Source organism: Sorex fumeus, unplaced genomic scaffold (assembly GCF_029834395.1).
Source record: "Sorex fumeus unplaced genomic scaffold, SorFum_2.1 ptg000014l, whole genome shotgun sequence".
Taxonomy (NCBI): Eukaryota; Metazoa; Chordata; class Mammalia; order Eulipotyphla; family Soricidae; genus Sorex; species Sorex fumeus.
Genome location: NW_026606071.1, coordinates 8,366,647 through 8,610,439, shown reverse-complemented (window position 1 = coordinate 8,610,439; position 243,793 = coordinate 8,366,647). Strand labels below are relative to the sequence as shown.

Here is a 243,793-nt window from a genome sequence, read left to right as displayed (position 1 = left end):
TTCTTTCCCCATTTAAAAAATGTATGCTCGTACATGTATACATGCACAGTATCTGCAAAGCTGAAGATCCTGGGCAGTTTATGTTCTGGAAAACAATTTGTGCATGAGTGACACAATCATAGGTTTTAAAGAATAACAAATATGTAATTGTTTAAACATCAATATGTCAGTCAGAGTGCATGAAAATCCTCTGAACAGTACTAATAATCAAGAAAAGTCCCCTATTTAAATTTAAATGCAAATATGACTTTTCATATTGTAAATAAATGCCAGAAGAAGGAATGCTTCTCTACAGTTTCTATAGCATCTGAGCTCCCAAGGCTTTAAAGGAAAACAGTACTAAGCTATTCTCTACAAATCTTAGAAGAAGCATAAATTAAACTTTGCAGATGCAATTATTTTCCTTTAAAATCCAACGTGCCAATTTTGCAGGTTCAAGAGTCATTTGGTGCTCAGGCAGCTGAGTGCCAGCCTGCCTCTCTTCTAGCTGAAGGGCAAACTTAAGATGCTAAAACAATTGTTCTTATTCCATTCTTAGTAGCTGAGAAAATTTGCTTCAAAGCAGTAGTCATTTTTGTTGGTAGAAAATATATCTGTTTATATTGGAACTTTCTTCTGTAACATTTATTTTATTAGGGGGGTGAAAATATAAGAGTGGTAGAAAGATAATACAGTGGGTAAGATGCCTCCCTTGCACGCAGATGACTCAGCTAGATCCCAGCACTATATAACGTCGCCTGAGGACCACCAGGAGTGATGACTGAACCCAGTGCCAGGGCTGGACTTTGAGCATGGAGCAATATGGCACCCCAAACCTAAAAGTGAAAAGAAAAGAGGAAGCTAACAAAAACAGCCTGCTTCTTTGAAAATAGAACATATACTACTGTCATCAAGAACCCACCAAAAACAACAAATACTAAAATACTTCGAGGAGCCATTCCCAGTGGTACCTGGCATACATGTGGTGGTAACACTCAAACTCCTGGCTTCTACATGTAAAGCACGCATTTCATCTTTTTTACCCCACCACCCTGGTCCTAAAAAAAAAAAACCAACCTAATTCCAGACCAGGGCTGTATCTCAGCAGTAAAACACTTGCTTTATATGTGGGAGTCTTTAGGCTTGATCTCTGACACTGCAAAAAATAAAACTCTTGAAAATTTTCTTCAACAACTTTCCTCCTCCCTGGAAAATTTTGTTTAAAAATAATTTTTAAAATTTTCTCTATTAAGAAGGGATCACTAAGAAAATGATGGTTGGAGGAATCGTTCGGGATGGGAGATGTGTGCTAAAAGTAGATAAAGGACCAAACATGATCACCTCTCAGTATCTGTATTACAAACCATAATGCCCAAAAGTAGAGAGAGACTATGGGGGAAATTGTCTGCCATGGAAGTAGTGGGAGCGTGGGAAAGGGGGGGGTATACTGGGGATATTGTTGGTGGAGAATGGGCACTGGTGGAGGGATGGGTGTTTGATCATTGTGTGATTGTAACTCAAACATGAAAGCTTGTAACTATATCTCACGGTGATTCAATAAAATACAAAAGTTCTCCTATTGATCAGGAAAAATCTATTTCTACATGATACAGCTGTTAGAGATGTTAGACTATCTAATCTACATAATGAATCCACAAAACTCAACAACAAAAAGACAAAATACTCCATCAAAAATAAGAGCTTGGGACTGGAGCAATAGCACAGCGGATAGGGCATTTCCCTTGCACATGGCTGACTCAGGTTCAATTCCCAGCATCCCATATGGTCCCCCGAGCACTGCAGGAGTGATTCCTGAGTGTATGAACCAGGAGTAACTCCTGTGCATTGCCGGGTGTGACCCAAAAAAGAAAAAAAAGAGCTGCACAGATTAATTTATTGAACAAGAAATACAGAGATCCACTAGATTCATGAAAAAGTTCATTATCACTGATGATCAGGGAAATGTTAGTCAAATTGACAACACTACATTCCACCAGTTAGAATGGCCTACGTTTAAAAGTCCCGAAACAACAAGTGTTGGCAGGGATGTGGAGAGAAAAGCAGCCTACAGTCACTGGTGCTGGGAATGTAAACTGAACTTTCCTTGGAACTATGGCAGAAAATCTAAAACAGAATGTAGTAGCAAGATATTGGCACTTTGGTGAGATCTGTGGTATGGCAACATTGTACCCCTATAACGCATTAACATTCACTGCCTCATAAAGATAACTCAATAAAAATAAAAGCATATAGTGAAAACCAACCATGTGCTACACAACGTGAGCTCACTGATGACAAGATTTTCTTTGGAGGCAGGTTCTCAAAATCTTGGCACTTTTGTACATTTTTCATTACTTTTTGTCTTTTCTGTCATTTTCACTTTTTATTTTTATCAAACTGCAAGAGGCTGCTCCATCAAGTGGGCAGCATCAGGCTTTGTACTGGAAGCATCATGATTCCTTCCCGAGCAAGATTTTGGGGGACAAGGGACACCTTGTCTTTAGGACACCTCAGGCTGGGACCTGAAATGAAGGGCACTGAACCTCTTATGCCCTTCATTTCAGGTCTCAGCCTGAACTCTTATGCTCATATTCTGCTGTTTGAGTTTCTTCAGGAAAGAACAAAGCTGGAAGTTACATTTGCAGTTTTCTGAAGTAGCTCTCTAATAAAGACTTTTTAAAATTTTTGTCTGGAATGCGTTTTACCACGTATGACTTAAATCTGCATTGATGATCAACTTCTCACAACTCCTAACTGTTGTTTGGGGGCCACATTCAGCAGTACTTTGTTCAGGATCATTCTTAGAAACCTTCTGTGAACAATTCTTTTCAGATCGCTCAGGTTTGCTTCCAGGCCCAAATCAGTGCTGATGACTTGGGTGCCTTCTCTTGAGGCTGTGCTGAGTTGAGAGGCAGGAGGATTAGGGAGGTGGAGGCCAAGGAGGGGAAGGAGAAGAATTAGTGGAGGCTGACAAAGTGAGTCTTTTAACAAAGCAGATAGATCTGTGTGTGTGTGTGGGGGGGGGGGCAGGTGGGGGCCACAGAAGTTCTGAGCTGTGTGTGTGTGCGGGTGCGCGCGTGCGCGTGCGCGCATGTGCATGCGTGTGTATCAGGATCAAGGTTTACTGAAGCTAGCTGACTTCTGAAGAAACTTGGGATCTGTACTCAGCTGCTATTCTATATGACAGCAGTCATGGCTCCCAAGGGGAAGCCTTGCCACAGTGTTCAAATGCCATCATCGGTTGCTTTAGCAGAGGGAGCAGACAGAGGCTTACTTCAGCCTCATGAAACACAATTCCCAGATCCACCCTACGAAATAAACTGTAAATTGTAAGCTGCCACAATCATTCTTACAAAAACTAATGAAGTGCCATCGATTTGCTCGAGCGGGCCCAGTAACTTCTCCATTGGAGACTTTGTTGTTACTGTGTCTGGCATATCGAATACGTCACGGGGAGCTTGCCAGGCTCTGCCGTGCGGGCGAGATACTCTCGGTAGCTTGCCCGGCTCTCCGAGAGGGGCGGAGGAATTGAACTCGGGTCGGTTGCTGGAGCAATAGCACAGCGGTAGGGCGTTTGCCTTGCATGCAGCCAACATGGCCGACCCGAATTCGATTCCTCCACCCCTCTCGGAGAGCCCGGCAAGCTACCGAGAGTATCTCGCCCGCACAGCAGAGCCTGGCAAGCTCCCTGTGACGTATTCGATATGCCAGACACAGTAACAACAAAGTCTCCAATGGAGACGTTACTGGGCCCGCTCGAGCAAACCGACAATCAACGGGAGGGCCTTTACCTTTACCTTAATGAAGTGCCAAGTTCTTACACAGATTTAAATACTGTTATTTTACATAAGGTCTTTATCAAATAAATCTGAAGGAACTTATTTTTTTTTCCCAAGAGAGAAACTATTGGGAGAAGTCTCTTCATTCTCTAAAAGAACACCCATCCAGGAAAAACACCAACATCTAAAATGACTCCCAGCTCTGCCTGACACCTGACACTCTTCCTTTGGATGTTTCTATTTTGGCTTGTCCACAGAAAAGGGACTCCAGGGAGCCAGGAGAGAACACAGTGGTAGAGTGCCTGGCCTGCAGCCATGAGCCCAGTTTTCCCATTCCAGACATAAGCCTCCTGTGATCCCAGCCCCACTGCTGCTAGGGTCCTGGGTACCATGGGGCGCATAGAAATAAAAAAGTGTCATCTTTGGTCACTGAAGTAATGACAACAGAGGGATGGTGGGCAGGAAGTGAACCCAGAGGAACTCAAAAGTAACAAGTTCATGGGTATCCAAGCTATAGGACAGTTGATAAGAGCAAAGGCAATTTGATTAAGAATTGAGACCAGGGAAAAATGTAATGAATTTCCTTAGGACTGTAAGAAAGATGGTTACAGCTATGGAAGCTGTAAGCCATAAATAGCTTTTATGCAAAATTGTGGGTGGTAGCAAAAGCAGACAGGATGAGACTGAACTACTGCAGTATTTTGGGGGAAAAAGATCTGAACATTCCACTATGTAACTTAGGTTATAAGAACAATAAAGCCTTCCCATTTATTTTTATTTTTTTGCTTTTTGGGTCACACCTGGCGATGATGCACAGGGGTTACTCCTGGCTCTGCACTCAGGAATCACCCTGGCGGTGCTCAGGGGACCCTATGGGATGCTGGGAATTGAACCCAGGTTGGCCATGTGCAAGGCAAACGCCCTACCTGCTGTGCTATTGCTCCAGCCCCAGCCTTCCCATTTAGAGGGACTGGACTACCCAGGGAAAAAGCGAGGGCCGAATGTGGAAGCGAGGTTGTGTATCTTCACTATTAACTATTACCTCATACAGACAAAGTCCATTTGGGCTATTAGGGTCCTGTGTTACATTTTCTGGGTATATTATTTTGTACTCCATTAGTAACTACTGCTACTAATAAATGAAAATTCAGGCATTACCGTATCTTTTCCTGATCCTTCTCATAATTTCTGTAGTGGGAAATGGAAAATCCAGAAAAGATGGGTTAGTCTTTTTGCCAAGGAATATAAAATTTTGGACTAGTGATTGGCTTTCTCTAATCTTGATTTTCTATATTTACAAAGTAAAGGACTGGGTAATACAGATTGGTAACTCGAACAAAATATTTGAGTTTTGCATGGTTCACAAGTCTACAGAACCAAGTTCTACCTGCTAATGGTAAGACTTGCAAATACGTAATTCCATTTTTCAAATGTGTTGAGATGTGCTATGAAGAGAAAAGTAAAAGCTTACTTGGTATGAACTTAACAAATTATATGTTTGCCTAATCAAAAGAAGCAAACCACACAACTACACTTATGCAAGAATTCATGAACAAAGTTAAGGACTGGCCCTCACACTAGCCAACAGTGGAAACCACCTAACTCACAATTGCTTAATGTCTTGCCAATATTCCTGAAACTTCACTGTGTAAATTCTCTTCCTTTTGGATATGCTACGTTAAGTGTGTCTTTCTGTCAATAACACCCAATCCACAACAACCACAATCTAAATTAAGATGGCAACTTCTGAGACATTCTATTCCTCTGAATGACACTATGGGAATTCTAGGAAGACATCGAGAAATTTTACCTGTATCACTGTATCACCCCATTGTTCATCGATTTGCTCAAGCGGGCGCCAATAACGTCTCCATTCATCCTAGCCCAGAGATTTTAGCAGCCTCTCCTTACTCATCCTTCCCAATGGCACCGCATTGGAGGTTCTTTCAGGGTCAGGGGAATGAGAGCCACCATTGTTACTGTTTTGGCATATCGAATACACCATGGGGAGCTTGCCAGGCTCTGCTGTGTGGGCAGGATACTCTCAGAACCTTGCCGGGTTCTCCAAGAGGGAGAACTAGACTATAAGAGGTTGCGCGGCCTCAAATGTATTTGGCATAAGGCTAGCTGAGTTGAGTCTCAGAGATCAAAATGGTCCATACAGGTATTTCATTTTGGTTTAAAAGTATTTGATTAGCTTTCTGAAAAGAAAAAAATGTGGTGTACTTATTAGAGATATAACCCAATCACATCAGAATAGGGCTCAATGACAAAACTCTAAGAATTTAAAATGTCTATACTCAAGATTAAGCAGTACCCATTATTAGAATGCTCCATGTCTCAGCAGGAAATATAATGAAATCCTAAAGTGGCTGTTCCAAAGATGAAGTATTCTAAAACAGGGTTTGGAAGGCAAGTGGGAAACCCATGAGTAATGGTGGTTTCCGAGTGAGCCAGATGAGCAGGGCAGACCTGCACCAGTTTTTTTGACTTGCCACATGTGCCCACCACAAATGGCCTCTTTAGACCGAGAGATAAGCATTATGTCTGCATATATACATGATCAAATTACACTGGGAATCAATGCTTTAAACTCTATGGTGTCTGATGTGGTCTGGGGTAAGTTCAAGATGCCACCCGTGGCATCTTCCTCTGTGGGGTTTCTTCTAGTGGAAAGAACAAATTGGTGGGTGGATTTCTTTCCCCTTTTATTATGTTTCATGGAGAGCTCCCAAGTGCTTTTCATTTAATGTTAACAGACCCCATTTCTTCTTCAGATCCAAGTTCAATTTTTTAAGGAGTGAAGACAGCTGTTACCAAATAGCTTCTGAGATGAACAGAGGGGCTGGATTTAAAGTCCTGCTATTTCCTGATCCTTACCTCATCTCAAGTCTGTCCACACAATGCTTGGACACAGAATTATTAGTCCATTCATATTCAAGACTACAATAAAATAAAGATGCTTTTCAACAAAAATAAAAACCAAAATGCCTATAAACATCTTTTATTATTATTTATCACTCAAATTCTACAAAACAATGCTCTAGGGAGAATTCTTTTCTCCTGTATAAATGACCTGTTTGGCGGTTTTGAAAGTTTTAGTTCTTCCACTCATTTTTGAAAATGCAGGACTATCTGAACAGAAATTTACTGATTTCTTCCATTCTCAATAGTTTTTGCTTCAATAAAACAGTATAGAGGTTATCTAATTGTCTTTTCTGCTGAGTGATGACTATTATTTTTAGGTCATCAATGAGAATGAGTCTGCTCAAATGTGATACTATTTTCTTTTCAATATTATAAATTTAGAAGACTATTTGATCGTCGATTTGCTCGAGCGGGCCCAGTAACGTCTCCATTGGAGACTTTGTTGTTACTGTGTCTGGCATATCGAATACTCTCGGTAGCTTGCCGGGCTCTCCGATGTGGCAATATTATCTTGTACATTATATTACTGAATAAACAGACAGTAAATTATACTCTAGTTGAAGGGTAGCATTCTTATTTAATGCAATGTCTCAATTCAATCTGTCTGTGTCTCTCATGTATAAACCGAAAGCAAACATACATTTTCCCTCTTTGACTTAACAGACATGTGTACCTCTCCAAGCAATTGGTTATTTATTCCTGCATATAAAATGTTAAATATACTTTCCTATGCTTAGAATTTGTCCCTCAAGAAAAACAGAGAACTGAATGTTGAAAGTAGGTAAAGGGATACCTGATAACTTTTCAGTATCTGTATTGTAAATAATAATGCCTCAAAGTAAAGAAAGTGCACATGCATGAAAGCGAGAGACAGACAGAGACAGAGAGAAGAAAAGTGCCACCATAGAGGTGGGGGAAGGGGCAGGAGGGAAACTGGGGACATTGGTGATGGAAAATGTACACTGGTGAAGGGACAGGAGTTGGACTATTATATGACTGAAACCCAATCATGAACAACTTTGTAACTGTGTACAGTTACAAACGGTGGTTCAGTTAAAAAATATTTTCCCAATTTGGTCTTCTCTCATTTGTTTTTTAAATTTTTAAATTTAATCACCACAAGATATAATTTACAAAACTGTTCATGATTGTGTTTCAGTCATACAGTGCTCTAACACCCATCTCTCCACCAGTGTACCTTTCCCACCACCAATGTCCCCAGTTTTCCTCCTGCCCCTCTTTCCCCCTACCCAGACTGTCTCTATGGCAGGCACTTTTCTTCTCTCTCTCCTTTTGGGCATTATGGTTTGCAATGCAGATACCCAGAGGTTATCATGTTTGTTCCTTTATCTACTTGTAACATGCAGTTCTTATCCAGAGTGATCATTTCCAAATATCATTGCCATAGTGGTTCCTTCTCTATCCCAAATGCCTTTTCCTCCCAGCACCTGAGGAAAACTTCCAACCGTAGACCGATCCTCCTGGCTTATGTCTCTACTGTCCTTGGGTATTAATCTCATACTAATTTTTTTTAGCCCCACAAGTAAGCACAATCATTCTATGTCTGCCCCTCTCCTTCGGACTCATTTCACTCAGCATGATACTCTCCAAGTCCATCATATATAAGTGAATTTCATGACTTCATTTTTCCTAACAGCTGCATGGTATTCCATTGTGTAAATGTACCATAGTTTCTTTATCCAGTTGTCTGGATGAAGCCAATCTAAAAATAAACAAAGGATAAAAACAAAACAAAACAAAAAAATGCAGAAAGCTATGCTTGTAGCAATCATATTAGGAAAGGCAGTTTGAAGTAGCTGAGAACCACAAACAGGAAGAATAGGCTGTTTAACTAGAATAATTTAAAAAAAATGAAAAGTGTGGGAACATTAGAGAATCAAGCTATGGATTTTACCTTTAACATATTGGGCCTTGTTTATGAACTATTACTGTCACACAAGATCACGGGTTATAAAGGACAGTTCGATTAGAGGAACCCAGAGATGAATCTAAATTGAGAGGGAAATATTTATCACCTAAGAACCAAAGCATATGTTCACAAAAGCTGGTAATTTTGTGAAGATGTTATGAAAATTTTAAAACAGGGATTATTAGTAATATAGACAGGAACTACTGGGTCAGTGGAAAACCAAAATACTACATACAATCAATATAGTTCAAGGAAGTATCTAAATTTCCTATGTGACCCCCTTAGAAACTTCTAGGCATAATCCTTTCAACTAAAGAAAGAAAAGATGGGAACATTGGAAACTGATCAAATGAGCAAAATGATTTAAGAGTAATTCTAATACATCTCATCAGAATAAAAAACTTGTAACTGTTAGGTATTAGGATAGTAAATAAATTTTGCTAAGTATCTCACTATAAATGTTTATCAAATCAGTATGTTGTAAAACTAATGCAGTACCAGTTATTTTCAAAATTAAAAGGAACAAAAATCAGCAGAAGTGAGACAGTTTACATTTCTCTCAGTACTGAGATATGTTTGGGCAACTATGAAATTAAGTTCTGTCCCCAATTTTCTCCTTAAATTCTATAAAGTTGAGACTATTTTCTGTGGTTTTAAAGTTGGATTTCTGGTGAATTTCTGAAACTGAGCAGAGGGGGTCTGGCCACCATGCCAGCAGAAAACAGTGAATGAGGATGACTGTGGCTTCTGCTATGCTCTGATCAATTCCAGATTTTGAAAAAGGTCCTCAAATCAGAGAGAAGGAGGCAAAGAGTTCCAAGACTTGGGACATACCAACTCCAAACCATTCATTTTCTCCTTGAGACTAGCTGACACCAGCTCGTCACAGCCACCAAGCGAATCAGAACATGAATCAGCATACAACAGAATCTATAGAATCCCTACAACTGTTAGAATCAGATTCCAAAAAACAGTCATTCCAACAAGTCATTCCTCAACAACAGATTTGCAAATGGACAATGCAGGCACACTGCTGTTTGGTTCACTTGGAGGAAGGAAAAGCCTACTGTCCTCTGTTTTCTTTCTTCTTCCCCTCAGTGTCTGGTTGCAGTGAACTTGGATGGCTGCAATTATTTACAGAAAACAATACCCAGTATTTAAAAAAAGTCTCTTACTATAGCACATTCTGAAAAATATTAAATTTAATCGACGTATTAAGGGATTTGATCTCCAAATCTCTCACCCCTCAACAATACAGATTTTTTTTTAAGAGTGATTGCTATTTGAACATTTTAGGACAAAATACCTTACCTATCATGTGCTGTATATAAAAATTGTGCTGTTTATTAATTATATCTAGTCAAAGAAAAATTTAAGCCACACGCTAATTATCACAATTATATCTAATTATATCTATTTGAGAATCCTTATTCTGCATATTTATCAAAATGGCATGGCTATGACAGTTCGGTTTCTTCAGTTGCACTCAAATCCTCTACATTGAGGATGTGCCTATGGTTCTCATAACTCTTGACCCTGGTTCTTTGAACAATGCCATGACCCCTGAGGAATGAGCAAAGATATTCAACCTTGAATGGAGGGTCTTACATCCGAGTGTTGAGTGTTGTGTCCAAGTTACTGTTCCAAGAATGTGACAAACAAAACTAACAAGTATATTAGAGAGTAACTATTCTCAGGTTCCTTTCTTGCCCTATGGTAGTAGATGCAAGTCAGAGTCAAGATTAACTACATTCATCACACTGCAAACTTGGCAACTGCCACGATTAGATTTTGGACTCTCACAACCAGTTTATTTTTCAAACATGACTTCTATGAGTCCAGAAGACCCAAAATTCCCAATGTATTTGAATTACTGCCTGTTTTTTCAGAAAAAAAAATCAATAAGTACCCCCCTGGAAATCTACTTTCCTTAAGTGAAATGAAAAACACTCTCTAATTGCATCTGAGGCTCTTCCTGTCTTTTAAGCTCATTCCAGCACCTGCCTCCCATCTTGCTTGGCCCCTGTAGGAAATACTGGGACTTAAAAATTACTCCCGGAGTAAAGAAACTAAGTGATGATTTGGAACTAGCTACAAGAAGGACATTGTGCAATGCCACAATTCTACACAGTAGAGCAGCAACAGAAACTCAAAGTTAAAGGAAGAATCAGTCACTCACACTCTTAAAGTGGATCCAGTGTTAGAGGTAGGATGGACCTCGGCAGGTGCAGTTACAAAGCAGTTCTGGACAGGTGCAGTTATAAAGCAGTTCTAGACATTTCAGTGTGTATTAGAATCACTATCTGGAGGAACTGTTAGGACAGTCTGCTGTGTGCAACTACAAAGGAAGTCTTATACATTTCTAAGTGACTTTCCAATTATAATACGCTTGTCTGGTCACAGGGAGATTTTCCTAAAGTGTTGCTTTTAAAATCAAATCTGAATAGCCTAATTCTGTTGGCCCAAGATTGTGAAGCTTTGTTCTTGTTTTCTTAAAGCAAACGTTTCTAGGGCTGGAGCAATAGTATAGCGGGTAAGGGTGCTTGCCTTGCATGTGGTTCTATCCCCAGCACCCTGTATGGTCCCTTGAGTCTTGCCAGGAATGATTCCTGAGCCCAGAGCCAAGAGTAAGCCCTGATCACTGATGAGTGACACCCCCCACCCCCCAAACCAAACGAAACCAAATTTTCCTGGGCTAGAAACACAGTATAGTGGTATGGCTCTTGCCTTGCACATAGCCAACCCAGGTTCAATCCTGGCAGCTCATATGGTCCCCTGGGCCAGGCCAAAAAAAAAAAAGTAATAAAACATCACTTTATTTAAGGTAACAAAACTTTCCTTGGGTTTTGACCCAGGCTGACTGCAATGTTTTGCTCTATACTGTTACCTTGGATAAAGCAGCTCTCTTCATTTCTAGTGTGGGGAAGTCACACTGCTTTCCCCAACAGTGAATGCAAGACACCCCTGAGAGTCAGTCAACACATTAGCTATTATAACCCATGAAGAAAGGATTACTACATACATTTGAAGCACGCACTAAGAACTCTTGGTTGGGACTGTATTGTTCAAGGATGCTTGGCTCTCATGATTAATTTGACTCAGTGAACACTAGGCGAATTTTATCCTGGTTAGAGGATGTTTTCATGCTGAATTTCAAAAATCTATATATTCAAGTAGATTAATGGATTATTGGCCCTCTCTATCTTGAAGTTAAACCTCCAATCAGAGAACAACCTGCAGGTGATCTCTGAGGGGGAAATACAGTGCAGTATACCCATACAATTAAGCATTCTTCAAGGCATTATGCTGAGTGAAAAAGGCAAAGTACAGAAAAATGTAATAAATGTAGTAATTTTAGACCAGAGATATACAGTATGGTATGATGCTTGTTTTGCATGTGGAAAACCTTGATATTACAAATGGACTCTCATAACCAGTTTATTTTTCAAACATGACTTCTATGAATCCAGAAGACCCAACATTCCCAATGTATTTGAATTACTGCCTGTTTTTTCAGAAAAAAATCAATAAGTACCCCCCCCCCCCCCCCCCCGTAAATCTACCTTCCTTAAGTGAAATGAAAAACACTCTCTAATTGCGTTTGAGGCTCTTCCTGTCTTTCAAGCTCATTCCAGTACATGAACTCATCAGGAGTAATCTCTGAGCAGAGCCAGGAATAAGCCCTGAGCACCAACAGGTGTGGCCCCTAAGCCCCAAAGAAAAACAACAAAAATATTTTTACCTACTACTATAGTAGTAGAAATATTTTACCTACTACGATAGTAGTAGAGAGTATTTTATTTCCTTCAGTAAGCATATGTATAAAATACAAAAGAATCAAACATAGTGACTCACTTTGAGGAGAGCATAGGAACAGACTGGAGACTACAGAATGAAGAATGTGAATTGTTTTTTTTTGGGGGGGGGTGATGTTGGGGGAGGAGAGGAGAGTGATCCCTGAGTAATCCCAGCAATGCTCAGGGATTACTCTGTACTCAGGAATCACTCCTGGCAGGCCTGAGAGACGACATGGGATCTGGGGGATCGAAACCAGGTCAACCACATGCAAGCAAGGCAAGGCCTTACTCTATGTATTATTTCTCTGGCTCTAGTGAGCTATCTTTTTATACTAATTTGTCTGATAACAATGTGAATATATTACATATTTTAAAAAACATTTAAAAAAACCAAATCCTTTCCATTTCTACTCACCTATTTCAGAAGTTCATCAATCTACCTCTTTAGGTACATGTTGGAAAAGACCAAAGGAAAGGTCTTGAATCCTCTATTTGCTGCAATAAACACAAAAGCTTCCAGAATTTTATGACAGAAAAGTAAAGGCCCTCCCGTTGATCATCGATTTGCTAGAGCGGGCCCAGTAACGTCTCCATTGGAGACTTTGTTGTTACTGTGTCTGGCATATGGAATACTCTCGGTAGCTTGCCGGGCTCTCCGAGAGGGGCGGAGGAATCGAACTCGGGTCGGCCATGTTGGCTGCGTGCAAGGCAAGACGCCCTACCCGCTGTGCTATCGCTCCAGCACCAGAAAATTTTTTAAAGTACAGAGTCAAAGGAAAATCCGCAGAAAATATTTTCAATGAATGTTTCTGGTTTATAAAGGTAAGTGAACTTCAATTACATTGCAAACATAACACATTTGGACTGCAAAGCCTTCCTGTGTGACAATACACACATTGACACACAACATAAGAAAATAGCTTGAAATACAAAAATACAGTTGTGATTCAGAAAATGGCACCAAATTAGAAGAGCTTTATTATTTAATATATCAATGTATATACATTATCCTCCCAAATAAGAAATTATTTTATTCCAATGTTTAAAGTGTAAGCTTCCAAAATGAATCCTTAATTTGTAAATTTGAACAAAAGTCCTGCAAAGTAACACAATTTAATTTTGATCCTGACTAAAATACGCACCCTGTACCAATCACCTCTTTCACACAAAATGAACATTATAAATAAAACTTCCAAAAAAAAGATCACAGAGGTTTATTGCACATTGTATAGAATGCTTTGCCACTATGTGAAAGGCTTTCAGTCCTTGACTGTATTAACTTCTTGAATCTGGGTGAAAACAACATATTGCAGATATTAGCAGATCTAAGATCATGTATGATATCTTCCAGAAACAGGAAAAAATAATCTCATAAGCTGCTTGTGTTACTTTTTCTAAAATAAGAATGACTCCTTTTTTCTATTGTTTAAAAGCAAGAGATCTGAACAAATTCAAGGTCCTGTTCAAATGTTATTTTTTTCTTTTCAGACAGAAACCACATATACAGGCATTGTACCTGGCTATTTATTTCTACCTCGAGGACCAGTCCTTGTAGAATCCACCACTAAAGACCATTGTTAGGGTTCCTAATGATGCTGTCTATCATTAACAGTTACTCTTTTTGGTTTCAATATTTTCATTCTTTTTGCCTTAGTAAAGCTAGTAGAAACCAGCCAGAATGCAATTGCCCTAAAATCACAAAAGGGTTCTTAGTAAGATCATCTAGCACAGTGCCCATACAGCACACAGTAGGCATTTAATAAATACTTGATGCGTGAACGCATTATCTTTTAAGAACACTTCCTAGACCTAGATGTATTAATGATTTATGAGTAATATGCAGATGGAGGGTACACAGATCTAACTGGATGACTAAAAAAGAACATATAAAATGTGATATAGAGATGTTAGTTTTTACATTCTGTTCCAGGACAGAATGTGTACTTTAAGGGTTAAAACTATTCCAATAATAAAAAAATGGATTAGTCAAATGTTTTTATTTTGCCAAGAACTCTAACAGTATTAGTCTTTGGCAATTCTCAAACATAAAATGAGCCCAAATGAAACCAAACCAAATTGCACTATTACAAAGAAACAAGTCCATGGAAGCAGAGGAGAGGAGATTTAAGGAACTGCAACTTCAAGGAGACGGTTGTTTTTTCGTTTGCAAGTTGGCACACTCCCATTTTTCTGGTTGCCCTGAATAAACTTCACACATACTTTGTCCTGTCTGAACTGCACCAGGAACCTAGAAGAAGAGAATGAAACAGATTAAAGCACAAACACAACTGCTGAGATGATTATGCTAATACTAGCTATTGTTTTTTAATCAGTATTTGATATCAATAAGTATTGCCCCTAACATAAGCACTCCTATGCTTCGATTCACAACATCAGGTATTACACTGCAGGTACCACTGGCTGTCACAGCTTTGAAATACATTAACTCATCATAGTCCGTAAGGAAAGCAGCGATTAAATGAATTACTTCTGTCTTTCAAATGCAAAGACCAGCATACTACTTTTCCTTTCCCCTTCACCTGTATGTAATAAAACTAGAAATGGAGGAAGGGACTTTCATTAAAATTACATCAAACTGAGAGATTTGTATAAAGAAATTCAGAAGGGGAAGGGAAAGAAGAACCCTCCAGAACAGTTTCCAGGACTATTCAAGTGTTTCCTATGTGATTTGTGTTCCATACTCACTCTATGTGAATACTGACTTCTATCCTAAATAAACATATTTCAAAATAGCCGTGAGCTACAGAATAAACATAAAATTACAAGGTTGACTGCCACTTACATTTTCAATACCCATTCAATTATCTATACAGAAAATTATAAAATTAAAAACACGTAAACATATACATAAAGTCATCTCTTCTATACTGTACCATGTGGTATATGTGGCACATATGGGAAAACTTTCCAGTTCATATCTTTGTCTTCACAGTAGGCCTAGAAGAGCTTATCCACAAACCATTCCTTGGGCTTTTCTACAACAAACATCTACACTGCTGGCTGATACCCATGAGGGAGAGGAGCAGGGTGGCCTCCGATCCCAAGCTCTGACACCTCAAAGCCTTGTTCCTTCTTTCTACCACCAGAAACAGTGTAACGTTCCATGTTTCTACTGCATTCACCACATGAGTATTCAGAGGTTTGGGTATGTAATCGAGTCCCTCTAACAATTATGTGTGAGATTATAAGCCTACTGACAGCAAGAGCTAAAATCGAAGCACCTCTGCTCTGTACTTCTACTGAAGTGGAACATGACACATAAGCTTATGAATCACTGGATATAAAATGACTGTACATCTGATCTTTTAAAAGGGTTCTTTCTTTTCAACTTGAAAGCACTGGAGGGAAAATGCTATAGGACAGTTCTAAATTTGCCTACTTGATCTCTCTAAAATACTTGCATCTCAGGCCAAAAAGATAGTCCAGGGATTAATGCACATGCCTTGCACATGGCCAACCCTGGTAGGATCCTTGGTACTGCATACATTTCCCTGAGCCAGGAGTGATCCTTGAATCTGGAGCCAAAAGTAAGCCACAAGCTCCCCTCAAAAAGAAAATTTAAGTGAATAGTTAGACCACAGAACCAAACAAAACTGAAAACAATGAGACAGATCTAAACTACAATAACCAAACTTAAAAATGTGCCTGTCAACAAAAAAGTACAGTTGAAATGAACATCTGCACTTTTATGTTCATTGTTGCACTATTCACAATATCCAAAATCTGGAAAAAACTCAATTGCCCAAGAACAGATGACTGGTTAAAGAAACTTTGGTACATCCACACAATGGAGTACTATGCAGCTGTTAGAAAAGATGAAGTCATGAAATTTACATACAAGTGGTACTACATGGAAAGTATTATGCTAAGCAAAATGAGTCAGAATGTGAGGGACAGTCATAGAAAGACTGCATTCATCTGGGGAATATAAAGTAACAAATTGGGAGACTAACACCCAAAAATAGCCAAGATAAGTACCAGGAGGTTCACTCCATGGCTTGGATGCCAGACGCATATGCTGGGGGAGAAGGCAGCTCAGATAGAGAAGGGAGTACCAAATAAAGGGTGTTGGGAGGATCCTCCCAGGATGAGAGATGCATGCTGAAAGTAGACTATAGACTGAACATGATTGTCACTCAATGCCTCTTTTGCAAACCACAGCACCCAAAAGGAAAGAGAGAATAAAAGGGAATGCCCTGCCACAGGGGTGGGGTGGGGTGGTGGGAGGGATTCCGGGAGCATTGCAGGTGGGGAATGGGCACTGGTGGAGGGATGGGTACTCAATCATTGTATAACTGAAACCCAAGCACAAAAATCTTTGAGTCTACAACTGTACCTCATCGTGTTTCATTAATAAAAAATAATGTGCCTGTCAAGGAGACAGGTTGGAGAGTAGGAAGGTAAATGGGGACATGTGGAGGAGAGCTGGCACTAGTGATAGAGCAGATTTGGCAAATTGTATACCTGAAACTCAGCTATGAGTTAACTTTGTAAATTATGGCGTCTAACTAAAAAAATTAGATTAAAAACTCAACCAAGACAAACAAAACGCTTGCATCTAGACAACTCAAAAAAATCTTTAAGGTGTAACACAAATATGTATATTAAGGAATCAATTTTGTCTACAATTTAATTTTCAAAGAGCAGTTCTAATATAATGTATAGAGAACTCTTTCCTGAAAATGTTTCCCAAAAACATTAGCTTGCATTGGCTATCACCATTCTCAATGACTGTGTTTTACTCTAGAAATTTATAGTAGGCAAATTTTATTATTGACATTATGAGGTGGATAAACTGCTTTCTTAGAGAAAAAGAAATGGACCCACAGTAAGAGAATGGAGAATCATATAATCATTCTCCAGCAATTAATAATGTTAAACAATTTATTCTACAGCATCAATACCAGTTACAACCTCATAGCAAAAGAAACATAGCTTAGTTGCTTTAATTTTTGAAATATCATAAAATTACTGAAATAATTTAGACAATATATTTCCTATGTATATTTGCACAGAAGGAAGTAAATATATCTTCAGTGTTTCAGAGAATAAGTTTACTTTAGTTTTCACTACATGCAGAACTTCACTTTTAGAAATAATGTATACCTCACAGTTGATCCCTAAAATGGGATCTATTTACAGAGTACGTGGTTTGGAAGTTTATGGACTGGGATTTACAAGGCAACTGGGTTGTTTGAATTCAACTTTCATTTCTTTATGTGCAGGTTAAAACTTCGATAGGGAGTAAACAAGACTTTGAGTCTCCTATGTAAACTGATCCAGTTTACCCATGTTGACTATGGAGATTTTGCTAGAATAACTGCTTCTAATTATGAAAAGTTTCCATTGAGGATGGTACCAGTCACTGCACTACACACTGTTTACCACACAAAATCTGTACAGATGGCCATGAAATGAACTAAGCATACTTTGGCACAGAAATTCCATCCACCGCCCCCACCCCTCCGACCCCGTCCATGACTTTGTAAAATTTTGCTTAAATTTAAAATGCTCCCTAAGGAGATAGCTAAGCCCTGCATGAAAGCACACAGAGTTATTAAATAGGCTATACCAAAACCTTTCCCTCCAGGTTTCCTGAGCTGCCCACGCAGGGCCACAAGGCTAGGCAAGCATCCCTGGGCTGTTTTATTGTATGAGACTGACCAACGGTTAAGAGTTGGAAAGGAGGTGAAAGAAAGGAAGAGGAGCTGTCATGAACTGATTTATACTGCTAATAAATGTTTTCCTCACATGGCCACATTATAAATCTTCACTCAGACCAGCATGTTTACTGAAACCTGACATGCCTAGAACATTCTACGCCTCTCTGAGACAAGATAGGGTCTAGGTCACCCCAAAGCTAAATTAGCGCCCAGAACACATCCTTGGTTGTGTGAGTCAAACAAACTGTGAAGGCCACTGAGGCTTTCTGTGGTGGCTGACATTTGGAATACAAAGCACAAGAAGACAAGCTATCCATCCTCCAATGCCCCTTAGGTAGTTCCTAATGTGCAATGAGACTGCAGAGACTCTGGGACGTGCCACAGTAGAGAAGGGCTTTTATTTCCAGAGAACATGTTCTTCACTACACTTTGTTATTACATTCTCCCAAGGCAGGGTTTTAGAAATGCCAGTTGGGGTAATGCTTTGCTTAAAAGAAGCAATCCAGGGCTGGGGCGATAGCACAGTGGGTAGGGCATTTGCCTTGCACGTGGCCGACCCGGATTCGATTCCCAGCATCCCATATGGTCCCCTGAGCACTACCAGGGGGAATTCCTGAATGCAGAGCCAGGAGTAACCTCTGTGCATCGCTTGGTATGACCCAAAAGGAAAAAAAAAGAAGCAATCCTCTGCTGGGGTGTCCTTTCTCTTATTAATGCAGGCAGCAAGGACAAGGTTCCCTTGTCTATAGACCAATGAGTTTCTGCATCTGGAACATGTAGAACCTTCCTGTGATGACGAGGAAACAGCAGCTCTGAAATTATTAAAAAAAAAAAAAGAACCTAGAGGCAGTTTAAAGCTCAAATAGGCCTTAAAAGATTGAAATCATAAATGAATGGAATCTAATTATTCATTACTTTCCCCATCACCTCACTGTCAGTCACTGTCCTCTTGTTGTTCATCAATTTGCTCGCACGGGCCCAGTGACGTCTCCATTTTGAGACTTGTTGTTACTGTGTTTGGCATATTGAATACGTCACGAGTAGCTTGCCAGACTTTGCCGTGCGGGTGAGATACTCTGAGTAGCTTGCCAGGCTCTGTGAGAGGGGTGGAGAAATTGTACCCGGCTCGGGAGGGCTGGCTGCACGCAAGGCAAACACCCTAACACTGTGCTATTGCTCCAGCCCCCCCATCACCCCAGTATTTTTTTTATGACACTTGTTCAGTAATAAGTGATTCAGTCCAAGCTGCAATTGTCAGGGTGGGCCACTCTTCCTTGAAGTACAAACTCTCACTGCACACAGAGAACAGACCATAATAATCCTGAAGACATGCAAATTCCCACATACCAAATAAAGAATTTGCCTTATGAAGAGAGAGGAATGGGCATGGGTTTATTTTAGAAAGAATTATAAGAAAAGTTGAAAATAGAAAAGGCGGACTAAATCTTCATTAGAAAATAAAGTCATTTCCTGAGAAATCTGGCTTTGCAATTTTTTACTATGCATGTACAGTAAATAAGCACACAGAAAATCAATAGAGTAATTCAAATTCATTAAAATAATCTACCAACAGTTGAATAAGTGTATATGAATAGTCTCTACAATTAGAACCCCCCCAATAAAACCCAAAATTAAAATCCGTGGCGTATTAACATTCAAAAGCTATTATTCCATAATTATTTTGTTGTACATGAACAAAGTTATCTCAAATCTAACACATCCCAAAAGTACTCTTCACTTCACCATGCCAGATCACCCTTTTTCTTTGATGCCACTTACTAGATTTAGACCTTGGCCAAACCTACCACCTAAATCCATTTAGTTCATTTGTTTTCTTTCCAGTTCCATTTAGAATCTGACTAATTCTCACCTACCTGAAACATATACCCTAAACCTTTCCCAAGACAGCTTGGAGAAGCTCCTGTCTCTCTCTTCTACTCTTGCTTTCCTATTTTTTTCTATTGTTACTCAAAACAACCTTTGAAAATTCCCTCTCTCTGTTCTTCTGTGTTGGGGGTGGGGTGTTGGGGGGGGAGGGGTGGTGGAGGGAAACTGGGGTCACTGGTGGTGGGAAATGTACACTAGTGGAGGGAAGGATGTTGCAACACCGTATGACTGAAACCTAGGCACATAAGGCTTTGTAACTGTATCACATGGTGACTCACTTAAAAAAAAAAAAAGAAAAAAAATCCTAAATCAAATCATGCCTCACCCTATAATGGCTTTTCATTAGTGCCAGTAAAATCTCAGCTCTCCACTAAGCTACAGTTTTGCAGTCTGTCCCCTGCCTCTCCCTGGGTTTCCTCACCACTGTGTTCTGTCACAGAACTTACTCCGATCTCAGATCTCTGCATCTTCTGCCTCCCTGGCATAAAGCACCTTTCCAGACTTGGCCCATTCCAAGATCCTCACAAGTGTCTTTGCATGAGAGGTTTCCTGACTTCCCTATAGAAATATACCCTGTCACCCACTCTATGTTTTCTTTTAATCCACAAATATTTGTCAACAGTCAATGGCATTTCCTCTCTGCTTTTATTTGCGCACATCAGGCTCTTATGCTAGGATTTCAGGTACATTAGTGGGGGACCCGGTCACTGCCAGTCATTGCCCAACTACCACCTAGAACAAATACCAAACACATACTTGGTCCTTAGAAAGCAGATGTTATATAAATGAAGTCAGAATGCGCAATCAAAGTAACAACACTGAAAATACGTATGTGAACAATTGAGAAACATACTCATCAGAAATTTCAATATTGAGCTTCTGTTTGGTTTGGCTGAGAGTTGTTCGATACAGCTTGGTGGCCATTTCGATCAGGTGATCACTGCTGAAGAGAAAGTCTCCCTTACTAGCTGCTTCAGAGCCCTGAAACAACAAACTAAGAATCAGACTATGAAAATTAAATGTATCTTGCGAAGTAAAGACAGGGTTTTTACTTAGAGAAAATTTATAGCACTTTTAAAGCAATATAAGTCTGGCATCCACCCCCCATGCATAAACAGTAAAGACAAAAGCAGTATTTTCTTTCATCTTGGTCAGAACACTTGAGTAAGGTTACCTAACCCCCAGCTCCCTACAAGCTGCTTCTTGGACCAGAAGCACATCTGCATCGCTTGGGAGCTTGTTAGAAAAGCAGAACCTCAATCCTACTGCAGGGCGAATCCACAATGAGGTCCCTGGTTGGTTTATTTACAATCTGGTTCAAGAAGCACCGACCTAACCTATAACTCACTCTGAAAGTGCTGTTTAAAGCGTTCTTGGTGATTCAGTTTTTAAAAAGTAAGCATGACAATAATACTTGCAACAAAAACCCTAGGCAGCTGCTCTCAAAGTCACTGCACAAAGAACACATCTGGGAGTTTTCAAACACAGAACATCTGTGTCCCTACCCAGATAACTGATGAGATGGAACTGGAGGAGGGTCCGGGCATTAGGGCTGCTTTAAAGATCAATCAACACTATGAGAACCACTATGATAAAATCAGAGATGACCCCTTTAGGTAAAGATTTACCTGTGGGGAAAAGAGGTTAAATTAAACTTAAGGAATTATTCTAAGTTTAGAACCAGTCAGGGGAAAGGCTGATTATTTATATGTAATATTTAGATGTATGTTCCTAAATATAATTAGTATCTGCTAATATTTGTTTATTCAAGACTATATTTTCACAGGTTCTAGGTTAAGTATTTTCTTTTCTAGTGTTTATTTTATTGTATAGTGTTTCATTTAATTCTTACTATAATGCTGCGGTGTAGGTATTATTCTCATCCCTATTTCAAAAGAGAAAAGTAAGGTAGGTGCATAAGGTTAAATGACTTGGCCCATGACTACTGCGAAGTCAGTGAGATCAACTCAAGAGTCTATGCTCTTAATGACTCAAGTCAGAAAAGGGTCCTGGTTTAACTCAGAACATCAATAAACCTTTAGGTGAAAGTTATTTTGCAGTTTTTTTTAGTATAGTTGCATTCAAAAAAATAAAAACCATGCAAATTAAAGATCAGCAAGATATTAACAAAGCTGGTATACAGAAGCAGTAGGAGGAAGCATAATTCAAAATATCTCGATATCTGAGTGTTATTAGACTTAAAATAAAGCACACCATGGTGGGTGCAAATAAAAGCTGTCTTCAGTGAACTCAAAACTCAAGTGAGAGCCAGAGTGAGAGTAAACTTGGTAGGCATTTGCTTGCATGTGCCTGACCTGGGTTTGAGTCTCCATATGGTCCGCTGAGCCTTGCAAGGAGTGATCCCTGAACACAGAACCAGACTAAGCCCTGACCATCACCAGGAGTGCCCCCAAAACAAGAAATGTTAAGAAACTCAAGTGAACAAATCAATAAAAGTGATAAGCCTTACTCATTTCCTGAAAAAACATGCTAAAGATTTATACAAGTGAACACAGTCAAATGTTGCAACTCAGAAATAATAGATAAATTCAGGTAAAAGAAAGAATCAGATATAAAATATTTCTAATCAAAGGTAAGACAAGACAAATACACTTCTGTGAGTAGTGACATGTTTACCTCTTTGAGATGGATGGCGAAGAAACCATCATTTTGTGAGCTCATTGATACTTTGGTCACATCCACCAGAGGAACCTCTGACTTGATTTGACCGGACTTTTGATCAGCAAGGAGGAGATTATTATTTGTTAGAAGGAAAATCCGGGATGTACTCTAAGACAAAATTTAAAAAGGGATGTAAAATCAGTGATTCAAAAATACCACCGAAGGACAGTAAGTTTACAGCATTGGTTAGTTACAGAAACACATAACTTATTCCAATCTCTCTCTACAGGCCTACTGAGAATATAACAAAATCCACAAACAGTGCATTTTGGTTTATAAAAATGTCAAAGGCAAAGTAAAATCCCTAAGCCTTATGGTAAAGGAAAACAGTTCCCCATAGAGTAACTACAAAGAATAGGAAATTAGTATTTCATCACTCAGGTAGCCAAATCTAACCATTCCAACAGATAAACTCTTCTGACTGATCTGAACTATTAGCGCTTTTACCTTTCCATTAGCACGGTTAATTTTGTTCACAATTTCAGCAATGATAATCTTTTCTTCAATGGCATCTTTGAGTTTCTTATACTTGGGATTCTTGTTGATTTCCAAGTAAGATCCTTGAAACGGCTGTCCAACACTAAAGGAAAGAATTCCTTCACATCAGTTAGGGTGTCAAAAGGAAACACTATTGGAAAGAGGTAAAGTAAGCCTGTTGATTCTGAAGAGTGCCTGACCACTTCACAAAAAGCCCATTTGCTTGATCTATTTTATACATTACACTTGCATGAGTCTTAAATCGAAGTTGGAAATGAAGCTTGGAACCTATTTTAAATATATTTTTGATGTGGTCATAGCATTTGGTAGGCAGAACTTTGATAAAGCCTTATCATATGGAACAATCACAATAAAAATCATTCACAAGAACAGCCAGACACAAATGGATGGCCTCATATGAAAAAGGCCTTCTCTTTTAATCTACTAATACAGAATTAAAGATGCCCATGAAAGGATTTTATTAAAGCCTTTAAACATTATGTGGTAGTTGAAAAAAAAAGAGCACAAATCATTACAATCACATGCTACAATTTTTTTTTTCAGTTTCTTGCAGGGAGTAAGAAAATCAATAGGCCATCTGGGAAAACACTGGATCTAGAGCAACTACTTTAGGAGAAAACTATAAAGTCTTTAACACCGTCACATAACTCATACTGTGAAATAGGCAATAAATGAATAAAGAATCAAGTCTCTTCTCTGAGAATACGGCTCTACATGGCAGAAGTGGTCAAGGAAAACATTCAGAAATAGGGCAGTGTCCTTAGTACTGGACCTTCATGTACTAATACTACACTAAGATGCCCATTACCCAAAAGACCTGCACCCTGACCCTGTCACAGCAATTGCTTCAAAGGTGGTAAGAATAAAAACCTGCAGCCTTATTTTCAGTTATGAAGTTCTGACAATTTTGCAAATACAACTTTAAAATGCTCATGTGAAGGGTGGAAAACGGGTAAGAAAAAAAAACATGTAGGTAGTGTTTCATAGCTCAGAGGATATAAAAGGCCAACACCCATATGCGCTTGCTGCTGCAGTGTGGGAGGAAAATTATTCTACCTCTCACTGCAGGAGAGTAGGTGGGCACCATCTCTGAAAACTGATTAAAAAAAAGACCCCAAGAAGGCTTGGATTAGTGTGAACATTTCTTTTTGTTCATATTCAAATGTGCTTGTGATAAGTCTTTAAAAAGGGCTAAGTACTATTCACCATAGCCAGAATCTGGAAACAACCTGAGTGCCCAAGAACAGACGAATGGATAAAGAAACTATGGCACATCTACATAATGGAATACAGTTATCAGGAAAAATGAAGTCATGAAATTTGCCTATAAATGGATGGACATGGAGAGTATCATGCTGAGTGAAATGAGTGAGAGGAGACAGATACAGAATGATGCATTCATTTGTCTCACACACACACACACACACACACTAGAAGACTAATATCCATGGCCAGGGAAAACAGGGGTTAGGAGGACTGGTCAATGGCTGGGACTAACCACAAGTGTGTGTGGGTCTGAGAGTAGGTAAGATAGAGAAGAGACCAGTAAGAAAATAATAGTTGGGAATGCTCATGTTGGACAAGATCTGAGGGTTAGTTAAAAGTAGCTAAGGGATATTCTTGATAACCTTCCAGTATCAGTATTATAAACCAAAATACCCAATACCTAAAAAGGGGGAGAGGGAGGGAGAGGGAGAGGAAGAGGGAGAGCAAGAGTGTCTACCATAGGACTGAGGCCATGAGTTGCCCCCCACGAATGGCTCTCCGGCACAGCCATGGCTCCAGAGGCACAAGAACTTAATTTAGAGCCCGGCAGCTTGTGGCAGAAATGTGAATGGACTATTCGTTAAACTACAGTGCCATTCCCCCCTCACCCCCCCAGGGGAAAGGTGCATTTGTCTCTTCTGCCTTTTTCCCCTCAAACAGCATGGTGGCCGCTGCCTCAGAGCTTACTGGAAAGCAAGGTATGAGTTTGTAGTGACAGGGCAACTGCAGCCTCATGGGAAGGGGGACAAAACCAGCTCGTCACACCCGACTGAGGCCACGAGCTGCCCCCCACGAGTGGCTCTCTGGCACGACGGCCATGGCACCAGATGCACAGACACCAATCTCGTAATTATCCGGCTCTTGGCAGAAATTCCTCCAGACTTAATTAGTAAAATATCAGAAATCCAAAATCGCACAGCCGCTATAGCGGCCACACCACATCATATGGTTTTCATAACCAGCAGTAGAAAACAAATTATTTTACCATGCCTTTTCAGCAGTTCTGATTTCTGGGGGTAAATTCCAAACAATAATGGTTCATCTTTTGTCGAAGTAATGAATGTAATCGAAGTAGAGAGAGAGCTAAGTAGAAATTATCTGCCTCACAGGCATCGGGAGGGGTGGGAGGGGGATATATTGGGGTTCTTGGTGGTGAAAAATAATTACTGGTGAAGGGAGGGTGTTCGATCATTGTATGACCGAGACTAAAACTTCAAAGCTTTGTAACTTTTCTCACAGTGATTCAATAAATAAAGAAAAAAAAAGTGTCTACCATAGAGGCAGGCATGGGGTGAGGGGTGATGGGAGGGAACCTGGGTACACTGGTACTGGGAAATATAGACTGGTGGAGAGATGGGTATGGGAATACTGTATGACTGAAATCCAATCATGAACAGCTTTGTAAAGGTCTATCTCACAGAGATACAAGTAAAAAAAAAAAAGGGCCAAGAGACTGAATTTTTCTTGAAAACTGTGTTTTTCATGGCCAGAAACATGTAGATAGGTTGGGGCTCATGCCTGGCATGAGGCTTACTTGGGTTTCATCCCCAGCAGTGTCTGGCCTCCTGTTACTAGGGGTGGCCCTAGAGGTTTCCAAGCATCCAGGTGGATCCAGATAAACCCCAGCACTGAAGGGTGCAAGCTGCACCTCATCCTTGGGCACAACACCAAGCATGTCAGGAGTCAGGATGTCAACACCTGGATGTCAGGAGTGGTAGGGGCCCCAGAGTACTGCTTGGAACTGCCTCTTCCCGAAAGTGTTTTTCTCCCTCCAGTTCCTGAAAAATATCAACTCTATGGAATATTCATCAGGGTTATTCATAAAGAAAAGGTGGAACAAAACTACTGCCAAAGAAAGCAAGTCCAGAATATTCCGTGTGTAAATATGTGTTGTTGAGCTTGCAATCTGAACAACTTGGAATTAGATACTTACTATGTCTAACTTAGGGAGGAAGAATATTCTACCTGAACAGCCAGAGAGGCTGACCAAGGATATATATCAGTTAAATATTTAATCAAATGAGTTGGGAGACTTATGCTCGTGCCTTATGTTCATTTTACATTTAAAAGGGAAATGTTTGACCTGTATAAACATTTATAAAGGCAAGAGCATATAAACCTAGCATATGCATGCCATGTGAATATACCAAGCACATAATACTTGTGCTTGGTATATTCTTTAAGATGGACCATTACTTCAAGACCATTAAAAGGATTCTAGATTTGGCCCCAAACAGTATGATCTATACTCGTAAACATCTGAAAAAAGGAGAGATGGTTTCTTGGGAGGAAATGAACTTGAAAGATTTTTCAAACAGGCAATTTTTCCAAAAGTCCTCACTTGGCAAGCTGTCTCAGGGTTCCTTCTTTGCTTGAGTACTTGATGTCTACAATTAGGCATGGAACAGGCCACTGAAGTTCAGCAGACCAAGGGCCAGGGCAGTCTATTGTGAAAACAGCACTTCAAAAGTGCTCCCCTGGATCCCCCATTTTTATTTTTCTTACAAATGAGACTCTGAGTTGGCCTGTTAGTGGGTTAAGTGAGGGAAGTTGGAGTGGTTATTATAGTTTACAGCCAAAAGAAATCAGGCCAGTCTTTGAAAACTAACAATAATTTACCCTGTGCCATTATCTTTAGTGTCTACCCAATTTTTATTTTAAATGGTGACTTCTAAGTGTTTAGTAAACTATTTGAACTCATGCCCAAGGACTTAAACACATGCAATCTCAATAAAATGAGACTGAAGTATGCTAAGGAAGCAATTAATTGAATGTCTTCATGTAAATTCATATCCAGTTGATCATAATTTCTAAAATTAAAAATCTCATGTATTATTAAAATCAAATGAATAGAAAAGTCCTACACATGTATTTGAGAAGCTATTAAAACAAATTTTTATGCACAAAAGGAACCCATATTACCTTGATGGGTATAATGCCTTCTTGTCCTTGAAGAGTTCACTGGCTTCTAGCTTCTCCTCATAAATAAGTTTCCGCTGGTCTGTAAACTGGTCTCTGTATTTTTTACACTGTGAGATACAAAAAGAAAAGATAATTCATATAAACAAACCATTACTCGTTCTTAAGTATGCTCAGCTAATTTAAGAGCAGTAAGAGTGAGAGTGAATGTGCATGAAATGTACCATGAAAAAGTCAAAATTATTTTCGCTTTATGGGTTTTGTTTGTTTTTAGGTACCAGAGACTGACCCCAGAGTTTCATACATATAGCACATGTACTCAGCCACTAAACTCCATTCCCAACCTTTCCTTTGTGTTTTATTTTTTATTTTTTTTTTTAGAAGATGAGGCCTTAGAGAATGTTATAGGAACTATTTGCATTGCAAAACTTGGGATGCTTCCTTAAAACATACCAGGACCCTGCAGGGACAAGCCCTGCTGTGAGTGCTGTTTCTTCCATGAGGCCAGTCCCTGAGTATTCTGCAGGACAGAGGCAGTCCCACTCCTGCTGACTCCAGTGCAAAACACCACCATATCGCCAACCACAGCACACTTACACACATGCGTGCAGATGGGGAGATGCGAAAGAATCACAAAACACACTGAGCCTTTCTGCAGGTATGTTTCCTAAGTCTCTATTCCACTGTATTTTTCACTGACATATGTGATCTATTCAAGTGATGCTGACCCACAAAAATGCCGACCTCAGACTCTGCACGACACTGTTCCATTTGCCATTGTGAACAGAGGTTCTGAGAACTGACCCTGTACAGACCCAGTTCTGGGACTATACCCTAAGGAGTCAGATAGGTGGCAACAGGGCCAGGGTCACTCATAAACTCTCAGGGGTAGCTGAGAGTCAGCCAGGCGATTGCAGAAAGCAGTATCGGGACTGCTGCCAGCCGTTACAGGGACTGCTGCCAGGCACCCCCTGCTGAGTCTCTACCACCAACTCAGGAGAGACAAGAGATGCAGGAGCTAGATGATGCCCTCAGAGCAGGCATCTTACCTCAGCTCTCCCCCCCACCCCTGAACCCAGCACAATGAGCTCCCAGGGTTACTTGTGACAACTGTTTCTATGGCAGACTTCAAAAAGGGAAATGTACATTAAAATTGTTGATGAATCTCTACAAAATGACTAAGAGTACAGAACTCAGTTCTACTGGTAGTGCTGATACCTTCAATCAGTGATAATGTCACCCACTCACTACAGTTCTATATGACTCTGGTAAAGAACAAGCTACAGTGGTGGGTGGAAAAGAGGTTTAGAGGACAGATCCATGAATCATTCACTTATTAGAAACAAATGCTTCAGTCTAATTTTATAATATCTAAAACTGGTGAATATTTACCAAGCCATATAGCAACAGAGTTACTGAAATAAAGTTGATGTCTATATAACTACCATATGGCTCATACCAGATAACAGAAAAAGAATGCATTTTCTCTTATAAAACAAAATGATGGGCAGAGGGATGTCTCTTGATAGTACAGTGCTTTCCTAACATGTATGAGGCCACAAGTTCGACCCCCCCGCAACATTATGAGACATCACAGAGTAGGGCAGACACTACCATTCTGATCGTTGGTGCCACAAGTATGTGCCCCCAGTGAGTACAGCAAGCATGTGAGTGAACCCTGGACATTACAACAGCATCAACGCAGGAAAGGGATGGAGAGAGGGGGAGTCGAATGAGTTACAACGTAAGGTAACAGCAAATTGATTGCAACTTACCCTTTATTTCAGGCAGAGGAAAATTTATTCTTTTTAATGCCTTTTGGAGGCACTTTAAAGCATTTTATTTATAAAGGGTCTTCTCCAGTCATGCTCAGGGGCCTGGGGAACCATTCTTAATAATACTCAGCCTGATAATGTTTGTCTGAGAGTGCAATGCTTAGCCCAGTGGTGCTGGGGCCACAAGAGCCACACCCAGAAGTGCTTGGGGGACACCAGAGATAAATTCAAGTGCCTGGAGGGCGATGAGGTAGCAGAGACTGGACTCAGGCTTGACACATGCAAGGCATATGCTCCACACCTTTGGGCTATCTCCAACATCCACCTTAAAGATCCCCCATCCGCCCTGCTCCATCCACTTCATCAAAGTGTGTGTGTTCACATGTACATGTGGCTGTTTAATAAATGTTAGAAAGTTGTCTCATCTGCAGCATCTAGTTCATTATCTGAAGTTGTTTGAACTTTATTACTTCTCTCTCCTGCAGTGCTCCTTCAGATGACAATGAAAGAGAAGATGCTAACTTCTCTGGGCTCCTTCAAAGCCACTGGAACCCGAAAGGGGAGAATGTACAGCCATGTGCCTCATTTCCCAGCTGTGTTTGGGAGGAGACTCTCCGCAGCTGTATGATTTGGGCAAGGTTCAAACTAGAGCACTCAGATGACTCGGATACAGGCTTCTTCTGCAGCCCAGGGGAAGGTGGTGGCCAAAATCTGCTTTTGTGCAACACTTCTCAAATCTTCAAAAATGTACAATAAGGAATCTTGCGGTGGGACTGGGTGGGGGGTGGGAGAGAAAAATCAACAAAACTTTGTTTTTACCCTCCACAAGTGGAAAATCCTTTTCAGCTCCTTGTGAGTAGAGTCTAAGAACAGATAAGGTCTTGGTGGCCAATTCTTGTCTATTGGAGATAAGGAAGGCATCTTGTTTTTCATTTCCAAGAAATATTTTCGCACCTGTGTTGGGAGTGACATAATCCTAAATGAGTAAATTACCCAAGACAAGACATTATTTAATGTAAATCACATATGCAGATAAGTCTTTTGTGGCATTTTGACAATTTTAGTCCAAAAATCTTCTGTGACTCCTTTGGAGTTACACGTTACCTCTACTCACTTGGGTACTACTGGAGAAATCAAAGCTCCATACGATCATCACTAATATTAATACTAATACCAGCCAACTCGAGAGAATCACACTATTTAGCAGTCAGACACATGTGGTGATTTATATTTAAATACTAAACAAATTAAAAATCCATGTTTGTTACATTAATTACATTTCAAGAGCTCACTCACTACCTGTGAATTACTGCAATGCACAGGAAAAACAATACATTTTCCTCACTGCATAAAGTTTTTTTTTTTTTTTGCTTTTTGGGTCACACCCAGCGATGCATAGGGGTTACTCCTAGCTTTGCACTCAGGAATTACTCCTGGCGGCGCTCAGGGGGCCATATGGGATGCTGGGAATCGAACCTGGGTCGGCCGCATGCAAGGCAAACGCCCTACCCGCTGTGCTATCACTCCAGCCCCTGAATGCATAAAGTTTTATTGGCTCTGGAGTACTTAATATCGGCAAAGCACGCTAAGAGCTTCATGTTTCACTCCATCTTAATAAGAACTCCATGAGGTGAGTGATAGTACCCCTATCTTATAAATGACAAAATGAGGCACATGGAAGTGAAGTAACCTGCTCTCAAGTGACACATTAATATGTGGAAAGGCAAGAATCGAATTCTTCACTGCTACATATATAGCTCTGAAAGACAGAGGTGAATTTGGGACTCCACCATGTAGGAAGACAGTCTTCTGTCCCTTACCACTCTAGCTACTAGTTTGCCAATCTTGCCCTGCAGACTGCATGGCAGTTTATCAGGCTAAGTCCCTGGTAATTCCCTCCAAAGGCCTATCTTGAAGCCTGACTACTCACTGGCCTGGTATCAAGAGATGGACCTCTGGGAGATAATTAGATTTAGTTGAGGTCAGGAGGCTAGACCCTCCATGAGAGGATGAGGGTCCTGATAATGAGAAATAAAAGAGCAACTGCCTCTCTTGTGCTCTATTACCAAGTGAGGGAAACAGGAAAAGGCCCTCACAGGAACATTGTGAGAAAAAATGTTTAATGTCTTAGCCATATTCTCTGTAGAAACTCCATTACAGCAGGCAAAACTAAGACACTTGCGGTTCTTGGGTTTCACCTTCTCCAAAGGCCATTTTGGTCAATATTATGGCATTAATAACTTAAACAGTTTTACCATATTTGAGAGACAATCAACAATTATGATTTAACTGTGACAACAGAAGTAAAAATAATTTTGAATTGGTGTTATAATAAGTTAACCCCAAATTCGATTCCTCCACCTTTGATTCCTCTGCCCCTCTTGGAGAGCCCGGCAAGCTACTGTGAGTATCTTGCCCTCATGGCAAAGCCTGGCAAGCTACCTGTGATGTATTCAATAAGCCAAACACAGTAACAAGTCTCATAATGGTACTGGGCCCGCTTGAGCAAATCGATGAAAACAGGAGGACAGTGACAGTGACAGTGATGTATATGTGTGTGTGTGTGTGTATGTGTGTGTGTGTGTGTATATATATATACATATATACATATACACATACATATGTGTGTGTATATATATCTATATATATTAAACTTACAATTCTCTGAAGGGTGAATTCATAAATTTTCTTTCCAGCATTGGCTCTGAAGAATTTCCGATACTCTCTGCGTACCTTTAAAAATCATGGATATAACAGTTAGTGTTTGGCCATTAGATGCCCGTAAAGAGGATAAAACTCTACTAAAGAGGAAAATGGGCAGGACAAGTACATTTCTAAGTGCTTTTCTTGATACAGTAAAATAACTGAGGCATTTTTAGACACTGAATTTTAAGTCAGAGAAAAAAGAAACTGAGATACCAAATGATAATAAGAGAATGTTTTAAATCCTCCTAACTAGTTTTTAAAGAACGTTATGATTTGTTGAGAAGATTTCTACAGGCACAGCTGCAAATTCATCACAGAATACACTTCAAGGAGAATTATATGAAGTAATTTTTCCTTCAGATTATTCTTAAAAGATAAAAAATGTTTGGAGAACTACATCAGTTTCCTAAAGCTTGGGGTAGGAAGATAAGATTTTAGGATTGCATATAAAGGAGTGAACGTGTCCAAAATAAAGAACTGAAAAGACTTCTGAACTACCTTCTCTTTCATTGAATTACATTACTTTTCCCCATCTTTACTCCCACCAAACCTTCTAATCAATGCTAACACAGCACTTAGGACACCATATTATCAGTTTGGTTTTTACTATTTTCCCCCTTGCTATGCTGTTGCATTCACTTTATATACTAATGTCCAACAAGCAAAATTACTGAGGGGTCTGCTGAGTGAAATCAAGAAAAAAAAGTATTATTATCTAGCTACAAATGAGAGCTCATTTCAGTGAAATAATAACCTATTTAAATAATTCAGACATTACCATTATGTACTTTTATTTTGTACTCTGTTTTCTGAGTTTAACTGGATATGTCGAAAATATTTTAATATTACAGGTTGAAAGCTAGCAACCTACTAATCAAGTTAAGTTCATACGATTAATCAACACTAACTGAATCAATGTTTTATATTTATATTTTTCAATTAAGAAATTAATAGGATTTTGTTTCTTTTTTTTTTTTTTTGGTTTGCTTTTGGGTTATACTTGGCAATTGCTTCTGGCTCTGCACTCAGGAATTACTCCTGGCGGTGCTCGGGGGACCATATGGGATGCTGGGAATTGAACCCTGGTCAGCTGCGTGCAAGGCAAACACCCTGCCTGCTGTGCTATTGCTCCAGCCCCAAGAAATTCCTAGGATTCTGGTACAGGTTTCTTTCAAGTTTTTCTAGGATTGGGCAGAGGGACAGTAAAGCAGTAAGGCACTTGCCTTGGACATGGTCAACCCTGGTTCTATTCCAGGCACTGCAAATTGTCCTTTGAGCACTGCCAGGAATGACCCAAGTACAGAACCTGAGCCACCACTGGCTGTGGCCCGCAAACAAAAACCAAAGCAAAAATTTTCCTTTACTGGAATCCAGTGGTTAGTGGTCCCGTGTCCATAAGGAAAGGCCTGGCTAGAGCTGAGTAGCTGTGCAGGGTGCAAATGCGCAAACCCCTATGGCTGCTAATCCACCTTTCATCTGTGCATGTGATTAAACAGGCCCTTGAGGCATCTGAGTGACACAGGAATTCCCAATGGCCGTGAATTAGTAGTTTAAAAGTTATTCCATACACTAAAATAGGGATTTCTCTTTTGATACAGTTCATAGGTTACTGATGACCTTTTTAAATTGTAGTTATGGTTTTGTCAGATTTTCACAATCATTTCTGAATTTCAAACTTAAAAGGGTTAGAATGGACAAACACACACACACACACACATACATACACACACACACACACAGAGTGGTATCTATCAAATGCTTCTCCCAAGTAGAGTTACAGATAGTAAAATCTTGGCAACATTCTGGCATCTGAATGGGCACAGGGAGTTCTAAAGTTTTCTCTTAACTTTATAATCATTTCCAGAAGCAGCAGCAAATCATTTAAAGGGCAAAGCTACTGCTCATCCCAATAAAATTCCCCTTAAAAAAGTGCATAAAAGCATTATGTTCTAAAGCACTATGTTCTTGGACTTCAAAGAAATTTTTATCCTATTTTATAACAATGATCGTGAAACAGTAAAGTCTTTGTTTTGATGGAAATTAAAAAGTTATGTCTAGAATAAGCCCAGTTAATTTCTTTTAAAGTAACATCTCCCTATAGGCTTATCTTTTAAAATTAAAATTATTTAATATTGGTTTATGACACAGAACAAATTTTGTTTATAGGTTGCTAGCATACACCACTAATGTGAAAATATGCTTTAATCATATGCAGTTAAACCCAGAAAAATGAAAATAAATATGATATGGCTAGCAGAGGTAATTACAGAAAGCAAAACTCCTGATGCATTGCTTATATCTGCCCTTTATGAAAACCAGAATGCAAACTAGAACAAATAAAATGGGAATAAAATGGGAAATAAAATTCCTAGTTTTGTCTTTAAATAAAGCCATAGAACTTGCTCAGAGATCCTGAAATAGAGCATCTTAAATTCATCTTCAAGCTAATTTTTAATTCAAAAATTACTTGATTATTTAGTATAATAAAAAAGGTTTAATTACTAAAAAAAAATAAAATAGGCTAAACTTTCAGGAAAAAAAATGGGATTCTTCAAGAAAAGCTTAGAGATATCACAAATGCTATTTGTATTCACAGTTAACTGTTTCTGGGATAATTTTCAAATATTTAGAAAATGCATTTGTTATGGTATTAGACTGAAAATAATAAAGAGGGCCTAGAGCTAGCACAGGAATCAATGCACACGCCCTGCATGCAATGATGTCAGTTTGCTCCCTAGTACCAGGTGCAGCACCACTGGGGGCGGCCTTGGAGACCCTCAGCATTCCCAGGCTGGTCTGGGGAGCCCCAGGCACAGAGGGGCTGAGCAGCACCATAGTATCTGTGGGCCCTGAATAGTCTGGCCTGCTTTGCCAAGAACTGCCAACAGTTGCCCAAGGATCCCCTGAAAACCAGTTGGGAAACCAAGGGAGAAAATAAATTATGTCAAATGGAGTCTGATTATTGCTCAAAAGCCATTAAGAGTGGATCCCTGTGCTGATTAGTCATTAGGAAGACAAAAATTCTGTAACTGCCTAAAGTCTCTTCTCAGGGTTGTCCAGGGTCTAGATTTTCTTAACGTGCATTCTTAGCTCAATTAGAAATCAGCATCAAGCTGATACTCATCCTGCACTGCACCCTTAAAGATCTTTTTAATCTGGTTCAACATGGACACATGTTGATGCAAAACCCTTTGATTTCTATGCTAAATAATTAGAATGACTTTGAGGAAAACTCGGCTCCAGATGACATCATTGGAGCTAAACAGGTGGAAAAGTGGAAACAAACATTTGGCACCCCTGCCTGGGATGGGAACTGCAGATGATGAGTCTGTGTTTATCTCGACCAATGAACTGACTCATGAATTTAAAAAAAAAAGAAAGAAAAAAAAAACCAAACCGAAAAACTTCAGCCTCATGAAGATAACACAAAATAGGAATTGGGTAACAAGCGTCTTGAATGGAAAAAGCTGCATTGCTATTACATTCAACCTATTATTTAAAAAATAGCATGGTAAAATCAGGAAATACCAGTGTGTAGGTTTGTTCTGAAAAAGGAATAAAATTAGGCAAGATGACATTGGGAAAGACTTTGCAGATCATTAGCAAGCAAAATCAATCATTTTCTAAGGGTTAGTAGATGCTAGGCTTCATTGAGTTCACCCTGGACAGAGAGAAGAGGTTGAAGAAGTACCTTCAGTCCAAGCCAGTAAGCCCAAATGACAGCAACTGCATGCTTACGCCTAGCCTCCTCCTTCAAGCGTTTCAATTCCCTTCGAGCCTAGAATGTTTTAGATAGTAAATAAAAGAGACAGCCCAACGCAGACAGCACAAATGACCAGAAAAAGACACCCCCACCATCCAGAAGAGCCAATTTATGAATAGTGCATCAGAATGATAGGGAAATGGTGCATAAATCATTAAACACCCAAAGTCCAGGGTCAGATTGGTGCAATCCATTGTAATTTGCTCTGTGGAGATTGTTCCAGGAGGGTGAGCTCTGTGGTGATGAGGTGATAGGTCTTTTGCCCCGCCATTTCTATTTTCCCCTTCCTCCACCTCTACTCACTTCAGTAAGATGGTAATTCTTCTGCACTCCTACTCCCTTGCCTTAGAATGAGACATGCGTTTAGAACCTCATTCCCTCTGGGCCAACACAAGGCCCTAACGTGCCTGCACATTCCTGAGGGCTTGCTTTCAATTGGACACAGGGCAAAAGCCAGCTTGCCCATAGTCATTTAGAAATTTGAAAGGGATAAAGGTGGTTTCTCTGAAGTTCCAACAAAAAAACCAAACTCAAAACTCGTTCCAGTTAGAAAATTAGCATCAGCCTATGCAAAAATACATGACTAGGTTAGGTTCCCAAATTACATGAGTGGCAAATAGACTGAAGCAAGGCAAAAAAGTGACACAAGCGGTAAAAACCAGTTTTGGGCGACGTTATTCTGAGGCATGCTATTTTAATAGACAGGCATTGGTTTTTCTCTTCTTGGCGGCACTGAGACTGGGAAATGAGCTCACCCAGTGGGAAATCCCAGGAATAACCATGTCTGATTCCTGCCTATGCAGATACATTTTCCTTAGTTTGCGAAGGAACTGATTTGCTGTTCACAGGTTTTCATAGGAAAGCACCAATGAACAACTGGTTCATTTTTTTCTCAAATGAAGGTATTCTGCAGACAAATGTTGCTTTGTCTCATTTTCTCAAGATGGGCCCAGCATGTCAATAAGGTAGCCCTGAGAGCAGCAGACTAGATTATTTGTATTTCTGATGAAAATACACATTTTTGGCAGCGATGACCTTTGATTTTCTAAGTCCCCAAAACATCTAAAAATCTCATCCCTTGGGGAATGTGAAATGTTCACAGAGCCCACAACTCTGCCTGGGGATTAGTGCGAGTATTTCAGGAGGCCTTTGTTTCTGAAAACAAACAGCTGATGCTGAGATTCCTGGGATTCTTCAGTGGCAATTATAGCTAGCTTTGTATGAACAGAGCTTTCTGTTAAATCACAGAAGACAAAAAAAGTGTTCTTTTGTATGTAACGTTTTTCTCATCATAATCAATAGCTGCCTAAAAAAACAATTTCATTCAGGGATTAATATTTTGTAAGACATGCGTTAAAGGCATTTATATTGTCAGCACGTTGTAAAAGATCAACTGCAATCCTGTTCTTAATATTTCCCAACATGCCCCCCCCGCACCCACTTCCCCAACACACACACCTTTAGGAAACCACCAATACATGTAGAGAAAAAAATAAGAAATGAAACATGCATGTTACTTACGACTTTCAATTAAGGGCAATTCTACTACGGTCTCGTTAGTAAGCAATTAGTCTTTCTTTGCCTACACATGTTTAAGCCCCTTCCATGCACTACCGACACTAACATTTCCAGGCTTACTGCATGCACCAGTGTAAGCCACTGTTAATTGTAGATATTCATCCCCTGAAATGCTAGCGAGATGGACTAATTATTGCAGATTCCAGGGTGGAGGGTGGGATGTGCATTTCAAGTACCTTAGATCCAAGCCAGTAAGCCCAAATAACTGCAATAGCATGTTTATTCCTAGCCTCCTCCTTCAGCCGGCTCAGTTCCCTTCGCGCCTGTGATGCAGTTGAAAAGGAGTGACAGAAAAGTGTAAGGCAAGAAAGGTTACTGCTGATTCCCAATGGAGAAAGAAGATAGACACCAGTCACCACCATACGCTAAACGTGAAAGCGTGTGCCACCACCCACACCAAATGTTGGAAAGAGCAAGTGGCAAATGCGTGCTCAGTAGCTCAAGCCAGTGAGACATTTTCTGGCCCCAGATGAGAATGTGGTGTTCCCCTTATTACTCCCAACCTGCTGCCTTTCTTTGGAGTTTCTGGCCTACCTGAGTACCATGCCAGTAAGCTGCAATGGTGGTGGCGGCTTCCTTACAGCGCTTTTGATGCTTCAGTTCCCGCAGGATTTTTCGAGCCTATGGCACAGAATTACCCAGAAAAATGGAAAGTTAGCCCCCAAATGGAATTCACAGCGACCAAGGAAGTAGTTTTTATGGGCTTCTGCAAGTGAAAACTCAAGAGTATAAAGAAAGTAAAGAGGGAAGTGACTTCTTAGCTCCATACTGAATTTAAGAAGGGGCTAACTGGAGACACCTACCCCAGTGGTTAACCACAGGTTTACGGACTGCTGCTGGTCGGTAGGTATAGAGAGGGAGAAAACCACTGGTCTGCTGCCTTGGTTCTTACTGACAGTCTACAGACATGTGCAGGACAGGTGATGGTGAGCTGATCTAGCCTGAGAGGGAGGCCCCCACATGGACCAGGACAATAGTGTTCCAGGCACTATTATGTGCCTGGAAAGAATCTAACAACAAGCCAGTGCCAGAACGGTACAGTTCTTAGACTGTAACTGAAATATCTTCAGTGATCAATTTGTAGGCCTTCACATTTCTGTGCAGACTATAACTGTCGGTATCCAGAAAGGAGGCTCAAAGTCCACTAAAATAAAACTGGCTCACTGTTCCAAAACCAGTGGCTGGAAGCTGACTTTGTGGTGGCACCTGGTTGGGAGGTAGGTTTTGATTCCTGTCTCCAAAGTTCTGAATAAAGAGTGGGATGCAGGACTTCATAGTAAGCTCAAAGAAGAAACTGCAGGAAGTAATTTCACTAACTCTGCAAGCTCAGATTTGCATTCTGGCATCTAAAGGAGTACAATGCCAAGATCCTGGGTTGTCTTTGGACCCAGCAAATGGTCACAGAAGCAAAGGATTCCTGACTCAGGGTTCTATCCACTGAAGGGGTTCCCGCCTGGGAACTATCTTACAGTAGACCTTCTGGATCTGGTCAACTTCTCAAAAATCTCCCAGCAGAAAAATGGCCAGATGGTAAATATTTTTGGCTTTGCACATCATATGGTCTCTATCCTCTATCAACTCAGCTGCTGCAGTGTTAAATCAGTCACAGATAAGATGTAAAATAAATGAACATGTCCATGCACCAACAAAACACTTTTATGTATTTTTTAATTTCATGAGTAGTGTTCTTTGCCTCTTTTTTTTTTAAAAAAATAAAATAAAAAGAATGCTTAGCAAACCAAATAGAAAGATAGGAAGCTAGAGGCAGAGGGAAAGATGGGAGGGGGAATACTAGGGACACTGGTGGTAGAAAATGTGCACTGGTGGAGGGATGGGTGTTCGATCATTGTATGACTGAAACTCAAACATGAATGCTCTGCAACTGTACCTCACAGTGATTCAATAAAAAAAGATAAAAAGCAACCCCTTCCCCTCCCCCCCAAAGAAAACCCCAAACCAAAGAACAACCATCGTCAACTTCTAGGATACACAAAAACAGGCAATAGGCTAGATTTGATCTGTTTTCACTGACCTCTTCAAAGCAAATCTTGCCATGAAACAGATCCATGACCCTTACTAGAGTGGTCAGAGCTCAGAATCTTTCCCTCATTATGGGGAAGACCAAAAAAGGGTTCCCAGGAAGTTCTGGAAGGGAGTGCTGAGGCCTGGCAGACTGGCAAGTACAGAGGCAACAGTGTGAGACCACCCTCTGGACTTGAGGTTCTCTAGTAAACAGAAGGCAAGAGGATATTGAAATCGTGTACGGTATTATTTCAAGAACTTCCTGCTCAGAGAACAAAGCACTTAAAAAGAAAGCCAGTTAGAAGGAAGCAGCCAAGATGTGGTCGCCAGAGCCCTAGCTTGGTCCATAATATTTATTCTTTCCATCTGTTTACAGGATAGCAGGAGACAAGAGGCCTCCCTGAAGGACAAGCGTAAGGACTTGATTCTTTTGAAGAACCTGAAAACCCCAAGTTCAAAAGGCTCACTTCTTTCCTACTTACCTTCCAGCCCCGGATGTAAGACTGAATCAGCAAAGTTGAGCGCTTTATCTGCTGATATCGCTTCTGTTGCTGTAGGATGAAAGGGGAAGATGTTAGTGGTTCAATTTACAGATCTGTAACGCAGATGTGACAAGCCCTGAGAAAGATTATATACAGGCTTATGGAATTCACTCATCTCTCTGGATCGCTCATACTTATTCTGGGAACCAGTATGCATAGGAACCAAAATAGTAAACAACTTTAAATTATTATAGCTAATCCATAGTAGAACTCAAAGCATGCTAAATCAAATTAAGCAATTTGTAAATGGCTCAGGATCCACCATGACTAAATATTCTGTTATGCTGCTGTAAGTCAGAGCGTGAATCAGGCAGATACTCACTAACTACATTTTGACTGCATGTACGCTAAGTTCTATGTCTGCATTTGAGTCCTCTCTCTTTCTTCTTCTTTTTGCTTTTTTTGTGCTTTGAGGTGAGCGTTCCCTCTTCATGGTGTCATTTCTCACCTTATTCCTTACATGGCTAGTGTCTAATATGCATGGCTTCTTTGAGTTTTGGTGAATTAACTCTGCTGCAAACTGGGAACTCAGCTAACAAATGGATGTGAAGTATTATCAATAGAACAATGTATTAAGCTTCTGCCCTCTACAGAGTCCTTGACTAGTGAGACTATGAATGTGAATTCCACTTTATTCTACATTCAAGGACTGGAAGTAGATACAAGTCAAGGATGGGAAAGAGAAACAGCAACCTGGTTGAAATGACTTGTTTTCAGTGCACAATTATTACTGGCACTTCTCAGCACCATGAATTAATCAGACTCTTTTTCATATGGAGATACAAAAGCTCTAAACTGGGAAGGAGGGTGCAGAGCATTGGCTGTTCCTGTGTTCTTCGATTTGTCTGTTTCTTCTCAACTTTCTGATGAGTCAGCCTCTCCAAAGTGAATCCTTAGTCATCCTACCTAAAGTCACATCCTGATTCTCAGTTCTCTTTCCTTCTTAGCACCCAGCACAATATGCAATTGTTCCCACCATTTATTTGCTTAAATGCATATTGTTTTGCACTAGATGCATACAAAATGCATATTGTTTTGCATTATGAGGTCAAAATCAGATTTTTTTAAATCTAGCTATCCCTTACCCCACAGAGCAGTCACTTAAAAATATCTGTAGAATTAAGGATAAATTTAATAAATGTCTAAACATAGATCTGCTTCACTGTTTCAAGTGAGAAATGATAAAAGGATCAGTTGTTTGTTGGACTCTTCTTTCTCAGACAAACAGAAAATAAAGCAGCATTATAATCTACAGAGAAGCCAAGTGCTACTGCCACATGCAGTCAATTAGATGACAATGGTTCTCTGAGCTTTTGCAGACTTCAGAGAAATGACTTCATCAATAATGTAGCTGAACAGGCTCATATTTTGACACTTGTGCTATTGATTATACTTTTCTAATCAGAGGAGGCAATTTTTCTAAAACAAAAATAATGCACTAAGACATAGTAAATGAGAATAAGTCAGCATAAATTATCTACCGATTATACAAGTATTACATTAAAACCTCTCTATAGCTGAGAGAAGATAATAATCTAAAAGAGACCTGACTATAAATTTAATTGATTTCTAAACTCACTTTCTAGTGAAAAGCACAGAATAAAAATGTATTTTGGAAAATTGTTCTTAACACTGAAATTTATTTCTTGAGTCTTGCAAGCCTCTGTATTCCTTCAAAGAGATGCCCTATAGGCGTTCCTGCAGGATGGGCGCAGGCGTGCTGGCCGTGCGCGTCAGCTCAGCTACCGGCTCCCGACCCTGGGACCTCCATCTTTCCCTGCAGGACCCCAGGTGTCTCCCGAGATGCCTGGAGAGAAGCAGTTTTGAGCGTCTGCCCTGCCCTCTTCACTCCTGAGGGCGGGGCCCATCTCATCCCAAACCCAGGGTTCTGTAGAGGCGTGGACTCCTCAAAAGTGGGTGCGGCCTCAAAAGTGGGCGTGGCTTATTTTCCAGCGGGCGGCCGCTTACAGCGGCTGCAGGTTGTTTTCCCATACTAAGGAACCTAGTCCCCAAGGAATCGAGTTCCCAACCTACTCAGCAATTTGAAGAAACAAAGAAAATCCCCACCACAAGGGGAGAACAACGAAAACAATCTAGAACATTCTGTCGATACAGCTCACCTAAGGGACCTCTCTGACATAGAATTCAGATACGAAGTCATGAAGATGTTCAATCAACTCAATGAAACAGTCAGACAGACAGCCAGTAACACCACAGAAAAAATCGACAAATTACGAGAAGAAATGAGAGCAGAAATGTCTCGATTAAAAGATTCCGTAGATGAAATGAGAAACTCAGTTTCTTCTCTTAAAAATAGAATGACCACAGCTGAAGAGAGAATCAGTGACCTGGAAGATCAGCTACACCAAGCCAACACGAAACAACAAACAGTGGCAAGGGACCTCAAAATAGCTCTACAGAGAATCAGAGTCCTAGCAGATGATTCCAAGAGGAACAATATTAGAATCATGGGACTACCTGAAGCTCAGGGAAACAATCCCAACGAAAAAAACACCGTCAAACAAATCATTGCTGAAAACTTCCCAGAGCTGCACAATGCAGCCATTCAGGTTCAAGGAGTCCGAAGGGTGCCAGCTAAAAGAGACCCAAACAAAAACACTCCAAGACATATCATAGTTAGAATGATCGATACTGCCGATAGAGACACAGTACTGCAAGCAGCAAGAGCAAAGAACGAAATCACATACAAAGGAGCACCCCTTAGATTCACAGCAGACCTATCAGAGGAAACCCTACAAGCCCGAAGGCAGTGGCGAGATATAGTAAAAAAACTCACTGAAATGAATGCTTCACCAAGAATACTCTATCTGGCTAAACTCTCCCTCAAAATCGAAGGAACGGTACACTATTTTCTAGATAAACAACAGCTCAGGAACTTCATAGACTCAAAACCAAACCTAAAGCAAGGCCTAAAGGGACTACTATAAGAAAAGACAAACCCTACAACTACAACACACCCGCACAGAAAGATGACACAAAACCCATAACTATTCTCTCTCTCAATGTCAACGGTCTAAATTCACCAGTTAAGAGACACAGAGTGGCAAAATGGATACAGAGACAGAACCCAACATTCTGCTGCCTACAAGAAACTCATCTCAACAGCCAGAGCAAACACAGACTCAAAGTCAAAGGATGGAAAACAATCCTGCAAGCACACAACTCCCTCAAAAAAGCTGGGGTGGCCATACTAGTATCCGACAACATTAATTTCATGTTGAAAAAGATTAGAAGGGACAGTGAAGTGTATTTTCTCTTCATCAAGGGATACGTACAACAGGAAGAAATCACACTCTTAAATGTATACGCACCTAATGAGGGAACAGCTAAATATTTAAAACAACTGCTAACAGATTTTAAGGAGGACATCACTACCAACACAATAGTACTTGGAGACTTCAACATCGCCTTATCACCTCTGGATAGATCAACAAGAACAAAACCCAGCAAGGAATTATTGGCTTTGAAAGAAGTAATAGAAGAGAAAGGGCTTATGGACCTATACAGGGCTTTACACCCCCAAAAGAAAGAATACACATTCTTCTCCAGCGCGCACAGAACATTTTCCAAAATAGACCATATACTAGGACACAAAACATACCTCAACAGAATCAGGAAGATAGAAATAGTATCAGCCATCTTTTCAGACCATGATGCACTGAGGATAGAAGTGAATCACACAAAGACACGGAGAACCAAATCAAACACCTGGAAATTAAACAACTCGATGCTGAACAACGAGTGGGTCAGGAACGAAGTCAAGGACAAAATCAAAAGATACCTGGAAACAAATGAGAATGAAGACACAAACTACCAGAACTTATGGGATGCAGCGAAAGCTGTATTAAGGGGAAAATTTATAGCTCTGCAAGCATATCTTAGGTCGGTAGAAACAATGCACATAAACAACTTGACCTCACAGCTCAAGACCTTAGAAAAGGATCAACAGAAAGAGCCTAAATCAGGCAGAAGGAAAGAGATCATAAAACTTAGAGTAGAAATCAACGACATGGAAAACAAAGAAATAATCCGAAAGATCAATGAAACCAAGAGCTGGTTCTTCGAGAAAATAAATAAGATAGATAAACCACTAGCAACACTCACAAAGAAACAGAGAGAGAGCCCTAATAAATCGAATCAGAAATAAGAATGGGGATATCACAACAGAAACTAAAGAAATTCAAGAGATCATCAGAGACTACTTTGAAAGTCTGTATGCCACGAAACACAAGAACCTGGAAGAAATGGATAAATTCCTGGATTCATACCATCTCCCAAAGCTGAATCAAGAAGATATAGAGTACCTGAATAGACCTATTCACATCAAGGAAATTGAAAGTGTAATCAAAAGTCTTCCCAAAAACAAAAGCCCAGGCCCAGATGGATTTACTAGTGAATTTTTCCAAACATTTAAAGAGGACCTATTGCCAGTTCTTCTCAAGCTTTTCCAGGAAATTGAAAAAACAGAAACTCTCCCAAACAGCTTCTATGAAGCCCATATCTCTCTAATACCAAAAGGAAACAAAGACACCACAAGAAAAGAAAACTACAGGCCGATATCCCTGATGAACACGGATGCGAAGATTCTCAACAAAATACTAGCCAATAGAATTCAACAACTCATCAAAAAGATCATACATCATGACCAAGTGGGATTCATCCCAGGGATGAAAGGATGGTTCAACATTCGGAAATCAATCAACATAATCCATCATATCAACAAAAGAAAAGATAAAAAGCATATGATCATATCAATAGATGCAGAGAAAGCATTTGACAAGATCCGGCACCCATTCATGATGAAAATCCTTGCCAAAATGGGGATAGAGGGGACTTTCCTCAATATAGTTAAAGCCATCTACCACAAACCTACAGCAAACATCATCCTCAATGGGGAAAAACTGAGACCCTTCCCCCTAAGATCAGGGACGAGACAAGGATGCCCACTCTCTCCACTACTGTTCAATATAGTACTGGAAGTACTTGCAATAGCGATTAGGCAAGAAAAAGATATTAAGGGCATCCAGATAGGGAAAGAAGAAATTAAGCTCTCACTATTCGCAGATGATATGATACTATACTTAGAGAACCCTAAAACCTCTACCAAGAAACTCCTAGAAACAATAGGCTTGTATAGTAAAGTGGCAGGCTATAAAATCAATACCCAAAAATCCATGGCATTCCTATATGCAAATAGTGAAAGAGAAGAAAGTGACATCAAGAAAACAATCCCATTCACAATTGTGCCCCAGAAAACCAAGTACCTAGGAATCAGCTTAACTAAGGAAGTAAAGGACCTGTACAAAGAAAACTACAAAACGCTACTTCAGGAAATAAATGAGGACACGAGGAAATGGAAAAATATCCCCTGTTCATGGATGGGGAGAATCAACATCATCAAAATGGCAATACTTCCCAAAGCACTGTACAAATTCAATGCAATCCCTATAAGGATACCCATGACATTCTTCAAAGAAATGGAGCAAACACTCCTGAAATTTATATGGAACAATAAGCCCCCACGAATAGCTAAAGCAATTCTTGGGAAAAAGAAAATGGGAGGAATCAACCTCCCTAACTTCAAACTCTACTACAAGGCAGTAATAATTAAAACAGCATGGTACTGGAACAAAAGCAGAGCTGCAGACCAATGGAACAGACTTGAATATACTGACATTTCCTCCCAAACATATAATCATCTAATTTTTGATAAGGGGGCAAGAAAAGTGAAATGGAGCAGGGAAAGCCTCTTTAATAACCTGTGCTGGCAAAACTGGACGGCTACATGCAAAAAAGTGGGCTCAGATCTCTGCCTAACACCATGCACAAAAGTAAGATCAAAATGGATTTATGACCTCAACATCAGACCGGAATCCATAATGTTTATTGAAGACAAAGTCGGCAAAACTCTCCATGATATTGAAGCTAATGGTATCTTCAAAGATGTCACGCCACTGGCCAAACAAGTGAAAACAAAGATAGACAAATGGGACTATCTTAAACTAAGAAGCTTCTGCACCTCCAAAGAAACAGTGACCAAAATACAAAGACAGCCTACAGAATGGGAAAGGATATTCACCAAATACACATCCGACAAGGGGTTGATATCAAGGATATACAAGGTACTGGTTAAACTCCACAAGAAGAAATCACCCAACCCCATCAAAAAATGGGGCGAGGAAATGAACAGAAACTTTCACAAAGAAGAAATTCGAATGGCAAAAAGGCACATGAGAAAATGCTCTACATCACTAATCATCAGAGAGATGCAGATCAAAACCACAATGAGATATCATTTCACACCACAGAGACTGGCCCACATCCACAATAACAAAAGCAACCAATGCTGGCGTGGATGTGGCGAGAAAGGGACCCTCCTTCACTGCTGGTGGGAATGCCGGCTGGTCCAACCCTTTTGGAAAACAGTATGGACGATTCTCAAAAAATTAGAATTTGATCTGCCATTTGACCCAGCTATAGCACTCCTGGGAATATATCCCAGAGAGGCAAAAAGGTATAGTCGAAGTGACATCTGCTATTGTTTGCTCATTGCAGCACTCTTTACAATAGCCAGAATCTGGAAAAAACCTGAGTGCCCAAGAGCAGATGACTGGTTAAAGAAACTTTGGTACATTTACACAATGGAGTACTATGTAGCTGTTAGAAAAGATGAAGTTATGAAATTTACATACAAGTGGTACTACATGGAAAGTATCATGTTAAGCTTAATGAGTCAGAAAGAGCGGGATAGACACAGAAAGATTGCATTCATCTGGGGAACATAAAGCAACAAAAAGGGAGACTAACACCCAGGAATGGCTGAGATTAGTACCAGGAATTTTGCTCCATGACTGGAAGGCCAGCCACATGTGCTAGGTGAAAGGGAAGCTCAGATAGAGAAGAGAGCACCAAATAAAGGGTGTTGTGAGGACCCTCCCAGGGTGGGAGAAGCATGCTAAAAGTAGTCTATAGACCAAACATGATTGTCACTCAATGCCTCTCTTGCAAAACATAGTATCCAAAAGAAGAGAGAGAGAACAAGGGGGAATGCCCTGCCACAGAGGCAGGATGGGAGGGGGGATGGGGGGTGGGGGGGGATGCTGGGACCCGTGGTGATGGATGACGGACACTGCTGGAGGGATGGGCACTTGATCATTGTATAACTGAAACCCAAGCATAAAATTTGTAAGTCTATAACTGTACCTCATGGTGTTTCACTAATAAAAAAAGAAAAAAAAGAAAAAAAGAGATGCCCTATAATCAGGTGATGAAAAATATTCCATAAAGAAATTCTGAATTAGGTAAACATAATTTATTATTGATTCTGGTAATGAGGTGAAATACTTAAGAAATAAAGGAATTCCAATCCTTTGCTCGAGCCCGGAACTATACAAGAATGTGGCACTAGCATTCCAGGGGAAGTAAAGTCAATTTTAGTGCCACTGCTACAATGGAAAACAGCTAAATATTTTGGAAAATCTTTATGATGCTTGTAAGGCGAACGCCCTACCGCTGTGCTATCGCTCCAGCGGGCTGGAGCGATAGCACAGCGGTAGGGCGTTCGCCTTACACGCGGCCAACATGGCCGACCCGAGTTCGATTCCTCTGCCCCTCTCGGAGAGCCCGGCAAGCTACCGAGAGTATTCGATATGCCAGACACAGTAACAACAAAGTCTCCAATGGAGACGTTACTGGGCCCGCTCGAGCAAATCGACGATCAACGGGAGGGCCTTTACCTTTACCTTTATGATGCTGCCACAATTAAACGATTGTCTTTTCCAATATGATGAGCAAATTCATGACAGAAATTTCTGTTTGTTATCCATTCATTCACCCACACAACCATATCTTCATGCGTCCACCCATCCATCCTTCCATTGAAGGCATTGGGTGTATGTACTAAACTGTCTTGGGTTGAAACCCCATCTCTGCCAATTAGTAGCTTTGTGAGTTAATGGGTGAGTTAATGATTCAGTGCCGTAGGATTTTCATCTTTAAAAAGGGGGGAGGAGGGAAACAGCTCAAGTGTCTATCACTTAAAGTGTGAGGCCAAATTAGACTCCTAGAAATCTATGGTACTATGAGCACCACCAGGTATATACCTTGTGGCCCATAAGTATCACACTTCTGGGCCGAGTGTCATCAAGAGTGATCCCAGGGCCCCTTAGCACTATTGGAGGTGGCTATTAAAAATAAGGAACAAGGGTACACATTTCACAAAGTCATTGAGAGAATAAAATATGTAATAGTTATGTCACAGTAAGTTAGCAATACTGATCTGCAATCAAGCATTGTTTTACAGAAATAAATAAACAAATAAAAGACTGCTACACACTTACAGAGTATCTCTTACACCAGGCAGAGATCACGATTTGGCTCTTTCGCATCAGCAGGAAGTGTGTGCGGCACTTCCAGCCCCTATAAATCTTCTGGATGAGCGTGGCCAAGTCCTCAAGTCGCTGCTTCCTCAAGTCTTCTAACTTGAATAACTAATAAGAAATGGTAGTAAATATATCAAAAGTCTACCCCAAACTCATGGCATGCATGAAAAATGTTTTTAGGAGGTAAAATGACATGGGGTTGAAGTCAACCACACACATACACACACACAAAGAAAAACTAATCATTACGTTTTGATGAATGAGTGCAAGATCCATATTCTACACTTGGTGACTCAGAATTGATGACAAATAATCAAAGGGAAGGTTTACCTTCACACTATCTACGAGGATACAGTCATTAATGGGAGAGAAACATTGGCCATATTTCTATCCTAATTCTAAATTCACCAAATTTACAAATCAAATCAAGAGCTACCCTAATTATACTTCAGTTTTTCATAATCTCTAAGTAAGAGATCTTTATTTTATTATCTTTTCTAAAACTATGGTGTAATTCAGACCAAGAAATATAGGCAAAATTTCTCTCAAATAAGGCAAGTGTCAATGTTGTATCAACATACATTGAGATATATATATATATATACATGATAGATATCATACTCTATGATATCATTAAGTGTAGAGAAAACTATTAGCTCAAAAAGACTGATATTTCAGAGAAAAGACACCTAAATTCCACCAATCCTTCTTCGTACACCCCTTTGACAACTGTGAATAAACAAAAGAATATGAAAATTTTTATTCCCATTTAAAATACTTTTAAGACCATGTTTACATAACAGCAATGTATGTTCAGAGCATAAAGGCTTTAATTACTTACTGTTCTTGGGTTTCGGATGAATATCTTTGATCTACCAAAGGAATATTCTTCTACAGGAAATTCTAATTCATTAAAAAGAACCTCCACACCAGCTCTATAGATATATATAAAAAATTGAGTTTTCTGAGTTAAAAAATTAGTTTATCACATCTTTAAATTATTTTTATCAGGTTCTAAAATATGGTTTCATTTCAGAAATCATGCTCCTAAGAATTTTCAAGTGAAATTCCACAAATTAACTCAAATATTGTAAAAGCTGAAACACTAAAGTTGGCTTCATAACTACAAAACCTGAGACCATTTGACATTAAAGCTAATGTCTTGATTTCATTCTCAAAGGCATGAAATAATTTGCATCATATATTCCCATGACAATCACAAAGTAAATGACAATGGGCTGGTGCGATAGCACAGCAGTAGGGCGTTTCCCTTACAAGCGGCCAACATGGCCGACCCGAGTTCGATTCCTCCGCCCCTCTTGGAGAGCCCGGCAAGCTACCGAGAGTATTCGATATGCCAAACACAGTAACAACAAGTCTCATGATGGAGACGTTACTGGGCCCACTCGAGCAAATCGATGAACAACGGGAGGACCGTGACCATGATTCCCATGACAATATACCATTCAGGGCCAGATTCAGACTTGAAAACATTTTACTTTACTTTTAAAAATTTAATGGTTTTTTTGTTTGTTTGTTTTGTTTTAGGACCAGACCTGATAATGCTTGGGACTTACTCCTGGCTCTGCACTCAGAACTTAGTCCTCAAAGTGCTCAGAGGAACAAACAGGACGCTGAGGACCAAACCCAGGTCCACCACATGCAATGCAACTGGCCCCTATACTTGAAAACATTTTAAGCATTGCTCTTGCTCTTGAGAATATGGACATGGTCTGAGGAACACTAAGTGGCAAGACAATTGGGTATACTACGAAGCAGGTCTTATGTGGTGGAAACTGGTCCTGGACTCAGTTCTGACTTTTCTCCCCTAGAGCCTGGCTTCAATATCAGTTCCAGAAAATGAAATATTATCCAAGCAATGTGAGGACAAGGTGCCAGGTAGTGAGTGAACACACAGAAAGCAGATTAGGCACATGTTAACCATAGTACCCTGAAAATTAGCTGTGGGGATAAAGGTATCCATGTCTCCATTATTTAGATACAGAATTTAAGCATCAGGGAGCACACCCATGATGCTGATGCTTCAGTGGAAGGTCAATCCCAGTGAGAATGTAGAAGCAACACTACATAGTAAAATCCAAAGACTCCATCCTGCCTAGTTCAGATAATGGATATTCAGGCCCTCCTTTCCTCATCCTGAGAGAGTATCTATGACCTGCAGACAAGAGGGCACTGCTTCAGGTAAAGGGAAGGGCTCTTCTGGAAGCCATTAAGTTCCCCTGTGTGGGTAGAGCTAAAGGACCTACAGAGCAGAGTGATGCTTATCTAGCCTGGCTAGGTAGTGTAATTCAGAGGGGATGAGCAGAGTTTTGTGCCGAAGTCATCATTTCCAATCCAGCTCCACTACTAGCAATAAACACTGGCAATCCAAACCAGGGCCTCCCAAGCTTATTTGTTCTACTGCCCACTTTTAGAAAACAAAAAATTCTCAGTGTTCCCCTGGGAATCTACCTTATTTAAGCAAACAATCAGAAGACAGCCTCCAATTGCTCCTTGGATTTCCAAGCACCCCTGGGGAAACTTTGTCGACTGGGGAAGCACTGCATTGCACTGTCCTCCTGTTGTTCATCGATTTTTGCTCGAGTGGGCCCAGTGACATCTCCATTGTGAGACTTGTTACTGTGTTTGGCATATTTAATACGTCACGGGTAGCTTGCCAGGATTTGCCATGTGGGCAAGATACTCTCAGTAGCTTGCCGGGCTCTCTGAGAGGGGCAGAGGAATCGAACCCAGCTCGGCCGGGCCAGCCGCTTGCAAGGCAAACACCTTACCACTGTGCTATCACTCCAGCCCCTACTTGGGAAACACTAATCTAATTCATATCCCATGAAGTACTTGAATCACAAAACAAAGATGTGATTCAACATCAGTGCTGCTGATATTTCTGGGAAGAGAGACAGTGGGAACTGAGAGGGAATGACACTAGGAAATCGGATGAAGCTATACAAGAATACCAAAAAATTCAACAAGCTGTATCATAAGATTCATGGACATTACTGTCTCCGCTTCTTCCCTTGTGTTGGCCTAGGCAAATGTAAGTCTCTCCCCACCCCCTGACTCTATACACCTTCATAGGAAAAATGGAAAGTAGAGAGAAAGTAGGAAGATGAGAGTAGTGAGCCCTGATGCTTCAAAATCCACCGTTCTTCTACTGGGGTTCTACACAAATGCATTTAACAAATATAAACCCCCCCCCAACTTGTGGAAAAAACCTTAATTCTATCAATATACAAATTTGAAATGTGGATTTGATAAGTCCTGTTATAACATTTAAGATATCAAAGACCCAAGGGTGGGTTAAGTGGTAGAGCATCTCCACAACTACAAAGACATGGAGCTTTAGTTCAATTCCCTGTAGTGCTCCATATAGCAGCAGCATTGGAGGTGAATCACTGGTGCCATGACCACCATAATAAACTGAATTCAAACTGGTGCACCACAAGCAAACCAGTCACCGCAATAACAGCAACTATGAGTGGATGTGGAGAAAAGAAATACTGAGTCCTCTACAAATAATCAAGTATGAGCACAAAATTACATGCCCATGGAATAAGGATACAAATAAAAGTTTACACTTAATATGTCCAAAAATGACTCGGCCCTTCAGCAAGTAATCTGATAATTTCTGAACTTCAATTTATTTTACTATTAGATATGATCAATGAACTTCTTACCTTGCAGGTCCTTTCCAATGAGGCCATGTTTGTTTACAAAGCATTTTATATCTCTCAAGGCAAGGTTCGTACGCCTGTCTGAAGGCATAGCCTGCCCTCCGCACTCGGACATTCTCCAGAAGACCCAGGTATCGGATCTGATGACATACTAATGCCTCACTGAAGATGTGTGCTGCTTTTTTATCATTTGGTTTGATACACCTGAAAGATGAAAAGATTTTAGCTTTAAATCCTACCTTCTCTGGACCTGCCTGGGTTCTATAAAGTATATATAATTGTTTCCAGATAATTGTTCTTGAGAAACATGTTGCTGGAATTGTGAGGAGCCCACTTAAGGACATAAACATGCAATATCGGCAATACTGTATAGTACTATAAACGTGTTTTTTCTTCCTCGTGATTTTAATATCATTTTCTTTTTGTTTGCTTACTTTGAGACTATGATATATGATACACATAACAAAGTTTTTGCTAGCTAGTTGCTGATGAAATTGGAATCCAGTCAAAATGGTCATTAGTAGTTAAGTTTGAGGGAAGCAAAAAGTTTTTTTTTATGGGAAGCTAAAAGTCTTAAGTAGGTTTTCAGACACAGAGGAGAAGGGTAGCACTTCAATACCCATGTTGTTCAAGATCCCATTATAGTTGCTATTCTTAGGAAACTTATTTTTAAAAACGACTTCAAAAATTTTACAATATCCTAAAAATAAATGTAACACTGCACCCACAGCAGTTTAAAACCCCCAAATCATAGTATATACAATTATATGAATGAATGACAGTGACATGTTGGGTGAAAGAAGTCTAACATGAAAGGGCGTAACAGTGTATGATTCCACTTAGATGAAGTATTTGAATCACAAAACAAAGATGTGATTCAAAATTAGTGTTGCTGATATTTCTGGGAAGAGAGACAGTGGGGACTGAGAGGGAAGGACACTAGGAAACAGGATGAAGCTATATAAAAATATCAAAAAATTCAACAAGCTGTATCATAAGATTAATGGATATTACTGTATTATCAGCAAAAAGATTAAAAACAATGTTCTCTCTCTATCTCATTTTGGGCAACACTTGGCATTTCTCAGGGATCACTCAGAGGACCACATGTGATGCTGGGGATTGAACCCGGACCAGCTACTGGCTGTATTATCCTATCCAAGGGAAGATTACATTTCACGGCCTCCTCTGCATGTAGGTGAGACTTAGGTGACTAATAAAATTTGAACTACGAAGACCAGAATGGAAATAACTTAAGCCTCTTCTAGGTGTGACTCTAAGAGGAAGGTACTTGTTGCTCTCCGGTTCTGTGAACTTCTAATGACGAATGCAAAAACAGAGTGGAGAGCCATCCTTAATCTTATTTATTAAGGAAGAATTAACAGAGACACCGACAGAGGAGGTGCTCTATTAGTTCAAGAGCCCTTATCCTAGAAATCACATGGGAAACACGTTCTTGTTACTTTTTAACCTTATAGCAGTAATTTTTGTATCCAAATTAAGATGTCATCAAATATTTATTGATATGTTTGCCTTGCTATAATTGTCAAGTAAATCCCACAAACACATAATGTTTAGTCAATTTAATTTTGCCACATTTGATCTTGTTCTTACGTCTTCCTATTTATATTTATAAAAAAGAATGGCTACTCTTCAGTTTAAGTGTAGGCAAATATGTCAATGTAGGGGCTGGAGTGATAGCACAGTGGGTAGGGTGTTTGCCTTGTACATGGTTGACCGGTGTGTAATCTCTGTATTCCCTATGGTCCTCTGAGCACTACCAGGAGTAATTACTAAGCACAGAGACCGAAGTAACCCCTGAACACTGCTGGGTGTGGCTCCCAAACCAAAAAGAAAACAAAACACTTATGACAATGTAACAGACTAGTAGATTTTAACCTAGACCCCTATAGTTAAATTCAATTGATTTCCAAAAAAGGTATCAACACAACTGAATAAAAAATATGACTGTGATATTTTAATATATCATGCCATAACAATGGCATACCAATATGAAAAAAAAACTTTAATATGAAATTCAAAAGATTTTAGGTTAAAAAAATCCCTATGATAATATAGTCACCACCTTAGAATTAAATTAAAACTAAAAGGGAAGTCCTGGGAATGAAGAAAGTTTCTTAAAAGGTAAAATTCTTCCATGTCTTGGTGGTAGTCATTGAATGTATAAAACAGAGAAAAAAATAACTGAGCCACTGTAGGTCTATGAATATAAATGCAAATTATATCTCCATGAAACAGTTAAATATTTCCTAAAGACCCTTTAATTGAGATTGACTAAAGTAACTGATTATAGAGTTTCCTTGTTATTTCTTTCTTTGAAACCAGGATTTTTACAGCACTGTCTACAACCAAATATAGGGATCTTTTCTATTTATACCTTTTACCAATATAAATTAATATCAGTTATGTTCTTCACATTAGTTTCCTCATAACCGAATCTGCAAAGAAAATACAGCTCTGTGTGTGTGTGTGTGTGTGTGTGTGTGTGTGTGTGTGTGTAGGGAAATCTGAACTGTTAGACACCTGTCATCTCCTATACACTCACCTCCTTCAATACATACACACATTTCACCATAGTCACAACTTTATTTGTCTATAACGAATGGAATTGTGAATGCTTTGGAAAACAAACAAAAGAAACGATTCAAAAGTGCCCATATTACTTAAAAGCAAGGCATGACGGACTCTAAGGCTAACTGGTCTTCACTGAATCTTGAGATATCCCCATTCATGATGCCTTTGAAATCGCGGGGGGGGGGGGGGCGGGGGAAGCAGGGGACCATATGGGATGCTGGGAATCAAACTTGGGTCGGCTGTGTGCAAGACAAATATCCTACTGCTATCACCCCAGCCCATAAGAAAATTTCTTTCATTTAAAAAAACTGTTATCGGAATCACCGTTTTCACCAGGTTGTCATCCTCACCGGAAAGAAAGAGATACATACTTACTTAATACCACAGTCATAACTAAAGTCCCACTAGCTTTGATGCCATGTTTAGGATAATATAACAAGAGTCTGAAATAAATCGAACAAGTCTGAGATGAAACCCTTACCAGAAAAAATTCACATTATGCTTAATTTATCATATGTGTACATACACACACAGAAAGTTGAGAACCCTCTGCTCTGTGCCAACAACCCAATTTATTTATTTCCATCCCCTCTCACATACTTTTTTCCTCCTTATTTTAAAACTCCTTATTTGCGGGGGCAAGAAGGAGCACTAAGCATTTTTATAACCCACTTGACAGCATACTAACTGAACTTTAGGTACTGTGAACTACCCTGTGCTTGGGTCACACTCAGGGTTAAGCAAACAGGAAAATGACCCTTTGGAGGAGGGCCCTCACGTATGAACTGTCCGAAGAATTTGATGTGTGGAAATACCTAATATAATTTGGATTCTTGGTCAGCAGGTTTTTCATCAGCGTGGCCACGGAGGCCTTGAACTGTGAGCCTGCTGTAGGAGGCCTCTTCAGGTTGATCTTGGCAGGATTCCCTTCGGGGAACAAAGACTTCACGAGGGTGTGGCTGGCCTTCCACATGGCTTGGGACAGGTCTCGATAGAGGAGGTCATTGTTTTTGTCCACAAATCCTTCAACCTGGTATAGCACCTAGGAGGAGCAGCAGACGAGACTTGGTGGATGACAAGACGCACATTCAAGTGTCAAAAAACGTTTAAAAACATTCCCAGAATATCTATATTTCAGCATCTCTTCTCCATCAGCAAATCCTCAACACATTAGTCACATTCGAATACTGAATTAGCCTCCAAATATAAATTCCATCTGTCTACATCATGGAAAGGGTTCGAAATAAATCCTATTACCCTTCAGGATTTGCAAGAATAAACTCCAAAAATGTTATCATAACATTTTCAAAGATTTTTCGTTCTCTCTGGTGTTTGCGCATAGTTTTGAGGGTTTTACTTTGATTTTTCTTAGCTCACCCATGCCAATTCTAGTCTGTTTAAAACAGAATGAGAAAACCAGGAAGTGATAACACTGATATTTCATAGACACCCTAAGTCAGCAGAGGAACTGACCAGAACATATGTATTTATCTATTTATATTTCATGGGGGGGGGTCACTCCGGGAGGGATTTAGGAGCTGGTCCTTGCTCTGTGCGTGGGATCACTCCTACTGGTGATTTGGGAAATGTGTGGTACCAGGGACCAGGCCATCTACGTGCAAAGCATAGATATGCTCAACCATATGAGTCATCTTTCCAGTACAGAAAATTGTCATTTAATAGTGTAGGTTAATGAAAAGAAAGAAAAAAAACAAAACAAAACATGGTGTCCCAATATTTAATAGAATCCACAGCAGGTAGTAGTCAGGCCTCAGGGCTACTTTTAGTTGAGCTCAGTCCAGGGTGCTCAGGGAGTACCAAGACCATGCTTGGTGGTGTTGGGGGGAGGGTGCTGGGGTTGGAGAAGAAATTCGGGGCTTTGCGTATTCTAGGTGTGTGCTCGAACACTCACCCTCCAGCCTCTAGTATTTCAAAATAAATAATAATTCTGATATTAAAAGTACTGTGTTCCTAAATACATAGTTATTTTCTTTATAAGTCCTTAGTGACTCCTAATTTTTACTGGCAAATCTCTATTACTGCTATTGATAGAGTTCCCCTCTCTACCCCGAATAGCTTAGAGACAGAAAACAATAAAAAAATAATTTTTTGAACAAATTTCATAAAATCCCCCAGTTTTCCTATTTCTGCTCGGCAGTGATATGAATACACTCCACATCATGCCACTGAACATGGATGGATTCTACCAGTTGGTGGTTTGATTTATCCTTTACAAGTGGGCACTTCTGAGAACTCCCCTCCGTGAGGGAGGACCCAGCAGCCAGGCTGGGCGCTTCCGGCTCCCCCATACCTTGCCCGCATAATGCTGAATTCTGAAACAGCTGTGAGGCAGGGACGTGTCATTGAGGAAGCGCGAGCACTTGCTCATCCTGCTCTCAAAGTGCTGGTGGGTGGCGCAGACTTGGTTCAGCTTTTCCAAGAAGGTCTCATCAGTGACCGTGCCTGGTCTCAGGCACTCCTCATCCAGCATGGCCAGGATTCCATTTGTGTTCTAAGAGAACGGAAATAAAAAGGTTTCCTTCCTTCCTTCCTCAATGCATTGTTTTATGATTATTCCTAATTACACCACCAAACACAATCAGCTTAAGTCACCAGAAAATTCCACCCAGTTTCCACAAAAAGCAGAGAATCAAGACAACAGAACCCCCCACCCTCCTTTGCAGTTCCTCCTCTTGTGAGATGTCTCAGGTGTGTTCGTTGGGGTTGGAGGGAGCCAGGTTGAGTCCAGATTGGCCTCTCTTCCCCTCCCATCTGCTTCCCCCAGAATGGAATTCATGGGTCACCTCAGCTACTTCAACTGGCAGGGAATAGAAATTCATATTGTTAAGTAAAAAGGCAAGTTAGAGCTCAAAGCAGAAGAAACTGCTAAAAAAAAGTCAAGAAACAAAGGTGACAAGTATTTATAATGTGACCAACAAGTCACAAATTACTGTTGTTCAAGGTATAGCTTGAGAAGGAAATTGGTTTCAGATGTTGCCAAATTGTTTTTGTGTTCAAATGAAAGCGTCTCACCTAAGAAAGATCATGGTATCATCTAGAATGCTGCTTTTAACGGCCAATGCTATCAAGCGATGTTTCAAAAGTCTCTGCTTTGAATATAATTTAGTCATATAAAATTTCCAAATATTTGGATGTTTAACATGAGAACTGACTTTTTGTGTATTCAGATTCCATGATCATATTCATTAAAAAAAAGAGTAGGTCCAGTTATGCTGAATAAAAAAATTGAGAGTCTTCTACTGAACAAAATTAAGATGACTGTTCCTTAAAGTACCCCCAGGGTCCCATGTCTCCATTCCAAAGATAACAATGCCTTCCACGCACAAACAACCCCACCCACTTCCACCACAGCAAAGTCCCCTCCACCCCCTTCTTGTCCCTTCTCTACACAAGGCCCTGACATCCTCTGGCTTGTATTTATTCATTCCACACAAACCTGAGGGAAGTGTGGACTCTTAGAAATCACATGGTTCACAAGAGCCCCAGAATAAACATTATTGTTGCTTCATGCTGGAAGGAAGTATTTCCTTTATTCAACCAGGTTCCTACACAAACATGAGTTTCTTCGATCATATAGACAAGGGGATTTCTGCCTGAGGTAATTTTCTTCAATCAAGTGTTTTACCATCACATGTGGGCCTTCCTCCTTTTAAAGGAACACAATTCTGCTTCTTAAAGGGTAATCATTAAGTGCAATGTATTGTTTATGGTGGAAAACATGCCGGTCATGAATTCTGGATATTACTCTCCAAAGCAAATGATTGGTCACCAAATTTACCAGAAAACTTTTCAGAAAAGTCCAGTGATTTTCTAGATTTTAGCTTAAAATTCTGAATTGTTTAGGTGGAAATGCAATGGCTACATTCTAATGCCTGCTTAAAATGTTCAAAACAAATTGAAAAATAGTAATGACTTATTGTTTTTAAGATTGCATTTCATCAAAGGTTTCAAGAGTATTTCTAAAAAGAAAGGGAAATGATATTGGCTAATTACAGTTATGAAAAGGATTTGTAAAGATGAATAGGGAGTGATTTCTGGGCAGTTACAGACTGAATTTGCAATCTTGAAATCTAACACCCACCACTGACAGCTAAACATACTGTAGACAAGAGGTCCTGTATTGTTTCAAATTACATTGTGATGACAAAAGCCAGAAGTGAGAAAACCTGAGTATAAAATAAGTCTCCACATTTTCTGACAGAAATTAGTCTTCACACGTTTGACTTAAATATAACAACAGACTATAGTGTACCAAAGAAAAATCTTGGATTCAGAAAGTTTACCATATAGCATCCAGAACTTTTTCAGGCGTTTAAGCCTTAATCCACTCACATACACATACTTACGTCACCTGAACCACTTTGCCATCAGTGCCATTTATAGAGTCAAGGGTACCATCTCTCTCCCTACACATGTTCTCGAAATCAAGGTAAAGTCAACTCCCTCATTATCCTAAAGAATTTAGCTCTGAAGGGCATCCCTTTATCCTCCTTTGTCTTCATTTGAACACCATAGTTTGGTTGATTTTAATATTTTTTCCAGTTCTACTGAGATGCAACTGGTCTTTACACTGTAAAGATTAAGGTGTGTTCAATTTATTAATTTGATACACTCATACTTTGAAAACCCTATAAAACCCAACTCCCAGAAGAGAACATCACAGTCTCCTGCCCCCATGCCTGGCTATCCTCACCAGGGCCCCTTGGAGGGAGGCGGGTTGAGTTTTCCTCCCACCCCCCCCCCCCCCCAGCAGAGCCCCTGCAGCCAAAGACCTCCAGAACCAGCCACAGCCATGCTGAGACCACTTTCCACATGACCGGACAAGCCTCATGCATGAAGGAACTGGCAGAGGAACCCAGGCATGCGGGTCCCGGGGCTGAGATCTCCAAGCCTGCTTGGATTGGGACTGGGCCTTCTCCACCCAGATCCCCCATTTTCCAGTAGGTAGGCATCACACCCACCAGCTGCCGCCAGCGCCAGGTTGGTCCCATCAATGGCCAAGACACAGAGACTATAAAACCTAGCTCCCGGAAGTACACTGCTGCATGACATCTTATTATCTCATTTTTCCGTTGGAGAACCCAGCAGGCTACCGAAAGTATCCTGCCCGCAAGGCAGAGTCTGGCAAACTTCCCGCGTTGTACTTAATATGCCAAATACCAGCAACAATGATGGGTCTCATTCTCTTAACCCTGAAAGAGCATTGAATATGGCTCTTTTAAAATCTCAGGACTAGGAAGAAGGAAACGTTATTGGTGCCTGCTTGAGGCAATCGACGAACAACAGAATGATCGTGATCGTGATCTTTGAAAAATGATTACTACCATAGTCACAGTCACTGTCCTCCGGTTGTTCATTGATTTGCTCAAGAGGGTCCAGTAACGTGTACATTGTGACACTTGTCACTGTGTTCGGCATATGGAATATGTCACAGGTATTTGTGTAAACTCAAAAAAGGATGGCAGCAGTGGAGGTCTATCTCTCCTGCTGCCGGTGTTCGGTAGTCCCACACCTGTTCCCCTACCCCGGGGAGGTTGATGGCGATGGGCAGGCGAAGGAAGGAGACGGGGGCCAGGCTGGTCGGTCTTAGTTGCAGTTTATTCCATTCCCATCTCCAGTCTCCTCTGATTCTCCTCCTGCTTCTTCCTCCCCCATGCTACTTCATTTTCCTCCTTGATTCCCCTTCATTCTCCTTCTCGCTCTGAATTCTGGATCCGGATCCCCTTTCTCCTTCTCCTTCTGGAGTCTGGATCCTGATCCCTCAGCCCACTCTAACAGACTAGTTATATCCCAAAGCATGAGGAACTGGGGCTTACACATAGGTGTGGTCACAATCAACAGGGGTAAAGTTCTTTCCCACAGGGAAAGCTGCTTCTAGGACAGATACTCTCTCAGCAGGACAACACACCCTAGAGCAGAATCCCATGGGTGTCTTTCTGCTCTCCTTGTCCAACAAACATATAAGCATACATAATATAAATCATTTTGTATGGATACAGTAAGAAATACTTAAGCTTATAGAATTGCTCTTCTAGGGACGTCTTGATCTCAGACTACAATGCTCAGGCCAGATAGTCTTTCCTATCCCTAGCAGGGTCATTGTTACTTTTGGATCATGACAGCATTTGTCTATGATCAAGCTCTTAACTTATAGTTAAGAATCATGGCACTGGGGCTGGAGAGATAGCACAGCGGGTAGAGCGTTTGCCTTGCACACGGTCGACCCGGGTTCGATTCCCAGCATCCTATATGGTCCCCTGAGCACCACCAGGAGTAACTCCTGAGTGCAGAGCCAGGAGGAACCCCTGTGCATCGCCAGGTGTGACCCAAAAAGCAAAAAAAAAAAAAAAAGAATCGTAGCACTTTGGCCTGGCCCATTTCAATACCAGGGTAGCTCACCGCTTGCCCTGGGTCCATTCAGTCCCTTGTCGGGACCCTGCTTTTGGGGTGTTAGGAAACAAGAGCAACTGAGGCTTAAGTTGAGAAAGCAGATGCCTGGGAGTGAATAATATTCAGAGCCAATTAAATCCTAAGTTACAAAGCATAATATTAATGGTCTTCTTGTATCTATAAAAAAAGGACATGATTTGCTTCAAAGTAAACTATTCAAAAGACATAAGGAGAGGAGAAAGGAAATATTAACTTACAATAAAATTTCAGTGTCCTAGAAGGATCTGACCTTAGAAATGAACAGATATAGATTAGGGGGGAAAGCTGATTAACTGGCTGGGGAAGAGAGGATAGAGAAGTGGTTACAGATAAACGAAGGAGTGACTCTGGAGCACAGTGATGGGTATAACCTGATAAACCTAAACTCCTTATGGCAAGAGAGAAAGGACAGAGCAATGTCACCCTACAGGTATTATTATTTAACATTTCCATCATGAAGGAGTAATTACCTTTTTTGCATTAGAATATTTATGATCTACTGCCTCACTGTTTGAGATACAATCCAGCCATATTGTATTCACTATGACAATATTCACCGTTTTGGTACAGTAAATGCCCAGATCTGATTTTTCATGTAACTATTTAAACCCTTGACCAACACCTTTCCGTTCCCCCAGTTCCTAGCAGCCACCACTCTACTCTAGTCCCATGAGTTTGGTATTTTTTGATTCCATAAAGCAGTAATATATGATACCTGTCTCTTCCGGTCTTCCTTATTTTACTGAGCATAAAGCCCTCATGGTTTATTCATGTTATCAGTGGCAGAACTGCCTTTTTTCTAATGCTGAATATTCCATTAAAATATATATGTACATTTATTATATATACTCATATACCTTACCTTCTTCATTTATCTGTAGAAACTTATGTTGCTTCCATGCTTCGAATTGTGAATAATGTAGCAATAAACTAGGGAATACAGTTATCACCTCTCCCATACCCCAATTCCATTTTCTTTAGAAACATATCCATAAGGTAAACTGTTGGATCATATGATTGTTCCACTTTTAATTTGAGAAACGCCCACACTGTTTTCCATAGCAGCTGCAACAATTTTACTCCTATCAATAATGCATAAAGGGTTTCCTTTTCTCTGTATCCTCACAAACAATTATCTTGTTGATAATATCCACTGAATAGTATTTTATTTATTTATTTATTTTACTTTTTTGGGTCACACCCAGCTATCCTCAGGGGTTACTCCTGGCTCTGCACTCAGGAATTAATCCTGGCGGTGCTTGGGGGACCATATGGGATGCCAGGGATGACCCTGGGTTGGCCACATGTAAGTTAAATGCCCTACTATTGCTCTGGCCCCCACTGAATAATATTTTAAAAGGCTGCTAAAGTTCTTAAGACATTCAACAAATGTTTCATCTGGCCCAGTCTTTATGTCAGCTCCTCTGCTTTACACTCACATTCCCAGGAGCTGGGTGGGAATCAGACCTGGGCTCCTAGCACACTGGTAAGACCGGAATAGCTCAGGGTATCTGACTATCATGCACAGGCTCTGTGCCAGGAAGCAGGATTGAATGATACTAGCTAATTATCAAAATGTCCGATTGTGTGCACATAAGGACTGTGAAGGACTAATAAAGGGTATAAAAAAAGTCACTGGAATACAACAGGTGTTAACATACCAAAACTTGACATTAAAAGCAGAGAAATCAATTTAAAGAGTGTATCATATGCTAAGAAATTCTTTAAAAAGTCATACTCAGTACTCACATTTTCTATGAGATCACAAATGATAGCGTTATTGAAATACTCAATATGTGTCCATTCTATGTCCTGAAAAACAAGACAGAAAAAAATCAAATTTCACAGAAAGATGCCACAAAACCACTGTCTGTAAGAGGATTTTGCTCCTTTAACCACACTTTGCTTTCTTTCTGAACACTGTCTTTAGAAAACACTGTCTTTAGAACCATAAATACCATTTTCTAGTTCCCAAAACTTTCTTAGTGCAGCCATGCACCCTCAACATGATCTGATTGAAATGTGCACCCTTGACCTGCCCTGGGATTGTCTCCCATTCCACTCTCCCATCTGTGGCAATTTCCCATGCACTTCCCTGGCCTGGAGCCAAGCATTTACTCAACAAGCCCTTGGGTCAATATTACTTTGTGTATATTTACAATGTTTATAAGGAAATAAGTCAGAACTTGATCCCAAGAATCTTGGGCCTAGATGTTTCTGTTCTTAATTTGTAATCACAAGAAAAAATTAATTTTAGCCAGTCCCATGCCGTGGAGCAGTTAATTCTTTCAGCATTAAAAAAAAGTCAAGTGCTAAGTCAAAGTTGTTCAAACATAATGACTCACAAAAACCTGTGCACTGAATCTACTGTTCGCTACAAAGCCAAATCTGCACTGCCAAAGACAATCCTTCTGCATCTGCTCACCCGCCTGCCCGTAAGTGTAAACACGGCTTTTTCTTCCAAGAGGAAGAAATTTCATTCATACGGCAAGTGAGGAATCTTCCTATATACTCTTAGAAGTGTTTTAGACAAACTGTTTTAAGTAACAGATCAAAGTCTGGGCATTCTCTTTATGATGAGAAGACAGGAAGAGAATGAATCTGGCTTTTAGGATGTTTATGTTACCAAAAGGTGCCAGACAAGTGTAAAACGTTTCTAAAACAGATGAAGCATTTATGATTTAGCTTTTAAGTGAATGGATTATTTTACTAAACCACTGGGGATTAGTCAAATTATAAAAACCTACAATGAGAACCAGAGAATATAATGTCCTTCATGAGATAATGAGACACTATAAAAAAAATAAAGAAAATTATTTAAGGTTTAACTCCTAAAGGATTAAAACAAATAAATGGAAAGAACAAAAATACAGATATACTGAAATAATTCAAATTATTTCTAAGATAATGAAGAGTGAAAATCATGTATGTTTTAGAATTAAGGTTGAAAGGACTATGTAAGCTTTACTTTTGACTATTTTAAAATTATAGTATATGAGATAATTTATACAGAACATCAGAACAATGTCTGACAATAGTAAGTGCTCAATAAATATTACCTAGTTTCATTAGGAAATTTTAGGAAATCAACATCTTTAAGATTAAATAAAACTCAAATACCAAATTTATATAAAACAGTGACACAATGTTTGGGATATATAGTTCTCTTGCATTTTGGGAAAGCAAAATATCATAACCATCAGCACATTTAGTCCTCCAAATTCCCTCCAACAGCTTAGCACTCAAAATCTCTCATGGTTGCTGACTACTATCTCTACAGCTTTGCCCTCACCAGAACCACATGGAAATTGAATTATCTAGAATGTACATAGTTTTTTGAGCACAATGTCTTTTATTTAGTATAAAGCACCTAAGAGTCATCTGTGTTAATGGAGTTTGTTCCTTTTTATTTCCTCATATGGAAATTGACCATTGTTGTTCCTGCATTCACTTCAGACTATTTTTTCACCACACTATATTTTATATCACTGTATTGGCATCCAATGAGACCTTAGTTTGTCAAATAACATTAATTGAGCTCCTACTACTATGTGTTGACTATTGTTTGGAATACTAGTAGCACAGCAGCAAGAACATCTTGAATAAACTTATATATCATATCCCCAAAAAACATAGACACAATATGGTTACATGTTAAAAAATCTGATATTAGGGTCATATATGCTGGTCTCACAAACCATTATAAGAATAATTTTTAAAGTTTCAACTGTACCTCCCGTATATACTCTTCCTGCTCTTCTTTAAGTGTAAGTTCAATGAAGATTTGTTGCAGCTTTTCATTACAATAGTTAATAATGAACTGCTCAAAGCTGTTGTCCTATGGGAAAAAAATGAAAATAAATCTTATACTCTGTATCAATGACATGACGATATCTCAATCTACAAAAACATCACACACTGGCTTGCAATTTAACTGTGGCTTAGCACATGGCTCCTGAGACAGAGGCTTGCACATCACACGGGCACTTCAGAAATGACTTGTGAACCAAAGGGGAAAAAAAAAGTATTGAAGTATACACAAGTGATGCAGTATTGGAAAGATGAAGACTTTCGGTTGACAAAGAAGTACCCCACATATGAAAACAACATTTTTCAAATACTTTTACTTTGAAGACTCAGACACTATAACAGTGATATTCAAAGAATCTGTCAATCAACTCCTTATTCCATTCTAAAGCTGAAGCTCTACAGCTGCATCGTACTTCACTGTGTATATATACCACATCTTCATGATCTACTACTCTATTGTTGGACACCTGGGCTGATTTCAAATTTTAGTTATTGTACTGAGTGCTACAATGAATAATGATGTGCATATGTTCTTTTGGATGAATGCTTTTCTGTCCTGGGGATAGATACCCAAAAGTGGAATTGCTGGATTGTACGTCAGCTCAATTTTATGAGAACCCTCCATACTGGTTCCCACTGGGGTTGAACCAGACAACATTCCCACCAACGGCAGATGAAAGTTCCTTTTTCACCACAGCCCCACTAACACATTGTTCCCATTATTTTTGATATGTGCAATTCTCACCAATGTGAGATGATATCTCATTGTTATCTTGATTCGGATTTCCCTAATAATAAGTGATGATGAGAATATTTTCATGTGCTTTTAATAGCCAAACTTAAAAAGTGCCTGTCAAGATGGCAGGAAAGAGAGAAGGCAGTTAGAATAGAGAAGGGACCACTAAGTCAATGATGGTTGGAGGGACTGCTCGGGATGGGAGATGTGTGATGAAAGTAGACAAAGGACCAAACATGATGGTCTCTCAGTATCTGTATTTCAAACCATAATGCCCAAAAGTAGAGAGAAAAAGAAGGAAACTGTCTGCTATAGAGGCAGGGATTAGGGTAAAAGTGAGGGTGGCGGGAGGGATACTGGGGACATTGCTAGTGGAAAATGTACACTGATGAAGGGATGGATGGGTGTTCTATCATGTTATGACTGAAACTCAATCATGAAAGCTTTGTAACTGTATGTCACGAAATTGTGATTCGATTAAATAAAAAAATGGATGGCAAGCTAGGGCTTGGGTCAGGAAGTAGGAGAGAGAAACTGGGAACACTGGTCGAGGGAAGTTGACACTGGTGGTGTGATCAATGATAAAAATGCTGTATGTAAAAACCCAGCTATGAATAACTTTGTAACTCATGGTGCTTTAATAAAATAAATTTTGAAAAAAAATGGAACAAAAATATATTGAAGTTTTTTAAAAAATGAAAATTGAAACTTTAGAGTTCAAGAAAGTCTTTCTCATCTAACTACGGATTCCTTCTCACTGAGGTCCAATCCCACATTTTGACTCTTATACACCAGCCCTTTAAAAAATTATGCTGAGCTGGAGAAATCATACAGGGGCTAAGGTGCTTGCCTTGCATGCTGCCAACCCCAATTCAATCCCCCCCAGCACCCCATATAGTCTCCTAATCACTGCCAGGAGTAAGCCCTGAGCAGCACCAGTTCTCAAAAGATAAAAGAAAAAAAATGCTATCTATGCATATTTGGATACACATAAGATTAGTTTCCTATTTATCTGCCTCACTAAGATTGAATTCTTAAGGCAACAGTTGGCTATGTGTACTTCAATGAAGTGCACCCATACCTTACAGAGCACCTTATATCTATCTAGTGTGTAGTCAATAAATGCATTTGATTCGAGAATGAGGGTGAATGAGGGAATAAAATGGGAACCTGAGGGATTAAACACATCAAAATATCCCTAGCTAGGAACAATCTGTCCTCTCATAAGATTCACACATTTACCTGTCATCATTCTCAGGGGTTTCACCTTCACATCATGTTTTCTCCTATTAATCCTGACGGAAAAGAGTCATGCCCACACCAGTCGTGAACAATTCACAGGACCCGACATACTGCTGCACATAGCGAACACACAAAATGCATGTCTTCTGTGTAAACACACTTCACCAATGAACTACACCATCCAGGAAGAGGCAGATCAGGTAACCAAATGCTATTTTCACCTCTACCCCCACCTTTCCACACCTCTACAAAGAGTGGTGCTGGGAGTGAGGAATGGTATGACTCCATCACTGAAAACCTGACTGACTCATCACCCTCTCACTGAAGGGAGGTTATGAAAGTCTATGTGCAATGGCAGAAATGAAATTTGCCACACCCTATGAATACAAGCAACTGATCTTCAGCTCTACAGAAATGATGAAAGCTAAAGGGTTAAGTACTTTTAAAGTTCATCTATCAAAAGAAACTGTAGTCCACCGAAGACAAATCTTGAAATATTTACAATAATAAATCTGACAATATTTTTGTTCCCTAGAAGTTGGTTCAGTATACTGTAATTGTGAATAAGTCACTAATTTGAGGAAAATTTTAATTCTCAGCCATAAATGACACCAGTGTTGATCTTTTAATGTTAAAACATAGTCAAGGATTAAAAAGTTGTTTCAAAATTTTTAATCCCTGAAGAGTTTTTCCGATGTGCGTACTTTAGTACTAATCTTTGGAACAAATCTAGTCTGAGACATAAAAGGGATTTCCTCCTAGTACTCATTTCCCATAAAATTTTAAAAATCATGTGTTCCAATCCTCAGAGCTTAACAAAAACTGAAGTCAATTGGTACAGATGCCTTATAGTACTATTATGGGCATAAGTCCACTTCATATAGGAGGATGTCTGGTTTTCTTGCTCTGGTAAAATATTTCCTCATGTAATACCATTACCACAAAAAGAAAACATAATACATTTTAATGACTTATATGCAAAAATATTTGAACTTTTTCATTTTTTGATATTTAAGAAAATAAATTCATAGAATAAATATCTCCTATTATTTGTCAAGTCTATGCCCATGAAGCTGTTTAAACAAAACTATGCTGAATCTTGAAACGAAAATCAATGAGGAGGAAGAAGGCAAGAGAAAATGGCATCTTTAGACCCATTCTGTGGACAGTTTGCAGTACATTTCTTGAACAAGACTATGAAATACACAACAAGCAGATTAGGAACCAGAGGCAAAGCTTCACACTTAAAGCATAATAGATGGAGTCAAGTTAACATTCCTCACAATTAAAAGGAGGAGGAAAAAACACTCCTGAATTCTGTATTTCACATAGTTAATCAAAGGCCATTTACTGTGAAATTCACACAGCTGGAGAAGCTATTAACACGGGAGCATGCAACAGAGCGCCACTGCAAACAGTTCATACTTACTGCATTCTGGTGCAAAAGGGGACAGATTACACAAAATGCAGTCAGTTCATCATTTGCAATAAACTTCTAAAAGGAAATACTCATTCAGAGTTATTAATCGGTGCAGATGACAGATCGTACCATTCCAGCCCTATTTCTGATTGGCTTAAAACTTTAAATCAAGGTGAAGATCTGATCAATTAAAAGACGAGCACAATTCCTAGATGTGGTGTGTTGAACTGGGGCTCTGTCAAGAGCTACTTATGAGGATAATCGAATAAGATTTAGTTGAAGTAATGAAACACCAGTCAAATTTCTTGAAGTCCTAATACATGTGAATCTAATGCTTCTCTAATTACAAATCTTTAGGAAAAATAGGTGTGTGAAATAGGCTCTCGGGGACCATTATAGCGACAGTTGGAATGTCAGCGAAAGAATGAAGAGATCCTCCTCCATACAAAAACACTTCCCCTCTTGTCATAGCAACCTACCCTGTCAATCTTCCAAATACTAGGTGACAGAGGGGCTGGAGAGATGGTACAGTGGGTGGGGTCCTTGGCTGTATGGAGTAGACTCAGATTTGCTTCCCGGCACCATATATGGTTCCCTATCCCTCACCAGAAGTGATCCCTGAGTGCAGAGCTAGGAGTACACACTGAGCACCCCTGTTGTGGCCAAATCCCTCTGCTCCCTCCAAAAGAAGTGACAGAATCCAACTATTTTTCCCGTATGATATGTGAACATTAATGAAAAGCATAACCCACAGATTCCAAAACATGTCACGATTCACCAAGGTGATTATTACTAAGGAAAAGAAATGTAGTCAAATTTCTTTTGATCTATGCTTCACTCACTGTCAAGTTTTGAGGGAAATGAGACTTCCAAAGTCATGAAAAGCAACTTGCAGAAATTTATAAATTGCAAAAAATTAAAAACAACCTGGGAAGCACTGATACAGCTGCAACAGACACAGGTTCAAAGCATTGCTCCATTTATGCAGTCATTAAACATGACCAGGTTTCTCCCTTGAATCCCTCTCACCTTAGTAAAATATGCAACCTGGGTCTAGGAACTATCAGAGGAAGATAAAGGTTCAGAAAGAAACTTAGTATTCGGACAATTGTATTAGGTTTGATAAGAAGGGTAGGGGTGGCCTGCAAACCCTGAGCTGAACATTCTCCCATGTTTTGATCTCATGACTCAGTCTCCAAAGGAGGAAGTGAGAAAAGGCTCCCAAGAAATGATTCATCCCTTCTCCACTTTTCTTCACTTTTCTATCCATGCTCCATGTATGGGTTTATTTTATCCAGTGTCTACCTCACTGTTCTTCAACCTCTTTCAGTCTGTGGATCAGCACCTATCCGTCATAGCAGTCCACCAACAGTTATAACCTAGTTGGTAGATCAAAGATCAAAGATCAACCTTTCTACACCTGCAGATGAGCATTGGTCTATGAAACAGTTGTTGAAGGACATTGTTCTATGTGTAATAATGGAGAAGGGACCCTGAAATACTGGAAGGAATTGGTGTAGTATCTCTGCAAATAGGAAATAACTTTAGTAGTACTGTCAGCTATGATACCTCAATAAAAAAATAAATGAAAGAGAACACTGGTTTAATTCACATTTATCAATGAAGACTGAGGGACAAAACTATAAACTTTCAAGAACATCTTCAAACCAGTATATCGAGTGCACACCATAGGGATGAAAACATGGAATACAATTTTCCATGATATGATCCTCTTGAATGAAGCTTAAAATTACTCTGTGCTAGAGGACTGCTATAGAGAGCGCAGGCAAACAAGGCACTTGTCTCTAGACAGTTCTACTACATATTTACTGAGGGTAGCAGTAGGCACTTACTCTACAATGTAGAATATGACAAAATTTAAAACTTGGGTTTCTTCAGAATTCTAGAGTTTGAGTCCATCCTTTTCAACAACATGTGAAAGAAAATCACACCCCAACAGTGTTCATTCCTAAGTATCAATGATGAACTTTCCACTGGAAAGATCTTGAAAGATGAAAAAATATCACTTACAAGCCCAGGGGAGGGGCTCAATGGGCCAGAGTGGTCACTTTGTTTGCAGGAGCCCCAGGGTGGATCCCCAGCACGACACAATCCCTTGAGCACCACTGTGTGACCCCTCCCACCCAGGCATAAAATACCACCTGCTAATGTCTGTATCTTCCAAAGCAATAAAAGAGGTTAATGATAATGTCCGCTTTTTAAGAGACATTTGTATCTTTAGGATATCGCTCTTTAAGAGCAATAAATATTGAAAGGAAGATGGTAAAATAAACGGGATCCTGTCATCTCCATCTTTATTGTAGTAGTTAACGTTTGCAGGTGGATATCGTATGTAGGGAAACAGTGCAGTGGTTAAAATAGAAAGACCACAGTTTATTAAAATAAAAAGTACTAGAGCAAGGGAGATAACTCAATGGACTATAATGCATATAGAAGACCCAGGTTTGACTGCTGGCAGAGCAAATAACCCAAATACTATTGAGAGTGCCCCCCCCATGCCCCGCCAAGTACTGTTACCTATTTTTATTGGTGTTCCCTAATGGTTTAATGCTTTCAATTGAAGTCTAACACTGTATATAATAGCTGGGGGTGGGGTTGCTGTAACTTGCACACACAGAGTCTTGCATCATAAATATAAGTTATATTTATTTAAAATCTATAAGACTGTCAGTGCAGGGTCACTGCTTTGAAACGTGCTGTCAATCCTAGCAAGCCTGTACTTGAAGGCTTTAGAGCTATCTCCACTCAAATGCTGTCTCTATAGAAAAATATCACGCACTTAACCTGAATAACAGCCTGTTTTTACAAAGTTATAATGTCAAAAATTGGGAAAAGATCAAGAACTCCTTAATTTTCAGATATTCAACTTCCTCAAATGAGAAAAACATTGAATATGATATTTTTTACATTCACACAATTGCAGGGATGGTTAAAGTTTTAGAGAACCTCCTTTAAATATATAACATCCTTCTTTGAGATAAGCACTCAAAAATATGGTACACAGGAAAAAAATTATAGTACAAGGCACTGCTTATTTTTTCAAAATCTGTTTTTAAGTTATAGCAAGAATAATTATGTACATAATATTATGAACTATTTTAATCTTTCCATTTGCATTCTAAAATCTATTTTAAACTGCACCCTTTCTCTTCAACTCTAAAGCTTTGTAACCCATAAAAACAAAATTCAAAAGCTTAAAACAGAATGTGTTGCATGTAACCACAATCAGTTTTCTTTTAAAAACATTTTAGAAAACCATAATGAAAAGACTTACCAGGCTACATTAACTTTTGCCGAGCTATTAGTTGGCTTAATTTGGGACAACCACTACATCAAGCCCAGCACACCTCTAGGACACATGGGTGACTTCAGTGTGGTTCAGAAGGGCAAGATGAATGAACTTGCTTAAGCAAATAAAAAATAGAATGTTCACTGTAGCACTGGTTTGGCTTTCAAGACATTCAGCATTAGACATTCCCACTAAACTGCCTATCAAATTTAATTCCTATCTGATGAATAACAATAAGATGATTCAATTCAAATCATTCCTCTTAGTTCTGAAATTTTTTTCTTCTGTTGCCTTTGTGTCATGCCCAACAGTGCTCAGGGCTTACTCCTGGCTCTGTGTTTGGGACCATTACTCCAGGTGGTCCCGAACAGAACACAGCTGGGAGCAGAACCCAAGTTGGCCACAAGCAAAGCCAAAAGCTTTACCTGCTGAACTATCTCTCCTGCTCCTGAATTTTTTTTGTTTTTAAAATAACACTTATTAAGGGCTGGAGCGATAGCACAGCGGGTAGGGCGTTTGCCTTGCATGCAGCCAACATGGCCGACCCGAGTTCGATTCCTCCGCCCCTCTCGGAGAGCCCGGCAAGCTACCGAGAGTATTCGATATGCCAGACACAGTAACAACAAAGTCTCCAATGGAGATGTTACTGGGCCCGCTCGAGCAAATCGATGATCAACGGGAGGGCCTTTACTTTACTTTACTTATGAGTATGCTATAAATATTACACAGATATAAAAGGCCATATTTTAAATTATAAGAATATCCAAACTCAGTTCTGTAGTGGATAGGTGTTTGGATAAAAATTCTTGATCCTTTTTTTTTTCTTTTTTATTAGTGAAACACCATGAGGTACAGTTGTAGATTTACAAATTTTTGTGCTTGGATCTCGGTCATACCACGATCAAATACCCATCCCTCCACCAGTGCCCATTTTCCACCACCAGGATAATATCCCTCCCCCCCCATCCTCCCATCCCCCCATCCCCCCCTGCCACTGTGGCAGGGCATTCCCCCCTGTTCTCTCTCTCCTCCTGGGCGCTGTGATCAGCCAAAGAGGCATTGAGTGGCGAACATGTTCAGTCCAGTCTACTTTCAACCTGCATCTCCCCTCCTGGGAGGATCCTCCAAACACCCTCCACTTGGTGTTCCCCTTTCTATCTGAATTGTCCTTTCCCCTAGAATACCCAGCTGGCCTCTAAGTTATGGAGTAATTCTCCTGGTGTTGCTCTCAGAAAAGGATCAAACATGATAACCTCTCAGGGTCTGTATTGCAAACCATAATGCCCAAAATTAGAGAGAGATTATGGGGAATCATGTCTTCCATGGAGGCAGGGGGAGGGTGGGAAAGGAGGGATATACTGGGGCTATTGGGGGTCGGGAATGTGCACTGGTGGAGGGGTGGGTATTTGATCATTGTGTGATTGTAACCCAAACATGAAAGCCTGTAACTATCTCACGGTGATTCAATAAAATTTAAAAAATTAAAAAAAAATTCTTGATCCTTGTGAAACAGAACTCATGATATATATAGCTTCCAAGATATATAGCTGAATTTTTCTCCTCTAAAAATTTCAATTCACTTCATCTTATTTGTGATATCAGTGTCCACTAATCTGTTTTCTAAACACACGTCATACCAGATGCACTGGTAGGACAGGTCTGTTTACCAGCTAGTCCAGGAATGTTCTGCAAATTCATATGCCATCATCCCATGGTTGAATGCACTGGCTTCCCTCTTCCTTTTAGAGACAGACTAAAGTGAAATAAAGGTTTCTAGCAAGTTAGCTGAAAATGTTTTCATGGAAATGATGACAGGGTCACTAAGCACATTTAGAAACAGTGAATAAAAAACATTCTGAACCTTTACTGTACAGTTTTTTAAAGAGATACCTTGGACGTTCTAAAAGGCAGAACCCACAATCCTTTAATTTCCCTGAGGAACAATGCCAGAATTGTCTCTACAGTCTATCACTTGAGTCTCCGCACATTTTCAGTTGTCTGAACAATATCACAGAAATTTCCATTTCTGCTCTGTTGTGATTTCTGAATATTCCTTCCTATGTCATACTTTGACCCTTTGACCCTCAGCTTGAGGGACTTTTAAAATCTTTAAATTTCTAGTATTCAGTGCTATGGACTCATGGATGTTTCCATTTCTGAGTTTTAATTCTGCTGAGATTTCAGGAAAATAAACTCTGTCATCTGGGGAGTGTATATAAATAACATTTTAGTTCTGCCCCAAAAAGCATGTAAAAGTAACTAAAGTTCAAAACCAAATCTTCATCCTGCTTTCCCCCAAGCAAATCTATTTATAAGTAATAAAAAGCAGGCTATTAAAAATTAAGATTCTGAAAGATCAATCTGAGATAGTTAAGAGAGGAAGATGAACAGAATAATTACTTAGGAGAAACATATCTTAATTTTCTCATGAAACTGTAAAAAGAAGCCAAATCAAAATTAAACTGTTAGCCCATTAACTTCTGATGATTTTATGGACCTCCTAAGATTGGCTATGATGTGTTGGAGAAAACTCTCTGTTTAAAAAAGTTTTTTTAAAAAAGGTCACCTATTTGTTTTGGGTCTATTGTATATACACAGATGATACACAGATGAGGTCGAGGGGGAACAAACTATCCATGAGACTAGATATTCATCAGGGGCATTTCATGCAGAGGCCAAGCAGCAAGAGCAGCACATATGCTTGGAACTTAGTTCCCTCTGGAGACCCCTGTCTGCTCCCATAGTCTCACTGTTCCCTGCACGCTGCATCACCTGGGGCTGTAAAAATACTGTTGCTAAGGACTAGGGATGCAACACAAGTGGTAAAACACATTCCGTGCACATGTGAGGTCCTAGGTTCAACCCTCCAATATCAATAAAATACATTTAAAGTGAATATTTTAAAATAATAAAAATTAATATAACACTGTGACTGCCAGGGCCCCATACCTGGAGACTCTGCTCTACAGGTCTGGGTTATAGACTGGACTTCTAAGCTTTCAAAAGTCCACTGTAAGGCTACGTTTGAGAAGTACTGAGTAATTCCTTTGAACAAAGAAAAAACATTTAGAGAGACAATTTTTTTTTTTTTTTGCTTTTTGGGTCACACCAGGCGATGCACAGAGGTTACTCTGGGCTCTGCACTCAGGAATTACTCTTGGCAGTGCTCAGGAGACCATATGGGATGCTGGAAATCAAACCCGGGTCAGCTGTGTGCAAGGCAAATGCCCTACCCACTGTGCTTTTGCTCCAGCCCCAATGCAGGCATTTTTATACAGTCCAGTAACAATGTTGAGGGAAGGGGCTGGAGTGATAGTACTCCTACTACTGACCAGACTTGGAGTGATGACAGTGGTGCAGAAACCGGAAGTGTAAGAGACTGAGCGATTTTTCTAGTTTTTGGATAAGAACTCTGTGCATTCAGGAAATGGAAAATGCCCTTCAGCACAGTGTTTCTCAATCAAGGGGCAATAAGATTGTTGGGACCCCAAGATACTCCAAAGTAGTCACAGATGAAAATGGCATACATTCGGGGCGATGACACGAGACGAGGCAGCCAACCAGAGGAAAACAAAGTCAAAGGGGCTATGATGGAAAAAAAACTGAGTAACAGTGCACGCTTTAGCAGATCTTTTATTATTAGCAATACTGAAAGGGTTAAGCTCTGGTCTACCACTTAGTGGTCATAAAACCTTGGGGAATTACTGGACTTTCAATCTCACTTGCTCTTCTGTAAAACAGGAATAATAGTAACTAGCTAACACAGGGGGTTATTGTGAAGATGGAGTAATTACATACGAAGCATTTACCACAATGTTTGCCTAGTTAGCCCTTAATTATTATTTAACAATAGCTATTTAATATGGAATACAATCAAGCAGGAGGAGGGACTATCACAAAACTGAGTAAGAAAATACTCTTTATGGTAAAAAAGTTTGCTGCAAGGAATGTCTGATTGTATTTCCATGATTCTGTGAATTTGGTCATTTAGACCACATAAATTCTTTGGGTAGTTATTCTGGGCAGGACTTCATTATTTAAAGAATTTCATAAATCTTTATTTGTGGGGTAGAATTTAGGAAGAAGGAAACCGATCTATGCATTATCTTCCTGAACCAACTAAAATATCATTCATAAAAGTAAGAAGAATGTTTGAAAAGGTCCTCATAGCAGCTTCTAAATGTCAAAGCTAGACTGAAGGTAAACAAGAAACTCTCAAATAAGTACAGGATATTTGAATACTGCAATGAGCATAGGATCTTTAAAATATCATTATGAGTGTCAGCAGAAATTAGTTCACCCTCTACTGTAGAACCATGCGCCACGATGATTTCCATGCATGCTCAAATAATTCTCCCCAAGTCACATGGAGATGAAAACATCGGCCTGGCCAGGCCATGGCCCCCATTTGGCTCTTCTATTCTTGGCTTTTGTCCAAGGCACCATCCTGCCTCAGTTTCCAAGCAATCTACCACTGAATGAAGGGCTACAGGAATAATATCCATACATACACCTTGTTGGAAATTTCATGGTAAGAGTTTTGAATTTTTAATTTAAAAAGTCAAGTACTGCTATAAGAAATTATTTTAAAATAGTGCTGACTCTAAAATGCTCACTCTCCCACTAATGACGCACACTTGCATCATTACATTTGAACATAGGTTATAGTTTCAAAATTCTGTTCCAAATTAACAAAGGTAATACGAAATACAGAAAAAAACTTACCTCAAAAATCTCAAAGCCATAAATGTCCAAAACACCCATGACCTTCTTTCTCACTTTTGTTTGTGCCTTTAAAAAAAAGTTCCAAATAAATGAGCCAATTTAGGCATGCAACATAATACTAAAAATTATAGAGCACAAATGTATTTAGGTTGACTGTATTCATAACCAAGAGAATGACTATGATTTGGATGTTTCTTAACATGTGAGATGGGATTATTTTAGTAATAGTGAAATTTCTATCTATTACTAAAATAATTATGAAAAAGATCACTGAATCTTACTATAGCAAGGGCCATTCAATACCATCTAGTCCAGTACCCTCATTTTATTGAAGAGTATACTGGAAGTAGAGAAGTCATGTGACCTATTCAGTCAAAGGTCTACAACTCGTGGGTGAGGCACAACCAAGATCTGGGATGCTGATTCTCAGAGGAACTTTGCAAAGACTATGCACAGGTGAGATTTCACAAAACAAACATGGTCAAACAAAACAGATCTAACAGACTTCAGTCCTCCACAAGGCAAATTCTTCTTCAGTCACTCTCTGCAGATGGGGTTATGTCTTTTCTGAATATAAAACTGAGCTCACTCAGAGTTTGCTCTCTAAATGCCATTGATTAAAACTGATTAGGTTACAGAGATTCAGTACCTTGATGCTTTCATTGATTCGATTCACCAACCATGAAAACAAGCGGCTATAGAGGTTTTTAGCCAGAGCATCACGGGCATAGTAAGCCTAATAAAAACAAAACAGAAATTCAACATACATAATTATTATCACACACTTTTAAATGCCATTTTAAAATATATTTAGGATTATTTTATTTCAAATTTCTCTGCAGAGTTAGTTTTTATTATACTCTCGATGAACAATCAAGCTGTTAAAAGAATTAAGCAAGTTCTTTCAACCCAGTTATACCTTTTAGCTTCCCAGGAAGCTAATTTTAAAATTCACCACATAGATGTCTCATGAGATAAATGATGCTCTCATATATGTATATAAGACATACGACCATATTCTTTAACAGAGAAAAATTGGAAGCAATGACAGCTCAACCTGAGGGGAAGAGTTTAAGTAAAATAAGAAAACACCCACTAAAAGAGAAGCAACATGGTCATTAGACAATAACCATAAATAAAATTAGATGATAAAAAGTTTCATTATGTGAAAATTTAAAAATGTCTTTAATAGTGTCTTTAAAACTGTCTCTAATACGACTAGTTTTGAACTCCTACACACAGAAAAGGAAATGTATAAGAAGTACATGAAAATAACTTAATCCTTCAATTTGTAATCATCAACAATGAACACTGGAGTATCACACAATGCTGGGTGATACAGTGTGACGAACATAAAACCCTTTCAATCACTAACTTATTTGAAAGTCACTGAGAGCTACTTGAAAGGGAAGTGGCTGAAGCCACAAAAATCTCTAGAAGGCTGGAGGATGCAAAGAGTTCAGTGGCAAAGGTGCGGCTCAAAGAAACAGACAAAAACCAAAAAGGCAGGAAGAATCCACAGGCTGGAGCAAGTTCACATGGAAGAGAACCTCAGGACCCTTCACCATCTGTACAAGTGCCAGGCCTGTAGCGCCAATATGAAACAAGGAGACGGATACTAGAGGTCCCAGAAGACCGGGACAGGGTGCTGGCAGCTGTTGAGAGGAAAGCTAGAGGCGGATCTACTATGAATACTCTGCCTGCACCTGTGGCTTCTAAGCAGAAGGTTGAATATCATTGTTAAGCTATTACATTTTATTTTATAAGAACACAATGGATGAGCTTATATGGGAATTCGCTTTTATTTCTTCCAAAATGATGAGGCCAGACGACTTGAACAACAGGGTTGCATCCCAGGCAACCTGCTATAGCTGCAAACAACTCGCTCTGCTCCTCCTTCACCTGGTACTGCCCCACTAATCCCAGACCTCGCTGCCCTCAGAGAGCTGTTTCAAGCACTGATGGACATCACCTTACAAGCTGGCAAAAGAACAACAACAAGAGGACAACTGTGCAATAGAAGTGTGCAGGGTGGGGAATGACTCCATAGCAGAAAGAACACAAAAATGCTGAGACAGAATGTATATGTCTGTTTTTTCTCTTTCTTGTAATAAATACGGCATTCCAATGCTCAGAACAGTGCCTGACACAGAAGCTTTGAGATATTTAAACTAATAACGTTTTCCTCTTCTACTAGTTTGACCTCATGAGCCTATATAATTTCTAAATTCTTCCCCTTACAAAATGACTCAAAATCACAATACATAATTTAAAACAGCATCCAGGTTTTCAAATTTTTTAACATATGTTATCTGCTTCTAACAAACTACCATTTCAATATGCCACACAAATTGATAGGGGCAGTTTACCCTGGTATACTACTAAGTAATTTTTAAATTGCATTCACAGCCAATACTAAACTTCATTGCTTTCTTTAAACAAATATTTATGCTAGGAGTCTGCAACTCAAATGCTTCCAGGAACTCCTGGGTAGAAAGGAACGGGAAGCTGTGGCATCCTCTGTGGGAGCTGGAGGATGCATTCTAGGTTAAAGGTGCTCAGATTCCAAATTTATAAAGCCAACAACAAAACACAAAAGACTAGTTTAGTCCTGTTTTAAAAACTGCATACTGTGCTAGATCTAGCCCCAGGGGTTGTCCATTTACCACATCTGACTTCCTGACTGTGACATAGATCTCCACAATATCTTCAAAAGTAAGCGCAGAAATGCTGATTCCCTTAAGGACCAGGTGTGTGGAAATGAGAGCAGAGAGCGCACAATCACTGTCGTAGCTAGTAAGCACTGTAAGAAAAGATGGTGCTCCCTGGAATAGAGAAAGGATCACTTAGGGATCACCAAGATAATGATGGCTGGAGGGACTGGTCCGGATGGGAGACGTGTGCTGAAAGTAGATAAATGACCAAATATGATAACCTCTCGGTATCTGTACTGGAAACCATAATGCCCAAAAGTAGAGAGAGAGTATGGGGGAAATTGTCTGCCATGAAGGCAGGGGGAGGGTGGGAAAGGAGAGGTATACTGGGGAGATTGGTGGTGGAGAATGTGCACTGGTGGAGGGATGAGTGTTTGATCACTGTATGAATGTAACTCAAACATGAAAGCTTGTAACTGTATCTAGCTGTGATTCAATAAAATAAAAAAAGGAAAAAAAGAAAAGATGGTGCTCTTAATGCTGCATAAGCTTCACTGAGGACAGCTGGTATCTGCTTCAGAAATGGCCCAGGATAGTGAGTGTCAAGCAAGGCAGAGTCACGGGAAAGCATGGGCATAAGGTTCACCCTCTGGACACTTCTGGCAGGGCAGAGAGGATAAAACCCAAGACATGTGAGACAAGCAGAGGGCAGCGCCAAACTACAGGAGAGAAAGAAGTTTAGGGAAGAACCACAGAGGGGCTATGCAATCAAGGATGGCTCCCTGTAAAAGGTGCAATTAGGTATGTGATTTAGACACGCAAAAGGAAATGATCCATAGCCCTCAAGGGTGTGGGTGGAGGGTCAGGGAGAAAAACTGGAGCAAAAGCACCACGTGAAAATAATTTCGGGTTTTAGAGAACTAGCAGAACAAATTAAGAACAGTCAGATTAAAGAGTCAGATTAAAGACAGAGATCACAGAAGTCAAGGACAGAGTATGTGGTAGAAAACTGAACGCCAACTTCGTCCTGGGTTTCCACAATTTTAATATTAACCTATGGATGTTGCAATAAAACCACATGCAAGTGTGAGTCATCAGTGGCATGAGCCTTCAGTCAGGGTGTCAATCATTTATCATCATCATCATCAAGGATCAAGAATGCCTTGAGGAAAATGAAATACGATACCAATTAAGATGATGAGATGCAGGAATTGAAGTTAGGAGGCGAAGTTAAGAAAACAAAACACTTCTCACTGGAATTGAAACCCTTGAAGGAGTAAAGATCAGTAGGAACAGATACTCCAAATCCACATTAACAAACAGGGACTGGAGTGGGCAGGGTACTTGCCTGGCATGTGGCCTATCTGGGTTTGATTCCCAGCACCTGATATGCCCCTGAACCCCACCAGGAGTAATCTCTGAGTGTGGAGCCAGGAGGAAGCCCTGAGCACCTTGGAGTGTGGCCCCCAAATAAACAAATGAAAAGTCCGACTAGAATAAGGACCTGAATCACTGAGGATGTAAAGTCACAGTCAAGGATGCCATAGGTGAAAGGAATATGGAAAATTCTACCCACTAAAGTAAGGGCCTCCTCAGCCTCATACAGAGGCAGCTGGACCGGTCACAAAGTGAGAGCAGGGGCCAGGGAGAGGGAACAGAGGGCAAGAGCATAAGCCCTGCGTGTTCGAAGTTCCGAGTCCAATCCTTGGCCCCACAAGCACTCGGAGGTGTGGGTCAACCCTCCCCTCCCCCCGCCAGTACTGGGTCTGAGCAGCAATATACAGGCAAGCCCTATGTCAACAGGAAGGGGCTACTTTGCCCTGAAGGCCCCTAAACAATGCTGGGGAGCCTTTCCAATGATGCCCCCCAAAAAACACGAAGTAGAAAAGCAACTATCAGAAATACAAATTCTGTACCCTAGACCTACTCAATCACAGCACCTGGGGATCCGTCCTGCAAATCATGGTTAAGGAATTCCCCAGGCGAGTCTAATGCATGCTCACAGGTTGCACATGCTCCACATAGACTGCAATTTTCACCTTTGCAGACAAAATGCCCTGAACCCTCTTCTCTATCTAAAGCTGTATGGGATCTGGGGATGACTTGGTGGCTTAAAGTGCCTCCCTTGCAAGGAGAAGTCAAGGACTTTGCTTCTTCGTGTCAATGCAAGCATGGGCCCTGATCCCAAGGGCGCTGTTTGGAACACCCAGCGTAACTATGTATAGACTTTGGCCCACCAAGGGCACTGAAGCTAGGAGTATCACCACCAGAAAGCACGTGGGTGATCACCACACTGACACAGAAGTGTACACCCTCTGCCATACACGTGTGCAAGCATCACCATTAGATGCACAACCCCCTAAGAGTTAAACGTGTGTGACCCTCATCAAGGAAACAACAAGAAAGGGAAAAGAAGCAAAGCGGGGTGGGTAGATATATAGCTAAAGCTATAGCCATGCCCGATCAACCCCTTTCTCCTTTCTGATGTGTACGCCAAACCTGATTTTGTTTCCTTTCTGGAATGTTTCCTTTATCCGCTCTTTATACAGCCAGACCTTCAAGATTGGCTCAGAAATAATTTCCATGAAGTTGCAAAACAAAGGGTTTAGAAAAAGAATCCAAAACTGCCTATTACAAATACACATTCAAGCAAGCATAAATGACTTTAACCATCCACATAACAGAACCAAAGGAAGGAAGAAAGCAATTCAGATGTGTCTTGGCAGTATTTCCTTGTTGTGATACAGAGGATGGAGGGGCACCAATAAGGAAGGCAGGGAGGCCAGTCTGCCCATCTGACCACAAACTGTTCTCACTGCCTTGTCCAAATCATTCCCTGGCAATGACATTATTCCAGGTGCTTTGCTTGGAACCTAAAGACTGAATGTCATCTTTTTTTTTTCTTTTCGGGTTACAGAGGTGATTCCTGGCTCTTCCTTCACTCAGGAATTACTCCTGGCAGTGCTCCGGGGACCATATGGGATGCTGGGAATCGAACCTGGGTCCACTGCGTGCAAGTCAAATGCCCTACCTGGGCAAATGTACTATTGCTCCAGCCCCTGGATGTCATATTTTAATTCCTTTCCTTCACCACACATGAAGCCATCATCAAATCCTTCTGCACCAACCCTCAAAACATATGGACACGGATCCACCTGACTCAAGCCATCTTGGCCGTCCCCAGCACCCTGTGATATGAACTTCAGGGCCGTATTCCTCTCACTCACCCAGCTCCCTGTGTTCAAACTGTAATCTCAAGAGGATGCTATTTGGAGGAGGGGTCTTTAGGGCATGGTTATGGGAACCCCAGAAACCTATCCTCTCCCTTCTCCTCCAAGAATCTACTCAGACTGAACCTGATCTCTGATTTCCAGTCTCTAGACCTAGGAGAAAAATGTTGCTAGTGAAGCCACCAGTCAATGGTGTTCTATTCTACAGCAGCCCACGTGGACTAAGTTTGCTTTCCACTTCTCCTTTGCCTATACTCTGCTCTCCACATTGAAGCCTGGTAAACCACTGAAACACAAAACAGCAGATCGTGCCCCTGCGCACCCATGTTCCACCTCACTTAGAACCATCTCCCACACCCCAAGCCCCATGGCGTTCCCTTTTTAGGTTCCGCAATTTCTCTTTGCTGCCAAACCATTTGCTCAGCTTGCTCGACACATTTATTTCTTAGAACTATGGGCTATTGTCTAGTCTTCCTGCCAAAAGGTTAAGTTCTGTGAGCACAGAGAGCTTTACTGTTTAGTTCACTGCTCTGTCTGCCGAAAACGATGACAGCCTGCAAAAGAAAATGTTCACTGCCTCTTACAAAAACAGCACTGTCTTTAAAAACTCACTTCTGAACATTGGCTCTCACCCACCTGAGCCACATTGAGTGTTGTTGACACCTTCTCCTGCTTGGCCTCAACTGTTCGGAAACTGAAGGCTCGTTCTAGGACTGACTGGTCAATGCCAGTCAACTCACAGATTTCTTTTAACTCTGTAGGGAGAGGAGAGACGCACAATGTGACATTTTCCAGGCTTTGGGCATGTGTACTCAATCACAGCCACACTGAGCTGTATGAAAGATGCACATATCAAAAGTTTCACTATAATGAGTCTGTTCAAAACCCAACAAAAAGCCAAGGTCTTCCCTCTGAGATTAAGAACTAGGCAGGTGTTCAAAGCCAGTCTGCTCTACAATGAAGGTTGCTTTTTTGCAGACTTACCGTTCTTGTCTTTGATTTTGCTTTCATCTAAGCCATTCACTCGAGATTCAGGCTTGAACTCGATGTTCCCCAGTTTCAACACCGTCGCCACCACTTCCAAGACAGACTCGGCTTCATGGTCCATAAAACCCACAATCTGCATGGCATTCTGAGATGGGGAAAGAGCAGGCTTTTTTTTATCCCCTGTACTCCCTTTGTATTTTTAAACAAATAATAGATTTATTTCTGAACATGCACACACTCACACACACAAAAAACAAAACTCTGGGAAGAGAAAACATCCCTGGATATACATTCCACAGGAGAATCCTACTGACATTAAGTGAGGGGCTGTATCTTGTTCACTGGTTTCCTGCTGAGATTCTAGTAGCAAAGAGTGGAAAGTATACGAGCTGGCATACAATGGAAAGAAAAAAAAAAGACCGTATTCTGAACCTTGGGTTCCCATTCTAAGTATCTCAGACTGTGTATAATTCCTAAGTTTTCTGCACTGGTGTTCAGTTGATAGAAGTGAAACTAAGCAAAAAGTTTTCATAATGCAACAAAATATTTTATATATTAAAAAACCCCTGTGCTTTGCAAATGTAATATCTGATCAAATGCAATATGGATAACAAATAACATTTATTAAGTTATAAACTTTCAGTGGGCACTAGTGATTTGCCAAGCAGATTTGGTTGTGCACTTAAGTCTTAAAAATCATATCCACCAATCAACAGGGCTCCTGTTAATATAGTTTACACTGTTAAAACAAAACAAAACAAAATATATGCTTTATTTTTTGGACAATGGCCCACTTTATTTCATTTCTCACTTATTTACATTTAATAGGCTACTCATCAATGGGAGTAGTATATATATTTTTCTTGTTACGAAAAATTTCAAAAGTATACGAGAGACAATAGCAGAAGAATCCTTTTCCACTCACCCTCAAAGAATAAAGAGTTAAAAACCTTAATTTTGCTTATAATCTACACTCTCTTCTCAACAACATAGCTGTTTCATTTGGAAGTAAATACGAACTACCATTTCATATCTTGACAGCAGCAATTTTCAAAATGCCACATATACTATTTCAAAATATAGCATATACCATTTTAAATACTATGTTTTCTAATGAAATGAAAATGCTAATCATTTTAGTTGACAGATCATGATTTTTTAAAAAGAAATAAAAGCATAATTTTCTGTTTTAAAAATAAGCATAAACAAAACCAGAACCTAGGTTGATTTTCATGTTGCAAACTTAATTACTGAACTATGGCTATGAAGATATTTGGGATTTAAACACAACATTAAATGTGTCCAAATTCAAGGCAATAAGAAAGAATTCATAGTAATGCTGCATGCTCCAGTAAAGCACTGGCTTCGCAATATTGGTATCTGAGCTAGTAAAAATCGGAGCCATGAAACTAGGGAGATGGCTTAAAGGACTAGAGCACAGCGTGTGCCTGTGGAAGCCCACAGTTTATTCCTTCTCCTGCACTGCACAGTCCCCCAAATGCTGCCGAGCAATACTGGGTACGGCCTCTGAACCAAAACAAATAAATGAAAGTCATAAAATACGTCAAATTCTTATAAAATTCTAAAACCTGTGGAAATGTGAGTTATACATGGCACTTAGCACTGCAATCAATTTTAGTAGAACAATATTGAGTTACCCAATTAAAAAGTAATAAAAGATTACATCTTACCCTAACAGTTCTGAAATTGGCTGCATCGTCCACTCCATTAACTTTAGCAGAGTCCAAACTCAGGTAGTTATATCTGCTGAAATCCCGCTCGAGCTTAAGTTTATCTGTTGAAACACACACACACACACACACACACACGATAATTTACTTCAATAAATGCATCACCTTTATATTAAGGGTTTTTTTTTTTTTTGCTTTTTGGGTCACACCTGGTGATGCGGCACAGGGGTTACTCCTGGCTCTGCACTCAGAAATTACTCCTGGCGGTGCTCAGGGGACCACATGGGATGCTGGGAATTAAACCTGGGTCTGTCACATGCAAGGAAAACTCCCTACCTACTGTGCTATCACTCCAGCCCCAATATTAATTCTTTTAATCCTGCAGAGAACATGACTATTTTATTATGTTTCAAGTATACAGAGAAAGTGATGCCTACACATTAAAAATAGTTCTTAATTTAAAACTGCTTCTTTTATATTTACATATATTGGGTCAGGTATATGTTGTCCATGAAAATATACACTCAGCCATGAAAATGTTTTGTGTTATAAAGGCATGGAAAGGACTTACATTGGACCCGGGCCTTTCCATGCCTTTATAACACAAAACATTTTCATGAGTTGCTTATACCATAATGTGCCTGTTTTATGAGTCCTCACAATTGGACACTGGGTGCTTTCCAGCTTATAATAATGAATACAAGGGGACTGGAGCAATAGAACAGTGGGTAGGGTGCTTGTTCTTATTATGGACTTATATAAATTCTCAAAAATACCCAAATGTCAGATTTTTATCAGTTACAGCAGTTGAAAACATCTTTTAGCTATTTTTAAATCTTCACTGAATAATTTGTTTTCATGCTGGTACTCAGCAACAGCTCCCTGTTAATCTTCCTCTCCTCAATTGGACTAATTGTATTCTTCCTTTTTAGTTTTTAACCTTAGCACTGACCCTCACCTCAATAAAAGCTCTTTTAGAAAACCATCTAAAAGTTGTATGGGTCAGTCTGTGGTAAGAGAGGAGCAAACACCCAATGTTCTTCACTTCAATCCCTGTCCCAGAAACCTTGGGAGAAAGGCCGGGAGGAATATATGAACACTTGAAAAGACAATACGTTGGGAAATGCTGTGAGAATAGAAACAGAAACGGGGACTCACTGAGCAGCTCCTCAGAGGCACCAGAGAGCAGCTGATAGAACACGTGGAAGTTTCTTTCACCTCTTGGTTGTTTAACAACTCGAGATTTCTCTAAAAGATCTGAGGAGAAAAAGAACCAGAGGAACCAAATCTTAGTAGTGTATTAATTATTTTCTTAGTACCAAAGTGCAAGAGCAGTGTCTTATAAGCCTATCATGCTTCTCTTTCATTTTCATTTACTGTTCTGTATGAATAAAATTACAAAAGACGCTACGATTTCAGGTGTCCTTTGAGGAAGAAGAACCACCAAAACTCAAATCACCAAATCAAACAAATCAGGTGTCAAACAGCAGAGAATATGAAAAAATGGTATACAATAAGTTTATTAAATACTGTTTTTATATTAACATTTTCATGGCTTACTGTGACACTAAGGGCTGAAGAGAGAGTACAAGGGTTAAGGTGATTTGCATGCAACAGCCCCAGTTTGTTCCCTGGCATCACATATGGTCTCCCCCTTTGGTACCACCAGAGACCCAGAAACAAGCCCTAGGGTCAGTTTTCAACATGTAACATTATAAATCTAAGGAAGAAAATATAACCCTAAATTATCAATCCACTCCATAATTATAATGACTATAAGATTAACATTTCAGAGATCTTACAATGTAATATGCCTTCTAAACATTATTGTATTAAATGTTCCCCACAATTTTATAAGGCATTATTTTGCAGACGAGAATTTACCCTACTTCATATCAATGCACGCTGTTACTTGTGAAAAAGTATAACAGATTTTTTCAAGTTTTAGAAAGTAACTTAGATTTCATTGGATGGAAGAGAATTTTGACAGCATACTTTATAACAGATTAGTTTTTATCCTGTAAATTTATGTCTTTTTATACTTACTGACTTCGAGGGGGTGACAGGAGAAGGGAGGGAAGAAAGGATATAAAAGAAGTTACCAGAAAGTTTAATAATAGACAATATTCCTACTGGATTTCTACTTATGATGGACAAATGATATAAAAATGTGTCTGTCGGGGGTGTGGGGGCGACTAAAACTTCATGGGAAGGGGGGCGTTCCGGTCCGTCCTTCACGCCCTACCGAGGTCACCAGTTGCCCCCCACGAGCGGCTCTCCAGCACAGCCACGGCCCCAGAAGCACAAGGACTTAATGCAGAACCCAGCAGCTTGGAGCAGAAAAGTGAACGGACTATGCATTGATCCAGGCCATCAAGTCTGCCGGAGGGGAAAGGGTGTTGCCCCATTCGCCCTCTCCTCTCTGGAAAGAAAGATGGCGGCCACATGGGAGCCTTGTGGACAGCAGGTATGAGCCGGGGGAGTGGGGGCGACTAAAACCTCATGGGTCGGGGGGCGTTCCGGTCCGTCCTTCACGCCCTACCGAGGTCACCAGTTGCCCCCCACGAGCGGCTCTCCAGTACGGCCATGGCCCCAGAAGCACAAGGACTTAATGCAGAACCCAGCAGCTTGGAGCAGAAAAGTGAATGGACTATGCGTTGATCCAGCCCATCAAGTCTGCCGGAGGGGAAAGGGTGTTGCCCCATTCGCCCTCTCCTCTCTGGAAAGAAAGATGGCGGCCACATGGGAGCCTTGTGGACAGCAGGTATGAGCCGGGAGTGTGGGGGCGACTAAAACCTCATGGGAAGGGGGGCGTTTCGCTCCGCCCTTCACGCCCTACCGAGGCCACCAGTTGCCCCCCACGAGCGGCTCTCCAGCACGGCCACGACTCCAGAACACAGAAACCAATTTCTTAACTATCTGACTTTCAGTAGAAATACTTCCAGGGTCAATAAGTAAAATAGCAGAAATCCAAAACCAACATTTAATTCTTGAACCCAGCTGGAGAAAGCAAATCACTTCACAATGCTTTTTCAGCATGTCTGATTTGGGGGGGGGGGTAAACTCTAAATAATAGTGGTGAATCTTTTATTGAAACAATCTAATCAAAGCGGATAGAGTGTTAACTAGAATTCATCTGCCTCACAGGGACGGGGAGGGGTGGGGGGTGGGGTTTTATTGGGGTTCTTCATGGGAAAAAATAAGTATTGGTAAAGGGAAATGTGTTTGATATTTGCATGACTGAGACATAAACCTGAAAGCTTTGTAACCTTTCCCACAGTGATTCAATAAATAAATAAAAAAAAAAATGTGTCTGTATCCAATGGAGAATAGCGGAGATATAGAGGCATTTTGGTGGTAGGCATAGTGTGGTAACATCAGATCCTTAAAACATATGAACATTTACATTTTTTGCAAACAAGTGTTACCTAATAATTTTTAAAATAAAACAAATTTAAAAGAGAAGGCCCTGTATTTTAAAGACAAAGGCCAACCTGACATCTAGTCAGGTTAAATTCTAAATATAATCAAATAAATGAGTAAGGGTAAAATGATTTACAATTTATCTGAGAATGGTTTTTGAAATTCTGGAAACTATCTTGGTTTTGGAGGCAGAATCTAGGTTGAGTTAAAAAAAAATAGACCAGAGGTCTGGGAATCAGAAAATCTAATACAGGAGGTCATTTGTAAGAAAGAAAAGATAGATTGTAAAGAAGATTGAAGTCAAATAATCAGAAAAGAGAATAGATATATGCTCTCTTCTCATATAAATATCAACATTATTAGGAATAAAATATTGTGGAGGTTTTTTTTTCTTTTTTTGTAACTTGAATGACAGCCCTGGTTCTCAAATTATGGAGAGAGAACACTGGAAAATTCAAAGAAAGGAAAGTGGCACAAATTTCAGTGGGAAAAAAAGATTGTATAACCTCATTGTTTCTAAGGATTGAACATTTTACTTATTGTTTTGGGGACCACACTGGTCAGTTCTCAGGGCTTACTCTTGGCTCTGCATTCAGGAATCCATTCCGGCAGTGCTTGGGGAACCAAATGGTGTGCTGGGGATTGAACCTGGGTGGGCTTCATGAAAGGCAAATACTCTACCCACTATCCTATCACTCTGACCCCAGGAATGGACATTTTAAATACTTATATGGGCTGGAGCGATAGCACAGTGGGTGAGGTGTTTGCCTTGCATGCAGCTGACCTGGGTTCGATTCCTGTCAGGATCTCTCCTGGTAATGAGCCAGAACCCACTACAAACCTAAAGACCTTTTTCCTTTTGGTAAGACAAGAGCCATTAAGTGTTCCAGATTACTTCACCAAAACCAGCAGCCCTTTCTCTTTCTAAGGTTGGATGCCAAGATGCTTAGGACACAGGAAGTGGGTGGGGAAGCCTAGGACCATGTGTCTTTCACCAGTCAAACCATGCAAATCCCTAGCTCTTCACAAGTACTGGCAGCCTACACAGTCTCACCTCACAGGGGCTCTGAATAATAATGACAAACCTCTATTTGGTGGCACTTAGCCAATCTCATGCCAATAAGCAAACTGTGGGACTTTAAGGCATAGGCAATACTTGCAAAGCATGGACAGGCTCACAATAAGCAATGGCAATACACCTGGCCAGTTTTATAACGTCTGGTAGTTTTTAACAGATGAATGCTCAGAGAAAGAGAAAAAGCTATAAAAGTCAGCAACTAAAACTGAGGTAAAGAATAACATTCACTTGTACACAATGCAAAAATAGGCAAAGTGGATGAATATACTTCTTGGCAGCCCTACACTGATACAATCAGCAATTACTCTCACATGCAAATAGGAAACACAATGATCTGAGTGTTTAAAAAGAAAGGTGCAAAAGGGAAGTAGTAGAAAGGCCTACCATTCTGTCTTCTGAGCTTTTCAGTTGTTATCACATTCAACTCTGAGCACCGCCCCTAAGCTTGGTTTCATAATCTGTTTTCTAAATGACAAAACCAGGTTTATAATGCCTAGTTACTAAGCCATGGGGCCAACATTCAAAGCTTTAGGTGACTTGTTCTCTTTATAATTGTCTAACACAAAGAACAGAAAACCTGTAAACATCTGAAAATGTATTTCACACAAATATATGACTTTTCCTGAGCAACTCACTCACAAATGAGAATCTTTTTATGATAAACACCTGAAGCTTTTATCTCTTAAAATGCTTACTCTATTAACCCAGATACTACTATTTATAAGTTTTCTTATAGTTTCAGGCTTCCAGATAGAAATAATGCGAAATGCTTGCCCCCAAATAATTTAGCACTATTCAAAGCCATTTCCTAAGCTTTCTGATATGCATACAACAACATAAACTGAGTATAAAACCAAATAAAAAATTATTCAAAGCACACAACAGAAATTCAATTCCCTATAAAGACTCTTTATTTTATTTAAATCTGGCCCAGAATTAAGTGAGAGCAAAACACTGGTATAGTCTTCTACTGCAAATTCTTCTGCCAACACTAACTGCATTTCTGTTAAAAAAAAGATTTAGTAAAGGTCTAAATATAAAAGGAAAGATAGTACCATGTGAAGGGCACTTGCCTTGTAAGCGGTTGACCTGGGTTCCATCCCCAGCATTCCACTGGATCCCTAAGTACACTACCAGGAGTAATCTCTGAGCACAGAGCCAGGAGTTAGCCCTGAGCATTGCCAGGTGTGGTCCAAAAACAAAGAAGAAGAAAGGAGGCAGAGTAGGAAGAGCAAGAGGAGGAGGAAAAGGAGAAGGACTACGACCACTGCATGTGACAGATAAAGAGTAGACAGAACAAGAGCCTCTAGATTTTCCAGTGCAGCGATATTCCCAGTTCAAAACACAAGTTGCTATTAAATGTAATATAAATTTAACAGTTGAAACTGAGAGCCACCAATGGTACATGCTGATTTCAACTGTTAAATTTTTATTACATTTAATAGCTTCTTTTGCTAACATAAATTTCAGCACCAAATTCAATGTGTGAAGGATTAAATTTTGATGTCATTCTTATTGACTGGGGGAGGGAGAGGGTTATATTTGGCAGTGCTTGGGGTTGTCCCCAGATCAGTTTTGAGGGACCAGGCAGTACCAGGGGGACCATACAGTGCCAAGGATGGAACCCAGAGCTCTCACATGGAAGAATGTGTCCCAACCTTTAGCAAGGCATTCTAAAATGAAACGGCATGCTACTGAAAAACTCTGGAATCAAAATCTCCCCACACAACTCACCACACTGCTACACCAACACCTGACCATTAACAGAATCAGGCTATACGTTTGGGGTTTTCTTAATTTTGATTAAGTGTAATTAATTACAACATGCCTATACAGGTGCTGCGTTATGGTCCCATGTATATTTACATAATACATGAATAAGTAAAATGTTCATATTGTAGCTGCTTCAGAACCAAGTCTTTCCAGTAAGCAAAGGAATAAAATGGTAAGAAGTTGGTTGGGAAGGAAAAAAAAATCATCATATTTTGGAACAAGACAGATGAAGCATTAGATAGTATGATCAAGTACATCTCTTAATTTACTTATAAACTCCCTTCTGAAAAAAAGGCCCATGTACTTGACTAAGGTTGAAAAAGGATCAGATCTGTATTAATTTTGCCAGCGGGGGGAGGGGGGAATAACAACTAAAGTCATGATGCAAAACACTGTTTCTGAGCTCCTCTCTAAGGGTGTGGCCCAAGACCCAAATAAATAAATAAATAAATAAATAAATAAAACCAGCGCCCAGTAACTAATGAATTACTAGTAAATTACTCATGCTAGTTTTAGTGGAAAACTCAACTTATGTTTATTCTGAGGAGTACACAGTCTAAAACTAACTCTGCTTTTTCTGCAAATAGAAAACAGATCCCTCAAGAATGACAGTAAGGAAGTTCCACACAAATGACAAACTTTAAAGTGAAAATGATGGGACAAATGTCTTCTTACAAATCGTGCCTATGCACGAACAGGAAGCGATTGTCTCACTCTGGTATTCTGACTACTTGAGAGTTACAGACTCTGAGAGATTGAAAACATATGGTATGCGTTTCCCCGCCTTCTTTCCGTCTCCACTGTGGCAGTGACTTTTTAAGAAATGAACTTAAATAGTTTTAAATCGAAAGTCAGAATCATTAAGCTTAAAAACAGCACTATAGCTAATTGGATAGACTGCATGCAAGAATTGTGGAAGAGTTCTGGATTACACACACAACAAAGGAAATATAGCTTATCTTCTAACTAATGCTTTCGATTAGAATCTGATTATTTATATAAGATATAAAAAGCATGTTTGTATTTTCACAGCACAGCTTCTTTTTCTTGGGACACATTCAATTATGTCCAGGGGTTACTCTACACTCAGGGATTACTTCTGGCAGAGCATGGAATACCATATGGGATGCTGGGAATCGAACCCAGGCTGGCTGTGTGCTTGCAGGGCAAGTGGCTTACTCACTGTACTATGGCTCTGGGCACAGTTTATTTTTCCAATACAAATGTTTAATAATGGAAAACTTCCTCATAAACAAAGCTTAATCTAAAATTTCATAGTCTGACATAAACTTAATAAAATATTCACTCCATAATATTTTATTACTATACATTTTATCTCCATAAAGTCATGTTCATCCCTTAATTGAAGGTCAATTAAGAGCTATTTGAACATCTGGCTTCTTTTATATTTTTATATGTAGTCTTGATTTGTGATAGCCTTTTGCATGGTAAACTTATTTCTGCAAAAAAACATGAAAGTAAACTTGAAACAAAGGAAAACATGTGCTTTTATATAATGCCATCCACTACAAACTATCAAATTAGTTGTTTCAAATTTCAGTTTTATTCTACTTTATAAATTATTATTTTGGTCTTCCTAAAGAGTTTTGAATAAAAAAAAGCCTAGTCTGGTATTACAAAGTAGCAATATATTGTCTAACCTTCTGATACATTTTAACCTTAGAGAATACAGATTAAAAAGCAAGCATGATTTATTGATGAATATTTACGAGTTGTTAAGAAATGGCATTTGGAGCTACAGCACTGGCAACAGCAGATAGGCCACTTGCCTTGATGAGGTCAACCTGAGTTTGATACCTGGTACCCCAAGCCCTGCCAGGAGTGATGCCTGAATGCAGAGCTATGAGTAAGTCCTGAGTACCGTTGGGTGTGATGCAAGAACCAAAGGAGAAAAACAAAAAAAGAACTGGCATCTGTACAGATAGTCTTCAACTGCACATCAATTCATACATTCCAGAAGCAAGGATTTTCTTTAAGAAGTTTTCTAACCAGGGCATTTTAGATGGGGGCGGGTTGAGTCTCTCTCCCTGCCCCAAGCAGTTAACCCCATTTCAGAGACAAAGGAATGGATACACAGAGAATTAAGTACCACATTCTCTGTTCTCTTTTGTTCACACTGAAACCTACAGGATAAGCCAATAAGAGTTGCCTGAGTAGGCTGGTGATGTTACCCGGTCCCCCTTCCCCATTGAAAGAGAAAGAGGTAGAAGCTCTTGATATCTGATTCTCCAGCACTGACTGAACATGTGTGTGTCAGTTCTTAAGGCAGGATCTTAGGCACATTACCATGGACAGGACAGCCTTCTCTCTGTCTACTCTTCTGTAAGATAAATGTCCTTGATACTTGCACGATTCTCTCCAGTCCAAATAGTCATCTAGTGTCTATTAATAAAAGCAACAGGTTTCCTATGTTTCTAGTTCCAAATACTGGATCCCCAAAGTATCAAATATAAATGAGTAAGTTTTACAGAGTAAGTATTAAAAGAGTATGAGAAACATTATTTTCTAGTCAAACATCTGGATGAGCTGCCATATTTTTCTTGACTGAAACAAAAGTTTCTCATTTTCAATTTCTGTAACACCTCTGTCACCCAGGGGTTATTCAGCTTTCGGAGGAGTTCAAGACTAAAGTTCTCTCAGACCTCTTTTCAAAAGTGGAGGTGATGGGGGATGGGAGGGATACTGGGATCAGTAGTGGTGGAAAATGGGCACTGGTGGAGGGATGGGTACTCGATCATTGTATAATTGAAACCCAAGCACAAAAATTGGTAAGTCTACAACTGTACCTCATGGTGTTTCACTAATAAAAATTAAAAATAAAAGTGGAGGTAAGTTACTTAGGTTTCTTTTTGACTTCCTGGTACACAATGGCTCAGGTAATTGTGTGCTGTTGGCAAAGGTAATAATTACAGCCAGCAATAGTCTAAGTTTTCATTAGGCTGCTACTGGTAAAGGAAGCATAATATACTTCTACACAATAGTAAATCTTGTCTTCTTTGCTTGACTACATAAGAAGCTGACTTAAGAAACTTGGAGCAAATAAGAATGAGGTTGCTTGCAAAGACCCCCTGAGCCAAGGAAACAGCTAATGCCCAGTGACCACCTCTGAGTCAATTCTCCAAACAGGGTGAAATTTCCTGCTTTCACTACTACTGTCTCCTTTCCCTCATGATACAAAGGACCACAAAAATACCAGGGTGTTCCCACTACAACAAGCTTCAGTGCAATTCTACTGTGGGAACAAATGGTAACAAACACCATCTGAAATCCATTCAAATGACATAATAATCTTAAATGGAAAAGAATTGAGTGTATAATATTTATTATCCATAGAAACAGTAAAATATTAGGGAACACGAAGAGATTTCTGTTTGGAACTTAAAATCTCAAAATATAAGTTATGTTTAAATAAAGTCATTTTATTCTTTTCTATTCCAGGGTCTTCAAAAGAAATACTGATTAAATTATTCTAGAATGTTTATATGCAGAAGTTCTACTTTTTTAAAAAAGTAAATTTAACCTCATATAAAAATACTTATTATTAAATCAACCATGAGAGTTAGTTTGTCTTATAAAAGGATAAAAAGGCTTATGGGTAGTTTAAGAGTAATAATTAATTATTCCCTAATTTGGTGTCTTTAAATGGACTCCATTTTTTTTTGTTATTTTTAGTGAAACACCATGAGGTACAGTTGTAGATTTACAATTTTTTGTGCTTGGGTTTCGATTATACAATGATCAAATACCCATCCCTCCACCAGTGCCCATTCTCCACCACCATGGATAATATCCCTCCCATCTCACCCTGCCTCTGTGGCAGGGCAATCCCCTGTGTTCTCTCTCTCCTTTTGGGTGTTGTGGTCTGCAAAAGAGGCTTTGAGTGGCAAATATGTTCAGTCCATAGTCTACTTTCAACATGCATCTCCCCTCCTGGGAGGATCCTCCAAACACCCTTTATTTGGTGCTCCCTTCTCTATCTGAGCTGCCCTTTCCCCTAGAATGCCCAGCTGGCCTCTAAGCTATGGAGTAATCCTCCTGGTGTTGATCTCAGCTATTCTTGGGTATTAATCTCATATTTTGTTTCTTTATATTCCCCAGATGAATGCAATCTTTCTATGTTTATCCCTCTCTTTCTGACTCATTTTGCTTAGCATGATACTTTCCATGTTGTACCATTTGTACGTAAATTTCATGACTTCATCTTTTCTAACAGCTACATAGTACTCCATTGTGTAGATGTACCAAAGTTTCTTTAACCAGTCATCTGTTCTTGGGCATTCAGGTTTCTTCCAGTTTCTGGCTATTGTAAAGAGTGCTGCAATGAACAAACAACTACAGATATCACTTCGACTATACATTTTTGCCTCTCTGGGATATATTCCCAGGAGTGGTATTGCTGGGTCAAATGGGAGCTCAATTTCTAATTTTTTGAGAATCGTCCATACTGTTTTCCAGAAAGGCTGAACCAGTCGACATTCCCACCAGCAGTGAAAGAGTGTCCCTTTCTCGCCACATACGCGCCAGCATAGGTTGTTTTTGTTCTTTTGGATGTGGGCCAGTCTCTGAGGTGTGAGATGGTATCTCATTGTGGTTTTGATCTGCATCTCCCTGATAATTAATGATGTAGAGCATTTTCTCATGTGCTTTTTTGCCATTTGGATTTCTTCTTTGAGAAAGTTTCTGTTCATTTCATCGCCCCATTTTTGGATGGGGTTGGATGTTTTCTTCTTGTTGAGTTTAACCAGTATTTTGTATATCCTTGATATCAACCCCTTGTCAGATGTGTGTTCGGCGAATATCAGTTCCCATTCTGTAGACTGTCTTTGTATTTTGGTCACTGTTTCTTTGGAGGTGCAGAAGCTTCTTAGTTTAAGATAGTCCCATTTATCTATCTCTGTTTTCACTTGCTCGGGCAGTGGCGTGGCATCTTTGAAGATACCATTAGCTTCAATGTCATGGAGGGTTTTGCCAACTTTGTCTTCAATGTACCTTATGGTTTCTGGTCTGACGTTGAGGTCTTTAATCCATTTTGATCTTACTTTTGTACATGGTGTTAGGCAGAGTTCTGAGCCCACTTTTTTGCATGTAGCCGTCCAGTGATGCCAGCACAATTTGTTAAAGAGACTTTCCTTACTCCACTTCACATTACTTGCACCTTTATCAAAGATTAGATGATCATATGATTGAGGGGAGATGTCAGTGTATTCAACCCTGTTCCATTGGTCTGCAGTTCTGCCTTTGTTCCAGTACCATGCTGTTTTAATTATTACTGCTTTGTAGTACAGTTTGAAGTTAGGGAGGTTGATTCCTTCCATTTTCTTTTTCCCAAGAATTGCTTTAGCTATTCGTGGGGGCTTATTGTTCCATATAAATTTCTGGAGTGTTTGCTCCATTTCTTTGAAGAATGTCATGGGTATCCTTATAGGGATTGCATTGAATTTATACAATGCTTTCGGTAGTGTTGCTATTTTGACAATGTTAAGTCTCCCGACCCATGAGCAGGGGATATCTTTCCATTTCCTCATGTCCTCTTTTATTTCCTGAAGTAGTGTTTTGTAGTTTTCTTTGTACAGGATGGTCTCCATTTTTTCCTGAAAGCTTTAATATAGCTGATACAATGAAGGGAAGGGATCTCACAGACTAAGAAAGCTGTAATAATCTGCTTTTGGCGACACAATATTCATGTTTTCTGAGTAATTTTGCTTCCATATTTAACATATCAAAAAACTATCTAGCCTAGGAAGGATTCAGTTTAGTTTCATGCTGAAACTTTCTCTTCAAGACATTTCTTGGGACTGGAGCAATAGCACAGCTGGTAGGGCATTTGCCTTGCACGTGGCCAACCTGGGTTCGATTTCCAGCATCCCATATGGTCCCCTGAGCACCACCAGGATTGATTCCTGAGTGTAGAGCCAGGAGTAACCCCTGTGTATCACTGGATGTAACCAAAAAGGAAAAAAAAAAGACATTTCTTTATACACTTTATATAATCCCAATGCACAGTATGCAGAATGAGCAGCCGGGGACTCTAAAATGAAAAAATTAGTGAAAAAATGCAGAATGATGAAAGTCGAAAGAACCAAGGAATCCCATCAATTCAATCCTACTGTTTCAAATATGAGGGAACGTTGGCCCTAAAAGGTTACTCTATAAAGTTGTGTCCATTAAAAAAAAAATCAGGGGCCGGATCGGTAGTACAGTGGGTAGCGCATTTGCCTTGCACATCGCTGACCCGTGTTCAATCCCCGACACCCCATATGGTCCCCCAAGCACCTCCAGGAGTAATTCCTGAGTGCAGAGCCAGAAGTAAGCCCTGAACATTGCTGGGTATTACCCAAAAAGCAAAAAAAACTTAAAAGATAAAAAATAAATAAAAATCAGTTGCACAATTCAACATTATTTAACATAGCAACTTTTAAATGACATTCCAATGGCTTGAGAGTTCCTCAGTAAGATCTCGGGGACAGCTTCAGTATCTAAGAGTTCTGACTACATAATTCCTTTTCTGCAATCTTGTCTTGTTCTATTTTGTTTAATATTCAGAAATCATTATAAAATCTCGGCAAAGCCTGGCAAGCTACCCATGACGTATTCAATATTGATATGCCAAAAACAGTAACAACAAGTTTCACAATGGAGACGTTATAGGTGCCCGCTCAAGCAAATCGATGAACAATGGGAGGACAGTGCTACAGTGCTACATTGCTATAAATCTCATGTGAAGAAGAAACGCCATTTCTCAATACATCAGAAGCACAGTGCTTTGGGTTATTTCAGTAATATTTGGGTTTTCCCCCCTCCCCCACTAGTTCAAATTGATTTTTCATTCTAATAATCCCAAAGGCACCATGGGGTGCTGAGAGGCCTGTGGAATGGGTTTCAGGAGTCCACCCTTCACACACCCTGAGGATGCAAGAGGATAATATGGCAAGGGCAGGGCAAACTTTGAGTGATTCTTGCGAATGCTCTAAACTGAGCAATGGGTAGAGCTGTATGTGCCCGGCTCCATGGCACTGACCACAGGATCCAGTTGCAGCAGAGATGCCCCTACAGCAAGCCCTAGAGAGCGGCTCCGCTATGTCACCTCTCTGTGAAGCTGACTTCACAGGATCTTAAGTACTTCACCAGACAAATAACACCTGATTTCCCTAATTACAAATTATGACTGAAGGAGGCCAATAAATTAGTACTTAGACAAATAGACATATCACATTTCAATGATATAATGAAGATAAAGTTTTTCACAATGAAATTTTAAGTACAGATCTATTCATCTTGGATAAATGTCACTGGAATAGGTTATTAAATTAGCACTAATTTATATATTTTTAAATCACAGAAAAATTTTATTAAAGAAAGTAACATTTTCTGACACCGCATATGGTCTCCTGTGCCTTCCAAGAGGGATCCCTGAGCACAGAGCCAGGAGTAAGCCCTGAGCACTGTTGGGTGTGGCCTCCCCCCTTTCCTCTCTCTCCTATCTTTTCCCTTCTTCTCCCTCCTTCCGTCCTTGCCTTCTTTCTTGATGTGTACCTGCTTGTTCAGGGCTCATGCTCAGGCCCAGCCCCCACAGCAGTGCAGGGGGCCACCTAGGCTATACCCAGGGTTTCTATGGGGGAGAACCGAGGCAGGGAGAGAACAGGGCATGGTACCAGGGAACAAACTCAGACCCTTGTGTAGTGTATGCAGGCATATGCTCCAGCTCTTTGCAGTACCTGCAAAACCTCTGGACTATAGTTTGTGTTTACTTCTAAAACATTTGTCAAAGATTTGAAGACTTTACATTCTAAAAAGATTTCAAAATAATTATTTCAAGACAGTCTGAAACATATAAAGGTCTAAGAAAAGGAAACCTATTTTTATCTCTGCCTCTTGAAGATCCAAGTGTCTAAAATACTCTATTTTAAATGTTGGGTATTTAATTTTTTATTCTGAACTTTTTCAAGAGGATTGAAATTAAATACTCACAGTTACTTATCACTCCTCCCAGTGGGTCACCTTTAAAATCAAATTCAATGTCCATATATTTGCCCTGCCAAAGAAAGACTTTGTGAGTGTTTCAAAATATTCAGTTAGCACAACTTCTTAGATAATAGCACATTATGTCCTTATTTTTATATACTTGTTTAAATGTAATTAAGAGAGACACAATTTAAGTAATCATGATGCAAAACAATAGGCCTCTATAAATAATTCATAACAAATACACCATTGATGCAAATACACCAAACTGCACCCTGTTGACTAATTTAAAAAAAGATCTTCTGAGCCATCATGTAGCTTTCCCAGTTCAGATATGTGCTTATCAAGACTAAAATCAGGGGCGAATAAAAAGAGATTACATACTTTATAAAGACACTAATTGGGAAATACTTTACACTGGTAAAATGTGATTGAAGCTACAGCAAAAAATACCGAATTAATGCTGGAGAGTGAATAAAATGGAACACAAAGTTGCAATGGAATACAAAATGCATGATTTTTGTAGTCAGATCAGCTCAGAATCCAAGACTCATCAGAATTACTCTTTGACTTTTGATCTAGGTAATAGAGTCCAGAAACATGGCCTAGGAAACTGACAGGCAGTGACACTCGGTGATATTGTGGGGTGAGAGGACACCCAAGTACAGCAGCCATGAAGGAAGAGAGTAAGAGCAACTTCCTGAGACAGTCAGGAACTGATCATCCAAGCTGGGGATGGCTCTGATAAATGTTTCTGGAAAATGCAGGCGACACACCTAGAGCAGAGGTGGGTGGGGATGAGCTGGGAGTTCAGACTCTCCCAGTGCCTCAGGAGGATGTGTATACAGAGGAAGAGGTGAGGCACCAAGGCTGAGGGCTTGAATGATGATGATGAGGGTGACTGCTGTGAAGTAGGTGTAACAGCACCACCTGAGAGTAAAGACAAGAACGTTGAAGAGAACAGAAAGAAATCAACCCTGAATGCAGACTGAAAGGGAGGATGAGCAGCAGGAAACCAAAAAGCAATGAGATTTAAGCCAGAACCTTGGAGTAAAAGATTACTGCTATATACAGGAGTAAATTTAAATTTATTGTGGAATTTAAGGACATTAGTGTTCATGTCACAGATGACAAAGCAGAGAAATTACTGAAAACTGGATGAAAAGTTTAAGCCTATAATCAAGTATTAACTCTTATATCCTAATACCCATGTTATAACAGGATTTATCTGAAGTTACTTAATAAGCCAGATCACCCACTAACCTTTCACTAGTTTCAATTATCACCAAGCAGCAATGACTCTTTCAGCAAAAATACTGTCTGCATTTTTGTCATCGGTAGACTGAATATATTTGCACATACTTTGAAAAGTATGTGTATACATACGTAATTTGCAAATAGCAAAAATAAAACCTCTAACCCACAAAAGAAGGATGATCTATAGGAATTATTTCTAACTCTCCATACTGGCTTCTCACTCTATTTATATAATGAGATTAGCCAGGTTACCACAACAGGAAAAAGCACGGTTCAAATCAGTTACAACAACTTTAGGGGCTAATCCAATGGAAAAAATTCACAGCCTGAGAAGGAGGAATTTCAGTGTTCCACTTTATAAACTATTAAAGCTCTCTCCCACTTGGGGTCATTCTCTTGCCTTAAGCAAGAGAGGAAAAGGCAACTGGGGTTGGGGGACAGGAGAGCACTAAAAGCAGAAAAGGGAGAGAAAAGGCAAGAAGGATCTCAGATAAGGAAGTGGGAAAGATGAAAAATGGCCTCATAGAATGCATTTAAGAGAGCTACAATACAAATGAACCTTTATTATATAATCATTTAAACCGAAGAAGAGACCAATTTCAAAATGCCACCATCACAGTCAACATATTTCTCCCAGCTGCACCCAGTGTTTGTTTCTTTGGAGACTAAAGAAAGGCACTAAGGAGCACATCCCCGCTTGGGGGATCCCAGTGGCTGATGTGGCAATGCATGCTGAGATGTGGCCGGAAAGGTTTACATTAGCAGAATTAGCATTTCCCAACTCAACCAAACTTAAAACATCCATCAGCCTTGATTTTTACAATTTGCTCCATCCACTCTTCCTGTCCCATTAGTTGCTGAGTCAATTGATTGGAGCATCATGATGTTTCATGATGTTTTAGAAGACTGCCCCCACCCCCAACCCATTTGTGGTGCTGCTGAAATCAGGACGAGTTCTAGAACACATAAACTCAACACCCAGTTTTACCCTTCTCTATTTAATAGTTTCTGATTCTGAGTGATCATTTCTACATATAAAAATTCAGACAAGAAGGGCTGGAGAGACAGTACAGTGGGTAAGGCACTTGCCTTGCATGCAGTTGACCTAGATTCGATCCCTGGCATCCTATATGGTCAAGTACAGATAAAAGAAAAATAGCCTATGACTCTTAAGAAGAAAAAGAAAAATTCCAGAAAGGGTGGGGGGAGGAAAAAATAGTTCTTCTACAAGTTTCAGGACAATAGAAATGATATTCTTTAGGTTTTAAACATGGGCATTAATAAATATTAAATACCTACTGGCTGTCTAAATATATCAACTCATTATCATTGTTAACACATCTTTATACAAATACTTACAAATCTAGAGGAGTTGTCATTTCTTACAGTTTTGGCATTTCCAAATGCTAGAAAGAAACAGATATATAAAGATATTGGAAAAAATAATTTTAAGCATAAAGATAAATTAAAATTAAATGGTATCTATACATCCTAGAAAATGCAACTTGTAACAATTACATTCTGTCTAAAATTTCCATAGAAATAAACTTACAGAACTCCTAAGTTGTTAAAGTATCCATGTCTTATTTATAATTTTATTTTTAAAATGAGTTATAGAATTCTGAAGTATTCGTATAAATTTAACCTTTTCAATTCTAATTATTCTTATTTTATTCAGCACTTCTTACTGTTTTTGACAGTAACCGAATGCTAACAGGCAAGAATTCTATGCTGGTCCAGCATTATCATCAGCGTAAAAGGTTAGTTCAGAGACAACTACATAGTGCTACAAAAGGTGAAAGTGGAATTCTTAAGGCTTCCAGATAGAAAAAAGAGCAAGATAAACCTTAAATTGTTTAATTTTAAAATAAAGTTACTTAAAAATGACTACATGCTGATTCTAAAATTCAGAAACAATAACATTTATAAACTACTATATTTTTCAATAGGATTTATAAACTACTATGTTTTTCAATAGGATCAAAGTGTTTATCTCAATAAAGTTAAGTTTCCCCTGCCAAACATGAAATCTAATTCACTCATAATACAAAATCCAAACATGAGGAGGATCAGGAGTGATCCCTAAACATGGAGCACCACCAGGTCTACAACCTCCACCCCAAAAAGATAAAACTGTATGAGTATAAAATTTACGCCAACACTGGGAGAGTCCTTGTATCATAGAATTCACCTGGAACAAGCAGATGGGCTGGTACTTCTGACACATTTTCTCTTGGTGGAAAATGAACTGAGGTGCTGTGTTGAACAAGGGTACACATGTCCAAGACTCACTAATGAGAACGCAGCTGAAGAGACTCACGTGCTTAGCCCATGGCCACCACCAACTGAGACACTCACTATGTGCAACCTTGACAAAGGTAAGGGCTGACCTCATTCTCTTCAAGACCATGACTTTTTTTCCCATGTTTTCACAGGCTACTCCTTTGTGGTAGGTGTGAACATGTAGGAGTGTCAAGATAAAAAAAGCCCCCTCGCAATAACTCCAAAGTCTAGCTTGATAGTGACACATAAAAGGCCGTTTATTGTGCCTTGAAGGTCAAGGGCAAGTGAAGGAATTACTTCAAAATACACTTTCTTTGGGGCACCATTTGCAAGCCATAAACCATCTTTTCATCAAGCAAATCTGAGCTGCACATTACCAAACACTGAAGTCTTTTATGTGAACCACAGAACCAAAAACAAGTGTTCCATTATAGAACACTTGAGACACATTCCTCATTTGTTTTTTTTAACTTCATTGTTCTAAATACTCATTTTCAGTAGCAGTTCCAGTTATAAAGTAAAGCATTCCCATAAAAGATAATACATGGCCATGTAGACATTGCTTCTATTTCCTACACTGAGACCTAGTTTCAAATACCACTGAGTAAAGGCCCAGCTTCTAATCACAGATGCAAGCTGTAACAATCCAGTATTGCTCCTTTAGATCAAGGCATTCTTAAAAAAGCAAAAACAGAAATATAATGTACAAATAACACCCTAACCAATAGTCAGTAAACAAGAAGTCAAATACTGGAACAGTAAGATGAAAATGCTAATTATTTGTATAATAGCATCATTTTTGAAATACTGAGAGGAAAGAACTAGATCAATGCAAGAGATGTTTGGGTCTTCGTCTCCCAGTTAGTTCACTATAAAGGTCGCTGATGTTTCCTTGTAATAAAATGGAAGAATAAATTAGGCCTGAGTAATGAAAGCCAAAGACCCAGGGTTTTCCTTTCCACAGGATGGGGTACGCCATCCACCCCAATGTTAAATCTTGACCTTACATTACTTAGAACAAAGGGTTGAACCTAATGATTTCTCTAGAGCAAATATTCTAATCAGTAGTAACTCTGGGAGACCTGCCAATTTCTGGAGACATTTTCAATATTAATAATGAGGGGCATCTTTTGAGTAGAAGGGAAGGATGCTTTAATAATACTGTGAAGCACTCAACAGCCCTACTCTATACCAATAACCCTATTTTGACCCAAAGACTGTGTTAAATGACAGCAGAGACCATGCTTACAATAGAGAGCAACATTAAGGACTTGCTGTCAAGACTAAAGATATAGTACAGTGGGTAGTGATCTTGCCTCACACATGTCAACCCCTGGTTTGATCTCCAAAACCACTTATGTTCTACCAGGAGTGATCCCTGAGCAGAGCCAGGAGTCAGCCCTGAGTACCATCAAGTATGGCCCAATCCTCCCTCTCAAAGGAGGGTGGCATGCCATCAATAGGAAAAGATGACTTACTGTTTCCAATTTAAGTTTTTATACCAATATTTATGCTAACATCCATGGTATTATAAGAGGAGTGATCTCTGCGTTGGTTTGATGTTACTGTGATCTGAAGAGTTTATGTTCCACCCGCAAATTCATATGAGACAGCATTTGGATATGAAGCCTTTGGGAGGCAATTCTATTTGGATGAACTCAGGAGGCTTTCCTTATCCCCCTCCTCATCTTCCACCCCCCTATACAATCAGAGGTCATGTGTACACAAAACAAAGAGTGGTCCCTACAGGCCAAAAGGACTCAGCAGTAAACCCACCTTGTCAGTACCTATACCTCAGACTTCAATGAGAGAGTTGAGTCATTTCTTTGGTGTAACTGTCTGGCATATGGCATTCTGACATGGTGGTCTGAGCCCACATACACAGGTAACCAACCTCAAAATCTGACCTCGAGAGTTATGTACAGGCTTTCTGGGACCCTGAAAAAAACTGGCCCTAACGTGTTTCTCAGGCATAGTCCTGGTTTCCCTGATAGCAGAAATAACCAGGCACGTTGCTTTCTTGAATGACAAAAAGAGCCCGGCGACCACAGCCTTGTTCTTTCCTATGAAGTTTTCCCTAGCCATCAAGTCAAATACTAAGATTATTTTTAAGCAATACAGAATTAAGTAGTTCAATAAACATTAAAAGAGAAAAACGATTGTAAATGGTAAAGCTCCTGGGGGTGTAAGTAAACTGTTCACTCTATGAAGCTCAAGATGCCAAGGGCTGGGCTACCGGGATACAATCCCTCGGCTAGGCAGAGCAGGGATCTGTTTCTTACTCTCTCCTTCAGGCTCACTGCCCAGCACACTGGTTCCTAAAGTGCCTGAACAATGGACTTGGCGACAAGTATCTCAACGACCCAACACACAGAAAATCCTACCTTCCAGGACTGGGTTGGACTGTAAAAGTTGCTCCTTGACTTGATTGACTTCTGCTCCTTTTCCACAAACAGCTGCAACATAGGACATCACTAGCTTGCTGGCCTCTGTGGATGAAAACAAGCCATATTAATACATTAAGGAGACATGTTTTAACGTTTGGGCAGAGAGGTTAATCAGGAGAAAAAGCCACTAATACTGGTTTTCAATTGCTTTTACTCCTGGGAGTGAGTCTAATTTCCAAACCCTTCTAAAAATATTCAAGAGACATCCATTTTGTCTTCCATGTTTGCTGTTCAACTGTTATATCAACTGTAGTTCTAAAAAGCAATACTGTGAGATTATGTTCTACTAAACACCAGGCAATCTGATGTTGACATTTGTCTGAAATTTGAGGTTTAGTTAGAGTGAAGTCCATAATCCATAGTCTATAAGTCCATAAGATCAAGAGTCCATAACCCCATAAGATCAAGAGAAACTGGCATGCACTTTTCTATTTCATTATCATGTGCCTGAAAGAACTTACTTTGTCTTCTAAAATATGTATATGTTTTTATGTGTATATGCATGTATGTGCCATTATCTTAAACGGTTACTGATTCTCAGCACCACAAGCCGTAAACTCAAGTAATGCTTCATGTTTCTCCGATTAAAAGCATTAACTGTTTTACATGTGGTCATTTGTTTGACCCTCACAAGCCCGTGAAATGGATGCTATTATATCCAGATGATGAGTGACAACATTAGACCATATGCAGTTTGGTAACCTGTTTCAGTGACTACTCACAAGCTAGTCTATAACAGATTGAGGTTGACCCCCTGAGTTTTGAGTGCAGATGAAAAATTCCTATTATGTAGTTTTTCATTTAGCCAGGGTCAGAGACATATTCTGCAGAAGGAGTTACAGGAGGATAGTGAAGACTGCTCACAGGTTTGGTATGATTGGATCATTCAGTCTGATTACATGAATCGAACCAGAGATTCTTGAGGTGAGTTAGTGTGGAGCAAGAATTTACTCTCCAGGGAAGGGGGGCTGAGGGGGAACGACTTTCCCTCCCTGCCCCAACAGAGCCCCAGCAGCCGAAAACCTCCAGAACTCAATTGCCACCATGCTCACAGCCGTTCTCCACGGGCTAGAATGAGCCTCACCCATGAGTGAATTTGCAGAAAAACCCAGGTATGCAGGACCTGTGACTGAAATCTTCAAGCTCACTCGAGTGAGAATTGGCCTTCTGCCCCCATCTCCTAAGTTTACCGGTAGCTTGGCAGTCACACCCACACACTGCCCCGATGCCATATAATCTCATCAACTGCTATGATCCAGAGACTCAGAAATAAAGCTCCTGAAAGCGAGCTATAAACATAGGCTTCACCCATGAGTGAATCTGCTGTATTCTAAACTTCAGAATTCCTGGAGCAACCTCCCATACTATACACCACTGATGTACCAAGAGTAGCACACACCATTTGATTGGGTTTAACGAACATGTTAGTAATCTCTTACACTAGGGCTCAAATGCTCCAGGATGAAATACAACAATCTTCACACACTTTCCTATAAGGAAACTTTTTTGGACCATTTTTAGTGGACTATTCATAACAAGCATTTCACACGGTCCTCCCGTTGCTCATCGATTTGCTCGAGTGGGCCCAGTAATGTCTCCATCATGAGACTTGTTGTTCCTGTGTTTGGCATATCGAATATGTTACAGGTAGCTTGCCAGGCTCTGCCATGCGGGCGAGGTATTCTTGGTAGCTGCCAGGCTCTCTGAGAGGGGCGGAGGAATCGATCTCGGGCCGGCCATGTTGGCCGCTTGTAAGGCAAATGCCCTACCCGCTGTGCTATCGCTCCAGCCCAACAAGCATTATAAAACTAAATTATTTCGGTTCTGCTTTGTGGGGCACGGCTTGGGATTTGGGGTAGAAACATCTGAAATATGGTGGTGGGAAAGTGCAATGGTGGTGGAGTTGGTGTTTGAATATTAAATGAAATGAATTATTGTGAACAACTTTATAAAAATAAAATTTAGCTTATAAAAGAAAAGTTGCACTGCCCTGGGCTGGAGTGATAATACATGTATGACTAGGTTTGATCCTTGCATGTATGACCCAGGTTTGATCCCCAGCACCCCATATGGTAACCCGAGCCCACGGGGAGTAATTCCTTAGTGCAAAAACCTGGAATAACCCTGAGCAATGCCAGGTGTAGCCTCAGAACAAACAAAAAGGTTAGCTGCCTGCTCAAAGACCTTCTTAGAGCCAGAATACAATGAAATCAAGCTTTCTCATGGTCAAATATGTTTTAAAATTCCAGAAGCATATCTTCTGAAATTTCGTTTGGGCTTGTATCACCTGGCTGACAATTACATATAAACCACCATGTTTCTGAGATATTTAAATGAGTTAAATGAAAATTAGATCTCACTTTTATTAACCTGGAACATTTAAATAATTCAAATAAAGATTTTTAGTATAGTTACTATACTATAATTCTTATAATTCTATGCTATTAAAATGTTATTCTAGGGGCCAGAAAGACAGTACAGCAGGCAAACAGAGCTTTAGAAATTATATTAGTTCATTTATTTTAATAATTAATTTTTGGGAATTGGAATTAATAATAATTTTCTTGGGTTGAAGAGATAGTACAACAGCTAAGGCACTTGTCTTGTGTTGCCAGGTTCAATCCCAGGCACCCTATATTATCAGCCAAACCCCATGAAGAGTTATCCCTGAGCTCAGAGTCTGGAGTAAACCCTGAAGACAGCCAAGAATTGCCCCACCTCTTCAAATAAAAAAATTATTTTCTTCAAAATCTTACTATCTAAAAGGGGAAAAACCTCTCCTTCTAATCTAATTCAATCCCCTCACGACACCAATGTAAGGTCCAACATAGCTAAAAGGACTATTTTCATATTTCACCATGCTGGAAACAGGAAATAGCATCTATCTCATGAGGACTTCTGATTCATTTCCTTTTGGCTCTTCTGTGTCAAAGTTCAAATAAATTTAGATCTGCATTTAATATTTACATATTTATCCAAATAAAATATGTAAGAACACTTATGAATGAGAAATAAGGCAAATCGAAAATTAAATTAACTCCTTCATATCAAAATCCAATTCTTAATTACGCTGATTGTTATGAGGCCAACTAAACATGATCCTGACAAGCACAGCCCGAAACTAAGAATTTAAAAAAAAAGCAATACTTTTGAGTGTATTATCAATATATTGGTCAGTAATCGTCTCAATGACAGTGTCTTGCACTTGCACTGTCACTCTGTCTATAACATGATAAAAACAATTCTTCATGTGTATATTCTTCATGTGTATGAGAAATTCTGAAAAGCATTGCCATTTTTAAACATGAGCTGACAATATGTAACAGCATAATTAGAATCAGTGCTTAAGTTACTCATTCTTTATAATTTGTTTTGTTTTGGAAACACATCTGGCAGTGTTCAAGGGACCATATGGGGTGCTAGGGATTGAGACTGGCTCGGATACATCAAGGCAAAGATTCTACCTGCTGTACTATCATTCCAGCCCCATTTTCATCACTTCTCATTTGAGGACCTTAATATGTATCCATATACATGTACGAATGTAACTTGAATGCTAACATTCATTCACTTTCAAAACAGACTGAACAATCTGGTTTTTTGTTTGTCTGTTGCTTTCTTGGGCCACACTAACAGTGCTCAGGGCTTAGTCCTGGGTCTTTGCTCAAGGACTGCTCCTGGCTGTGTGTGTGTGTGTGTGTGTGTCTGTGTGTGTGTGTGTGTGAGGGCATATAGGGTACCATGGATCAAATCCAGGTCAGCTAAGTGTCGGGCAAAAAGTCCTACCTGTTGTACTATCACTCTAGCCCAAAAGACTGAATGAATAAGCAAGTCAAACCTTCCTCAACAGAAAATGGTAGGAAATCAAGGGTTAACTAGATATTCCACTAATGGCTTCTAAAATATAATTCTCAATCATTGTCTCTAACAAAATTCATTCTTGCAAAGATAGGAAAAGAGTAGAAGATGTCAGTTTATGTTTCTAAGGATTCTAATTTCCTGTTCAAGTAGGAGCACTTAATCTGTTTCCCCAGTTATCCTGCCCTAGGTTGTAACTAATTACATACGCATCATGCAAAAAAGCACAATAAATATTGTACAATCATACAATAACCATCTCACTATATCATTTTATATATTTTTAATAAAACAAACCATCATGAAATGAGAATTTCACAGTAGGTGAATGGGAAGGGAAAAACAAACATTTCAATGAAAAACGTCTACGACCCAGGAAGATAAAGGACTGGCACAGACATCCAAATCTCTGCATGTCAACTGAGCAGGCTCCACAGGAATATAAGCAAGACTTCTTCTGCGGGGGGGTCTTTCCCACAGAGCTTCTAAGTAATTCATAATTTAACAGGTATGCATGAATTCAGATACATGCCATCGGTGTCACATAAGCCACATGCCATACAAGATAGAGTGTCACACATTTCACACACCTACTGATATTTTTATGTACTTCTATACCTCTCCATTTCTTGGGTTAAGCTGGCTAAATTTTTCCAAAGATTGGGTTTACAAGGGTCTAGATGGTTGTTACCTAGAGAGTAAAACTTCCTAAATCAGGCTGGAGGGATAATAGAGTGGGAAGGGTGCTTGCCTTGCACATGGCCAACTTGGGTTCAATCTCCAGCACCACATATGATCTCCTGAAACCCATCAGGAGTGATCCATGAGTGCAGAGTCAGGAGTAAGCCCTGTGCACTGTGGAGTGTGACCAAAAAAACTTCCTGAATCAATGAGGCTATGCTTGTGTGCAATTAAACTAGAGCTCTGCAACAGGGAAGCCTCCCTCTCAGCTGTACTACAGCCTGCAGTGCTGTAAAATGACCCAGCTGCAGCACATCCAAACTGATCCGACAGGAAGCTGTAAACTGTTCCAATCACTGTACAAAGACCAGGGGTGTCACAATTTTAAAAGAAGGCATGAGTTGGCTCCAGAAAGAGTCCTGACTGCAATGTTTTCAGTCAAAAACAACCATGTGTGTGTTACTTTGCTTCTGGAAAGTTTGCCACAAAATCTGATCATTTATGTGAAGCATGTGCATTAAGAAAGGGGCTTTCCCACATGGGAAGACATAAAGCATAATGATGCAGGAGTTCTGGCACTGAGTTTGCTTAGTTATTCTATCTCAACATGGGCTTCTTCCGCGCTGCTAATGCTCGTCCATGTTTAGGCTACAAAGTCAGTGACATCTCTGTCACTGCCGGAGTCAGAGTATTGTCACAGACTTAGAGAAGTACAAGGTCATCTGGGGTTCAGAACAAAAAGTCTTAATATGTAAGGCAGGCTTCTTAACTCTTTTAGCAGATGGCAGGAGAGTTCCTAGAAACTGATGTAACTGGAAAATTAGAATCTAAATAATTTATAATGTTTTCTTATGTCAGGATCACCTTCTTGGACCCACAGATTTATTCAGATGTCCTTAGGAAAAATGTAGCTATGATGCTTTCCTCATGCTTTCTGCCTCCCCGTACCCAGCAGTATTTCAACGGTTCTCCAAACTGCTTATGTGTTCACATGAGGCATGATCATAGTTTTACTTAGCACAGCAGTGATGAATTAAATATAACTCTAAAAGACTCCAAGAGTTCACACCTCTCCCTGAGTGCCCCTTTTATTAGGATTTATCAGAATCCGCAGGATAAGAGTCCATCCAATGCTTAAGACCAGTAACATCATCATTTTCCAAAAAGGGGCTTACGACCTAGACTAATTCTTAGAAAATAAACTACCAATGCACTATAATATGGGAAGGTAAAAATTACGGGACTTAAAAATATCAAAAGATAAACTCCAGGAAAGATAATAAACTCCTGCCACTGGATACCTACCAGGGAAATAAGGTGTTTCTACTTTTGATTTCTCAGAAAAGAATGAATCCCAACCTTTGGAAACAGTGCCTGCAACTTCTACCATGTTCTCATTAAAGAACATACATCTGAGTGCCCAAGAACAGATGGCTGGTTAAAGAAACTTTGGTATATCTAAACAATGGAGTACTATGTAGCTGTTAGAAAAGATGAAGTCATGAAATTTACATACAAGTGGTACTACATGGAAAGTATCATGCTAAGCAAAATGAGTCAGAAAGAGAGGGACAGACATAGAAAGATTGCATTCATCTGGAGAATATAAAGTAACACACTGGGAGACTAACACCCAAGAATAGCCGAGATAAGTACCAGTAGGTTCACTCCATGGTTTGGAGGCCAGCCGCACATGCTAGGGGAAAAGGCAGCTCAGATAGAGAAGGGAGCACCAAATAAAGGGTGTTGGGAGGAGCCTCCCAGGATGGGAGATGCATGCTGAAAGTAGACTATAGACTGAACATGATTGCCACTCAATGCCTCTTCTGCAAACCACAGCATCCAAAAGGAGAAAGAGAACAAAAGGGAATGCCCTGCCACAGAGGCAGGGGGGGGTTGGGGGGTGGGAGGGATACTAGGATCCGTGGTGGTGGAAAATGGGCACTGGTGGAGGGATGGGTAATCGATCATTGTATAACTGAAACCCAAGCACAAAAATTTGTAAGACTACAACTGTACCTCATGGTGTTTCACTAATAAAAATTAAAAAAGAAAAGAACATACATGTGGGGCTGGAGAGAGAGCTTGAGGTTAAGGCATATGCTTTGCATGCTGTTGACCCTGGTTCAATCTCTTGCACCACATGGTTCCCCAGCACCACAGCTCTGGAGACCCTTTGGCAAAGGCAGGGTGGCCTTAGTAATGCCCAGCATCATAAGGTCAGATTGGGCCTCTCCTGGAACTTAACTATGTAGGCCAATACTCAGTGGGAAGGGCCCCCAGACCTTATTCTCTGGGTCAATAATGAACCCTCAGAAGGTGGAATATTTCTCCAGAAGAAATGCAACTCTGAGAAGAAGAGGCCATGTATTGACATGGTCCATGAGTCAATATATGTCTGGCACCTTAAAACATACATTCCAGAAAAGAGACCAGTGGCCAAAATCAATCAAATCAGTGACTACAACCCACTTCTGATGACTCACTTAATAATAAACATTTATCATCAGATCCTCAATGAATGTATTGCAGGCATTACAAAAAAATGAGTAAAATAGCTTTACAAACACATAATATACTTAGCATAGTTTCCTGTTTATGTCCCACACTGAATAAATCTGTGTGAAGTGACTAAGTTTGGAGATAGAGCAGAAAAGATTGAACAGGAATGAAGAGCATAACAGCACCTTCTGCCAAGGGTCAGAGGTAACTTGACTGTGAACTACTGTTTCCACTGGTCAACATGGAAACAAACTAGTATCCATAGGGCTTCTAAAATTAAATTCTATTACACAAGGAATAAAAAGTCAGGGGCAACAACTCTCTCCTAATGAAGACCAATGTGCTCTCAAAGTCCTTCCTAGGTGGCCAGGGAGAGAGCTAAAAGTCCTGGCACACATGCCTGAAATGGGCACAGCCCTGGATATGATTCCTAGGCACTTCACGCCCCCTGACTACTGCTGGACATAGACCAGTAGGTATAATACCACCTCTCATGGCCCCACAAACAAAACTGGAAAGTTTTGAATTGTTACAAGAATTCACAAATGACAAAGCAATCACAGGTAAGAGCCTCCCTCCCCAGAGATTCCAATAAATCATCTAAAATGGATGTACAGTCTTTCAATGAAAATTCAATATAAATGGTTATTATTGAAAGTAGAAAAACCATGGGGAGGGAGGAGGGATTGGAAAAGCAGGTTAAGGGCTTGAACCAGTGGTTTTTCAACTACTGGCCAGGGTCAATATGCTGACCTGTGCCAGTCCACACGCTGTAAGGTCAAAAACCCCTGGGTTAAGTCACACAGAATTTTGTGGGACAGGCCTACTGGGTTTGCCTTTCATTTTATTGCAATGGAAAATGTTCAAAATAAAAAAAATCTTGAGACAAAACAAAAATGTAAATTAATCCCAAAACTTAAGGGATATAGCCAAAGAGGAGAATTTAGAGCTATACTTGCATACATCAAGAATAAAGATTGCAAGTAAAGAAACTAACATTTTTTAAGAAACTCAAACAAAAAAAAAATAAGCACAAAGTACGTAGAAGGAAAACGAAGGAAAATACCACAGAAATACAAAGAATCCCAAGCAGCTATGGACAATTTATACACAAATTAGACATACTAGAAGAAATGGATAAATTCCTAGAAACACAATGCACCAAGAATGAATGAGGAATAAAAAGAAAGTATAAGCAGACAAATAACAAAAAGATTGAATGAGTAATCAAAAACCTCCCAACAAGGAAAAGTGTAGGACCAGGTGGCTGTACTGGTGTGTTCTACAAAATATTTCAAGAATAATTAATGACAACCCATTTCAAACACTTTTGAAAGGCTGAGGAAAAGGAAACTTCAACAAGGCCTGTATGAACCTGATGCTAGAGCCAAATAAAGGTAGCAGGAAGAAAGTACAGATCAATATCCCAGATAAATACAGAGACCAAAGTTCTCAGCAAAATACTAATAGATGGTTTCAGCATTATTATCAAGATCAAGTGAAATTTATCCTTTAATATATAGCTTTACTTATAAAATCAAAACATGTCGTGTAGCACAGTAACAGAAAGATAAAAATCATACAATCAAGATACTCCCCAAGGAGATAAAGGCCAAGGGGAAAAAATACAGCAAGAATAGTGGCTGCAGACGAGGAATTAGGGCAAGGGACAAGTTACAAAGTCTGTACAAGGGGTACAAACTTCCAGTGATAAGATCACTTCTGCAAAGGGACTGCAGGGAGGTAGAGAACCATCAGACATTACTATTACATATAATCCTTCAGGGGAAATGGTGACTTGCACTAGTCTCCAGATGGACAGAAAGGAAGAAAAACACAGCTTGGCATGAAAGAGATTCTGGAGAGAATTGACAAGAATAGAAAACAGATTTCACATGAAAAATATGGGGGCGGGGGGGGGGGGGAATCAAGGACAACTCTTCCATTTTTAGCCTGAAAAATTGGGTTCGTGATACCATTTATTGAGATTATTAAATTTTGGTAGGAAGGTAAAGAGAAAAATCTAGAATTTGACTTTGGGGGCTTGGGGGTGGAGTTCAGTAGCGGAGTATACACATGTATGAGGACTAAGTTCAATTTATAACACCAGTTACTCTGCAAAAGTTGATCTGATGGGATGCTTAGTTTGAGATGTCTCAGGCATCCAAGTAGTGAAGTCAAGTAGGTTACGTAAGTTGAGAAACTACATAAAAGATATTAACTGAAAAATAGTTTAGGGAGCCAGAACATTACCAAAAACTTCCTAAATCAACCTAAAGCATTAATAATGAAAGATCAGAAATGGTGCCTCAGAATTAAGTCAGACTTTTAACAGAAAGGGCCTATATTTGAAATAAGACTGAGCATTTTCATGAAGATTACTCTTTGACCTGGTCCTATTTGCTGATGAATTACTTAAATAAAGCACAGAAGCACTGGCACTAGCTTTCAGATTGATGGAGGATATTTATTCAATTACTCAACTAAAAAGCAACTACATACCATGTGCCAATCATCAGGCTAAACAGTAGAGACACAAAGATGAGAAAAACAAAATCCCTGATTTAACAAGACTCGCATGCTAGTTAAAGGAGACTTAATAAGGGTAATGGTTTAATGATACTCAAAATCAAGCTCAAAGTTTGAAGATACTCTTTAGCAAAAGGGAATAAATATGGTGCCATAGGGAGATCACTCACTGGCAAAGTGCATGCCTGAGGTGAAGGTTTGATCCCCAGGGCTGCATATTTTACAGTGTCATAGGCTGGACGTCTGTTCTCCCAACCCCCTCATGCCAAAATCATACACTGAAACCCAAGCCAGCCCCTCATGGCGGGACTTTGGGTGAGGACATGAAGATGGGAATCCTGTGATGGTTTAGTGCTTTATAAGAGGAAGACAGATGACTGGTTCTCTGTCTCTGCACGGCACTGTGTAAGGAAACAGTTAGACAGCAGCTGTCTGCAGCTCAGGAAGAGGTCCTCGCCAGGAACTACACTGGCAGGAACCCTGTTGTTGGACTTTGCAACCCACAGAATGGTGAAAAAGAAATTACCTATTGTTTGAATCATCTTAGTCTCTCATATTTTGTTCCATCAGCCCCATGCAAGATATGTGGGAACTATGTCAGTTTGAACAAGATGCTAAATTTTATAGGGGTCAATGTTCCCATCATAAATATGGGAAATAAGGAGAATAGTCCTAAGCACAATGCCCATCTTGGTGTAAGTACTCAATGCTAAGTGGCCATTATTATTACTATCCAAAGGGATGGCAGTGACTCTTCAAACAAGGAGCAGAATCAGCATTTGTGAATTTCTCAAGCTTGAAATTAAGAAAAACAAATAGAAGATTTTACATATAAGCTTAAAATAGTATGTTAAACAGTATTGGATTGAGAAGATCTAATCTATTATCAGTAAATCTACAGAATTCCTACAATATCTTACATGATGAAATGGCTACTATGAAATGATAAATGTGTTCAAATTAATACTATTGATAGAAGAAATCTACTAACACATAAAGAGGAGTAATGATCCCACCACAGCCTCCAAAACTATGGTTTGAAGTATTTGATTTATCTTTACATTTATAATTTTATGCTGTATGTTAAATGAGATGATTCCAGAATCCCATCACCTGGATTTTGAGGGATTTGGAATGAAATTCAATCCTCCTTACATAAATTCTTCTAGCCACCCTGTATTTCTCATTCACTATTCTTAATGGTTTTTTATGTATGAACTACACGCATACATGAGTACATAAGTATTTGCATATGTAGGTTAGTGATACTCTTATCTTCTCTGTTGGGCTATAAACTCCATAGAGACATGAATGGATTCTGGTTCATCCATAGATACTCAGGAATTAATTCCAAGATGAATGATTGCATATGACAAAAAGAAATATGAATCCCTAGGAAGATATAATGAATAATTTGAATAACAAAGGAAGGGTTGTTGATAATATTTAGTAAGGTTCCAGATAGTATAGTCCAGACCAATGAGTAAAGACAATTCAAATCTAGGTAAGGAACAACTTAGGTCAGCTGGATCTGAATGACAAATTCAGTAGATTACCTTACAAAGCAGTGTGCTATTCAATACTACAGACAAGTCTGCAGGTCCCAGTACTGGTCTATAAATAAAACTTCCTAATCTATATAAGACAATGCCTTCTATTACTCTGTGTGTCAGTCATTTCTTCTCCCTTTCTACCTATCCAGAGCCTAGGTCTACATAATTTTACTAAGAAACACTGCATTATATCTCTAAAAGGTTCTAGAAAAGGAGCTGGACATACTTTGTCATTCTTCCTTCATCTACATAGGGGAAGGAAGGAGGTTTAGTAATTCCTAGTTTCTTGAATCTGGTTTAAATAACAACAAAAACAGATCCTCAAATATTGACTTACTTGCCACTAGCTGGGATTATTTTTGCTGTTTTTTTTCAACATTACAATAAAAGAAAGGTCTTGAATGAAATCATGTTATCCAAAAGTCTGCTGTATTCCTACAGAAAGTGGTTGTTGACAATAGACAGAAAGTGAAGAAAGAAATAGGTGTAGGTAGAAAAAGACATTTCAGGGCAGATAAGTGAGGTTGTAGAAGCATAAATACCACTAAAGGTTATAAATAAAATGGATTCAGTCAGGTGAGTGAAACATCCATTTTCTTCTCTTAATCATAAATAACCAAGCAAAGCAGTAGCATTTAAATCCCACTTTGGCAAGCTAGCAGAAATCACCTACCATCAGAGTCTTATCTATAGAGCAAGAACGTTTAACAAAATAAAAGGTCCTGAAAATACTCTCTCCTTCACTATCCTTTCCCCTCAAGGACTCATTCATTTCACCCCAGAAACTCTCTTGACAACAGCTGTTTGGATCTGTCCAAGTTTGGACTTAGAAAACTGCTCTTCTGAATCTTTTTCCATGTGTAACATCATTTTCTCATGACCATCAATCACACAAATTGCTTTTATTAAAAGTTAAAAAGAAAAAAGAAAACACAAGTTAATCCTTCCATTTGGGTGTTTGTTTTAGAGGGAGAGGTTGCCAGCCCATCTAAAGCTTATCTAAAAATTTCATTTTTGTGTGTTTCAGACGAAGGCATGTCTAGAGTGAAATTCAACATTTCCCTGGGGCCTTCCCTCATTTTTTGACAGAGATACAGAGATCATTTGTGGTTGTGCCCTCTTGGTGCCCAAATAATTGGGGTTTTGGGTTTTGCTTCCCCCCCCCCCCCATAATTTTCAGTTCCTTAAGAACGTAACAAGACTGTGCATACTGCACAGTCACTGGGCTCTTGGTGGAAAGGTCAAAGACCTTGAGGAACTAGAACATTCTAGAATCCAGCATTAGAGCCCACATTGTTTTGTTTTGATTTTGGGTGTTTGGGCCACACCAATTAAGAGCTCAGATGCTATTCTAGGCTCTGTGCTCAGGAGTGACCCCTAGCAGAGCTTTGGGAGAATCAGGAAAAGAACAACATTTGGATGCAGATAATTCACCCTTTAATTATCTTCTCTGCCCTGCACCCCTCCCCCCACCCCCACACAGGCTTAAACCCTTTTTAGAGTCACCTGTATCTTCTTGTGTGAAAGGAAGAAAGTCCACCCCAGAGAACTTATCCCTTGCATGTGCCATGGCAGCTATATGCTAATGAGGCTCTATGGACCATTTCCATTTCTACACAGCACTTGCCTTTGACAGAGGACAAAGAAAGGTTGTGCATGGTGGCCTTACCTGTTTTTCCGGCTCCACTCTCCCCAGTGATAAGAATACATTGGTCTTTATCTTGATCTCGGAGAGATCTGTATGCTTCATCTGACAGGGCAAAGCTGCAGAGGACAATGGGGGAAAGTCCTTAAATTCAGCTTATAATAGTGTGCTTATCAGATTTAACTTTGTGTTCTTTAATGGGTCACTGACATGCTTTAGATAGAAAGCTGAGACAACACATTATTTCCTTCAAATTTTTGAGGTAAATAAAACTTTTCACCCTTGTTAGTCCTCCGTAATACTTTTCCCAAATATTATCTATTAACCAAAATATTACTGATTTATTGTACTCTAAACTTGGACTGTAAAGTAAGTAAAGTAAAGGCCCTCCTGTTGATCATCGATTTGCGCGAGTGGGCCCAGTAATGTCTCCATTGGAGACTTTGTTGTTACTGTGTTTGGCATATCGAATACGCCATGGGGAGCTTGCCAGGCTCTGCCATGCGGGCGAGATACTCTCGGTAGCTTGCCGGGCTCTCCGAGAGGGGCGGAGGAATCGAACTCGGGTCGGCCATGTTGGCTGCGTGCAAGGCAAACGCCCTACCGCTGTGCTGTAGCTCCAGCCCTTGGACTGTATTTAACCTAAATGATTTGTTGATCATTTGTTTTTAATAAAATCTAGGCAATGCAGAGAACCAATATGGACATCATATCAACAATAGCAAGGTCTTCAGGTTGAGACCAAAGGGTTTTAGAACAGTGAAGAAGGAAAATCTTTCCAACAGTGTAAAAAACACTAATACCATTACAACAAAGCTAAAGAAGGAACCACTGCTTTCACAAACAACTGAAACTGTGACGTGCCTCAGACACGTATGTGTCTGTCGTGAATCAGGTCCTGCCCAAGTTCACAAGCTTCTCACCATGTTCTCTGATGACAGAGAACAACTTACCAGGGCCTCCTCTCCCACTTGCCCCATGAAGACCAGGCCAAGTTGACCTTTCCCCTCTTCAACCCCCCACCCCCAATTAAAAAAAGTTTTCATAATATGATACTATATTTAAAACATGTAAAGTTCCTTTTTCTAACTCATTAATAAGCAAGCATTGGTTGAAAGTATACCACGTTATAAGCACATGTTAGGGTGCAATGATAATGAAGGCTCAGTCTTCCTTTTACAAAAGCAAGGGGAGAAATTCATAAAGAAAATGACCACCCAATGGAATAAGTGCAATGAGACAGCAACCCCTAGGAGATGGAGATCAGAGCCCTAAAATGTTAAGAGGTGGAAAGACCCTAGTGCTGGTGTAGACTTGTGGAGGGATAGGTGTTGGAACACTGCATGATTGAAACCCAGTCATGAACAACTTTGTAAGGTCTATCTCAGTGATTAAATTAAAAAAAAAAAGATGAAAAAACTAATTCAAAGGAATTCAATAACTAGGGACCAGAGAGATAATACAGGGATTAAGGCACTAGCCTAGCCTGCAGCCAATCCTGATTCTAATCTCCAGCATACATGGTCCCCTGAGCGCTTCTAAGGATCACTCTTGAGCACAGAGACAAACATTGCTGTGTATCACCCCCAAACTTAGGACCAGAAAACAAAAACAAAGCCCATATGGGAAATTCCAAATTCCCTAATGGGAATTCATTAGCAAGCAAGGGGTTTTGGGTAAAAAAAAAAAAAAACCAAAATAGTCTAGTTATTTGAGGGGTGAGGGAGTATATCCAATATGGGAGAAATGCAGAAGGGAGGAGCTAGTGTGAGACAGATATGATTGGACTCCAAATTAGCATGGATGACAGGGTCCACCCACAGACCAGGGGTAGGAGTGACACAAACAGATGATTATTAGTGCTGAAAAAAGCCTAAATAGTCATGTAATGCTCCCAAATCCTTCATACTTACCCCAACAAAACTACTAGTAACAACAACCTGATTTTGATTTATGTAAGAAACCGGGGCACAAGACATACCCTGCCAAGGTCGAAGGTCACTCTGTGTGACAGAGGAGCCTAAACTGACTCTGACTGCTGAACTCCAAGATATATTAGCTCTGCCTCTGAGACAGAACGTAGGGCCCCAACGGGTGCAAGGAGGCAAAGAGACCACAAGGCCAGGATATAGAGACAATGAAATGCAGAGGACCAGGCCGAGCGCTTCAGTCAAGGGCTTGTGCTTCAGTCAAGGGCTTAAGCTTTCCTCCAGAAAAGGGTATGGAGTCAACACTCGCCACAGCTTGAGCACTTTGCAAACACCAGTTCTCATACTCATCATTGGTTTTGGTCTTGAAACTTTTCTATGAAGTTACCACTACCCTCCTCAAAGAACTGGGATGGGGCTGGGCCTCAAAGAAGACCAGAGATTCCCAAAATCTTTCTCAGGACACTCAGAACAAGAACCCAGAAGCCCTGTGATCGTGTTGTTCCTATTCACCACATTTTGGCATAACAGTTAAGAGAATCTTATACTCTCCCTGCATTGCTGTGGATGCCTCGAAGACACCTATCCCAACGGTCACGACTCCTAATGACGCTTCATGCCCTGAACGCATCTGTCGAATGAGCGTATGAATAAGAGGAATTATGAAGTTATGAAACTATCCAGTACAGGGACTTTTCTGACTGACAGGCTGTATGAGTATGCGTGAGCAGTGACCACCGATCTCTCCTCCCCAGCAGGTCTTCTTTTCCCTCAGCCATCTTTAGACCATCTCTGACAGAACCAGAGGCTGTTCAGCCTTTAGTGTATTCTAATTCCCTACATGCAAATGCACACCTCCTGAGTGCATGGCTGCAGACAGGGGATAGTGGGAAAAACAGGGACTGTGGAAGCAGAAGACATCTGAAGAGACAGGCTGAAAAGACACAGTCCCAGATCCACAACCCACATACAGGAAACAGAAAATTCATTTCATCTACGCCCTTCATGGGGCAAGGGTGGAGGCAGGAAGCAAGGCTGAGATGCTATTAGTCTCTGCATTTCACACTTTCCCTCCTCCACACTTCAGAGATGACACTCATCATCATCACTGACAAGAATCAGAGGAAAGCATATTAATGGAAATACAAATGAAACTTCTAACCACACACACTCCGCTACCTCTTTCTGGGCTGTTCAATTCCAGTCTTTTCAGGTATACCCAAGACTAAAGTCAGTTTTGTTTTACACTGTTCCTTAATCCCAAATAATAAAAAACGGTTTCCTATCATGAATAATCAAAGAGAACTATACCTGAGCATGTGGTATATACACACAAACCACAACTTTAGAAGATCACCGAATTACCCTACCATAAAGTTGAAGACTTATGTTCTTGTTTATCGAGATAAACATATTTGACTGCGGATCCCCCAAATTGGGCTTGATGCATCGAATGGAGAATATTATCAGGGAAAAGCTCCAAGGGTATTCTTTTGGAACTCTGGAATCAGTGACTTCAAATTGCCATAAAAATTTACAAATTAAAGTACTAAGTACTGGGGGGAAAATACTTGGACTCCTGGTATATCCATCTCAAAAACAGTAAAAATTGTCTTCATATTTAATTTCCAATAAAACCATATCCTGACATCATTTTTCAAAAAACTGGAGAAAGAAGGTTCCTGACGCTACAGGAGTCTTCTCCTGCCATCCTTGTTCTCTTTCTTTTCTGGCAACATTAGCACATACACATCACCAAGGCCAACATTTGTAACTATAAACTGAAACCACATACCAGTCTTCCAAACCACTCTATAATTACGGAACCTAAATAAATCTTTAGAGACTTTCTACTTAAAAACAGTTGTGACCCATATGCTTTGCATTATTTTGTGAGCAAGTCAGCACTGTTATTTACCACACACAAAAATGAATGGCTTATTATAATATAATGGTGGTAATGTAAAGGGCAAGCAAGGTTTTTATGCCACCACATCAAAATATGATGTTAGCCTTCTATCCTCCGGTTGAGCCCTAAAATAGAGAAGGTCTGACATGCCTATGTTGGTCTGCCTTCATTTCCAGATTGACTAAAGGGCTGTTCACGAAAAGCCAGTCTCCTCAACATGGAGTAAATACATCCACTGTGCACTTCCAAGCAGCTGTATCTATTGCTTTCAGGTTTCGTAAGTTTGAAGGCTCATCTGTTATTTTCTGTTCAGTTGCATGTTCAAAATTATCTGGCTGGTATTCATGGTTCTCTTCCATTTCATTTCTGTTCAGAATGTTAATCTCCACAGTGGTTCTGCTTCTGTGATCAACAAGGACCATAGAAAGGCTTCTTTTTCCTAAACCTCATGCTCTCCACTCTGTCATTTCCTTTCTAAGTTTAAGTCACAGCAAGCGTAGAGAAAATGTGATGCGCAAATGCATCGCCACCACCTAGAGCTTATGTTCTTCCAAGACTACTATTCTCCCCAGTCTCACTGACTCCACCCTGAGATGCTTAAGAAATCATTTTCTAACATAATCTTATCCATTCTGGGGACTTCTCATTTATTAAGAATATAATTTCTTTCTTCTTCTTTTGTTTTTTGGGTTTTTTTTTTTTTTTGCTTTTTGGGTCGCACCCGGCAGTGCACAGGGGTTACTCCTGGCTCTGCACTCAGGAATCACACCTGGTGGTACTGTGGGACCATATGAGATGCTGGGAATTGAACCTGGGTTGGCTGTATGCAAGGCAAATGCCCTACCCGCTGTGCTATCACTCCAGCTCCAAGAATATAATTTCTTAATCTCCATGAAGATGTATGATAGGAAAACAAAACTGTCTCAGAAAACTTTCCTGAAATTTCATAATCCTTTATTTTTTTCCTTTGGAAGCTCTTGAAATGGTATTCCTTTTCATTCAATCATGAACTTTAGAATACTTTCAGATCACACTGGGGAAATTCTGCTTCTGAATTTAACCCTCTTAAAATAGCTCAGTCTCAAAATTCTCATCTACAATTGGTATCTACAAATTCCAACTATTTTTTTCTTTCTAACTCTGGTCCAGCCCTAAAAATTGGATGTTTCTAAAACTAAGTAACAGTGAAAAAAGTTTTTTAAAATTCCTAACATCTATCCACTTCAACAATTTTTAACTTCACATTGAAGCTAATCAAGCACTTACCCTCTTTAAAATAAAGAGGGAATACCCTCGGTATTCCTCCTTAAAGCCTGAGATAATTTACTAGGTAGAGTATTCTTAGTTGGAGGGTATTTTTTTTTTAATAATTTATTTCTTTATTGAATCACTGTGGGAAAAGTTACAGAGCTTTCGGGTTTAGGTCTCAGTCATGTAAATATCAAACAAATTTCCCTTTGCCAATACTTATTTTTAACCGCGAACCCCAATAGAACCCCACCTCCCACCCCTCCCAATTCCTGTGAGGCAGATGAGTTCTAGTTAATACTCTATCTACTTTGACTAGATACATTGTTTCGATAGAAGATGCACAATTATTGTTTAGAGTTTACGACCCCCCCCCCCCCCAAATGAGACATGCTGAAACAGCGTTGTGAAATGATTTGCTTTCTACAGCTGGGTTTAAGAATAAAATGATGTCGCGGCTGCGCGGTTTTGGATTTCTGCTATTTTACTTATTAACCCTGGAAGTATTTCTATTAAAAGTTAGATAGTTAAGAGATTGGTTTCTGTGCTCTGGAGTCGTGGCTGTGCCGGAGAGCCGCTCGTGGGGGGCAGCTGGTGACCTCGGTCGGGCGTGGACAGCCCGGAACGCCCCCCTTAGTTGGAGGGTATTTTTATTCAAGACAGGATATACAGAATTTTTGTGGGGAAATCTGGAGTGATAGCACAGTGGTAGGGCATTTGCCTTGCACGCAGTCGATCTGGTTGACCCAGGTTCGATTCCTCTGCCCCTCTTGGAGAGCCCGGCAAGCTACTGAGAATATCTCACCCGCACGGCAAAGCCTGGCAAGCTGTATTCGATATGCCAAACACAGTAACAAGAAGCCTCACAATGGAGACGTTACTGGGCCCACTTGAGCAAACTGATGAACAACCGGAGAACAGTGCTACAGTGGGGAAATCTATCTTCTATTTTTGTTTTGGGGGGAGGAAGGGGAGAGTTTTGGGCCACAGGAAGCAGTGCTGAGGTAACATGCAGAGATGCGGATCCAAACTCAGGCTCTCTGCATGCAAAGCATGTGTTCCAGGCTTTGACTAAATCTTTCTGGACCAATAATTGTGGGGTGGGAGTCGGGGGTTAGGGTCAGATAACTCACACCCAGCAGTGCTTAGGGCTAATTCTTTGTTCTGTGTTCAGGAACCACCTCTTGGTGGTGCTTGGGGGGTGGCACAGGTGGTGTCAAGTGACATGCAAAGCAAACACAGCCATTTGTACGACCTCTCCAGCCCTCTATTTATGATCTTCTATGGATCTCCTAGGTGTATGCCCTTACTGTTCTTTTGCTGCTTTTCGGAGTCTCTCTTTATCACTGAAATTTTCAAATTCCCAATGATAATGTTGCTTTTCGAGTTTGTATCTTTGGGGGGGGGGTATTTTGTTTGGAACTCTTTGAGCTTCCTAAGGGATGTTCCCAACTATTGTTTCTTCAAAGAATTCTGCCCCTTCCTCATTACACATTCTAGAGTATCTCTTAGTATAATGTTGTTATTCTCTGCCCATATAGCTTTCACATTATCTTCATTGCTTTTAATTCTTTCTTCTTTGTGTTGGTCTTTCAGAATATTTTCTATGATTTTTGAGTTCATACAAAGAAACAAAACAAAGCCTTACTTTGAGTTCAGTATTTTTTTAAAAAAAAAAATCATTAGCATCTTTCATTCAGCTGTTGAGCCCAACTATTGCTTTTTTAATTAGCTACTGTCTTGTTTAAAGCTGGTATCTGCTTGGACTTTATACTTTTACTTTGTTAAAGTTTTCTTCTACCAATCTCATTTTAGTGAGCACCTGTAGGGCTACTGCTTTGAAATTCTCTTCAGGTAACCTTTATAGCTCGGTCACATTAAAAGTTCTTTCTAGACTGTTGTCTTAGATCCATATTTGTTGTCTTGATCCATATTTGTCTCCCTGTTATATCTAGTGCTTTCTGAGACTCGGGGGGAGGGGGAGCGGGAAGAGAGGGGAAGGGAACTGAAGGGAGCAAGCCCTTGGCAGTGAATGATGAATTCACAAACACAGGGGACTTTCACAGCCCTGAAGCACCAATGTCAAGCATGTTATGTGTAGAGAGAACCAGAGGATTCAGTTTCCAATATCCGACTGGGTTTGATTCCTCAGTCCCTCTCAGAGAGCCTGCAAGCTACTGAAGTATCCCACCAGCACTGCAGAGCCTGGCAGGCTCCCTGTGGCATATTCAATATGCCAAAAACAGTAACAAGTCTCACGATGGAGATGTTACTGGTGCCTACTTGAGCAAATCGATGAACAATGGGATGTGCTACAGACAATGTTGTAACATCGAGTTTGTGTTGGCCTGGGTAGAGGCCAGGAGTTCAGAGTTGTGAAGCCTGAGTTCAAAGAAGCTTAGGCAGTACTCAGGAACTCAGTCACCAGTACTAATCAACCACTAGATCATGAACACCCAGACATGAAAATCCATGGTATAAAGGAAGCCAGGGCCACAGTCTCATATGGTGAGGAGTGCATACCCTAGGCCGAGCAAGGAATAGTCTGGACAGCTATGGGCACCAAATGAGCAGAGCAGACAACAGAATCCCTCTGCAATCCCTCTGCTAACTAGTTATGCTTTGGGAGGTCTGTGGTGGGGGCTTTCCTTAGGGCTATGACTTATCTGCAAACAGTCAGATGTGGGTAGACAGGAGGTCAGTCTCCTCTGCTAGGAGCAGGAAATCTTGATAATTTCCTTAGCTATTTTCTAGGAGTGGGTGGAAATCTCAGAAATTTCCCCTCAGGTTCTTTTATTAGGGAGAATGAAGTCCAATATGATATCTAATCGCACTGCTAACAGCAAGATTAACAGAGGTCACCAAAGACTTCACCTATCAGCAACCCAGACCCCTGTTTCTTGCCCCCTGTTCTGGTATTTAAATTGCTGAACAGTAGATTAGGTAACTGATTAATGCCCATTCCCAGAATAAAGTCCCATGTCTTAGAAATCTCTCCCCAGTTGCAACTTGTTGTCCCTGGAAGACAAAGTTCTTGTCAAAGGCCCAACTCTCTGCAATCTAGTTCTGGGTGGGGATTTTTAAGTTTGGTTTTTGGTATAGTGTTTGCTCAGGTTTCTTTTTTTTTCTCCTTTTTGGATCACACCCGGCGATGCACAGGGGTTACTCCTGGCTCATGCACTCAGGAATTACTCCTGGTGGTGCTCAGGGGATCATATGGGATGTTGGGAATTGAAACCCGGGTGGCTGCATGCAAGGCAAACGCCCTACCCACTGTGCTATCACTCAAGCCCCTGCTTGGGATTTTGTCCCTTGCACTGAAAGCTTGTTAATCAGGGATTCAGGCTGGTGAGTTTTGGCACTGATTTGCTCTGACAGTGAAAGGAAAAAAACCCAAATTCTCCCTATTTGTCTTATTCCTTCTGTATCAATCTGAAAACTTTATCCACTTCAAGACCCAGTGGCCAGAGCGATGATACAATGGGTAGGGCCCTTGCCTCACACGTGACCAACTCAGGCTTAATCCTCATCCTAGCATATGGTCACAGAGTCAGAAGTAAGTAAGTAAACTACATCAGATGTAATCCAAAAATCAAAACAGAAACACTTTGTCAATTCAAAGCCATGCTCTTCCACCAGGTATCTGAAAACATTTTCATTCAATGGGCAAAATATACATTATAAAGTAAAAATGAAAGAATATAAAATAAACATAAAAGAGTATTAAAAGAATGGGGAAGAATCCAAATATTGTAGTACTAACTCTATACAGATTCTGCTATGTAAAGGATCTATATAATGTCTGGATTGTCATCAAGTATTACTTATTAATCCTCAATATTTATTAATGGACTAATTGTTGATCAGCAAATTAACTAAAATAACAAAGGAACTATAAGCAACTATAAATTTTAAATTAAATTTCTCAAAACTCACACAATCTAAAAAGGCATGGGAAAATAGGCAACATATAGATCTATTAAAAGTAGGTCTCAATTCAATCTATCACTTATTACATTAAATGTTAATGAAGAAAACACTCCAATTTAAAGTAAAGAATGCCAAAATGAATATGAGAGCAAAACCCAGTTACATCCCACCTACAGGGGTCATAAATGAAGACATAGGCTAGAAGTAAATAAGGCAGAAAAACAATGCTTTCAAAAACCTGAATTATAATTTTCTTTTAAATATCTAAAGATTAAAAAAAAAGTCCCTAGTTGCCATTTCAATATAAGAAGGTGATTATGGGGCTAAGAAGATGGGTCGAATGCTAGAGCACATGCTTTACAAGCAGGAGTCCACAATTGCATCCTCAGAACATGTGGGTCCTTCCTGAGCACTCCTAAGAGAGTCTCCCAAGCATCAAGATGGTAGTCACACACAGGACCATTAGTTTTAAAAGTCATATACAATAGTTTTTCTGTAAATATTTTATCAAAGCTTCATTGTCGAAGCTTATATACCTATCTTGTAATATTATCAAACAAAGTCAAATTGCTTGCTTCTGGCTACAATATTCGAAAACACCTGTTTCTATTAGGTACAAACAGAAGCAACTCATTTCAGTAATGACAACTGTTTTGAAGTGACAATGCTGAAGCAACAATAAAGCCCAAAAGCCAGACTTTTAAGTAAGATATGACAAATTAGCACACAAAAGTCTCTTCTTTCTTTAAATTTGGTTTTTCAAAAACTGGACTTCAGTATTTTTCTCTGAAATCCCACAGACTGCCATCTTTCTTGATAGCTTCAGTGGATAACAGAGCTCATGACTTCTTCACGGGTTACTCAAAAGGACACTTTCATTGTCAAAAGTGAATCTAACCATTAAAAGGACAACAATCAAAGCATTTTAATGTGCTATGAATAGAAAATGGTTCACAGATGTTATAAGACTGTAGAATATGGTTTCTGATGCTTTCAGACAGAACTGATCTGCAGAGCGGTTTGAAATCACTGCTTTAGAGAATGGTAGTCAGCACCATGTAATTCACAAGAAACTGTTTTGTGTCTATTATGAAATAGAACCCAAAACAAATTAACAAAAAACACTCAGTGGCAGATCCTTCTTTCAAGATTTTACAAATTATACTTAAAATATTCTTGTGAGGTAAAAGCTTCAGAAAGGGAGCAAAAGCGATAGCACAGCAGGTGAGGTATTTGCCTTGCACAAGATCAATCCAGGTTCGATCCCCATCATCCCATATGGTCCCCTGAGCACCACCAGTAGTAATTCCTGAGTGCAGAGCCAGCAGTAACCCCTGAGCATCACCGGGTGTAACTCAGAAAGGAAAAAAAGGGGAAAAAAGAAGAGGGGGTTCTTTAGGGTACACCCAAATTCTTCCAATCTAGAAACTTGATCGCCACTGAAATCACAACGGAGATCCTCAGATACAGGCAGCCAGAGCAGCTGGCTGAGAATTTACTCAAAGAGTCTGGGGCTGATATCAAGATGGACTGGGTCAAGAAGTGACTGTTTTCCAAAGAGGGACCGCATTAGGAAGTAGATAAGGGGCTTAAAGAGACTAAATTGTGCCAGGAAAAGAACTGGACTAAGATATGAAAGTAAAGAGGAGGAAACATCTGCCTCCAGAGTACAGAAAACTGCTTTCTGGAATGGAGGAGTAAACCCCCTGTGCCATGGAGGACTTCCTTCTGAAAATGGTGCCCTGAACTCTGGGCTCCGCTGGGAAAGCCCTCGGCCGGGGCAGCATCCTGCTTGGGTTTGGCAAGCAGTCAAAAGCAGAGAGATGGCTTCCATTCCAGCAGGCTTGGTGGCCAGAGGGCCCCATCTCACAAATTAATGATGTGCAGATGGTGTCTATTCCCTGGTCACTAAACTGCAAAAGTACAGGGAAGAGAGAGGAAAACACTCAGGGACTCAGCTGGCACCCAGGAGATGGGAACTACCATACTCAAGGCGAGGATTCGTACTTCAGGGAATTTGCCCTCTAGAACTTTAGAATTTGTCTTTTCCTGTCTTAGGCAAGACAGCCAGGTCTCAAAAATAGTGAAGGGGAAACAAATCAACAATTTCCTAAGGACCAAAGAGAGCAAAACTATTACTGAATAAGTCTTGTGGTGAAAAGTTAAAAACCCTGACCCCTAGGCATAGAGACAAAGCCCGTAGCTGAGAGACATAGAGAGTAAGAAGGAAATTATGTTATTTCCTTTTTTTCCAGAAATTGACAAAACACACCTGACTTGAGGAAAAAGAGCAAAGAGATAAGCAGCCCCTTAACTGAAATCCAATATGCCCTGTATTTTTAGCATTTCATTTAATAAAAGAATTCTAAGAGTTATCTTTTATTACCAGGACCTCAAGAAAGTAATTATATAGTTACAGTCTACAAGAATAGCTTTTCCTTCTCAAGCTACTACAATTTAAAATTCCCAACACAATTGTATTAGCAAAATAGATTATTTCAATTAACTTCCGTTTTTAGGCAATTAAACCCTTGAAGCATATATCCCAAGCAAAGTTATTCCAAAGACATTCCTAATTGTCTTTAGGACTTGGTATTTTACTTACTGAAGGGAAAATGATGTTAAAATTCTCAAAATGCTAAATGTCTTTTTACATATCTGATTTAGCATTTCATATGGCACACTGTCTTTCTCCTACGTTGAAACTCATATTCTGATTCCAGATAGTTCACAACCATATCCTATATAGAGAAAACTGTTTATCAAAGCAAAATTTCCATATTTACATTAAAATAGAAAAATGTACAAATATGAGTCCATCACTCCCACCCTAAACTTCAGTAACTTTTTTGTTTGGGGGCCACATCCAGAACTGCTCAGGGCTTACTCCTGGCTCTGAGATCAGGGATTAATCCTGAAGTGGATAGGGAGACCACATGTGCTGCCAAGGATTGAACCTGAACCAGCCATATGCAATGCAAGTGCCCTACCCACTATACCATCTTTCTAGTCCAGCTTTCATAACTTTTCAAAGGGCTTTAATATATCCAATCAAGACTCTTTCACAACCAGCCAGATTTCACTTCTTTCTTTTATGTGATTTTTACAACAAAGATTTTCCCTAAAATTTTTTGATTTGTTGGAGCAGACATGGAAGGTAGGCCAAGCCCAGTTGGTCCTCGGGGGCTATTCCTAGCTCCACACTTGGGAGTGACCCCTGGTGGTTTTCCATTTGTGATGCTGGAGGTTAAACCAGGATAGGCAGCATGCAAGCCAAGCACCTTACCTCCCACACAATCTTTCGGGCCACTTTCCCACCAATTTCAAGAACTCTACATTAGGTTGTACCAGGCAGTTCTTCTAATGCTAAGGTTCCTTTAAAGAATACTCTGGTTTTACATATAACGCATCTACTTTGTGTAGTCACCACAAAGAAGTTGTAGAATCATCTTGCTCTACGCTGAACTTAAATGACCCTCCTTCCGCTACATACTCCTTGGGTTTACTATATACCTAGTCAAATAAGGTTTGCAAATTTGAGACAGATAGCACAGCAACCATTCCTTTGAATTTCCAAACAAAAACAAATAAGTTCCATTATTATACCATCATATCCATGCGTTAACAAAGAAACCCAGAGACTCAAGGAGACTAGATGGGAATACTGAGAGTCAGTGTTTTACAAAATGGAGCACAGGGCTGAGTGAGGGGGCTCAGAGAGATGGTTAAACAGCAGGGAAGGCGCTTGCCTCACATGCACCCGACCAACATTGATCTGCAGCACCACATACATGATTCTCGTGCCCTGAGTCAGGAGGAATCCCTGAACACTGTGTGCCCCCACAAAATTGCTTAAGGGGTACACTGGAAAAATCCAGGTAGCAGCCTCAGTGCAAATGAGGGGAAGAGGGATTGTTTCTGTTTGTTGACTTGAAAAAGAAGATGTTCTGGAGGTGGCACTGAGTCATTTTGCTTCAGAAAAAGGGGTGGTGGACCAAATAAGCCTATGAGCATCTGGTCTAGATAGAAGCCTCGAGAGAATAGGCAGGCTGGGGGTAACTGGCAGCCTCCTCTGAGAGAAGCAAGTGTGATCAACACAGGATGATAGGACTTCTTACTTGGATGCATCTTCCTGAGGGTTCTCACTCCCACTTCCTCCTTTCCCCAAGTCCCAGTAAATGAATGGGGAGTGAATAAGATACGATCCAAATGTCAGAGGTCTGTTTCTGCAGTGGATTTGGTCTATTTTTTAATGTTTTTTTTTAAACTGCTAGAATGTCTGCATATAAAAATAAAAGACTTCAAAGTGGCCACATAAGAATGGGTCAGCCCAAAATATCACATGTCACTTGGCTTCCAGGCTGGTCTCCTTGCCACCCTCCTCCTAAAAAGCTTCTAGCTGGCTCTCTAGCAGTCTGGCAGAGGCTGACCCCAGGGAGGATGAAACAGCCAAGTTTTGAGCTCCTGCTATGGCTAGATTTCATGCTGATCCTTCGAAAGGGCCTGGCACTGGCAAGGAATCTCAAAGAAGCCCCGTGAAAGAACCACTCCAAAATGAGCCCAAATACAAATCATTCAAATATCTGCTTTTAGGTCTTATTAAGCCAAGTCACTGAATCTGTAAAGTAGGCATGAAATGATGACACTTGGCTCCACCCCATACTCAGATCACACAGACTTCTCAAGAAATTGCTCAGACCTTCAGGTAGGTACTTAGTATTTATGACTTTCTATCTGTAGGAAGAAGAAAGATATATAATAAGGAGTCTATCCTTGGACATCAAACTGCAAAATGAAGAGGAAAGTTCAGAAAGCTAGCCATAATTTTCTCAGATCAGGCAGGGCAGAAGAGCCCAAAGAAAAGAAAATATTTCCTGAGGTTCTGTGTACTTTAGAAGGACACAGCCTGAAAGTGGAGTGGGTAAGGCACTTTCCTTCTACGAAACTGACCGGGGTTTGAGTTCCTTCACCATATATGATCCTCTGAGCCCTGCTGCAAGTGATTCCTGAGCACAGAGCCAGGAGTGAGCCCTGAGCAAAACCAGGTGTGATGCAAAATCCCGCCCCCCCCCCACACAAATTTAAGGGCTCACAGTACTCCTCCCAAGCGCTACAAAGTACTAGTATATGTTTGCACTGCAGAATATAAATCCACACAAGTTTTGGTCTTTCATATAAAAACTGCAAGTATATCCAGACTAGTTTCTATCTACTTCAAAAGGGAAAAAAAAAACAACAGGTAGACCACCCTCACACAGAACCTAGTCTCCGGAGTGTTTTCTTCTTACACATATACTACAAAGCCAGCAAGGCCCTTCCCAGATTTAAGGCTGCCTATTCTTTTTTTTTTCCCTTTGTTTTATTTTATTTATTTATTTATTTTACAGTTGTAGATTTACACTTTTTTGTGCTTGGGTTTCAATTATACAATGATCAGATACCCATCCCTCCACCAGTGCCCATTTTCCACCACCATGGATAATATCCCCCCACCCCCATCCCCCCATCCCCCCTGTCTCTGTGGCAGGGCAATCCCCTGTGTTCTCTCTCTCCTTTTGGGTGTTGTGGTCTGCAAAAGAGGCATTGAGTGGCAAACATGTTCAGTCCATAGTCTACTTTCGACATGCATCTCCCCTCCTGGGAGGATCCTCCAAACATCCTTTATTTGGTGCTCCCTTCTCCATCTGAACTGCCCTTTCCTCTAGGATACCCGGCTGGCCTCTAAGTTATGGAGTAATCCTCCTGGTGCTGATCTCAGCTATTCTTGGGTATTAATCTCATACTTTGTTACTTTATATCCTCCAGATGAATGCAATCTTTCTGTCTATCCCTCTCTTTCTGACTCATTTCGCTTAGCATGATACTTTCCATATTGTACCACTTGTATGTAAATTTCATGACTTCATCTTTTCTAACAGCTACATAGTACTACATTGTGTAGATGTACCAAAGTTTCTTTAACCAGTCATCTGTTCCTGGGCATTCAGGTTTCTTCCAGTTTCTGGCTATTGTAAAGAGTGCTGCAATGAACAAACAAGTGCAGATGTCACTTCGACTATACATTTTTGCCTCTCTGGGATATATTCCCAGGAGTGGTATTGCTGGGTCAAATGGGAGCTCAATTTCTAATTTTTTGAGAATCGTCCATACTGTTTTCCAGAAGGGCTGAACCAGTGGACATTCCCACCAACAGTGAAGGAGTGTCCCTTTCTCACCACATCCACGCCAGCATCGGTTGCTTTTGTTCTTTTGAATGTGGGCCAGTCTCTGAGGTGTAAGATGGAATCTCATTGTGGTTTTGATCTGCATCTCCCTGATGATTAATGATGTAGAGCATTTTCTCATGTGCTTTTTTGCCATTCGGATTTCTTCTTTGAGAAAGTTTCTGTTCATTTCATTGCCCCATTTTTTGATGGGGTTGGATGTTTTCTTCTTGTGGAGTTTAACCAGTATTTTGTATATCCTGGATATCAACCCCTGGTCAGATGTGTGTTCGGCGAATATCAGTTCCCATTCTGTAGACTGTCTTTGTATTTTGGTCACTGTTTCTTTGGAGGTGCAGAAGCTTCTTAGTTTAAGATAGTCCCATTTATCTATCTCTGTTTTCACTTGCTCAGCCAGTGGCGTGGCATCTTTGAAGATACCATTAGCTTCAATGTCATGGAGGGTTTTACCAACTTTATCTTCAATGTACCTTATGGTTTCTGGTCTGATGTTGAGGTCTTTAATCCATTTTGATCTTACTTTTGTACATGGTGTTAGGCAGAGTTCTGAGCCTATTTTTTTGCATGTAGCCGTCCAGTGATAAGGCTGCCTATTCTTCCCCCTCTCACAGCTTATCTCCCTAAAGTTCCTGCCCTGTTCCACTGTTCCACCAAACATCCCCCTACTTGAGTATCATGCTAAGTGAAATGAGTCAGAAAGAGAAGGACAGGCATAGAACGACTAAACTCATTCGTGGAATATAAAATATCATACTATGAGACTAACACTCAAGGACAATAGAAACAAGGGCCAGGAAGATTGCTCCATTGTTGGAAGCCTGCCTCAAGGGCTAGGGGTGAAGGTAGCTGGGATAGAAAAGGGACCACTAAGTCAAAGACAATTGGAGGAATCGCTTGGGATGGGAGATGTGTGCTGAAAGTACATAAAGACCAAACGTCCTAATGATAGCCTCTCATCATCTATATTGCAAACCATAATACCCATAAGTAGACAGAAAGTAAGAGGAAAATTGTCTGCCATAGAAGCAGGGGGGAGGGGTGAGATGGTGGGAGGAACATTGAAGACATTGGTGGTGGAAAATGTACACTGGTGCAGGGATGGGTGTTCAATCATTGTATGACTGAAACTCGAACATGAAAGCTTTGTAACTGTAGCTCACAGTGATTCTATTTGAAATAAATAAAGTAAAATAAAATAAAAATAAAAACCACCCTCCACTCTTGGAAGCCCTCAATGATCCCTCTTGTTCCAGGAGTTCCTTGGACTCTGTATCTCTAAAACTCCCTTAAAGAAGTCCCAAGACATCACTAACATGCTAGTGTGCCTGCTTTGCATGCGGAGGTACAGAACCGATTCCCGGCAATGCTTGGTGAGCAACTCTCAAGAACTGAGCTAGAAGGAACCACTAAGCACCACTGGGTGTAGCTAATCAAATTAAAAATTAATTAAAAAGAAATAAGTAAAATCCCTTGTATGCCTCTATCACCCCCCTTAGCATGTGGTGTTACTTCTTGGAAATCGGTTTGCTTACAGCTACCCTCCCTTTAAGAACAATTATGAGTCATCACCCTCAGTGCCTGGTACAGTCTATGCTCAGAATACATCTGCAGAGTGAATCCTCAGTTTTTTCTTCTATTCACAAAAGAAATGAACAAAAATAACATATAGCATCTTCAAAATCTGTGTTTTTCTTAACAGATCTTTGTGAATAATCGAGTACAGGAGAAACCAAAAGAAAGACTATTCAAGCTCACACGTGTATGTGCACATTTAGATACTTACCAAAAAAAAAACTACAAATTTAGGAGATTCAAAGAAAGTTAAAGAGAAACAGGAATCTATACCTGCTCTAAAAACCTTCATGTAAGTTATTAGTATTTTGCAATTCTCTCAAATGCCAGTCTATGCGAATTCTATTTGAAGACTGAGCAAGTGGTCACATAAAATATTCCACTTTAGCAAGACAATGTGATTATATCTTCACTTGTAATATTCTGTGACCATTTTAGTTCCAGAATTAAGAGGCAAAAGCAATTTTAAGTCTTCTCCAGGATGAGAGATGAGAATAGCCTCTTCTACCCTTCCTAGAACCCTAGTTGATCTGACCTTCCTCCTCCAGTATCTACAGTCATTTCTCTAGGTTTGCTTTGAAAAACTGACCATGTTTAGCCTAAACTCTGCTCTAAAGTTTCATAGCTAATAGTAACTGAGCTCCTATAATCCACCTCCAACAGCATCAAATGATGAAACACTAACTATGATATGCATCTACTTTTCGAATACTCAATTCAAGATTCTTTCTTCACTATGATATCTAAAGAGTAACTCCCCCAAATTCGGATCTGAACCCTTAAGCAAAAGACACTACCTCCTTGGAAGAAAGTTTGGAGTCTCACCCTTCTAGAATTTATCTTCTTCAGAGCAATTTTCTGCCACCAAGAAAATCACTGGGACTTGTAGAGATGGAAAAACCAACACTCTTGTGAGGCGAACATGATAATCACTACATTATGGAAACTCTAAAAACCAAAAATTTTGATGGATGGATAAACCAATAAATCTCCAAAGGTTAAACATTTTCATCTTTGTAACTTAAGCTGGGTTGAAATCTGTGCAAGATATACAAATATTCAAATGAGCAATTTCAATTCTTCACACTATTCTATAGATTCTAACCTTTATGGTTAAAATGAAGCAAACATGTGAATAACTATATAACTGTTCTCTCTCCAAGAGCAATTCAAATAGCTAATGCAAATGCCTACTTGAGAAAGCACCCAGCTCTGCCATAATGCTCCAGGACCAAAAGCTGGCACCATTACTGTGCCCTAAAGAACATTGCTTCTCAGCACTGACTGCACAGTGCAATCACCTGAAGAGGCATGAAATTACTGAAACCTTGGTGCCCCATTCTCCCCATGACTATTCTGATGTTGTGGTCATGGTCTGGGCCTCAACAGTGTTCTCAGGACTATCAGGAAGTCTGGAGGATATTTTAAAGCTCTCCAGATGCTTCAAATAAGAGAAAAGTCTGATGGCCTCTGCTATAAAGTTCCAAATCATCATCATAAACTCATTCCAGTCTAAAATTTTCAAACTGCCGTCGGTTTATGGCTCATAGCTCTACAAAGAAAAGATGTCCATCTATTCATATACCTCTTCTACTGATACCTCGACTTTCAAAGAATGACAGCCCAACTATTACTCAGTGGATTATAAAATTTTATTAGGAGTATGCGTAGTCTAGGCCCTTTCCAGATAACACAACCTTTTTTAAAACTTGCAGACTTGCAGCTGTAATTCAAAGTCCAGTTTGGGGAAAACAAAAAAGGAGCAAACTCACAGAGTTAATACCTGAAGAAGAAACTGTCCTCTACCTGTTCCTGTTATTCCTCTATCAACAACGCTAGGAAAGCTGACTTGATGCCTTTGGTTCTTGGTCTGGGATGCACACTGGAACAACCTGGGCAGCTGATCTCTTTTCCCCTGCCCCCACAGAGAGAACTGGATCCAGTTCTACAGCAGTGTGAACAGTGCTGGAGGACACCTGTATTTCAGTGAACTGCGCGTTCTAAATGCTACTACTATGTATGGGGCTACATCTCCTGCTTCCACTCAAGAGAGCAGCATAAAAGGATCTATTACAAGCACTTTTACAGTGTTTTGTCATGACCAATTAGCAAAAGAAATAATTGACACAAATTTGAAAGCAAACTTCAAAAATAGTAATTTAATTTACACAGATTAAAACTCAAAATAAACTATGATATGTACTGGGGGCAAAAGGTCAGACCTTGGCTTTTCTACCATGAAAATTAAAATTACTGGCTTAAAACTACTACCTCATGCTGGGGAAATGATTTTTATTTACCAGTCACCTGGAAAGTGCTGAATACAAAAAAATTAACATTGTACCAAGTTTCAAATAATTCAAATGCTGTGATAAGTTGCAAAACCATTTTGCCACAATTTTTTTCTTTTTATTATTTTTTGGACTTTTAGGGTCATACCCAGCGATGCGCAGGGGTTACTTCTTGCTCTACATTCAGGAATTACTCCTGGCGGTGCTTGGGGGACCATATGGAATGCTGGGAATCGAACCCGGGTCGGCCACGTGCAAGGCAAACACCCTACCTGCTGTGCTCCAGCCCCGCCACAATTCTTAATATGTGGGCATATTAAATATGTACAAGTAAAGCTTCTAATTTTCTAAAATTCGCAATAAACACCTTGGTTCTGAGAAAATCAGTAATACAAAACTTGCACAAAGATATATCTATTTCTATAAACGATCATGCACTTAGATCATCTCCAAATATGAATATTAACTGCTTCTATAAACAAAAGCAACAAAATATGATACTACTAAAGTCTGCTCACACACAAAAAATCTGTAAGTTACTAGTCTTAGTATCAAAGAATGAAGGATTTGATTTCTGTAATTTAAAGTGCATTCAGAAGTGCTTCAAATGAAAAAGTAGACAAGCACTGTCCTTACAGTCATTATTAAGGAAATGTATTTTCAAATATTTGAGGATTTATTTTCTTTCTGAATTATACTACTGAATTCATGTTTAAATGCATGAAGATGCCAGCCTTTCCAGGTTCCCAACAGATAAATGTAGAAACAATTCTAATGGAAAGTAACAAGATCCTAGCAAATAGGTCATGTGACTTTTACAAAATCCCATTCCTAATTCCACTTCCCAAAAAACTACTTCCTTTGAAGTTAAATTGGGACTTGACATACATAAGGCATAACAATGCATGTATGAAAGAATGAGAGCTTAGGCCACCACCAACTTCTTCTCTTTTGGGAAGAAGTTCAAAGATGAAATGACAAGAGATGAAGGAGGCTTTAGTATGTGGAGAAGAGTGGAAGTTACAGAAGAGGGGGGTCAGAGTACCTGGGAAAAAGGAGAAATGATACAGTGCTGATATAGATCAAGAGAAAGTTGGCTCTCTACTAACTCATCACTAGCTACAAATTTATTCAGGCTCAGTTTCTCCATTTTCACATCTGAATTTTCCACTGAGGGCTAATTTTAAAAGTTGTAAAAAGATATACAGACATCAAGGAAGAGTCAATGTCTCTACATATAGAAAATGATAAAAATTTCCCAGGTTTATGATTCATTTACATTTTATGCCTAAACACAAGGCATGCCATTCACATCACAGATGATACTGTTATCTTGATAAATGTTCTATATGAAGAGGAAACAATAGTTCAGAGTATTAAATACCTTTTCGGATTTGTTGTAGGAATACTACCCAACAAACACACACTTTCCATACTTCCTCCTTCCTTATACCCATGACCCAGCTAATGAGTAACCAGAGAACAAGTAATATTTAATATTTAATCACCCATATCAAGTAATCTTAAGTAACTACATGTGCTCATGTTGGAACTTGTCTCAACATCTTTATACTTCAAGGTTATCTTTCATACGTTTTCTCTTGACCTCAGATTGAATTCTGCTACTCTCTATGTGCTTTTCAGCCACAATACTATTAATAAGAGCAAATTATGTTTAAGGTACTAATAACAGGTAAGGCAATTACTATTATAGCTAGAGAAGCAGCAACACCATGGAAGAAGTGTGAGACAGGGCAGAGGAGCATATGAAAGTCTTTCAAAAGCAATCAAAGTCACAGAGTCAAAACAAGCAATTCCTGAACACACAATTTGGGGCACTCAAGGGCACATAGTGAATATGAAAGATGAAAGCAGGAGCATGTCTGCATGTGATCCCCTAAGGTAAACGGAGCAAACCAAACCAAACTTCCTTTCCTCCTGGGGCTTTCTGACTATTGCAGAGAGAATCAAAGGAGAAGAGATGAGTAGAACATATATACACAGGGAGTGGAATCAAAATGTTGAGTAAGGAGTATCTATGCTGCTTGTTCCCTCCTGCAATCATACACCAAATTTCTTTTAAAAATTTTATTAGTGAAACAACATGAGATACAGTTGTAGACTACAAATTTTTGTGCTTGGGTTTCATTTATACAATGATCAATTACCCATCCCTCCACCAGTACCCATTCTCCACCACCACAGGTCCCAGTATCCCTCCCACCCCCCATCCCCTCCATCCCACCCTACCTCTGTGGCAGGGCATTCCCTTTTGTTCTGTCTCTCCTTTTGGGTGTTGGTGTTTGCAAAAGAGGCATTGAGTGGCAATCATGTTTGGTCTAGTCTACTTTCAGCATGCTTCTCCTATGCTGGGAGGATCCTCCCAACACCCTTTATTTGACGCTCCCTTCTCTATCTGAGCTCCCTTTTCCCTTAGCATGTGTGGCTGGCCTCCAAGCCATGGAGCAAAATTCCTGGTACTAATCTCGGGCTGGAGTGATAGCACAGCGGTAGGGCGTTCGCCTTACAAGTGGCCAACATGGCTGACCCGAGTTCGATTCCTCCGCCCCTCTTGGAGAGCCCGGCAAGCTACCGAGAGTATTTGATATGCCAAACACAGTAACAACAAAGTCTCCAATGGAGACGTTACTGGGCCCGCTCGAGCAAATCGACGATCAACGGGAGGGCCTTTACCTTACCTTTACCTTAATCTCGGCCACTGTTGGGTGTTAGTCTCGTATTTTGTTACTTTATGTTTCCCCAGATGAATGCAATCTTTCTATGTCTATCCTATTCTTTCTGACTCATTTCGCTTAGCATGATACTTTCCATGTAGTACCATTTGTATGTAAATTTCATGACTTCATCTTTTCTAACAGCTACATAGTACTCCATTGTGTAGATGTACCAAAGTTTCTTTATCCAGTTATTTGTTCTCGGACACTCAGGTTTTTTCCAGATTCTGGCTATTGTAAACAGTGCTGCAATGAACAAACAAGTGCAGATGTCACTTCCACTATACTTTTTTGCCTCTCTGGGATATATTCCCAGGAGTGGTATTGCTGGGTCAAATGGGAGCTCAATTTCTAATTTTTTGAGAATCGTCCATACTGTTTTCCAAAAGTGCTGAACCAGTCGGCATTCCCACCAGCAGTGAAGGAGGGTCCCTTTCTCACCACATCCACGCCAGCACTGGTTGCTTTTGTTCTTTTGGATGTGGGCCAGTGTATGTCATACATCAAAATTTAGATTACAAAACTTGTCTTTTGGATTGCAGAAAGAGACCAAAAAAAAAAAAAAAACCTGGATCCAAATATTGGGTCCCTCATATGTACCCAAAAAAGAATCCCCAACTCAGGGTCATAAGCTACAATCAAGAAGTAGGTTAAGAAACATGGGGGTAAGAGAGTGACACCAAACACTAGCATCCCAAAGTCGGATCCCACACTTGCACACTGATGAGAGGCAAGTCACAGGGGTGGGGTGGAGAGACAATATAGCAGGTCAGGTGCTTGTCTTCTACTGGGCTGACGGACGTTCAATTCCTAGCACCATATTTGGTTCCCTGAATCCCTACCATGAGTGCAGAGAGCCAGGAGTAAGCCCTGGATACCTCCTAGTGTGCTGCTCCCTCCCAAAAAGGAATGTGCAGGGAATGAAGGGTCAGAGTTGCTGACTGGACCGTCTTGATAACCTTTCTCTCATGCTGGTAGAGCTGCTGGCAAAGTCCATTGAGCAACTCACACTCCACAGTAAAAGACCCTGACAGCCAATCAGAGGAGAGCTCCAGCCACTCCTCAATCCAGCAAATACCCCCAAGGAGGTTGAGGACAAAATATCAAGATTGGGGCCTGCGCAATAGTATGGGGCTTAAGGAGCCTGCCTTGCAAGCGACAGACCTGGGTTCAATGCCTTGTACCACACATCATTCCTCCCAGCCTCCCCAACCCCCACTACAAAAAAAAATTAGCAAGACTGTTGACACCAAGCAGACAAAAAAGACACTCCTTCCTGGTGTGCACCAGACAGCTAATAAGTAAGTCCTACCCACACAGAGAGAAAGCACCAGGAGTACCTCTGAAAAATAATACCTGCTGCGATCTTTCTGGGTCAGTCAGCCTCTAATCCTGGCCAGCCCCCAGGTACATGCACTATCTTTGGCTGAGACTGACTGCAGTTCCATTCTTCTCTTAAATCTGCCCCAGCATAAATAGCATCTATACTCTAATATATTTCTCTACTGCTAATATTTTTATGGAACTAACCAAGACTACCTATTCAGTTTTCGAATGGTCCCAAAATTAATGTGAAGACATTCTTTTCATTCTTCCCCCTGACAACTCATGTATTCAGACACTGAACACTAACATCCCAAAGGGAGAACTTCCTATCCAAAGAAGAGTGCATTATTTATAAAAATCAGTTGAAAAAACGATATCCTTTTCATCATATGTACCTCTTCCTGAATATTATGATTCATGACCAATTATAACTAGAGGTTCTGTCATTAAACATAACAATTTAACATCTGTCTACACTTAAAGGTCATTTCAGCATTCAGTCATTTACACTCATTTATTAAAACAGTGCATTTACATATATATTTCAGTATATTTAATGAGTCAGGTTGGATTCCTCCGCCCCTCTCGAAGAGCCCTGCAAGCTACTGAGAGTATCTTGCCCGCACGGCAAAGCCTGGCAAGCTCCCCGTGACATATTCGATATGCCAAACACAGTAATAAGTCTCACAATGGAGACGTTACTGGGCTCGTTCAAGCAAATCGATGAACAACGGGAGGGCAGTGACAGTGACAGCTGGTGACTGAAAATACAGGATGGCAAGTTTTCCGGATACATAGCTTTATGGATTAATTCAGAAGCATAAATCCTCTCAATGGTGCAAATATTTTGTCTTAAAAATAAAGTTCCTGAAATCATGAGACCTAGATTTTTAATAAGCAAATTCAAAAGATGCCTGTCAAGATGGTATGCTGGGGATTAGGCGTGGGGGTTGGAGAGGGAGCCTGGGAACACGGGTGGTGGGAAGTAGACACTGGTGGTGGGATTGGTGATGGGCCATTGTATCAAAAACCCAACCATGAGTAACTGCCTAATTTATGGTTATTTAATATAATAAAACTTGGGGGTGGGGAAGAGAAAAAAATAAAGTTTTACATGTAATTCAGTTCAATATATACACCTTTTCTCTTTCCTATAACCCTGGCTCACTGTACTGTAGCCAGGACTGGTCTGCTTTACCTCTTCCCTAGAGCCAGTGATTGTACTCCTATAGCTACCTCTTTCCAGAACTTCTTCAAAACTCAACACAGATGATACCTCCAGAATCCGTGAACCCACCAATCTTTTTGTGCTTCCAACTTAATCCTAGTCATTTCAAGTGTCCTATTATAATGACCTCCTTATATAGCTATTCTTCTCTCTTCCTAAATTTCCTAAACAAAAACCATGTTGGTTTTCCATAAAACTTTTCTAATAAATAGTGGACACCCCAAATTCATTCCTCCATTCACCCATCAACAAATATTAAGTTTATTAAACAGTTCTTACAAGTCAGGTATTGTTCTAATTGCTAAGGATGCATGGATATGTGAAATAAATTAAAGTTCCACTCTCATGGAGATGACATCCTACTATAGAAGACAAACAACTAAGAACTACGCAAATCAACTAGTAAAATGTGAACTATTGATAAAGTATGAAGAAAGCAGTCTTTGGGGATAATGATTAATTAGGATGAGCACTGCTATTTCAGATCACGTGACTAGAGAAAAAAATATGTCTCTCACAACTGAGAGAGCAATCTACATCCACACAGGAGAATGATACAGTGTACATATATTATATCTGAGGAACATCAAGGCAGTCAATGTAGATCAAGGGTGTAACTTCAGTGCTTTTAAGAAAGGAAGAGCTGCAGGTATCATGGGAGTGACTAAGGTTTTTGAGGGGCAAAGGAAAACAATTTGATAAGCATCCTGAAGATAAATATCTCTAGCCAACAGTTATCATATTTGTGGAGAAAAGTGTTGGGGAGTGAGGTATACAAGGAAATAGAGCCAAAACAGGCAGCTACACAATGCAATCAGGGGACACATCACGATGTTTTGGTTTATGAGGGAGATGTGATGTGCTCACTAGGGGGGTCTGGTGAGCCGTCTTCCATTGTGTTGGTACCCTCTCCAACATTCACACAACAGTACAGTCACTAAAAACATATTTCTCAGAACACATTTCACTGTCAGCAATACGTGACTACAACCCAAGCAAAGGAGGATGATGTCTGGATGAGCATGGAGGCAAGAGAGCTGGTGAAACTGAGCTAAGTAACAGCAGAGACATAATGCTGAAGTGATTGTGGGATTGGGAGAAACGTTTTCATGAGAAACCAGGAAAATGATTCCACGAGAAACATTTGGCATGTATGTTTGAAGGAATGTAACATTTTCACATTTGTGGCATAAGCAGTCAAAAGATGCTGCTGACACCAACTAAAAGGAAAAAGAGAAGGAAAGGAAGTGAGGCCATCTAAATTCTGGCTTGAAGCATAGAAAGATCCAGATGATTCCTGGGACAGACAAGGAGAAATGGAAAGGGTAAAATGCTGGAACACTTGGAACTCAAGGGAGGGGTTCAGATGAAGACCTAACTCTGAGCGCATCAGAATATACAGAGGGTATTTAAAACCCACAGAGACTCATCTAAGTAGTGTCTATGAAGGAGAAAAGGAAAGGCCAAAACCCAAACCCTGGCAGGAGCCAACATTTAAAGCAGAGAGGAAGAGGAGAAGTCAGAAACTGTGGACAAAACAGGAAAGTGTAAAGACCAAAAGGCAACATTTTTAAAGGGGTAACAGGAAGGAAGGGGTCACATTTTTCCAATGTTACTGAGAATTTAAGGAAGAAGAGGATTCAAAATTGACCTTGGATTTGGCAACATGGAGGTCACAGATGAAGATCATAGATGATGTGAAAAATAACAGTTTTAGTGGGGTGTGAGGATAAAAGAAGTGTTGGAGCAACTTCAAGAATAAATAAAGCGAGATTAAACTGGAGAAAGCCTATGTGTGTGTGTGTGTGTGTGTGTATGCACTTTTTCTAGAGTTTTGATTCAACTAGATTTCCATTCAATTCTTCAAAGAATGAGTCCGTGGGATATTTATCATGAGAAATATTAAGCATGTATTTTTGATGGGATGGAAGCGGAAGTTACTAACACATAGGGTTTGGAAAGAATCAGAGCTACGTTCCTGAAGAAGAGGAGAGGAGTTGAGAAAAGTGGCTGTGGAATCCCAGTGGAGAATCAGCTGGCAGAAATGAAGAAGCCAGGTCACCTTACCTGCAGGAGGCATCTAAAGTGGTAAACCCCATGTAGAACCGAGACCTTGAGCTCTGGGATACTAGTATCAGAATTGAACTGAACAGTTTGACACTTAGTTGGTGTCAGACACCTGATCAGTGGTGGGGAAATACACACACACATACACACACACACACACACACACACACACACACACACACACACCCCACATTTGGTATTCAGAAAACACAAAATTTCTTCTCTCAGGCTTTTGGATATAAAACAAACAAGAGATAAAGACTACTGGAACCAACAACAAGGGAGAGTTTCGCAGTATGGAAATTTCAAGCCCAGGTTTAAGGAATAAGAAAACAAGGCTACAGAAATGGCACAAACCCCTCTAGCCTACAACCTGAAATGCAGATTTAGGGTTGTGAAGTTAACACAGAGCAAAGCGGGTCTCTTTGCTTCTGGAAACTTCAGTACCTGAAGAACTCGAAATCAAAGCAATGTAGAACCAATGAGTTAAGAGAAAGACATGGACAACTGAATGCAAATTCATAATTACCTTGAAACTTAAAACAACTATGCATGAAATGCATAATGTAAAGAGGAATTCAACTTGACAAAGCCATTCTGAGACAAATATATCAATACTGAATAAATAACTGGGAACAAGTGGAAAGGATCCAGCACTGAGAATCTAAGTCTATAAACACACCCTCTTCCCTAAATTCAGACAAGCTACTTTTTCCCCACACTGAGAATTAGAGGTACTGGGAAGAAAGCTTCTCTGTGCCACACTTGTGTCAAAAGTGTGGGATCAATCTCTTCTCAGCAGCCACTACCTCTATGCATGATGGTCTCTAGGCTGTGTCAACTTTCCAAGCCCCCTGTTCCCCATCCCAGCTGTGACTAGCCTTAAGTCTCCCTCTTCCTCCCCATTCTTCACCAACTCCAGTAACTTCTACAGGGGTCTATGGAGTTGCCTCTGAAACAACCCCTCATTTCCAAATGAGTCTTTTAGCCTTCTCCCTTTAAGCCAAAACTATTGCAAAAACATACCAGACCCCTGAACTTTACCCTCTTTGAATGCTCCCAATATAGTTCAAATTCCAAGGCCAAACTTATCTCCCCTCCAGTCTGTTTAAAAGTGCAAATCTTGCACACAAGCCCTTCCTGACCTGAATCTGCTCTTCATTCACCCCTTTTCTCCCCCTTCACAGCAAGTATCCTACAGGTCAACCTTGGGGACCAAGATGAATATGGAGCATGGGCAAGTCATGCTGTTACAACCGTGTCTCCCCTTCTGTCCTTGTGGTTCTCCGGCCTAGAACATACAACATGGCTCCCTCCCTTTACCCTCCACAATAGTATGAAATGCCACATTTCCAGTGTGGCATGTGAGACGGCACAATTTTTTTAATTTTTTTTATTTCATAAAGTAGTGCACAATACTTGATAATATTTAATATTCAAACACCAATCCCACCACCATTATACCTTCTCACCACCATATTTGGGATGTTTCTACCTTAAACCCCGATCCCTGTCCCAAAGCTCAACTGAAATAATATATTTTGTATTGTTTGTTATGAAGAACTGCTGAAAATGCTTACAAAAAAGTATTCATATAGCAAACAGTGTGAAGATCATTCTATTTTGGCAGGGGTCATTACTCTTCAGGATATCACTAACATGTTGTTAAAGGTTGAGAGATGTGAGCTTTCATATATATAAATATATATATGAAAATAGGTATATATGCATATATATATTTCCCTCTATGATTTGTTCCCTATTATCTGAACCCCATCAAATGTGGTGTGGTACTTATGGAGAATAAGTAGGGAGTGTCTTGTAATGTGGCTTATGAAGTGTCGCACGGCCGCAAATGTGGCCGTGTAGTCCAAGAATATGCTCACTCATGTGTGAGACTAGGCCCAAGGGCGAGAGCGTGTTGGGAGTAGCCTTGAGCTTGGCAGTGGTTGGGTTCTGGAGGTTTTCAGCTGTCCAGGCTGGGTCCCTTAGGGCAGGAAGGTCTCTCACCCACCCCCTGCTGGGGCACTCAGCCTGGCATGGAGTTCGGTGGCATGGCTATGGCAGGCTTCATATTATGCTCCCTTCCAGGGGCCACACAATTTTAAACAGGACATTATGTTCTACTCTCAGACTGTCCTTCGAGGCCATTGTCACCCTCTTAAGATATCACTGCTTTATGACTGGTTAAAGAAACTTTGGTACATCTACACAATGGAGTACTATGTAGCTGTTAGAAAAGATGAAGTCATGAAATTTATATACAACTGGTACAACATGGAAAGTATCATGCTAAGCGAAATGAGTCAGAAAGAGAGGGATAGACATAGAAAGATTGCATTCATCTGGGGGATATAAAGTAACAAAATATGAGATTAATACCCAAGAATAGCTGAGATCAGCACCAGGAGGATTACTCCATAGCTTAGAGGCCAGCCAGGCATTCTAGGGGAAAGGGCAGCTCAGATAGAGAAGGGAGCACCAAATAAAGGGTGTTTGGAGGATCCTCCCAGGAGGGGAGATGCATGTCGAAAATAGACTATGGACTGAACATGTTTGCTACTCGATGCCTCTTTTGCAGACCACAATACCCAAAAGGAGAGAGAGAACACAGGGGATTGCCCTGCCACAGAGGCAGGGTGAGATGGGAGGGATGGGGGTGGGAGGGATATTATCCATGGTGGTGGAAAATGGGCACTGGTGGAGGGAGGGGTATTTGATCATTGTATAATCGAAACCCAAGCACAAAAAATTGTAAATCTACAACTGTACCTCATGGTGTTTCACTAATAATTAAAAAAAAAAAAGATATCACTGCTTTTCCTTTTTTTTCTCCTATGATCTCTCTCTATTAGAAGGTTAATTCGTACCAGGCTGAGAATTCTGCCCAGGACCTGAGTCAGTCTCTGGCACAAAGCAGACACTCGGGTAACAAAAGCAGAGTGACTGGCTCAACACCATTCCCCCAGTGGGAAGGTATTTCCCCGGCCTACTCCTCCCCCTCCTTTTCTAGATCCTTGTGGGCTGCTTGGGGTCATGTTGTGGGACCTGTGGAAACTTTGGCAGCAATGAAAAGTTTCTGAATGTGCAATGACCAAAAAGTTCATTCAAAACTGACCACAGAAGGAAGCTGAGGTATTTCTGGCAGTGCTCATTCGTGTCCATTTCTTGAGTAAAAAGGGATCATGAGTGAAAGAAGTGCCCTGAAAGATGCCCACCGTCCCATTCTTCAGCACACTCAGTGTAACTGAACCCTTCCTCACCACCCCATCTCAGCACCCACATTCAGACAATTTTTGAGGACACAATGGCACCACTGACACCACATTCATATAACAGCAAGAAGAAAGCTGAGTCACAGAGTGAGCAGAACACATACCCCACTGCATTTCCTCACACCCGCCCCTACCCAACCTTCCTGCTGTCCCCCCCACCCCCCGCCCAGCACTCCACTTCAGTAGTTGTGTCTCTATGTTTCAGACACCCACTTCAACGTGGGAATACAAAGCATAAACTCACCCTTTTCATCTCCAGCACCCCTCACATATTGCGGGAATTTAGTAACATTGATAACCCAGGTTAATGAACAAACAATCCCTTCCACTTGGGGATTCATGATGCGACATGGGCTGGAATGGGAAGGTGTGTACCACATTCAGTGGGGGCACAGGAAGTCCCCTTTCAGGTGTGGTCTACCAGCATTGAGGCCCTTTTATGAGCCTTTCTGCCTCTGTGACACTCCCAGTCTCACAGTCAGTTCTTATGCGAGCCCAGACCCCATACTCAGGTTTCTGAGCTCTCTATCAACCCTGGCTTTGCTGATTTGCTCAGATGAAATCAGGCCCAGTATTTATTCCTATTTCGACAAAACACACCAAAAGCTCCTTCACCCTGCTTACTGGGTCGCTAGTCATAGAGATGCTGACAACAGACCATGGCAATTATTTTTATTTCAACAATAAATGAGCACCACTGATTCTCCTCCCCCCTACCCCGTACCAATAAAATATTCATCCTTTCTTCATGCGTGATAAAGGCATTAAACTAATTCCACCAGGGCTGATGCTTTAGTGCTATCCCTTTGGATAAAATGGATTTTTTCCAGAATGTGATAGAACTTCTTAGAGCACGGCAAAGACTGGGAACATTCCGGCCAAAGGCAACCTATTGACTTGAGAAAACAAACTTTTCCTCTTAAGACAATATCACTGAAATGCTTATATGCAATGGTATGAACACGTGTTTGACTCAGTCTACAACCTTTGCCAAACACAATTTCTTGTAAGTGGTTTGTTTTGCAAAAAGCCACGTACATTCTAACCAGGGATCTAAAAATCAGGATCCTGAGGCTTCAACATACCAAACACACTTCATTAGAAATGCATCCTCACATTCCGATGACTTTTATGGTGAAAAATTAGGATGGCAGAAATCTATCTGAAAATGTCTCATACAAAAAGAAAAGTTAGCTGAGTTTTCTTCTTTATCAAGATAAAATTCTAAGGTGGGGGGGCGGGGGCAAGGAGGAGATTCTTGAAAGAAGTCCCAATAAGGCAACAAAGGGGCAAATGTTTGAGATTCAAAGACAGTACAGGCAGTGGAATACATTGTGGGCCCAGAAGTCACAGACCGGGAGTTGGGCTGGCCCTCAGCTTCCCTTGTACATCACACTGACTGCACTGCTAATGGAAACCAGCCTCCCCAAGCATTCCAGCTCAGCATGCTTCAACATTTTCACACGTGTGGCCAGTTATAACCAGCAGTCATAACCGAAGCAGCAGACGAGTGGCTATCAACCTTTCTACACCTGCTCCTATTTAGACAAATAGGACCAGCAGGTGGTTGCACACTACTATTCTGACCCACAAGAGTCGAAAAATCAAACAGATACCTGCCCAAACTAAGGAAACACAGTATCTAGCCCAATATAGAGTTTGGCCCAGGACAGGCATGTGGAATGAAATTGCTATCGATCTATTATACAGTCATTTAGGTAACACAGTCCACAATAGTGTTAACTTGCTTGGTTTTGCTAAACAATGCTCCAGTACCTTCACCACCACCAAAGTATCCCAGGCCCTCAACCACCATCTCTGTGCTCAACCCCTCCTCTCTTCTCTCCATCACTGCTTGGCCATCTTAGCTTAGCAATCAAAGGCCAAAGAATTGGAAGCACTAAATTTTAACTATTTTCAACCTGTGCAGAAGGATTCTAAACTGAAAGTAAGGGAGCTCCTTTCCTACGGTACTTGGTCTAGAAGGCACAAAGCCCTCCAGCCCGTAACCCTCAGTCCAGGGACTTAAACTGCATAGGCAGAGCAAGGCACTTGAACATGTTTGCCACTCAATGCCTCTTTTGCAGACCACAACACCCAAAAGGAGAGAGAGAACACAGGGGATTGCCCTGCCACAGAGACAGGGGGGATGGGGGGATGGGGGTGGGAGGGATATTATCCATGGTGGTGGAAAATGGGCACTGGTGGAGGGATGGGTATCTGATCATTGTATAATTGAAACCAAAGCACAAAAAATTATAAATTTACAACTGTAAAAAAAAATAAAATAAAATAAAATAAAATAAAGGGGAAAAAATGTAAAAAAAAAAAAGAGTTCAGTTCTGTTTTCATGAGAGTAGACTTCTCTCCCTCCTAGCTGATGCTCTGAATAATCCCAGCTTCTGAACACTTAAGTTTGAAGATTGACTTCCCTGATGATAATGATGACAGGAATTTTATCTTCTTTGTTCCCTGCTGAATCCCAGTGTCTAAAAGAGAGCCTGGTACACGGTAAGCACTTGATAAATATTTGCTCAGTAAATGAGTAACTTTTCTAAAGCACTAAGCAGAAAGAATGCTAAATGAGAAAGTGTAAACCCTTTTTGCAACCATTTCTTGGGGAGATACTAGACCAACTCACAGCTCAACTATTCCAAAAATGAAATGAGAGAAACAGTACAAAAGCCTCAAGCAGCTCAACATCACAGCTCTCTCTGGCCCACTCCACTGAGGAAGCACATTTACACAAACAAGTGGCTTCCAGGAGAATTCAAGATCCAGTTGTCATAGGAGTTCCCAAAATAAATCTTACTTTACTCAGACTGATCATGTAAAAGGAAAGCGACTAGGCTCTAAGTTTTCTGCTCTAAGCTCCTTCTCCTAAGCTCTGAACACCCAACCACAGAATTTGTACAGCTTGAGAGTGTCAGAACTGTTCGCTGAAAAGACTATCTGGTTCCCTTTGAATGGAGTAAAATGATAGGAGGATTAAGAAGAACTCAAAACACATAGGTCATTCATGTGGTTCAAAGCATGAGCAGCTCAAAAATCAGTTGGGCACAGAGTAAGAGGCCAAAGGTTTCCTGGACACAACGCTTATGTCTGGTCAACAGCCGCAAGCAGTATTTGAATGCTGCCATAATTATTCTCCTATTTTGAGAGTAATCAGAACATATTCAAGGGCTTAAGTCATTTTTCTCTATTTTATAAATTTGTTGTGTGGTGTTGGAACATTGTATGACTGAAACCAATCATGAACAACTTTGTAACTGTGCATCTCACAGTGATTCAATTTTTAAAAATATGGAAAAGAGGGGCTGGAGAGAATACAGGGATAAGGCATTTGCTCTGCACATGACTGACTGACCCCAATTGGATCCCCAGCACCACATATGGCCCCCCAGAGCATTGCCAAGAGTGAGCCCTGAGCACAGAGACAGGAGTAAGCTCTGAGCACTACCAGGTATGGCCCAAATACCAAAAAAAGTGGAGGGAGGGGAATGCTTGCTGTAAATAATGCTCGTAACACTTGACATGGTATGACCATCATCTGCTATCCTAACGGTAGAGGACACTTGTCATCTCCCCACTGAGATGAGACCACCAGAACTCATCACTGGCGCCATCAGACACTCTACATCCTAATGACAAGGTTCCTTCACTACGCCTATCACATCATCATCTGGGAAGTGATCTACATCACAAATACACACATTAGGGGTTAATAGGCATAATAAAAACTTTTTGCTTATTTTTAATGAAAACGTGAAGCTGTAAATTAAACTGCAAATACTCTACCAAGAACAGGGTGATTTTACTAAATTGCCAGAGGCAACATAAAGTAAAACGCAATGAGAAATCACTTTTGATCTCTTTTGTTCTCTAGTTAATGAGCTCTGATTCACCAATGCCTAAAAGAAAAAGCACTCAGAGTCACAAAAATGACAGAAGCTTCTGTTTGCTTAAAATCCATGGCACCAAAACACACTGCAGTGCAAGAAGAACTGGTGAGTGTCAGAACAGCACCAGAGGGCCAGGAAATGGCCAAAGGAGTCATACGCTCATGCTTTGCATGTGTGGGCTCGGAGTTCAATGTTCAGCATTGTGTGCCTGCTGAGAACCACCTAGTATAACCCTGAAGGCCCCCCGGCATAGCTGGGCCTGGACCATAGCACACTGCCAGGCCCAAACACTAAACACATGGCACTGTCAGTTCACAATCACTGCAGTGGGTCCCAGGAAGCCCTGGGCACCTTCAAAGTCACACATAACTGAGCCATAAAAGAGAAGCGGGGATTAAATGTCCCTTGTGGGTTAGTTATATGTTAGGGCTATGAAGCCGCTATAAGACCTTAGAGCAATATCTTTCAATGCTTTCTTTTTCCAACCGTGCCCTATCTTTGTGACCTTGTTTCCTTCACGTAGCCCTTCCACCCCCATCCTCCCAGTTGGCACCCAGTCTTATGTCCTGGTCCCACATTTACACAATTTTCACCTGTGATCCCCTTAGATTATCCTGAGAATGAATGGAAGCACTGCTTGAGGAAAAAGGCAAGATTTTTAACAGTGGAAAAGGAGAGGGGGTGCAAGAGTTAGAAGGGAAAAGAAGGTGTCAAAAATAGATGGTTACATGAAAAAACAGTGGTGTTTAAAGTTGGAAAGAAGAAAAACTTTAGAAGGTCTTAATCACTAGATGAAAGAACCTGAAATTAACTCAAATCCTAGTAATAAGGAGACATAAAGGTTTCAGAGAAGGGAAGTAATGCGATCTGATTTTAGAAAGATCCTTCTGTTGGTCGGTCACCTACTATGCAAGTACTATGCTAGTATCTAGCATTGCAAGGTCAAAAGGAGAGAGAGAGAGAGAGAGAGAGAGAGAGAGAGAGAGAGACAGAGAGAGAGAGAGAGAGAGCTCCAAGGGGAGTGCATGCTTCCATGCTGGAGACCCTGGTTCCACAGGGTCCCCTGAGGTATGATCTGGGCGCCCCACATGTGGCACCAAAACCCAAACAAAATTGAGTAGTTCTGTATTTAGTAACTATCACTATCACTATCACCCCGTTGTTCATCAATTTGCTTGCGCGGGCACCAGTAATAGCTCCATTCGTACCTGTCACATATTTTTAGTGTAGCCTGATGGCATATTGGGGTCCTTTCAGGGTAAGAGGAATGAGGAACATTCTTGTTACTGTTTTTGGCATATCGAGTACACCCCGAGTAGCTTGCCAGGCTCTGCCGTGTGGGCGGGATACTCTAAGTAGCTTGCCAGGTTCTCCAAGAGGGATGGAGGCTTTTGAGGCAGCCAGTATTCACCTTTACAGGTATTCCCAGTCAGGCATATATGCAGGCAGGATACCCTCAGTAGCCTGTCAGGTTCTCTGAGAGTGAGAATTAGAGAATAAAAGGCTGTGAGGCTGCAAATGCAGCCGTGCGCTTTCGGGAGCTTGGTTTTAAAGTCTCTGGATCCTGACCGTTGATGGGGTTACATGTCAGTGAGTGGGTGTAACTGTCTAACTACTGGAAGATGGGGGGGCTGGGTGGAGGAGACCCAGTCCCAAACCGAGCAGGCTTGGAGATCTCAGCCCTGGGTTCCACACACCTGGGTTCCTCTGCCGGTTCCTTCATGCATGAGGCTCAGTATTCATTAACTATAAGATTCAAAGGTGTATTGTCTTGGTGCTATTCTGAGTGGAAGGAGAGAGCATTTGATCCTCATCTCTCCCTATCACAATCCATTATTAGCAAATGCTGGTAAGAAAAGTTACCCATGAACTCGGTACAGAGCTCTCCAAAATGTATGCAGCCCTTCCTGTCACACAGAAGACTTCTCTCTTGAAAGAATTTAAACTTCCACTGGAAAGACACAATCAGAAAATCAAACAGAGTATGTCTTCTGTGTTGCCCTCACCTCTCTGTGGATGCCCCATGACATCAAGGTCAAGGCTCCTGACACACAGGGGTGAGAGGTCAGAGGGGCAAGGAGCAGGAGAGAAGCCAAGCTGAGAAACGCAGCACGTCAGGGGTCAAAGACCCACCATAGACAACAAAAAAGCTTGTTCTGAAAAGGAACAGAGTGAAGAACCACTGTTTCCAGTTTACTCTTTTATACATTGTTCTTATCTGCAAGTCATGTACTGAATACGGAATGTAAATATTTTTCAGCTGTCTAAAATGTAAGTAAAGAAAATTTCCAGATACCTCCAAAGTCACATGAGCTCCAAGGGAAAGATCTGGATGTTTTTCCAGACTAACCATGAGCAGTAGGGCCAATGAAATACCAAATGTACTTACTCTGAGGTAAACTCATTGGAAAATTTTCAAATTATGTGGGCTGAGAAGCTGCTCAAGTTCTTTTTTATTCAAATTAAAACCAAATTCTTGAAATAGTTCTGCCAGCATGCATCAAAAACTCTTAAGATTTTGTTTTGTTTTGTTTTGGGGTCACATCTGGTGGGGCTCAGGATTTATTCCTGGCTCTCTACTTAGGGATCACTCATGTCAATGCTCAGGAGACCATTCGGGTTGACTAGGATTGAACCCATGTCAACCATCTGCACACAGCACAGCGTCTTACTGCTCCAACCCCCAAACTGAGATATCTTATCCAATCATATCACAAAATGGTATGGGATCTTATCCCATCTTTGTGACACTTGGCTGATTTGCATCAGAAATTGAGCTAGCATTCACCCTGTTTCCATTACTGTCCAAAACGAACATTCGCTGTAGTAAAGCAGGAACGTGAACTAAAGTGGGAAAGTCCCACTAAGGAAGAGAAAGGGTGAGAATGCTGGAACAACGTCTCATGTTTCTCATTACAACTACCATCATTACCACAGAGAACAACAGAAGCCTCTTTACTAAAGGACTGTGACCAAGATCTTGCTAGGCACTTAACACAAACCAGATAATTATATTATCTAAATAGCTACTAAACAGTTCTCACATGCTTAAATCTTGTGAGCTAATGATTATTTTCACACTGAACAGAGCAAATCATTTTATTTGTAAGCTGGGGGATATTTTCATTGAATCCATGAGGACAGAACAGAAAACATTCTAGGCTTAAGCATGTCCATGTCTTGTTGGAGAAACAACTATATTTGGAAATTGCTATGAGAGATTTCAGCACACAGTAGGCTTACAGGCCTGGAGGGCATGCTCTTCATGCCACAGGTCCTGGTGCCAGCCACAGCAGTTGGCTGCACACTGTACTGGCCTGTGAGCACTGTCAGGTGTGGCTACAATTACTTTCAGTAAAAGAAAACACCTCAACACCTCAACACACAGAGACGTGCACACACACAGCCCCTATATGTAATGACAGGTGTTAATTCAATGTATTCTGGTGATAGCGTCATAAAATATACAAACAGAGATCCACCTGATTTGTTTTATGGCCACATCCAGTTGTTATTAGGGATTACTTCTGGCTCTGCACTCAGGAATCATTCCTGGCAGGCTCAGGGGAATTTAGGAGGTGTCAGGCATTGAACCCAGGTCAGGTGCACGCAAGGCAAGGGCCTTGCCCAATGTACTATCTCTCCAGCCCAACATGTAGTCCATTTGAAATTAAGGAAACACTCTACATTAATTATATCATAATGATAAAATACGAATTTTATTTTTTTAACATATCAGCAACAGCTGATATGGATCAAAGATTCCCACTGGGAAGCATGCAATTATAACTATGGACAGGAGCTCAGCAGGGAGGGTGTTTGGGCGGGTTCCCTGGGGAACAAGGGAACACGTACTATGTGTAATTCAGTCTGAGAGCTAAAGGAAAAAACAGGAGCTGCTTAGGGGAACAGGGAAAAAAAAGGCAAAGCAGGCAGAAGGTACCAATGATGCAAAGATGCCACGGGGAGACAGACTGAGGTGTATGAGAACTGAGAGGTCACAGTTAGATGGAGTGGGAGCAGATGGGGGCCTGCATCTGGCAATTCCATATTTATCAGGGAAACCTGTGACTTAAATGCCATACATTGTCTCTTACAGACAATGATAGAAAGGGTGCTGTCTTTATCCTAATCACATTAGGAATTTATTTCACTTCCTAACTGGGGTTGGTGCTTTTCCTTAGGGGTGGGGTGGCTGGGCCGTAATGGCATGCAAACAGCATCTTACACAGACTCTTCAGGGACAGGGATAAATATGAATACACCAGTGCATGGGCTAGAGCGATAGCACAGCGGGTAGGGTGTTTGCCTTCAAGCCGCCAACATGGCCAACCTGAGTTTGATTCCTCCGCCCTTGCCGGAGAGCCCAGCAAGCTACCGAGAGTCTCTCACCCACACGGCAAAGCCTGGCAAGCTATCTGTGACATATTCAATATGCCAAACACAGTAGCAATTGTCACAATGGAGATCTTACTGGGCCCACTCGAGCAAATCGATGAACAACGGGAGGACAGTGACAGTGACAGTGATGCCAGCGCATGAACTAGTATGTTCTTAACTAGATAGTATTCTACGCTTAAACATCCCCCTGACCCCACCCCAGAGTAGAGATTTAAGCTGGAAGAATGGCAAGTAGGACTGTCACAGAATTTACACTGAGGTAGAGCTAAAGTTATCATGGTGAGCGCGATTTAAAGGCAGGGGGAGGGAAGCACTTGCCTGAACCCGAAAGATGGATTGAAAAGTTGAACCTCATTTGTAGCTGAGCAATACAGGAGAACAGTGTTCTCTCCTGGCTCCAGTCCTGGGGCTCTGAAGAAACTGCCTTTCTGTGAAGTTTCCCCAGTTTGTAATAGCACCTCATTCTTACAGGATTCTTTTGAGAATGAAATAATTTTTAAAATGTGTAAAGTATTGGACAGAAGTTGTGGCTCAGAGGTAAAGTTCATGATTTGCATGAGTTAGACCATAGGTTTGGTCCCTCATAATTTAAAGAGGGAGGACAAGGGTGGAAGGGGAGAGAGAGAGAGAGAGAGAGAGAGAGAGAGAGAGAGACAGGGACAGAGCCAGAGAGAGAAATAAGGTTTAAAGAATGACAGCAACAGTTCAACAGGTTGAATGCATTATTTCACAAACAGGAGGCCCGGGTTTGATCTCCACTGCATGGCTACCTGAGTACGAAGGCAGGAATAGCCCATGAGCACTGGTTCAAAAGCCAAAAAGAAACTAAGAGTTATTTAGAACACTACCTGCACATAGTAAGATTGAGTAATATCACAGTAAACACTATCATCATCACTATAAAAGATCATGATTAGCTGTCAGTAGTTTTGGAATGCTTGTGTAAATATGTTATCTGAGACACATTTTCAAACTTCCTCGTACTTAAGGATCATCTGAAGAGTAGTGAAAAATGTCGATTCCTGGCTTGTCAGAGGCCAGGCCTAGGAAACTAGACTGTTTTCATAGCCCCTGGGGAGATTCTGATATGGCAGGTCCAAGCATCTTAATTTTGATGATACATGGTTTCAAGGCATAAATTCAAGGAGATAATGTATATCATCACAGGCACTTAACTATATGGATAAATTCCTTTGTTGTTTTATTTTTGTTTGGGTGCTACCCTTGGCGATGTTCAGGGGTTACTCCTGGCTCTGCACTTTAGAATCACTCCTGGTGGTGCTAGGGGAACAATGTGGGATGCCAGGGATCAAACTCAGTTCAGTTGTGTGCAACATTAAGTGCCTTATCTGCTATCCTCTCTCTAGCCTCATGGATAAATTGTTAACAAATTTCATATCTTTTGTTTTGTTCAAACAAAAGGACATAAGAGCAACTGGGAAATCTATTTTTAGGGGAAAAAGTGTTCCATTTTTAATAACCACTTCACAAAAATATTTTGTTCCAAATGGCCCCACATGGCTCTGTGTATTACAATATCAAAATAAATTTTCACTGAACAATGGTGTGTGTGTGTGCGTGTGTCTCCTGCAATTATTAAATTTTATTTTCTATCAAAAATAATAAACCCGATGTTCTATCATAGAGGAAGAAGAGTCTTTCCTGCTGAAAACTGGAACACTGCGTCTTCTCTCTTCACTTGAATTCAGGATCTCTCAACTTCAATACTAATAGGTTAATTTTTACAGGAATTACACTAACAATTGACCATCATCAGAGAAATCAACAAGTGGACCAACCTCAAACAAAGTGAAACACAGGCCTGATAAGCACATCTAGTGAGCAACATTCAGAGACCGCACACAGACAGCATTCCTTTCCTCTCAAATACTATTACATAAAACATGACTGGGGTTCTTTAGACCCAACAAGATTATGACAAGACAAACTGGACTCTTTATAGTAATAAGCTATGTAATCCCCATTTTATTTGCAAAAATAATGGGCACTCGTTGACTTTTTTAGCTTAACAAGTTTTAACAGAGGTCACTTACATAAAAAGGTAAAGGTAAAGGCCCTCCCATTGATCGTCGATTTGCTCGAGCGGGCCCAGTAACGTCTCCATTGGAGACTTTGTTGTTACTGTGTCTGGCATATCGAATACTCTCGGTAGCTTGCCGGGCTCTCCGAGAGGGGTGGAGAAATTGAACTCGGGTCAGCCATGTTGGCCACTTGTAAGGCAAACGCCCTACCGCTGTGCTATCGCTCCAGCCCATACTTACATACTAAATGCAAATATTCCAGAACTTAAATCTTCTACCCAACAAAGGATGGGGGGAGGGAAATAATTTAAAATTAGGCATAACAATCCACCTCCACTTTTCTTTATCTGACTTTTTCAAATGATTCCCCCCACACACAAATATTTTCATAAGACTCCAAGGTAACATCTGCACACATCTGTCAACAACACATTTCTGGAGGGAAAGCAAAACTTGAGGCTTTTTAACACTGTACTTACATGTGAGGGCTCAATTCATAAAAATTTCTATTCCTATAATCTTCCACTTTTTCTGGTGAGTAAATTGGCAATGACCGGTATGGGTTAACAGATATAACCACGCTTCCAATGTATGTCTGCAAACAAAAGAATAAAATAAACGCATTAGCACAATGATGTCTTCTAGCATCTTGAACCTCAGTGTAGAGGGTTTGTCTTTTTCAGAACATCTGCTCTCATACCTTACCATTCACTTTTCAAAACCATTTCACAGCTTGGAAGACATCACTGATCAAGACTGCTTATTCATTTTTGCTAAAAGCTGGAAACATAGTTCATTCATTAAAAATACCTTGCAAAATAGAGCTCTTGGTTAATTTATGATTCTTGAAGAAAGTTATCCTAATGTCTACCAATTTTGCCAGTTTCATCACCAGCCACATTAATTTTTGAGCATAGTCTATGTTCTCACTGATTCTGGTCAGAAATGGTGTTTCTTTCTCTCATCCTTAGCCTCCAATAGTAACCCTGTTTTTCCCTTCCTTCCTACTCACACCCACATCCATTGAAGAAGTTGACTTTGGTTCTACTGATCTCCCACAAATCTCTCCATTTCTGTGTTGGGCTCTGACTGAACTAATTCCATATCAAAACCACAATTTCCCTCTGTATATTTTTTTTCTTTTCTTTTTTGGGTCACACCCAGTGATGCTCAGGAGTTACTTCTGGCTCTGCACTCAGAAATTACTACTGGTGGTGCTCAGGGGACCATATGGGATGCTGGGATGCTAACCCAGGTCAGCCACGTGCAAGGCAAATTAATTCCCTTCCCACTGTGCTTTTGCTTCAGTCTCAACCCTCTGTATATTCAAACAACATAATTTGTATTATAACTAATGTGCTGGAATACTATTGTTTAAATGAATTTTTCAGAAGGTGGGCACACTTAATGTCAAATTTAAATGTAGCACTGTAGCACTGTCCTCCTGTTGTTTATTGATTTGCTCAAGCAGGCCCAGTAACGTCTCCATGGTGAGACTTGTTGTTACTGTGTTTGGCATATCAAATATGTCATGGGTAGCTTGCCAGGCTTTGCCATGTGGGCAAGATACTCTTGGTAGCTTGCCGGTCTCTCCGAGAGGGGTGAAGGAATTGAACCTGGCTTGGTAGTGCCAGCCGCACGCAAGGCAAACTCCCTACTGCTGTGCTATCGCTCCAGTCCCAAATTTAAATGAACATAGATTTTTTAAAATATGGACAATTCTCAACAAATTAAGAACTGAGCTTCCAAATGACCCATCAATTCCACTTTTGGGCATCTATCTACTCTAAAGGCTCAAAAACTTTATCAAGAAAAGACATTTGTACACCTATGTTCACTGGAGCATTGCAGCACTATTCCCAACAGCCAAAATCTTAAAATAGCCCAAGTGTCGCAAAGCAGTGCAGAGATGTGATCAAGGAAGACTTCAAAGAGAGAAGAGCAAAAGTGCTGGTAGATGCAGCAGAAGCCGGAAAAAGTATTCGTAATGCCCGCCTGTCCTTCGCCAACTACAAGACCAAGATGACTGCCCTCCGACGTCCTGATGGATCCATCACATCCTCCAGAACGGCAATGGAGAAGATTATCCATGATTTCTACACAAATTTCTTTGATAGCCATGTCCACTTGCTGACATACCAAATTCCACAGGATAGATATGTTGTTCCCAACATTCTCTCTTCCGAAATCTGACACGTCATTTCGTCAGTAAAGAAATGAACAGCACCCGGCCCAGACAAGGTCAGACCTGAACACCTGAAGAACCTGCCGTCAGTACTCATCAATACACTGGCTCGGCTCTTCACACGCTACCTGTCTGAATGCAAGGTTCCGTCCCAATGGAAAACCAGCAGGACCGTACTACTGTTCAAGAAGGGAGACATCCATGACATTGGCAACTATCGCCCGATCTGCTTATTGTCTGTCATCTACAAGTTGTTCACTCGAGTCATCCTAAATAGGATTGGCAGAACACTAGATGAAGGACAACCATGCGAGCAAGCTGGGTTCCGCAAAAGATTCAGCACCATCGACCATATCCACACGGTAACCAAGCTCATTGAGGTTTCTCGGGAGTTCAAGATGCCGCTCTGTTTAACGTTCATTGATTTAAAGAAGGCCTTTGATTCTGTTGAGACGGAAGTGGTCATTGAAGCCCTAGCCAATCAGGGCATTCAAGCTCAATACATCAAGATCCTCCGTGAGCTGTACTGCGGATTCACTACCAGGATCTCATTATTCTACAAAGAAGTAATCATCGATGTCAAGAGAGGGGTTCAGCAGAGTGATACCATTTCACCAAAACTCTTCAGTGCCACCCTCGAGAACATCATGCGATGACTGGAATGGGAAGAAATGGGAATGAAGATAGATGGTCGGCAACTACACCATCTCCACTTTGCTGATGATATTGTTTTAATAACACCAAACATCAGCCAAGCGGCACAAATACTAGCCGACTTGGACCGTGAATGTGGAAAGGTCGGACTACAGCTGAATCTTACGAAGACAATGTTTATGAGAAACAGCCTCGTTCCTGACGCCCCATTCGCTCTCAACGCAATGACCATCTCCGAATGCAACAGCTATGTGTACCTAGGTCGAGAAGTCAACATGACAAATGACCTGGCACCCGAGCTGCACAGGAGGAAGAGAGCGGCTTGGAACGCCTTCAAGAGTGTCGAAGAAATAGCTAAGAGGACGAAGAGCCTCCGGCTCCGGGCACATCTCTTTGATTCCACTGTTCTTCCTGCATTAACATATGCCTCAGAGACCTGGGCCCTACGCAAACAAGATGAGAACACTATTCAGGTCTCCCAAAGAAGAATAGAAAGAACTATGCTTGGAATATCACGTTTCACTCAAATGAGAGAAAGAATCCAGAGTTCTGACATCCATCTACGATCAAGAATCAGGGACGCTGTCTCATTTGCCAAGGTGTCAAAAATCAGATGGGCTGGTCATGTAATGAAATTTAAAGATGACCACTGGACTAGAGCTGTTACTGACTGGATTCCACGGGATGTCAAAAGACCTTGTGGCCGCCCACCTACCAGATGGTCAGACTTCTTCATCAAGATCATGAACGATCGGTTTGAGGCTCTTCATGTTCCTAGAGCGAACAGATGCCACTGGGCCACATTAGCACGCAACAGGGTCAAATGGAGACGTTACTGGCGCCCGCTCGAGCAAATTGATGATTAACGGGAAGTTAAGTGATAACTCAAGCGTCCAAGAACTGATGACTAGATGGAATACCACTCAGTTATAATTGCATGGACATGCAAAATCATGCAATTTATTGCTACATGGATAAAACTGGAGGGAATCGTACAGAATGAACTCTCTCCTATGTGGAATATGAAGTAGCATAGTAAGGGAATAACAGATGGCACAAGCAACAGAATGTGTTATGGTCTACAGAACTAAGCTCATAGTGGTGGGGAGAAATGGGAATGTGGGGGTGGGGGGACATTCAGACTCCTTGATTCAATGTTGGAGGGTAGCAGACACAAGCCTGGAGGGTATGTAGTTAAGATTCTGTATGCATGAAACCTAACATTAAGAGTTTTGTAAATCATGGTGACTAAAATAAAATTTTGAAATAGTTAAGATAAATAGAATGTAGAATTTAAATGTTCTTTCTGATGGATCAATATTGTACTTTAGCAGATGCTAGACCTTTTAAACCATAAACTAGAACTCTCTTTACTGTTTCTCATTTCTATCTTAAATTCCTGGCAGCCAAGTATAGGGGTAGTTCATTTTGTAAGACTAGGACAATACCACAAGCAAAAGCCATTCAATCTTACTGTAATTGTGATCTAATTGAAACAGTAATTCAATCTTAATGTCTCAATTTTTCCTTTCAGTTTCAACTTCAGAAAGAGGAGGAAAGGGTAATAACAAAAACAATACAGACCTAGATGGCACTGTTCTCCTTGCACTAGCATATGCCTCAAGGACCTGGGCCCTACGAAAACAAGATGAGAATGCTATTCTGGTCACCCAAAGAGGAATCAAAAGAGCTATGCTTGGAGTATCAAGCTTCACTCAAGCGAGAGAAGAAATCTGGAGTTCCGACCTCCATCGACAATCAAAATTCAGGGACTCTGTATCGTTTGCCCGGGTATCAAAAATCAAATGAGCTGGACACGTAATGCGATTTGAAGACTACTGCTGGACTGGAGTTGCTACTGACTGGATTCCACGTGACATCTAAGGAACACGTGGCCACCCACCTACGAGATGGTCAGACTTCTTCATCAAGACCCTGAACAAATAGTTTGAGGCTCTTTGTGTTCCTGTAGCAAGCAGACGCCATTGGACTACACTAGCATATGACAGGGACAAATGAAGACATTACTGGTACCCATACAAGGAAATTAATGAGTAATGGGATATCAAGTGATCTAGTGATCAAGGTGGCAAAAATTTTAAACAGGTCAGAGGTTAGACCAAGAAAGAAGTTACCTCTAACCTCCCCCTTTCATGAGTTATGCGACAAAAGGAAACATTCTCTTCCTAATAAGTTATACCAGTACTGTTACTACTAAAATAAAGAAAACTGCCAAGTATTTCTACAAACTTAAACAAAATAGAAAACAGACACACAGAATGGCTGTCCCCTTGCTCTTTTTAAAAACATGGGTCATAATGAAATTGATTATATAACAGTTCCCCACGCAGAAAAAGATCATATTCATATATGATTTCATTCTCTATAATGATAATATCAAGAGTGAAGAAGAATCTGTTGTAAGCAGGATGCTCAGCTCCCAAGAAACTTTTTGCATTTATTTCTGATGCTCCAACACAGGGATACAACTAATTTAGTCTGATGAAAGATGATTCCAAGCTTCCTAACTTAACCCAGCAGACTTTTTTCAGGAAGGCGTCTTTGGACTGCAACCCATCTCAGCAAACAGGTGTAAATGTTTGAGACTGAGTATCTAAATAGCTCCTAGCTAAAACAAAACTGTGTTACACATGTTGAAGGAAAAAGACAATGATCAGTTATTCCCTGAACAATTGTTAGGTTACTAAGGATCAGTATTCTTTCAGCAAACAAAACAGGACTCTGGGTTCTAGGTAACTCTTAGGTGTAACAAAGAAATTAGATGTTTTGTCATTAGAGATCTTCCAAGTAGCAAGATGCTCTTTTATTTCCTGGAGTATTTGGCCATACCTGGCAGTGGTATTCATCAGCGTCAGGAGGACCATATGGGGTAATAGCGATCAAACCAGGTTAGCTGTGTACAAGACAAGTGCCCTACCCACTTACTATCTCTCTAACCCCTATCAAATTGCTTTTAAAACCCAAATTTCATGGTGGCTAATCTTGTGACTCAATAAAAATCTGCCACTATTCTGGCAGAGAAAAAATTGCTGCCTCAAATCTAAAATCAAAAGCCTCACTACCAAGTCATATGTTCCTCTTCATTTCTTATAACTTTTATACATTCTGAATTAAGTAGACAAGTGTCCCTAGCTGTTTCCCTTTCCCCCTTAATCACAAGTATAGCCCCTTAATCACATCCAGTAAGTATTTGTTAACTGAGAGTATGATTCACACAGTTCATCAACAAGAAAGTGAATAGTATGAGTCATTAACTCTTATATGATTATTATTTTGTTTTGCTTTTATTTGAGGCAACACTCACTCTGCACTCCTTGAAGGGATCACTCCTGGCATTGCTCACGGGACCAGGTGGGGTTTTGGGGACCAAACCAAGGTCAGTGCAAGGCAAGCAACTTACCCGATGTACTTATCTCTCCAGCCCCTCATTCAATGTTTTTGTGTTGAAATATGAAAACACTCACACTACAATCAGTACTTAATATTTCCTGAAAACTACATGCCATTTGTTACCACTGAACAAATCCTCTCCTCATCATTTCTTGTCCAGCTGGGGCAGATGGTTTGTAAAGATGACTGGAGCAATTGCTTCCATTCTGAATACACAAATCTTTTAAATGTGATTTTGGTATGCTACCCCCCAAAAACATGGTTGTCCTTCATCTAGTGTTCTGCCAATCCTATTCAGGATGACTCAAAAACAGTTATTTCTCCATACATTTCACGTTACTTGATTTGACCAAAGAAACCTTAAGAAAAAGAGATATAGCAGAGAACTGAAAGTATGTTGCATTAGAATTTCTACTTTTGAATTTCTATCAATGAACTCGAGCTAGCCTGTGGAAGAGCTCAAACGGAGAATCAAGATGAACCACATAACCTGCTGCAAACCTCTTGCCCATGAGTCAGGCTGTTCTAAACCACCCAGCCCCAGGGAGCATCAGAGGACTAAAATCACAACACGTGTGATCCCCAGATCAGACCTGAACTCAGCCTGAATTGCTGCCCCAGAGAACACGGCGCAAATAAATGGCTGTTGCCCTGCTGGAGTGATAGTACAGCAGCTAGGGCATTTGCCTTGCACGAGGCCAACACGGGCATGGCCAACCCGAGTTCGAATTCCGCTGCTACTCTTGGAGAGCCTGGCAAGCTACCGAGAGTATCTCGCCCGCACGGCAAAGCCTGGCAAGCTACCCGTGATGTATTCGATATGCCAAACACAGTAACAAGTCTCACAACGTTACTGGGCCCGCTCGAGCAAATTGATGAACAATGAGAGGACAGTGACAGTGACACTGTTTTACTTCAATGCTCCAGAAAATGATCCAAGGAGTCAGAGAGGTAAGTAAGGCCTTGGATTTCACTGACCCGGCTCATTCCCCAGCTCCATATGTTCCCAATCCCCGCCAGGAGTAATCCCTGAGCTGAATTAAGAGTAATCCCTGAACCCTCTGGGTGTGGCCCACTGCCTATCCCACCCCCCAACCTCCCCAATTCCTGTGCAAGGGCGCTCACACAGGAAAAGAGAAAAGGGATGAAAGAGAAATGGCCTTATCAGTCTAAAGACGCAAACAATAGAGTAAACAGAGATATCTCTCCATTTCACTTTCTGTATGTTTCAGATAATCTGTCTCTAACCTTGACTTCCTCATTGGTTGCCCTCTACTACGAGACCTGTTCTGGCTGTTTATAGGGCTCTTCCTTTCCACTTAGAGCACTAATGATTCACACAGACCCTGAGAGCCACGAAACTCTCCAAATGTGCAGTCTTCTCCTTCCTCTAAAATGCAGAGACATTCTTGACAACAACTGATTGGCTCAGAGAAATTTACAAAGCAACTCTCATCTTAGGTAACAACCCTCTAGACATTCTACAGTACCAGAGTAAACCTCCTGCTTGGAGATCAGAACAGAGGGACCAGATTGATTTTCCTATCAATCAACACTTGGATTTAGAAATTATATACCTTTCCAATTTTGTTTCAAATAACAAAAAACCCAACTGGATATCAAAGTAATTTTCTTATTGCATCATGTACTAAAATGAATCAAAACTATCCTCATTAGCTGCTGAAATCACAAAGTTGGGAGATAAGACACAGCTTCTTAGTATCAAGCATACAGATGAAAAGGCTGGACACTTTCATTTCGTATATGCTATGGAGAGAGAAAGTTTAAAAAGCATTTTAACCTTTACAAAATGGTACAATGGAAGGACCAACCACTGACACGCTAAAGTTCCACTCACTTATTCAACTGAGAGTAAGTGGCAATTTATATAATGCACCCAACCCCCGAAGGAGCTTGTGACCATAATGCCCTTCTCCTGAGTTCTAGTACTGAAGGGACCAAAAGAGCCCAAGAAGGTGGGTTCTCCCTCCCCTCTAGGTCATGTGAGTGGCTGTGATCTCACTTCAAGTTAGTTCTCAGATTGCCATGGATTCAAAAAAAAAAAAAAGCCCTAACCAATAGCACAGTGGTAGGGCGTTTGCCTTACAAGCAGCCAACATGGCCAACCCGAGTTCGATTCCTCAGCCCCTCTCGGAGAGCCCAGCAAGCTACCGAGACTATCTCGCCCGCACGGCACAGCCTGGCAAGCTACCCGTGACATACTGCGTACTGCGTACTGGATATGCCAAACACAGTAACAACAAGTCTCATGATGGAGACGTTACTGGGCCCGCTTGAGCAAATCGATGAACAACGGGAGGATAGTGACAGTGAACCAATTCCTATTAAATTCCACAGATGAGGGCTGAAGCGCTCATATAATATAGCAGGATAAAGTGCTTGCTTTTCTCAAGATCTAGGTTCAATCCCCAGCATCCCATATATCTCCCAAGCCCTACCAGGTGTAATCCTGAGCACAGACCCAGGAGTAAACCTTGAGCACAGCCAGATGTGAACCCCACCCCCACCACAAACACACACACACACACACACACACACAAACACACACACACACACACAAATCCAGAGGATGTTAGAAGCTGGAACAATAGGACAGTGGGCAGAGGCACCTGCCATATATGCACCAGACCTAGTTTGATCCCTGGCACCACATATATTTCCTTGAGCCCTGCCAGGAATTATCCCTGAGCATGAACTCAAAAGTCACCAGAACCACCAGATATGGCCCAAAATACAAACAAAACAAACAAAATCCAGAGGATGTTATAGTATACTGATCATACTGCAAATGACTATTTCTACACAGTGGACAAGGTGACCTCACAATTGGGTTCAATTCTACACTATAAAAAAAAGGGTTTTTTTTTTTTTTGCTTTTTGGGTCACACCCAGTGATGCACAGGGGTTACTCCTGGTTCATTCACTCATTCACTCAGGAATTACTCCTGGCCGTGCTTGGGGGACCTTATGGGATGCTGGGAATCAAACCCGGTCGGACCACGTGCAAGGCAAACGCCCTACCCACCGTGCTATCACTCCAGCCCCTCAAAAACAAGTTTGACTTGCATTACCTTGCCCAGATGTGCATGTGTGTGTACCATGTGTCTACGCGTGTATAGATACGCTTAGTGTACTAATTTACTTGGGATAACCAACCTCCTGATCATCCCAGTCATTTCCTAGCTCACCACCTCCATGTTCAACCTCCCTCAGACCCCCAAGTCCTCAGGCACAACCAATCACCACCAATAGGAAAATTAAAAGTTCCTTCCTCTACCCCCACTTCCCTCTGACATCTTGGAGAGGAAAAGTAGGCAAAGACAGAGAAGGGAGTAAAAAGTAAACAGAGAATAGAGAGAAAAAGCGGTACCTTTCTATAATGGGCAAACTCAATTAGCAAGTTTATCTCTTACTGCTCAAGGGCAGACAGAAATCAAGAATGTGAAAACATTCCCAAGTCAAAACAATCTCCATCTTCATATTTCAGATATTGTAGCATTCCAGAACAAATGTCTTGTAAATAACCAAATACTATTGAGTATCTCTGTTACGATTACAGTAAAAACCAAAGTCTCTTTCTAGAGGACATTCACCAGCAATTTCCAGTCTCCACTAAATAGTTTTATAACCTAAACCTTGCCATTTGAAAAACAACACTACAGAGTCCTTCTTAACCATTCATTAGTTGTTGATCTATCTGAATGCCAATAAAAGTTATGAACCTTTCACGAGCTTCCGGAAAAATATGCACATAATATTCACATAAGAATTTGCATAGAGCCCAAAGAGGTTGATATGCCAGGTTAAGGTTTCACCTTATGTGACTGTCACTGTCCTTCCATGTTCATGGATTTGCTCAAGCGGGCCCAGTAACATTGTGAGACTTGTTGTTACTGTGTTTGGCATATCGAATATGTCATGGGGAGCTTGCCAAGCTTTGCCGTGTGGGCAAGATACTCTAGGTAGCTTTCCGGGCTCTCTGAGAGGGGCGGAAGAATTGAACTTGGGTCGGCGGGGTCAGCTGCGTGCAAGGTAAACGCCCTACCCACTAGATTCTCACATAAATTTTAAAAGAGTTCAACTCAAGTGGCCCTAAGAGCTCTTTCAAACATTGCTGTTTGATCAGGCATAATTAGGAACACAAATGACAAGAATTTGTGCAATACATAAGAAGATTTTTTAATAAAAGTTTGCTCAAATTAGTGAAAATTTTAATATTTAGTATCTATTCCATAGGACTATCCATGCATTTCTCCACAACTGACAAAAATGAAGCCTTAGTATAAAGAGGAAAATACAAATGTTTCTTCATTCGTATTTCACATCACAGCTCTCAAAACATTAGAATCTTTACAAGTCTTGAAAACTGAAAATGAACATTCCAATTCCCCATATGACACTGAAAATTAAATGATAATTACCAACAAAAGGAAAATATATAAGGAAATCCTACAGTGATTTGTTTTCACCACGGTAACTATTTTGGTGCTGGGTTTTAAAGACGCAATTCTTTCATACTATATCTTTAAAGCCCCTACTTTGACAGGCCCCTAAAGTAGGCAAGCCATCTGTCTACCAACCGCCTGTCTTCAGCCTGAATTTTAGTTTCTTGGTTACAATCACTAATTCCTTAAAATCCTCACCCACAAACCTATTAAGATGCCAACCTATAATGTACACCAAAATACCTCTTCCCTAAATCCCTAGAACAGAAATGTGGATCCTATATCATTATATTCATAACAATGGAGTTTGAAGAGGTTAAGTTGTATGACCATCTAAGAAGAGTGGGAGGCACACAAGAGCCAAGAATCTGTTTTCTTTCAGTAGAACACACAATCCATGCTGTATGTTAGCCTGGGAAGTTTCCAGCCAAGGGCTAAGAGGATTGTCTAATCGTGAGAAGCCTGTGTGCACAGTGCCACACACCAGTCCCTTCAAACTCTGAGTAATGGAGAGTTTCTCCTGTAAGAAGCCGAGCTGCCTCCTATATGACCATGTGCACATATGGAGATTCTTATACCTCCAGAAATAAACAAAGCCCAGACAGTAGTAGGGTCTCAGGAAATATAACACTTCAAATGTTATACAACTGCCTTGACTGAATTTAGACTCCAGTGGTTTTATAAGCAAGCAAAGCGTTCTTTAAAATATATATATATATACATATATATATATATATATATATATAGAGAGAGAGAGAGAGAGAGAGAGTATTCGATATGCCAGACACAGTAACAACAAAGTCTCCAATGGAGACGTTACTGGGCCCGCTCGAGCAAATCGACGATCAACGGGAGGGCCTTTACCTTTACCTTTTTATATATGTATATTTAACTAAAAGCCCTCTTGATGCAAAAGTTCCGTTAGGCATCATGGGTCTACGATCAGGAGCCCAAGAGGAGGCAAGAATAGAGTTCACGAGGTGAGACTTTATACCATAAAAACATAAAATTCCAAAGTTAAAGTTAACCATAAGTGATAAAAACAGGTAAAACATGATTTAAGTGGTTCATGACTATATGAGTCTTCTCTTACTGTCTAAATAGCTAAGTTGAAGAAAAGATCTTGGTGAACCTCAGAAGTCCAAGACAGACCCAAGAAGTCTTGAGTTCCTGGGTTGAGCCTATGTAGCAGAAGTAATGTGATTCTAATAACGTGGTGTTTCCTCTAAAAGAGAGTGGCAAATGACTAGGTTTTAGTGGTAGCTCAATTGCCCCTTTACTGGAACAAATTTCTGCTAAAATTGTTGAGATATGTATAAGGCCCTCCCGTTGATCATCGATTTGCTCGAGCGGGCCCAGTAACGTCTCCATTGGAGACTTTGTTGTTACTGTGTCTGGCATATCGAATACGTCACGGGGAGCTTGCCAGGCTCTGCCGTGCGGGCAAGATACTCTCGGTAGCTTGCCGGGCTCTCCGAGAGGGGCAGAGGAATGGAACTCGGGTCGGCCATGTTGGCTGCGTGCAAGGCAAATGCCCTACCACTGTGCTATCACTCCAGAGATATGCATATATATATATATATATATATATATATATATATATATATCAACAACTATGTGTGTGTATGTGTATATATATGTATATATATATATATATATATATATGTAATAGGTATCTGTACACTCTGAGTGACTGCAATACAATTCATATTTGCCAAAAGGCAGAAGTAACCCCTATTCCATCAATGGAAGGATACGATAGAAAAATATGGGTGTGCATAGATGTACTATTATTCAGGCTTCAAAGAATGGAAAGTCTGGCACGTGCTAAGAGGTGAAAGCATGGGACACAGGCACAAAGGTCTGCCCAGCCTCTCTTCAGAGACAGGGAATAGAAGGGCTTGCCTAGAGCAAAGATTCTGTGAGTGACACAGTGTCGATGATAAACACAGAACCTTGAAACACAGGACACTGTGTCATAGTACAAAACCTAGCTCCTTACACACAGCAGGCATCCCACAAGGTTAAGAATCAGAGCTGCAGCTGGCAAGTGGTTTAAACTACACTTGATGCACAGGCTGAGAAGAGGATATGATGAATTTAAGTCATCCAAGATGTTTTTGAGTTTTTGATTCTGATTCTATGTCATGCAATATTAGAGAGTTTTAAATGTATCTGAAATGTTATAGATTTCCCTGTTACCTGGCCCAAGTCTTCATTTTTTTTGTGATCCTCCTACACAGACTTGACCAAAATTTCCACATCTGAACAAGGAGGATAAATCTACTTTCTCCCTCACTTAATTATGAGGAACAAAGGACACTGTGTCATAGTACAAAACCTAGTTCCTTACACACAGCAGGCATCCCACAAAGAGTACCTGTTGTGATTACAGAAATACAGTTTTGTTCAATGGAATATACTGGCCACCAGAATGTACAGTGATGAGCCCTGGAATGCCAACCCTTCTGAAATGGTCTTTGTATACAGGAAACTTAGAAGGTAGCAGATAAGCACCTGAGATTGTGTGCAAGGCAGGCAGCTGACCCACTGTACTATCACTCCAGCCCCAAAGAACATTTTCCCCAACAAAGACTTTGAGAGGGTTTGCAAAGATTGAAAGTGTCGTGTTATTATGAAAAGAAACTATAAAACTGTCCAAGAGCTTAGACTGTATTCAGAACTGAGACACAACATTTCTCTTCAGCCTTGTCACTATTTCTTAAATTAACTTTAGCCATCTAAGTACTGCGTGTCTCTAAACACCAAAAATTCATTCGCAAAATCACAGTTTCTCCTCTGTTTTTGCCAGTAATTTACCAATTCAACTGGCCCAGTAGGCTCATATACAACCAGATATATAATCGAGACATGTCATTTCACCAGTTCAAAGACTCCCTCCCCTTCTCCCTCGGATAAGATGGAAAGGGAGGTGGAAGGAAAGACAGTTCTTGTTTCAGTTAGTTTCGGTCAACCCTGTTGGGTCCTGGGTTCTCTGGGTAAAGTAAAAGTCCATCATCCCTTCTAACTCCAATTCCAGAATGTAAGTAATCAATTAAATAAATTTCTATTAAGGTTACCCCGGCTTGCAAGAGTATGAAAGCTAATATTCTCTAGGGATACAGTGTTATCATACTATATCAAAGTGCCAATACCTAATGGGCAGGGGATCAGGAATTGCAGGCGCTTGAACCAGGCATCCCATCTGCAAAGAATGCACTCCTCCAGCTGAGGTATCTCTTCAGCTCTGCAATATTTTAAACCAAATAGACTAAATAGGTATAGTTAAGACACTTTTCCTTAAAGTGCCCTTATGGGGATCCAACGTATAACAGAAACTTCTAAAGCTTAAGACACTTTTGCTCGAGCGGGCCCAGTAACGTCTCCATTGTGAGACTTCTTGTTACTGTGTTTGGCATATTGAATACTCTCGGTAGCTTGCCAGGCTCTCCGAGAGGGGTGGAGGAATCGAACCCGGCTCAGGCGGACTGGCTGCTTGCAAGGCAAACGCCCTACCGCTGTGCTATCAGGACACTTTTGAGTAGACTCAAATATCAGCCATTCTTACCACTACAATTAGTGTTGACTTGAAGATACTAAAATTGGACTAATGTAGACCTACCTTCTCTGGAGGGTCCTCAGCACAATTAAGTCCGAAGGAAAACAAACTAAATCTATTTGTCAGCACCAAAAATACTTCATGTCAGAGAACTGACCGCTTGGTTCTTTAGTTAGCAAAATTTTCTCTGGACCTCATTATTGCCTAAATTGCTGCTTTCCTGTTCTTGAACGGAACCACCGTCCTGACCAGTCACCCTAAATACAGAAAAGTGTCTGGCCGGGCTGCCCATCCTAGCCCAGGTTCCATGAAATGTGACCACGGAGCTGGGGGCAGGGCCGAGGTGGCCGGAAGAAGGTCTGACAGAGGGCAAGGAGAGGCGCAGAACAGCAGTGCTCAGGATTGTCACCACCAGCATCTCCAGCCACTGACCCCACAGAGAGGCAACAAGACCAAAGGACACGACGTGCCCCTGAACTGCCCTCTGCCCAAAGAGAGGACGGAAACCAACCATGTCTGAGCCTATAGGAGTGATACTCCCACCTCTGCTCCCCGGATCCTCCTTCCCTTCAACCACACAGCCCTGCTGCAGAGACCAGGCCGGGAATGGTCCCAGATTTAGACTTTCTAGCAACCGGCAGGCTAGGAACCAATTCAAGACTTTTTAAACAAGTGTGTAAACACACTTCAAACGAAAAAGAAATAGTCCTGGAGCAAACACTTGAGGATCTTTTATAGCAGCACCTGTGCCTCAGGACTGTGGAGCACGCGCCTGGCCCTTAAAGGAGGCCCAGAGTTCAGTGTCTGATCCACTGGGCAGCCAAGCACTACTGGGCCCAAGCACCAAACGGACAGGCCTGCACCAGTCGTCTGAGTATGCCTGCTCCCTACCCCCCACCTCCAGGCGACAGAGCACTGCTGGGAAGGGAGCCTAATCCTAACATTGATTGTAAAAACGAAGGCAATTTTTACAAATCCTTCAAAGCAGTCATTTCTGCTATGACCCATTTACCATAAAGTTATAAAACTGGACTGACTCAGACCTCTGGACCTAGAAGATCTATAACCTGGCAATACGGATTAAAACCAGCTTAAATCTACTTGTCGGTATTAAAAATATTTCCCATTCAAAGAAGGCCGCGAGGACCATAACCGATGAAAAATCCAGATGCATCTGAATTACCCGTGTGACACCACTTAATCGTCATGGATTTTAAGACCATTGGAGGGATGGGGGAACAACAACAACAGCAACAACAAAAAGTATGATCATCCTGCAAAGCTCTTCTGTGCCCGTAGCACTGTAGCACTGTCCTCCCGTTGTTCACCTATTTGCTCGAGCAGGCACCAGTAACGTCTCCATTGTGAGACTTGTTCTTATTGTTTTTGGCACATCAAATACACCACAGGGAGCTTGTTAGGCTCTGCTGTGCGGGTGGGATACTCTCGGTAGTTTGCTGGGCTCTCGGAGAGGGATGAAGGAAATCGAACCCGGGTTCGTGCCTGCAAGGCAAACGCCCTATCTGCTGTGTTATCACTCCAGCCCAGTATGACTGATAAAAACAGGATGTGCCAAGGAGGCAGAGAAATATGGTATGAGGGAAGCAAATATTTCAAGGAAATTTCTCTCTCACTGGATTTCCACTATACCCGTAGCATCCTAGGGGGCACCTATTTGCAGCAGTGAGGAGTTCCCAGCAGGGGCGTGAGGCATGCATGGGGGGCACCTGGATGAAGTCCTGATGCTTCCAATAAGGGAATATCCTCTAAGGGCAACATCCACGAGGCCACTTCGGGACAGACTTCCTACTAAACTGCAAGGGGCTTCTTACTGTAGGGGTCTCATCAGCATCCAGGCCTTGCCACTTCCTGCCACATCAATAGAGTGACTTGGTTGGGTCCATGTAAGGAAAAGTTAACCTTCCCCCAACCCTGAAGGTAGGACTTATACTTTTCTTCCTGAGAGCAGAGTCAGGACTTTGAGAATTATATGACTCCAAGGGCCGACCCAGAAATCATGGCAAGGGTGTTTTCTGCTTTGGGGATTTGGTTCGCTTTTACTTGGGGAAGGAGGGCTAGGCTGCTGAGGGGACTGAAACCAAGACCTGAGACAGGTAACGCACAGGCTTTCTGTAGCAAGCATTACAACTCTGGCCCCCAGGGCTTCAAATTTAGTATGAGGGGACCACTTGGGATTCCTACTTCCAGATTTAGCTAGCTGGAGAGTCAAAGGATCACAGGGAGATAAGAGAGTTGATAACTCTTATCCAAGGGCAAAGTAACCCCTTCCAGGAGGCAGAGACTATTTCTTAATTCTAGGCAAGGAGGAAGACAGATGGCAGGATGCCATCTGGGGTGCATCCCTCGAGTTTAGAGGTTCACATATGAGCCCCAGTAGGGGCTATGGCTTATTCCCAGAGTTCAAAAGCCTCCACTGAGTTTTCTTTCATTCTCTGGCTCCTTCTCAATTATCTGAACATATAAATGGCAGGACCATGGCTGCAGCTTCAAGACAGAGCACGTCTTAAATATGTGATGCCCCAGTTCAATCTCTAGTACCAAGTGGCCCGCTGAAAGCCACTAGGAGCCCTTGACCCTGCCACGTGTGGCCCTCACAACAATGAAGACAAAAAATAAAACTGTTCTTTTGCATGATGGATCATAATACACTGCTGTCCACTTTTAGCACATAAAAACAAAGCAATGATAGGCCAGAGCGATGGTACAGCACGTAGGGTGCTTGCTCTGTAAGCAGCCCACTCAGGTTTAATCCCTGGAAGCTCACTTGATCCTCTGAGCCCACCAGGAGTGATCCTTGAGCACAGAGCCCAAAGTAAATCTTGAGTGCCAGGTGTGGCCCGAAAACTGACACGAAAACAAAAACAAAGTTATGAGCCTGCAAAAGCCTAAAATCGCAACTAAATTTTTGTTTGGCTTGGTTTGGTGCCACACCTGGTGATGCTCAGGGTTGACTCCCGGCTTTGTAGTCCAGGATTACTCCTGTCAGGCTCCAGGGATCATATGTGGTGCTAGGATGGAACCTTAACTATCTCTCTAGCCCCCAGATCACCAACTTCATTTTCAGGGAAAAAGTTTAAAAACAAAGTGATGGAAATGACTGGAGAATGTCATACAATATATCCTATTAACTTGGCCTTTGGCCATGGCCCAAACAATTTTGCAACAACCCATAAACGAAAGGAAAGTAGGAATATTATCATAATGAGAGGTAAAAACTGATTCCCCAAGGGCGGCACAAATGATATGCAATGCTGGGACTCTTGGGGCTTAGTCCAGTGTCCGGACACATTGGCACAGTGCTTGGGTGCCACTACCACCACCTCAACAGTGCTCCAGAGACCCTGCTGTGCCGGAGATGGAACTTGTAACCTACCACTTGGACCGTATGCCAGCTATGCAAAAAGGTTTTATTACTAGAAACAATACATGCCTGATTTTAACAAACCCTATAATCCGGGTCTAAAAAAAAGTCTCTATCCCTTCTTTGTCCTCACCTGTCATCGCAAAGTCAGTTTTTCTTTCTCTGCATATTAATATGTCCGCACATCCACAAATCGCACCCTCATTAAAAACACTGCCTGCTTTTCTTTTATTGCCTTAAAAATATGTCTGACCCGCCAATGTGTATTTAACGCTCCAATATAAAGAGACATATCTCAAGGCAATGATATTCCTAAGCTATGATGGAAAATGTTCATTGATATGCGTATGTGGAAGCAGAAGGCAATTTTATGCTTTTGTTTTATAGCACAAAAGATGGTTCCTAGTCAGAAAATAAAATCATGTGGGGTTGACAACCAGACACTTTATCTGCTAAAGACTCATGAATGCTAACATTTAGAAGTTTGTTTAAAAGGGGATTTTTTTTTTTAGTGGGCACCAACTAAGGTATTTAAATGCAAATAACATTCTATTCTCCATTCCATTTAAGTTCACCTAAAAGCATACTATGCTTCTTAGGGCCCAAAAGAAAAATGACCAGCGGAATTAATTACAATATAATTGATTCCTTCTTATCTCCAACCCAAAGACCAATGTTGAAAGCCTGCCATTTATTTGCTCTCAGATCTGTTTCCATTCAAGCTGCAGAAACCTCTGGTTTTCCCACCTGAAAGATGAACTGCTACACTTGAAGGGAAAGTGACCCCAGGTGTCTCTGCCAAACCAAGCACTTCTCTTCCCCACTCTATGGTAGCGGTTTTAGACCTCTCCCACCTGGAACAGAACTTTAGGTGACTTACCTCAGTCTGGTTTTGCATTCAATTATCAAATTAATATTCTAAAAACGATGTTCACATAGCTCAGTTACTGTCAACACCCTACACCAGACCTCCAACCAACAAATTAAAAGAGTGCAATTTCCAGATGATGACTACTTTTTTCATTAAGAAGGTATCCAAAGGGGCTGGAGCAATAGCACAGAGGGTAGGGCATTTGCCTTGCACACGGCCAACCAGTTTGATTCCCAGCATCCCATACAGTCCCCTGAGTATAAGGAGTTAATTCCTGAGTGCATGAGCCAGGAGTAACCCCTATGCATCACCAGGTGTCACCCAAAAAAATAAATAACAAAAAAAAGAAAAAGGAGGAAGAAGGAGGGAGAAGGGAAAGGGGAGGGGGGGGAGGAGGAGGAGAAGGAGGAGGAGGAGGAGGAGAAGGAGGAGAAGAAGATATCCAAAGTTTTCCCTGAAATGTGACTGGCTGTTTGGAAAAATAGTGGCATAAAATAATATCACTTTGCATGTCATTTTAAATTGTAGGTAACAAGTTTTAGTTGATCCCATGTCAGTAAGCATCTCTCCTTCATTTATTTATATTTCCTCCTTCACTTCTAATGTCAACAAAAAAAAATATGAAGCATGTCTCAGTAATCAAGTGCACCACTGCACACAGGGAATTTTTCAAAGGGGAGACATGAGACATGAATTCAAACAAAGCAGAATTTATTCAAACCAACTCCTCTCCCCTCTACCCTGCTTTTGTCTCTGTCAGGGCTTTCTGAGTCCATGCCCATTTCACTGGTACAGTCAACACCACAGGTCAACCTGAACATGTGCAGATTTCTGAGTTTTGGATGAATTCGGGGAAAGCTGCATGTAAGTGAATTTTTACGCAGGTTTCAAATATATTTAAGGAAATTGATAATCAAAGGAATGTTGTGAAATCCTTTTAAAGAATTTCTTAAAACACAAAGTGTCTCCCATTGTTGAAAACAAGCACTTGTTTTCAATTTCATATATTGCATTACACTTTTTTTGTGTAGCAGGACATGGCCCCCAAATATCCAAGTACCAAATAGAGTGTTGGTTTTGCAGTGATTTTTGTTTTATGGGTTTTGATTTTTTTGAGCCACACTTGGTGGTGCTCAGGGGTTACTTCTGGCAGTGTTCAGGGGACCATCTGGGATGCCAGGGAACAAACCCAGGTTGAGTGCATGCAAGGCAAGAGCCCTAACCACTGTACTATGTCTCCAGAATCCAAATACATATCTTATCTGGTAATTTGCTCCAATCCCTGCAAATTACAAATGTCAGGAAGGTTCATGACATTTCTGACAGCTTACTGCCTTGCACTTTAAAGAGTTTCTTCCCAATAATTAGATGCAAATTATTCTCTCTGCTGCAGCAACAGAAATCAAACCCTGGTCTAGGCACACAAGGCATGCACTTTACCACTGAGCCATATTCCCAGCCTTCAGGATACTAATCTTGTAAAGGGACCTAAAAGATGTCAAGGGATTTAGAAATTTCTTCCAAATACATGTTACAAGGAAGGCAGAAGCCCAACCATTTACATGCTTTCAGCCTCACCCCTCCCCCAGTGACCAGTACACACAGTAACTGCACACATCTGGCACTCTATTAGCACTATATAAACAACTTAGGAAGAGACAGCTCACTTGATTCTAACCAATGTTGATCATGTGCCAAAGGAGTGAACACAAAACTCCTTCCGAGGGTTGAAGAGGAGGTAGCTGGAATTAGTAGAGAACATGCTTATCACACAAGAGTTTGATCCCTGGCACTGCTTATTGTCTTGTGGATGATCTCTGACATTGCTGAGCTGGGCGCTGAACCATCCGGCCCTCACGGCCAGGCATAGGGTCTGCCCGTGCCTGCCAGCCCTACTAGGAGAGGCTCCTATTCAAAAAAAGTACAGTCCTCAGAGAATAAACAAGTTTCTCTCGATTTTGAGAGCAGACATAAAAGTCGGGGGGGGGGGGGGCAGTCACAGAATACCAAGTCCAAACCCTGCAAACAACCTTTTTTGGATACTCACGTATATTTCATTATGGTCAAAGCGCTTCTTGAGGTTGTTGATGAAGGTCTCCTCGTTGAGAGGTTCGAGAAGAACCATATCTCCAACCCCAATCATATTGTCCAGAAGTGACGTTTTCACCTCCATCTTGGCCATAGTCTCCCACTGTAGGAAAGGGGAGAAAGGGTTTTATTTAAATGAGCAAAATTATTTTTTGACAGTTCTTAGCTCCACCATAGGAATGAATCATCAGTAACTCCAAAGGGCCTCATAAATGCCATCCCCTTCCTCCCTACTTCCCCTGGCTGAAGCTGCTGAGACAGTTAATAGTGACATCAAGTCACTAGAAGCTCCATTGCCAAACTGCTGCCACAATGTCAACCATCCCAGGCCAAATCCTTTACACAAAGATATACTAGGAAACCCGGATATCCAGTTTCTTCTTCATACCTCCCCCTCTCCACAGGAAGTTGCAAAACTCCAGCCAGAGCATGGAACCTATCACTGTGAAGCATCCCCTGCATGTCAATGGCAGGCTGGAATGCCCAGCATTCCATGATGAAATGTTGAACGTGTTTCCCCAGGAAATGTTTTTAGAATGACACTAACTTTTATTGAATGCCTGCCACAGAGCAGATGCTGTATTAAAACAGTGCATGTTCTGATCAATTTACATCTCACTGTAACTCTAAGAGGCCAAGAGAATGACTAGATTCCAACTTTAAGGCATGAGGCTAAAGTTTAGTGATGAGGTGCTCAGTGGCAGAGCACCAGCCATGCCGGAGTTTGATCCCCACATGCCAAGCATGATTCTAGTAGCTCTGCTGCTGTGAGCCACACCCTAACCACGTATGCAACCCCCAGCAATCAAGCCACCAAAGTATGCAATCAGAGAAGTATGTGACCCCAGACACCACAATAACAATAACAACAATAACAATAATAATAATAATAATGAGAAGGTGGGAGGATATAGGGAGGCTTAGGGAGATTAAGACATTATGCTGTGGTTATCAGAGTGGGTTACATTTTATACTAAAGAATTCAATATTTACTTGAAACACCACAACTATGAAGGGGAATTTCATTTCGGGAGTCGATACTCTTTTTCAGACTTGGGGGTCACACCTGGTGATGCTCAGGTGATTAAAAAATAGGATATCTTCTTAATACTTCATGCAAAGCATATGCTCAGTCCACTGAGGTATCTTTCTGGCTCCCAATATTTAAAGAACAGAACACAACTCACTTGTAAAGCAGCAATGGCCTCCTGTCAAGAGGACCTCATTGCAATGTTCTTAATTGTCAGTTCAACAAACAGGTTATGATAAAACCAAAGTCATCAATGAACAGACTGAAAATTTTCACTTCCCTTTAACTCAATATAGAAAGTCTACCAAGCAGAAAAAGTAAGGCATTTCTAGTGCTGAGTTTACCCCCATCGTTAATATTCATACATGGTGCCAATCAACTTTAAATTCCCACAGATTCTAATCAAATTTCTTTGAACCTACTTGCTTAAAACTTCACAAATGAAAACACTGTCCCCCACTCTTTCACTGTAGGTGGAAATGCCCACTAGCCCAGCCTTTCTGGAAAACAATGGACAGTCTTTCAAAAACTAGAATTGGAGCTTCCATATGACCCTGCAATACCACTTCTCGGAATATGTCCCGAGGATACAAGAAAGCACAGTAGAAATGACATCTGTACCTATATGTTCACTGCAGCACTGTTCACCATAGCCAAAATCTGGAAACAACCCAAGTGCCCTAGAACAGATGATTGGTTAAAGAAACTTTGGTACATCTACACAATGAAATACTATGCATCTGTCAGGAGAGAGGAAGTCATGAACTTTGCTTATAAATGGACAGACATGGAAAGCATCTTGCTAAGTGAAATGAGTCAGAAAGAGAGGGACATACATAGAAGGACTGCACTCATTTGTGGAGTATGAAACAACATAACATGAGGCTGACACCTAAGGATAGTAGATACATGGGACAGGAAGATTGCTCCAGAGCCAGAAGCCTGCCTCATGAGCAAAGGGGAGAAGGCAGCTGGAATAAAGAAGGGATCACTAAGAAAATGATGGCTTGAGGAACTGGTCGAGATGGGAGATGTGTGCTGAAAGTAGATAAAGGTCCAAACATGATAACCTCTCAGTGTCCGTATTACAAACCATAATGCCCCAAAGTAGAGAGAGAGCATGGGGAATACTGTCTGTTATGGAGGCAGGGGGAGGGTGGGAAGGGGGGGGTATACTGGGGATACTGGTGGTGGGGAATGTGCACTGGTGGAGGGATGGGTGTTTGATCATTGTGTGATTGTAACCCAAACATGAAAGCTTGTAACTATCTCACGGTGATTCAATAAAATAATAATAATAATTTAAAAAAAAACAGTTTCCCTATTCTAATGTAGAGTTCACCATCTTGCATCTTTAAGAGTGGCAGCAGAAGGGCTGGAAGATAGTACAGAGGTTAAGGGGGCAGTCTTACATGTAACAGATGCAAGTTCCACATGTCCCACATGTTCCTCCAAGCTTCTCTGGGTGCATCCCTTGAAAATGACCAGTTTCCCCCTAATACCACTAGGATGACCCAGGACACCACAGAACCCATGCAACACCACATCCTATTTACTGAAATCCCAGACTGGTTGGCCAAAAATAGCCAGAGGGTCCCTATAAACATGCTTAGGAGGCCCCTCCAAAACACAAGCAACAGAAACTTCATTTTAGATGAACTGTTTTATTTATACCGGGGGGGTGATCATGTCAGAGATGGAACCCAGCATCACACACAGGCAAGACAAATGCTCTTCGACCAAGTCACATACCCAGGTCCCATGGATTGTTTCAAGGAATGCTGAGAAAGATGATCAGTTGTTTACTATTCACTACTGGAACAATTAACAAGGAGTATTAATTAGTGACTTCTACAAATGCAGAAATACATCCATTGTTTGTTACCCAACTTTAAAAAAAAAATTAAGTGGTTACTGAAAAAGTCAAAAGGGGGAGAACAAGAAGAAATACATTTTTCTATGAGCAAAAGCAACCCAGAAAGTTTTAATATTGAAAAGAGAAGGAAAAAATCAAATATGCTTTCTGCTCCTTTTTTAGCCTCACGTCAACTCCACCTGAAGGGGGGAAAAAGTATGGTTGCAACCCAGTGACAATAATACTGAGAATGACTTCCCACACTCTGAAGTAGGCCAGACATTCTCAAACAACATCAATTGGGTGGGGACACCAGCCAGTCTCTAGAGATGCAGAAGAAGCCAGGAGACAGCTGGTCCCACACCCAAGTCCAGGCAAAAAGAACTGTACAGGAATAGGAACACGAGTACCCGACCTTTGTCACAATCAATTAACATTTAAATCAAATTTCAAGATCTTTCAACTCGTGAAATGCCAAAAGCACTCTAGTTGGGATGCATTACATATAATTTGGCAGATGAGGGAAAAAAGTTTAGGGATTAAGAGGGATGTCAACCTGAGAAAGGTTTCAGAAATAACCACAGCAAACTAGCAATTTAAATTAAGCAAAAAGAAGAGGAATGGGAACCCTCTGCCCTGGGGTAGGTTTCGAATCTATTTATAGAAACAGTCCTGTGAAGACAAAAGCTTTGCTGCAGGTAATGATAATTAGACAGACAGCCTTTCACTATAATTACCTGCTTCTCCATCTTTTCAAATACATGTCTCCAGCAAGTCCGATGGGTTTGATCCCAACCTTAGAGTCCAAAGGGGAGAGGTAAAATTAAGGCTGAGTTTCACTGTTTCAAGTGTGAATCTCTAGGATGGAGGAGACAGCTTAGGGGTAAGAGTGTATATGCCAAATCGAAACCAAGGAACTCCATGGCCCCCTAACACAAGTGGTGGCCCCAGATGGCCTGGAATCAAACAGTAAGTACCACAGTGCACTGAACTGAATCATAGTTCAGTTCAGTGCCAGAGCAACTCCAGATGTGGTTCTTGGGTCCTCTGAGTACTACTTGGGATAAGCTCCCACTCCTGTGACCTTAAAAGGAAGTTGAAAGATTCTGAAAGCACTTTTCCCAAACAAAATACAATATGGTAAACCAATGAAGAAGACAATGTATTCATCAACTTGTTCAAGTAAGTTTTAATTCAGATCTTGCTTTTGCTTTTTTGGATGTTATTTTTGTTTCTCTTTTTTAGCATCTAGGTATTGCTTCTGTCTTAGGGTTAAAATGGAACACCAAGAAGAATGTAAAAAGATCTTCCTACCTTATCTCAAGTGTTTTTTATTCCTCCCTAGCTTTGTTTATTATTTGACTGATCACAGGAATTAGCTGATATTTGCTACAACAAAATAATATTTGAGGCTGAGAGATAGCAGAAGTGCCTATCTCATCTAGCAGGAGTCAGAGGTCAATTCCCAATGCCACCCACATGAGCTATCTGCGATCACTGATCCCACCAGTGACTTCCAGCCACACCATGACTGCTTGGTGCAAGCAGCAAGAGTGAATGAGTGTGATCCTTCGCAAGCTCTCAGGGGCATGTGAGTTACCATGCATTGAGCACCACAACTAAACAGTGCAACCTCTTGTGAGCTCCTGTGCAACCGGCGACAGACGCATCTCCAAGGGAATATGTCAGCTGAGCATCTGAGCACCATGACTAAGCATAAGTACCAATCCTTCTTATGCTCCCCACAAACCCCAATCACATCAATAGAAGGAAAGGTGGGGGAAGAGAAAATGATTCTTTTTTCCTCCAAAGATGCAATACTCACCACGGGAACACATTTCGAAATCATCTGCTAACTCAAGATTTCCATAAACTATCAGAAGAATTCACAAGGGAGAGTTAAATGGAGCCCCTGGGGATAATTTTTGTTGGAAACACTGAGATCTATCTGCTCTCTTCCCAAGACCCCCATGGGAATCCATGTCCCTGAGAGGATGATTTCACCCTACCATCCAAGGCAGTATATTACAGGATTACCCTTAAAGCAATCACACTCCCCATTCCCCTGACACCACAATATGGGACTGATCTGGGGCTTTGTTTTGGAGTATCAGGACCAAGGTTTGCTCTCCATCTGGAGGCATGCCTTTCACACATGTGCTTCTTTGACCTGCTATGGCACATGTGTCTTCAGGAGAGGGCTAGTCTGAGTGGAAGAGTACAGAACAAGAGTACAGGGGAAGTCAAACTCTCATCCTGAAAACATCACAGACCTCTAGATCAAGCTATGCCTGCGGCCCATGCCACAGCATTCAAGTTTTCAGTTATGGAGGCCAATTTATTCTCCTTTGAGAATCTGTTTAGGCTATTGGGGTGGATGGCCTCTGAATAAAATCAAACATCTTACCGAATAAAAGAAGTAGAGCGTTATAAGCAATGCACTGAGGAGCACATGGGAAGGACACAGACCCGACTATCTTGAATTGACAACTTTGGCTAGGAATAGTGAAGGAACTGATTAGTCACAGTCTGCTGTGTAGTGAAACTTGGTTCTCAGGTCAAAGAGCTAGTAGGAGTTTGGCTGGCCCTTCGGCCCACAAAGGCCCAGTCCAAATCCCCAGCACCACATATGGTCGCTCATCACCTCCAGGAATGACTTTTGATCACTTCTGAGCACAAGCAGTATGGTCCATATCCAACCCCTCCACTGCCACCCCCCCAAAACACCCTGATTCTGGCACTGAATGAATGGTTTGAGAATTTGGTACTCCTTACTCATATTGCTTATTGCCCCAGGTTATCTTAATTCTGGGGTTTAGCGATTTCAAGGAAATTATGAATGCCCAAATATGTTCTGGCTACTTCTTAAGGATCTCCCCAGATAGGCAAACTTGTCCCAGAATTTGTCTGCCCAAAGGCCAGAGGAAAATTTGGGGGACCACAAAGAATATCTGCTCTGCCTGGAGGTAGAAATGTGACCCTAAGTACCAACTATTTGACCTCCTCTCTCCCACCCTTCCATCCAGATAGTACAAAGTCTGGCCCAGTTTACTCTGCTTCTTACCTCCTAATTGTCCTCAGTAAACTCGGTCCACTCACAACAAAGGCACGTGATCAGGAGACAAGTCAGGCCAAGTTCTAGGTTCAAACCCCTAGGTTTGGGCAATACTTTCAGTATGGGTCACCAGTCCACAGAATTACAGGGACCACCAATGCCAATAACACTTCTAAGAGTTCTTCACTGCCCAAGAAGTCTGGTTGAGTGTGACATCCCTAGGACAATCCACACCAAGCCCTCCAACCCATGAGAATGAAAAACGAGCTGCTGGTAACGGGTATCTCCCCCAAAGCTCAAGTGTGGCCAGAATTACAGGGACCACCAATGCCAATAACACTTCTAAGAGTTCTTCACTGCCCAAGAAGTCTGGTTGAGTGTGACATCCCTAGGACAATCCACACCAAGCCCTCCACCCCATGAGAATGAAAAATGAGCTGCTGGTAACGGGTATCTCCCCCAAAGCTCAAGTGTGGCTGCAAAGACAATGAACAAAGGTGACTGTCTCAGTTAACTGAACCTCTGAAGAAGGGCTGGTGGTGGTTTTGGCCACCCTGGGAAGAGCTGCATTATACTGGCTGGACATTTTACTCTCTGAGGCCTAAGGAACAATGAGGAAGTATTCATAGATGCTGGACAGCCAAAGGGGGAAACCAGAATAGATCCATCTTTTGTTCATACTTCCAAACTCCTTTCCGTTTCTGTTTACATCTCTTTTTCCCTTTAGAGGGCCCCGGGTTATGTTGGGATAACAAGCAATCTGAGTGAGGAGTACCAAATTCTCAGGATAGAATCCAAAGGAGTCAGATCTGCTGTCTACACCAAGGCATGTCTTCTGCATGGCTAGTGCCTGGGAAACAGTGTCCACAGTGATGATGAAGCTAGGGCTGAGGAGAAAGGTACGTACACCACTACCACAGCACCAGTAGCAGCAAAAGAGCTGACAAGTCTCTGTGATGGACCCTGCTGTCCAGTTGCCTAGCCCTCCGGCCTGGCCCACCTATCTTCCAGGCCTACACCTATCCTTGCTATCCAGCCTCTGTGATGCCCAAGTCTCTCGATTTCTCATTTCTCATTCCTACCTGACAAGAAACTGATTTTAATACCCCAACTGATTTTAATACCAAGCACAGAGTCCAACAAGGGGTATTACACCACTAGCAGACTTCTCCAATTTTGTAAAACTTAACAACCTTTTTATCCCAACACTGGTGAAAGCAATTAAAATCAAAAACAAAGATATAATCACTAGAGAGGTCTTCAGAGGAATCATAGAAAAGCCTGGAAGCTGGCGGGTGCTGAGTCAGCAGTCACCAGCCATCAACTGCCAACAGGTGACTCCATTAGTACCCCAGCTCCTTCCACCTGTCTGAGCATCCTAGAAAAACAAAACATGTTTGCAGCCATTTCTTCCACGCCACTACTCTAGTCGCCGAAACTTCCAAAATCACTAATTACATAGTTCAGTAAGCACTAATTCATTTACTGGCATCTTCTGCAGTGTAAAAATACTGTTCAAAATAATGAAAGCATCGTTTCAAGGATTGCTCGAACTGCAGCATAAACATCCTATACCACCTTAAAATGGCCATTTGCAACCTAACATTTAAATTTAAGTATCTACCCCAGACATCAACCTGAAATTATAAACCACCTACGAGGTGTTGACGCCACCCTTGTTCCAGATGATACACCCAGAGACCTCTGAGTCAAGAGCCCCTCAGCTGCCACTGCTGCCCCCAGAGATAGTCTGACCCCATAAAGCCCAGCAGCAGGGAACACATTATTCGATATCTGAACTGCAATGTGAAGAGACTGCTCCAATTTAATATGTAACCTAATGATAACTTGTAAGAGATATAGAACAGGGTGAAATAAGGCTTCTATGTTATTCAAAGTTCCCAAGAGCATCGCAGTTGAGAATACACTTGGAGGACAGATTCGGGGGTACTCAGAGACTGCTTCAGGCTCAGTGATCCAGGAAGTGTATGCTGGGCTACGGATGGAGCTGGGGGCCTCCTGCAGGTGAAGTAGTGGCCTCCTGAGCTGAGCCTGTTGAGCTATCTCCCTGGCCCCCATGTGTACCTCTAAGTTGAAAGAGCTTTATTGTAGACAACGCATCAACATTCACAAACCAGAGCTGACAGTGACTAATGAGGATTGACACTAAATCAGGAACATAATCTTAAATCTGGAAGAAAATATAAAACAATGCTATGAAGACTCTTACTGGAAGGGTAATGAAAGCAGAAGTGCTTTGCTTAAATCATTAAAAAGATGCTTTAAACATGCCTACCAGAGCATCATTAGCAATATATCACAGGCAGCACTTTCAAAAACTCTGAGTCTAACCATTGTTCTAGCTGACTACAGTTCCACCCATTAACCCCCTTGTAGGGTCAACATGGATGCTTGACAGCCTTTTCTCCAGAGAATCAATTCCTTGGAGTCATACCTTGTTCATATTTATTTCCCCAAAGGCACAGAGCAGGGCCTCATAGACAGGCTAAGCACTCAGAGAACACAAAAGGAAAACCTGCATGCATATTGACAACTGACCACAGAGTCACTCAATAATGCACGTTCTCCCAGCTGCCGGCCTTGGTTTCCTCACAGCCGGCCAGAAGGCAAAGTAAGGACTGTGGCTTTGAGCCACTTTCATCCCTTCCCCTAAAAACATAATATTATCAACAAAGGACAGGAAACAGAATTGAGCCATTTGGCTTTCAAAGTGTTCATTTATGCTGCAAAGAATAACATGAGAAAGACATTTAAGTAAGAAAATGGAGCCAATGTGGCAAGATTTCATGAACAAAATAAATCTTAGCAAATCCCGATGACAAAACAAAAGCAAAAGAGGCCAGGTCGAAAGGACCTGATTCACTACCTCATATTATGAGCTAAGTGATGAAGAAAAACTGGAATTTCCTTCCTAGATCTTTTAAAATAGCACCGAATCTCATTTCTCTAAGAGTAAATAGATTAAATTTCCATTCTACTCAGTTCAAACACCATTTACAGTATTGAATCTACGTGGTAGACTACTGTGTCACGTGCTAGGGATGCACAGTGAATAAACGTGGTACTTCTCCCCTCCCCGATGGAGGAGCTCCTACTCCAAGTGAGCCAAGGCAAGAAAACAGAAGGCTTTTGAAATTTCAAATAATCTTTCTAATCATTGAGACAAACACGTTCACTGTTGAAAAAAACAAAAACACAAAGTTTGGATAAGAAGAAAATAAACCAAATTCATTACCCCCTCAAACTTTAGTCTAAAATTTTTTCGAATTCATTAGAATTCTGCTGAAACCCTAATTTTTATTACCAAAGAACTGTCCATCACTTCCAGTTTTACAAACTTTGATAAAGATCGATTTTCTGCCTTCAGGTAGCAATGTGAAATAGATTTGAAGAACCTGTGAAATTAATTGCGAGGTCACACCATTAATATCCCTGACCACTTTAAATTCAGCCACACGGCCTGGCCATCTGGCGCTTTATTCTCTTCCTCCCCCCACCCCACAAGGCAGCAACTCCTGTTATCAACAATCTGCCTGCCCATCATCTGGGCATTCATGTTCCAGTGGCTTGCGGTACATGTCCAAGCTTACCTAAGACAATGTACAGCAAAATCTTCTAGCCTCAATAATCTCACACCAACCCCTCCCCACCACCAAATGGTAAATGTCATGGAGTCATACCTGACCCAGTTTCTTATCCTGGGCCTCTCCCTTTTACTTCCCTCAGAACCAACCTGTCTCATTGACTTTGTCACCAATTCATCCCAGTCCGCCTTCCTCCCTGCACTGAGATGGCCCTAGCTCAGCCTTCATCCTTTTTCACCTCGAGGGCAATAATCTAAGTGGCAGATCTCTCTGATCCCGTCCTCTCCCTCCCCATCCATGCACACCACCCATATGCCTTTCTAAACTGCAATCTCATCATGTGTGCCCTGCTTTAATCCTCTAATAACTCACCAGTGCCTTTAAGCTAATAATCAAATTCCTTAACAGATCCTAAGAGGGGGGTGGGGTGGGGAGATTGGCGGGGAGAGCACATGTACAACAAAGAAAAGAGACAGAATCAATGTCCAGCAAGTCTTACTGGGTATGAAGTGGATACTCAAACTGGTATTTTTGCCCCTACGTTCAATGCAGCATTACTCCCAATAGACAAAAGTTAAGCACAACCAAATATCAATTAGCTGGTGAATAGAGAAAAAAGGCATGGCTCAAAGTGCTGGCTTAAGTGTTTTGCATGAGGGAGCCCCAGGTTTGAACCTTAAGTACCACTGAAAATGGCCCCCTCCAGAAAGAAGGGAATAATATATACACAAAGGAATACTGTTCCTCCTTTTTGAAATTTTTTTTTAAGAAAAAGGAAAATAACACATTCTACAAATGGGTCAACCCTGAGGACCTCACACCAAGTAAGCCAAACACAAAAGGACAAGTAATGTGTGGTTCCACTTTTACGAAGCCTGGGGGTTAGTCAAATGCAGAGACAGAGTGAAGGTTCACAGCACCAAGGTGGAAAAAGCTGCTGTTTACGGCCATGATTTCAGTTTGGGAAGATTAAAAGGTTCTGGAGATGGACGGCAGAGATGGTCCACAACCTGTATTTAATGCCCCTCAACTACATACTCCACAGGGATAAAAATGGTCAATTTCGTGTCATGTATATTTTCCAGGAAAAAAAAAAAAGCCTTTATCAGAAATGATGACTCTGCCTTCCTCCTCAGCCTCATCTCTCCCTGAAGCGCTGGGCCCTGAGACAGCACACACAGCAGACAGCTTCCAGCAGCAACATGGGCCCGGCCCCAGCTCTCAGGGCCCCGAGCATCCCCACCCACACATCACCATCCACCGGGGCTCTTGAAATAGACTCACAGAGATGGCAGTCAGGTGGCTGGGCCAGGAAATTCAATGAGAACCAGGTGAGTGGGTGCGCGGCCTAGCTCAGCTCCTCCTGCAAAAGCAACTTCCAGGGAGAAAAGAGGCCCGTGCACCTCAGCGAGAAGCAGGGATGACAGAATTCATGGGCCCACAAGCAAAACCTGGAGTCAGGCCCATCCTGCTTATCTTAACTAACGCCCAGCTGAGAGCAATGGGGTGGCCCTTCCTCACAGGCAGAGTGCTCTGTGCGAGCCAGAGCCAGCTCCCTGTCACACCTGGAAGCATGTGTTACAGTCCTGAGGCCCCACAGGACCCTTGTGTGCAGAGCCACGGACAAGTATACAAGCGACAAAGCCCATCCTTCATGCCAATGCTGTCCCCCTCATCTCTTCCCTCCCCCTCCTGTTGGTCACCAGCAATGGGTAAAATCAGGGGATCTTGGACAATAAAGCAATAGCGCAAGGATGTGACAGCTCATGCAAGACTCAAGTTAGAAACCAAAAGGTAAGACACGTCCTCAAGATGTACCATGGGATAAAAAGTGTTTTCTTGAGCCAGGACTTAGAGTAGAGAGGGTATAGCACATGCCTAGCAGACGCCAAACCTGGGGTGGATTCTTGGTACCACATGGCCCCCCAAGGATTGCTGGGTGCAGTCCTGGAGTTCGCTGAAGATGGTGAGATGTGGCCCTGTGGACCCTGAGAAGCACCTGCATGGCTTAGCCCTAGCACCACTGGGACTAAGACCTAACCTGCGAGCCTGGTGGCCATGAATACCCAGTGGCTCCGGGCTTCCTGAGCACCCCGGGAGTCCCTCACCCCACCCCACCCCCAATACACTACTGAGACAATTTCTTCAAACTGAATGGTTCCCACGGAGATGCAACCTGCTCATCACACAGAACAGCAGGAGGGCTCTTCAGGGCCCTGGACAGCATAAGAGATGGGCCCTGACAGGCATTTGTAGCCACACCCGGAGATGCCAATTTTCATTCCCTTCAGCACACACATCTTTAGCCCACTGATAACATGAAACCATTCATGGCATTTACACGAATCAAAGCCATCTGATTTCCCAACCCTTTCCTCCACTGTGAAAAACCACTAGGAAGGGAGAGGGGCCACTTCTTTTCATTAAGAATAGTGGTTGCGGGGCTGGAGCAATAGCACAGAGGGTAGGGCGTTTGCCTTGCATGCGACTGACCCAGGTTCAATTCCCAGCATCCCATATGGTCCCCTGAGCAACGCCAGGGGTAATTCCTGAGTGCAGAGCCAGGAGTAACCCCTGTGCATTGCTGGGTGTGACCCAAAAAGCAAAAAAAAAAAAGAATAGTGGTTGCTTTGCTCGTTGCTAGTTACTAGGATTCCTCAGCAGAATCCTGGATTGGGGTAGAAATAAGCCCAACAATTGGGCCATTTTCACACAGAGGACCTGCCTGCCTTCTAGTCAAACTCTGGATACCATGAAGGAAGTTAAAGAGTCAGGGTGATAAAACGGAATACATTTGAACAGGGAGTAGAGAGAAATTGCTAAAAGCCCACAAGCCACACAGGTCACCACCCATCTTAAATGAAGACAGTAGCAAGGAGTCCACCATTCTGTCACCCGAGGAGCAGACAGAGAGGGGCAGGCGGCACCCCTGCCAATGCCAAGTTTTGTTTGGGTCTGGGACTGGGAAAGGCCGGAGCAACCAAAAGCATCAACCTAGGGAGTTTGCACCCCCCTCCCCTGCAATTCCACACACAGGCCAGTTACTGATGACTGAAAAGACAGCATAGAGAGATTTTGTAATTTGCAAAGTGACAGGCTTTTTTTTTTAACATGTATTTTCCCCCCAACTGTGAAAATACCAACTCTATTAAATAAGATAATTAGGAGTTTTCAGCTAAAAAAAAAAAAAGCACAGTGGCTGCTATGACAACATTGAAGGTTTTAGGTTACAAGCTAGCAGCTATCTTTTCTGATGCATAAGTAAATGTCTTGGATATCTGGCAAAACCTTCCTGTAACAGCAAGGGAAATGGTGCCAGGAGCCGGCCCCGTGCGTAGGAAGCTTTCTTGACTCCTCTGTGTGTTTCCCACTGACCACGGTGAACAAAAATGCTGAGCCCTAAATTGTCAAGCTCTTCAAACTCTGATTTTTTTTTCTTAAAGCAGCCTCTGTCTACCTTAAGCAAGGGTCATTTTCCACAAAGTTTTGTGACAATAGTTTCTCTTACTGAGAGTTCCCCCTTTGACGCCCCTACCCCCCTCACTGGGTTGGAGCAATAGCACAGCAGGTAGGGCGTTTGCCTTGCAGGCAGCCAACCTGGGTGAACCCGGGTTCAATTCCTCCGCCCCTTTCGGAGAGAGGGGCAAGCCACTGAGAGTATCTCGCCTACACGGCAAAGCCTGGCAAGCTACCTGTGATGTATTCGATATGCCAAACATAGTAACAAGTCTCACAATGGAGACATTACTGGGCCCACTGGAGCAAATCAATAAACAGGACAGTATTACAGTGCTACCACCCTCACCAAGTATAGTAAAGCACAGATTGTGGGGCCCAGACCCAGCAGGGGACCCCAGGCTCTAATCCAAGAGAACTCATTTCTGATGAGTTGAGATGCCTGCAAAATGGGCCTGGGGCTGCCCACAGACATGCCACATCTTGCAATGGGGCAGCCAGAGCGAGCAGAGTCCTCGCGCAGAGGCAGGCAGCAACAGACATACTCATTCCCTCCCTTCCCATTTCTTCTTCTGACCTCAAAATTCTCCCCAACTCTCCTGGGCTTGCCTTTTGGCAGGTCTGCCTGAATCAGTAACCAGGAGAGCGGCCTCAACTGGATCAGCCACGCCATGGGTTCAGCACCCAGGGGAGGTAAGGCCTCCAAGCTTCACTACCCCAAGTGGCCTTTCCTGGAAAGAGTTCTGCAGGGTCATCCTCTGCCTACTCAAAAGCCACCCTGGCTGGCACCAGATAATCTCATCATCAGCCACCATCCAGATCACACATCCTTATCTACCTGAAGGGAGCAACACAAAGCTGCCCCCGCACCAGGTTGTTTCACTTGGGGCACCCCAGAGGGGGCAGGTGAGAGCCCTCCCCATCCTATGGGACCCAGCCCCGGCAGGGTCCTCCCCACATCCCGAAAACCTCCCCACATTCTCGACTGAGCCTCATCCAGGAGTGAATCTTTGCCTGGACTGGACACACCCTACCCATACTCCAAGAGTACTGCACCACATTTGATGGGATTCAAAGTAGGAGGCGACCAACCTTAGAGGGAAATACTACATTATTTCGGTTCTGCTTTGGGGCAGGGATTGGGGTTTGTGATGGGAACATCCGAAATACGGTGGGGGGAAGGTCAAAAGGTGGTGGGATTGGTGTTTGAATATTAAATGCAATCAAATGCTGTGAACTACTTTATAAAATGGGGCTGGAGTGATAGCACAGTGGGTAGAAAGTTTGCCTTGCACAAGGTTGACCCAGGTTCGATTCCTTGGTCCCTCTCAGAGAGCCCGGCAAGCTACCAAGATTATCCCACCCTCACGGCAGAGCCTGGCAAGCTCCCCATGGCGTATTGGATATGCCAAAAACAGTAACAACAAGCCTAAATAGAAACTTTACTGGACCCGCTCGAGCAAATGGATGAACAACGGGAGGACAGTGCTACAGTGCTACTTTATAAAATAAAAAAAATAAATTAAAATAAAAGGTTCTGCAGGGTCACACCAGCAGCTCCAGCCACCCAAGGGAAGAGCAACTGCAAAGACCACCCAGCCATCAGCAACCTCCAGTGGGGCGCTCCCACCCCCACAGCCAAACCTGGACAGCCAGTAGGCCTGGCCTGCCGAGGAACCTATGGTCCTGTGAGCCAACTCTCACACGCCACGAGAATGAGTGAGCTCATGTCTGAGTGGGGCAATGTGTTTCTGTGGCAGAGGCAGCCAAAAATGAGAAACCACTGTAACAGCCAGAAACACAAACTCAGCTACATGTGGCACAAGCTAATTATAGCTCAGAGACTTCTCAATTCATTCCCTAAAGGAAGATTTAAAAAAAAATTCCAAGACGACGACTGTATTTACACTGGCAGGCCTGAGAGCTGGAACCCCAAGGTGGCCATGAAGCCCGCTCCATTCTGGCACACCCCACACTTCTCTGATTTGCTCCTGGTCAGTGACCAGGCAGCAAATAGAAGCAATGATGATTAAACTGTCACCAGTTTACTGCTGTCACTAGGGGAAAACCAACTTCCCTTCCAAAGGAACGGCTTGCTAACAGTCAGAGTGTCTCAGTCTCATCCCCTACACCAGGGGCCTCATGCCTCTTCCTCCTGTGCACCCCACTTGTAATCCACTTCTTCTGTTCTCTTTATGCAGTATCAGACCATCCAATCACTTGAGGGAATCTCATTAGCACTAAAAATGCAATGATTTAAAAGGGTTTCTTGGAGCCACCAGCTCTAAAAGCCCTCCCTAGAGCAGTCTGAGAAGCCCACCCAGATAGGTTCTTAGAGATACTTGATTGAACCAGCACATGTAATAACCTGGGATACACTGCTATACAACTGGCTTTATCCATCCCATCCATCCTTCAAACTCTTTAGCGATAATAGAAGGAAAAGAACTGAATTTAGTGCACTCATTATGATCTAGGAGAATGGGGCAAATCTTCCCTCAGAGAAACATGGCTTAGAAGAAAAGAATTCCAGGAACAGCCAAGATCAAGTTGCAGACCCTTCTCCAGAGCAAGCTTGCCCGTGTAAGGCTGGGCACAACAATTTCCCCACCAGGAGGCTGAATACAACAGCTCCAAATATCCCAACCCAGATTCCATCACTGTTAATTCAAGAAGAAACCCTCAGCTCTGGAAAGACTGGATTTCCTCATTTGGGGGTGAGTAAGAATCCTGGGTCTGGTTATAAAGAATGTTAAAAACCAAAGTCAGTGCACAAGAATCTTCCTCAATGACATTTACTAAGAGGTAAAGGAAAGTTGCCTGCTTCATTCTGACCTCACCAGCAAAAGAATCTCTTATGGGCCTCACCACAGAGAGAACCTCAGAGAACACCAGCATCTGCATTGAAAGCAATCAAGGCACATGAAAACATGTTCTGTGTGTTTACACTATATGTGTAAGTTGAAAAATGGCACTGGCTAGTTTAATAAAGTAAAATAGGGATAAAATAAAAAGATTTGTTAAGAGAGAGGGGCGACCTAAACATAATTTTAGAAATATAGCAAAGAAAGAGAAAACTCTGAATTGCTCATTGGGTTTTTTAAATTAGAAATTTTGTATTTATGAGTAATAAATATATGAGTAATAAATATATGAGTAATAAAAAGGTGTTTTGGGATAGCAAGATATACAGGGGTTAAAATGCTTGCTTCTCTTGCTGAATCCTGGGCACACCTATGGTTCCCAAACCCCTTCCCCCAAAAAAATAAGAAAAAAGAAAACTTTTTTTAGAATAATAAAATTTTATAAGGTTCTGGAGGGGCAGAAGCAATAATACAGCGGGTAAAGAAATTGCACAAGCTGACCCAGGTTCAATCCCTGGCACTCCATATGGGCCCCTGAGCCAGGAGTGATCCCTGAGTGCGGTGCCAGGAATAAACCAAGGTGTATACCCATACCCCCCCCCCAAATATGTATAAGCTTCTTTAAGCAGTGTTCTATTAAAATAAATACTAGAAAACTACATAATTAAAGGGAGCAACTGTTTTGCATTAGGATTTCATGAATGTTTATCAGATGAGAACGAATCAAACAAAAATAGCGAAGGTGTTCCCAAAGAAAAACAGAGTGTGATTGTGTAAATCAAGAAGAAAAATCAGTCTGTCACAGTGAAAGAATTTTTAGAAAAAACAGATAAATTATAGTAGGTATATTCATCTAAGCTGATCAAAATCAAGTCATACTAAATTTTGAAAGTATTAGCTGGTTCAGTATTTTTCTTAATACTGGAAGCAGTACTAAACTTAAAATCAAGTGAACCTTCATCTAAAAATTCTCTAAATATAGCCTAAAGTACAAAGATATGCCATCAACAAAACAACTATAAACCATGTCATAATAGAACAAATCTTTTAATGTATTCAAGAATTTACTAAAATATATGTGTTAACCTTAAATATATGTGTTAACTGATTTGGAATATCAGTTCTGCTGATTTCTAAAAGTTCTATGATACAGAAATTATTACAAACATAAGGATGCAGACATACAAATGTCCTCCCACATGTCTGTTCCCTTTAGCTCAATAGAACACAGGCTTTGCATGTGTGAGGCCTTAAATTCAATCCCTGCCATCACTAAATACATGCACACATACACACACATACACACAAACACACACACAGAGCATATACTGAACCTATAAAACTGTACAAAAATTAAACGCGAACTAGTTTCATCATATGAGAACCATATGCAGAACCCATACCTTTTCCCAAAGCAAGGTTTGTAAAATATTATATGTATACACATATATTTAAAAGTGAACTACATTGTACACGCCTGATCAGGGGAAGTTCATTCCTTTTGAGCAGTTCATTTTTAACTTTACAAATACAATACTGTAATTACACAAATCATCAAATTAAAAGCCATAAAAGTATTCGTAAAGTTAAAAATGTATAATCCACCTTTAATCATGTTACATAAATAACTAGGGAAGCAGGCATAGAGGTAGACAGGTGAATAGCTAATAGAAAAACGGAGCAGTGTTAATTTTAAAAGACAATTTTTAAGGCCCATAATTGAGAAATTAAAACAACTCACCAACTTTTCTTCTACGTTGTTCTTTTCACTAATTGAACTAGCACTGTAATTTTTAGCTCACATGAAGGGGAGAGACAAACATTCGCTGTGACGGGCAAAACACACTAAGTACAACAAATATTTTGCACAGAGATAAGAGAAAAGTGGGTCAATAACCCGTGGCTAAGAAGCAGCGGCCTCTACTTCCATCCAGGACCGCTGTATGATTAACCAGGCTGGTCTCTCCACCTGTCACTGCCCACTGCTTTCATCTGGCGCCTGATCGTCACTGGGAGAAAACCATTAAGAGAGACAGCTACTGCTTCCCAGGCAAGGAGCTGTCTATTTGGGTAAGGAAAAATACTTCAGAGCAACACAATAATACAAGAAGCGCTCCGACAGAATAGCACGGCTGCTGATTCACTTCAAGAGGAACACAGAGACTCATGTCAATGTTTAGCGGTGAAGTTATTATTTTGAGTAGGAGGACTCATAATGACTAAGAGGTGAAATCTGTCCTTGACTTTTCAAGGATGAACAGGATGGGGGTCAAGCTGAAAAGAACTTTAAAGCAAAAGTACAGAAAACATTCCGAAGACACACTGGTTAGACAGAATGGCAGCAAAAGATAACTGCTAAGCTAGTCCTGGCAGGCCATGAGACAGGGAGGAAAAGTAAACTGAGGCAAGACTGAGCACGCAGCTAAAGAGTTTACAGCTGTGAAAATGGGGAATGGGGGTGTGGAATGGCAGGGAAAAAGTGTTGCACTGCCTGGCTGTGACATCTATGACATTTACACACACTGCTGTCATTACTGATGTTCAAGCATTCAGAAAACTGAGCGGTGCTGGGGAGAGTCTGAAAAGAAACTTAAAGATTGTCAGCAGAGGTGAGGGGGAGTCTTCAAAGACAGTCTGAGCAGGGAAAAAGACAAAAAAAAAAATACCCTACAGATTTAATCAGAGAATAGACAGATTTGGATGGGAGAGTGTCTAGGCACAGGGAGTAGAATTGTTGTATAGGTTTCAATTCATGCAATATTTTTTCCCTTTTATTTGTTTATTTATTTTTATCTTTTTAAATTTTTTTTTATTTATTTTTTTATTAGTGAAACACCATGAGGTACAGTTACAGACTTACAAATTTTTGTGCTTGGGTTTCAGTTATACAATGATCAAGTACCCATCCCTCCACCAGTGCCCATTTTCCACCACCACGGGTCCCAGTATCCCCCACCCCCCATTTCCCCCCTCCCCCCCTGCCTCTGTGGCAGGGCATTCCCTTTTGTTCTCTCTCTCTCTCCTTTTGGGTGCTGTGGTTCATGCAATATATTTTTTAAGTGGTGCGAGCGGGAGAGTAAGCAGAGATATAGTACAATGGGCGGGGCACTCCTTGCACATGGCCAACCCAGGTTCAAAATTGGCACCACATATGGTCGTTCAAGCACAGAGTCAGGCATGATCCTTGAACAGCAACAGGAGTAGGTGGACCCTCAGTACCACTGAGTGTGGCCCAAAAAGCAAAACAAAGCTTTTTGGAACAATAAAGGGAAATGGAGACTCAAACTGAGCTGAGCGATTACGGGACTGTGCCTGCCCCAAGGGTCCCTTTTCCTAACTTCTCAGGTCCCAGTACAAGTGGGCAGCAGAAACATGGGTTGGAGCACGAATCCAGTAGTTGGGGAATATAAACAAAAATAAAATCAAGGGAAATGAAACAAGCATGAGAGAACTAATAAATGACTATTGTGAAAGGTGAGAAATTAATGTGAGATGCGTGTAAGTGGGGAGGGAGGCTTGGGTCTATGTTGGTGCTCTCATTTAAATGCACAAGGATGGACACTTTGGATGGCTAAGGTTTTTTTTTTAATAATTAGTTAAAAGTAAAAATACAAAGACATGGGTCAGAGAGAGAGAGTACAGTGGGTAAAGCAGGCCTTGTCTATGACTGAACCAGATTCAATCCTCAGCATCACATACGGTTCCCAGAGCAAGGCCTAATAAGCACAGTGAGGTGTGGACCATCCCCCCCCCACCCCCACCCCTGAAAACACAAAATCAAAAGAGAAATAAAACTACATGCCTAACCATATCATTTTAAATTAAATCCTAGAATCCCACTTATTTTCCAGTCTTGTGTCATAGTGCTAATAACTCTGCTTTAAGTATCTGTCCACTAAGTGTCCAGGGCTGTTTCTTCTATGAACCATCACATGGCTCAGCCTTCAGCCACCATTTGTTTCCAGTGGTGGAGATGAAGAGGCCTGGGGCCTTGGGAGGTTACACAGCTCCTCCTTGCGAATTCAGGCTCAGAGCCTGGGAGCTTCAAACTGCCTTTCCCTTTGCAACTGTGGGGATCCACAATGCTCCCAGGGGGTACTCCACCAGACCCTGCCTGGAGGAAGGACTTCATGGACACAGTCCCCACCTGCCCCCACCGGTGGGCACAGGTGTCAGTGAGCCACCAAGACTCTCAGATTCACATAGTTATACCTTTATCCTGAATCCTTTTGTGTTCCTCAAATCCTTTACTGATATCTCAGCTACTCCTAAACCATCTACAATCATTCTGAGAAATGCACTCTCATCAGATGGTTTTCAAATGCCGGGGTTAACAGTGGAAGCAGGAGAGCATATGCCAGGGATGTGTAAGATCCCAAGTTCGAATCGCAGTAGCTCCGAAAAGCCTGGGCATTGTAGGAGTCCTAGTGGGCCATACACATGCACTGTTGAACCCAGTTATTGGGCTAACCACTTCTATCAAGACAGCTCCCTATAAAAAGCGAACTGTCATAGGAACAAGATATATATCTGTACATATAAGGCTATGTATATCTGTTGTTATGTATATATATATAAATATATATACACATATACATCTGAGTATATATATATACACATAAATTATATACATGGATATAGATATATAGATATAGATCTGTTGTTCCTATGAAAATATATATACAGCTTCTGGGGTTCACACCTGGCAGTGATCTGGGCTTACTTTACTCCTGACTCTGTGCTCAGGGATCACTCCTCGCAGTGCTCAGGTAACCACAGACAGTGCCAGAGTCAGTCATTTGCAAGGCAAGTTCCTAAGACCCACTGCACTATCTCTCCAACCCATCAAAATCACTAAACTGTAATATATACAAATGGCATCACGAGGCTTGGAAATAAACACAACTGAATCGAAGTAAGTCTACATCTCCCTAAGGGGAGCTAAAATTCTCAAATACATACTACACCACATAGCAGCCCTCTAACTTTTGAGTAGTTACTATGTTATCCGCATCTACTGGCTATTTAAGAGGAAGAGGGAGACCAAGTGATCCAGCAAGCCTAATTGAAGATCACTAAGACCTTGCACTGTTTCATAAAGTTGCAGAACTAGAAAACAGAAGAATGAACAGTATGATCACAAGTTAGAAACCTAGCTGGTTTTACAAAACTACATCCAACAATTGCATTTCTTCTGCCCCAAAACCAGACATGCTTATAAGTCATTTAAGAAAACAAAAAATAACACTTCAAACCCACTACCAGATGAGAGAGTACAAGGGCACCTGTCAATCTACAGCCTGAATTCTTAAACAAAGAATAAACACCAATGTGTTTATCAAGTTTCTAAATTTGAGTCTCATATCAAAATCACATACTTCTTTATAATTGTCAACAGAGATTTAAAAATGTTCCTTAAAGCTGTCCCACAAAAACTGGAAGTGTCTAGATTAGGTCACTGAATAAAGTAAGGTCACTGAATATCCATGATTTATATATATTTTAGAAATCTCACAGTCTCTTCACTTCACTTACTTAACTTCCCGTTAGTCGTCGATTTGCTCGAGCGGGCGCCAGTAACATCTCCATTTGTCCCTGTCGCGTGCTAGTGTAGCCCAATGGCATCTGTTCGCCATAGTCTCTTCAATAAAACATTTTTCATAAAAAATTATTGCATAATTCATAAAAAAAAATTACTGACATTATTGCAATGGACGATGGTAACAAACACTATGTAAACAGATATACACATGTACACACACACACATACACACACACTACGTGTGCACAAGTACCAGAAATGCAAAAAAACAATTATAGCTTAACATATATTTATACATGAACCCTGAGCCCTTCCTTCACCTGGCTCCCAGCTCAGTACCAAAGAGGATAATTATAACCTCTATACCTCTATATAGCTTTAACTCAAAAGAGAAAATAAAGGAAAAAAATCTGAAAGGGGGGGAAGAGGGAAGCAGTAATACCATAACCACCAAAATAATTCCACCTCCAGACTCCACCAGGATAGCTACCCACTCAGTCTTATTTTAACCACTGCAGGCTTTTGACAGAAAAGAACCTAGAACAAAACTTGTGAAATCTGAGACAAAGTCAAATATAAATTTTTACTGTAATACACCTAAATCAGTGTTCCAGCTTTGTCTGGAAGTTCTTCCGTGAAATGAGCAAGAGTCACTAGGAATGATCCATGAGGACCTGGTGACTCCAAAGCTCCCACACCCCTCCACAAAACTGCCCAGGTAGCCAATACAAGCTTTGTGGCATGGAGGGTGAAGGCCCTTCCCTATGGAGACTGAGTTACAACTAAGGAGCTGAAAACACATGGATGAATGTGACTCTGGGGAGAGAGCCAAGACTCAGAGCCAGCAGGACCCAGACACCAAGGGACCAGGAGAATGAGGGTGAAGTTCTCAAAGCCCATCAGAGTTGGCATCACCAAAGCCAAGCAGCAAGACTGTGACAGGTGGGGAACATTGTCGAGGATGGGTGAGCACAGGACAAGGAAGACGACAAGTGAGAAACTGTGGTTGGAATCATCTTTCATTGGGGGTATTCTGTACCTCTTCCCCAAATGCATGTACCATATAGAATGTGATGTCTTGGGGAATAAGCCTGTGAAGAGGCAGTATGTTAAAATGTGGTCTGTGCTCAGAACTTACTCCTGTCTCTGCACTCAGCACTTCTGAAGGGGTTCGAGGACCACATGGAGTGCCAGGGACTGAACCTGGATCAGGTGAGTGCAAGGCAAGCACCCTACCCATGGTACTGTATCTCCAGCGCATGGTCTCCTTATTAAAGGAGGAGGCTGGTGCACAGACATCCCATCTGAGAACAGAGTGAGATGGAGGTCTCAGAGAAACCAACTCCGTGAACACCTGATCTAGGGCTTCCAGTCTCTAGGACTGCAAGGAAATAAACATGCTTGTGATGATCTTCAACTGCAAGAGACGGCTACTGGACGCAGGCAGAAGAAAGCTGAAAACCCCTGTTCCATCACCTTGGTTACAAGAGGTGCACATCCGCAAGGGAAAAGGTTGACAGAGGCTGGTTACAGTCGCTGGGAGTCTGTTACTCTGCTATGACTGCCCTCTAACAATACACCAATCAACCTTTCCAAAACCTGCCTGGTTCTGCCTCTTCCTCAACAATCAGGGTCTAACTGAAAACTGCTGCCTCCTGGGGGCCCATTGTTCAGGGTGCACCACTGAAATGGCCTCCAGTCACTGTTTGGCTAGAGTCCCCTAACCCTGCCCTTGGCTGTTGTTGCAATGACAATGACGGCGAGGCACAGTGCCTAGTTGGGGTGATCACACACTTAGCCAATAGAGCTCTCCATGTAGAGTCTGTGTGTGTGTGTGTGTGTCTTTTGAGTTGTGATGTTCATGGGGGCACATACTTTTAGTTGCAGTGCTCGAATGCACACAGTTCAGGGGGCCAGAGATCACTTATGTCATGGCTGGGGGCGGGGTCCCCAACCCCAAAGCTGCCGCAACTGTACTCTTCTATGCATGTAAGTGTGAGATCAAACTCACCTAATGCTTACAAGTGACACTTTGGTTTTCGGATCACATGTAACTCTGCTCAGGGCTTCTGGCTCTGCATTCAAGTGATCACTCCTGGTGGTGCTCTGGGAATCCTCTGTTGTCCTGGGTATCAAACCCCACTGGCCACATGCAAAGCAAGCATCATTTCTCTGGCCCACAAGTGACACTTTGGCTACTGAGCCATCCCCAGATGCCTGAGGCCTGCTGCCAACTCTTTGGTTTGGAAGGGAGAGGGTTACTAAGTTGGGACACACTCAGCAGTGCTCAGGGGCTATTCCTAGCTCTGTGCTCAGGAAAAATCCTACAGTGCTCAGGGGACTCTATGTTGTGCCCAGAATTGGAACCAGAGAGGACAGGATGTAAGGCAAGAGCCTTAATTTCTGCACTCTCTCTCCAGCCTTTGTAGTCACATCTTGTCACCCACTGAAAGGCTCAACTGCCCTGGCCATGTGGCCTTTCCTCCTGGCTGTTCCTTTCCTGCCTGGCACTCTATATTTTCCTTGCTGGCTTTTTCTTCCTCTGCGTGTCTCATAATTATAATCCCTGGTGTTCCATCTCCCACCTTCCTCTCTTCTCACTCCACCTTCCAAGGAATCTTAGCAACCACCACAACTTCAACCAGCTGTTGACCCAGCTGTGGGCAGTCTCTTCCTCCGGGGCTTCACACCCTGGCTGGTCCTCCCCCTTCAGGGCCTGCACTGCAAGAATCTGTTGAACCTCACCTACTGCTTGGAGGACACTGCTCAAACTCAACCCTCCCCCCACCCTCCCAGCCCTGTGCTGGACTGCCTGTCCCAGCTCTCCCCAACAAGATACAGACCAGAAACTGACAGAGTCCCACTAGACGCCAACTGTCCCCGCCCTTCCAATCTAGCCCTATATTTGACCTCACTGAACTTAGGGCCACGCTCGTGTGAGACATGTGCTCTGGTCCTTTTACCTTTCTGCCCAGACCATTCATTCATCATGTTCTTAAGATGATTCTCTGGAGCACTGCAGCACTGTCCTCCCGCTAGCCCAGTAATGTCTCCATTGTAAGGCTTGTTGTTACTGTGTTTGACATATCGAATATGTCACGGGTATCTTGCTAGGCTTTGCCATGGTAGCTTGCCGGGCTCTCTGAGAGGGGAAGAGGAATTGAACTCAGGTCGGCCGCTTGCAAGGCAAACTCCCTACCCGCTGTGTTATTGCTCCAGGCCAAGATGATTCTCTAATACAACATATCCCAGTGAGGTACTACATCAAACTAAAAAGGGTTAGCAGTCAGAGACAAAGGAGGGAGGAACAGAGGATACTGGAAAAATGATGGAAAGAAGCGAACTCTCTGGTGAAGAATGTGTTGCCGAAATGCTTTATGCATGAATCTCTATCATTAACAGCACTGTAAACCATGAGTCTAAAACTTTTTTAAAAAATTAAGTTAAATTAAAAGACGTCCTATTGCATGGAAAAAAATTATTTGGCTACCATATATAAGATTAAGGGCTAAGATCCAACATATATAAATCAGTCACAAAGATCAATAACAGCAACATAAAATAACCCCATCCAATAATACAGGAACTCATATGAAGAAGACATAGGGACGAACAGTAAGCACATAAAAAAATGTTCATCATCATGCATCACCAGGGAAATGCAAACCAAAACAGCAACGTGACATCATCTCACACCAGTGAGAACAGTATCTAACTAAAAACACTAGGAACAACCAGGGTTGGTTGGGATGTGATGAAAAAGGTGCTTTTATGGGAATGTCATCTGGGTCAGCTTCTACGGAAAACAGTATGGAAATTTCTTTAAAAGCTAAGAGTAGAGCTGATATACAAGCCAGCAATTCTACTACTTCTTGGTATCTACCCCAATAACACAAAAATACTAATTTGAAAAGGGAAGTGCACACCTATATTCATCACAATCCTACGTACAACAGCCAGGAAAATGGAAACAACCCAAATGCCCATGACACCTCTGCTCATCTCAGTCCTAAGTACAATAGCCAGGACATGAAAACAACCCAAATGTCCATGACACCTATGCTCATCACAATCCTACGTGTAACAGCCAAGACATGGAAACAACCCAAATTCCCATGATACCTATGCTCATCTCAGTCCTAAGTGCAATTCCCAGGACATGGAAACAACCCAAACGCCCAATGACTCCTATACTCATCTCAGTCCTAAGTGCAATTCCCAGGACATGGAAACAACCCAAACACCCAATGACTCCTATACTCATCTCAGTCCTAAGTGCAATACCCAGGTCATGGAAATAACCCAAATACCCAGGACAGATGAACTTATGGATAAAAAAAAAGTATGGTTCATATATGCATGATGGACTATCATTCAATTATTTAAAAAAATAAAATCTAGGGGTTAAGACATTAGACTTGCATGAGACCAATCTCAGTTTGTTCCCCAGCACTACATATGATCCCCTGAGCATCCCAAGAGTGACCCCCTCAGAGCAGAGGTAGGAGTATAGTGACTAAGCGCTGCTGAGTGTGGCCCAAACCCTGCCACTATCCATTTCCCTGCCCCCCCCCCCAAAAAAGAGGAAATCTTTACACTTGCTGCAACTTGGATGGAACCCGGGGAATCATGTTCAACAATGTCAGTCAGTGAGAGGAGAAACACCAGATGATCTCATTTATCTGCAGTATGTAGAGAGTCAAAACAAGGGAACAGATAGCATCAAATAATAATAAACCCTTAGCTTTTGATTACAAAACTGAGAGTATAAATGGGGGGGGGGGGGGGAGTGGGAGGAGAAGGAGGAGGTGGAATAGATGTGACATAAGGCCAGTAGTTGAGGGTCTTCGGTACTTTGAAGCTGAAAGTACACTAACTTTATGCCACAAAAAAAAAAACCACTAACACTATTGTAACTGTGTTACATAAAGTTCAAAAATTATTAAAAATATATCCTAATGTGAGTTCTAGTCATCCAGGACTTTCTCGAGGTCTTGGTTTCAGGACAACAAACCTTTATTCTGGAATCCCTTCTGGAATCCCCTCAACTGCCACTCGACCTCCATGTGACACTCGTCAATGCAAAATCCCCCAGAATAAAGTTTCCCCCAAATCCCATAAAACTCAGAGCCCCAGCTTTAAGTTTCTAGACATATGAGATCCTAAAAATTGGTGAATTCTTTCAAGAAATACCAATGAGACGTGTAAACAGCTGGACCACGTAGAACTGGGCTCCCGACATCTGCACGGTGATTAACTGTTCCAGGAAGGAAAGACTGGCATGTACCAGCTGCCGCTGCCAGGAAAGCCAGACAGAGCAGAAAGCTGAATCACGGCAGGTGAAATCCCAGGCTCTCCAGCAGGTAAAGAAAGCTCCGCTTCTCCATGACAGGATGACAGAAGTGGACTGCTCATCTATGCCCATCTAGGAGATGGGAAACAGATCAATTCCCAAGACAGGAAGTAGTACATGCTTCCTTTCACACCTTGTGTCACCTATACTTTGATTTTTGCTTTCTAAACAGCTAGTATTAGGGTTGACCAAACAGGTTTGCATTTTTTCCACACTCACGTTCAACCCTTCCTGTGCCTCAATTAAACCCAACAAACACCTCCACCTCTATGGAGTGTGTCTCAGAATCAGGGAGGTGCGCTCACACCACACCTATGTGGGTGTGTATAAGACCCAAAGAGCCACGCAGGAAATATATCCCTTCATTAAAAAGTGAACTACTATGATAGGACCAGAGCAGCAGATAGGAGACTGGCCTTGCACATAGACAACCTGGGTTCAATCCAAGCACCACCAAGATTGATCCCTGAGGGCAGAGACTGGAGGAAGCCCTGAGTACAGCTCAGTGTGACCCCAAAACAAGTAAAAAGAGAACTACTATGATAAACGCTTTTGAAAAAAACTAACTCCTATTTGTCTTCGTTCTATCAATCTAGATATTACATATCTCAGCTATTCTTGGGTGTTAGTCTCCTCTTTTGTTACTTTATGTTGTTCAGATGAATGCAATCTTTCTATGTCCCTCTCTTTCTGACTCATTTCACGTAGCATGACACTTTCCATGTAGTACCACTTGTATGTAAATTTCATCTTTTCTAACAGCTACCTAGTACTCCATTGTGTAGATGTACCAGAGTTTCTTTAACCAGTTATCTGTTCTCAAGCACTCAGGTTTTTTCCAGATTCTGGCTATTATAGACAGTGTTGCAATGAACAAACAAGTGCAGATGTCGCTTCTACTATATTTTTTTTGCCTCTCTGGGATATATTCCAAGGAGTGGTAGTGCTGGGTCAAATGGGAGCTCAATTTCTAATTTTTTGAGAATCGTCCATACTATTCTCCAAAAGGGCTAAACCAGTTGGCATTCCCACCAGCAGTGAAGGAAGGTCCCTTTCTCGCCACATCTGTGCCAACACTGGTTGCTTTTGTTCTTTTGGATGTGGGCCAGTCTTTGTAGCGTGAGATGATATCTCATTGTTGTTTTGATCTGCATCTCCCTTATGATTAATGATGTAGAGCATTTTCTCATGTGCCTTTTTGCCATGTGAATTTCTTTGTTGAGAAAGTTTCTGTTCATTTCGTCACCCATTTTTTGATGAGGTTGGATGTACCAGGAGGTTTACTCCGTGGCTTGGAGGCCAGCCACACATGCTAGGGGAAATGGCAGCTCAGATAGAGAAGGGAGCACCAAATAAAGGGTGTTGGGAAGATCCTTCCAGAATGGGAGATGCATGCTGAAAGTAGACTATAGACTGAACATAATTGCCACTTAATGCTTCTTCTGCAAACCACAGCACCCAAAAGGAGAGAGAACCAAAGGGAATGCCCTGCCACAGAGGCAGGGTGGGATGGGTGGGAATGGGGGGTGGGAGGAATACTGAGATCAGTGGTGGTGGAGAATGGGCACTGGTGGAGGGATGGGTACTCGATCACTGTATAAATGAAACCCAAGCACAACAATTTGTAAGTCTGCAACTGTACCTCATGGTGTTTCACTAATAAACATTTTAAATAAATAAAATTTAAAAATAAAGTAGAAATAATCTCAATAAAAAATTTTGAAAAATCTAGATATTACAGTAGATATTGCAGTAGAGAATTCCTATAACTATATCACATTCAAATTAGGCAACTGTGGCTAGATATTTTTAATTAACATTATAAATCGTAGAATAAGATATAGAAGACATCACTTTGCTCAAAGCCCAACTGAATCCTTAATTCAAGTCTGACATCTACTGAAGCAGCAGTATTTGTCAAGTCAGCAGTTACTTCATAAAGGCCAGGTCACATCACTGCCACTGCTTTCTCCAAATTCATGATTATTTTGAGATACTAACAAAATGACACCACTTTAAGAACGAACTGCAAGGCCCAGAGAGAGCACTTAAAGGGCTGGAGCACATGCCCGGCAAGTATGAGGCCTCAAGTTTACATGGCACCCTGGCACCACACGGCACCCAGAGAACTACGAGGAGTGCCTCTGTGGCCCTCAGCAGACCTGTACTGAACCATCCAGTACAGCAGCCTGGCTGAGTATCACTGGGAAGGGCCCCTGGGCCCTCTGAACAGTATCTGGAGAAGCAACCCCCATTCCCAAGAATAATTCCCAGTAGGAAAAAAAATATGCCTAGCAAGAAATCAATTTAATTTCTCTACACACCGTTACACACCATTATAGTGCACAAAAGGAAAGTGAAAATTCAATGAGATTCTTTAAAAATTAAAATCAATGTACAGTACAAGAGGGAGATGTATCTGATTTGGTGAGATTTGGGTGGGGTTTGGGATGGAAGTATCCAAAATATGGTGGTGGGAAGGTATTAATGATAGTGGGATTGGTGTTTGAATATTAAATTTAATCAAATATTGTGAACTAGTTTATAAAATAATTTTTTTAACGTACTATGTTTTGGTGATTACTCTCCTTCCAGTTTGGAAAAGTTCAAAAGGTCTGCGATGTTCCAAAATGGGACCAATGGACAATGCTAAGCAACTTGGGGAAAGATGGAAATTTCAACTTCAGCTTTTCCCCAGTCTTCCTTCCAGTCTCCCATTCTCTCAAAGACTACCAGATTCCAGCTTAGCTGGGGAGCTCCAGCTAGGGGGAATTCAAGGCACTTAAGCAGATTTTTGAGGATGAAAGTTACATTTGTGGATCAGAGTGATAGTACTGCTAGTAAGGCATTTGCCTAGCAAGGCGGTCGACCCGGGTTTGATCCCCAGCTTCCTGTACAGTCCCCTGAGCACTACCAGGAGTAATTCCTGAGTGCAGAGTCAGGAGTAACCCCTGAGCATCACCACGTGCGATCCAAAAAGGAAAAAAAAAGTTACATTTGCTTTTACAATTAAAAATAATAAAAATCACAGAAATGTACGCATCATTTCACAAAGGAAAGAAGAAGTGGCTGATTCGTGGAATGCATTTTGAAGAACAGGAGACCAAAGAGACCCATTAACAGATAGCAAGTAGCCCACTCAGGCAGCCCAGGAAGAAACAGGAAGGAAAAGGGTTGACAATGAGACATTCCAAATGGGCTTTACAAAAGAACAGTATCTCCATCTGCTAACTTTTGGGCTTACATATCTGAAGACTTTTAAAATACTGGTTCAGGGGCTGGCAAGATAGTACAGGGGTGCATTTGGCACACAGCCGACCCGTTAGATTCCTGACACTGCATATGGTCCCCCCAATACCACCAGGAGTGATGCTTCAGCACAAATCCAGGAGGAAGCCCTGAGCACCGCCAAGTATACTCACACACACACACCGGGGGGAGGGGGAGGGAAATCAATTCAGACCAACACCAGTACATTTATACATCAATGGGAAATAAAAGCAAGAGAGTCTGAGGAAAGTCCTCCTTGTGGGAAAACAATGAGGTCAGGCAGATCCCATGCTTCCCACCCTCTTTTGTCCACTAAAACTAACTAAGTAGCAGGAGGTTTACTCCACAGCTTGGAGGCCAGCCGCACACGCTAGGGGAAATGGCAGCTCAGATAGAGAAGGGAGCATCAAATAAAGGGTGTTGGGAGGATCCTCCTAGGATGGGAGATGCACGCTGAAAGAAGACTATAGACTGAACATGATTGCCACTCAATGCCTCTTTTGCAAACCACAGTACCCAAAAGGAGAGAGAGAACAAAAAGGAATGCCTTGCCACAGAGGCAGGGTAGGATGGTGGGGATGGGGGGGTGGGAGGGATACTGGGATCAGTGGTGGTAGAGAATGGGCACTGGTGGAGGGATGGGTACTCAATCATTGTATAACTAAAACCCAAGCACAAAAATTTGTAAGTCTACAACTGTATCTCATGGTGTTTCGCTAATAAAAATTTTAAAAAATAAAAAAATAAAAAACTAACCACTTGGGCAACTGATAGCCTGACCTTTGTTCACATGATTTTATTATACTATTATTGACACAGGTCACATGAACTGTGGAAAAGAAGAAGAGCAACAGTCAACCCAATCATTCTACCAACAACATACTGTTGACATTTTGGTTTATTTCTTGCCATCTTTCTTCTTTCATATAGTTTTCAGAGGAGTAACATAAGCCTAGTATCAAATCATAAATTATAGGCACTGCTCAGATGCTAACAGATCTGAGTGCCTGATGGGAGGGGGAGGGGGACCCCAGGAATCCACTTTCAGGAAAGGCTCAATAGTAGCAGGAACATTTACTGTTAAGTGCCTGCTCTGAGCTTGACGCTTTGCATTCTAGGGACAGACACAATTTAGCACCTTAAATATTTATGACGACCCAAAGAAAATTCTTTCCTACCCAGATTTTACAAAAACTGGAGGCAGAGACAGACTGACTCCAAGGCCAAAACTTGAAGCTACTAAAGAGAAAAACCATTTGCTACACTACCTTCCACTGAGGCCAGAACTTCTCCTGGTCACACAGGGGAGACCCGGGTTAGGATAGACAAACTTGCCCTTGGTGGGAAGGTCAGATTCAGAATGGATCCCTCTCTCATACCCACACATAAGTTCCAAGGTGTGGGGCCTGGAGCAATAGAACAGCAGGTAGGGTGTTTGCCTTGCACACAGCCGACCTAGGTTTGATTCCCAGCATCCCACATGGTCCCCCGAGCACCGCCAGGAGTAATTCCTGAGTGCATGAACCAGGAGTAACTCCTGTGCATCACCGGGTATGACCCAAAAAACAACAACAACAAAAAAAAAAGTTCCAAGGTGTGTTTGAAGAAGCAGCACAGAGTAAATGTAGAGGGTCGAGATGCTGGAAGAGCACAGGAAGTTTTGCTGTTAGAGTGGTTCATGTGGTTCTGTGCAAAGAAATAGTTCAAGGGTTAAAGTACTTGCCCTATACTTTGGTTCAATTCCCAGCACCACACATCACGGTCCCCTGAGAACCACCGAGAGAGATCCATGAGCAAAGAGGAAGGAGTAAGCCCTGAATACTGTTGGATGTGTGTCCCAACCCCCCACCCAAAAAAGATATCCCTAAAACCAAAAGGTTACCAAGTCCCCCCCGCCCCAATGTCACAGAACACTAAGTATTCTACTTCCACATAAAGCAGATTCCTGAATCTAACCCAACATAGCAGTTCATATATCTTTTTAGGAGTATGTCTCAATACCCTGTTCTCTAAATTAGATTTCAGGCAAATGAGAATATTTTCCTAGATGGCTCCACACATCAGCGGTGGATCGCAACTCTGGTCAACTTACTACAATTATAAGCGGATTGCAAAAGAGTTTAAAATAAAAGTCACGCAAATTGGCCTGGGCTCAGTGTTTTTAAAGATCAAGTGTTTCCTAAAAACATTTATGCTGCAACTCTAAAATGACTAAAAGGGCGACGATCATTTTGAAGCTCTTTCAAGGGAAAAAGTAATCAGCTAAAAACCATGCACATTAGCATTCTCAACACTGCAAATAGCACTTCAGGGTCTAATCACACAGCCTTTGAAAGGAGGCAGTATGGGAAAGGAGAGGGAAGGTGTACAATAAGAAATGTCAATGAAGCCAGCAGGGATTTTTCAAATGTTGAAAAGGGTTTCTACCAGAAAGTTTGTCTTGTTCTTTGGTCCACACCTGGTGGTGCTTAGGGGTCACACCTAACAGAGCGGAGGACCATGTGGTGGTAGCAGAGTCTGAACTCTGGGCTCCCTCCTGGATACCATGTGCTCCAGCCCTTTGAGCCATCTCCCTACTGCTCTTTCTTTTCTTTGTTGATGCATGTGTGTGGGAGGGAAAAAAAATCCTTGGAGAAAATCATTGAAAATGAGTTCAGGAAATGATAGGTACACACATGGTTAATGATAATCTCTTTCCATGTCCTAATTCAATTTTCTAAATATCTCTTTAAGGATGCTGAATTTTTTAGGTTTTTTTTTTAAATAATCTTAATAGTTGGGTAAATACATACTTTAAAATGCACCGACTCTAACACAGCAAACTTAAATCAACTATGCCATCTCAAAGCATCTTGAATCCATAGAGGATTATAGGAAAGTTCTGGAATGCAGAGACCTGGTCTATTTCTGGTCTCCTGAGCTATCAAAGTCCGATCCCAGGTATTTTCTGAAGTTCAGCATTGTTGTTTATCTGATAAGGGGGAAAGATCCATTTTCACTTTTTTCCAGAATTCCTTTTCAAAAACTGTCTACCTTAAAATAGTAAAAATCCCATATCAACTCTTTTCTTCCCCACTCACGCAAAGTAGTACTTGTCCCCAAGGCCCAAGCTCTGCTCCGCACAGCCTGCACCCCAGGCCCATGCTCAGACTGAGCTCAGCTCACAGAACAGGCAAACCGCTGCCAATCCTGGCTGGGGTACTTCTCAATCTGAGAGCCCAGGAGAAAGCTCCCAGGCAGGACTGAGCCCTCCATCTCCCTTCACAGAGACTGTTGACACCAAGTTTCTCTCATTTAGGGAAAGAGAACGCCGCAGGATGAGAAAGTGACATGCAAGGCCCAGAAAAGGAGGAGAAACTGAGAAGTATTTTTCAACCAAATCTCTAGGTTCTGGACTATCCCAAGAAATGCACAGGAACCTGGTTTCCAGACAACAGAGGAACAATCCTGGAGGCTGGGAGAGAGAAGAGTGGGCCGGAGGCACAGAACACTGCTGCCTGAGGAGCGATGTTGCCCCTGAAAGTGCTGTTGTCCCAGAAAGCTCACAGGCTTGAGCCTTGATCTCAACCCAAGCAGGAGTGATCCATTTCCTCCCCTATACATTACTCCCACAGAAAGGGAGTGAGGAGATGAAACAGAACCAGCTGCAGAGAACCCTCACCCAACACTTGATCAACTGCGGCATGCATGTCCCATAAAACGTGTGAGTCATTCACTGGGGACTTGCATTCTTTGTCCCTTGTGCAAATCTGCCTGAGCCCCCTGGACAGCCTTCATGGCATGGAACTGACGAGTTAGACCGAACACGAGATGTGGACGGAATGCGGGCAGGTATCATGGCAAGAGAGTAGAAAGTCACCAACATCTTGCCACTTGCCAGGGTTAACCAGGTAATCCACTGCTTCCTCCCCTAAATCCTCAGGTTCTGAAATACCCTTCACTCTTTTCCTCAGACACCAAATTCACCAGAACATTGTTTCCTAAGATCCAGCCTGCAGAAACAACTGCCAAAGACCTGACCATCATCTCTGGCTGGAGGAAATGAATCTGTGGAAGGAACCAGCGCTGTGCTCATTTTCTCTGACAAGGCATGCTTTGGTTGCCAGCTTTGGCAGGGGCCTTGGTCACCAAAGCTATCACCATGATTTTGTAACATCAGCTCCCCAGACTCACTCAATACTCTGCATTTCGGCAACCTTGGAGGAAAGCAGGATTTGTCTTCCAGCTTTCTAATGTATGGCCTTGCATCAACTGTGGTTTTAATGTGGATTGATGAAGATGTTACCGATACCCAAAAGGAAAACTCAAAGGCTGAAAGAACAAAGCTCCCAGGTATCTCAGGCCTTCTCAGCCAAGAGAGCCAAAAGTGCTCCCTGTAAGGCAGAACTCAGTAGCCAGGAATCAGCTGGCCTCTTTACCAGGGAGAATTTAATGGCATGAGGAAACAAAAATTAATACCACCTCCCCACATCCCTGAAGAACCCCCCCCCCACACACACACACATACACACACACAAACCATTCCAGATTAAAACAAACAAAAAGGTACCATGTCTGGGTCTTCAAAGTCTTGAGTTAAAAACAAAAGGCCAATGCTGGTCCCTTTGCCCAGGTGCATTCTGAAAAGCTAGTGAATAATTGATGAGGCCACGTGTTAAAACTTTATCTCACTGGGTGGTCGCTCATGGTTCAAGGCCAGGTGCCATCCAGCCAGCACTCTCCATTCCTCCCCCAAAGACAGAGAGACACCTCCTCCACTCCCTCTGCTCACTGCGGCCTAAGCACACCCACTTCCCCTGTGGGGAAGAGATGCACAGGAACCCTGAGGACGGGGTGTTCCCACAGAGCTCAGCAACGTGATGATCTCAAAGGATCCTGTCAAGGCAGACCCTTGACACTTCCCTGCGGAAGAATGTCTTCTGGAAAGGGCGACTGCCCAGACCCAGAGCATGTGCTGGGAAAGTCTACAGCCTGCTGCTGTGTATGTTTCCAATTCTGATGTCCCACTTCCTCTTTAGAATCACATTCCTCCCTTCTGCGTTTGTCTTCTTTAAAGACACTCAGGCATTGGGTGTCCATAAAGAAGCTAAGTATGGGGTTCTAATAACGGTTGTCAGATAAAAAGGGGCTAAAATGGATTTCACTAACTATAAAATGCCTGAATGGTTATATAAGATCTGCGCTGTTCCCTCTACTTTTAAGTGCTTCCAAGAAAGAACCTTGTTTTCAAATGCTGGCAGGCTTAACTTTTTAAAAATAAAGTTTCATTCACTGAGGCATATTCACACAAGCTGGCACACAGCAAAAGAAGGTTTCCAAACACCAGCTGAGTTGCGATGTCACTTATCTGGACTTCCAAGCCTATAGGGCAAGTGGTTTTCGGAAGGACCAACCAGGATGTGTGAAAGTCCTTGGAAATCTGCAAAGGGCTCATCAAATAGGTCATCAAACTGTTGCTGTTCTGAGCATAAAAAAAGATGCCGCTCAATGTACACTACAGAGTACAGACCGTGCACTCAGACATACAAGTCTCATTCCTACCACTTGGGAAACAAGACAGCAAAATTCCTTAGCTCTGACTGAACTGTAAAACTGAGACAATACCCATTTCTACCAAGCGTTGTGAGAATAAATCAATGTACATATTTTTTTAAAAGCACACAAAAAACTTCTAAGTGACAACTCTAAATCTTGTTATTCTTTTGTTAATATCCAAATGTCCAGCGATAGAAAACAGAAGAGATGGAGGGGACGTAGAGAATCTCACCCAAATAGAAGAATAAATGCCAAAAAAAAAAACACATGGTTAGTACATCCTGAAAACTGATTTTGGGGCGAAAACTATTTTCCACACCCTGCTCCTTACTCACTTGGGTCAAAATCCCCCTGCTGTTTGCAGAACTCCCCAAGAACTAGGAGGAGTCCAAGGCAAGTCCAGGTGGAACAAACTTATGATGGTTCCCAGAAAGCGGTATACCATCGCGTTGCTGAGCCCCTCCGGAACCCGTTTCATTACAGGGCACCCCAAGTACAGGCTACAGCCATAGAAAAGATTCGTCTGTCTCTAGAAGAGTGAGTTTTCAACTATGCTTAAAATGAAGTGCAGTGAGTACCAAGAAGGAATCCAACTGTGCAGTACCTTCCAGAACAATTTGCAACATCAAGAAAACTGAGAGAAGTCTCTCTCTGTTCACTGCACAATGTTTTGCCAGACAGCGTGTTACTCCTAACGACAAACAGCTTGACAGCTGGCCAACATCCCACTTCAACTTCACATCATAATGGCTCCTGAGGACAAGTCCCACTGCTTTTCAGCCAGGCCTAAAAATCTGACCACATCCTCCATGGAAAAGACAAAAACCCTCAGCAGTAGCTAGTACAGCTCTTTTCCATTACCACTTGTGGGCAGGGAACGTGCTCTCCACCCCCTACCCCCAGAGTAAATGCCTCTGAATGCCTTCTGCAATTAAGAGGCTTTCAAACCCGATGGTTTCCAAAAGAATGGCTAAATAGGATGGTTTAACAGTAGACCCTCAAGGGCTTATCAAAAAAGCAAAGGCAGGGGTGACACCCCAGTCCCTGAAACCAGAAACTTATAACTGAATGTCTCCTAAATTATCACCGCAGTAATTCTAACCTTCAGTCTGACTTTGGGTTCCTTCCATCAATGTCTCACAGGCACAAAGCATGAATGCCTGGAAATGTCAGCCTCCTCCCCAAACAGTTTTGCCTGGAATACTCCATTCAAAAAACACTCATCATTCAATCCCCCAAGATTCCCTCCCAGGTCAGCCAATCCTCCTGGGATTGGCTGATTCCAATCTACCAATGGTCACTTAACAAATGCCTGACAATTTACATTTAATTCTACCTCTCCCTTTAAAAAAAAAAAAAACCCACTCACCATAATGGTAAGTGTTCTCTTTCTCATTCCAGACTACCCACACAGGGAGAGGGAAAACACAGATGTTGTTGGCTTCCCAACTCAAAATCCAAAGTTTGGGGTGTGCTTTCTGGAAAGGTTTTTTTCAACTCAACGTTACATCATTGATTCACTAATTCAGCAATGCCCAATTTTCTGGTAGACCCACCCTCCCAACATTCACTCTGTACACACACAGATCTCCACAGGCACAGCAAACATACAAATAAATAGCCTGACTCATGCTAAACAACAACAACAACAACAAAAGTCTTCCACTGTAACTAACAAGGATTTGATTTTAGCAAACTAAGATCGGGAGCGCCAAGAACTCAAGGAAGTACCCAACTTGTTGCAGCAATAAACGCACCGCTGCACGCTGAACAAAGCATTACAAAGACGCTCTAGAAACCCGCAGGCCCCCGGGTCTGCTGGGTGTTTGTAATCAACTCTCCAGCGCACGCTCAGCAAGCCCCTCTCCTTCCCCCAGGCCGGCCCCAGGCACCCTCCCAGACTCGGGTTCCCAATCTGGTTTCCATTCCAGTCCCGCCCCCCTCCCCTGCCCTCCCGGGCACTGCGAATCAATCCCATCCCGGGCAGGAAACGGGAGCCCGGGCAGCCCCCTGCGCGGCGGCGGAACAAAGGAGGAGAGCGCAGCTGCACGCGCAGGAAGCCCCGTCGAGTCCCCCGGCCCCTCGGCCGGCCCCGCCGGCGCCGGAGCACGCCGCACCTGAACCCCGCTCCCCAGGACGCCCCATTGTTCTCCCTCCGCTTTCCTTCCCGGAGTGGGCGACCAACTACCACCACGTCCTTCCCTAGAATCCGCGGGCCAGGAAGCAGCTGTGGGTCGGAGGGATGGAGCGGGTGGGTGCAGGCGAACCGCGAGGAGATGGGACTCTCCCACTTTACCCACACAGGTACAGGGCAAAAGTCAGAGCAACTTTAGTTTCCCCGGCGGTGTTCTTTCCATCGCCACCGCACCCTGACCGCCACCCCCCCCCCCACTCCAAGCATCTGCAGAGTCGCGACCACCCTGCGCGGCGACCCCCGGTGTGCGCGGGGGAGCTCTCCGCAGCACCGCCCTCCTCGCCCGGGAAGGAGAGAGCTGCAGACCCCGCGCGGTGCGTGGATCCACCCTCCCTCCCTAGCCCCCCACCCCGAGAAATCGGGGGGGGGGCGCAAAAGCGTGCAAAGCGACCGTCTCCTCGGCCCGCGAAGGCGCCGCGGAGGGTCCAAGCCCGGAGAGCCCGGGGAGAAGGGAAGGAGCGGGGATGCGCTCGAGCTACCTCGGTGGGCGCCGCCTAGCCGGAGTCGTCCCTTCCCGGGCGCCGGGGTCGCAGGCCCGCTCGGAGGTGGCGGGGGTGGGGGGGGGGGAGGCGATGAGGGGGCTTCCCGCGGCGGTCGCTCGGTCCCAGCTGCTGGGCGGACGCGGTCCCACGGCTGCCAGCGCTCTGGAAGGCGCGCCCCGCGCTCCCCTGCACGCGCCGGCCACTCCTCCTCTCTGCCGCCGGCCCAGGGGCTGGCCGAGGGGCGGGGGCGGCGACCTCGCAGCCCGGGATTCGCCCCTCCGAGCCCCGCACCCGGGACAGCCACCGCCTCGCCGGCCCACTCACCTCCGGCGGCACAGCGCCCCCAGGTGAGCGCGGGCAGCAGCCTCGGCAGCGGGGCGCAGCCCGGCCCCGGGGGTTCAGTCCTGGGGCGCGCGGGGAGTCCCTACCACCACCTCCCGCACGGTCCTGCCGCGTTGCAGAACGCCCGGATTTACTGACATCCAGGGAGAAACGCGACTGCTGGGGGTGAGGGGGAGATCCTGGCGAAGAGCGGAAGTGTTCTCGGTATTTCCTCCTCCCCTAGATTTAAAAAAAAAAAGTGCCCAAGCATCACCCCCAAAAACCATGAATTTGACCAGGAAAAGAAGTGTTCAGAGTGGCAGTCTTTTTTTTTTTTCTTACCGCTTCACTGCTTTCGTGGCATAGGCTCACTTTATGCTAAATACTGGCCAGTTCTCTGTTACAGAAAATAAAAGCTGGCATAAGAGAAATTTCAAGTGTCCACCTAGAATGTGTTAAAGGCCACTGAATAATGATCCGGATGGAGTGTTATGTGAAAATGGGTGTTGATCTGCATATTATTCTGCGTGTTGGAGAGTCAGTGAGTCAGGACCTCCAACTTCTCCCTCAGCTGGCCTTTTTTTTCCCCCCTATTCATAGAATTTAGAACAAGCCATTTGACCCTGGTTCTGGTTTCTTCCTCCTGGAGGAGGGAAGGTAGTTCAGAGTTACTCATTGGGCGAGGTGAGGATTACTTTGCCAAGGTGTTAAAAGCACTGTAGACACAGTAATTATTACTCAGGGCTCTAGCTGCTTTATCCTATAATGAAATAAATTGCCATAAATGGGGCCAGGTTTAAGTGGCTGACCTATATCTGGAAACTGTCACTAAAATGAGGTGAACCAAAGAATTCAGACCATATATAGTAACTGATCCCACAGCGTAAGAGTCGCTGGGATTTGTCAGTAGGGTTTGGAAAGGTTCCTCAGGCCGTATCTGCTTGGAACTGTATCAGCCCTGATGACACCAGCAGTATCGATTCAGACCTGCAGAAGGCATGGTAATTTCGGTCTAGGATAAACCATGGAGCACTGGCTATGATTCTTCTTTCATCTTCATAAAGAACTGGGAGGTCAACGACCCTGAGTATTCTTGTTTTCGAGGTCAGGAAAAGTCAATAACGGAGAGATGTCCCAGCAAAGAAGTGACTATGTTGGCTTGAAGACACGTCCACCGATTCCTGGACTCTTTTACCATAAAGGAATGAATCTCATTGCCCTCCTCTCAAGTACTTGTTAGAAACCTGATTGTGATGAGTAAAAGTAGCAGAAGAGGTGATTGATAGCTGACCCCGCCCGCTGGCCCTCCCTCAGAACTCTGGTCCTTGGAGTCCTGCTGCCTTGCAATGGGGAATCTCAGGCCACATACCTGCTAAGAGCCCAGCCTACAGCCAGAAGGGACTATCCCAATGAGGGTTAATGAGCCCTTAAGCATCTTTAAAAAAGAAAACCAAGCTGAGGCTCATGGCATCAGTGCCACAAGAGATCGCAGTAAAGATGGTTAGATGGTTGTGTGTAAGCTTGGAATGTAGCTCAAGGGAGAGCACATACTTTTTGAGTGTGGTGCCTTGTTTTGCTCCATACCAAAAACAACAACCTAAGAGACTGTCACATGGCAGCAGATATGGGACAGGCATGGAATGGTGGCAGAGCTGGATCTGAATATGGGCAGTATTGGCCACAATTGAGCCCACAACCAGCCTTTATACCAGATAATGTATATAAGGGCCTACTACCTGATGACATCCTCTTTGTTGTTGATTTCTGACAAAATTGTACAGATCCACCATTAATTTCTAATCCTGCATGATTTCTGGGAGGGCTACTTAAACCTCCATCTGTGTATGGCCTCACCATACCACTGCCAAAGTTCTAGTGCCATACCCGTTGGCACAGAGATTCCCAAATTAATTTCTTCTTTGACCTCCGGCCCCCTTTCTGCAAGAAAAATCACTCCCTGCATCCCTGGGAATGGACCTTCTTAAAGCAATCAGAAAAATGCTTTCCTCTAGCAGAGGTCGGGCCTCAGGTACATCGGTAATGAGGGGGAAATGATACAGTTGTATATCCAAGTCAGAGTCCACAACACCCAAAACAAAAGATCCAAACTACAAACACCTACCTTTAAAATATGTCTGTCAAGGTGACAGGCTGGGAGCCAGGAGGACTGTACCTTGCTGGTGGAGGAAAGTTTACACTGGTGGGGGAATTGGTGCTAAAACATTGTATATATATAAAACTCAACTATTTAACTATTTTGCAAACCATTTTTCTTTAATAAAATTAATTTGTAAAAGAAAAAATCACAAAATCACAAATCATCCTGTTATTCGTCGATTGCCTCGAGCAGGCCCCAGTAACGTCTCCTTCATCCTAGCCCTGAGATTATATTCAAGGCTCTTTAGGAGAATGAGACCCATCATTGTTACTGGTATTTGGCATATTGGGTACGCCACGGGGAGTTTGCCAGACTCTGCCGTGTGGGCAGGCTACATTCGGTAGCCTGCCAGTTTGTCCAAAAAAGAAAAAATAAATATAAAAATACAAGAAAAATAATAATTTCCAGTCAAAGATTTTAAAAATTGAAAAAGAGTAAAGAAATATGCTCCCTGCTATAGTGATCAAAATTCTTACCCCACCCTGGAGCATTCTAGCGCCCCCTAGGGGACAGTATTATCAACGTTTGGAAATAGAGCACTCGGTGATTTTCTCTCTCATCTTATCCTTCCTCTACACTTCACCCTTCCTCTTGCAATCATAATTTTTGTTTGTTTGTTTGTTCTGGAGCCGCACCCAGCTGTGCTCATATCTTACTTCTGACTCTGTGCTCAGTGACCTCTTCTGGTGGTTCTGGGGATCCCATATGCTGGGGATACAAACCAGGGTCTGCCTTGTGCAGAACAAGCACCTTCATACCTCTGGCCCCTAACCACCATATTGTTCCAGAGTCTACAGTTGTTTATTGATGTAGTAGTGGTGGTGGCTTACTAATTTGCTTTGATTATTTGGGATCTACCTTCCCTTACTTGCCTGATGACATGTTTTAGTCTTGCCTCTCCAACCCAACTGAATTCAGGTTCTTCTAATCTGTCTGCGTATAGCAGTTCGACCAAATGGATTCTTCAGCTGTGCTGTCTAGTTCAGTATTTCAATAATAGCAGAATTCAAAGCGCAAAATTACAAATTTAAAATGTAAACAAAGGGTTTGAATAAGGATGAAATTTAGAAAACTTTGATCTTGGAAGATGGCAGAATTGAATAAAAGTAGGTTTGGGGGGATTGGTAGATAGTACAGCGGTTAGGGTACATACACCTGACAGGTTTGATGCCAGCGCTACATGATCTCTGAGCATCACCAAGTGCAGCTCTAGTCCCCCAGCACGGTCAGGGTGGCCTGGACAGTCCTCAGCACCACATCACCTTGCAGTGAACCACTGACCCAGTTGGCCAAGAATAGCTGGTGGGGCTCCCTGGGCCAGCTGGTCACAGCTTGGGAGGCTCAACAAGAAAAACAGTAGGTTTGGGAGAAGTATGTGCTGTGGGACTATTGAAAGGGATGGAGGAGGCAAGTTTTTGAGCTCCAAGAAAGAATAGGGACTTTGTTATGGTACAGCAATTCTGTCTTTTGGAGGACCCAGAATTATGGTTTATGAAGCTTTCTCCATTTTAAAGCAAATGCAAAAAATTGAATACTGAAACTTTGGTACTCGTTCTGTTAAACACTAAAAAAGTGTACCACCAAACTATTAAAAAGCCAAAACTCTTTTCAGAGAAAAGCCATGTTTCCCTTTTTAAAATACCATTAACCTAGTTTCCATAAATCTCAAAATCCATACTTCTGAAGATACACCTTAAGGTTTTAAAATAGTCTCCCCTACCTGGCCCTGCTTTCCAACAATCAGTCAACAACTTTTGAATTCAAAAGTAGCAGATTAAAGTTTTCCTAAAAATTGTCAAGAGTGGGCAATAAATCCACCAACTACAAACAATTTTTCTTTTTTCTTTCTTTTTTTTCACATTTTCCTCAGTCTTCTTAGAGGAAGGGGATATATGACAGAGAAAGACTATTATTAAGATTTTAGGGTGAAAAACATAAATCATCAAATTACAGGTTAAAAGAATATAAATATATGCCTTACCTTCATGGGAAAAAAAAGCAGTGATTTCAGTGGAAACTGGAAATTTTGCTATCCTTGGGGGAAAATATGAAAAAAATCAAAGTTCATACTCAGAAAGAGAATTGCCTCAAATATCTAGAGATCTTATTATCTTTCATTGGTTTTACTTGAAAACATTTTGAAAATGACAAAGAGTTTATCATTGGAGTAAGACTATATTTGGGGGTGAGGGTGGGGGAACTCCTAAGAAGTCTTCAGGAGGTCTGGGGGCTACTCTGGATAATTTTATACAAAATAAACTGGCAGTTAAATGTGAGGGCCAGAGGATGCAGTGTATCTTCCATGTCGCCCCTGTGTTCCTGAGGGTCACTTAGGTCATATCAGTGGTGGTGCTCAGTGAACCATGTGGTTTTGAGGATGGAGCCTGGGTTGGGCATATGCTAGGCATTCCCCTTCGCCCCTGCACTCTCTCTCTGGCCTCTTTTGTCACATATTGATGCAACAACCAAAACAGTGGGCGGGGGATCACAGTGATTTGTACTTTCAATGTCCCGTTTGCTACCAAGTGAAGAATTTAAATCAAAAGCTCATTCTCTGTGTCTTTAATTATTTCACACCGGTTAAATGCATAAGGACTTAAATCTAAGAGTGTGTTTTTGCCATATTTTCTTTCCTCAGCTGTATGTCCAATCACTTCATTTTCACACACGTTGCTTATTCTTAAAGACCAAACTTGCCCTCATGTCTATTTGGAATGGATTCTACTTTCTTTATTTAAAATGTGTTGTAATCATTGTTTTTAAATTTTCTCCCTGTCCCTTCATTGCTATCATTATGATGGGTTTATGATGGGGTTATGATGGGGTACATGTGCCTGATTGTGCTGCTTAGACATTTGTCACGGTGGCACATCAGATTTTCAGTACTAAGATGACATTTTGGTACCACGTTCACTTAGTACTAACTTGCTGAATGTTAAAGAATCATTCTAGTTATTCCCTTATAAATATTTGGCCTCTCCAACTTGATGTTAAGTTTCTAAGACAAAATGAATAATTCAGTTTGTAAACTTCAGGCCCATGAGAGTAAGGACAATCTTAAAGTATTTAAGAAAGTTCTAAAAAGTTGTGAAAATCTCTGCATGTTCATTAGACTCTCCTAAATTGTATAAAGTGGCTTATTATTATCCTATTTTACAGGTGATGAAACCAATATAGAGAAATATAAGATAAACCTGAGATTACGCTGTAACATTAGAGCCAGGAGGTAAATCTAGTTGATTTAGCTTTAGGGTCCAACCTCTGTCTCAAGACTATATACTTTCCCTCATATACCTGAACATTCACTCTGGGCTCTTTTTTGTTTTTATCTCCATAATAGGTATTTATTTATCATGTCTTTAGTTTATATCTTTTAGTTTATAGTAGTACTCCAATTACACTATGAATCTATATATATTTGTTGTTATTTTGGGGGCCACACCAATGGTGCCTAAAGCCTACTCTTGTCTCTGTGCTCAGGGATCAGTCCTGGTGGGATTCAGGGTACCATATGGGGTGCCAGGAATTAAACCTGGGTCGGCCATGTGCATGGCAAGTGCCCTACTTGTTGTACTATCTTTCCAGCCCCTGAATTCATATTTCTTAAATGGTATATGCAAAAAAAATGTTTTAAGGTATTTAAGAGTACTTTAGAAATAGATGCTTAATATTTAACCATTATTTCAAATTCAGATTAGAGATTATGAAAAATATTTTTATAGCTTTTACAGCCTCCAGGATTCAGTTATGAAAACACATTCAGTCTTCATATTTTAAAAACTATAGCTAAATGACAAGAATATTACAGAGTGAAAAGACTGATGGAATTTCTCCCAGGCAGGAAAATTCACTAATGCTTTTGGAAGATAAAAAGTCATTTAGAGAGTTCCTTATGCATACTAGATATGAAAACCAAAATCAACCATTCTTTTTTAAATGGTGGCTATGTAATGGAACAATATATTTTAAATCCAAAGTATAATTTTAACTTCATGAAGCACTTTTTGTGATACTCTGATTTAAAAAAAATATTATGGGAACTGGGAACTAATACAGAGTTATGTTCAATCCCCAAACACCCACATGGTCCCCCAGAGCATCTCCTGGTATTACCTAGTCCACGGGCCCTAGCAGTGCTGCATCTTCATGCCCTGACAGTGGACAGGCTCTATTGGCCCATATCACCAGGAGTGGCCCCAAGGCCCCTTGAGCACTACTTGGGACTTACCACCCCCCCCACCCATGAAATGTATGAGCCCATTGCCAAGAAATCTAAGTTGCCTGAATTTTCTGATGTTTCAGAATTCAGCATTTTGTCATTTAATCTAGTAAAATAATTGTCTTTTATTTCCTCTCAAGCTTAGCAAGCTAGTCCCATTATGGCAAAACCTTGCTGTTAAACAATAAATCAACCTGAAAAACGATGAAAGGTTTTCCAATCTCTTTTAGAAAGCATTTTCATTTTTCTCACTAGGGTTCTTGTCATCTTGCTGTTAAGAATACTCAAGGAAGACTGTAAGGAAAAGTAAATATATGATAAAGGAAAGAACTATAATATTGTCTCTACTGAGGAAGAGTAATTTTGTACATATATGAAGTCATATTATTTTTCTGCTTCAGTTCCTAAAACTAAGTGTCCATTGATTGGAACATGAAGCACACATTCATCACAGAGGCTAATTTATGAAAATGGTAATAGGAAAGAAAAAAACATGTAACTGAAAAAATATTTTTCATTTATTAACATTCAAGATAACATAGGATCTAGGCACTACTGACTGAATACACCAGTATTTCAACTGGAAAACATAAACCAAAGCTTATTTATGCATTTGTTCATTGTATCAGCACAATCTAGACCTCTATTGAGAAGAGATACTCCTTGAGGTGAAGATTTTAGTCTCTTTGGTTCATAATTGTATCCACAGAACCTAGGAATATTGTTCTCTAGATAGTGTTGACCTATGAATAGATTTCATAAATGATTGTCATTTTAGATGACCTGCCTTTGATCTTAGTCAGTGGTTTCAGATTACTCTTGGAACACTTGTGAAGACTTTTCACAGCCAAGGCAGGTCCAGACTGAGTCACAGTGTTAGCCTCCTTTAACTCCAAAGAAAGTTGAAAACTTTGAAGATAGTAGTAACAAAATTTAGCCCACTTGCACAGCGGTAGGGCGTTCGCCTTACAAGCGGCCAACATGGCCGACCCGAGTTCGATTCCTCCGCCCCTCTCGGAGAGCCCAGCAAGCTACCGAGAGTATCTCGCCCGCACGGCAGAGCCTGGCAAGCTCCCCGTGACGTATTCGATATGCCAGACACAGTAACAACAAAGTCTCCAATGGAGACGTTACTGGGCCCGCTCGAGCAAATCGACGATCAACGGGAGGGCCTTTACCTTTACCTTTACCTTCAGAGGTAGAACTGAACCACGTATACCAGAGCACTGAAAAGCTGCCCACATCTTAGAGCAAGTGTGCCTTCTATCAACAAGACACATGGACTCATTTCCCAGAGACATACCACAATGTTGGTGTTTCTTCCGAAATCTCCCCAGGTTCATATTGCTGAGAAAAGGGAGCAGATACTTATTCTTAGACTTACTGGGGTCCTCTTGGCAAGCCCCACTTGCCCCAGCCTTCCTCCCGGGGAGTGTGTGCTTTAAACTATTCTTTCCAAATCTTAAAAAATCTGGACTTGAGATGACTTTGACATAACTCAGAGGTTGCAGTGGTTTCGTCTTCCAGGAAAAATAGCTTTTGGATAAATTGTAAATTGCTTTTTAAAAATTCCTACTGTCCAAAGTTATCCTTAAAACTCCTATCTGGTCCTGCAGGATCCTGCATGCTTCTGCAAGTCTATAGCTTCATTAAATTGGAAAGCATGTTTTATAACTTTGCAGATTTCCTTATCAGCCTAAAGCAAATCTTACCTCTGAGATTCAGTCATGGCCTGGGAAAAACGGAACCTCTTTGTTTTATAGCATTTTAGTGTCTAAATTCTTCTGTTCCCAGTGCAACTGATTGGTGGGCAATTATTCTCAGTTCTTAATTACAGAAGAGCATCCACCATGGAACTCCTATTCGAGAGCCTGTGTTCCAGTCCTCCAGGGTCTGTTCGTGAAGTATGAACAACACACGCAGGCTAGTGCTGGCTCCATCATTAGGATCATGACTGTCTGAATTTAGAAACTTCCAGAATGTAGGGTCTCACTTCAGTTCTTTGGCACCTTCCCTTTTCTTTGCAATGTCCTCCCAGGCAGTCACTCAGGAGATGAGGACCCCAGAGCTGTGTCTCCGGTCATAGGGGACTCCCCAGGCCACCCACCCTTCTTTGCTGCCCAGACTTTAGGGATCAATGAAGTACAATGTGAACCCAAGGATGGTAGTGCTGTGTGGGATCACTTCAGGGTATAGGATCAGAAAGCTGCCTCATGTTCCTTCAATTCAAATATTTAAATGGGAAATTTAAAATAGTCAATGATTTTTATCTACTAGATCACTTCAACCTTTGTTCCTATGATTTTATTAAAACTAATTGTTAGGCCAGAGAGGTTTACAGGCATCAAGGCACTTGCCTTGAATGTGACTGACCCTGCTTTGATCCCAGGAACCACCGAAGGTCCCCTAACACCACCAGGAGTGATCACTAAGCACAGAGGCAGAAGAAAGCCCTGAACTATCTGGGTTGTGGCCCAAATCCTGTTCCCTTAGATGAAACAACTTGACCTTGCCAACATTCTCAATGATCTATCAATTGTTAGATCCTAAAAGTAGTTTCATATACAAAGTCACCCCTTGACTCCTCTCTACTGCCCTCCTGAACCACTCTTTTTGGCTTCTGTTTGCATTCTCTCTTATTTTCCTCTCAATATTTTTTTCTGCCTTTTCTCAGTATTTCTTACTATGTGTTTGCTTTTTCATCTTAAAGTACACCTCAGGTTCTGTTGTCAGCTTCCTTCTCTCAAATTTCATCCACATCCAAAGTTTCAACTACTAATGACCCCTAAATGTACATGTATCTCTTAAGCTCAATTTCCACATAGTTAAGTGTCTGCTGATTACCTTGGAGCAGACATAAAAAAAACTCACAGTTTCCTAAGATACCATGTGGAAAGAGAAATCATCATTTCATCCCATTTCAACTTCATTCCATGCCCTCTCTCTGTTCCTAAGCAGGGAGAAGAGCATCTTCATGAATCCAGTTATCCAAGTCAGAAGTGAAGGCCATTCCAAAATTCTTTTTGGCATCTTCTACATTCTATCTTGGGAGATTCACCTGTCATTCTACCTTCTTGGCATCTCAAAGATCCATGCCCTTTTCTCCACATTCTTATTTTTTCATAAGCCTCTGATTTCAGGATACTCCACAGTTAGCAGGGCATACCAGGGCCTTGGACTCCTCTCTAAGCAGCATCTCCTACACACCAGCACATTCCCTAGCCAGTACTTTACACCAAGTCCTTGTAGTTAGTAATCTCCCAGCACTCTCTACATCTATCTCTTCATATATTATTAGTTCTGCTTTCTGGGACACCTTTCCTTCCTCTTCTCCCTGGTCTACATATTCTCTTTCTGAAAAAAAAAAAACCCTGCTTCTTCTTCCTTGGACCCTCAAAACCAGAAAAGAAAATTTATTCAGTGCATCAGCACAGTTTCAGTCAGACAATACGTCCTACTGTAATCATATTGACTTTTTACCACTTTCTTTTACTACACTGAGATTGTCCAGAGGGTAGAATAGTCTGTTTCATTTATTCCTTATTCCTCGGCTTAGCACACTTCTTGGTATACAGTAGGCACTCAGTTATGCCTTTTGCATAACTGAATGAATGAGTATCAAGTGTTTTCAATATCTTCTTTCCTGGGTACACCCAATTTGTAAAACTACCTTTCCCCCAAAGAAGTTTGGTGTAACATCCTCTTCTAAGAAGCTAAGTACAAGTAGCTACACATGTTTCAGAGAAAGGTCATTTTTAATTTTTAATCTATCTAACTAACTGACAGCTCCTATACTTCTGGTATACAGTCTCAGACCTGGATGCTACAGGATTCTCATTCACCCAGGTACACTGGGTTGACTCCATTCAGCCTATCATTAATATTCCATAATGTATTTTTATCTCTGCTTCAGAGCCAATGCATATGTTTTTCTTAATCTTCTTGGCCAAGTCAGTCTATAAATATTTTAAATCTATGAACTTTTAAACTGAACAGGAAGATGTATTGGGCCACTTTAAATACTTACTTCATGCTTACACAAAATTGAAAGATCACAATGGCTCAGGATCAATTGTATTTCATCTTTTTGGTCCTTATTTCACAGCTGAGCACTTCTGAGAGTTATTAACAGGAGTCCTATCCCTGACAAGTCATAGCAGAGGCCAAAAGAATGAGCAAAATTATCCACCCTTGAACCCACATGGGATGCAGGGATGGAATAGGCAGAATTCACTGTGACTTATTACAATATATATGTTACTCTCAACCCCAAATCAATCCTCAAATGGAAGGTTTGTGTCATATTTGTTTCACCCCATGAAAGCAACATACACATACACTTAAAATAACACTTCATAAATCTCTCCCCTAATCATAGAACTTTATCTCCTGTGATGCCAATAAGGGAGACAGCTCAGAACAGCAGGAGGAAATTACTGTTTCAGGTGCAGAATCATTTAGTATCACTACAGAGAAATCTTTTAGTAGAAGACATGGAATTATCTGCTATAGAATAAGTCCAAAATAAGAAAGTACCTCTCTAAATAAACAGATTCTTCAGTTTGAAGTTTAAATTCATCATTTAAAAATATGAGGATCCCACAGCCACCATGTAAACAATGACCCAGCTTCATAGCTCCACCATTAGTCTCAGAAGAGATAAAAAGCCAAGATGCTAAAACTCATGGTTACACTGATCTTTGGGCTGAAAACTCTGGGGTGCCCTTGGTAAGGGGCAGGCCAAGTCCCTACCCTGCCCCAAAGCCTTGCCAGTTGCACTCATACCCCACAGTCCCTGCCATGCAAAACATGCAAACAGCCCAACTTCACTGCTACATGACTAATCTCTGCAAAGACATTCAGCCAACGAAAATTCCAGGTATACCATTTGGGGGACTGAGAACTCTGGTGTCTTTTTGGAGTGTAAGTAGGCAGCTTCCCCATACCCCTGTAGTGCCAGAAGCCCTAGTGGTCAACCCATAGTCACCTCCATATAAGCAACCGCTCAGCTTCACAGCTTCACACAAATCTCATAAGAGGTGTAAGCTAATCCGAGCTGCTAAAAATCATACACCAAGTTCCACAGATCCTGGAATTCCTGAGGTGTTTGACATAAACAGCCACTGGGCACCTTCAAATTACATGATACTAACAGCCCAGTGGTAGCACACCAAAGTATATAGCAAAGTAGCATAGGAGCCACCAAACTCAATAAGCAAAAACAGTAACTCAGAAAGCTCGATTGACAATGAATAGCTTCATTGAAAGTTTAGTTAAACCCTCACATAATAACTTTGTTGTCCCCATTATGAGATACAACCATTTTCACAAATCTTTCTTTTGCTGAAGTATTTTTCAATAATTCCATAGCCATTTTGTTGTAACAAAATAATTCGTTTTGTGCTAAGGGGTCAGGCTTTGGGAGTTTGCGGGATACTTGGGGACAATAGTAAAAGGAAGGTCACACTGATGGTGAGATAGGTACTGGAACATTGAATGCCTGAAACAACTGTTTTATGAACAACTTTGTAAACCACAGTGTTTAAATAAAGGGGTGGGGGTGGGGGAGTAAGAGATCCTAGGCTTGTATCTCAACATCAAGTATTTGGTTAATACTTTAACCAAAAGTTAAAGTATAAGTGAATAAGAGAAATAAAATATTTGCGATACTGTAGTTACTTGTGTAGGCAACATCTAGAACCATTTTAAACGTGTATAAAGAAAAATCATGTCTGACCAAGGACTATGTGGCGGATGGGAGAAGGTGGGGTAGGGCTTCTTAGTCTTGTATCAGTAAATATGGTGAGACTACTCTTAAAAATGTGTGTGTATACATGCTCGGTCGTGATCATGGTTTATATACATATTTTTCTGGAGAGAGGGTTCCAGTAGTTCTCAGATTATCCAAAAGATCTTTGACTCACAAAATGTTACACTCCACTGCTTCAGAGCAAATCGTTCCCAGATTCATAAGCTAAATGTTACTGTCAGTAGCAAACCGTTACTGAGATCCAATGTTATTGAACACAGTGATACTGAAGCCATATTGTAGAGTCCTGATCAGTGGTAATAAGCAGATGGTGGGATGTGCCCTCTCCATTGGGAATTAGAAAGAAAGTAGTGGACAAATCTCACATCACATTTTGCTGCAAAGCCCACATCAGTGTTGAAAGGGTGGAACATCTTTGTGCTTAGGGTGATAAAACAAATAGGATGGAAAAAGAATCTGTTTACTTAGGGCACCCTTCATGTGAACCCCAATATTCCCTTTGACATTGGATTCAATATTGATATGTGGTTATTTTACGAAGTTTATTATATGAATAAAACCCCCATGGGAGCATTGAATACGGCCGTGCATTGCTGCATTTCATTTTTTGACATTGGATTCAATATTGATAGCTGGTTGTTTTACAAGGTTTACTATATGAATAAAACCCCACAGGAACACTGAATACATCCATACATTGCTGCATTTCACTTTTGACATTGGATTCAACATTGACAGTTGTTTTCCAAGATTTACTATATGAATAAAACCCCACAGGAGCATTGAATATGTCCATGCATAGCTGCATTTCACTGTGGAGAACTGTTGGGTGAAGACATTGCTCTGGTTGTTGCTAGTGCTCCATTTAATTTTACTTCTCCTTTTCACCTTTACTTCATATCAAATTCTTTTGGGGGGTGGGTTTGGGCCACACCTGGTTTGGAGTGGTGTTTTAGGGACTTGTACTCATTTCATTTCATCACACCATCATTTTCTAAGAACTTGTCATTGGGCTCAGGTTATGAAGATTTCTCAAGACCAGAGATTTGAGAGGTTTAGGGGAAGTTTTCAATCTCCTAAATCATTTTAGATTGCCAGTTATTAGGAAAGGGTGTAGCAGCAGCTAATCAGCTGGTAGGGCTGCACAGGACCAGGAATGTGTCAAGGGACTTGGAGCTTGCATGCGCTTTCCCAATATCCACTTTCCTAGCACTGCCATCTGTTTCCTGACCTGGAAGCTCATGTGCTTTATTCTAGTTATCATCCCGAGTCCCTGTTTCAGACAGGCATCAAATGAGAAAACAGAAACCACTATGAGATCTTGAACATAGGGAATTTAGCACCGGAACTTGTTATATATGTGATAGAAAAATATGAACAAAGGGGTTCTCTAGAGATGGTGGTATGGGTAACCTAAAGACTAAGCATAGAAGGCATTACTCCCCATCCTACCCCAGTCCCCACGCCCAGGCTGGAAGGACTGGGGGCAGGGGAGGTCGTGATGGTGATAGTATCTGAACATTCCAGATGGGGTTATCGAAGAGGAACCAGCAGCACAGAGAGAGGATTCCTAGCGGACACTGAGGCCTGGATGGAAGGAGCTAAATGACGGCAACTGAAACTGTGGAAGAGAAGCTGCCACTAAGGAGAAACTCTGGCCTTTCACTTCTTCCCACCCTCCAGTCTTCTCCACTGGTTCAGCCTGTGGACTCCACTGGTCTCCAGAGATCAAACAAGCCAGGGATTGGCATTCCCTGGGACAGACAGCCGGGCTGGGGTTCAAACAGACTGCAGGCAAATGACCCGCACATTTCCTTTGGTGAAGATGGTGCTGAGGAGTCTGAGAGGAAAGGCACATGGCTGCGGAATTCCTTCTTGACAGGAGCTGGGAAAGAGAGCGCCAAGGAAGAATGGTAGGAAAGGAAAAGGGTGTGGCAGAAATGGAAGTCAAGAGTCAAGAGAAGATAGAGGAAAAGCGGGTGGAGGTGTCTTTCTCCAAGGAGACTAGAGAAGCTTCACAGACCAGAGGCTCCATTTCTGCCGCTGTGCCGGGCTGCTGGTCGGGCCAGCAGAAGTCTGAGAGCGGTCAGTGGCCTTAGACATGACCGTGTGATTACATCTATACTTGGAAGTGACTGAAGCTGCTTTACATTGAGTATGTGACTGTAATTAACATGAACTTAATTCGCTCCTGAAATGAAATTAAAATATTTTTTCAAGAGATTCAGGAAGGGATTTCTGAAAGCCAGACCACTGCAGGTCCTTGTATTGAGCACAAAGGCACAAAGAACTAAGAACAAACAAAGCAGCAGAAAAAATGTGTGTGGGGGGAGAGGGTGTGGGAGAAGGGAGCCCAAGGGATTTCTTTAGCAATGTTTGTTTATGACTGTTTCAAATTAAGGAACTAATTTTGGGTAGGGGAATAAATAAAGAAGTTCCTTTACAAATGGAAGACTACTATTGCCAAGAGCACAAGGCTGCCTGTGGTGCGTGGGGGGTTTGAGGGGGGGCCTCTCCTGCTGTTTACACCTGACTTCATTAGTACTTGCTATTACTGTGCTCATGAAAGGAATGGGCTTTTTTCTTAAGGTTTTCTGTTTATTTGTTTGTTCAGATAAATAACCTGCACCTTTGCCCACTTTCTTTGCTCATGTCCTTGATGAGACAATATCTTTATTTATTTTTTTATTAGTGACTCACTCTGAGGTAAAGTTACACACTTACAAACTTTCATGCTTGTGTTTCAGTCATACAATGATCGAGTACCCATCCCTCCACCAGTGCCCATTCTCCACCACCAATAATCCCAGTATCCCTCTCACCACCCTCACCCCATCTCCCTCCCTGCCTCTGTGGCAGGGTATTCTCTTTTGTTCTCTCTTTCCTTTTGGGTGTTGTAGTTTGCAATAGAGGCACTGAGTGGCCATCATGTTCGATCTATAATCTACTTTCGGCTCGCATCTCCCAACATGAGCGGGTCCTCCAAACACCCTTTACTTTGTGTTCCCTTCTCTCTCTGAGCTGCCTTTTCCCCCAGCATGTAAGGCCAACTTCCAAGCCTTGGAGTAAACCTCCTGTTCCTTATCTCTCCTATTCTTGGGTGTTAGTCTCCCATTCTGTTACTTTATATTCCACTGATGAGTATAATCTTTCTATGTCTGTCCCTCTCTTTGACATATTTCACTTAGCATGATACTTTCCATGTTGATCCACTTATAGAGACAATATCTTTAAAAGAAGGGAGAGAGACCTCTTGAGCCCCAATCAGTCTTCCAGACACATAGAGTAGTGCACTTCAAAGCCCTGTACACTGAGAGATTCTAAGAAATATTTTGTTTATCTGTTTTGGGGTTTCAGGGGCCACAATTGACAGTGTTCAGGGGGTCCATATGCAGTGCTGGGGATCTGATCAGGGTTGGCAGCAAGCCCGGCTAACTAACACCTTAACCCTGGTCCTATCTCCTCAGTATTTTGTCACATTCATTTTAAGAAAGATGGTGCATATGACAAAAGCAAGTCCTTGAAGAACTGTTTGGTTTAACTTCCACTGGGATTCTTTTTCTTCTCATTGATGCTGTAACAAAACATGGTACCAAGTGGTACTCCTTGAGAATTGGTTAGACTGAGTTACTGCATTCTGTGAATTTCACTCTTGGCTGGTGTATGTGACTTTTTCAACTGTCAGCGCAACACTACACTTTGATTAAGAGCTTAATAGAAGGCCCATGTGGAAGCAGACTTTTGAAGACAGTCAGCTGGTGGTTTGAAATGGAACAACCCACAATGCAGAATAAATGCAGGAGCAGCACAGCCCCCTGAATGGGGCACAAAGGCTGCAAGCACTCACCCCCTTCATTCTGTTACTGTTGGTCTGTGGATCTTAACTTTTCTGGGCTTTACAGTGGCATTAGAAAAGCAGAAAACCTTTACAAATCTCTAAAATGTTCTATCAAATAAATGTTCTTGACTAAGACTTCATTCAGGAATAATTTCTGGTTTATCTTTTATCTTTGAACAACTTAAAAATAATATTGCTGTGGGAGAATGCCTATTTAATACTCCACCTCACTTACTGAGTTATTAGTAGGAAGTAGTTCATGGCAACCATTCCTACGGTGCTGATAAATGCCTCTTATTAAAGAGCCAATGAAAAATTGATATCCTTACACGGAGCTTCTTAAAATAGTAGTTTGAGTTCTACTGTTTAGAATCCTGAACATAAGTCATTTCTGAAATACATCTTAACTATTCTGTTGCTTACATGTTACTTTTTTTAAATTTTTATTAGTTAGACACCATGAGGTACAGTTGTAGACTTACAAATTTTTGTGCTTGGGTTTCAATTATACAATGATCAAATACCCATCCCTCCACCAGTGCCCATTTCCCACCACCACGAATCCCAGTATCCCTCCCACCCCCATCCCCCCCATCCCACCTTGCCTCTGTGTCAGGCCATTCCCTTTTGTTCTCTCTTTCTTATTGGGTGTTGTGGTTTGCAAAAGAGGCAATGGGTGGCAATCATGTTTGGTCTATAGTCTACTTTCAGCATGCTTCTCCCATCCTGGGAGGATCCTCCCAACACCCTTTATTTGGTGCTCCCTTCTCTATCTGAGCTCCCTTTTCCCCTAGCATGTGTCACTGGCCTCCAAGCCATGGAGTAAAATTCCTGGTACTAATCTCGGCCATTCTTGGGTGTTAGTCTCCTATTTTGTTACTTTATGTTCACCAGATGAATGCAATATTTCTATGTCTATCCCTTTCTTTCTGAGTCATTTCTCTTAACAGCTTACATGTTACTTTTTAAAACTCATACAGGTATCTGCTAGGTAAAGAAGATATCGGTACTGTTGAGAGTGTGAGAGATTACTCCAATTTAGAATAATTTGTTATCATAAGCCAACTAATCAATTAAATTATCAGTAGAGTAGTTTTCCTTTTCTCCATACTTTGAGTAACTTCAAAAAGTAATCATTTTTAAGCCCAGATAAGATAGTATAGATAGAATAGCCTTGCATCTTACCCAGGTTGAATTCTAAGCATCACATATGTTCTCTAGAGCACTCCCAGGAATGACCCTTGAGCACAGAGACAGGAATAAGCCATGAATATTGTTGGGTGTGGCCCAAAAGTTTTTTTTAAGGTAATAATTAAAGGGCTGGGATTGTAACTCAGTGATAGAGCACTTGTCTTGTATGTATAACCCTGGATTCCATCCCAATATTGTTTTTAAAAAATAAAGCAATCGTTGTGTCTGTAGGACTCAAGTGCCCACTCTAAGTCAATTTATTTAATGCTCATAAAAATCCTAAGTGACAGGTCAATTAATAATATCTATTTTAAAGAAATGGATGATGGAATTTAGTGGTGGGACTGGGATTCAAAGCTTGATTTCAAAGCTCAGACTCGTAACTACTTACTCAGCATTGTCTTCCAAAGGTATGTGAAGCTGGGCTCTAATCAGGTCCTGTCATCTAGAAGGGCCCTGCACTTTAATGTTCCTCTGTTACTGTCTGAACTTGAACGAGTAGCTCTTCGTTTTTATTCTGTAGTGATTTCTACAAATCTTACAGTGGGCATGAAATTTACTGCTACTTGATAACCTAGACATATACAGAGGAGTTTAAAATTCTTAAACAAGGATACTGGAGAGATAGTACAGAAGATATGGCACTTGTTTTGTATGCCACCCCTTGGGCCATGAACCTGGTTCATGCCAAATTTGGTTCATCCCAAAACCACATGCAGAGTCCTGTAAGCAATGTTAAGAGTCATTTCAGAGCACAGAACTATTAATAGCTTCTGAGCACCAGTGGGTGTGGCCAACCCTCTACCCCCAGAACTAAAAAACAATTTTTTAAATTAAATTCCCAAAGGCCAAAGAAGTGGCTTGGCTCCATAGTCAATTACCTGCCTTGCACACAAAAGACCTGGATTCAAACTAAACAAACTAAACCATTATAAGGTCTCAAAACAGTTCCAACTCTAAAAGGAAGAATCAAATTCAGATCACATCCCACTTCTGTGTGGGCAGGACTTAATGGCTCAGTTCTAGTGAGCAAACTATGGTAGAGGCAATGCATGTGTCTTCATGGCGAATTACAAAAGGCTTTGTAGCTCATTCTTGCTCTAAGAGAAGACAGCTGTCATGTCAGGAGGCCATTTTAAGAGCCTTTGTAAAGGTGCTAGTGGGTCTCCAGCATGAACCATGTGAAGGAGCCATCTTGGCAGTTTTCAGCCAAGTATTTACCATCTTTACAAAGTGCCATCTTTACAGCACACAGGTCCCAAAAAGAGCCGAGATCACCGGGAAGTCCCAGATGGGGTAGGTGCTGCATCCCGCCTCCTCCAGATGGAACCCCAGTGACCAGAAGCCTCTACAAGCATAGCTCGAGTATGCGGGAACTAGGACTTTTCCTCCAAACTGTGCGGCCATTTACACAGCCACGCGACATCTCCGTTTATACAAAGTGATCAATGGAAAGTAAATCATCCAACGTTTCTCCCTGAACATCAGGCTTAACTCTTATACAAACCACAACACCCAATAGGAGAGAGAGAACAAAAGGGAATGACCTGCCACAGAGACAGGGTGGGTTGGTGAGGGTGGGGGGTGGAAGGGATACTGGGATCTGTGGTGGTGGGAAATGGTCGCTGGTGGAGGGATGGGTATTCAAAATAAATAAATAAATTATTAAAAAAAACTTTAAAAGAAAAAAAAGAAAGAGAACCATCCAGATAAACCACTCCCTGAGTCTGTGGAACCTGTTTAAAGTCAGATTCCATCTTGTCTCAAGCTGCCATGTTGCGATTTTAAGGTGAAAATTAAACAGACTTAGCTATTCAGTGACTGCAGGGGGTTGGAGGGGTGGGAAATGGAGAAAGAAATTGTTAGAATAGATCTCAATAAGGCAGCCTTCCATTTTGAAGATTTTTCTTTTTCAATGATGGTGATCAAACTCAGGGCCTCACCATGCAAGCTAAGTTCTCTACAGCTGGGCCACAACCTCAGTTCCTACCTAAAGACATTTGTTCATGAATTAGAGAAATAAATGAATTTAAGAATAAATTCATAAAGTTTTATCTTAATGGACTATCATCTGAGACCACTTCTCTTCCTTTCTTGCTCCTTTAAAACTTCCATTGTGAGACACATCCCCTGCTCATGGATAGGGAGGATTAACATCAAAATGGCAATACTGCCCAAAGCACTATACAAATTCAATGTGGTCTCTATCAGGATACCCATGACATTTTTCAAAGAAATAGACAAAACACTCCTGTAATTCATATGGAACAATAAACCCCCACATATAGCTAAAACAATCTTTGGGAAAAAGAAGATAGGTGCCATCACCCTCTCCAACTTCAAACTGTACTACAAAGCAGTAGTAATTAAGACAGCAGGTACTGGGCTAGAAACAGACCTGAAGACCAATGGAACAGAGTTGAATATTCTGTCACAGACCCCCAAATATATGACCATTTAATCTTTGACAAAGGAGCAAGAAATGTGAAGTGGAACAAGGAAAGCCTCTTCAACAAGTGGTGCTGAGAAAACTGGATAGCTACCTGCAGAAAAATGAACTCTGACCTCTGTCTAAGTGATTTAGGCACAAAAGTGAGATCAAAGTGGATTAAGGTCCTCAATATCAGACACGAATCCATAAGGTACATAGAATAAAATGTAGGCAGAACTCTCCACGACATTGAAGCTAAAAACATCTTTAAGGATGAAACAGCATGGACCATGTAAGTGCAAGCAAACATAAACAAATGGGACTACATCAAATTAAGAACTTCTGCACTTCAAAAGAAACAGTGACCAAAATACAGAAAGAGCCCACAGAATGGGAAAGAATATTTACCCAATACCCATCTGATCATCCAGGATATACAAGACACTGGTAGAATTGTACAAGAAAAAATCCTCCAACCCCATCAAAAAATGGGGAGAAGAAATGAACAGAAGTTTCTTAAAAAAAATACAAATGGCCAAAAGGCACATAAAAAATGCTCCACATCACTAGCCATCAGGAAGATGCAAATCAAAACAACATTGAGATATCATCTCACACCGGCAGAGACTGGCACACTTCAAAAGAACAAAAACAACCAGTGTTGGTGTGGATGTGGGGAGAAAGGGACACTCACCGTTGGTGGGAATGCCCACTAGTCCAGCCTTTATGGAAAACAATATGGACAGTCCTTCAAAAACTAGAAATTGAGCTCCCACATGACCCCGCAATACCACTTCTTGGAATATATCCCAAGGATGCAAAAAAGTACAGTAGAAATGACATCTGTACCTATATGTTCATTGCAGCACTGTTCACAATAGCCGAAATCTGGAAACAACTCAAGTGCCCTAGAACAGATGACTGGTTAAAGAAACTTTGGTACATCTACACAGTGGAATACTATGCAGCTGTCAGGAGAGATGAAGTCATGAACTTTGCTTATAAATGCATAGACATAGAGAGTATCATGCTAAGTGAAATGAGTCAGAAAGAGAGGGGCAGACATAGAAGAACTGCACTCATTTGTGGAGTATAAAACAACATAACATACGACTGACACCTAAGGATAGTAGATACATGGGACAGGAAGATTGCTTCAGAGCTGGAAGCCTGCCTCATGAGCAAAGGGGAGAAGGCAGCTGGAATAGAGAAGGGATCACTAAGAAAATAATGGCTAAGACGGAATCGGTCGGGATGGGAGATGTGTGCAGAAAGTAAATAAAGGACCAAATATGGTTACCTCTCAGTGTCTGTATTGCAAACCATAATGTCCAAAAGTAGAGAGAGATTATGGGAAATAATGTCTGCCATAGAGGCAGGGGAAGGGTGGGAAAGGGGGGTATACCAGTGATATTGGTGGTGGTAAATGTGCATTGGTGGAGGGATGGGTGTTTGATCATTGTGTGATTGTAACCCAAAAATGAAAGCTTATAACTATCTCACGATGATTCAATAAAATTTAAAAAACAAAACAAAAAACTTCCATTGTCCAAAAAATAAAATAACATAAAATAAAGGGGGCGGGGGTCATAGCAATAGTGCAGCCAGTAGGGCATTTACCTTGCAGGTGGCCAATCTTAGTTTGATCTTCAACATCTCATATTGTCCCCCAAGCCCACCTGGAGTGATCCCTGAGTGCAGAGTGAGAAGTAAGCCCTGAGTACATCCAGGTGTAGCCCCAAAAGTAACAAAATAAAATTGAAAATGAAAACCCCCATTTTTAAATTCTCTTGGTAAACTCCTTGAGACTGCCCCTTTATCATGAACTTGAGTCATGATACCTATTCTCAAATAAATACTCTTTTGGTTTTATTACAAAACATATATATACATATTTATTACAGTATTTTCAGTTCTCTAGAATTGACAAATCCTCACCATCAGATGCTATGAGAGGTTGATATTTTAAACTAGGAAAACATTTTATGCAACAAGAGATTACAATTATACCATGTAACTCCTGAAGTAAAAGAATTAGTGGAATACTTGATTAAAAGGTGAATATTAAGGTGGATGCAGATTTCAAGTGGTATTGCACAAGTTTTTCGGTGTGAGAACCTGAATTCTATTCCTGGTTTTGTGACTGCCTGAGCACCACAGTTACAGTTCTGCTAGTCTCCGACCTGGTAGACCTTGGTGGGCACACTACCGGGTATGACCTCTGCACCAAGAGAAAAAAAAAGAAAGAACAAACAATGGATACTGTTCTCATCAATATTGGTATAATATTTGAGGGAGGGTTGAACTTGGGGGCCATACCCAGCAGTATTCAAGGGCTACACCTGACTTAGAGACCCCTGGCCATAGTCAGGGGACCATATACAGTGCCGAAAATTGAACTGGGCTCAGCCATATGCAAGGCAAGCACTTTATCTCTCTGAATACTTTTGTGATATAATTTTTTTTAAATCTACATCAAGCATTTTATTCTGGGGACTTAACAGCAAGGAACCTTCTTCATTGAGTTTCAGAGTGTTTTCACAGTTGATTGTGTGAAGGCCTTACTTTAATTTGGAAAAACAGCTACTTGGTGTTATGGCTTACTGCACTACCAACCTCCTTTCTTCTGCAATGGCCACCCGCCTTCTGACTCAGAAGACTCTTTATGCCAGTGTTCCCAGTGGCACCACACCTAGGCCGTATGGTCTAGACACATGGCACTCTAACAACATCTTGTTTACCTGCCGGCTATGCCACTGTAGCCCCTGGGTTTGCTCCCCAACAGCAGTCTGTATTTGTGCTGTAATCAACTTGTGTGGCCCTGACCAGGGAAGGAACAAGAGTAGAAGCAATCTTTAGGTGATGCTGGTCTGGCTCCATTCCATGTCTTTGTTGCTCAAGATCCAGTTTCTCCAGTTAATAAGAGCAGTAACAATGGCTTACACATGACAACAATGGCGCCACTTGGAAACTAGAGTCAACACAGTTATGCAATAACACTCAGCTATGCAATAACTATCAGAATCATAAGAGCAAATTCTAATTCAGCCTCCAACTGTTTAAAATCTGACGCTGGAAGTCAAATAAACTCTCAGGTAGAACTTCCCCCTGTGTGTAATATTGAAAGGACTTTGCCTGATGTCCTTGACTGAACCAGAGTTACTGGCAATGCATTAACAATACTTCAGCTGTCTCCTGCAATGCATAGGGAAATCGCATATGTGAAAAGCAAATTATGATTGCACGGCCACAGAAACACAGGGACGTAGCACCCTTTTTAACAGCACCACAAATGGAGTAGAACTGGTGTCAGAGGATAATGTGGAGATAGCCTGCTTAATATGCAGACTCCATTCCTGTCTTCTCACTCAATGATAGAGTCAAAACAAAAGAGCATGGGGGATGAGGCGGGTGGGAAGGAGACTAGATGAAGACAGGAGAATTGCGTGATAATTACTGTTCTATAGAAACCAATCAGATATCCATTGTTCTCAAGGAAATCAATACACCTTAAATTGTCCAATTACTCTGATAGCCCATGCAGCCAAGTAAACTGAAACCTAAAATGACTAAAGAGAACGTTCAGAGAAGGTGTGAGTGATTTGTTTATGGGGCCGCTGGATGTGGCAGTCCATGATTGAGCATGGCCTTGCAGGTCTGAGGCTGCGAGTTAGATGTTTGCACCTTCCTGATCTCAGACCAACCAAATATATGCCAGCCCTGCAACCAGCGTCCAGACATCAGAGTGAGCCACATGAACAACAAAGGGAAGGGGTGTGTGTGTGTGTGTGTGTGTGTGTGTGTGTGTGTAGATTTGTTCATTATCTTGATCTGTATATTTTTCCCAGTGCTGGGACACCCTGCTAATTCTCATTTTTTTTTTAAATTGAAGCTTCATATGCTGAAAGATGAACTGAGACAGAGAACAGAAATGTGTGTTTCCAAGAAAGAACTCACTCTCATACCAAGTATGTCCTACCCTCCATTCAGACAGATCTAGGCCCTCATTACTTTGTACTCTCTGAGACTATTCGCTGGTTTACAGGATTATTGTTATTTGTTTTGCTTTTGTGGAATCAGTTCCCACCCCCGCCCCCCAAAAAAGGTCTGGCAGGTTTTCCTTAATCTTCCCAGAGGAGTCTCTTTTCCAACAGGTGGAAACCAAAGCCAACCAGGTCCCGTGAAATCTGTTATCAGAACTTAAAGAATTCAGATTGTTTTAAATGAAAAGCTGTAAAGGCCCTAGAGGTGGAGGGAAACCTGTGTCTTTCATCTAACTGGACAATCACTGATCTCCATTTTTATGATTTGGAAGAATGTAGCTGGGGGTGTCATCCAGGTGTGTGTTTATCAGTGAGCCTATCCCCACTACTTGAGAGCAATGAGGCAAGTCCCCCACTTGTCATGTGAAGCCTCCCCTCTTCATGATGTCTAGGCCCCTTATCACAGGGCACATAGCCTGCTTCACCCAAAACTTCAGAGCCATGAGAGCCAGTGAGATAGTACAGCAGATAAGGAGCTTGCTTGTATGCAGCTGACCTGGGTTCAATTCCTGGCATCCAATTTAGTCCCTCAAGCACAGCTAGGAGTAATTCCTGAGTGCAGAGCCAGGAGTAAGCCCCAAACACTGCCAGGTGTGGCCTGAAAACAAACAAAACAACATAAAATTTACAATCATGCATTTTATTTTTCATGAAGTTGGGGCTGAAGGTTAAACTGAAGTCAAAGTCCAAAGTTTGAAGGCCAAGAAAGCAGTGCTGAAAGGTATTCAGAAAGAAAGAAAGAAAGAAAGAAAGAAAGAAAGAAAGAAAGAAAAGTAGATTATAGTCACCTGCCTTCCAGAGTCCCCAAATGCTGCAACCAAGAGTGCAATTCAAATATGCTTGGGAGAGCACCCTCGGGAGATAGTAACTCAATTATCATGCATCATCAACTTTCTCTGACTACTAGTTAGCCAGGAAGAAGCTAGAAGAAATCAACACACTTGTACTCATTGTGTAAGTCAAATCCAACAAGATTAAATTGGCTGGGAAGAAGCTCTGTGACGCGGAGGTAGCCACGGTCCACCTCCTGATCAGACCTGACAGAGAGAAGTAGTCATGTCTTCTGCTGACTCCTACCTATGACGTCTTGGGTGTTGCCAGCAAAATTAGAATCATCAAAACAGTCCAGTTGTTAATTAGAAATATGATGTTTTATCATAATATTTTGAAGTCATTGGATTCTACATAGGTAGCTTAAATTGAATTTTTTTTTCTTTTGCTAACCTGGCTGGTGTTGTTTTGCTTACTTATCCAATCCAAAAGGACCCTACCTACAGAGGTGGGAGAATATTCTGCTGTGCCCCAATGTCTCCACCTTTACAGATTCAGTACTGTGAGAGCAATGTCTGAGAGGTTCATGGTAATGTTTGTAGCCCCTAGGGTAGACCCTGACACAAGACTGAACAAGAGAGAGGCAGGAAAGAAGAAACACAATCTCACAACTAATAGAATTGAATGAGATGAAGTATTTTGAGTGTTCCAAATGACAACTTTATGATCCCAACAACTAGTGGCCTTTTCCAACACTTATTTCCTTTTATACATCAGATATTTAATGAGTATGTACTAGGCATTTGGATGATACACTACACTTCTCGCTTCTTTCATTCAAAATATTAATTCAAAAGTTGAATCCAGAAGCAATCCTGTCCTCATTTTCAGGAGGGATTTCCATAATGATAGAATTTTTCACACGAGCCTGTTTTACTACATAAAGTATTTTTTGTTTGTTTGAGGGCCACATGCAGAGGGGTTCAGGACTTACTTCTGGTTCTTCACTCAGGGATTACTCTTGGTGGGCTCAAGAGATTGTATGGGGTGCCAGGGATCAAACCCGACTCAGCTGCATTCAAGGCAAAGACTCAACCCACTGTTCTTTTTCTACATCTTCCCAGAAAGTATTCCTGAACAGGCACTAGGAACCTTTATGGTTTGAGACTTCACTATATACTTCCAATGTGAATTCTTATTATTACATAAGAAGTATAACAATAAATTTTAGTGGATGGGATTCATTTTCTTATGTAACATGTTATACATAATTCTTTATGTACAACATATATATCAAAATATATACATACATTTTGATAATGTAGCACTGTAGTTCCTCCCATTGTTCATTTATTTGCTCAAGTGGGCACCAGTAGTGTCTTTGTTGTGAGAATTGTTACTCTTTTTGGCATATTGAATACTCCACAGGGAGCTTGCCATGAGGGCAGGATACTCTCGGTAGCTTGCCGGGCTCTCTGAGAGGGACAGAGGAATCAAACACAGGTCGGCCAGGTATAAGGCAAATGTCCTACCTGCTGTGCTATCGCTCCAGCCCATTTTGATAATGTATACATTATATATATATATTATCAAATAATATGTATAATATTTACTGATAATATATGGACTAGAACCATAGCACAGCAGGTTGGGCATTTACTTTGCATGCGGTCGACGTAGGTTTGATTCCTCCACCCCTCTCAGAGAGCCCAGTAAGCTACCGAGAGTATCCTGCCTGCAAGGCAGAGCCTGACAAACTCTCCGTGGCATATTCAATATGCCAAAAACAGTAACAAGTCTCACTTTGTGTTCCTGGAGCGAGCAGATGCCATTGGGCTACACTAGCATGTGGCAGGGATGAATGGAGATGTTACTGGTGCCCACTCAAGCAAATCAATGAGCAACAGGACGACAGTACTACAGTGCTACAGATGATATGTATCAAAATAAGGCAAAAGTTCACATTTCAGGGATAGTGCTTGCCCCTCCTTCCTTTGACTACCTTTATTTTCTTAGAGAAGAATAGTTGACTTGAAGCTAACTTGGTGACCTCAGTTGCTTCTGCTTTAATTTTGGAGTAAATGAAGACACCATTGATGAGCAGCTATGCCAAGACACCATGCAGATGTTCTTGAGAAATGGCCGCTTGGGGTCTCTTTTAGGAAATACGTGAAAGATGAAGCGTAGAAGGCTCTTCAGGACCACGTTTTGTCTCTCACAGAGCAGATGTGGCAATGAACAAAGAAAGTATGCACAGAATGTTTGAGGAGCTATTCTGAGCCTTCTACTGCCTCTGTAGAGGCTCTGCTTGGGCTCAGTTCAGCTATCTCCTTCAAGCAAATGGCGCTCCTTTGGGACCCAGAAAATATTTCCCATCCTAGTACAGGTCTTTGTAGAACACTTAGGAAAGGGGGAGGAAAACAAA

At 41.4% G+C, this 243,793-nt stretch overlaps 1 protein-coding gene across 5 annotated transcripts; it reads right to left on the bottom strand.

Moving 5' to 3' along the window:
* Positions 1-13,368: 13,368 nt before the first annotated feature.
* MYO1B (myosin IB) lies at positions 13,369-216,967 on the bottom strand. 5 transcript variants are annotated; one of them, XM_056111658.1, is made up of 31 exons: positions 216,951-216,967; positions 178,345-178,488; positions 158,249-158,364; positions 117,716-117,810; positions 104,861-104,965; positions 101,553-101,599; positions 98,943-99,006; positions 85,838-85,936; positions 84,680-84,783; positions 82,986-83,133; positions 82,638-82,756; positions 76,767-76,853; positions 76,118-76,183; positions 64,608-64,712; positions 62,624-62,686; positions 56,736-56,936; positions 55,240-55,466; positions 51,833-52,033; positions 48,979-49,072; positions 48,096-48,245; positions 39,676-39,744; positions 37,706-37,792; positions 37,348-37,434; positions 35,522-35,608; positions 31,783-31,857; positions 29,944-30,078; positions 27,353-27,459; positions 23,114-23,246; positions 22,622-22,774; positions 20,838-20,965; positions 13,369-14,661 (listed from the first exon to the last, which is right to left on the bottom strand). In XM_056111658.1, exons 2-31 carry the CDS (start codon positions 178,477-178,479, stop codon positions 14,538-14,540), a joined length of 3,411 nt encoding a protein of 1,136 aa, XP_055967633.1. In that variant the 5' UTR covers positions 178,480-178,488; positions 216,951-216,967; the 3' UTR covers positions 13,369-14,537. The 5 variants fall into 5 exon arrangements, with proteins under 5 accessions (XP_055967633.1, XP_055967632.1, XP_055967631.1 ...); XM_056111657.1 differs by lacking the exon at positions 216,951-216,967 and adding an exon at positions 216,624-216,699; XM_056111656.1 differs by lacking the exon at positions 216,951-216,967 and adding an exon at positions 182,008-182,024.
* Between the last annotated feature and the right edge of the window lie 26,826 nt (positions 216,968-243,793).

Excerpts from the sequence above, each read along its gene's own strand:
- MYO1B (XM_056111656.1), bottom strand. Across the intron at positions 64,713-76,117 it reads ATGGCTTTGAGATTTTTGAG|GACAACAGCTTTGAGCAGTT; the intron begins GTAAGTTTTTTT and ends TTTTTCCCATAG. Across the intron at positions 23,247-27,352 it reads AAGGCATTATACCCATCAAG|TGTTGGACAGCCGTTTCAAG; the intron begins GTAATATGGGTT and ends TCTTTCCTTTAG.